The sequence below is a fragment of the Schistocerca piceifrons genome, chromosome 7, assembly GCF_021461385.2.
Source record: "Schistocerca piceifrons isolate TAMUIC-IGC-003096 chromosome 7, iqSchPice1.1, whole genome shotgun sequence".
In the NCBI taxonomy this organism is placed as follows: domain Eukaryota; kingdom Metazoa; phylum Arthropoda; class Insecta; order Orthoptera; family Acrididae; genus Schistocerca; species Schistocerca piceifrons.
The window spans coordinates 413169862-413458219 of record NC_060144.1 but is presented as its reverse complement, the minus strand read 5'-3'; the positions used below and the strand labels follow the sequence as shown (position 1 = coordinate 413458219).

Here is a 288358-nt window from a genome sequence, read left to right as displayed (position 1 = left end):
CATAATAGTTGTGATCCTGTTTTACGCTTTTTTATGCTGGTATAAATGGCGAAACAGAAGCTGCTGAAGGCACTGCTTTCTAATGGCAAGACAATTAGGAGTTGTCTGCTAGGCAATAGCAACAATAAGCTATTGAAATACTACTGTCAATCCTTAAGAAGAAGAGAAAAAAAAAAAAAAACTAGACTCTATGAAAGAGGCCGTGTGAAAAACTTTATTTTTCATAATATATGAACATATGGACAAGCTGATCCACAACCTTCTTTAAAGGAGTGAAGTAAAAATAAAAAATCTGAACCAGTTGAAGCTGTAGATAAGTTTACCAATAAGAACTGTTTACCTGAGGCTGTTACGTTGGCTATAAAGCTAGTTTATAGAGATGTGACAAATCCAGATCTAAAGAAGAGCTGTCTAACAGCGAAAATACAATGTCAGTGTGTAGTGTGGACACGAGTACTCAAAATACATTTGCGGGGTCCAGTACAGTGAAACTTTGTATCAAGCTGCTATCACATTTACTGATGGTTATACTGGTAGACAGTCTTGGAGAAGCTGAGGGTTAAGACTAGTTGGAATACGGGAGCCACACTGGAGGAAATAGGACAAGGAGTGAGTTGACAAGGCTGAGCTACAAACCTAAAAATTGTCCATGAAGGCAAGAGTTCTGAAGAGGAGGGATAGGATGCATTCGGGGAATTTAGAAGATAAAGACTACTGTGCTAGTACGTTAAGGTATTGTTTCCATTGAAATGTGAGTTTTAATTTCAATTAATGTGTAATTGCAACTCCTGAAAAAGAAGTCAGACAAATTACCAGTTTTCTCTTGAACTATAGAAGGTAGACTCTTGATATTTTTGGCTAATTTACAATTCATTTAAAATACACCTCTAGAACGATATAGATTCCTTGTATATTTCCAGTAAAATACATATAAGTTAAAGGATAAATGTGATAATAAAACGCAACAGAAAAACTGTACACCAACTCCGAGAATGTATACTTCAACTAAACTAGGGTAGTAATCACACGAAGCTCTTACTGCGAAAATTTCATCATGTTGCAAGAAATAGTTCTTGGGAAAATGGGTCATGAAACTGGCAACTTTAACATTAGCGGAATAGCCATTCACACTCCCCTTAAAGGCAATAGTTGGATGCTAAATGAAAACACCAAGGCGTCTTCCAATAGTGAGTAACTTACCTGAAATGTTCAACTACAGTAAACTACTGAACTTCCTGGCAGATTAAAATTGTATGCCGGACCGAGACTCGAACTCGGGACCTTTGCCTTTGCGGACAAGTCCTATATCGACTGAGTTACCCAAGCATGTGTTTAGGTAGTCTTACCCGCGAAAGGCAAAGGTCCCGAGTTCGAGTCTCGGTCCGGCACACAGTTTTAATCTGCGAGGAAATTTCATATCATCGCTGCAGAATGAAAATTCATTCTTGGAACATCTCCCAGGCTGTGCCTAAGCCATGTCTTCGCAATATCATTTCTTCCGTGAGTGCTAGCCTTGCAAGTTTTGCAGGAGAGCTTCTGTGAAGTTTGGAAGGTAGGAGACGAGACACTGGCGGAAGTGAAGTTGTGAGGAAGGCTCGTGAGTAGTGCTTGGGTAAATCAGTCGGTAGACCACTTGCCCGCGAAAGGCAGAGGTCCGTGTTCGAGCCTCGATCCGGCATACAGTTTTAATCTATACCAGCGCACACTCCACTGCAGAGCGAAAATTCATTCTACTGTAAACTAAGTTGTAAAATCATCTTTGGACAACTGATATAATTCAGTGGACCTATTTTACTGCTCAAACATAACAAATTGGTGTAACTTTGCTGATCGCAAAGACAACAGCTATGCTATCACGCAGTTGCAGAGGACTGGACAGCATTCTTAGCCACAGACATGAAGTATCCAATGCAGTCGGCCCAGCAGTAAATCGGGGAAAACACGAGAATAACATGACCTATGTTCTCTTAATTTTCGCGTGAACATCACTGTTTTAGATTCGCAGATAATAATATAAAAGTTGTTAAAGGTCCAAGTAATTTCAACACCAACGGGCGCTGTACGGGTAAATCACACGTTTACAATTAATGTGACTGCCGCGTGGTCTAGAGCTCATTGTCACGGTTCGCGCGGCTCCCACCGTCGGAGGTTCGGGTCCTCCCTGGGGCATGGGTGTGTCTGTGTTTGCCCTAACGTAAGTTAGATTAAGTAGTGTGTAAGCCCAGAGACCGATAAACTCAGCAGTTTGGTCCCATAGGAACTTACCACAAATTTTGTATGTGACTTGTAAGGGATAGGAAGGCAGACAGGTATCGTATTGAAACATCAGCATTCAGCTCATCACAATGTTTGAAATGAACTTACATTCAGTTAATATTTTAGAACTAAAAACTGCTCTGCGAAATTAAGGCCGAAACTAGTTCGAGGACTGAAAGCAGATACGCTAATTCAAGGCAGGCGTAGGCGCTTCAGTCCGGAACCGCGCGACTGCTACGGTCGCAGGTTCGAATCCTGCCTCGGGCATGGATGTGTGTGATGTCCTTAGGTTTAAGTAGTTCTAAGTTCTACGGGGCTGATGACCTCAGGTGTTAAGTCCCATAGTGCTCAGAGCCATTTGAACCACTATTGCCGAGGCAGGCCTACGAATCTCAACAGTGGCACATAGGGCCGCTGATGTTTATCATAGTGTGTGTAAATGATGGAGTGCATAAGTCGGCAGCCCCACGACGCTGTTCGGGATGATGCTGTTGCACACTCGGAAGTTTCAACGCCAGAAAATTGGCGCGACATACAAGGGGACCTGTAGAGGATTGATGCTTGGTGCAGTGACTGACGGTAACACAAATTAAATAAACGTAACGTATTGCGCATGAATAGACGGAAAAGGTCCGTGACGGTTCGATCATACCTTTGGCAATAGATCGTTGGAAATATTATGAACAGTAAAATATCTACAAGTATTCGTTCGGAATGACCACAAGGTAATTGTTGTACGAAAAGCGAATGACAAGCTGAGACTCATTGGGAGAATCCAAAGGTAGGATTAATGAATGGCAAGAAGAGTTCTAAAGAGGAACGGGGCGTTTCTTGGTGGGTTCGATAGCTTTTTGTACATGCTCAAGAAGTTCATTTTTTAGCAAGAACTCCGCAAACAGCTGTATTTTGAACCAATTTTATTAAGGCACTACCTGTTTCATTGATTGTAGCCACATTATAAGGTGCATATAAAAATCAAAATATGGCGAAGAATATAGAAGTCCCAACCAACTTATGTCCGTATGATAGCTACTCAATGAATAACATCTGCATATAAACATTAAAATGTGGTGAGCAACATGGAGCATATAGATGGCAGACCTCCATAGTTAAACCATAATGTCCGTACGGCGAATAGCCAATGTATAAAAAGTTGGGCGACAGCAAACATCCAGAGCCATGCAACACACTTGTCGATATCAAAGGAAAACGAGAAGCGCCGTCCCAAACGAGTTGCGCACGCACGAGCCATCTCGTTTGATGAACCGACACAGCGCGGAACTTGTTCGTTGTTGCCTAGAGCGGCGCGGTTTGACGTCCACACCGGCTGCGCTGTGCGAAACCTCTTTGGTTTTCCGCGAGTGCGTCCTGCAGTATGTCCTGTGGCTGTTGCGGCTCAGTAGGGTGGTGTGTTGGGCTGACTTGCTGGCGCGTCCTTGATACATGGCATTGGATGTTTCCCGCCGCCCAACTTGACTCCGGCATACGGCCATTATGGTTTTAACTATGAAGTTGAGCGTTCTATATTTTCCACCGTGTTCTTTACCATGTTGCAATATTTATGTGAACCTTATGATGTGACAAAACTACGAAATGGTAGTGCTTTGATTAAATCAGACTAAAATACAACTGCTTGCTGAGTTCTTGCTGCAAAATGTTCTTCCCGAGCTGCGGATGCCCCGACCACAGGGTCGTTCGTAGACATGCTCAGTTGAAGATGCAAGGGGATAGGCATTGTAAAGGGTGTAACTATTTCCTTTTACAAACTCTGAGCAAAGGATTTTTACACCAAAACAAGGAAAAAAGTAAATTCGTTACTGTGAAGCACGTCTCTCTTACTGCAAGCTCTTTGTTTTCCACATTTTGGGAAGAGGTAGTATTGTTCAAAACAAGAAAAAAAGCATCCAGTAAACATGGACTTCAAAATAAATATCTTAATAGTTATGAGGACTTCGTCAGTAGAAGTGACGTGTTTCACAGTAGCGAACATGAACAAGTGCTCGTAAGTCGTATGATATGCATTTTAGAGCACATATTTACTAGACTTTTTTGTGAAAAAGAACCTGTCTTCAAAGTCTGTGAAAGGATTTTAGTTGCACAGTGTACACCATGGAGTATTTTACTTTCAAAATTCCTATATAGTAGGTTTCAAAAAGAGTCAAACAAGTAAATTACTTCCTCCCCACATATACAACGAAATGACCAGGACAAGGGCGTCATATGTAGGTTTACCAACAATCTTTCTGCCCAATCATCATTGTGTGTTGGGGGGAGGGGAAGATTTGGTGGAGATGATAATGGCACTCTGCGTACCCTCCGCAATACGCACTGAAGTAGCTTTGGTATAGGCGTAGCGCACCGAAATCCGGATATTAAAGAGAACTCAACTTCACTGCGGGCTCAAGGATGTCACTGTGAAGACAAATTTCTGCTCTTTAGCATCCCTGTGGCTATAGTTGGGCCTTAAGGGTTTTAAACACGGTGCACTCTGGGAGGGCTTCTGTGGACCGGATGATCCAGTAACAAGTTCCGGCAATGAGCTAAAAAAAAAAAAGTCATCAACCCTAAGGTTAGCTTGAACACCACTGCGCTTGACTAAGCGTTGTTATTATGGAGGTGGTATACCCTTACCTTCCTCAAACTTTTGAAATGACTGTCCCAGGAAGTTACAGCGAAAAAAGTCTTCAACTTCTATCACAAGTCAGTCTGGTTACCGTGGAATAAGCAACAAAATCCTGTTTGTATATGAAAAACAGTTCCTGCACATTGACACAAGCTAGTCGCATTCATAGTATCGGCGACACGAATACGGTGATCATTCGTCTAGCTGCGACGTTTTGGAATGTCACTCCACCCACTTGCATAGCATCTTTCCTCGACAAGGAAAAAAGTTCATTTTTCGTAGTAGTTCTTCTGCCCACCAAGGCAAAAAATATGACAAAATTTGCAACGGGCGGCTAGTAGTCATCAGATGACATTATCACTCCTTTCAGACGTTCGTAAAAATACAGAAGTTATATCACAAGCAGATTATGTAGCAGGAACGTTAGTGTATGCTGTTCTACCTAGCACTCCGTCAATCACGGTTTGCCATACATCCACTAACTGCAGACACTTTCATTGCATTGCCGCGAAACTACGGCGTCTTTTAGCTTTGTGATTAAAAAAACGTTCCCTGTCCATTAGTTCATGTAAACACAAACCCTCCTGCCCTCTTTTCGTACAAATACGCCATTTTCACTAACTAGTTAACAGGATAAGAAATAACTATTTCCTTCGGTTTCGTTTCCATGTCTCACAATTACAGTGAGAGATACAAAAAACATTTCCACGGATACTGAGTCTTAGCCACGATAAAAGTATTGCAGCTTCAAGAGTGACTCTTTTTCACATTGGCAGCTAAAAAATTTAAAATAACTTGAAATCATCAACGTCAAACACTGGAAGAGAAGCTTTTTGCTGACGGAATACTGACTTTATGAGACTTCAAAGTACCTGCAATTCTGAACACCGCATGGACTTCTTTGGTGCACAATCATTTTGCTTTCTGTGATGGTGTATTCTATTGGCGACCCGCCCATCGATATGCACGAGGAATACGTGAACGTCCTGAAGCGCGATGGCGTGACTTGTTTACAAACAAACGTGCCATACGAAAACTCTAGTACATACTACATAAAGTACCGTAGAACTTCTGTTGTGCCGTCAACAGCAAGGCTTACAACAGCGCATGTGCACCAAAACATTGTGTGTAGAACGCTGTCCGACCCGTACCGGCGATACGTGTAGTGACACAAATAATACCAAAACTTTCCCTTATCTGAATGATATTACTAAGAGCGATAAATAATGAACTTGCCAACTGCAATTGCTGACTGTTCAATTTGACATCACATGTCTCTTCCCGCAAAACGTTAACAGTATTTGGCAACGCAGAAGCATGCATAATAATGAGTTGCATGTATAACAATGAGTTACCAGACCATCTAAGAAAAATTTCCTAGCCAGCACAACAATAATTCTGATGTCTCCTACCTTACTCCCATACGAGATTCCAGGACAGACAGACGACGACGCTGGATTCGCGGCGAATGACGCGACTGCAGCACTGAATACTCTCACAACTTTCCTGCTCGGTGGCCCGGCATGGACTGCGGCCAAATTTCCCGCGCGCGACAACTGCAGCCTCTGACGGCCGTTTTTCCAACTACGTATGACGTCACGACAGCTGAGCGGTCTCGCAGCTGAGCGTACTACCACTTTCTGTTTTATGAGGTGTATAACAGATGTGTTGCTGCTCGGAGGTTTCAATAAGCCTTTACTCTGGCATATAGCACGCAATGGTAAATAATTTAGTTATGTTCCGATATCAATCGCAGAGGATCTTGTGTCTTTATCTGCGAAAATGCCATACGATCACTTCTTTCCACAAGTTCTCCGTCAATTTTTCGAGTTAGGTGCATCATTCTGCAGGTGCAGTGAAGAATAACAATGCTGCCATCGACAACATAGCCTTTCGAACTTGTCTCTCTCAGTTTTGGCTGTAATCGTCGTAACCAATCAATATTTGCGAAGATTGAAGTTTCAAATGGAGGTGAGACGTGTGTGTGCTCTATTCTGGATCTATTTCCACAATTTTGTCTTAAAGCCAGAATGAAAGGGAAATTACACATCAATTATGATATAGTAGCAAATACGGTACGTATAGAATTTCCTTAACGAAAGCATCAGTCCAAAACGTTAATACATACCATAGCTGGTTATGCCTACTTCAGATGTAAATACAGGCTGGTCCATTGATCGTGACCGGGCCAAATATCTCACGAAATGAGCGTCAAACGAAAAAACTACAAAGAACGAAACTACCATAGCTTGAAGGAGGAAGCAAGACGGCGTTATGGTTGGCCCGCTAGATGGCGCTGCCATAGGTCAAACGGATATCAGCTGCGTTTTTTAAAATAGGAACTCCCATTTTTGTTACATATTCGTGTAGTACGTAAAGAAATATGAATGTTTCAGTTGGACCACTTTTTTCGCTTTGTGATAGATAGCGCTATAATAGTCACAAACATATGGCTCACAATTTTAGACGAACAGTTGGTAACAGGTAGGTTTTTTAAAGTAAAATACAGAACGTAGGTACATTTGAACATTTTATTTCGGTTGTTCCAATGTGATACATGTACCTTTGTGAACCTATCATTTCTGAGAACGTATGCTGTTACAGCGTGATTACCTGTAAACACCACATTAATGCAATAAATGCTCAAAATGATGTCCGTCAACCTCAGTGCATTTGGCAATGCGTGTAACGACATTCTCTCAACAGCGAGTAGTTCACCTTCCGTAATGTTCGCACATGCATTGACAGTGTGCTGATGCATGTTGTCGGTGGATCACGATAGCAAAAACAGAGATTTAGGAACCAGGTTTTAAATTGTAAGACATTTACAGGGGCAGATTTGGACTCTGATCACAATCTATTGGTTATGAATTGTAGATTAAAACTGAAGAAACTGCAAAAAGGTGGGAATTTAATAAGATTGAAGAACCAGAGGCTGTACAGAGTTTCAGGGAGAGCATAAGGGAACAATTTACAGGAATGGGGGAAAGAAATACAGTAGAAGAAGAATGGGTAGCTCTAAGGGATGAAGTAGTGAAGGCAGCAGAGGATCAAGTACGTAAAAAGACGAGGGCTAGTAGAAATCCTTGGGTAACAGAAGAAATATTGAATTTAATTGATGAAAGGAGAAAATATAAAAATGCAGTAAATGAAGCAGGCAAAAAGGAATACAAACGTCTCAAAAATGAGATCGACAGGAAGTGCAAAATGGCTAAGCGGGGATGGCTAGAGGACAAATGCAAGGATGTAGAGGCTTATATCACTGGGGGTAAGATGGATATTGCGTCTGCAGGAAAATTAAAGAGACCTTTGGAGAGAAGAGAATCGCTTGTATGAATATCAACAGTTCAGATGGAAAACCAGTTCTAAGCAAATAAGGGAAAGCATAAAGGTGGAAGGAGTATATAGAGGGTCTATACAAGGGCGATGTTCTGGAGGATAATATTATGGAAATGGAAGAGGATGTAGATGAAGATGAAATGGGAGATATGATACTGCGTGAAGAGTTTGACAGAGCACTGAAAGACCTGAGTCGAAACAAGGCCCCGGGAGTAGACAATATTCCATTAGAACTGCTGACAGCCTTGGGAGAGGCCGGCCGGTGTGGCCGTGCGGTTAAAGGCGCTTCAGTCTGGAACCGGGTGACCGCTACGGTCGCAGGTTCGAATCCTGCCTCGGGCATGGATGTGTGTGATGTCCTTAGGTTAGTTAGGTTTCATTAGTTCTAAGTTCTAGGCGACTGATGACCTCAGAAGTTAAGTCGCATAGTGCTCAGAGCCATTTGAACCATTTGAACCTTGGGAGAGCCAGTCATGATAAAACTCTATCATCTAGTGAGCAATATGTATTAGACAGGCGAAATTCCATCAGACTTCAAAAAGAATATAATAATTCCAATCCCAAAGAAAGCAGGTGTTGACAGATGTGAAAATTACCGAACTATCAATTTAATAAGTCACAGCTGCAAAATACTAACGCAATTCTTTACAGACGAATGGAAAAACTGGTAGAAGCCGACCTCGGGGAAGATTCCGTAGAAATGTTGGCTCACGCGAGACTATACTGACACTACAACTTATCTCAGAAAATAGATTAAGGAAAGGCAAACCTACGTTTCTAGCATTTGCAGACTTAGAGAAAGCTTTTGACAATGTTGACTGGAATACTCTCTTTCAAATTCTAAAGGTAGCAGGGGTAAAATACAGGGAGCGAAAGGCTATTTACAATTTGTACAGAAAGCAGATGGCAGTTATAAGAGTCGAGTGTCATGAAAGTGAAGCAGTGGTTGGGATGGGAGTGAGACAGGGTTGTAGCCTCTCCACAATACTATTCAATCTGTATATTGAGCAAGCAGTAAAGGAAACAAAAGAAAAGTTCGGAGTAGGAATTAAAATCCATGGAGAAGAAATAAAAACTTTGAGGTTCGCCGATGACATTGTAATTCTGTCAGAGACAGCAAAGGACTTGGAACAGCAGTTGAACAGAATGGATAGTGATTTAAAAGGAGGATATAAGATGAACATCAACAAAAGCAAAACGAGGATAATGGAGTGTTGTCGAATGAAATCGGGTGATGCTGAGGGAATTAGATTAGAAAATGAGACACTTAAAGTAGTAAAAGAGTTTTGCTATTTGGGGAGCAAAATAACTGATGATGGTCGAAGTAGAGAGGATATAAAATGTAGACTGGTAATGGCAAGGAAAGCATTTCTGAAGAAGAGAAATTTGTTAACATCGTGTATAGATTTAAGTGTCAGGAAGTCGTTTCTGAAAGTATTTATATGGAGTGTAGCCATGTACGGAAGTGAAACGTGGACGATAAATAGTTTAGACAAGAAGAGAATAGAAGCTTTCGAAATGTGGTGCTACAGAAGTATGCTGAAGATTCGATGGGTAGATCACATAACTAATGAGGAGGTATTGAATAGAATTGGGGAGATGAGGAGTTTGTGGCACAACTTGACTGGAAGAAGGGATCGGTTGGTAGGACATGTTCTGAGGCATCAAGGGATCACCAGTTTAGTACTGGATGGCAGCGTGGAGGGGAAAAAATCGTAGAGGGAGTCCAAGAGATGAATACGCTAAGCAGATTCAGAAGGATGTAGGCTGCAGTGGGCACTGGGAGATGAAGAAGCTTGCACAGTATAGAGTAGCATGGAGAGCTGCATCAAACCAGTCTCAGGACTGAAGACCACAACAACAACAACATCCTCTCATCGATCAATCCCTAGAGTTTGTACACGGTGGAAAAATATCATCCTGTATTGGGAACAATCCCGGTATTTTCCTGAAGTAATTTAAGTAAACTATTGCAAACCTAAATCAATATGGTCAGATGAAGACTGGAGCGTCCACACTCCTGAATACAAGTCCAGTCTGTTTAAAAGAGTGCTACCTGATTCGGTTTTTCCCTAGTACGCAATACCGCTATCTAAAGAAATTTAATAGAGTGAAGGGCCAGTGTTAACACCGTTCCCAGTCGCTGCACACACTATACACACATAATGTAACATTACGTATAATATCAACTGACATCAGGAGCAAAGCGATGAAGATTGATTTCCATTTCTTTGTACCACAACGTTCCATATGCTAGCCTGAAAAACTCTCAGCATCCTTCTATACTGAGTGAGATGTTGAACTGAGGACCAGAATAAGGTATTAGAATTATAAATTTCATAACTTTGGAGTAAATCTTTCCAGAAAAGAAAAAAAAGGAAAGTGTGAAAGTGATTTGTGAAAAGATCTTTTGTTTTATCGTTGTTATTTATTTGTATTAATTTTTTTTCCCAAACTTCTACTCTGTTTTATCCAAGTACTCCTTCACTGTATAAAACGTTTTGCTTAACAGGTATTTTTCAACTGCTTTGTTAAATAAGTTTGTTTTAGGGGTCTCTTTAATCTCCTTGGACAATTTATTGCACTGTTTTATTCCTTGTTTGTCAACGGTATTCCCAGAGTGGTAACACCAGTTCCCGTCAGATCACCGAATTTAAGCACTGTCGGGCTTGGCTAGCACTCGGATGGATGACCATCCATGTCTGCCAAATATTGTTGACAAGTGGGGTACACTTAGTTCTTGTAGGGCCAGATAATCAGATACGCGATTGAGAAGTATCGTCTCCATTCACGAAGACTGACAATGGCCGGGAGAGCGGTGTGCTAAACACATACCCCTCAATATCCGCCTCCAGTGACTCCTCTCGGCTGTGGATGATACAGCTGTCGGTCGGTACGGTTGGACCTTCCAAGGCCTTTTCGGATAGAGGTTAGTTTTTTTATTGCTTGGTAGAATGTGCTGTTTTGAGTTTTATGTTTATTCTTTCGTGGTAAATGTAAATTCAGTTTAGATATCGTTTCATGGTCATGGACAGAGCTGTCTATGCATCAAATTTAAGTGTTATTTTTGATGTGTGCGACTGACTGATAAAAGTACTCACGTGGTATAGCTAAAATCCCCATTGTTTTGAACAGATCTTTATAATGAGTTCGACTACTATTTCTGGCTATTATTCTAATGGCCCCTTTTCTGTATTTTCAAAATGTGTTGATATTCTGTGCACTTGTTTCCCAGACATAAGGGACAGTCAAATGAATACGAGACGGGAGGGGAAAAAAAAGTAAATAGTTTATCATTTCAAAAGTAACCGTCACAATGAAACTTCTTGATAGAGTAAAACTGTGTGCTGGACCGAGACTCGACCTCAGGGCCTTCGCCTTTTGCAAGTGCTCTATCGACTAGGGTTACCCATTTAGTGAACTACCAAAGGAAATTAAAAGAATATGAAAATTCCAAATTTTCAAAAAATAACCTTATAAATGCTAATCAGTAAGAATTTTTATAGTGTGATGGAATACCCAAATCATCACCATTCATAATAAAGCAGCTTATACCCTTCATCATGTTTATGGTTTCACATTGTACATAACAATATTTTAGTAACCCATACACGTAGTTAAATCTTTCATGTACTATTATAAATGTACGATAATGTGTGACATATCATATACAATTTTGTAATCATGAGATATAAGGACGCTAAGAAAAATTAAATAAGTTTAAAAAGTTAGGAATCAGATGAAACAAATGTACAAAATGATTGAGCACTTCGAAAATAGGTTAACTTCTTATGTCGGCAGGTAATGAACCATTAGAAGTTTCTTCCTAAGAAATCTTGATGTGATGTGGCAGTAAATTGATTGCCTGCATGAATGCCACCATTTGAAATGCATTTTGGACTGTTTTTACACGACGTGACTGACATGAAAATGGCAATACTGAATGGCTTTTACTATATGCAGCATGCTGTAACTGTTCCCCATGCTTACATCAGGCACTTAGCAGAAAGTCTGTGATCATTGTTTCTGGTTTTAACATGTCATACGACTTCTACACCATTTTTGTCATGACTTAAACACAGTACAGTGAGGATTTAATATAAGACTGTTGTTGAAGTTACTTACTTATTTTATTCGTTAAGATGGTGTAGCTTCAGCCTGATTTCTGTTTTGTTTAAATGCATGCAACCTGAAGATATTCTAAGAACGAAACTGGATGTAGCTCAATAAATGTGTAATAATACAACTGTGGTAGTTTTCATTAATAATTAAAGTTAGTGTCAGCTGTGGTGTTCAACATAATCAAGATTATTTGTTCTCATCATTGTTGTAGTAGTTGTCGTCGTTTTGTTATCATCATCAAAATTCAGTGATGGACTTTATTCTTTATCAGATTCTGCGCTGCCCTTACTCAAATCCAGTTCAACTTTATTAGGCTCAATATTGACACATATTCTGCTCTTCTTTTCTCTTATTTTAGTGCGTATCTTCTTTGTCCTCATAATACAGCCTCATCAGAATGTCAGTCATATTGCCCTCCAGATTTTCTTTAGTAGAACTCCTTTCTTCAATGAAGTCACTACCACCTGTAGAAGGAAGTTGACCCAGTATCCTCTGGGAATTCATAGGAATGATACCACATGTCACAAAACCTCGCCTTATGTCTCTTGAAAATTCTTTAGTGCTTGAAAGCATTTCCGGGAACCTAATCTCACGCTGGTGTCACTTAAATGGTTTAAAGTAGAATGCATTGAGAGGCTGACAAAGATGAATATAAGTCTTTGGCAAGCAAAGAAATTTTATGTCACCCTCTCTGCACTTTTCTATTATGGTCTGCAGTGACATGATATACTGTCACCTATGTCTGACCTTGGTGGATCTCACTTCTTCAACTACAGGCAGATAGGCTATTGTTAAAAAGCGTTTTCCAAAGGTCCTCTGCTCGATCCACCCCAATCTCATATTCCCATATTGAGCCAAAGATGAAAATATCGCTAAATTACGAAAAGAGGAAGAAGTGTGCCAGCTTTAGCACATGCCATCGTAATGGAGCTATAGGCTTTCGAAGAGTTGGGAATTAAATCAGGATGCTTGCATCCTCTCTGGACCACAACATGTTTTCTGCCTGGGTCATCTGAAAAATTTGTTCCATCAAAATTGATGACTGATACAGGCTTAATGTACTGCAGTTGATCTTCCAAGTTACCAAAAGAAATGTTGATAATGTCTGAACAAGCGTGTGCATGAAAGTGCTCTATGTTGTCTACTATCCTCACAGACAACACATGGCCATTACATTTCAACAATCATCACAATCACGTCATTACTGGACATGCTGTACTTGAATCTTGTGACGATATTCCACTGCATATCAACATTACACTAGAACTGTGATATTTTAGGTAATGAGTGGAAACACTGATTCACTTCTACAGCATCTGTATTCAAGACAACCATGGCAGCAGAGAGAAGAGGTAAAGTTTCCCTCTGAGAAGAAAATACAATTAAGAATATTTACTATTAAACTTTCTAGTAAGTTTAGGGCAGATATGTTTGATGGTGTCTCTTCGGCAGCTGGTTGAAAAAGCATTTTATTCACTTTCTGGTAAGTTTATGGCAGATATGTTTGATGGTGTCTCTTCGGCAGCCGGTTGAAAAAGCATTTCATTCGCTTCCATTTATGACTTCACGCTTAAAAGACATTACACATTTCTAATTTAAAAACTCTGATTGTTCATGCAGCCAATAGTAAAAATAGAATAATACACCGGCGACTGTGATAAGACTCGAACCTGCAATCTTTCAATCGTAAGTAAAAAAGGAACATAATTGTCCTAGTGATTGTTGAAATACTAATTGTGTTCTGTTTTTGTTTTACATACTTGAGAATGAGTAACATTGAGAAAAGGAGAATGTTACCAGTAAAAACGGAATAAAATGGTGAAAACTGAAGAAAATTTTCTCCGGATACAAGTAATTGAACTTTACGGAACATGAACAGAAGTATTCCAACGAAATGTAGGATCAAGAGTATTCTATTGATCATAGAATGCAAAGCAATTTCACCACACTATCCTGATTCTTAACCTGCGTAAAACACCTTTGCAAGCAGCAATATTTATGACAGAGTTTATTTTTCAGTGCGATAGGGTAAACAATTTTCATAAACGTAGCAGCAACAATAATAAGTCATCTTGTCACGAACATATATCATGAGAGAAATTTTCAACTATTGAGTTTGTGTTATATTCCAATCATTCAGCTACAGTGTGTATCTTTTATTATCAGTAAAAATGGAATCAAGTGCCAATGAGAATATTAATACTAACAGTAGTGATCAGGATCTAACGTATTAGATATTTTCAACTGGATAGCAGTGTCACAGTCGAAAACAACATACAACTGAATTCAGCTGCGATGGATGAATGGACAGAATGTTAGACCACATGATGCCACATGGCTAACAATCAGTCACGTTAATTCACAATCCTCAATAGCAAATGTCTATTTTCAAAATAATTTGGATAAAACAATGCAACACACATAGCAAATTTTCCGAGCTCAATGAGTGAACGAAACGGACACACGTTACTCTTGCTACATTAAACAATAATCATACACAAGTATCAGCTGTAGTACAATACTTACAGAAATTAATATTGAGTTTTGTACAGACTTGAGTACTAAAATCACAGTGATTCCACTGGCTTTGGCAGTTCAGATCAAAGAGTCAGTACCTTAGACCTAAAAGTCACGACACTTTCGAACGACTGCGAAAAATTGCGTACTATCTTGAACACAGTTGACAGATGCATTCAATAAATACGTACAATCATCTAGACCAAAAACTTTCTAGTGTGAGTGAATACCAAAGTCAAAGTGCACGTCATGTTGAGGTACTTGCAAAAGTGCACGATAGTATCTAAAGTGCACATGACAGATTAGCTCAAGTGCTAACAACAATTCAAACACACGTATCTGAAATGGTGTCTGCGTGCGAAAATCTACCGCGTGATGTACAAAAAATCGTGCAAGACATTGGCTTTCTGACTATCGGACAAACATTTTTGAAAACTGAGTACTAAGGTATGAATAAGGATGTAAAAAGATTAAATGAGAGAGCTGAGACTGGCGCATTTGACAGCGATTATACCCTAGCTGAAAAGTGCATCTGACAACAAGGAGCTTATGTTGATGTGGTTGAAGGGATCATAAAAGAAAGAGAATATAAAATTCTCTCTAAAATGGATAGTGTTGTGAAATAAATACAAGGTAAGACTCGTTCCAAACTGATCTGTGAAAGAGATAGTTTGAGCAAAACACCTACTGCAATTAATCAAAACAGTAAAACGGTACTGGTCAGGAGTCATGTGAACATTGTTTCGCCAAAGTTAGATTAGACAAAACCGAAGGAGAACAGCTTGTAAACAATCAAACGTATGTGTCAGTGTCACAATAAGGAGCATTGTTGCCTCCAAAAAGGAGTAGGACAGCGTTATAATCTGATGACATAACGCCTGGCCTATCGTCAGTCATAATAGGTGGGGGTCCAACAAAACATAGACAGTTCCCAGTCTTCTCACAAGAATCCAAGAAAACACACTCCATTGTCTTTGTGAGAGTTGTTAGAAATGTTTTACCTCTGCACCGGTCTGAAATGCAAAAGATTCAGTTCAGTGTTGGTTTCATACAAGTTGGTGCGCGTTTGTGGCCAGCCGAAGAGCCAGATCATTGTCTACCATATGAACAATTTGCACAAGCTTTTGTAGAGAAATACTGGTCGCAAGGAATTCAGAAAAGACTACAAATGGATGTTTTCGACCCACAGCCGTTTAACGTAAAACAAGGCAGATTACGCCGATTTTTCGAAAGGTTCTTAAAGAAGACGAGACACTGGAACGGTCTGTTATGACTTGTCGATGTTTTGAGAATACTGAAGTCATTTGCTGAATAACATTCGTGAAAACTGGTAACTGTCCAACTTATGAACTAGAATACTTTCTCACAGTCCTGGATTCGACTGACGTGATTTATGAAAGTAGTCAAGATTCAAATGAGTGTAACAGAAACCAATCGGGTCCACCGAAAAATGACGGGTTTAATAATTGTGGTAATGGTAATAACAAAAACAACAATGGCAATAATAGCAATGCAGCTGGCATACTATTTTCACCACCGCAGGGATATGACGGTAATGGAGGATCCGAATATCGTCGAACTAACAGTTTGCAAGAGAGGAATAATAGAGATTACAGTTCAGGTTACTGTGGCTCACCATCAGGAAATAACATAATGCATGGAATAATTGATGTGTTCTGTCGATAACAGACAACAAGCGTATAGGAATGTGAATGAACAGACAAGCATAATTAACAATTATGAAAACGACGGCTATGGGAGTGGCAAAAATGAAACTCAGTGAAACGCCACCTGCAGTACTGTACAGAATAGAACATGGCAAAATACTGATCACATTGTAAACATTGTAAAAGTGACTGACGGTAGCAGCAGCACCCCGGGCGATAAATGGCGATTGGTGGGCCTAAATGTCACACTGCTGACCTAAATTGCCAGTGGGGGCTTGACGCTGATAAACACTTATTTCTTATGACAAAGTAATGTACATTCAAGATGACCTATATACAGATAAGTCAAATGATATAAAAGGAATAAACGATGAAGAACAGGCGATGCCAAAATAGGAACTATAGATGTACATATGATAGGCAACACAGGAGTGGCTATGAATCTTGTTTGTACAGCTTATTCAGTGAACTAAAAGAGAAACTAAATATACCTACTGTACGTGTGCAGAATTGTCATATTTTAAGAGCTACAGAAAATAAGTCAGAAGGCATCATGTTACAAACCTATTTTCTGATAACTTTCACTGGAACCGCAATTACTTGTACATTCCCAATGGTAGAAAAAATGTTAAATGTCTCCTAGGAATCGATTTTTTCAAGCAATATAAAGTGAAAATTTACCTAGGCAATGGCAAATTTTACCTTTACTCAGATGATAATGTAATTTGAGTTTATTTAAAGAAAACAGACTTGTGTGAATAACCAAGTAGCAGATAAGGTGAGTATTCATCTGACGTATCCAGGAGTCTTTTACATGAGCGAGCAATGTAATGAGGAGACCACAGAGGAAATTACAGTTGAAACACTATTCAGAATAATGTAGAAGAAATGGATAGTTTACAGTCATACAAAAACAAAACTAGGAACACTGTTGTCACAATATTTGCATATTTTAGAAAAGAAACCAGGAGTAATTAAAGGATATGTCTAACATAGGGATATATACCCCTATGAAATTTTCTGTTGTACATCGCATGCAATTCATTGGACACAGACAGAACTAGTAAGAAAGGAAACTGAATCTGTGATTAACTGGCATGTTTTTGAATCATCTCACTCGGCATATTACAGCCTCATCCTAGCGGTAGCCAAACTCTATGGAAGTGTATGACTTGTTTTGGATGCAAGGGAAATTAACAAAATCATAATACCCGTAAGAACTAAGCCAGAATACCTAGAGGAGCGATTATTAAAATTCCATGGAGTAAAATTTCTTACAACAATAGATTTAAAACGTCATACTGGAAAATCTTGTTGCACCCAGATTGCTGACAATACACACCATTTGTCTGTAATGATAGAAGTTATCAAGGTTGCATTTTACTGGCCGCGCGGGATTAGCCGAGCAGTCTTAGGCGCTGCAGTCATGACTATGCAGCTGGTCCCGGCGGAGGTTCGAGTCCTCCCTCGGGCATGGGTGTGTGTGTTTGTCCTTCGAACTGTGTAAGCTTAGGGACTGATGACCTTAGCAGTTAAGTCCCATAAGATTTCACAAACATTTGAACATTTTTTTTTGCATTTTACTGTTTGAATTTACTGCAAGTGCAGGACTGTTTCTTGCAACTTTAGATAAGGTGCTAGACCCCAAATTATTCAGTCAAGTTAGTCTGTGTGGATTGATTTACTTATTGCTGCAGCTGAATGGAATGAGCATTTGGACAGATTGAGAAGCGAGTTTTACAAATATTCCACCTATTTTATTATTACTTTTTATTTTGTCCTATTTTGTATGTATGAACTGTTTGTGAAATAACTCTATAAACAATGCACTTGTGCTCTTACTTTAACATTTATGTGTGTATATCGACTTCTAAAACCTTACATCTAATTGCAGGTCTAATTTCGTTTCTCTGATATTTTTGTACTTTGGATGTTTTGTTATCTCTTGTGAGTTTTGTCTTCCATTGTCTCGCTCTCATACGGTATGGACGCCATTCGTCTGTGCTCATTGTAAAGATTATTGTGTAAATTACAACCACACTACTTACCATTAAAATTGCTACACCACGAAGATGACGTGCTACAGACGCGAAATTTAACCAACAGGAAGAAGATGCTGTGATATGCAAATGATTAGCTTTTCAGAGCATTCACACAAGGTTGGCGCCGGTGGCGACACCTACAACGTGCTGACATGAGGAAAGTTTCCAACCGATTTCTCATACACAAACAGCAGTTGACCGGCGTTGCCTGGTGAAACATTGTTGTGATGCCTCGAGGAGGAGAAATGCGTACCATCACGTTTCCGACTTTCATAAAGGTCGGATTGTAGCTTATCGCGATTGCGGTTTATCGTATAGCGACATTGCTGCTCGCGTTGGTCGAGATCCAATGACTGTTAGCAAAATATGGAATCGGTGGGTTCAGGAGGGTAATACGGAACGCCGTGCTTGACCCCAATGGCCTCGTATCACTAGCAGTCGAGATGGCAGGCATCTTATCCGCATGGCTGTAACGGATCGTGCAACCACGTCTCGAGCCCTGAGTCAACAGATGGGGACGTTTGCAAGATAACAACCATCGGCACGAACAGTTTGACGACGTTTGCAGCAGCATGGTTACCCTTGACGCTGCATCACAGACAGGAGCTCCTGCGATGGTGTACTCAACAACGAACCTGGGTGCACCAATGGCAAAACGTCATTTTTTCGGATGAATCCAGGTTCTGTTTACAGCATCATGATGGTGGCATCCGTGTTTGGCGACATCGTGGTGAACACACATTGGAAGCGTGTTTTCGTCATCGCCATACAGACGTGTCACCCGGCGTGATGGTATGGGGTGCCATTGCTTACACGTCTCGGTCACCTCTTGCTCGCACTGACGGCACTTTGAACCGTGGACGTTACATTTCAGATGTTTTACGACCCGTGGCTCTACCCTTCATTCGATCCCTGCGAAACCCTAGATTTCAGCAGGATAATGCATGACCGCATGTTGCAGGTCCTGTACGGGCCTTTCTGGATACAGAAAATGTTCGACTGCTGCCCTGGCCAGCACATTCTCCAGATCTTTCACCAATTGAAAACGTCCAGTCAACGGTAGCCGAGCAACTGGCTCATCACAATACGCGTCACTACTCTTGCTGAACTGTGGTATCGTGTTGAAGCCGCATGGGCAGCTGTACCTGTACCTCGCCATCCAAGCTCTGTTTGACTCAATGCCCAGGCGTATCATGGCCGTGATTACGGCCAGAGGTTGTTGTTCTGGGTACTGATTTCTCAGGATCTATGCACCCAAGTTGCGTGAAAATGTAATCATATGTCAGTTCTAGTATAATATATTTGTCCAATGAATACCCGTTTATCATCTGCATTTCTTCTTGGTGTAGCAATTTTAATGGCCAGTAGTGCAATTTCTTAATACAGTATGAAGTTAAAGTTATTCTGCCTTTTATTTCTAACAAAAACCTTGTTACTTTTATATGATTTTTAATTTTTATGACGTGTTGTCAGAGGACTGAGGCTGGAAAGGAAGTATCGAAGGAACATTGTTAGTGGACGTTAATGACTGAACACTTTTTGTTCAGTCATTACTTCTAATTACTTCTTACGCTATAAGTCTCTGAGATACTTCAATCGGTCATTTTATTTGTCTCTTGCAGGATTTTCACACAAACTATGCAAATAATGATTCAGTCATTCGTCTACTAACAATGGCGTTGTTGTGCGACCTACACCAGTCGGACAGAGGCCCCACGAACATTTGAAAGTTTTTGATGGTGATTATTTCCCTGCTGCGTTCTCAGCTTCACGCCGAACTTGGTACGAAACATTGGCTGTGTTACCTAGCTGAGCCATACGTATTGCTGACAAACATACAACCACCTAGTGACATGTACCCTTTTTTAAATTTGTATTAAATCGTGAAATTACAATCTTTGAATCTATTTAAGTGTAGTAACGTGTCATTCTGGAGCCCAGTGTAGGGGTAGACAAAATTTCTATTGCACTAATCTGTACTGTGTTCTATGTTTCACCTACCATATATCGAGAGCCGAAATGGTGATAAACTGTTGTAATTGGAGAGAACCATACTACTGATGAGGAGCTGCTTGGCCGGCAAGGAAGGGAAAACAAGTATTTAAAATTCTGAGCTCTCATAATTATGAAGCTGTGTGAGAAAGGTAAGGGACGTCAACGCACTGAGGCTGTTTTAAATGTTTGACGCCTTTAAGCAGTTGCTCGATAGCTCACATTCGGCATATTTTTTCAAGCACTTGAGTTATAAGTGTTAATTTTCGTTATAAAGTGAATTTTCATTCTTACCAAAAGTTGTCATATACACTCCTGGAAATGGAAAAAAGAACACATTGACACCGGTGTGTCAGACCCACCATACTTGCTCCGGACACTGCGAGAGGGCTGTACAAGCAATGATCACACGTACGGCACAGCGGACACACCAGGAACCGCGGTGTTGGCCGTCGAATGGCGCTAGCTGCGCAGCATTTGTGCACCGCCGCCGTCAGTGTCAGCCAGTTTGCCGTCGCATACGGAGATCCATCGCAGTCTTTAACACTGGTAGCATGCCGCGACAGCGTGGACGTGAACCGTATGTGGAGTTGACGGACTTTGAGCGAGGGCGTATAGTGGGCATGCGGGAGGCCGGGTGGACGTACCGCCGAATTGCTCAACACGTCGGGCGTGAGGTCTCCACAGTACATCGATGTTGTCGCCAGTGGTCGGCGGAAGGTGCACGTGCCCGTCGACCTGGGACCGGACCGCAGCGACGCACGGATGCACGCCAAGACCGTAGGATCCTACGCAGTGCTGTAGGGGACCGCACCGCCACTTCCCAGCAAATTAGGGACACTGTTGCTCCTGGGATATCGGCGAGGACCATTCGCAACCGTCTCCATGAAGCTGGGCTACGGTCCCGCACACCGTTAGGCCGTTTTCCGCTCACGCCCCAACATCGTGCAGCCCGCCTCCAGTGGTGTCGCGACAGGCGTGAATGGAGGGACGAATGGAGACGTGTCGTCTTCAGCGATGAGAGTCGCTTCTGCCTTGGTGCCAATGATGGTCGTATGCGTGTTTGGCGCCGTGCAGGTGAGCGCCACAATCAGGACTGCATACGACCGAGGCACACAGGGCCAACACCCGGCATCATGGTGTGGGGAGCGATCTCCTACACTGGCCGTACACCACTGGTGATCGTCGAGGGGACACTGAATAGTTCACGGTACATCCAAACTGTCATCGAACCCATCGCTCTACTATTCCTAGACCGGCAAGGGAACTTGCTGTTCCAACAGGACAATGCACGTCTGCATGTATCCCGTGCCACCCAACGTGCTCTAGAAGGTGTAAGTCAACTACCCTGGCCAGCAAGATCTCCGGATCTGTCCCCCATTGAGCATGTTTGGGACTGGATGAAGCGTCGTCTCACGCGGTTCGCACGTCCAGCACGAACGCTGGTCCAACTGAGGCGCCAGGTGGAAATGGCATGGCAAGCCGTTCCACAGGACTACATCCAGCATCTCTACGATCGTCTCCACGGGAGAATAGCAGCCTGCATTGCTGCGAAAGGTGGATATACACTGTACTAGTGCCGACATTGTGCATGCTCTGTTGCCTGTGTCTATGGGCCTGTGGTTCTGTCAGTGTGATCATGTGATGTATCTGACCCCAGGAATGTGTCAATAAAGTTTCCCCTTCCTGGGACAATGAATTCACGGTGTTCTTATTTCAATTTCCAGGAGTGTGTCTGCCTTTGCAGTGTGCCACAAGGTGGCATACTTCTTTTTCTAATGTTTTGCTCTACTCTTCAAGGTATCCGTCCTGTCTTTGCAGTTTAACATAATTCCAGCTGGACATAATATAAAGACATCGGTATTTTGTGCTTACGTATTCGAGTTCATTACCATTTTTAATGCCAATTTTAAAGTCATTTCTATTGTAAATGCCGAAATACAGAAAATTTTCCAGCACGAATACTGGTGATGAAACAGAAAGACAAATGCATGTCGATGGCGGCAATACTGGCGATCCAAATGATGGCACGCACGGATTCCGAGTTGACGCTTCTGAAACCGGAGTCGCAAATGTTTCCAATATATTTGAGACAGAGAACAAGCAACTTGGAACAAGTGAAACTACTGCTCAAACTGAGCAACCGATTGCGTCATTTTCAGTGACATACCAAAAATTAGCGAATATGTTGACTGAGGCTACTACAAAACAAAGTCCCGACTGAGAAGATATCAGTAAACGTAAGTATTAAATTACATTCAAAATTTTAACACATAATGAGAAATTTTGAAGAGTAATTTGAAGACATGTCAAAAACTTAAGTGAGTGACTTTAGTGAGCAAAGGATTGAATTAGATTCGAAATGTCAAGACTTGTCTAAAAGTATTGGCGACAAATTTGATACCATGGTGTCAGACCTGAACGGTCAATTAAATGCGAGTCTCACAAAGATCAGAACCGAGATCGCGAGTCTCAAGGAGGCATACCGTGATGTTCCCGATCAATTTAAATTTGTCTAAAGATGTAAAAGAGTTGAAAGATACTCGAACAGCTGGGCAAACAAAAGTGTCTAATTTAACAAAGCAGTGTAACGGGAGCAAGATCGCAAGATGCAGCAGAATCTCGCCGCTCAAGGTGAAAAATTATTTAATAAAGTTTTTGATGAATGGATTTCTGAACGCAATATGGACATACTTCAGAAAGCGAAGGAGGAATTGCGTGCTACAGTGCAGGCTGTCGGCGCGTAAATATTGTCCAAACCGGGATTGTCAGGCGAATTTCTTCACAATGAACTCGGTCAGATACATAATATTTTAACAAACGAGTTGCCTGGCTGGCGGCAACGGCAGATACAAGAGTCGCCGCGCGTGACATCTCCACCGTTGGTTTTGCACGATATTTCGGCGAGGCGAGAGAAAAGAACGTGACATCACCGCAAGTCACTGGACCTTACAGTCTGTATGGAAATTTCCCACCGCCAGCTTTAGACTTTTATTCCTAAGTTTTAGAGGAGTGTTGCGCACATCATGGACAGATCGCCAGGAAATACAATTCGCGGCAGCTTATATGCAAAGCAAATCTGCACTGTGGGCCGCAGCTACTGCCGAACAATGTTCTACATACGATCATTTCGAGCAAGTGTTCTTGGTCAAGTATTGGTCACCGCACATACAAGCCCGCCTGCGATGGGAAGTTTCAATCCTGAAATGTACCACCCTAAACGGTGGAGCCTTCGAAAATATTTCGAGTGGTACAATAATAAGACGCGAGATTGGGATAATCCCATCGTACCCAAGGACGTGATCGGAATACTAAAAGGCACATTACCGGTGGATATGCCTGAAGAGTTGCCAGAAGATAACATTGAGGGTTTTCTGTTTGTCGTCGACGTGTTAGATTTAATCCATGACGATAAGCGAACGGAAACCGTGGCTTTCCAACAGTGCATTCCTGTAGCCATAACAACAATGCCTGGAACTGCGTAGCTCGCAACGGTCAACCCCTTCCATGGTAGACGCGCTGCAAAACGTAAGCAGAAATCAGCAGGTACATAGCGGCGCCAGATTACAGTATAGAAATCGGGATAATAGGTTCCCTGTCAGAATGGTAGGAATGGATCAGTTGCAGGGCAGGACCATGGTAACCAGCGGAGACAAAAGTGTCCACAGAATAATCCACCAAACGGAAGTCACAGCTTGAATCAACCTATTTTCGAGCAGAGACCACCAACAGGATGATTATAAATCCCGCGAAATTAGACAATACAGATTGTGGAGTGCATGGATGAGTAGCCTCCACAAACGAACAAAACATGTGTCAAACTAAGTGCAGTATCATCGCGCTCCCTGATTGTAGCCGCGGTAATTAATGGGGGCAACAATTCCTGTAATCCGAGGAAACACTGTGTTGTAATGATTATCAAGATATCCGTAATGAGCTTTGTAGTGATCCGATGTCACGTAGGGAAGTTTGGGTAGATCAGGTGCAAGTTGTAGTGAATGGTGTACGGAGGTATTCCGGTCACCATCGTGACTGACACCACAACTAGTACGTGAAAAAGAATTTTGGGAAGAGCTAAGGTTCCGACGTTGCTTGTACAGAATTGTGTTGTGTCGGGAGCTATTGGGGCAAGCACACAAAGAGCAGAGAAGCACGTACTGGTTTTAAGAGAATTTTAGAGCGGAGCCGTTGAGTGCACGTTCTTAGTGGTCAAGGGTCTAACTGTACCTTGTTGGATGTCAATGGAGTTTCTAAGACGGAGGAATACGTGTGTCAAGATCCAATATGGAACAAGCACTCTATTTCTTAATGAGAAGGAGCGGAAATTGAAATTAATTCGTACCAAGGAACGTCAGGACACATTATGCCAGGACCTTTCCATAAAATTGGTTGATGTAAATGTGCTGGAGGCAGACAATCATTTTACCAACATTGAAGCAAAACCTGTGTCGGTCAACGCAAATGATCTATCCAATGTAAACAAAATTAGCACCAAGGCTCAGGAATCTGAATGCCTTGACGTACAGCAAAAGAATGACCTTATGCACTTATTGATGATGCAGGTACATATTTTCTGTAAGAAGCCTGTTACTGTGAATTAGATACGTCTATCACATGAATATTGCTCCCCATGACACTTATTTTAATCAAAACAACGCCATCCCGTGGAGCAGGAGCGAGGCGGTGAAACAAGAATCAAGCAAGACGCTCGCTGCTGCAGTCCATTGTTACTCATAGTGAAGCCAGGGGGTAGCGTGCACTTAGTTCTCGAAGCACACAGCAGAAACAAAAACATTGTGCCCGTACGAACTCGTCCCGAAGCTCTCAAAGAGTTATTGCAGACGTTTTCGGTAATGAATTCCTAGCGACACTCAATTTCCGACTATCGTACTGGCAGATTCTGTTGTCAGAGGAGTCTAAGAAATATACTGCTGGCACAGACATTCCAGGGTCTGGCGACAATATTGTTTTAGATTAACCATGATAATGAAAATGAAAATGTAAATACAGTCAGTTTTGCTAGTCACACACTGACAAACTGTGAAAGAGCTTATTTCTTACGACCTCAATGAGCACACCATCTACTGTTTGTGATCCTTCGCAATCAATCACCATCTATAACCCAGCGGATATATCGCAGAACCCCTGACATTGCATTGAGACAGAATGCTATACAAATACTGGAGAAATATCTAGCGGCGACTTGAGGAAATTGCAAATACCGGCTTCATATCGCAATCCTTAGCCGAATCACATTCTAATTCGGTGATTTTATTACGAGCTTAAATCGGTCGGCGACGTGTAACCGCACTATTGGTCTGATAATATACGCGCCAGCGATCACTGTCTATATCGAGTGTCACGGTATTTGTCTCGAAACACCACTTCATTCGGAGGTAATTCCATACCTCGATTTATAAGGCTTGTATAGTTTTTAACACAGATATCAATAGCGACACTTGTAAGCACCTGTAGAAACAAGACAGATTCTGATAGTAAACATGGTTGTTGCGACCGTGTTGCCATCTGACGGTTTGTAAGACGACTACGCCTCACTTTCTAAGACAGAGTGTGTGATGTTACAAAATAAAAGTGATGTTGTTATTCAATGGAAAGTTGGAAATTGAGATTTAGCTTACTGTTTTATCAATCACAATTGGCGTAACAATCATGGATTGATCATTGTCATAAAATATTGCATTATGAGATGTGATTAGTTTTTACTTGCAGTTTCGCGTGGCTTGAGGCAGTCACAACTAGCGTGCCATGGATTAAGAAATCGCATTATCGTCTTTCTAATTACTTCATGATCGTAGATACGATCATACCCGGTTGTGAAGTTATTGTTATCACAAAACAATTTCCTAAGGGACCAGAAAGTTCTTAAGGGCGCAAAAACAACTGTAACATCACACAAAAGGGAAATTCAATATTAAAGCTGATGCAAGAAGACGATAAAACAGTTTTCTTTTTATCAATGTAACACGCACATTGGACTGCTGATCTTGGTGTCTGTAATATTAGCAAAATGCATAATTAAAATGAAAATAATACTGAGGAGATGATAGGAATGAGCACTGCTAAATGATTCAGTATTCCCAGAACAAATATTTATTATAAACTAAAACATATATCGTACCTTAAGCTTAGTACTACAATGACGGTAGATTTTTATGTCCGTATCATGTCCATTGAGCGCACTTTTATATGGCCATTGTCTTCTTTGAGTCGCTCGTGCGTCGTCACGGTAAGTTATAACAGTTCTTTACACTTCACTCAAACTTAGACATAACACGTTTTTATACATTTAGTAAAAAAAAATTAGATCAGACTGCCACAAATCTGCGTCCGTCTTACTTGAGAAAAACAGTACAAGTCTTTTTAGCGCTCAAGGCTTCATTTGTTCTCCAGCGAACAAAATAGTGGAGGATCGCATATCTATCCGTATTTTTCTGTTTGCCGCCCAAAGACGACGAATTACATTATTTAGAAAATTCCCCAGTCGCCATGCGACTCCTCATTATACATTAATCATTATTTACAAACAAGTATTTGCCTTCTGGCTGAAAGTATTAACTACTCGTATTTGCTGTTTTAATGAAGTCAAAAATAGCGAATATCACAAGTGGTACCATTGAGAGTTGGCAATACTCTCTTAGGATTTAAAGGTTGGTTACAGCGCGCATACACAAGCTCTGGAATCTAAGATATTGTTGTCGCGCCTCGCAGGGCACGGATTAACTAGTGGCAGTTTTGAAGTCAGTGTAGGAGCCCGCCTGCTCTGGTACGCACGTGTGTTGGGCAAGGGTCGTCGCCGAGCTGCCGTACTGCCGTGTCCGCTAGCAGCGACACAGGATTTGGTATTTAGTTGATATTTTTTTTATAATTTGCAGCGCGCTTATTAATTTAAAGAAGAGGATTTGTGTATGTGCGTAGCAGCAGACGGTAATTTTGATAATGATAGGAGTTGAATTCTTAAGGGAAACCATTGTTAGATTAAGTATTGATTTTTGTCATTGATTTCTTTTGTAATTGTCAGGGAATTGTTTCACTATGTATTCAATTAAGAAGTATTTCAGTCTGTCTCAAGAGTTTGATTAATTTTTAATATTGCTTTAATGCCACTGGAGGCAGATTTACGAACGAAGCGATTGTTCAAAGAGCTTCTAGCGTTTTGTTAATTGAATGCGAAAGAATCGCTTTCAGAATATAGTTTTTTGTTTGGGTTATCATTTATCGAGTTTAGATTTGACCAAACCCTTTCTCTTGGATTATATGTAGTTGTAGTAAGCAGCTGCAGCAACAGCAGGAGCCGCCATACAGAACATGCATTGCACTTAGCATGAATAATAGGTTTTTTTATGTGTTTGTTAAATAACGGACTGCAGCAGATCAAGCAGCGGCAGCAGAAAGACCAAGTAAGTTATTTGTCGCGCACAGGACCAATAATAAAAAAATAATGTTTAGGCGGTCTCTGTAATAGTAAAGTTAACAAGAGTACAAGCACGAGATTTTCGGTAGAAAACACGAGATAAGAACATATAGAGCTCGCAACTTTCACCTGTCGACATGCCTGCCAGGATACGTTTTTTTTTTTTTTTTTTTTTTTTTTGGATGAATCGTAGTTAGATATGCTTCGTCTTTCTACTGCCGACTGCAAGCTTACGCAACAGTAATCAGTGGAGGCACAGCATTTTGATCGCTAGCGCACTGCTTTGCATTAACACAAAATTATATTTCAGCAGTTTAGTCTTTGAATTTGTTGGTGCATTGTGTAATAGTTAATTGAACAGTGGAATTTTTAAGATAGCGGTGTATTTTAGTGACACGTTTTCGTTCGTATTGCGACAATGAAGACGCGAGCACAAAAGAAAATGGAAAATAATGCAGATGCTACTGCAAACGCGAACGTAGATACGGTTGCAAACATGAATGTAGGAGCGGTTTCAAACGCAGTTTTCGAAAATTCGGAACAGAGAGTAGAAAATTCTTTTGAGAATATTGAGATTCGGGAATTTTCGAACAATACTGCGGAGAATCGGAATGTAGGCGATCATTTGCCAACAATGCGTGATGAACAACTGTGTGCTACACACAACTTAGGACATGACAATACAATGACGCAAACAGAACGCATTATGAGAAATTCCAGCGTTGCTTCCACCTCAAAAGTGCAGAGTAATTTTGTTTTCCCCACTTTCGGTGGAAATTCAGGTCTGGTTGCCACTCCGATAGAGCGGTGTAATTTTGCCTTTTCTTCTGTTAGTGGAAATGCGGGTACTGCTTCTGCTTTAACAGAGAAGAGTAACGTTGTACTCCCTACCCCCAGTAATGATGTTTTACAGTTATTACTGAGTAAACTCACTGAATTTAATAACAGACAGGTGAGTAAACTCACTGAATTTAAGAGTAAACTCACTGAATTTAATGACAGACAGGAGAGTAAACTCACTGAATTTAACAACAATAATGCAAAGAATTTCAAATCGCTTCAGAACGAAATTAACGAGACGAGAATCTCACATTCTTTCAGGGTGAGGTGAATGACAATTTAAATAGTAAATTTGAAGAAATGACCAGTCAGTTGAAAAGTCAGCTACGTGAAGAATTCAAATCAGATATTAACAATCTTGTATCCCGACTTGATCACGTACAAAATGTTGACATTGTTGAAGTGAAACGACAGACGTCACAACAAGAACTGCAAGTAGAGGAATTAGCGAAAAATGTTGAGTCATTGCAATTACAGACCACCAATGAAGTTTCAAAGATAGAAACTCAATTAACGACAGTAGCTAAACAGGTAGATGAATTATCCATGAAAGTGACGGAACTGAGTAGCGGGTTAGGTCAGGTGACACTCAGCCAGTACCGATCGCGGATACCGAAGAATTTCAGTCTCTGCAACATTTTAAACAAGGCCAGACGACAATTAATCAGCAAAACAAACGTGACGTAAAAAATATATAGGAACAGCTTACCAGCATCGAAGAAAAGATCGATCGCAGGAATGACACTGGTAGATCCAATAATTACCAAATTGGTAACGACAATGAGCGCGTTAATTATGGAAATGCCGACCACTTTTCTCGTGAATATGACACGTTTGCGGGACGTAATGAAGGAAACGGGTGAGTCATGCTGTAAAAGAAAACTCATCCGCTAAGAAAAATGAGTTTGACTATAAGCATTTTCTCACAGTTAGGAAATTTAAAATTTTTCGGAATGCTAGTCACGAAATCCACCCTCGAGAGTGGTTACAACAATTTGACTATTCTTTACCACCAACATGGCCAATTGGCCACAAACTGGAATTCATTTGCAGTTATCTTGAAGGAGAGCTTGCAACAAGAACGCGCTCAATAGTACGTGAATGTCACACATATGGTGATTTTTATCACGCATTCTTATCTGCTTACTGGTCAGAGACTACACAAGATCGTGTATAACATTACATCATTATGATGCAAAGTTAATGAGCAGTCGAAATTTTCAACTCCAGTGCAATCTTTTGAAAACATGATGAGCGTGAACAGATATTTAACGAATCCTTACAGTCAGTCGGAGTTAATTCGTGTCTGTTTGATAAAACTGCCGATCAGATTACGCCACATAATTTTGGCAGCTAGGTGCAAAGATGACTTGGAGGCATTCCAAGCTCTTTTGCATGAATTAGAATTTGACAACTATGAAAACACACAAAGAGAGAATAGTAATCAGTATTGGGAAAATAATAATCCGCGGCGTGGCCGTAAACGCGTATGGAACTCGGACGAACCTCACGCGTACAGGGCGGAAGAAGATAGGCGTGATATGCGGCATCAACCGTATAACACAATCATAGACGCCAGAGAAATGATTTTTATGACCATAGGAACTCTCAGTACAGTAATAGAGATCGCGGACCGCGAGAGCAAAGGCGTTATGGAAATGAAAGTTATTTTAGAAGAAATGGTCGCGGTAGGGCGAACCGAAACTGGCGCGGACACGCAAATTACAATTAGGAACGCGGTGCTCATGCAGAATACAGAGCATCGAGCCCACGTGATAATTATGGTCGTAACAATTATGAGAACCAAAACAGTTATGATGAGGGGACAAATCGAAAGTGGCAGGATCGCAGAAATTCCAATTTAGAGCGTGGTGACAATGTAGAAATCAGACCACCCAACCCAAGCAATAATTCGCGGCACTACGAGCCGGCACAACAATGACCAGCAACAAGGACTACAAACGAACCGTTTGTAGCGGCGGAAAACCGACACACAAATTATGTTAACTTTGTTGGACTGGAAGACATTAGAGACCCATTATTACAAGAAAATGATAACAGCGAAATTATGTATGCTCATCCAATTATAAAATTCTCGGTAGGAAATACTCTACTTTCAGCTGTACTTGATTCTGGCAGCCCTGTAAATGTAATTAGAGAGACAATGTTTAAGAAGTGTGAACAGGCATCTGTTTGTCCAACCTTGCCATTATTAAAGACCAAATTAAAGGGAGTCATTCAAGGAAAGAGTGTAGACGTACGCAATCAGACTTCATTAGTTTTCAGGTGTCAAGGACACGAGTTTTCTGCAAATTCCTTAGTAGTCCCTCTTTTATCAACAGAAATGATTTTGGGTGTGGAATTCCTACGTGAATATAAAGCAATGTTAAACTTTTGTAATGCTGAAGTCATGTTACGAGTAAATCAAATGTTAGTCACGCTTAAATTTCAAGGATGGCTAACAAAGGAGGATGAGGAAGTGAATTATCTGCGTTTTCTCTTTCCGCTTGAGGCACAACAATCATTGAATTTGTCTAATAGTTGCACAGATAACATCACTATGTTTCACTGTGAAACAGAACAACCCATTAGTACAGAACAATTAATTAAAAGGAAAGTTTACCGAGACGAAGTAGATCCTAATGCAGGCACTGATGAGTTATTTGAAATATTACAAACAAATTGTGAAGTATTTTCTCACAAGACAGGAACAATACGTAACTTTCTTTATGAATTCAGGGTCAAGGAACATAATAAATTTTTTGTACCACCATACGTCATCCCATTGACATACAGAGACAAAGTCAAACGGGAAATACAATCCATGTTAGAGCAGGGAATCATCGAACCTGCTGTGAGTTCACATAACAGCCCATTACACGTGGTTAAGATAAGGGATAATTCCATTAGACTGGTTCTTGATTCCAGTCAAATTAACACAGTAATCCAACCTGAAACCGATAGACCACAGACACTAGATGAACTATTGCAAAAATTCCATGGAGTGAAGGTGATGTCATCTTTGGATTTACGTAGTAGTTTTTGGCAAATAGAATTAAATCCGAGGTGTAGGAAATACACAGCTTTCCTCTGTTTTGGAAACTGTTACCAATTTCGAAAATTGCCATTTGGTCTCAACGTTTCGTCAGCTGCATTTATGCGTGGTTTGAATACAATATTACCGACACACTTAAAAGACAGGATCGCCACTTATGTTGACGTTATTTTGATCGCAGAAAATTCATGGACAAAACACAACCAAGTATTAAGTGAATTATTATGAACATTTCGGGAACATGACATTACAGTCAATTTAGAAAAATCGGACTTTGGTAGAACACAAATCAAATTTCTTGGCCAAATTGTTACAACAAAAGGGATTCTACCTTATCTAGAAAAATTAAATGCAATCAAAGAAATGCCACTACCAACAAACAAGCGACAATTAAGAGGATTTTTGGGACTAATAAATTTTTATCTTCGTTTTATTAGCCTACAAAGCTTGTCAACACCTAGATTATGTGAACTAACAGGTAAGAACACAGTTTGGGACTGGGATCGTGTTGCTCAAACAGAGTACCACGATTTGAAAACTGCACTACTGAATGCACCTATATTGTCACATCCTGATTTATCCCCTGATTTTTGCCTTTCGACAGATAGCTCAAGATCTGGGCTTGGTGTCCATTTGTTCCAAGAAGTTGTTGAAAATGGAATTCTTACTCAGAAAAGCTTAGATTTTGCCAGTCGAGTATTAACAAAACCAGAGCGCAACTATTCAGTCACAGAGCTGGAAGCATTAGCCATAGTATGGGCGTTTGATAAATTTCGTTACTATCTGCAAGGCAAGCACACAAAAGTATACACCGACCATCGGTCGTTACAATTTCTCATGTCAGCCAAATTAAATCACGACCGTTTAAAACGTTGGGCTTTGTTTCTTCAGGAATTTAACCTCACTGTTATATATATTCCAGGTTCACAAAACATCATTGCTGATGTACTTTCACGAGCACCTGTTGGGTTAGTTCAAAGTAACGAGGAAGATTGCCTAGAAAATAATTACAGATTACTCTACATGCAGAAGGTTGCGTTTGAAAACTTCATTTCATCCTCATTAAGTGACATTGCTCGTGAACAAGAAAAGGATTAGATTTGGAAGGATATAAAAAGGAAGTGGGAGAGTAAGTCACATCCTGCTGTAAGACAGTTTTATATCATACGTGATAACATCTTATTCAGACGCAGACGTCCTGACAGTCTTTCTTGGGTTTTATTCATACCAGACGAACTTGTAAATAAACTCATTTGGTACACACATCTCAGTTATGCCCACTTTGGTGCGAAGAAATGTTTTCAAGAATTACGAGACACATGTTATTTTTACAATATGGAAAAGAGAATCCGTAAAGTCCTGGCAATATGCAAGTTATGTCACAAAGCAAAACCACCAACAGTGACACACAGAGCAGCACTATTTCCAATCATCCCAGTCAAATTAAAAGAGATGGCTGCTGTGGACATATTCGGACCAGTAATAGGATCTAGACAAGGCCATTCATATGTTTTCGTAGCTGTTGAGCTTACTTCGAAATTTGCCTCATTCACACCCTTACGAAAAGCTACAGCAAAATCAGTTTCCACAGCATTCGTCAAGAATTTCTTGAAAGAAATAGGGCACGTTGACAAGGTGATTTCTGACAATGGCCCACAATTCCGTTCCAACAGTTGGCTGAAAACCTTGCGACGCAGGAAAATTAAACCAGTACTTATATCACGTTTTATGCCATCATGTAACCCATCAGAACGTATCATGAAGGAGTTAGGTAAACTTTGCAGATTGTATTGTCATCTCCAACATAGAAACTGGGACGTACATTTATCTGATTTCCAAAACATTATTAATGAACTACCTAATGATTCCACTACCCTGCCCCCACTGCTTGTGTAGAAAAATAAACAACCACCAGATAAGATAAAACAATTAGTAGCCTTCCCTGCACAGCGATGTTTAAGACACCATGAAGTGGTAAGTATAGCATTACAGAAAATCAAGAAAGCTGTAGACAGAAGAAAGAAGCTGCATAATCCATGAGTCAACGTCAAGAATTTACAGGTAGGTCAAAAAGTATTGCCTAGATCACATCGACTATCTCATAAGGGAAAATATTTGAGTAGGAAGTTTTTCTTGGTGTATGAAGGACCCTTCCGTATACGACGCATTGCACACACAAACGCTGTGGAACTTGAACCAATACAAACACATAAATCGCGAGGTCTTCATCACTTATCACACATTAAAATTTTCAAGGAATAAGGCCCTAGGGGGTTTACTGACCTTAAGTAAATATATGTTTGGCGAGCATAGGTGCCCCAGCCGTTACAGTATATTCTTCCGATTTTAATTTTCAGTACTGTTTCATAATCTTTGACTAACCTGTTTATCTATTAATCTTTTACTATTAATCTATCCTGTATGAAAGACCAATAATGAATGATTTGTATTGTTTGAGAAAATGAGAACTTTGCAAAGGGACATTTCTGACGAGAGGATTATACCAGGTGTTGACATCTCGTGATTGTTCACTGAAACAATGAAATTTTCGTGACATATTTGAAGGAAAATTCAAGAAATAACTATGTGCGTTTTTAAGGGAGAAATAACATGAAATAACAGAAACTGTTGACATTATCTTCAGGTAAAATACAGTGTATAAGTGGCTCTGAATTCAGAAGGTATATTTGATGGGTAATAGTATAATTAGGAAACCTTCGAACTGACACTTGTTCTGATTTATGAAGTAGTTCTAAGAGTGATGATTTAAGTGGATTTTTCGTGTTTATTAGTTTGCCAGGTAAGGCGTATTAGGATTTATGGACCACTCATGACTAGTGTGACACAATGAGGGAGCACTTTGCAGACATTTATAGAACAAGAGAAGGTAAGAAAGCTACACTTCTAAACGAAGAAACCCACAACGGTATTCTACGAAGGAAGATATACACTCCTGGAAATTGAAATAAGAACACCGTGAATTCATTGTCCCAGGAAGGGGAAACTTTATTGACACATTCCTGGGGTCAGATACATCACATGATCACACTGACAGAACCACAGGCACATAGACACAGGCAACAGAGCATGCACAATGTCGGCACTAGTACAGTGTATATCTACCTTTCGCAGCAATGCAGGCTGCTATTCTCCCATGGAGACGATCGTAGAGATGCTGGATGTAGTCCTGTGGAACGGCTTGCCATGCCATTTCCACCTGGCGCCTCAGTTGGACCAGCGTTCGTGCTGGACGTGCAGACCGCGTGAGACGACGCTTCATCCAGTCCCAAACATGTTCAATGGGGGACAGATCCGGAGATCTTGCTGGCCAGGGTAGTTGACTTACACCTTCTAGAGCACGTTGGGTGGCACGGGATACATGCGGACGTGCATTGTCCTGTTGGAACAGCAAGTTCCCTTGCCGGTCTAGGAATGGTAGAACGATGGGTTCGATGACGGTTTGGATGTACCGTGCACTATTCAGTGTCCCCTCGACGATCACCAGTGGTGTACGGCCAGTGTAGGAGATCGCTCCCCACACCATGATGCCAGGTGTTGGCCCTGTGTGCCTCGGTCGTATGCAGTCCTGATTGTGGCGCTCACCTGCACGGCGCCAAACACGCATACGACCATCATTGGCACCAAGGCAGAAGCGACTCTCATTGCTGAAGACGACACGTCTCCATTCGTCCCTCCATTCACGCCTGTCGCGACACCACTGGAGGCGGGCTGCACGATGTTGGGGCGTGAGCGGAAGACGGCCTAACGGTGTGCGGGACCGTAGCCCAGCTTCATGGAGACGGTTGCGAATGGTCCTCGCCGATACCCCAGGAGCAACAGTGTCCCTAATTTGCTGGGAAGTGGCGGTGCGGTCCCCTACGGCACTGCGTAGGATCCTACGGTCTTGGCGTGCATCCGTGCGTCGCTGCGGTCCGGTCCCAGGTCGACGGGCACGTGCACCTTCCGCCGACCACTGGCGACAACATCGATGTACTGTGGAGACCTCACGCCCCACGTCCACCCGGCCTCCCGCATGCCCACTATACGCCCTCGCTCAAAGTCCGTCAGCTGCACATACGGTTCACGTCCACGCTGTCGCGGCATGCTACCAGTGTTAAAGACTGCGATGGAGCTCCGTATGCGACGGCAAACTGGCTGACACTAACGACGGCGGTGCACAAATGCTGCGCAGCTAGCGCCATTCGACGGCCAACACCGCGGTTCCTGGTGTGTCCGCTGTGCCGTGCGTGTGATCATTGCTTGTACAGCCCTCTCGCAGTGTCTGGAGCAAGTATGGTGGGTCTGACACACCGGTGTCAATGTGTTCTTTTTTCCATTTCCAGTAGTGTAGCTTATACACATTTGCGTAAAATTTAAGTCACAGTAATGTTAAGGTAGAGTACGCACTTACTTAAAATCTAAGTCACAGTAAAGTTACGACATAGCTATGAGTCACGAAACGGGTTCTGATACAAATACACAGCAATGTGTTGAATTATGTGATGAATGAGTGACAAGAATATTTTTTTTTTTTTTGCTATGTGAAAGTGTGGAATGGTAAGAATGATAGTGTTGTTTCTCTTCTTATTGTTGTTAAGGTTTATTGCATTTCTTACAGGAAACATGATCGCAACGGAAGCTTTCTCCATTGCAGAAACGAAAGCATTTAACTTGACGTAATTTTGTGTAGTAGACGATATTTTCAGATCGGAGCGTAGCACGCCTACCGTTAAGGGTCGCGAGAAGAAAGACGCTCCAGAAACAGTTGGCCGTGACAAAAACACCGAGCTATGACCTAGATAATTATGTCGTGCATTAAACGATTTCTTTTCTCCTTCCAGAGCGAAATGACTCTTAACGCCAAGAGGCGAGAGTATCTGCCATATTTTATGAATATGTAAATAGTAGTGTAACATAAGTCAATTTAATATTTATCTTGTGTTTTTCTATTTCATTATTGTAATTTAGTGATGCAGTGCCGATTCCAGCACGAGGTTAATTAGAAGGTGATGATTTTTCTCTTGTCATGTCATAAATTTATTTCTTGCGACCTTGATGAACAAACCATTTCTTTCAGTTTCTACTGGACAGATGGAGGGGTTTTGTGTGTTGTATTTTGTAAATAGTTTTTTGTTATGTACTTTGTAGGTTGTTTCTTATCCTCGTTCTTTGTGACCGTCCAAGGTATGGCCACACAGATTCATACAAAGACTAGGGAGGCCTCCAAACAGAGATAATGAGGACTCCATATAAAGAACGATTGAGACGCTATACCACAGACATTGATGTTTGACATCAGAAATATTGACAGTCATTACAGACTAATAATTATAAATTTGGTATAACTTAGTAATTAGAGTGTAAAAATTCTGACGCAAAGTCACGTAATTATTCACTAAATTTTGTATATATTCATGAACTGATTTGGTGAGCCGTTGACTAGACTTTTTCTAAATGATTCTGTAACTTTTATTATATATAATAGCATCACTATGGAATTACTTCTCTATTTGTAGGATTATTTAAATATTTTATAACCAAAATGTACTTAACAATTATTGTAACATTCTTTTTCAGCATCACTAGTAATGTAAAAATAGCAGGTAATTAGAGTTCGACGGCACAGGATTTATGCCTTGAAATGAAAATGATAATATTTTTGTGTGGTGCCACATTTGTAATGATTCGTGGTCACAATCAAAACTTTGCCACTGTTATTGGTCAAGCTAATCGTAAGAAAATTAACTTGCCACCGTGTGGTGAGCCTCATGTTATGACTGAATTGAAAAATACATGCCACAAATCGGTGATTGCTGTGACGAGAAATTTAAAGAAAATTGACTTTGCCACCGTGTGGTGAGCCTCACATTATTCATGACCTGATATATATGCCACAAATCTGTAATTGCTGCGGCAATAGAGTTAAAGAAAACATTTAATTGAGCTCAGAGCTCACATGCCTGTTTATATGAAATATTATTCCTTGCTTCATTTCTGTAATTAGGTTAGAGATATCGTATTCTAAAGGGAGAATTTATTTTCTATAAAATATGACGTTTCCAGTATACAGAAATACTCGACCGAGACTTGTACTTCATACATTTGAGGAGGTACTTATGCAATAACGCAGTGATGTGTGGTTGTAAGTGGACACGAGGTCCGTGAGTCTGCCAACACTGTCGAACTGTGTCATCCTGAGAGAATTGACGTTAAGTATGGTTGTCAGTGAACACAAGGTCCCTGAGTTTGTCTACGCTGTCAAACTATCTCACCAGACGAAAATTTGACTTCAGGTGTTGTTGTCAGTGGATATGAAGTCCCTGAGTCTGCCTACACCTTAAATTAACTGATGGTGGAATATTAGTGTGGTTGTCAGTGGATATGAAGTCCCAGAGTCTACTGCACTTAAAACATGTAGACCTGTTTTTTCTTTTGACCAGAGGGAAATGCGAGCATAAAAACATACAGTATCATGTAGTCAGACCACTACTGATTAATGTCATGGAAACGTAAGTGCCAAATTCAGAAAATAAAATATTATTTTTTACTGGTTATTAGGTTATATGAGCTAATTGAAGACTATTCCATGCTTACATAGTTACTCTTACACATCTGTTAAAACTTATATGATCTTTTTTATCTACATATGTAAGAAACTTGTTATATTTCCTTTTATGTTTTCTTATTACATACATACTAGACTAGCAACATTTTCATACTATTTTTGTAAAAGGAGCCATGTTTTCTCCTTTCCAATCAATTAGGCAAACAACATTTCTGCCATTTTGTATAAAATTTTAACATTTTTCTTTTGCCTATATACCATGCAAGAAAATTTTCGTCCTTTTCTAAAAAAATTTTACTTCCATGCTAAGCAAGAAATACTTTTAGTCATTGGATATAAATTGTAACGTTTTTTCTCTTTGCCTAATTTTTTCGTCGTTTTGTAAAAATTTTACTGTTTGTTCCTTGCCAATATGTTAGGCAAGAATCACCCCGCAATATTTTCAAAAATGAGGTTGGGGGTTATGAGAGTTGGCAATACTCTCTTAGGATTTAAAGGTTGGCTACAGCGCGCATAGACAAGCTCTGGAATCTAAGATATTGTTGTCCCACCTCGCAGGGCACGGATTAACTAGTGGCAGTTTTGAAGTCAGTGTAGGAGCCCGCCTGCTCTGGTGCGCACCTATGTTGGGCGAGGGTCGTCGCCGAGCCGCCGTACTGCCGTGTCCGCTAGCAGTAACACAGGATTTGGTATTTAGTTGATATTTTATATAATTTGCAGCGCGCTTATTAATTTAAAGAAAAGAGTTTGCGTATGTGCGTAGCAGCAGACGGTAATTCTGATAATGATAGGAGTTGAATTCTTAAGGAAAACCATTGTTAGATTAAGTATTGATTTTTGTCATTGATTTCTTTTGTCATTGATTTCTTTTGTAATTGTCAGGGAATTGTTTCACTATGTATTCATTTAAGAAGTATTTCAGTCTGTCTCAAGAGTTTGATTAATTTGTATTATTGCTTTAATGCCACTGGAAGCAATTTACAAACGAAGCGATTGTTCAAAGAGCTTCTAGCGTTTTGTTAATTGAATGCGAAAGAATCGCTTTCGGAATATAGTTCTTTGTTTGGGTTATCATTTATCGAGTTTAGATTCGACCAAACCCTTTCTCTTCAATTATATGTAGTTGTAGTAAGCAGCAGCAGCCGCAGCAACAGCAGGAGCTGCCATACAGAACATGCATTGCACTCAGCATGAATAATAGGTTTTTTTATGTTTTTGTTAAATATTGGAATGCAGCAGATCAAGCAGTGGCAGCAGAAAGACCAAGTAAGTTATTTGTTGCGCACAGGACCAATAATAAAAAAAAATAAGTTTAGGCGATCTCTGTAATAGTAAAGTTAACAAGAGTACAAGCACGAGATTTTCGGTAGAAAACACGAGATAAGAACATATAGAACTCGTGACTTTCACCATTCATAGGAAAAACTTGTGAGACATGTCCACCCATTTCTGATTTTCGCTCGGTATTGATTCGTGTGGCCAGTAATCAGTTATTGGCGAAGTATTATACTTAGTAGTAGGAGGTGCATAATAGGTTCGCTTTGAGTATCAGGCTTAAAAAAATATGTGTGTGTGTGTGTTCTGAGATGTGGAGAGAACATGACTGTGTCCAGTTGTAAGCGATGTATGGATTTGACGTGGAATACTGTTATAGCAAAGTGAATGAAAGATTTTTTTTACTTGGAAAAGTATGTCGAGCCATAAGAATGATACAGATATTTCCATTTCCAGAGCTACTGCCATCAGCAGGGGGTATTTTCGACACGTCGCTCGTTGTGGAATGTCCAATTGAGACCACGATCGTAATATTAAATTGTAAGTAGAGTGATAAAATGTGTGTGGCCGGTTTCCAAGGACGATTCTGCCTGGGGGCGCGTGGCACGCAGCCCCGGTGGGCTGTGGCGGCAATGATTCACGTTTCCGGCTAACGGCAGGAGCTGAACGAATGGAAAGCCCTGTTGGGGTACAGGAATATACCTGACCTAACCGTGTCGTCCAGTAGACGGCTGAATAGCGAACTAATACTCAGTATGTGTTAGATAGTCTTCATGATCGCAAGTGTTGCCCGTGGCAATTTGAAAAGTTCCAATACGGACGTCCCATGTAAATTGTCCGGTTGACTGCTGATGCATGTTTCCCAATTTATTTGGTTCAGAGAACATCGATTTTGGTGTGCGTATCTAGCAGGTGGAAGACGTGTGGAGGACACATTCACTGGTTCTGTAGACATGAGAAGCAGAGAAGCACCTCAGCTGACTTTGTGAATTATAGCTGTGATTTGGAATCAGCTTCCCCTATTTCATTTTTTTTGTATTTTCACGTAAATGTCTTTGTTGACGGGATAAGTTTCTAGTTTACTCAGTGGTTTATAGTGTGCTCCACCTCGCTAAAGTTTCGAGTTTCTAGAGAAATAATTTCCAGTCTATATCTTCAGACCTATACTGTGCAAGCAACACTGCTATGCAAGCGAAATTGTTTTGTGATTGTTGTCGAGAGGTTTCGCGAAAATGGTATGATATTCCGGTAAACCATGTGAAAATACACATGTTCTTGTAATCCCAGGTTTTGGAGATGGGTGTAGAAAGCAAGCAGGTTGGGGCCAGAAACAGTAACGCCTTTGTGTTGAGGGGAACCGACCCATCCTTTGTACAACAGTTCGGAGAGTGACCTCGGTCCACTGAGGGTGCTCTGGTCGTATGTGTGGCCAATGTGTGTGCAATAGCAGATGACTTGTGATCGTCGGCTGCAGCTGATGACCTACTGACCTCATGGGAAATATCTGCTGCTGTGAGGACTCTTTAAGATCCATGTGCTTATCCTATCTGTCTATGCAGTATAAGCACTAGTGTCTGGTGGTCGCTAGTTATACGCAGGATGCAGAAGTAACGATTTTGTTTGGTGTAGGATACGAATTGCGTGTTTACTACATTGATATGGTATGTGGTGATTTATAGCCGGGTTGGAGATCGGTTTCACGCTGAAATATTCAAGCTTCTGTCGTCAGTGACAGAGCAGTGTAATTGAGAAAGTGTTTTCCTGTATTTCGAGATCTGCAGACTACTTTTGCAAGGTTTGACTGTCAGTGCAATATGGCGATCTGCACAAAGTCTCATCTGCAGAAAAAAAGGCGGACAGTGCTCCCACACCGACAGCATCAGTAATTTGGTGGGTAAATTCAGTAAGACCCAATCAGAATGCTCCATTCACTCAGCACTTTGTACTGGGACCACCTCTTGTTGTGGCACCCGAACTGACAACTGCACATGGTTCGGCAGCTGACAGCCGCGTCGTCGCTCTGTGGGGGCTGCCAGTGCATCCCGACTCCTGGAGGCGTGTCCACTGGCGTTCTGTGCAGACCAGTGGTGGGGGGATGGCGGGCGGTGTGTGCTTCGCGGTCGAAAGATTTTTAACTGTGTAATTACGTGTGATGTGCGTTTCATTACGGTATTCCTTGTGTGACTGGAATAAAAGGAAAGGCGTGTGTGACTGGAATAAAAGGAAAGGAGATCGATTTATTTACTTCTTACAAGACCTGCATCTTTCCAGACAGTTGAGAATGATGTGCAAGAGAAATCCGACCCCCACAAACCGATTTTTTTATAAATAAACAATATACCCTTGAATGTCCCTTCGTGAGATCCTTCCTCTACACCACAGAGCCGCCTATTTCCAGGTAGAGGAAGAGAGGAGGCATGGGGTGGTGGGGAGGGTTGGAATCGATCTCCTGAAAAATTCTTCGAATAAATAAATAAACTATATTTCATACACTGCCTTGAATCCCATGAATTGTTTAAATGAAAAATGTTTCACGCATTTTCTAAATTGTGTAAACAATATTCCAAACACTGCAATCGATTTCCAGACAAATTCTGTAACTAAATAAATGAACTATTTTCCTTACACTGCCATAAATAATTAAACAATATTCTATCCATTGCCTAAATTGTATTGTGTTGTGTTGTATGGAACTGGGGACCTAGAAACGATGGAGAGGCTTCATCCCCACCATAGCCTGCAGTGGTACACAACCCCAAAACAGGCTACAGCAGTCCACCAACCCCACCACCGCCCCACACCGAACCTAGGATTATTGTGAAGTTCGGCCCCCAGTGAACCCTCACATCAGACAAGTGTAACGCCAGTGTTTGCATGGTAGAGTAGTTATCAACTACGCGTATGTGGAGAAAGTGTTTCCGCAGCAAGTGCCGACATAGTATAACCAGACCAAAATAAGAGGATGCTGAGGCAGACCGGAACTACACTAATCTGCCGAGCAGATTCGTGCCAGGGACTGGCAAACCTTCCCGTCCGAAAAGCAGACTATTAGACTGCACAGCTAATTGGGCAGGCTTGCATAAATTGCTTAAACAATATTCCACACATTGCAATTGAATTCCCTTCAAATGACTGATCAACTGAGTGTTCTTCCCTCCAGTTTCTGGGATGTTGAGTGGGAGGGGAGGGGGTTTACCAGATGGGGAGTGGTTAATTAATTGATAAATTGGATTAAGTAGTCAATCAAACTGAGTGGGAGGGGCTAATGCAATAACTCAGACCTGAAAGTGTACGTGTAGTGGGGAGGGGGTGGGTTGGAGGTTTCCTCAGGGGTGGGGGGATGGGGGCTGGGTGGGGGAACAATTGGTTAAGGACCTGTCAATCAAGAGGTAGGATCCTCTTAGCAGAATAATAGGTTAAGGACCTGTCAATCAAAGGAGAACAATTGGAAAATGACCTGTCAATCAAAGGAGAACATTAGGTTTGACCCTGATTGCATAACAAAAAGCGGTGGTGGCAGCTTTGTCTTACTACTCTCTGTCAATCAAACACAAAAAGCTTTAAAAATGGCAGTTTTTGTACACAAGACCATACATTAGACACTGAATACCACACCTGGGATTCTATTTCTTGAGCAACCCACATACAGGAAAATATATCGATTATATCCACATAAAAATATCCAAGGGTTTATACGGTAAACAAAAGTGGTCAGTGCACCTCAGCCACTTTTGCACCTGCTACCCAATGTACAACACTCTGTTATATGTAAACTCAAAATGAAAGAGGTTATGCACATCAACCACTTCAGAGCCTACATGCCTTATGGAAAATACAACAATAATCCTCATAGAAATTTGGAGAGGTTATCTGATAGTAAAAATAGAAAACACTTCTAGGATGTGAAAAAAAACATACATTTTTCGTTCAACTATACACAAAATATCCACATCACTTTTGAAAGAAATTGGAGAATCTCTAATGAATGTTAGACTACATAAAATTCAAGGTAAGTGCAAAAATTCTTTGAAGTCTATTATGAAAATTTTGTTATTCTATGCAGAGTGAAATGACAATATACAAACTGGAAATAGTTAATAAGAATGACAACAATACAGTCTGGCAGCCTGTGCTTGGTACAGCGTGAGAGAAGGTGTTAGCTGAGTTATGGGTGGTAAACATTTCCCCCTCTCCTCTTCCCACTTTTGATGCAGTCTGCCCATAGTTGCGCATGACTGTATACCCAACACTTTAGTGTGCTGCTTAACAAACAATGATTGAATGTAACAGACTCAACTCGTCATTCAAACATTAACTAGTGAAATTGACAAAATAAGACTCAACTGTACAAAGGAAATACTGTGAATAAACCACATTAATTAAACACTGACACACACATAACATCAAATTACTGGAAATTCGGCCAACTGCAGTAGGAATTTCTCCATGTTACATATACATCTAGTTATAGAAGCAAAGAGTACAGCTGATAACTCACATCGCTAGCTAGTGTATTAACCATGACATGTATAACAAGTATTATCACTGCACATTTTGTATTTTCTACACAAATTTTGCTAGTATGAAATATTTTATCTAATGACACATCCATTTTTCCATGTCATTATCTGACAAATTTCAAAACCAACTTCATATGTGTGACCATATGTAGATGTAGGTCTATATACGACAAGAAATGTATGTCAGCATAAGAAGTTGTATGTATAAGAAATTATTTACATGGAAAGAGCTATGGTTATGCAAAGAAACGAACTATTTACAGAATGGTTGCCATTGAACTAAAGTAATAAATATAAAATGTTAATACGTAAGCTACAAAGAGCAACAGGCTAATGAATATAGCTACAGCACTAAAATTAAGTGTGATTCATGTTACACTGTCTACTGCTACTTGCAATAAGGAAGAACTTCACAATTTATATAAAAGCACAACCAATTAAGGTATGATGTTTATACAATACTTTACACCATTCTATAGAAAACTACCTCTGCCTTTAAGTTGAATACGAAAAACTAATTTATTTATGGGAAGGAATACTAAAAAAATTAAGAAGATAATGAAATTAGGTACATGTGATTAAAATGACAAAAACTTTGAATAAATAGTAGCTACAAGTCTGAAGGTAATTTAAGGTTCATTACTGCAAATAAGCGCTATTTATGCAAATACAATGCAGTAGGCAAATTACTGTCAGGCAAAAATATTAAAGGTACCAAGTTGCATTTTATGTTTGTATATGCATGAATGAACATACTTACTGACCTACATTATACATAATTATATACATATTTCAGAAGCTATTTAGTAATAAGAATTTCGTAGATGCAAAGTAGCACATCCCACTTGAATTGTAGGTGGATGCTCTGGATTTGTGGAAAGGAGGATATGTAGATACATTTAATTTAGTACTTTGAAATAGCTAAACAGCTCTGCCAGCTGAAGAGTAATAACGAGTACAGTGAATCTCACATTAACTTAGTGTGCATGTTAAGCAATAATATAACCCTTTGAGTACTGTGTCCAGTGAAATACGTACATGGTTATGTAAGCCCCATCTGAGGTTAAATTAACACTTATGTTCATGTTGTACAAAGGGCAAGACAAAACTAGCGTTGTAGAAACACTTGAACATTCAAACTCAGAGTTACCAGTGAGCCTGAATATCAAATGCAATGAAAACAAATATACATACACACCAGTTTGCGGAATATGTAAATAGCATGTTTGTATGTTGGCAGTGGTATAGACCGTGTTAATATTGCTGACAGCACTCTGCACCCTCGGCAAGAGATTCTATGGTTGGACAGACGGGCAGTTAGCGAGTGGATAGGAAACATAAGGACACGATATTCTTAGTGGAAACTGTGTTCGTAGGATATGCATTGTAAAGTGAGGTGGAATGATGTGTTTATAAGAAAATACACAAGGAAATATATAATGATGGATGTATGGTTGATAATGTTGGGCAGTGGAATTATTGACAAGTATACAATTTTTGGAACTGGATGTCACATTAATAAGGTAAAATTTTCTAAATACATTGTGTACTCTTCAAAAAATCTCTGTTTTGCTAACCATATGCGTCCTAGTAGTTAGAATCTAAAGTAGATAGAATCCTTTTTTTAGTTGGCTGTAGTTGCTACGTCCTGTAGTTTCTGTAGTTCGTGTTGTGAAGATTTTCTGTGAAGTAATTAACTTATGAAAAGGATTTGGGGTATTGTACTGTTGGGATTCGTGACTGAAATGAGTTTAGGCAACTGACAGAGTTGGAGGTAGTTTCATATTTCTTTAATTTCACATTTTTGGATTTGTATTATTGTTAGGATTTCTTGCAACTGGGAGCCATTTATTTGTGTTAATTATTGGAAGTCATGTTGTCAATTTATAGCAGTTAGATTGCGTTGGACTTGTATATTGTGGGTAATAAATGAATAGGTTAAGTTTCAGTTGTCTTCATCAGGGAAAATTCTGTAGGTCAATGTTTTATAAAATTAATTGAAGAGGTAGTTTCACATAAAAAGACGATTTCAACAGCGATTATCTGATTCAAAACTATAAATATTAAGCAAAAGATTTTGAGACATAAATAAAATAGTACAAACACTATACTGTGTACGAAATTTCTATGCTTTCCCTTCCTCATGTAGTGGTGAAATTACTCTTGGTTGTGTTGATGATAATATTAGTTTTCAATTTGTTACGGGATATGTAAAAATTTTGAGAAATAAATTCTTAACTCACTGAAAGAAATAAAAAGGAGAAATTTACTTAGACCTAAATTCTTGTAACTACGCTTGCATGATTATTTGTTTCATGTCATTGTAAACAAGACAGATGAGCATGTGGCAAGATGGCGTCTAGTGTGGTTGTTCATAGTGATCAAGCGAAAAAAGTTACAGTTTTGCTGTAAAAAAAGGAAATTGTGGGAAGTGTGACAGTGAAATAGCGAAACTAAACAAATGCATTTCAAGTATACAAAAATTCGTGGTAGTCCTAAGACGTGAAATTTCGTAACTAAGATGGTTGGTTGTTGGGATGTTTAAGGGGGACTAAACAGCTAAGGTCATCAGTCCCCATATAACTAAGAAATGAAAATACCTAGCTGCGGAAGGTGTGCCATGTTCCTAACGATAAAACTGTAACTAAATTGCAAACTGGAGCTGTAGAGAATCTCGAGAAGCGGAGAGGATGTGCAAAACATGTACCTAACTTTGTAAATGATATTGTGTTCGCCGAATAAAACAGACTCACAGTACTGTCGACAGATAGCGACGAACACACTAAGGACAATGAACTCCATAAACAGCGAGTGAGTACCAAAACAAACCAGGTCACAAAAGAAAATTGCTACATAAATCGAAGCCCTGTAACTAAAGGTAGTGAAACGGTCCAGACAAGTGGAAAGAAGACAATTAACAAGATAAATAAGCCCAATAAACTGCGCGATGACAACTGTAAATTCACTCCGAAATCCAAATCGAAGTGCAATATTCTCTAGCTCGCTGATAGCCACGGAAGAAAGTTAGCAGAAACCCTGCAATGTGTAAACAATAAAATCCAAGTAAGCAGCGTGATGAAGCCAGGAGCAAGAACCAAAAACATCGTAGTAAAATGTTTCTGGACAATGATTTTATCGTATATATAGCAAGTGCAAATGACGTGGCGTTTAATGAAGCTGAGACCTGTGTCGAAGGCTTGTCCATGTTTCTAGAACAAAACAAATCTAAAAATACTATTGTTGCTACCATTCCACATCGGCATGAGATCAGAAAAACAAATGCAAGGATTAAACTGCTTTGTTCAAGATATGAAAAATGTTCGATTTTGGATATAGGGACGTTAGATAAGTGCATGCATACTGTACATGGATTACATTTGAACTATGAGGGGAAGTGATTTTTGTGTGAAAGATTAAACGAACTGATTACAGAAAAGATCGAACTAAGTACTCTCATTTACGAAAACAGTTCGTTCTCAACTGTTTTGCCAACTCACTTAAATGCTGTATCCTGTGCCAGCAACATACAGAGTGTTCAACTCACCAGCCAGACAGAACCACTGGAATCTCCAGAAGCGACCATAAAAGTGGTGAAGCAGTCAAGAAGAAAGATAACTTCCAGGCTCCAGGAGGATATTTGGTATCTTTCAATGCAGAGGAAGAGGATATAGCAGAAGTTCCGAAGCTCAAACCAACAGTAGGCCTACATGTCCACAGTGAAAGTACCCTGGTACCAAGTAACCTAATCGTAAAAATGGTGCAGATTTAAGAAAGACTAAACCACTCACAATCTTCTATCAGAACATTGGCCTAAGAGGACTTAAAAATTCACTAGACCAGCTAGTAATAAACATAAATGATATTGAAAGAGAAAACCCAGCAGATATACTATGCTTCACTGAACATCATGTCACTTCTGGTATTCAGATGTTGTGTTTAGACAGATTCATTTTAGCATCTCAATATTGCAGATCCAATATGGAGAGGGGCGGAACAGTGATTTATATTAGAAATAATGTAGTATTTAGAACTCTTGATGTAAGCAAATTTTGTATTGAGCAGCACTTTGAAGTGTGTGGTATAGAACTGGCAACAAATAGTACATCAGTAGCCATATTATCAATTCACAGAGCACCTGCAGGGAATCTTGGAATCTTTCTCAAACAGATTGAAGCAATGTAATCAAAATTGTACAGAAAAAACATTTCAGTCATAATACTAGGCGACTTTAATGTAAATTTCCTGAATGAAAGTTATGACAGAATGGAGCTGGAGCAACTAATGAGCTGTTACAATCTAATGCAAGTAATTGAATTTCCCACTAGGGTAACTGACCACTCCAGTACTCCAATTGATAATGTGTTTGTTGATAAGTCTAGGCACAGCAGCTTGACAGTCAGTCAAGTCCTAAATGGGCTGTCAGACCATGATGCTATACTTCTGACAATCCCCCATTTAAATATTAACAGTAAACCAAAAGCTATCTGGAAAAATGTGAGACCAATAAATAAAGAAACAATGGAGACATACAGGCAGAAGCTACAATTAGCTGACTGGTCTGAAGTGTTCAACTCAGCAGATGTCAACACAAAATTTAATGTATTTATTAATTTAACATCAAATCTTTTTGAGGAGGTGTTTTCAAATAAAAGAGTCAGAGAAAATCAATGTTACCCTGCATTTAAGCCATGGATTACCCATGGCATCAAAATTTCATGTAAAACATAAAGAGAATTGTATGCCTCAGCCTGGCAGTCTAACAATGCTGCAGTGATGGGGCAATATAAAGTGTACTCTAAGATATTAAGGAAGGTGATCCAGAAATCTAAAAGTATGTATCTAAAAAAGGAAATTTACAAATCAAATAAGAAATGAAAACCATATGGAAATATGTTAAAAGCGAGATAGGGAAAAGCCTATCTGCCAAAGAAGTGATTAGCTTAAGAACTGGGAGCCTTTCGGTGGATGCTCCTGAAATGGTGGCTAATATCTTTAACAATAATTTCCTAACAGTCACCAACCAAACATGATGCCAAGGTTCTGTAATGGAAGATACAGAATACTTGCATAACACCTTAACTAAAAAAATAGATGATGTGCACCTTCGAAAAACTACAGTGATACAATTAGAAAATAGAATTATGTCTTCAAAATGTAAAAATTCTGCTGGAGTTGACAACATTTCCAGCAAGTTACTGAAATACTGTTATAAAGAAATAAGTACAGTCCTCTGCCATATTAGTAATACGTCATTGGAAGAAGGTGTTTTCCCCGACAGGCTGAAAATGGGCTTATACGACCAATTTATAAAAAGGGAGGAAAGACTGAAGTTACAAACTATCAACCAATTTCATTACTTTCAGTTTTCTCCAAGGTACTAGAGAAATTGATGCATAGCAGAATGGTTGAGCATCTTAGATTAGATTAGATTAGATTAGATTAATACTTGTTCCATAGATCATGAATATGACACCTCGTAATGATGTGAAATGTGTCAGGTTAATAAAAGATGTCTGTACAAGATATTACATTACACAAAATATTGCATGACACTAATGTTTAAGTTGGTTTTTTTTCCTTAATTTATATCTAAAAATTCAGCCAATGAGTAGAAGGAGTTGTCATCTAGAAATTCTTTTAATTTATTTTTAAATGTTGGTTGGCTATCTGTCAGGCTTTTGATGCTGTTTGGTAGGTGACCAAAGACTTTTGTGGCAGCATAATTTACCCCTTTCTGTGCCAAAGTCAGATTTAACCCTGCATAGTGAAGATCATCCTTTCTCCTGGTATTATAGCTATGCACACTGCTATTACTTTTGAACTGGGTTGGATTATTAACAACAAATTTCATAAGTGAATATATATACTGTGAGGTTACTGTGAGGATCCCTAGATCCTTAAATAGATGTCTGCAGGATGACCGTGGGTGGGCTCCAGCAATTATTCTGATTACACGTTTTTGAGCAATGAATACTTTTCTACTCAACGATGAATTACCCCAGAATATGATGTCATACGAAAGCAGTGAATGAAAGTAGGCATAGTAAACTAATTTACTGAGATTCTTATCACCAAAATTTGCAATAACCCTAATAGCATACATACAGTGCGTTAACTGTAAGACGGCAGAGCTGTGAGGGGAGTGCGGGGAGAGGAGGAAGTAAGCATTGGCTGGCGAGGGGAGAGGAGCCGTTGGGGGGGAGAAGGCACGCCTACCAGTTGCAGTGCTGGCACTACAAATTGCGCGTCGTGCTTACACGAAAGCAGACGAAAGGCTTGGAAGTAAAACTCGCTTTAAATGTTGTTCGTAAACGAAACTGAAATCGTCATGTACATTAAAATCTATATATATATATAAATGAATGTATGTGTGCTCACAAACCATTCATCCGATTGCAATGAAACTTTGGTGAGTTGTTCTCCGAACTGGAAGCAGTGTTCGCAGGCTAGGCACAATCTTCTGCAATGAATAAAATTCCGCTATCATGTTGCGAATGACATGCTGGTTGAAATCATCGATCATTACTTCGATGTCTCCACTTCTTTTCCTAAGTTAAAAGAGAGAAAGATTTATAAGAAAATGCCTTCTGCACTGCATGTATTTTTTTGAATTTGGAAATGTACTGTAATATGAATGTGTTTCGAAATAATACAGTAACTAGTGGTGTTTCCATACAAAGCAAGACGGTAGCAAGGGAAAATGAAATATAAGGTGATTCAGACGAAATAGGGGGCTCCTTCAGAGTGATCACGAACAAAATATCTGAAATGGAAACTCACCTTTTCTTGCCAGGCATTTGTGGTGATACGCCAGGATGATTCTTGGAAAACTGTTTGAATCTTCCAATGCCACGCATGCTTTGTCCTGTGTATGTAGCAGCTCTCACTGAAGATTTGTAAATGGGGTGAAGCAATTTTTTCTGCTCCCTTTCCCTTTCGCAGCATTCAATCACACGCAATATAATTTTGCGAGCATCGCTACGTAGTACTGGTTTCCTTCTAACCGTAGGCCTACTGGTAGGGGTTGTTGGCGACTCCCGAGATGGGCCAGCAACTGCCTCTTCACTCATTTTGATAATGTTTAGCACAACTGCACAATAAAAACACGCAGAACAGTACAGCGCAAAACAATAACGAAGCAGACGACAATGGCTAGCTTGTACAACACAGGCAGCTACGTAACGTTGGCAGCAGTCGAAAGTGCGTGCCTACCGAAGCCTCCCGACGTTTACCGACTTCTACCGATCCAGGACTAGGGAGAGGTCTGCCATCTAAAAGTTTACACACTGTAGCTGAACTCAGACGTTTCAGCAGACCATCAATGTGTTGCTTCCAGTTTAACCTCTCATCAATGGACACACCTAAAAATTTTGAAAATTCTACCTTAGCTACAGACTTCTGTGCAAAGTCTATATTTATTACTGGAGTTGTGCCATTTACTGTACCGAACTGTATATACTGTGTTTTATCAAAATTTAAAGAGAGTCCGTTTGCTGAGAACCACTTAATAATTTTGTGAAAAACATCATTTACAATTACATCACTTAGTTCTTGGTTTTTGGATGTTATTACTATATTTGTATCATCAGCAAAAAGAACTAACTTTGCATCTTCATCAATGTGGAATGGTAAGTCATTAATGTATATCAAGAACAGTAAAGGACCTAAGACTGAACCCTGTGGGACCCCGTACTTGATTAGCCCCCCCCCCCCCAGTTTGAGGAATCAGCTGTTGTTTTAACATTACATGAACCACTTATTTCAACTTTCTGTATTCTTCCAGTTAAGTACGAATTAAACCATTTGTGCACTGCCCCACTCAAACCATAATGATTTAGCATATCTAAAAGAATTCGATGATTTACACAATCAAAGACCTTTGAGAGATCACAAAAAATACCAATGGGTGATGTCTGGTTATTCAGAGCATTTAATATTTGATCAGTGAAAGCGTATATAGCATTTTCTGTTGAAAAGCCTTTCTGGAAACCAAACTGACATTTTGTTAGTACTTTATTTTTACAAATATGGGAGGTTACTCTTGAATACATTAGTTTTTAAAAATTTTTGATAGAGCTGTCAGAAGAGAGATCGGGCGGTAGTTGTTGACATCCGATGTATCCCCCTTTTTATGCAATGGTTTTACAGTGGCATATTTCAGTCTATCGGGGAAAACACCCTGCTCCAAAGAGCTATTACATATGTGGCTGAGAATCCTACTTATCTGTGGGGAACAAGCTTTAAGTACCTTGCTGGAAATGCCATCAATTCCGTAAGAGCTTTTACTTTTCAGTGAGTTTATTATTTTACTGATTTCAGAGGGAGAGGTTGGTGGAATTACAGTTGTTTCAAACTGCATAGATATGGCCTCTTCTATTAGCAGCCTTGCCTCTTCTAGTGAAGATCTAGATCCTATTTTCTCCACAACATTTAAAAAATGATTATTGAAAATATTTTCCATTTCTGATTGTTTGTTAGTACACTTGTCATTCAGTTTTATGGCACTAAAGTCTTCCTGTGCTCTTGGTTGCCCTGTTTCCCTTTCAATAATATTAAAAATTGCTTTAATTTTATTATCAGAGTTACTGATCTCAGACATGATACTCATGCTTCTGGACTTTTTAATAACTTTTCTTAGTACCGCACGATAGTTTTTATAATATCGAACAATTTCGGGGTCAGTATTCCCTCATGCTGTTAGGTACAGTTCCCTTTACGGTCTTATTCCTTTAGTTAGCCAAGGTTTTTTATATGTTTTCTTGGAATTATGTTTAACTATTTTCTTGGGAAAACAATTTTCTAATACCCTTAAAAATGTATTGTGAAATAAGTTATATTTCAAGTTTGCATCGGGTTCCTTATACACTTCATCCCAGTCTAGCTGCTGTAGGCTTTCCCTAAAGTTTGCAATATTTATATTGTTAATTGAATGCACTGCTTTGAAATTCTGATTTGATATACTGCATGGAGCTATGTCATGTACTGTAACTAGCTGTGCACCATGATCTGAAAGACCATTCTCAACAGGATAAGCATTTACGTCCTTAAACTTATCTTGGTCTATAAAAAAGTTATCTATCAATGTCCTGCTGTTCTTTGTTATCCGAGTGGGAAAATTAATGACGGACCTCAAACTGAAAGAACTGAGTAATACTACAAGGTCATTCTTCCTATTACATTCTTTCAGGGAATCAACATTGAAATCCCCACAAATTATAATTTGCTTCCCCCTGTCTGACAGATAGCACAACAAAGCATCCAAGTTTTCTAGAAATAGCTAAAAATTCTCTGAGGGGGACCTATACACTGTTACCATTATGAAAGTGCCATCATTAGTTTTAGTTCTGTGGCACATGCTTCCATATGTTGTTCTACACAAAAATTTTTAATTTCTAAATTTTTACACTGTGGAAGCTTTTGACATATATGGCAACTCCTCCTCTCATCATATTATCTCTACTTACATGTGCAGCTAATTTGTACCCATTGGTGCTAACCTTTTGCATATCAGTGACAATGTGATGCTCAGACAGGCATAGTACATCTATTACATTCTCAGTTTCTAATTCTTCTAAACAAAGCAGAAGCTCATCAATTTTATTCTTCAATCCCCCAGTATTTTGATGAAATATACTAACATTATTTTTCACTTTACTTTTGTGAGTATCTTGAACTTTTTTAACATCTTTAGTACTTGCCTGGCTGAGTTTCCCACTGGGCACTGATCTTACACTAAAAAAGAGTTTCCACCATGAGATGTAGTTCCTCCCCCTTTAAATTTCCTGCTATCAGCCCAGCCAGTTTACCCTTCCCTTTCTTGTTATTGTGTAGGCCATGTCTAGTATAGTCCCACCTACAGAGTGAATCAACAGGAACCACACCAATGTGACCCTGCACCAGATCCAAGTAGCCGTTCCAACTCCAAATAAACTCTCCTGACAGAAGAGCTCAAATGAGGTCGGTCCTGGCGCTCCAGAACCGACACAAACCCAACACTGGTATGACTTGATGTTGATGCAATCTTTGCCAGGTCACACTCTATGCTGTACCCCGGATCTCTGTCAATACTGTTGCCCGGCCACCCACAATAACCACGGTATCTTCCTTAGTGAAGCCTCTACACAGTTAACCTAAATCCTCTGTAACCTGCCCCAGTCCAGCACTAGGTTTGAAAAAACTTGTGACCTGGTATTCTGTCCCTAATTCATCCTGCAGAAGTTGGCCCACACCCCTAGCATGCGAACTACCTAGCAACAACGCTTTCTTTTTCTTTGCAGACTTCCCTACATTCTTATTCAATTTGCTGCGGAAAGCTTGTTGATCCCTGTCTACATCTACTTCTGTGAGAGGCTCATCAGTTTGTGACTGAGGCAACAGGTGAAACCTATTTTATACATTAATAACAAAGCTGTCAGAAGAATTTCTTGGCCTGTTCCTTATGCCTGTTGCCACTTCCCACCCCTGTTTACCCTTCTCCCCCCTTAACCTGCCCAGTTCTCACCTAGCCTCATCTAACTCAGCCTGAAGGGCAGCAATTTTCCCCTCCTGTTCCACAATCTTTCTACCTCTACTGCGTAGCCTACAGAACCACTGATGAGTCTCGCTCATTTTCCCAATTCCCACGCCACTACAATCGCTCCAATGAAAAAAGTTACTACATCCATCACACCAGACCCCGGAGCTAACGATTCTACAGCACGTCAGGCACTTTACACTCATGGTACAAATCGATTTTAGTGACCGAAAGACAATTAAGTTACCGGAAAATAAACAAAATACGTGTACGAAAAATTAGGCCTACTCGCGACTAGCACACTAAACTATCAGTAAATGCACTTAAAATTGCGGTATGAAGTTTAATCTGAAAGCTCAAAAGTTTGGCCTGGCCGCGATATGTAAACAAAACGAACTTTACGTGATTGCTGTGAAAATACGCGAGTAAGACCAAAACCTTTAATGGTACGCATGAAGAGCACTATAATTAACGTAATAAATTAGTTTAAAGTGATAAAAACAGTTTATTACTACGTAAATTACTTATCTTGTACGAGAGCTGTGACTCAGACGTTCGTATAGCAGGCGCAGGGGTTTCGGAAAGGGGTATCAACCGTGGATGCAATACATGCCTTTGTTGACAATGTTATGGAAGCCATAAATAATAATATTATGATGGCTGGAATATTTCGTGACATGTCAAAAGCTTTTGACAGAGTAAGTCACCATATTCTCTTGAGTAAAGCCAAGACCCTAGAAATGGGTGGAACCGTAGGCATGTGGCTTGAATCCTATCTGTGTGGTAGAAAGCAGAAAGTAATCGTGAAAGGACTGCATGGTGGCCACGTATCTTCAGAATGGGGTTCCATTACTGCAGGAATACCTCAAGGCTCAGTATTGGGCCCACTGCTCTTTTTAATATTTATAAATGACTTAGCACTATGTACAGAATATGGGAAAATACTCATGTTTGCTGACGACACCACATTATCAGTTAGTAATCTCTCAGGGAATGTGTCAAATGAGGCTTCAAATAAAGCTTTTGCAGATTTGACAAACTGGTTTGAAACCAATGGCCATACAGTCAACCTAAAAAACACAAATTACATTCATTTCTCTTCTAACACAAATGTTACTAATGAAATGAACCTAACAATGGGTGAGCACGACATTTTGAAGGTTGAGTCCTCCAAATTCTTGGATCTGCAAATAGATAGCAAAACGAAGTGGCACCACCATATTCAAGGTCTATGCAAAAGGCTAAGCTCAGCAACGTTTCCCTTAAGAATAATTTCAGACACTAGGGCAATGAGCACAATAAAAACTGCATATTTTGGCTATTTTCACCAACTTATGGCCTATGGTATAATATTTTGGGGCAATCAACCAACAGCAAAAAAAGTGTTCCATGCACAGAAGCGAGCAACAAGAATTATGTGTGGAGTACATCCTAGGCACTCGTGCAGGGATCTGTTTAGAGCTCTACAAATCCTTACAACACCTGCCCAATGTATTTTTTCCCTGACATGCTTTGTTTCAAAAAATAGCAACTTATTCAAAATCAATAGCTCATACCACAGTTATAACACCTGAAGGAAACTTGATATCCATTATGAGCTAAAAACGAAAGGCATGGTCCAGAAGGGGGTTTTATACAGTGGTACCAAGATTTTTAATGCCCTCCCACTGTGCATTAAAGAACTGGTTGGATCATGCTGAAGTTTAAAGAAAATCTGAAGCAGTTCCTTTTAGATGAATCTTGTTACAGTATTCGTGAATTTCTTAGCAAAAATGCATAGAATCTCTTGTTTGTGCTTAAACCTTACTGTATGACCTCTACAATTGATTAGTCACACTCTGTAAGTACAGTGTAACTTAATATAATACCCAATTATATGTATGTCTGTATATGACGCCTGAATAACTTAAGAACAATACCCAAGTTTATGTATGACTGTATATTCTTTCAGATGTCCTGTATCTTAACTAATATGTAAGGGTATATGCTAAACTTCACAGTTTCTTTAATCTAATGATAAGATCAATGTATCTGTGCACAAAACAATAATCTGCAAAAAACTTGTTCCCATATGGATCTATGGAACACAAAATAAATAAATAAAAATAAATAAATAAATAAAATGTTCATGCATATTTTGTAAACCTGTGAAAACCAATCTTATGTGACATCAATGTATAAGAAAGTGAAAATACATGTGAAACAGTGCTACCTAAGTTGTGCAACATACCTCTAATATGTGAATATGCCACCTAACGGCTAAAAAATAGTGCTATGCGGCGACTCAAGTTCACAACTGTGAAGTAATTCGTCATCTGCAATGCAGAAAGTTTAACCAATCTACAGTGTCGAGCTGAATAAGTGGAACATGTAATGTCTCCTGGCAAAACACATATTATATGTGGTAAAAAAAGAGAAAAGAGTAATCGAACTGGATGATTGTAATTGCGTGGACAATGATTGCGTGAACTTTATGTAATAAAGAGACATCATTATGTGTCATGTTTTATACTTGTATAGACTTATATACCGATTTTTTTAAAGATAATATCTGTGTCAGCGAGTACTGAAACCGCCACAGACGATACTTATTAAATATCAAACAATGATGAGAATATGTCACAACGAGTATAAATAGCAGTGACCGAGCATTAGTATCTCTGTCGTCTTCTTGGAGTTACGTGAGTAGGAAGGGCCTGTGACGTTATATTGTACGCTTGTGTAGCATTCTTTTGTCAAGATTGAGAGAAAGACGCCATTAGGTACTGATTTGTAAAGGTGTGTAATAATTTAATCTGTCTAAATGTTTTGAATAGAGTTACTTAGTGAAAACTTGCATTATGATTTGTAATAAGCTTGCCTGGTATTTTATCCCATCCTTTTAAGAAATTTTCAGCTATTTAAATATCATTCGTGGTGCAGAGCTGCGCTATGAACGAACGAGCTGCTGCCGCGGGGCATTCAAAGTGCATTAAATGAAACCAATCATACCGCAAAGAAGCGGACAGGTAATAGTGAACTAAAATTATTTCTTTCAGCTTTCGGAATTGCAGGGCAGAGCAGCAGATTTTATGATGTGTTTTACAGGTGGACGCAGGTTGCAGATGATATATTATTAACAGTGCAAAAAGATAATTTACCCTCATAACATAAAAGAAATCTTGCTATGCGTAGTTCTGGTCTGGCAAACATTATAGTAAAAACATCTTTTTCTCTGACAGTAGTCTCATGTTCTCGTGCTAGTCGTGGTACTTATTGGTGTTTTATTATTAACAAAAATCCACTGCAAAATTTTGGTGTTGAACAAACATTGCATACTGTAACATCAGTATTCATAACGTAGTAATTTGCAATAACTGTAAACTAAGGAAGATATGTTGAACTGGATAGCGAGTTACAGTAACGAAGTAAAGTTCCTTTATTAGAAAGCCAGATCCAGAATAATAAGAACATAATATATTTTGTTTTGTTGAAAATGAATGATCCAAAGAAAGTCACAGCACAGCATCCTGAAAAAGTATTTCAGGGCTCTTTTCATAGCAACATATTTTATCTCGTATATTAGTTGTTATGCAAGCAATAACAAAGCTGAGAGACAGCTATAAACAGTGGCACATGTGTGCTAATGGAAAGGTGAACATTCACAAAAATTCCAACGAAGATTTCATCCATATGTGGCTGCTCCAGCAGAGTCCTTCAGCATCACAATGCAGTGGAGACCATTGTAGCTTATGGAATTCATAGGCACTACTAACTGCATCATGACCACCAATAATGCTCTGTGTTGTTGCGGAAAACAGTAGCCATGAAGAACTTCGAACAATGGGGCCAGCTAATACAAACAACTCGAAGACAATAAAAAACAAAGGAGAGACACACAGGTGTCATAAATGTAAATATAGAAAGATAAATATTTAACTGAATGTGAAAAGGGACTACATGATATGAAAAAAAATTGTAATATTTTCCTTGCATATGTAGAGTCATTTATTTATTAGTAATTTTAATATTGTGGAAGAAAATTTTCGGTAAAGTATATGATATAAAGAATTTGTATAAACGAGGTTCCCACATATCTGACACACATTAGTCCAATAAAGTATAATAGACAAATATGCCAATAGTTGAACAGCCAAAATAAAGGTTTCTAACCCCTGGGCCATGAAGGCAGATGACTGCACCTTGCTTCTCTGGGTAAAAAACGTAAAATGTATAAAATAAGTTAACAAGAAAAGAAAATTTTCGTTCAGCACAAGGCCTTCAAAACTGCTGAAAATAGTCTAACTGGTGTCGACAACAAACTACAAAACTTTTTCAACATGTGAGAACTCACACCCAGTATTTCTAGGAATAAAGTCATCAGTTTCTACTTAAATGACATAGTACCAGACTATGAACTCGAGATCTTTATGAACGACCCTACCAGTCACTCAAAGTGTCATGAAATGACACTTGATAGGACACTATCTTTCAAATAGCATCTCAAAATCTTCTTGGAAAGTAATTATATGGAACAAAGTTACCAAGAAGCTCCACACTGCTAACTGAGGTGCATTAGCAGATACACTTCAACCTTCTGTCCTCAGGTTAGTGTTTTCTACAGCTGAATTCTTGCCCCGTTGCAGCTGAACAGCCCTCATGTGAATACAATAGACAGGCAGCTCAATACAGCTATGGGAATCACCTCTGGATGCATAAGAACTACTCCACTATATTGGCTTCCAAAAGTAAACCACGTAGCTCCACCTCTGTGAAGAAGACAAGAAGTCCTGTTGAAAGAATATTCCAAGATAATGAATATCTTCAACTCGCATCCTTGAAATCTCCCCCCTCCCCCCCCCCCCCGCGCAATTTACCCAACAGATTACTGACAGCAACTTCAACATTGACAACAAATGGCATGAAACCTTGTCCATGAAACACTCTTCTGAAGTGTGACATCTTATTGACTCTCTACAGAGACCCAAGGGCTTTGAACTCCCATGGCATGTGTGGAAGGACATAAACCATATCCGAACAAGACACAGAGTGTATGCATAAAACCTGCATTAATGAGGTAAGCAGTGCAGCTCAAGCTGTGATTGTGACACACTGAACCAGAGCATCTGGCACATTGTTGTAGATTGTAAATTGAGAGCCCACCTGTGAGATTTAAATGACTTTTTCACAGTTACACCATCAAACCTAGGCTAGATAAGGAGACTGGACATTAGCGTATAATACCTGTTTTTAATGTATTGTCTGTATTTATGTCTATTTATATATTTCTGACTATATTTCATGTATAGTGCTGTATGCTAAGTAAATAAATTAATATGAGAAACTTTTTATGGCAGTAGCTGCTTCATTTTAACGAGACTAACAGTTCATATATGCATTCCACCATCTTGAGAAAGAGTACTGATGAACATGTCGTTAAGTAGCCAATAATTTTTAACCCATTCATCACTGGCAGTCGACCAGGCCCTTGTGAGAAACTCTGACATATGAGTTTGTTGTTTCAGGTGCTTCTGAAGTGTATGCTCCTTATGTTAATAAATGTGTGCTACATTGTATCTGTGCTGTGTGATTATTCATCCTCATCACTGCCTGTACTCCTTAGCACTACATCGGTGACGCCAATGACTATGTTTGCACGTAATTTGAACATATCTGACTATTGCACAACTACAATGTTGCTGTCATGCCCTCATTGCACCATGCAGCTTCCACCATTGAACAATGGCTGTTGTGCCATGACATCATGTACTACAATTAACACCCTACATACATTTCTTGTGATAAAACGTCAGAGTGACACACTTCTGGACAGTGTGTAACACCATCAAACAATGGAGTGTAATAGACAATGTACTGTGGGGTCTTGCACAGGATCCTGTTTTACTTACAAAATGGGTTACTCCCGGACCACAGCAATCAAACTAGTTGCATTTGTGTATACTCAGTTCCAAAGAGCAATCAATGACACTGTGCATGAACCTGAATCTTTGGACCTCATGCAGCTGTCTGCATTGTCTCCTGCATTGCCTACCATGCATAATGTCATGCTGTGCACAGACAATACTTACTTGGCTGTTCTTCCACTATCAACACCGCCTTGGCAACCTGTCAGTGTCAGCATACAGGTTAACCTCCTTTTCGGCCACAACAACCAACTTAGCGGTTCGCCATTGTGGACAGAATTTTTGCTTCTAGTGATTTCTTCTGTGATGGTACAAAATTCGTCACCCTGGTTGACAATAAATACGAGACCTTGGAAGCTGCTCTACTCTGCCATCTCACACACACCCCGGAGGAACAAATCCATTACGTCGTTTACAATGAAATTTTAAATTCGCAGATCGGATATATTCTATTATACAGCTTGGAGAATACATAAATAATGTCGACAACAATGACGGCAAGCGCGACTGGCAACCACAATGGCAATACAACCAACCTCCTGCATATCACAAGATGAGTTGACCTTGCTCATAGCCTGCTGACTCTGACCTCACCTTGTCCGGCCAGACCGATGATCTTCACATAGCCATAAAGAATCCCAACTTACCTGCCATCTGAGTCATGCACGCACCTGCAGAGCACACCACCAACCCAGTCGCACCTGCATCTACGCAGTATGCCACTGACTGCGCCACAACCCTGTGGAATCGCTTTTGTTGGTCCACGCACAATATTCTGATTCTGCTCATACCTGTCGTCCACCATGCATTTTCCCAAACTTAACACATGGTTCACTGGAGGTGCACCAACTCATGCAGGATATCTAAGTCACCTGGATCCCCGTAACGCTGACGGCAGACTGCATCTGCCCTTCCATTTTCCCAACAACAGACCCTTTGTAAGTGACTGCATCAGTGGCTGACTCTACCTCATCAACACTGGCTCAGAGGTCGGCATATCTCGCCCTTTCTGCTATGTGAAACGCCATACTATGCACTTGTCCAACTCTATGCAGCAATTGGTACAAAAATTCTAGCTTATGGATCATAGGTTTGCACACTAGATCTTGACCTCAATGATGTTTTCAACTGGACATTTTTCATCATGCATGTAGCCAAACCTGTTATCAGTGCAGACTTTCTCCATCACTTCCACCTCATTCTGGACCTATCTGGTGGTGTGGTAACTTGCATGATTTGCTAGCATTCCATCACAGGTCTCATCAGCCACACCCCCTCTGTTGTCCATCACAATGGCGCAGCCCACTTCATGCCCCAAACTGTGCCTCCTGCAAATATACCTGACAGTCATTGACTCCTTCAGGAATGGCTCCACATCATTTACTGTATTCAATGTGTTCGAAAACTCTACTTTGACACACATGAAACGAACTTCACTTACAACATCACAACAATATCAGTCAACACAGAATTCAAGACATCGAGCAGGAACACTATGCAACATACCAACAGCACAACCAGTTACATCGACTCCCTACACCCGTCGCCACTACCTCACCGACGTCTCTACAGCATGCTGACTCTATCGCCACCTATGGAAATGCTCACAGCATCGCCTCCATCTACTACTATAAAGGTCAGTACTGCGCCCCTTGCTCTCCCAGTCTCTTCTGTGTCCATTCCCCCACAAGTATGAGTCTATCATTAAGAATGGAACAGCTCATAAGAGTATCAACACTCCTAATCCCACAGTGTGTCACAGGCCACATCGACTAGTGTCAAATTAGTGAAGACCACAAAAGTGGCAGTGGACAAACTATTACAACCTGTGTAGGTCGCACTTCCAACAATTCCTGGACTTCACCCACAAAATTGCTCCCACCCCCCCCCCTCTCCAAAAAAACAAATCTCACAGGTTGTGTGATGATTACAGGATCCTTAATACTGGTACCATTAAAAACAGCTACCCAGTACCAAACATCCAAGGCTACAGCCATTATTCAGCAAATGCCTTTGTTCTTAAAGTAATTGCTTGTAAGATGGCGTACTTAGAAATACCTATTTGTCAAGAAGACATTCACAAAACGGCCATTATCACGTCTTTCACTTTGTTTAAGTTTATGTTTATGCCGTACAGGCTTAAGAGCTCAACACAAACATGGAAATGCTCTACTGATGATTTACTATTTAAGTTCCCATTCTGTTATCGTTACCTGTATGACATCGTAATCTTCTTTCTGGACGATACCTTCCAGAATATGCACCTCAAACAAGTTGTCTACACGTTCTTTCACAATGGCGTCTTGACCAACAAAGACTTTTACTGAAAGAAGTCATTTTCTATGTACATATCATAAATGCTTTAGGTATCTGTCCCACATCACAACTTGTAGAGGTTATTCAGCATCTGCCTCAACCATAAGACTATTAAGAACTATGTAGATTGTTAGGTGTGATGTACATCTACAGAAGACACCTTCCGCAAGGAGCCTCCTTGCAAGCACCGCTAATGAAATTCCACACCAGCAAGAGCACCACTGGCAAACGCAAACTCACTTGAATGATCGATATGCAATCCACTTTTGAATGCAGTAAAGATTGCCTCACCTAGGCAACTACTCTGGCATACCCCTCCTCGACGCACACCTGATCATAACAGCAGAAGTGAGTGACTCAGCCATCATCACCGTGCTGCAACAAGAAGTAGGGGCGTTCAGTAGCCACTCCGTTTTCTTTTTATTATTATTTTTAGTCATGTAAGCTCACGTCATCACAAAGCAAGTTGTCTGCGCTTAACATGAAACCACTTGTACACTATGAAGTAGCATGCTACTTCTGGCAAAGTGTACAAGGCTGTCCCTTGATTATTTATACTCATCACTCTCGACTCATCGACTCTATTCAAAAACAAACCATAGACACTTGCTCCCAACAGTTTCAGGATTAGACTACATTGCTCAATCTACCACAGATGTCCTCCACCTGAAAGGTTCAGAGAATGTTGTGGCAGACCGTTTTTACATTCTGTCAGCAGTCGATTATGTCACATAATGAGTTGAAGCAATGCCAATAAAAAAGATAATGGCTGAATTTACTTCCAAAGCATTTACTGAAATGTGGATCTCACGCTTTGTCTAACCCATGTCCATCGCAACTTACCAGGGCCGGCAGTTCAGATCCACCCTCATCCCAGAACTGTGCCATATGACAGTCGCTAGCCGATTCCCCACCACAGCATAGCGTCCACAAAACAGTAGTCTTGTCAAGTGGTGGCACCACATGTTACAGAAGGCCTCATGTGCCACGGCAGACTGTGGATTGAAGCACTGCAATGTGTACTTCTGAGAGTCTGTACAGCACGAAAACACAACCTTTTAGTCTCACTGGCTGAAATCTTATATGGTTCAATGCTATCACTGTCGGCGGACTTTGTGTGCCAATAACTATTGATTCTGTCCCCAGATCTTCCTGACCTGGTCTCTCATTTCAAAAGACACATTGCTCACCTCTGTGTACCTCCACCCCTTCTGCATTCGGTGCCCAAGGTCTTCCCACATAAAGCACTTAAAGACTGTGACTTTGTAATGTTACAAGGTGACTTCGTATGACCTACTATATGCCCCTCCACACTCAGGCCACTACAAGTTGCTTCGAAGAGACACTCAAACTTTCCACCAATTATTAAATAGGAAATCTACAACAGTGTCCGTTAACTGACTCAAACTTGCGTGTACACACAAGATGCCTCACCGGACAACTCTTGCCAAGCGGCCTCTCTGCTACACCTGTCATATTGCCACAGGAAATCGATATTGCTACTTTCATCGCCCACTTTTCTGCCAGTGGTATCTGGTAATGTAGGACAATCATGTCCTCACACTGGCGCCACCTGCCCATGGCGAAGGACCCACCACTCCTCAAATCTCGGAGGCCACGCAAACTCACTCTACAGCCGCCTCCATTACATGCTGGCCCACCTCCATGACTACCACCTGTATGCTAGTGATGTACATCGCCTCCCGAACTCTAGTCTGCTGCAGATGACAATGTGTGGAAGACCTCTCCCTCCCTACCCAACCTGTCTGTCCCCCAATTTCACACAGTCTCACTCACTGTGATCCACAGTGGAAGGGGGAGGGGGGACTCTGTGGGAACACCGTGTCGACAAACTTCATCACTGGCAGTCGATCGGGACCTCACACGAAACTGTGACTTTTAGTCTACCTTATGACTTCGTTGGGTTTGAATATTTCTGAAGTGTATGTTCCTTTCTGTAATAAAAGTGCGCTATATTGTATGTGCGTTGCATGAGTATTCATTGTCATCACTTCCTGTACACCCTAGCACTAAACATTTATCTGAGCAAGACATTCAGGAAGATGAGATTTTTCGGAGGTTCAAGAATTATTGTTACTTTCCATTCCCTTGTCTGAACTTCGTAAAATGATGGTAAGAATCACATTTAGTACAGATATCATGAAAACGTCTGGGCGCCTGTACAGCACAAAAACACAACCTTGGAGCCTAACTGGCTGAAATCTGATATGGTGAAACACTATCGCTGCCATCAGACTTTGTGTTCCAAGAACGATAAACTCCGTCCCCACACCTTCCTGACTTGGTCATTCATTTCAAGTGATACAGTGGTCACATTTACATACCTCCACCCTTTCTCAACTTAGTGTCTAAAGTCTTTCCACATAAATCCACACACACACACACACACACACACACACACACACACACACACATATATATATATATATATATATATATATATATATATATATATATATATATATGCCATGAAACACAAATGCTTTTTAGTTTCTGACATGCATGATGAGATAGCGCTAGTTGATGATGTGACTTTGCATTGTTGTTTTTGTCTTGAATACTTCGATGTGACGATTCTTTTGCTTGTTTTCAATAATTTTACATCCACTGAAAGTAATATTGTTGGTAGTTAGTGTTTTTCTAGTCTTTCATAGTCTGTGACAGTTGTTACTTGTAGTAAATCTAATTTAATGTTTGATGATTTTGGTTGTTAGAGTTCAGATGTGCTCTACATGAGCTATAATTTATGATGTTGTGTTCTGAATCAGCATTCCAGAGAACCAAGGTTATGAGGGTAATAATTCTTTGCTAAGTGAGGAGGCACAGATGGGCCGAATGAAAACAGTTTTGATGTAGGAAGTTCTAGGAATGTAAAGAAAGATTGGAAGGTCACTGCAGCATAAACCTTCAAAATATCAATAAAATTTTTGTGTATATTTTTCTACAGCAAATTATGCAATCTTACTACAAATGCAGAGGTACAGACAGACTGATAATACTGCAATGTTGGCAGAAAAATATCACGTGAAGAAAGACATCGCAGTGATGTCAGATTGCATGGGGAGCTTAACGTTTCTGTTTTCAGTCACTGGTATAACTTGTTCTTTCTATAGTCTGTACAATCATTGCTGCCTGACCTCTCAAAGTTTTTTGTAACCCAACTGCTTTACTTTTTAGTCTACAAACTATTTCAACTTATATCCAAACCAAACTATCTGCATTTATGCAACCAGAATTGTGCAGATTATCAATCAATCAATCTGTTCTTTTCCAATTTGGTAGAATGTTAAGCTTCATTTGAAACTCACTTTGCGTTTTTATTTCACAGTGGCAACCAGTTTAGGGTGTAGTATTTTCTGCACATTAACAGACAGTTTCCATTCTAGTTTCCTTGGTTTCTCCTGCATTTTTGAATGAGGCAAAAGTGCTTTGCACGGTTCCTATCCCTCACATCCTCATTCCATCAGATTGGTTTTCGAGACATTTCTATCCAGTTCTACCACACACTCACTGTAAATATTTTCAGTGTCTCATTTTTCACCCACAGATTTCAGCACATCTCTCAGCAGCAGCTGGTGAACCTCTTCACTAAATTTTCTAATCACATGCTGTAAAGTTGTGACAGTTTGCCTATTGGGAGGTATATGCAAAAAGGTGTTCTCAGATTGCCAAAACTAGCACCTTCCCTATCCGTGCCACACAAAAATTATAAAGTTTGGACCAGGTTTAAGTGCAAGGTTCAATTAAGCTGTTGTAACTGACTAAAAACCTCATCTGACTGCGAATTACTGAATTTACAATGCAGTATGTGATCTAAAGTGGCCTCTAGATAGCCAACAATATTGCAGAATAATACTGTGTAATATTATTGGTGTTCTCCCTAAACTGTTCAATAATATTGTCAATAATATTGTGCAATAATACTACAATTACGAATGTTGAATGGCAAAGATGCTGCTGCTGTGACAGTTGTTCTACTTTGTTGCAAGTAGAATAAAGCTGGATACAAAATAAGATTTGAGAAGCACTGAAGATCACTCACAGAACTTCAGAGAACTGAAGCTGAACAAAACAAAACAAAAAATGATTATAATAACTTTCTGTGAGCTGAGGTCCATCATTTGATACATTACATGAAAAAGTTGTCTCCATATGTTGACGTCCACATACATAGGCTAGGCATTTGCAGCCTCCTCTCCCCCTATCCATCCAGGATATATTTCTGTTGACACACATATTCCCATTGTCCAAAACCAAAATAATACGATGAGAGATGCATCCACCAAACCAGCGTTTATCTATTACACTACAATACGTTACTACTGGCAATCCATTTGAAGCTGTTTCACCTTACAGTATTTGAGATATAATTCTGAAAATGTGTAACGTAATAAGATATGCACAAAAGGATCACATCTGGGTAGTACTGTATATACAGAGATAAGTATTAATATATATTTTTGTTCATAACTTTGTTTTAATTAAATTTTTTTAAAGGCATCTTCCTTCAAGTACATTCCCTATATTTTCCGAACAATGAATCAATAATCAACTGCCCTAACTTCCCATAATGCACCCAATGATTTATACATTTACACCATTATTAAATCATATTTGCTAAGGCATTGCAATGCAGGTAAACAAGGCTAACACATGTCTTTAAGATGATAGTTACATAGTTACATAACAAACATGACTTAATGGTCTACCAACCTTTAGCATTGTACTCGATAATTTCATAAAGCCGAAATCTGGATAGTACAAAATATAAATATTATAATACTCAGTCAAATGGGAATTTACTCCTTTAAAAAACTGTCAATATTATTGCTCATCTGGGAAGTATTGCCAACATTATTGACCATCTAGGATCCGCTGAACATTTTGTCCTAATCAGTGAGATTATACAGGTTCCTGAGTATAATTAAATTGTGCTTCTTCTTATTTAATTGTCCACTCTGAATTAAGCAATTTCCAAAGCTAGACTTCAATAAACAGTCACTGTAGAATGATATCACTTCAATAAACTCAGAATAAAGATCATGAAGACAGAGAGTGCTTTAACTCAAGTAATATCTATTGTTTGTAAATCAATACAAGTATTGCACTTCTTGAGTAGTTCAGTATTAAATGCAGTTCAATGAAGATCCAGTCACAGGTAGTCTGGTGCGTTAGTCTCTTCAGAATACAATACAGTGGTGAATGAAACTGAAAGTACAATAGTGGCCTTTTCATATTCTTCATTGCTCAGCCATAGCTTGTTGAAGCTCTCTGTTAATCGGAAATGTAGTCCAGCTGTCGCTGCTCACACATCCTGTTACTGGCTACTATCAACTCTACCTGTAACATCAGGCTGCTGTGAGGCTTATTCTGATACACAACATCAGTAACATTTTAGGCAAGTATTAGCACAAGCAGTCCCCTCATTTGCTGTCGGTCTGGATTTCTGCAGCTTAGTATTTTCTTCGATTTCACAAATGGATTTGATTGTGAGGATCATACAATACTTTTTACATAAGTTGGAATATTATTAGACTAGAGGAGATGTTAAACAGTGACTCATTTTGTATGTGGAAAGTAGGAAGCAGAAAGGTGACCTTCAGTGTTAAGGATCAGGGTAGATATCTGAATCTGACCTGGGTCAATTTAAAGATGAGATTCCACAGGGTTCTCTTCTGGGTATATTGCTTTTCTTGATGTATGTCAATTATCTTCCACTAAGAATGACAGATGACATAACATTGTTCACTTTGCAGCTAACCCAAGTTTTATTGTCAATCATATAGAATGTAATACAAATGATGCAGCTAATAGTGTATTTAGTAATATCAGAATGTAGCTTTCAGAGAATGCTTAGCTGTAACAAAATGCAATGTGTAAAGTTTATGCTGCAGATCTCTTGTGAAAGTGAAATTTTATTGCCAAAAGGTGGTCAAATAGTCAGTGAAGTCAACCATTTTAAATTCCTAGCACTTGGTGTAGGTGGAAAGCTTTCTTGGAAGTATCGTGTTCAAGATCTTGTGAATAAACTGAATACTCCTGTTTTCACTTTAAGAATGATCTTCACTCTTCCTGACACTGAAACACAAAGGCTTGTTTACTTTCACTCTATTATCTCATATGATATTACATTTTGGGCAACTCTGTGTTTTTACCAAGAATATACTTAGCCCAGAAATGGGCAGTCAGACTGTCAGCTCACAAACATCACACAGCTTGTTGTGCAGGTGGCTCAGAAGTCTAACTCAGGTGTCCCTGTAGGTATATTCCATCACAGAATTTGTTGTTAGTGATACTGACTCATACAGAAAACCTACAACATGCATTCAGCGAACACTAGACAGAAAAACGATATACAGTTGGATAAAACATCCTTAAGCATTCTGGAGAAAGTTGTGCACCATTCAGCAGCTTTCATAGCCTTCCAGAAGAACTGAAAAATAGAGCTGTAAACCCCAAATATTTAAATATAACTTGAAATGCTTCCTTGTGACACACACCTTCTATTCTCTTCAGAAGAACCTCACAGTGGTTGAGAACTTTTCTCTATAATTATTATTTATTCGTACACTATCAGTTTTTCGTCCTTCACTGGTTCTTTAAGCCTATGTTTATATTTTCTGTCAGCAGCTTGTGGTTCATTGATTATTATTGCTGCCTCTTGGCTGTAGAGCCCCAGGTTCCACTTCTGGTCAGGTCAGAGATTTTCTTTGCTAGGGACCGTGTGTTTTATCTCATCTTCATCAGATATGCAATCTGCCAAAATGACATCAAACAGAAAGACTTGCACTCAAAAGGGGTCACCGAGCCAATAATGCCATACAATCATTACCATTTTATATACTTTATACTTACCATTCTGTAATCTGTAAATCATGTACAGATTCATTACCTACACAAGTAGCTTTGGTTTGTATGGTCCCACAGAACTTGATAAATAAATAAAATAGAAATAAATAAAACCCACCAAAATTGTGTCATCAAAGTCGACTTGGAAGTGTCTGGTTGAAATCCAGCTGCTGACAATAATTTTGATCATCATTATTTCGGTGGTAAGGAGATAAGAGGAGCTAGGGTAAATTCCAGATCACCAGATCTAGTGACAATGGTCATACGTTAAATTCCAGACCTCTTTCCACTGTATCATGGACCGACACTATTGATGGTGAACAGTCAATAACGTGGATGTGTTAAGATTGGCAAGTCCCATTGTATGTTTCAAAAAGAGCATGCCATGTACAGGCACATAGCGTCACAGTCTGTCCAGTCTTTCATCATGATCAATAGTACAAAGATGACACTACACCTGCACTCATCACTGCCACTACATGATACAGTCACATTTGAAGACAGCCGATAAGCAAGGTTGTCCAAGTGGCCAAACTCGTACTCAGCCATAAGCCTCACACATAAAAAGAAAAAGAAAAATACAGTTACATTTCGCAATCTGTATTGTCATCCAAGGTTTTGGAAAATTTGACTGTTTTCCCTGTTGAGCATCTTAATGCATAGATTAAATTTCCATTACATTGTATTTCATTGACACTGGTAAACAATTTAATTATCTTTTCACTATCCTACTCACCTTGAGTGCAAGCATTTTATGTCTTGAAGGAGTAAAAATTTCAGTCCGTTCTTTGATGCCAGTTCATTACCAGAAGAGTATAGTCTGTAATCCAATTTGAGACTTATTTTCTAGGATTTCCTTCATTTTTCTTAACCCTAAGAGTGTGTGTGAAATCTTATGGGACTTAACTGCTAAGGTCATCAGTCCCTAAGCTTACATACTACTTAACCTAAATTATCCTAAGGACAAACACACACACCCATGCCCGAGGGTGACTCGAACCTCCGCCGGCACCAGCCGCACGGCCCATGACTGCAGCGCCCTAGACCACTCGGTTAACCCTAAGATCAGAAGCTTTCTTTCTTCTACATCTACATCTACATCTACATTTATACTCCGCAAGCCACCCAACGGTGTGTGGCGGAGGGCACTTTACGTGCCACTGTCATTACCTCCCTTTCCTGTTCCAGTCGCGTATGGTTCGCGGGAAGAACGACTGTCTGAAAGCCTCCATGCGCGCTCTAATCTCTCTAATTTTACATTCGTGATCTCCTCGGGAGGTAAAAGTAGGGGGAAGCAATATATTCGATACCTCATCCAGAAACGCACCCTCTCGAAACCTGGCGAGCAAGCTACACCGCGATGCAGAGCGCCTCTCTTGCAGAGTCTGCCACTTGGGTTTATTAAACATCTCCGTAACGCTATCACGGTTACCAAATAACCCTGTGACGAAATGCGCCGCTCTTCTTTGGATCTTCTCTATCTCCTCCGTCAGACCGATCTGGTACGGATCCCACACTGATGAGCAATACTCAAGTATAGGTCGAACAAGTGTTTTGTAAGCCACCTCCTTTGTTGATGGACTACATTTTCTAAGCACTCTCCCAATGAATCTCAACCTGGTACCCGCCTTACCAACAATTAATTTTATATGATCATTCCACTTCAGATCGTTCTGCATGCATACTCCCAGATATTTTACAGAAGTAGCTGCTACCAGTGTTTGTTCCGCTATCATATAATCATACAATAAAGGATCCTTCTTTCTATGTATTCGCAATACATTACATTTGTGTATGTTAAGGGTCAGTTGCCACTCCCTGCAAGTGCCTATCCCCTGCAGATCTTCCTGCATTTCGCTACAATTTTCTAATGCTGCAACTTCTCTGTATACTACAGCATCATCCGCGAAAAGCCGCATGGAACTTCCGACACTATCTACTAGGTCATTTATATATATTGTGAAAAGCAATGGTCCCATAACACTCCCCTGTGGCACGCCAGAGGTTCCTTTAACGTCTGTAGACGTCTCTCCATTGATAACAACATGCTGTGTTCTGTTTGCTAAAAACTCTTCAATCCAGCCACACAGCTGGTCTGATATTCCGTAGGCTATTACTTTGTTTATCAGGCGACAGTGCGGAACTGTATCGAACGCCTTCCGGAAGTCAAGAAAAATAGCATCTACCTGGGAGCCTGTATCTAATATTTTCTGGATCTCATGAACAAATAAAGCGAGTTGGGTCTCACACGATCGCTGTTTCCGGAATCCATGTTGATTCCTACATAGTAGATTCTGGGTTTCCAAAAACGACATGATACTCGAGCAAAAAACATGTTCTAAAATTCTACAACAGATCGACGTCAGAGATATAGGTCTATAGTTTTGCGCATCTGCTCGACCACCATTCTTGAAGATTGGGACTATCTGTGCTCTTTTCCAATCATTTGGAACCCTCCGTTCCTCTAGAGACTTGCGGTACACGGCTGTTAGAAGGGGGGCAAGTTCTTTCGCGTACTCTGTGTAGAATCGAATTGGTATCCCGTCAGGTCCAGTGGACTTTCCTCTATTGAGTGATTCCAGTTGCTTTTCTATTCCTTGGACACTTATTTCGATGTCAGCCATTTTTTCGTTTGTGCGAGGATTTAGAGAAGGAACTGCAGTGCGGTCTTCCTCTGTGAAACAGCTTTGGAAAAAGGTGTTTAGTATTTCAGCTTTACGCGTGTCATCCTCTGTTTCAATGCCATCATCATCCCGTAGTGTCTGGATATGCTGTTTCGAGCAACTTACTGATTTAACATAAGACCAGAACTTCCTAGGATTTTCTGTCAAGTCGGTACATAGAATTTTACTTTCGAATTCACTGAAAGCTTCACGCATAGCACTCCTTACGCTAACTTTGACATCGTTTAGCTTCTGTTTGTCGGAGAGGTTTTGGCTGCGTTTAAACTTGGAGTGGAGCTCTCTTTGCTTTCGCAGTAGATTCCTAACTTTGTTGTTGTACCACGGTGGGTTTTTCCCGTCCCTCACAGTTTTACTCGGCACGTACCTGTCTAAAACGCATTTTACGATTGCCTTGAACTTTTTCCATAAACACTCAACATTGTCAGTGTCGGAACAGAAATTTTCGTTTTGATCTGTTAAGTAGTCTGAAATCTGCCTTCTATTACTCTTGCTAAACAGATAAACCGTCCTCCCTTTTTTTATATTCCTATTAACTTCCATATTCAGGGATGCTGCAACGGCCTTATGATCACTGATTCCCTGTTCTGCACATACAGAGTCGAAAAGTTTGGGTCTGTTTGTTATCAGTAGGTCCAAGATGTTATCTCCACGAGTCGGTTCTCTGTTTAATTGCTCGAGGTGATTTTCGGATAGTGCACTCAGTATAATGTCACTCGATGCTCTGTCCCTACCACCCGTCCTAAACATCTGAGTGTCCCAGTCTATATCTGGTAAATTGAAATCTCCACCTAAGACTATAACATGCTGAGAAAATTTATGTGAAATGTGTTCCAAATTTTCTCTCAGTTGTTCTGCCACTAATGCTGCTGAGTCGGGAGGTCGGTAAAAGGAGCCAATTATTAACCTAGTTCTGTTGTTGAGTGTAACCTCCACCCATAATAATTCACAGGAACTATCCACTTCTACTTCACTACAGGATAAACTACTACTAACAGCGGCGAACGCTCCACCACCGGTTGCATGCAATCTATCCCTTCTAAACACCGTCTGTACCTTTGTAAAAATTTTGGCAGAATTTATCTCTGGCTTAAGCCAGCTTTCTGTACCTATAACGATTTCAGCTTCGGTGCTTTCTATCAGTGCTTGAAGTTCTGGTACTTTACCAACGCAGCTTCGACAGTTGACAATTACAATACCGATTGCTGCTTGGTCCCCGCATGTCCTGACTTTGCCCCGCACCCATTGAGGCTGTTGCCCTTTTTGTACTTGCCCAAGGCCATCTAACCTAAAAAACCGCCCAGCCCACGCCACACAACCCCTGCTACCCGTGTAGCCGCTTGTTGCGTGTAGTGGACTCCTGACCTATCCAGCGGAACCCGAAACCCCACCACCCTATGCCGCAAGTCGAGGAATCTGCAGCCCACACGGTCGCAGAACCGTCTCAGCCTCTGATTCAGACCCTCCACTCGGCTGTGTACCAAAGGTCCGCAGTCAGTCCTGTCGACGATGCTGCAGATGGTGAGCTCTGTTTTCATCCCGCTAGCGAGACTGGCAGTCTTCACCAAATCAGATAGCCGCCAGAAGCCAGAGAGGATTTCCTCCGATCCATAGCGACACACATCATTGGTGCCGACATGAGCGACCACCTGCAGTTGGGTGCACCCTGTACCCTTCATGGCATCCGGAAGGACCCTTTCCACATCTGGAATGACTCCCCCCGGTATGCACACGGAGTGCACATTGGTTTTCTTCCCCTCTCTTGCTGCCATTTCCCTAAGGGGCCCCATTACGCGCCTGACGTTGGAGCTCCCAACTACCAGTAAGCCCACCCTCTGCGACTGCCCGGATCTTGCAGACTGAGGGGCAACCTCTGGAACAGGACAAGCAGCCATGTCAGGCCGAAGATCAGTATCAGCCTGAGACAGAGCCTGAAACCGGTTCGTCAGACAAACTGGAGAGGCTTTCCGTTCAGCCCTCCGGAATGTCTTTCGCCCCCTGCCACACCTTGAGACAACCTCCCACTTTACCACAGGTGAGGGATCAGCCTCAATGCGGGCAGTATCCCGGGCAACCACAGTCGTCGTCCGATCAGGGGATGCGTGGGACGCGCTGGCTGTCCCCGACAAACCCCCATCCAGACCCCCACAGTGATGCCCATTGGCAACAGCCTCAAGCTGTGTGACTGAAGCCAGCACTGCCTGAAGCTGGGAGCGAAGGGATGCCAACTAAGCCTGCATCCGAACACAGCAGTTGCAGTCCCTATCCATGCTAAAAACTGTTTTGCAAAGAACGTCTGAACTAATCTACAGAGAGCGCAAACAAATCAACAAAATTTAAACGGTTATTAAAATACGAGATTGCCTAGTAAATGCAGTAATGCTGCTACTTGCGCACTGCTGACACACTGCTCGGCGGCGGAAGGAGAATACGCGAATTAACACTATTCAGGTACTAAAACGCGATGCTACAACTCTCAAATACTATAATACGCCCGAAATTTATGAATTAAAGAATGCAAGTACCAAAAACACGCAAAGAAATTAAGAATTAAACTATGTAACAAATGAGTGAGCTAGGAGTATACGACTTGCTGCTCAGCTGCTTATCCAACGGTGGCAGGGAGCACACTGACTGTGACCAACCGACACTGGCCGTTCAAAACAAAAACAGAAGACAAACGACTACGTGAATTTACACTATTCAGGTACTAAAACGCGATGCTACAACTCTCAAATACTATAATACGTCCGAAATTTATGAATTAAAGAATCCAAGTACCAAAAACACGCAAAGAAATTAAGAATTAAACTATGTAACAAATGAGTGAGCTAGGAGTATACGACTTGCTGCTCAGCTGCTTATCCAACGGTGGCAGGGAGCACACTGACTGTGACCAACCGACACTGGCCGTTCAAAACAAAAACAGAAGACAAACGACTACGTGAATTTACACTATTCAGGTACTAAAACGCGATGCTACAACTCTCAAATACTATAATACGCCCGAAATTTATGAATTAAAGAATGCAAGTACCAAAAACACGCAAAGAAATTAAGAATTAAACTATGTAACAAATGAGTGAGCTAGGAGTATACGACTTACTGCTCAGCTGCTTATCCAACGGTGGCAGGGAGCACACTGACTGTGACCAACCGACACTGGCCATTCAAAACAAAAACAGAAGACAAACGACTACGCGAATTTACACTATTCAGGTACTAAAACGCGATGCTACAACTCTCAAATACTATAATACGCCCGAAATTTATGAATTAAAGAATGCAAGTACCAAAAACACGCAAAGAAATTAAGAATTAAACTATGTAACAAATGAGTGAGCTAGGAGTATACGACTTACTGCTCAGCTGCTTATCCAACGGTGGCAGGGAGCACACTGACTGTGACCAACCGACACTGGCCGTTCAAAACAAAAACAGAAGACAAACGACTACGCGAATTTACACTATTCAGGTACTAAAACGCGATGCTACAACTCTCAAATACTATAGTACGCCCGAAATTTATGAATTAAAGAATGCAAGTACCAAAAACACGCAAAGAAATTAAGAATTAAACTATGTAACAAATGAGTGAGCTAGGAGTATACGACTTGCTGCTCAGCTGCTTATCCAACGGCGGCAGGGAGCACACTCTTCTACACACACTTCTACAGGACCAATCAAATACTGAGTTTGAATTATCAATGTCAGACCATTTATCAATATTGAAACTTTGTCTGTCTTTCATTTTGGTGGCCAGTATAGCATCACCTATAGTGTGTGTCTACTTTATGTCTCTGTCTTGATTTCTTAATGTCTTAACTGAGGCTCTTTTTGCCTTGAAGGAAAGTGGGAGGATTAGAGTTCGACATATTGTTGATGATAAGGTCATTAGTGTAGGTGCACAGTCTCAGACTGGACAAGGATTGTGTAAGAAATTGGCTGTGTCCTGTTCAAAGAAGCCAGTGAGGAATTCACCTTAAGCAATTTATGGTAACAGTTTACTAAATCAAAGTCTCAATGATCAGATAGAGATTTGCACAATACTTCTATCAAATTTGAGTTCAGTATGCTATACTTTGTTCATCATAAGAATAAACTTGATCCAAACAAACATCAGCTTTTTCTTAATCAACTTTGTCAGTTAACTACGTAGTTTTTACTTCAAAAATGGTGTACAATCCCAGTCTCTGTAAACGCTACTTGTACCCTTACTGTCGCACTCTAAATACACACTTAAATAATGGCTGACACTTCTTTCTGCCTCATAGTGAAACATGCATACAGAACACCATTAGAAAATCGCGAGGAACAAGTTGTTAATGTTTTTCACAAGATTTCAGCTTTGAAGGTTTTCGAGAAACGGTATTTACTAAAAACAATGCATTACTTTAATGAAATGTGTGGTGTAATCGGTAGTGCTGCAGTCTGATAATAATCGAGCTTAGTGTTTGGTGCTGGTTTGAATATCGCTGTGGTCTTTTTTTCATTCTGTTTGAAAATCTACATCGCTTAAAGATGAAATTCATCAAATACATACTAATTATCACATACATCATTTTTTTTATGAAAAGCGCATGTCTTCTATCACATACCTCATCATCTTTTTGTGAAAGGAGCACATCCTCTTTTTTCCAATTACATATCACAGGCAAAATTCCATTTCATAGTGGTCAATATTTTATAAAATATTGTTAATGTTTGTTTAAGTTAAGAAAATGTTGCACAATTGAATTGTTTTTTTGGATGAAACTCAAAATCAAATGGTACATGTGGTCGCACATAAGCAAGAGTGACAAGTGTCATAGAAACATGGGGCACAATAATTTTCATGGCATCGAGCACATTGTACAAATGTTGCAGTTTTACAGTTACCAACATATCACTGCAATCTGAATTGACAAGGAGCCAAGTTGAGGTATCAGTCATGAAAAATCACAAGACATTTAATCCTTCAAGCGTATTGCAAGAAATTGATGAAGCTTTATAATATGTCAGTGCCAAATGGGGGCGAAATGCACTACAGTATATCATAAAAGAAGAGGAGAAAATGTGGTTTCTTGGGATGGTTTCATGGATTTTGTTGTATACTGCCTTGTTCTCAATGTAATGGACAACAGTTGAAGTACTGAAGTATGTTCGCCAGGGTTGGATATGGAAGGAGTTCAGAGGTTACCAGGCGACTTACTTTGTTACTGTCAGTAGCTTCAATATTTAACTATATGGTGAAATTCCTGCAATAGGCTTTTACATCGCACATATCTCACACAGAAGACTTATCCTACGTTTAAATTAGGAATTTTCACTATTCTTGCTTTTGATTATGATACTATGTTAGCTAAGATCGAAAAGCATGTTAACTTTTCCGTCTGGTCATCGAAAAGGCATATTGCCGCAGTGTTATCATATATTATTTCAATCTGTTTAAAAATTGAATAACATTCGACGGTCTATTGTTATTCTGCTTATCTGTTTTTATGTCTTGACTGCAACTATCCACAACTTTTCAGGTTAGTTGGACCACTTGGTTGGCTAGTGCACTCAAAATTAAATATGCTGGTAAATGTGTTGCTTCTTATCATCACTGCGTCGATGTGTGCATAATGCTCTACATAAAATGCATGATTGTTATGGTACTTCACTGTAATCAAGGCAGCTTGGCTTCCACACCGAGTGAAACGAGCCCAATGAGGTTCCAGCAAATGTGGAAGAATGGATAGTGCGATGTTTACATCAGGTTTATTCTTATGATGAACATGTTATAGTCACTGCGCCATCTCTTCCTGTCTTGCCTCTTGAAAGCACGTTTCTGTCCACCACTAATTAGCTACATTCAACACAACTTCACCAGAGTGTGTCATTTATGACTTGACAGATGGTCCTTTAGTTGTACGTGTTCCTCGACTCACAAAGCTTGGATGAAGGGTTGGGATTGCAATACTTGTTGATAATGGCACAACAAATTTCTAATTCTGGCATCACTCAATAATTTACATTACTGTTGTGGTAAAATACAACACAAATGGGTTTTCTACAATTTTCCTGTAGTGTTATGATGTTCCCAAATAAATTAATGCAGCAGAGCAAACATAAACCCAAGACATATAGATACATACAGAAGTATATGTGTGTGAGCTTAAACTAAATAATGGTACTTTTATAATTGTAGCTATTAGAGATCGCCATTGGGAAATTTTCAGCTATTTTTAAAAATTTGGATTCTTTGTTGTGCTCTCTGTCAGACAGAGGGAAGCAAATTATTGTTTGTGGGGATTCCAATGTACATTTTCTGAAAGAGTCTGAGAGAAAGCTTGACTATGAAATATTACATGGTTTTTTTCAATTTGATGTCAGTTATCGATTTTCCTACTTGAGGGGTGCAGGAAACCAGCACACTGATAGTTAACGTTTTTGTAGGACAAGATAACTTTTCCTGTTAACAATGGTCTGTCTGATCATGATGCACAACTAGTTACAGTACATGAAATAGCTCCATACAATAATGCAAAACAGTCCTCCAATTAGTGTTTACAATTAACGATTTATCAATTGCAAATTTCAGGGAAAGTTTGCAACAGTTAGACTGGGATGAGGTGTACAGGGAACCTAATGCTAATTTAAAATTTAATGCACTTCTTGACACCTTTGCAAGTATATTTAAAAACAATTTCCCTAAGAAAACAATGAAACATACTTGTGAGAAACCATCGAAAAAGCCATGGCTTACTAAAGAGATACAAATATCTCATAAATAGAAAAGAGAAATGTATCTTTTAGCCAGAAGAAGTAATGATCCAGAAACAGTCAAACATTATAAAAACTACCGCACTTTATTAAGAAAAGTTATTAAAAATTCCAGGAGTATGTGCATTATATGTGAGATTAGCACTTCTGGTAATAAAATTAATGCAATTTGGAATATTGTTAAAAGGGAACAGGGCAAATGAAAGCACAGGAGGATTGTATTTCCATCAAACTCAATGAAAAGCTTGTTAACAAATAGCCAGAAGTAGAAAATATTTTAATAATCATTTTTAAGTGTTGTAGAGAAAATGGGCTCCAGCTATTCATTAGAAAATGCAAAATTGTATATGGAAGAGGCAATACCTGTGCAATTTGATAAAACTGAAGTTCAACCCACCACTCCGACTGAAATTAGGAAAATAATAAATTGACTCAAAAGTAACAGCTCACATGGAAGCTGATGGCATTTCCAACAGAGTACTAAAAGCTTTTTCCCAACAAATAAGTAGGATTCTCAGCAACATACGTATAGCTCACTGAAATAGGGTATTTTTCCAGAGAGACTGAAATACGCTATTGTTAAACCATTACATACAAAAGAGGATAGGTCTGATGCTAAGAACTACTGCCCAATCTCACTTCTGACAGATTTATACAAAATTCTTGTAAAACTAAAGTATTCAAGAGAAGCTTCACATATTTGTAAAAATGAAGTACTAACAACATGTCAGTTCGGTTTTCAGAAAGGCTTTTCAACAGAAAATGCTGTGTATGCTTTCACTGGTCAAATATTAAATGCTTTGAATGACCAAACATCACCAATTGGGATATTTTGTGATTACTCAAAGGCTTTTGAAAGTGTTAATCGTGAAATTCTTCTGGATAAGCTAAAGTACTGTGGTGCGAGCAGGACAGTGCACAAATGGTTTAATTCATATTTAACTGGAAGAACGCGAAGGTTGAAACTGAAAGTACAGATTGTCTGCAAAAATCAGCAGAGTCCTCTAACTGTAGAGGTAAGAAGAATGGTGTCCCATGAGGTTTGGTTTTGGATCCTATATTGTTGGTAATATATATTAATGACTTGCCACTCTATGTTCATGAAGATGCAAAGCTAGTTCTTTTTACTGACGATACAAGTAAAGTAATCATATCCAATAAACAAGAATTAGCTGAGGAACTTGTATGTAATGTCTTTGAGAAAATTATGAAATCGTTTTCTGCAAATAGATTCCACTGAATTTTTAGAAAACACAATAAAGACAATTCTGTACAGTAAATGGCGTATCACCATTGATAAATATAGACTTTTAACAGAAGCATGTCGCTAAGGCAGAATATTCAAAATTTATGACTGTGTGCATTGATGAGAAATTGAATTGGAAGAATTGAAGAAACACCTTGAAGTTCCACTGAAACAGTTAGGTTCATCTACGTGTGCCATTAGGGTTATTGCAAATGTTGGTAATAAACACATCAGTAAATTAGTCTACTATGCCTATTTTCGTTCACTGCTTTCATATGGCATCACATTTTGGGGCTATTCGTTTTTAAGAAAAAAGTATTCATTGCAGGAAAGCTTGTGATCAGAGTAGCAGCTGGAGACCGCCCAAGATATTCTTGCAGACATTTATTTAAGGAACTCGGAATATTCACAGTGAATTTGTTATTAATAACCTACCCCAATTCAAAGACAATAATGAAGTGCATAGCTACAACACTAGAAGAAAGGATGATCTTCACTATTCTAGGTTAAATCTGAGTTTGGTCATTTGCCAAATAGCGCTGAAAATCTGACAGATAGCCAACTAACATTTAAAAACAATTTAAAAGTATTCCTGAATGATAGCTCTTTCTACTCAATAGATGAATCTTCAGATATGAATTAGTAACTGTAATGTGATGAAAACCAGTCTTAAACTGACACATTCGACATCGTTACAAAATGTCGTATTCATGATCTATGGAACAAGTATTAATGTAATATAACGAGAAATTTTCTAGCTAGTTTATGGAATGGGGGTGATTAGAAATTAGTCTTTTTGGTAAATAAACTGCACTTTTCCAGCGGTATTTGTACCTCTCAAGCAATGCTCTTTCCAAAAGTTCGTTAATTTTTGCGTGATGAATGCTTTTTCGATAAAACTCGATTTTAAAAGGAAATACTTTTATGGACCCGTGGAATCAGTGAATCAGTGAAGGAAAATGGCCAAAAAACAATCAGACTCAAACGCTAAAAGCGATATCCAAACCGAAAAATGTGATGATAATGACAAAAATCCCATAGAAAGAAATACAAAACATGTCGAACCTAGAAATAAATATAAGTGGGTTGCAGTAAGGTACAAAAACAAAGGAAGGAAGCATCAAGAATGTGACAAACAAAGCACCAGAATGACTTCTTAATAATTTGTAATTCACTAATTAAAAACGTTGCAGTATCAGATATTAAATTGATCTCCATCCAGGGATAGGTATGCATCAATTAAATAATCACCTCAAGAACGAAACAAAATGCATTCTCGCTGGTACATCGCAATGAAAACTACAAAGGTGTATTCATCAATGTGGGGACGAATTCGCTGTGAAACAGCAGTGAGGAAGAGATGGTAAATGAAGCAAGAAATCTAATCCGGATGGCGAAAAACGGGTACCCAACATGAAAGTTAATTATTACTAGTATCCTGCACAGAAGATAGGTAAATGATAAATACATAGATAGGATAAACAGTCGCATCACAGAGCAGTGCAACAGACTTGGTGCAGTTTTCGTGGATTTGAATAAATTTATTAGTGATAAATGTATAGGACAAGACATACTGCATCTAAACAGGCTTTGATAGGCAACATTCAGCAATATGTATAGTGATATATGTAAGATCATACTTAATAAGGGAAACTAGTATACAGAGATTTGGGTGTAAAAATTGATAACAAAGTTGAAACGAAAATACACAAACAGCGTTTCAAACCAGATGCATAAGGAATATTCAAAAAGTAACAATATTTTCGTAATGAACTTGAATATAAATGGGTTAAGTTCAAACTACACAAAAGGCAGAGAAACAAAATTTCACGATTTGCAAATCATTTTGTCAGAAATACCAAATATCAAGATTGTATGCTTGAATGAACACTGTCTTACAAAGGATAGTATCAAAATCTTAAATAACCATGATAATTTTTATGTTGCCAGCAACTTTTGTTGAAATAATTTAACTCTAGGAGGATTGTGCATACTTGTGGAAAGATAATTGGAATAAAGAGCAAAACTCGATTTCGATTCCCTAAACGAAGAATGTATATTTGAAAGCTGCTGCGTATAGTTAATGCAAAACATTATAATTTTTATCTGTGTACAGAATTCCAGGCGCAGAAATAACGAGACATTTTTTGTCGAAATTCCAGTGTCTACAGCAATAAATTCAAAAAGAAACCAAGAAAAGAGTCATAATAACTGGTGCTTTCAACATAGATCTAGCCAGTGAAGCCAATAACTCCACTAAACTCACTGATATGATTCAAATATCGGGTTTCGGTGCAAATTTCAGTGTTTTTACTCGAGTAAATGAAGTGACTGCCACATATATAGATAATATTGTAACCAATTACACTTCTAACGAGGCAAATAAGTTTTGTTTAGATTTACGACTTTCTGATCATTGCGCTCTGTATATGGAGCTACCAAAAACCATAAAACCTACTTGAAAGAACTCTACACCAAACGCCAGTTCAGCAAAGAAAATATGAAGTTATTCTATCATAGATTAAATAAGGTGAATTGGGGTATAGATCATAATATTTGATGCTATGAAAATTTTACTATGTTCTCGGAAAATTCATGCACGTTTTTAATGAAACTTTCCTCCTTACTGCAAATCATAAAAAGTAGGAAATAAAGTAAAGTGGATTAGTGAGGGAATAAAAATCTGGAGTGCCAGAAAAAGACGGCTTCATAGGGAACTAAAACATAAGAAAAGTCCTGATTTTGTTACTTACGTAAAATATTACAATAATATTTTAAAAAATTGTAAAGGCAGTCAAAGAACTGACAAATCAGAGGCGTTATGGTCAGTGATCAAAGCTGAAACAGGTGCCACAGGTAGAGACTATGATATTTCTGAAATCAAGATAGAGGATAAGACTATTGTAAATCCTGCTCAAATTTCTGAATTGTTTATTGAATTCCTTATAAATGTAAACAGATCTAATGTCAATGTAGCAGATTACCCAGACAAGGTAAATTTCTTCAACAGTGAGCAACCTGATGGTGAATTTTTCAGTACATTTACCAGACCTACTGTAAAAGATATAGAAAATGTTATACTGTCACTAAAAAGCAAAACATCAGCAAGACGGGAATGGATAACCACAAAAGTGTTAAAAACAGTCTCTAAAATATTTGTGCATCCATTAACTACAATTGTTAACCAGGTCCTTCAAGAAGGTTATTTTTCAGACACACTGAAGTATGCAGTAGTTAAGCCACTATTAAAAAAAGGCACAAAAGAACATATGGGAAACTATCGTCCAGTCTCTCTTGTTCCATCACTGTCAGAAATATTTGAGGAGGTAGTCACCATACAAATTCAAAATTTAATAGAAAAATTTAAAATACTCACAAAAAATCAGTATGGATTTCAAAAAGGCAAAACCACAATATTTGCTGTAAATAATTTCATTCATAAAATTAGCTCGTCTCTAGATACCTCACTGCATGCCACAGGAATTTTTTGTGACCTATCAAAGGCCTCTGATGGTGTGAATCACTCCTTGCTACTGTGTAAACTGGAAAAGTATGGAATTATGGGCACGGTATTAGAGTTGTTTAAATCCTATCTAACCAACCAAAGACAAAGAGTGGTTATAACATCAGAGAGAGGCACTTGCACTTCAGAATAGAAAACCATTTCACATGGGGTACCCCAAGGTTCTGTCTTAGGTCCCATTGTGTTTTTGTTTTACATAAATGGTCTACCACTTAATATTGAGTGTTACTCACTTTAATTTGCAGCTGACACATCTTCAATCATTGAAAGTAACAGTACAGATCAAATTCCACAAACTGTATTAAATAATTTAGAAAATTTAGATTCCTGGTTTGATTTGAATGGGTTAAAATTAAACATGGAAAAGACTTAGTTAGTGCAGTTTAAAACAAAACAAGCAAAAGTAAATGATATTCAGGTCAGTCACAGAAACCAGGATTTGCAGGAAGCTAGCTCTGTGAAATTCCTAGGAATGGAACTAGATAAAAATCTATCATGGGGATCATATATACAGTGCCTTGCAAATAAATTAAACAGACAAGCATTTGGAATGAGAATATTGTACAATGCTACCAGTATGGGCATAAGGAAAGTAGTATATCACAGCTAGTTTGAGTCAGTAATAAGGTATGGAATTATATTTTGGGGAACTCAAAGCATATGTGTCGAACACTGAAACTCCAGAAAACCATCATTACAAATATGCACAATGTAGGACGAAGAAAATCATGTCGCCCACTCCTAAAAATTCTAAGTATACTAAGTGTTCCCTCACTGTACAGATATGAGCTGATTATCTTTGTACACAGTAACTGTGATTTATTTGTAGTATATCATTTTCAATATGATTACAACACCAGAAATCAAAATAATATTATGCTGCCCACCCACCGTTTAAAACTTTATGCCAAACTCCACGTTATATGGCTATGAAAATTTATAACAAAGTCAACGGAAGCGAATTGCTCAGCATAAATTTAGAATCACAGAAAAAGTCCTTGTATAAGAAACTAGTGCAGAAATGTTACTAAATGACAACCTGAAAATTTGAGCAAGAGGGAGCGAGTACTTAGGTCAGTTAATCTTAAAAGTTTGTTACTTTTGAAGAAAAATCATTAATTGCTTAATTAAGTAATTATTCCGTACTGTGTATTATGTTACTGGTGTTATAAGGAAAATTGTAAACCAGATTTTGTGTTTTGACGAGTCTCCTGTACTTTAAGTCAATGGCTTGAAATTGGAGTTATGAGACAATAACTACTACTTCTACTCCTTCAGGGTTTATGTGTATGTTGAAAATTGGAATAAGGTAGAATATCTGAAACGGAATAATAGCTCAGGTGGTTACTTCTATTGCTCGTCATTAATTTGGTGAACATGTCTTATTGTTGCCTTTCTCGTTAAAGTGATCTTATGTATAGCTCACACGCGAACGACATTGTCTGTTTGACTTTGATCATTGGCGAAGAATGTTTGTACTTGTAGTTTGTACTTTGGGTGAAGGAAGCTAGTGATGTCTGTTGGAACGTTGTTCTTTGGTTGACGGAAGGAAGTGGTGTTCTATTTTGCGAGTTGAGTGACTGCAGGTAAGTTGGTTTGAATAATTGGTTTGTAGATTGACTTATTTTCAATAATTATGTCGGAGTTTATAATTTAGAAAAGCTAAGTTTTGTCTGTTAGTATTTCAAAATCTAGTAATGGAATGTTGATTTGACTGTAGGTGTTCTTTGGACCAGACACTTCCTTACCACGCGGTAACCACGAGAATGCAGAAGGTTTGTTTAGGTATAATTTTATTAATGAAAATTTATTTTTTACTGCTTTACTGAAGACTGATATCCATTTCATGTTGCAGCCAGCAAAGGAGCCGATTCCTTCCGTGCAGGTGTTCGGTAGAAAGGTATGAGATTCGTACTGTAATCTTATTGTACTGTGACGTTGTGATATTTGTTATCCATCACTAACTACTTCGATTCATTCAAGCATATTACCTACCCTCGTCTTCGTAAAGTGTGGTTTTTGTTGGCGTGCGATTTAATGATTTCTGTAACACAATTCCTTTGGATAAGATAAATGAACTTTGTTACGTGAATGCTCCATCGACAACATTGTGTTCTTTCAGTTTGTCAATTGGTGGTTGGAGATTAGATGTATTTAGTGTGGGTAAAAATTTAAGATTGTAGTAGACTTTTTATTGGTGTTAACACTTGCTTCACAAGCTATTGTGATAAGTGATTATATGACAACTCAAGTTGAACGATTTGGATTATGTTATCCCCATACTACTATTTCGCCTCCCCGTTTTTTTCCCACTTACATATCGCCAGTCAATATGCCTGTGATGTTAATATATCCCGAATATGATGTATATGTGAATTTTCAGTTCTTACTGAGGCTAAGAAACAAGGCTAAAATATGACTATTGAGCCAATGCAAAAGTTTTCATACGACTTTCTTTTTCAGAAAAGTGCAACTGCTGTTGCATATTGTAAAAGAGGAAATGGAAACTTGAGAGTAAATGGCAGGCCACTGGAGATGGTAGAGCCTCGTGTGCTGCAGTATAAACTTCAGGAACCAGTACTGCTGTTAGGAAAGGTACTAGTCATTAATTTGTTTTGGTCAAGTGTTGCTCGTGTAAATCTTTGTATGGGCTTCGTATAGTTAATTTTCCAATTCATTTAATGAAAGTCGATGGTCAAATTTTTTAACCCATATGCTGACTTGCTGTTTTAATTCATTCTAGCTCATTGACTCAACACTGTTATGGGTACACACAGTATTTTGTGTAATTATTGTAGGCCACATATGCTATACAACTTGAGTTGGAAATTAAAGTACAGATGGCCAATATATTACTGTTTGTGGATAAATCTTGTTTAGCATTGAATTCTGTTCGGAATTGTTGCGAGAAATGCTAGATTCCTTGATAGAATTGGTATATTTGCATTTCATATGTCCTGATTCGTGATATCAGTATATAGCAAATAAGACATGATCCCAGATGTTCAGTATGATTACCATAACAAATTTCTGTACCATATGATACTGTGCTCAATTCATTGAGTTGTATGTAATGTCTGTACTGTTTGGACTGTTATGTAGCAGAACTTCCTTTGGGTATTATATTCACTGTTATTGTAAATTCAGTGTATCAGCACCTGATCTAACCCAGTACTATAGTCAGGGTGGATATGTGGACAAGAAAAAGAATTCTCCAGTTTTTCCTGGATTTCCCAGTTAAAAAATACTTTCTCCCAGGTGGAAACACTTTCTCCATGTTAAGTAACAGTATATTTTCCCTCGGAACTGTAAAACTTATCAATGCTGTGAATGGTTTTTGTCTTACCCACGGGCATAGAATTTCTGGGCACTTAGAAAATGTAATTTAGGGAAAAATAGGTTTTGGAAAGACCTTTGATCTGCAGGTGCACTGCACATTTTCGTATTATGAAAGTACAATTTCGAATTCTACCAAACACTGCATGTTACTTTCCAAAGCATTGAAATTGAGGTTGCAATGTGCTTCTGTAAGCCAGTCATAGCTCATGTCATGTGATCTTGCCAACCGATGACTGGATATTCAGAGCGTCAGGCATGTGATGTAGTCAGCCAATAGCAACATTACTTAATAGTGGGAGCACATAAACAAGAACGTAATGGTTCAAATTTATACATAGTGCTCTACAAGGAACACAAGGCTTTCACATACAATATTAATTTTCTTTGCACGTGTTGCATTTTGAGGTATATCACACAAATGTGCTATTAAAATTTTTAGTCTTATATTGTAATAAAAGAAACAAGACATTTGAGGATACTCAAAGAGCATTGGAATTTTGTGAACTGTACTGAAACCTACACATTTAGAGTGCATACTTGAGTGCTCATGTGTATGCCACCAAACTATATTCAGGACAGTGGAAATTAAAATGTCCTGTGGTGCCTCTCCTGCTCCCAGTCGGCAAGTTTGACATCCTGCCCCTCCTAATAAAAAAAGAAGAAGAAGAAAGCTCGCAATTAATACCAGATGGGATAATTTATAATTGGGAGAAAAAGTGCTAGTGGTAAAATTTGCTATCTTAATTGCCTATTAGCTAATAACTTATTATTTTGTGTCATAAAATGAAATATACGATACATAAAACCAGTAAAGACAAGGCAGCTCTCTAATCTTGCTACAGCTTTACATGGTTTGCTTTCCTTAGTGTGAAAGAATCTGTTACCTCATCAGAGTTCGTCAAATGTTTTGCCACATGAAAAATCAAAATGTTGTCTAATAATGAAAAAGCTGTTAAAACAAATAGTATGCATGACTGGTGTGATTGCTTGTGCTAATTACGTCTATTTTGTCACTGCAAGAAGAGATAAAATAGGCCTTCTAACATTGCAGAAATTGTTACACACCAAATAAATGACTGTTTGGCACAATTGGTTGTTTTTATAACAAGAGATAATATAATTTGTGAAGTATCAATGCATTCATTCAAGCATGGGGTCAACAGAAGCATGAATTCCACCTGTCTGCTTTGACCCATGACATAAGGGTGTTGTGTGTGTCGTCATTAAGACACTGAGTTTGTGAGTTGGTTGTGTTCGTAGATGTCTTGCTGTTTGATGGTGCCTGCCTCTCTCTCTCTCTCTCTCTCTCTCTCTCTGTGTGTGTGTGTGTGTGTGTGTGTGTGTGTGTGTGTGTGTGTGTGAGAGAGAGAGAGAGAGAGAGAGAGAGAGAGACCTACTTTACAGCCCCCAAAACTTGGTGGTAATTTTTTTTTTTTCTCGAGTGGGAATGTTTCATGTATTTATTGTGCGTCGAATGTGTTTTAATTTACATAGGGATGTTTGACTTTTGAATTTTTGTGGTGCTGTGGTTTTGCTTCTGTTTTCGTAGTTGTAGGTGTTGGTTTTTTCCTATCAATAGTTGTGGTTGGCCTATATAGGTCAAGGGATGTCAGATTCCTGTAAACTTAGTAATTTTTTTTTTGTTAAATTTGTGTGTTTTGGGATAGTGGTGTGTTTTTTTACTGTTATATTTAGCTGTCTACTCCCTAAGACCCCCCCAGTTTCTCGCAGTTGAGCTGCTAGTTTGTATTTTTGGAGGGAGATGTTATTGTCTTATAAGTATTTACATATTTTTTGCCATGTGTATGTAGTGAAGACGCTTAGAATAGCCATTTCTGCCATATTGATGTCATGGGTCAAAGCATATGGGTGGAATCGGACACTTCTGTACTCCTCAAGCATGAGACCGAAAAGCAGTTGTATGGTATTTTTATATAAATTTGGAATCATCATATTCTTCCTTAATTTGTGTGATGTCAGTTTCTTCTCATTCCTAGTTCTAACAATCTTGTCATCACCAATTCTGTAAATATTCCTGCCATTGTCTAAACTTATTTGCCAGTTAACCTCATCAACCCTGCCAGAATCACCTGTTTAGTTATCCTGTGATTATTCTCCGGTTAGGTGTTACATGTTCGTACAATGTTTTCCACACTACTTCCAGAATAGAACTTTAGCGGCTGCTAGCTCTATACGACTAGCACTTACTATTATAGGGATCTGGCCAAAATTTGTCAATTTCATTTTCTTGTGTGCCCGCTCGTAACTGCTAAAAAGAATCTAATGTAAACAGTTGTGATTTCTCACTCATCGGAGGCAATTTGTTGTTATGAAGCATTGCATAATCTTCCTAAAGCCTTTGAGGCATTTTGCGGTTGACACACTTGTATGAGCACAGTGTTTTGTGGTATATGGTGCATTTCTTTTGCAATTTGTATTTTATTTTAGTTTTTTTTCTCTCTCATTCTTGTTTTACTGCGGCAGTAGCGGAATACAGCAATATCCTTTGTTACAGTATCGGTTCTTAAGTCAAAATTACAAAAAAAAAAAAATATCCTGGAATTCTAAGAAATTTCCAGGTTTCTCCCGGTTGTCCCAGGTCATATACACCCTGATAGTACAATCCACAAATGATAGTGGTGTGTGCATGTCGAGGCATGGATGGGGGTTTGCGCATGTCGAGGCATGTGTGGGAATGTAATTGTTTACAATTTCATGCAACAGTTGTTTACATCCTGCAAATTCTCTTGCTTGCTTATGCAGAATTTATTGTGTTAGGATTAGAACTTGAAATTACGGCAAAGACACGTGTTTAATGAACAACTTTATTCATTTGAATCTCAACATATTGCTCACCACCACCACCATCAGCAATGACAACTCGCAACAAATGAAATATAAATTCACTAAACAATTTGATACAATCATATGTAATGCTTGCATTAGCTACAGCATTCAGAGCAGAGTGCTCAGAACACTACTGACGGCTCATTGTCTGTCCATGTATCCGTGATGTAAGGAGAACAAAACAAGACTAAAATCAACTGCCATCGTTCATGACTCCTGTTATAGGGCTTTGTTACTACAGTTCAGCTGCTGACGGCAGGTGGCTATGTTGCCAATATTACTACATGGCTGTTTGTTCTTGTGCTGTTTTGGTCACCTATCTGTGAATATTACACCCGAAAATTTCAGACCCATTGCAGTGCTGTACTACTGAAGTGGCAGAAAACACTAATAACCTTGGGGGATTGAAACACACTCTGTAATTAAAAAGAAAATTGGAAATATATATTGAGATAAGCCAATGATGTTTCATTGTCTTAATGTATAGATGCATTTCTTACGTGCATTTTAGGGAGAAGAGTTGATTACAGTTGGAGTGTTGTCATTATCTGTATGTTGTCACTATCTTCACCATTGCTACTGCTGCTACATCCCCTTATCTTATTAACTTACCCATCCTTTCTTCCAGTACACCTTGTTGCCATGTGCCTATTGAGATGTGCCATGTATATTTGGCAATTGGATTGAACTACTGAAGGAAATTGCTTCTGGTCAAGATATCCCTCATTGTGGCATACTGTGACCTTCTTGTTAATTTTGTCATACCAATAACTAACAGAGGAACCAAAATTAAGTCTCCAACAGTAAGCAACACACCACACTAATAATTCCAAACTCATAAACATATCTTTCCCGTAACCGGCAACACAGAAGGAAAAAACTCGCTAACAAACAGCCACAAACATTTCCAATATTTTCACAAACAGCAGTAATTGAGTCCAGTGAATCACTAATATCACTTCACCACACAATTTGGAAACACAAATATCCCATATTAGAGCACCTTAACATGCCCTCCACAAACATTGTCCATTTCAAATATACTGTATGATGTCCCATGACAGGTCAAACAAAGCAGATGGGTGCCACTGTAAACTTAGGTTGGCCCTTTTCATTTGCTCCTATAGTCAGTAGTAGTTGCCAGATATAATACTTAGTAAGTACTGACTGCTTTGTTAACTCTTGTTATTCTAACATTTGTAGCAGTATGCTTAAGTGTTCTTCCCTCCAGTTAACTTTTGCAAATCATGAACTGTAATAAATTGTATTGATGTTAGTGCTGATGGCAATTTAAATTGCCACAGAAATTTAACTTGATATCAAATTGTAATACCTGTTATTATTTTCTCTTATACCTGTTAGTACTTGTTTAATGAAATGATTTACTCTAGTGGAATATTATCTTGATTCAGTAAATTTCATGCAATGATATAGCGTACAGAGATTGTTCTAACAATTCCATTTTTTGTAAGTTGCTGTTTTCATTGTCACAGGAGCGTTTTTCCGGAGTTGATATAAGAGTTCGTGTAAACGGAGGTGGCCATGTTGCACAGATTTATGCTATTCGTCAAGCCATTTCAAAAGCTCTTGTTTCGTACTACCAGAAATGTAAGTATGATGTCTTTAATTTTGCAGTATGTGGGATAAGGAAGTTCCTGTTTGTGTGTGAGACCGGGGTATTACCATTCAGGTTTAGAAATTCTAGGCATATGGTCACAGAAATACCTACAAAGTTATGGGGAATAAAGGGCAAAAGCAGTTCTGTAGTAGGAATCAAATGTTAGTGTGTTGCATTAAAACAAAGTATCAGGTGTGGAGGGGGACGGGCACAAGTGGTGAGTTGCTGGGCAGTTAGTGTCAGTTGTGTAGCTTCAAAGTCTTCGCTTCAGTTGTAATAGTCATCCAGAGATCTAGAAGTACGAACAGATCATTATCTGGTGTCTGTTGTAGCTATTTGACACGTCACGTACAAACTCGATCCGGTAGTAGTGAGGTACTTTTTGAAAGGATGAATGATGTTCAGGTTGTTTGTTGTATGTTCCAAGTGTTGAATTAATCGTGCCAAAGAATCAAAAGTCCCACAGAGTTATTAAAAACCATGTTTTGTGGGTTCATGCTTGTGTATGTTCTTGTTTCGTGATTACATGCCTGCAAGGGAAAGCACTGCCCTGTGTACTGAAAAAATTAAACAATTCCTTTGCACAAGGAAGTACAATGCAGTTTTACTACCAGTAAATTTTTTTTTTTGTGAGAAATTAGCATTGACAGTTTGACTCAACCAGATGGTTACATTGCCAAATGTGGCTTGTGGCACATCATGTCTGTTTGCTACTAGTTGCATTCTGTAGAGGCAAATTTGTATGCATAAAATTATTTATGGGTATTAGTTTTACATATGAACTCCAAAAATTGAAAAGTAGTATTCAGTATATTATATAATTTAATATGTTGAAGTTATTTGTAGTACTTCATAGTAGAAATGCAAACCTTTTGCTATATTGTCTAAAACTTGCAGTTTCTCTTTTTGAATTTCATGTATTGTGAATATTGATTTTTGTAAAATCTTGATTTGCCAGTATCACTTGTACGAAAGTCAATAACTAGTTTTGACTGTAACTGGTCATCTTCCGATTAAAATATACATAGCAGTGTCTAAGATAAGAGTATACTACGTCAATAGGGTGTTCATGATGCAAGGGAATGTCAACTTCGAGCTCATATAACTAAAGTGAGTAATTCGTAAGTACAACAAGCACTGTCATTGTGCATTCGGTGACAAATATAATGGCCACACTGACTGGTGACAGTCAGTTTCTATGAGGTGCTCGCAGTTTATGTATGTCCACCTCACAGAAACTGACTCTGTCATCAGACAGCATGGCTATTTTGAGTGTACAATGACAGTGCTTGTCTGTTATAAGTAAGAGTTTAAATGACAAGTGCCCTCTTACCTTAGGCTCTGCTGTGTATACTTTGATCTGAAGATGACAGGTAATGGTTAAGCTTATTATCTGTTTGTGTCTGTACTGTACTGTACAGGTAACTAAAAATTTTATCAACAATTTATTCTACAGTGACACAATAATTAGTATATTGTGTTACAAGGTGGTGATCAGTCCATGGCATGCTCTTCTCTTAAATTCCAGAGTGTTGCAGTTACAGTAATGGGGAAACATCACTTAAATTACTGTTGTAATCTGATTTCTGATTTTCTCTTCTGCACTGCCAGAGCAGTTATCTGTCCCAGGTGTGGAATTATATATTTTTCTTGCAGTGGTCCATAGTGCCTTTATTTTTGGGTGCCACTTATGGCACATTTACGTCTACACTGTAAACCATCGTGAGGTGCATAGCAGAGTGTACATTCCATTATGCCAGTTATTAGGGTTTCTTCCTGTCCCATTCACATGTACAGTGTGGGAAGATAATTGTTTGATTGCCTGTGTGTGTGTGTGGTAATTATTCTAGTCTTATGATTCATATGTTAGTGATACATAGGGGGTTGTTTTATATTCCTAGGGTCATCATTTAAAGCCAGTTCTTGGAACTTTTAACAGACTCTCAGGATAGATGTAAACTATCTTAGCGCCTTCCAGATAGTTCGTTCGTTATCTCTGTGACACTCTCCCACAGATTAAACAAACCTGTGACCATTTGTGCTGCCCTCCTCTGTATACATTCAGTATGTGCTGTTAGGCTCTTGTATGGCCCCCACACACAAGAGTAATATTCTAGGACCGGTCACATGCAATCTCTTCTGCACTTCCCCAGTATTCAACCAGTAAACCGAAGTGTACCACCTGCTCTAACCACGACTGATCCTAAGTGATCATTCAGTTTCATAGCCATACAAAGTGCTACACTCCGGTATTTGTATTAGATAGATGACTAATTCCAACAGTGACTCACTGATTTTATAGTCATAGGATACTACGTTTTTTTGTTGCCAATCTCTGCACTGCTTGCAATCTTATCAAGGTTTGGCTATATATTTATGCAGCTTCTTTAAGATAATACATCATTATGGATAACTACATCATCTGCAAAAAGCTTGATTTTACTATTATGTGTAAAGTCATTAATATACAACATGAACAGCAAGGGTTTCAGCACACTGTCCTGGGTTACATCTGAACTTACCTCTACATCTGACGATGATTCTTCATCTGAGATAACATGTTTGGCCCTACCTACCAAAAAGTTCAGTCCAGTAACAAATTTCACTTCATAACCCATATGATCATTCTTTTGATAGCAAGTGTAGGTGCAGTACTGAGTCACATGCTTTTTGGAAATCAAGAAAAACTGCATCTATCTGGTTGCCTTCATCCAAAGCTTTCAGTATGTCATGGGCGAAAAGTAAGTGTTGGGTTTCACATGATGATGGGTGTTTTCGAAATGCTGGTTGACATTGAGAAGGGCATTCTGTTCAAGATACCTCATTATGTGGAGCTCAAAATATGTTCAAAGATTCTACAATAAATCAATGTCAAGGATATTGGACGGTGGTTTTGTGGATCACTTCTACTACCCTTCTTGTAGGTCACACCAAATGCAAATTCATAGGGGCTCCTACTTTGCACTGCAAACTTAAAGAATTTCTTGCAGTAGTTTGGCTAATACCGAAATATCACAATAACTATGACCATTAACGAAATGATAGGTAATACATTGTGAAGCTGAGGAATGAATCTCTGAGATGTGCGAGTCTGAGTTTATTATGGAATAGTTTCTTTAAAATTGTTTGAGAATTACTGCAGACCAGCCAGCTTGCGCAGCTGACAGATTACGCGCTGAGTAGGCCTGGCGTTATCATTGCCTGCTGATGCATTCTGCGCACGCTGGCAACTGCACTTCCCTCCACCTGCTCCGTACTGAACTGTCAAAAGTTGCAACTAATTTTAAATGCGCTGTAGTTAGACTGATGTACATGGAATTGCAAAATAATGTCCTTGTAGTGTTGTAGTATTTATTATAGTGAAACATCAGAGGCAAAGCAAATCAATATTCTAGTTTTTAAGTATATAAATGGTTCTGTTTGTATAAAATTAGTGTTCATTGTTAAATGATTTATTATGATTTTAATAAATATGGCATTTAATTTTCAGATGTAGACGAAGCGTCTAAGAAAGAGATAAAGGATATTTTGATCCAGTATGACAGAACTCTCTTGGTAGCTGACCCAAGGCGTTGCGAGCCCAAGAAGTTCGGTGGACCAGGTGCCCGTGCAAGATACCAGAAATCATACCGTTAAAGTGTATAGTCTCTTATTAATAAACATTCTTTGAAAACAGGGTCTCATTTATTTCACCTTGGAAATTATTCCAATTTTTATGCAGTTATTTTATGTATTAATGGAACACAAACCAAATTATATCGTTGTATCCATCAAATATTTTGTAACACAAATATTGTTTGCTGATTTAGTGTTGCCCTGTGTGCATTTAAAACAAATTGTTCAAAAGATAGGCAAGCAATTAACATCTTTCACCATATGAGGCCTAGAAATTTTTTAACTTCCTTTAAGAAAGTAAATTTTTAACTATTCACTATGGTCATAAGAAAATACAATTTTGGTGCATGCTGGTAGTTAAAGATTCAGAAGATATTGGTGTTGAATAGGTTCTTTCACTGATCAGGGTGATAAGGACACTAACTTCCATTGATAATGCCTGGATCAAATACCAACTCATTGTTGAAAATTGGCAAAAATGGATAGTTATATTTATTAGGGTTTTAGTGTAACAATTGCTGAGGGGATGTGGAGAATTAATAAATGTGGCAAGAAAAGACTGCATAGTTCCTGCTTAAAATAAACAGCAGGTGGCGAAATGCAGACATTATGCTGCCTTGGTTTGTTGTCTTTTAGCAAAGAACTTGTTTACTTTGTAAAACACTGGACTACAATATTGTGCTTCATATTCAGCTGACATTAAAATATGGACATAGTTAAAATTTAGATGGTTCGTTGTCTCAAATTATGGAAGTTATTCTTAATATTAAATACAGACAGAAAAAAATCGTAATACCAAGAAATTGCAAATCTGAAATGCTGTTAACATTGACTTGCAATTGCCATAATGTTGAATGCAAATGTGCATGCTTTGTGTTGTACAGTTGCCGGATGTGTCTGTGAGATGGAGTTTCGTGCCTGTTGCACTTTGTAGGTTGCTACAGGATAGGTTAACCCTTTAACATAAAACATGGAGTTCTCATATTTATTATTTTGACAGAAACTTAAATCCAGAGTATATTTGCAAGACTTAGACATTTAAAAAAAGTCACTCTTATCTGTTCAAGCCCTGATAATTAAGTCACTGCAAGACAGCATCAGGAACTACATTTGTAGGCTGCCTTTTGTTTTTTGGACGAGGCAGTTGCCATAAGATATTGTCTTAACTATTTGAAGCTTTGGATACTTGACGACAAAATGCTTGCTTTCACTCCCTCCTATATTGTTGTTTAGGGATTGCTTTCAAAAAAGGATTCCTATAATCCTGTGTTTGACATTGAATTTAGCAGCTCAGAAAATGAAGAATGTGATGTTACTTCATTAGTGGGCTGAAGGTACATTATTTCGTCAGTTGAGTGACAGGTGCTCACCAGTGGTATGAGAAATAAATCCTCTGTGCTCCAGCCAGCTCTTCCAAGGTTTAAGTCCACAGGAAACTTATGAAATCTGTGGTTAGACTTCACAGCTACAGAGAAAGGAAAAAATGACCCCAAGTTTCAGGATACATTAATCACTCCAGTGCACAAGTATACTTGGGGTTTTATGATGGGTGACCTTCAAAATTTTGTAACCCATTATTTTGAGCTTGAAAAGCTGTCTTTATCTGTCTGTGTGTGATGTTCATTATATTTTTCATTAACAAAACAATTTGGAACATAATTTAAAAAAAGTCAGTTTGGGGGTGATGCTGTTTGTGGATGAAGCTGGAGTTTTCTCATGATGCCCCTTACGTGCTAGATTTGAGACACATCTGGTGATCAAGCAGGCTAATGCAACGTTGGAAAACACCCCCTAGAGTGCTGTTCACGAATGCCAGCACAATGGGTTGAATCATCATATTGACATACAAACTTGTAGTCGGGGTTTGTGGTATAACCACGAGAATGCTCCTGCTGTCTTACAAAATCACGTCCCAGATCATAACTCCAGCTATATGTCCTGTGTCTAGCATGCACACAGGTTGGTTGCAGACACTTAACAGGCCAGTAACCAGCACACAGCTTTCACTAGTGCTGAGGCAGAACCAGGTTTCATCAGAAAACATATAGGCCTCCACCTTGCCCTCCAATGAGTTCTCACTCGACACCAATGAAACTGCAAATGACGGCAGTTTGGGGTCAGCGGAAGGCACGGTACTAGGTGTCTGGCTGTGTGATTTCCTTGAAGTAATTCATTTGTAAGAGTTTGTCACTGTGGTGCCAACTATTGCTCAGGTGCGGTGCAATGCACCAGAGCCATATGCTGAACATGGCCTTGCCTCTCGGCAGTTCCATGTGGCTGCTCGGAGCCCAGTCTTCTTGCAACCATACATTCTTGTGACCACCATTGCCAGCAGTCATGTACAGTGGCTACATTCTTGCCAAGTCTTTCTGCATTATCACAGAAGGAACATCAATCTTCTTGTAGGCCTATTTCACAACCTTGTTCAAACTTGGTGAGGCATTGATAATGCTGTCTTTATAGCCTAAAGGCATTCTTGACTAACATAATCTCACCATATCCAATCTCAAAGGTAACTTATGCTTATGACTGTTACGATGCAGTGTGTATTTAAAGAAAATCTGATTTGCATCGTCATAGTGGTGCCACTAGTGCCACTCTAATGTAACGAGTGCGAAATTTGAATAGGCATCTTTCAGATGCACGGACAGGCCTGCTGACTTTCATCTCACAACACCTTCAAGTTACTAATTGTAAATTTGTTAACTTTGTTTTAAAGAAAATAGTGTTGCATATTTTCCCATGTTTCTGCCAGTAAGGGCTGGAGTTGTTCACACAACACTTCAACAGTGCTGGCATCTTCAGACAAAATTGAAGACATGTTCGAGTGATGGGCAGTATTGCTGGGGTCTAATTTTATGGGACTGGACAAGGTGACACAATGGAACATTGCATTGGGAGTGGGGTTCAAATACCCTATTAATTTAGGTTTTCTTCAGCTCAAATAAGGCAAATCCTTGGTTCCTTCAAAAAGATGATCAGACTTTTTTCCCTGTACTTTTTGTATCAATTGGGCTCCGTCTGATGACCTTGCAAATAAAAAGTTAAACCCCAATTTTCCTTAATTTTGTAGACTACAATTTTTCTATTTTATCTATAGCCTGTAGTGTGGCGTAGAAAATTTTGTTTGCAGTGTGTGTAGCACAGAAACCAGGTCTTGAAAGCAAGTGGTGTTCTTTGTGCATAGAAATTGTGCTTTCTCTGCTTCAATCTGTTGGCCAGCTATCAGTTTTAGTTAGAAGCATACACATAAATTGAATTAGCTGGGGGGGGAATGCTTGCCACTCAGACATGTTTATCATTAGAGATGATTCACATAGTGTAAAACTGAGCTGCCAGGGTGCCAGGGCACCTGCTGTACCAGTTTGGAAATGTTGAGTGTGTCATGCAGAGGACATGCTTTGTTGTGCTCAACAATTTTTGCTGTTGTAGTTGACACTATTTTTCATTACAGACGTAGTGTAGTTGATGCAAAATACATTCATTTTTGCAGTATGTATCAATAACTTCTAGTTTTTCCATTGTCTTAGAGAAATTCTAACATGTACAAACTGTGTTATTTCCCCATTATCTTTCACTGGCTGTATTGGGACTTGTGCCTGTCATATATTGTATGTTGCTGACCACACTGTCAAAAAATTTACTTCATGCTATATCGGTTAAAGTGTGAAAATAGTCTTTTTGGTCATAAATTTGTTATTCATTTCAGTAACTGGTTTTGATTGTTTTGATCATCAGATAGCTACAAAAAAGTGCATATTTGTGAGAAAGAGTATTACAATAGATTACATCACCTGATGTTTCTTCTCATTGCCTGAAGCTTTTAACAAATGATGTACCTGTGTCCTTGAACTTTGTAAAAGAAGCAAATGAAATTTATAACCATAATTGGTGTCATCACATAATACAAAAACCTGATAAAACTATGATGGACACTCATGGCCTGCAATGTTGGCCCATCATTTGTAAACTTTTTGGCTGCAGATCTAACAGCTAGGGGGCCTTGCCACAAGGTATTACTGACGTAAGCACAGTTTACAGTAGTATGTTGCAAAGCCAGAAACAGCATGTTTAAAATTCCACCTAAGTTAAAAGAGACAAGAGGGTGAGTCATGCAACTAAAAGAGCTAGAGCATAAAAGTGGGTTTACAGTAAAATATTTGTTAAAATTATAAATGCTGACTCGCAGGGTCTTTACAGTGCACATAGAACATAATGAAACTAATTGAAGGTAGTGTACACAGACATGAAAAAGGCTACAGAACCAGTGAAAGAGCCAAGATGTCAGTGGGGACCACCTGCTAAATATTGTGTCCCAGTTTTATTTTGTTCATTTGTTTAGCCAGAGTATCAGGACATGCAAGACCTACACCAGCCTTTCAGACAATGAGAAAATATTCATTCAATGTAAATTTGTTTTACTCATTCAGAAATTTAGTGGGATGGTGTTTCTTAAACCTGTATATTTCTATTTCCTTCAGTAGGTTTAATAGGTGATTGTATTGTATGTTGGCTTCAGTATGATAGTGTTCAGCAAGGTGTCCAAATGCAGTTTTGTTGTGCAGATGTCATGTTGTTGTTGTTGTTGTGGTGGTGGTGGTGGTAGTCTTCAGTCCAGAGACTGGTTTGCTGCAGCTCTCCATGCTACTCTATCCTGTGCAAGCTTCATCATCTCCCAGTACCTACTGCAACCTACATCCTTCTGAATCTGTTTAGTGTATTCATCTCTTGGTCTCCCTCTACGATTTTTACCCTCCGCACTGCCTTCCAATACTAGATTGGTGATCCCTTGATGCGTCAGAATATGGCCTACCAAGCGATCCCTTCTTCTAGTCAAGTTGTGCCGCAAATTTCTCTTCTCCCCAATTCTATTCAATACCTCCTCATTATTTATGTGATCTACCCATCTAACCTTCAGCATTCTCCAGTAGCACCGTATTTCGAAAGCTTCTAGTCTCCTTTTTGTCCAAACTATTTATCGTCCATGTTTCACTTCTGTACATGGCTACACTCCATACAAATACATTCAGAAACGACTTCCTGACACTTAAATCTATACATGATGTTAACAAATTTCTCTTCTTCAGAAATGCTTTCCTTGCCATTGCCAGCCTACATTTTATATCCTCTCTACTTCGACCATCATCAGTTATTTTGCTCCCCAAATAGCAAAACTCCTTTACTACTTTAAGTGTCTCATTTCCTAATCTAATTCCCTCAGCATCACCCGACTTAATTCGACTACATTCCATTATCCTAGTTTTGCTTTTGTTGATGTTCGTCTTATACCCTCCTTTCAAGACACTGTCCATGTTCAATTGCTCTTCCAAGTCCTTTGCAGCTGCCGAAGTGACCGTGCGGTTAAAGGCGCTGCAGTCCGGAACCGCAAGACCGCTACGGTCGCAGGTTCGAATCCTGCCTCGGGCATGGATGTTTGTGATGTCCTTAGGTTAGTTAGGTTTAACTAGTTCTAAGTTCTAGGGGACTAATGACCTCAGCAGTTGAGTCCCATAGTGCTCAGAGCCATTTTGAGCCAAGTCCTTTGCATCTCTGACAGAATTAAAATGTCATTGGCGAACCTCAAAGTTTTTATTTCTTCTCCATGGATTTTAATACCTACTCTGGACTTTTCTTTTGTTTCCTGTACTGCTTGGTCAATATACAGATTGAATAGAATCGGGGAGAGGCTACAATCCTGTCTCACTCCCTTCCCGACCACTGCTTCCCTTTCATGTCCCTCGACTCTTATAACTGCCATCTGGTTTCTGTTCAAATTGTAAATAGCCTTTTGCTCCCTGTATTTTACCCCTGCCCCCTTTATAATTTGAGAGAGAGTATTCCAGTCAACATTGTCTCTAAGTGTACAAATGCTAGAAACATAGGTTTGTCTTTCTTTAATCTATTTTCTAAGATAAGTCGTAGGGTCAGTATTGCCTCCCGTGTTCCAACATTTCTATGGAATCCGAACTGATCTCCCCGTGGTCGGCTTCTACCAGTTTTTCTATTCGCCTGTAAAGAATTCGTGTTCGCATTTTGCAGCCGTCGCTTATTAAACTGATAGTTCGGTAATTTTCACATCTGTCACCCCCTGCTTTCTTTGGGATTGGAATTATATTCTTTTTGAAGTCTGAGGGTATTTCACCTGTCTCATACATCTTGCTCACCAGATGGTAGAGTTTTGTCAGACCTGGCTCTCCCAAGGCCGTCAGTAGTTCTAATGCATGTTATCTACTCCGGGTGCCTTTCTTCGATTCAGGTCTTTCAGTGCTCTGTCAAACTCTTCACGCAGTATCGTATCTCCCATTTCTTCTAAATCTACATCCTCTTCCATTTCCATAATATTGCTCTCCACTACATCACCCTTGTATAGGCCCTCTATATACGCCTTCCAGCTTTCTGCTTTTCATTCTTTGCTTAGAACTGGGTTTCCATCTCAGCTCTTGATATTCATGCAAGTGCTTCTCTTTTCTCCAAAGATCTCTTTAATTTAACTCTAGGCAGTATCTATCTTACCCCTGGTGATACACACCTCTACATCCTTACCTTTGTCTTGTAGCCATGCCTGCTTAGCCATTTTGCACTTCCTGTCGATCTCATTTTTGAGATGTATGTATTCCTTTTTGCCTGCTTCATTTACTGCATTTTTGTATTTTCTCCTTTCATTAATTAAATTCAGTATCTCTTCTGTTACCCAAGGATTTCTATTAACCCTCATCTTTTTACCTACTTGATCCTCTGCTGCCTTCATTATTTCATCTCTCAAAGTTACCCATTCTTCTTCTACTGTATTTCTTTCCCCTATTCCTGTCAATTGTTCCCTTATGCTCTTCCTGTAACTCTGTACAACCTGTGGTTTAGTCAGTTTATCCAGGTTCTAACTCCTTAAATTCCCACTTTTTTGCAGTTTCTTCAGTTTTAATCTACAGTTCATAACGAATAGATTGTGGTCGGAGTCCACATCTGCTCCTGGAAATGTCTTACAATTTAAAACCTGGTTCCTAAATCTCTGACCATTCTATAACCTATCTGAAACCTGTCAGGATCTCCAGGCTTCTTCCATGTATACTATGATTAAGTCAAGCTCTGTGCAAAATTCTACCAGGCGGCTTCCTCTTTCATTCCTCACCCCCACTCCATATTCACCTACTACGTTTCCTTCTCTTTCTTTTCCTACTATCGAATTCCAGTCACCCATGACTATTAAATTTTCGTCTCCCTTCACTATCTGAATAATTTATTTTATCTCATCATACATTTCATCAATCTCTTCATCCTCTGCGGAGCTAGTCGGCCTATAAAGTTGTACTACTGTGGTAGGAGTGGGTTTCGTATCTATCTTGGCCACAATAATGCGTTCGCTATGCTGTTTATAGTAGCTTACCCGCATTCCTATTTTTTTAATTCATTATTAAACCTACTCCTGCATTACCCCTATTTGATTTTGTATTTTTAACCCTGTATTCACCTGACCAGAAGTCTTGTTCCTCCTGCCACTTCACTAATTCCCACTATATCCAACTGTAACCTATCCATTTCCCTTTTTAAATTTTCTAACCCATGTTCCCGATTACGGGATCTGACATTCCGCACTCCGACCCATAGAATGCCAGTTTTCTTTCTCCTGATAGCAACGTCGTCCTAAGTAGTCCCCGCCTGGAGATCCAAATGGGGGACTATTTTACATCTGGAATATTTTACCCAAGAGACGCCATCATCATTTAACCATACAGTAAAACTGCATGCCCTCGGGAAAAATTATGGCTGTGGTTTCCCCTTGCTTTCAGCCGTTCGCAGTACCAGCACAGCAAGGCCGTTTTGGTTAGTGTTATAAGGCCAGATCAGTCAATCGTCCAGACTCCTGCCCCTGCAACTGCTGAAAAGGCTGCAGCCCCTCTTCAGGAACCACACGCTTGTCTGGCCTCTCAACAGATACCCTTCCACTGTGGTTGGTTGCACCTGTGGTACGGCTATCTGTATCGTTAAGGCGCGCAAGCCTCCCCACCAACGGCAAGGTCCATGGTTCATGGGGGGGGGGGGGGGGGCAGATGTCTTACGTTCCCCAAATATAACAACAATGAAACTGTCAGACGTGGCTTTCAAATAAATAATACTCTGAAACTGTAGCTGAAAAATAAGATAGCTTGGAAAGGCAGGACCAGGGCACTACACTCATCCTCCTAAAAAACAACTTCAAAGTGCTGTCTTGCAGTGAAAGTGAAACTTAGTTGATGTACACATTTCACCTGTTGGGAAGGATGCTGTTTTTTGTAACAAGCACTGTAGGAAGGAGATCTGTTAACAATTGTGATATAAGTCTTGTACACTCACCATATGTGCATCAGGATGCCATTCAGCATGTTAAAAAAAGCTGGTTCAGCAGCCATTGATTGAACAGGTTGCAAACAAGCTGCAGGTTGTGGCACACGAGACTATATGGTCATACTTATATCATCCCAGTAATTGGCAAAGGAGGTTGCTCATGTAATTTTGGTGTGGGTCAAAATCTTCAGCATTGTTCCCAGAACTGATCATGGTCAGTGTACATCAGCACGGACACACTCAAGAAATAGTAGCAAAAGCAATAAAAGGACAAGAAAACTATAACTTTGCAGACATTGATGATATCTGTCCAACAACCTTAAGGAAGAGTGCTCTAAAGATAGTTGAACCATTTACAAACTGTCCGCTTCAAGCAGATGTATTGAAAATTCATAGGAGCTGGGAGAGAGAATGTAAATAACTACAGGCTATCACAATTTCCTCTTGCATTTCAAAAAATATTAGAGAAATGTTTGTATGAAAAACTTACAAAAGCTGTAAATAAAAGCATAATCCTGTATAATGAAGAACACAGACCTAGAAATAAAAGGTCAACAATAACTGCAGTTCATGATTGCATTAATTGTTACTGAGCTTGAAATGCACAAAACAGGAGTATTTATTGACTTGCCAGAAGCTTCCTATATGGACGACCCCCTGCAGGTCCACAGGTTAGAATGGGCCCGAGATATTCCTGCCTGTTGTAAGAGACGACGAAAAGGGGTCTCTCACATTTCAGCCTTTATCTAATGGTCCCCTGTAGGGTTTGACCTCCATTTTTCAAAATTTCCCCGAAGAGCTAGCCAATTGGGGAAGGTCGCCTTATATGGTGCATCGAGTCCATCGTGCATTGAGATCTTTAGCCCTCTTTCTCATCGTCGCATTGCAGTCCCTCCCATTCTCATCTCTTGGGCGAGGACACCTACCTGGGCGCGTTTTTCACCATGTCCTATGCAGTGTCACTTCCTGTGCTGACGATGACCATGGACTTCTTTGCACCTCATATCCAGCACGGTAGCCAGTCCATTGTGGTGGAGCTGCCATGTACTCTGTTCGTTGTAGCCCTCTGACAACACGGATCGCTCGGCTGATGCCTATGCCGTTAACTCTCCACGTATGCCAAGGAGTGCCTGTCACCCTGGGGCATTGGGACTCCCAGCAGTGGCCATCCTGCCAGGTGGCCTTTGCTGCAGCTGGGTGGTTCCCATGGGGAGGGTCCCTCGGCATCAGGGCAGATGACACGCCATGAAGTGTAGTACACCATCTCTTGCTGGTGGTCCACTGCCAGCAGTCTCTAAACTGGCAAAGTCTAACTTTAATGCTAAGAAATATGACCCCAAGCCCTTTCTCTCCCTGGCCACACCATGGGAGGAATGCCACGCTAAGGATGGCGGTGAAGCTTATTCGCCCCGGTACCCTCACATGTAGGAGAGTTGATGGGGAATCTTTCACGTCCAAGAAGCCTCAGTTTTTTGTGGAGCATTTGGAGACAAGTTTGGAGAGGTGGAGGGCTTGTCCGAAATGCACTCTGGGTCAGTTTTGATAAAAACAGCATCCTCTGCCCAGTCATGGGCATTACTCGCATGTGGCAAGTTGGGTGATGTTTCCGTTACCATCACGCCGCGTAAGAGCTTAAATATGGTCCAGGGTATTATATTCCACAGGGACCTTCTTTTGCAGTCTGACGACGAGCTGCATGCCAATTTAGAGTGGCGAGGTGTTCATTTCATCCGGCGTGTCCATCGGGGTCCGAGGGATGACCAGGTTGCCGCTGGTGCTTTCATCTTGGCCTTCGAGGGTGACACATTGCTCGAGAGGGTCAAGGTGATGGTCTACTGCTGTGACGTCAAACCATATATCCCTCCCCCGATGCGGTGTGTTAAATGCTGGAAGTTCGGCCATATGTCTTCCTGCTGTACTTTCAGCCCCACCTGTCGAGATTGTGGATGTCCATTGCATCCCAATACTCCATGTGCCCCACTTCCCGTCTGTGTTCACTGCAGAGAGCATCATTCATCTTCCTCGCCAGACTGCAGGATTTTACGGGAGGAGAGGAAAATCATGGAATACAAGACCCTGGACCGACTGACCTACACTGAGGCTAAGAGGAAATTTGAGTGCGTACATTCTGTGGCTATGACCACCTCATACGCCACCGCTATGAGAACAATTGTTGCCCCATCAGTTCCTCAAATTCCTGTTGCCTCTCAGAACCGGGAGACTAAATCTGCCCCCTTAATGGTGGGGGGCACTGCCCTCCCTGATGATCCCACACCACCTAATTTCCTAATTTGGGTGCAACCCCCCCCCCCCCCCCCCCCCTTCCTCCCCAACCATCGGAGATTTCAGTCCCCACTTCTGAGCCAGAGAAGCGTAAGGCTTCTTCGTCTCCTCTTCCTTCCCAGGTTTCTGTTAGTGGGAAAGATGACTCCCACCAGTGGCTGAAGAGCCCAAAAGCAGCTGGTCGTTGGGCTTCATGCTTATCCTCAGTCTGGGAGACTGATTCGGTGAAGTCCTCCCAGCCAGGGAAACCCAAGGAACTGCAAGAGAAATCAAAAAAGAATACCCCTAAGAACAAGTAACTTGCGGTGGCACCCACACCACCATTACCTACGAGCTCTGCTTCTGGGGATGAGGTGGAGATTCTGCTGTCTGCTGATTACTTATATCTGGACCCTCAGACACAATGGATATAGACTGCTCAGGCAATAAGTCGGTGACAGCAGGTGACCCTGAAGCTTAAACTGCCTTATTGAATGTTCCATGCCTTCCCAGTCTCACGATGTCATCCTCCAGTGGAATTGCGAATTGCAGCGGTTTTTCCACCGCCTGGCTGAGCTACAGCAACTGTTAAGCTTTACACCTGATATCTGCATTGCCCTCCAGGAAACCTGGTTCCCGGCAATGCGGACCCCTGCCCTCCGCAGCTATAAGGCATATTACAGGAACTGTAGCGACTATAATCCAGTGTCAGGTGGAGTTTGCGTTCATGTCCTAAACCCAGTCTGTAGTGCAACTGTGCCCCTTCAAACCCCTCTTGAAGCTGTGGCTGTCAGAATAAGGACGACGCAGGAAATAACTGTCTGCTATGTATATCTTCCTCCAGATTGTGCAGCCCCCTGAATGTATTACCTGCACTGATTGATCAACTCCCTAACCTTTCCTACTTCTGGGAGATTTTAACACCCATAACCCGTTGTGGGGTGGCACTGTGCTTACTGGCCGAGGCAGAGATGTCAAAACTCTCAGTTCGACCTCTGCCTCTTAAATAGTGGGGGTGCCACACATTTTAGTGTAGCTCGTGGCACTTACTCAGCCATTGATTTGTCCATTTGAGCCCAGGACTTCTCCCATCTATCCACTGGAGAGCACGTGACGACCTGAGTGGTAGTGACCCCTTCCCCATCTCCCTGTCACTGCCCCGGCGTCAGGCCCATGGACACCTGCCCGCATTCGCCAGCTTATCAAAAGACGGAAGCAGGAGTGTTGGGAGAGATACATCTCGACCATTGGTGCCGTACATCACCTTCCCAAGTCTGGACGAAGATCAGACGTCTTTTTGGGTACCAGACCCCAACAGGTGCCCCTGGCATTAACTTTAATGTTCAATGGCGTGTTGTCTACCGACGCAAACACGATTTCTGAGCACTATGCTTGAGCCTGTGCGTCAGAGAACTACCCCCCAGCCTTCCGCACCCTCAAACAGCGAATGGAAAGGAAAGTCCTCTCATTCACTACACACCACAGTGAATCCTATAATGCCCCATTTACAGAGTGGGAGTTCCTGAGTGCCCTTACACATTGCCCCAACACAGATCCTGGGCCAGATCAGGTCCGCAGTCGGATGATTAAACATCTCTCATGTGAGTACAAGTGACATCTCGTCATCTTCAACCGGATGTGGTGTGATGGCATCTTTCCATCGCAGTGGTGGGAGAGCACCATCATTCCAGTGCTCAAACCTGGTAAAAACCCGCTTGATGTGGATAGCTATCGGCCCATCGGCCTCACCAACATTCTTTCTAAGTTGCTGGGTTGCGTCCTTGAGTCACGTGGCCTACTGGCTCCATGTCAGGGCGCCTTCCGCCAGGGTCACTCTACCATTGATAATCTTGTCCCTCGAGTCTGCTATCCGAACAGCCTTTTCCATCCGAACAGCCTTTTCCAGACACCAACACCTCGTTGCCGTCTTTTTTGATTTACGGAAAGTGTATTACACGACCTGACAACATCATATCCTTGTCACATTATACGAGTGGGATCTCTGAGGTCTGCTCCTGATTTTTATCCAAAATTTCGTGTCGCTTTGTACTTTCCATGTCCAAGTTGGTGCCTCCCATAGTTCGTCCCATATCCAGGAGAATGGTGTCCCACAGGGTTCTGTAGTGAGTGTATCTCTAATTTTAGTGGCCTTTAATGGTCTAGCAGCAGCTGCAGGGCCGTCTGTCTCTCTGTATGCAGACTTCTGCATTTCACACTGCTCCACCGGTACTGGTGTTCCTGATGGCACCTACAGGGAACCATCCACAAGGTGCAGTCATGGGCTCTAGCCCACAGTTTCCAGTTTTCGGCCGCAAAGTTGTGTGTTATGCACTTTCGTCAGCGTTGTACTGTTCATCCGAACCAGAACTTTACCTTAATAACGATCCACTCACTGTAGTGGAGACATATCAATTCTTAGGACTGGTTTTCGATGCCCGATTGACTTGGCTTCTTCACCTCCGTCAGCTTAAGTGGAAGTGCTGGCACCACCTCAATGATCCAGAGGCAGCAATGCTAGCCACTAGACCACGAGCTGCAGGTGCAGAGAAAGAAGAGTAGTTTTCGACAACTATTGCACTGCAAGACGTCAACCACCACAGCAGTTCTATTCACACCAGTCAACTGCAGATGGTGAGCCAATCTGGGATGAAGCCCATCGCCATACCCTGGATGATGTCAATCCTCAACATGCCATAGCCATTCCCTGTCACTGTAAAAGCTACCAGGTGCTCAACTTGCTGCCAGATTCGGAAAAACTAAGTGAGGCAACAATCTATTGAGGTGAAACTACCACAGTTGAGAATCCTTCAAGGGTGACAGTTATCAAGATGTCAGGAAATCTCATTGGAATCATCGACAGCTAACGAGTCCTGGCGCTGGTCAACTTGGGGGACTATTTTTCTGTAAAGTCAATTTTTACCTTTCCCAGCTTAAGAAGACTGTGTTGCATGATACAAAAGTAATTGTGCTGAAGGTTGAAAATTGGAAATGTGTCCAGGTGACAGGAACATTTATTGCAAGAAAAACTACCAGTGACAGAACATAGCCTTTAAAATTTGTTGTTTTAGCAGAATGTAGCCATAATACTATTTCCGGATGGGACTTCTTACAAGTGTCACAAGCAGTCATAAACTGTGGAAGATCAGAGCTCCATACTGATGAAGCTATTCCAAGCACACAGAACGAAGATTACTCGAGATGGTTGTTTATCATTGAAGGTGTTATTTTGCCATCATCAGCGAGATGAGTTCCAGTTGTGATTCTAAATGCTCAGCGGAAGTGTGAAGTTTATGTTGACTGCAGGCTGTGAAGCAGTTACTGAAATGAAGGATGTCATGTTTGGCAGCGTGCTCAGCAACAGAAACAAGTGGACCATCGTATTGCTGAACACGCTGCCATACATGACATCCTTCATTTCAGTAACTGCTTCACAGCCTGTGCCATGTGGACCCACCTGCACAATTCAGAAAAGCTGGTGTTGGTGGGAAGGGTACATGTGGCACAGGCTGTGAAGCAGTTACTGAAATGAAGGATGTCATGTATGGCAGCGTGTTCAGCAATACGGTGGTTCTCTTGTTTTTGCTGCCAAACATGACATCATTCATTTCAGTGACTGCTTCACAGACTGTGTCATATGGATCCTTCCCACCAACACCAGCTTTTCTGAATTGCCCAAGTGGGAAATTTTCCTGCAATACATCCTATGTTCCCATAACCCTCCCGGCCTCATTCTTCGTAAAGATCTTCTGTAAAGATCTTTTACAAATCAGAAAACACAAAGAATGTATGTTTCACTGTGCTCATGTTATGCGTTCGTCCATGTTTCATCAAAAAATTCAATCTGCTTTGCACATTTAATTAGTTAAGTCTGCCGATTGAATGTATTGGCTCAACGCACAGCAGCAGGACAGTGAGGATTATTTCTCTCAGCGTTCAATCAGTTGTGCAGACAAATGAAGAGCGTTGATCAACAGCGGCAGCCCAGGTTGCTGTTGACGCCATCTCCTACGAATGATGTCACTCAATCATGCGCCGCATGTCACGCGCCCTGCTGCTGGCCAGTGGGACAATGAAGGCCGGCACGCACTGTGCGCGTGATTCGAGCTGGGTTGCTGTGTGGATGCATGTGGTGCCAATTCACGCAATGCTTCTTGTGTTCATGAAAGACTTAAAAACACAGCACAATTAGTCTTTTTATATATCAGTACACGCAGCAGCGTCCTAGGAAAAAGGTTCTGATTGGCACGTGTTGTGTTGTGTGGTAAGTGTCCCTCTAGCATGAATGTAAATTGTCACTGTTTCTTCACTAGAGCATTCACAATTCACAAAACTGAAGTTTGTCACACTGTTTTAAAATGGTTCCCAGTTTGAATAACCACAACAAACGTGTCTCAACACTGTTACATTTATTTAGCGCGGTTATATAGGGTGTTACAAAAAGGTACGGCCAAACTTTCAGGAAACATTCCTCACACACAAATAAAGAAAAGATGTTATGTGGACATGTGTCCGGAAACTCTTAATTTCCATGTTAGAGCTCATTTTAGTTTCGTCAGTATGTACTGTACTTCCTCGATTCACCGCCAGTTGGCCCAATTGAAGGAAGGTAATGTTGACTTCGGTGCTTGTGTTGACATGTGACTCATTGCTCTACAGTACTAGCATCAAGCACATCAGTACGTAGCATCAACAGGTTAGTGTTCATCACGAACGTGGTTTTGCAGTCAGTGCAATGTTTACAAATGCGGGGTTGGCAGATGCCCATTTGATGTATGGATTAGCACGGGACAATAGCCGTGGCATGGTACGTTTGTATCGAGACAGATTTCCAGGACGAAGGTGTCCCGACAGGAAGATGTTCGAAGCAATTGATCGGCGTCTTATGGAGCATGAAACATTCCAGCCTATGACTCGCGACTGGGGAAGACCTAGAATGACGAGGACACCTGCAATGGACGAGGCAATTCTTCGTGCAGTTGACGATAACCATAATGTTGGCGTCAGAGAGGTTGCTGCTGTACAAGGTAACGTTGACCACATCACTGTATGGAGAGTGCTACGGGAGAACCAGTTGTTTCCGTACAATGTACAGTGTGTGCAGGCACTATCAGCAGCTGATTGGCCTCCACGGGTACACTTCTGCGAATGGTTCATCCAACAATGTGACAATCCTCATTTCAGTGCAAATGTTCTCTTTACGGATGAGGCTTCATTCCAACGTATTCAAATTGTAAATTTTCACAATCAACATGTGTGGGCTGACGAGAATCCGCACGCAATTGTGCAATCACGTCATCAACACAGATTTTCTGTGAACGTTTAGGCAGGCATTGTTGGTGATGTCTTGATTGGGCCTCATGTTCTTCCACCTACGTTCAATGGAGCACGTTATCATGATTTCATACGGGATACTCTACCTGTGCTGCCAGAACATGTGCCTTTACTAGTATGACACAACATGAGGTTCATGCCACAATGGAGCTCCTGCACATTTCAGTCGAAGTGTTCGTATGCTTCTCAAAAACAGATTCGGTGACCGATGGATTGGTAGAGGCAGACCAATTCCATGGCCTCCACGCTCTCCTGACCTCAACCCTCGTGACTTTCATTTATGGGGGCATTTGAAAGCACTTGTCTACGCAACCCCGGTACCAAATGTAGAGACTCTTCGTGCTCCTATTGTGGACGGCTGTGATACAATACGCCATTCTCCAGGGCTGCATCAGCGCATCAGGGATTCCATGCGACGGAAGGTGGATGCATGTATCCTCGCTAACGGAGGACATTTTGAACATTTCCTGTAACAAAGTGTTTGAAGTCACGCTGGTACGTTCTGTTGCTGTGTGTTTCCATTCCATGATTAATGTGATTTGAAGAGAAGTAATAAAATGAGCTCTAACATGGAAAGTAAGCATTTACGGACACATGTCCACATAACATATTTTCTTTCTTTGTGTGTGAGGAATGTTTCCTGAAAGTTTGGCCATACCTATTTGTAACACCCTGTATACGTGTTTTTAAGCAGGCATTTATTAAACGTCTCTGCTAACACAGTGTATTCGTCACACTGTAGAGTCATGTCGTATGTAAGTGCACTGTTTATGTGTTGTCGTTAATAGATGGTTATAAGTTTCGTAAACACTTGAAAATCCGCAATTTGTACACGTGTGAGTGTCCCATGTTTGCTTAATAGTGCACTTTATTGTCCACCTGTCTTTGTGGCATTATTTGCATTACATGTAAACACTCACTTTTGCAAGTTTCCATCTTATTTACAAGTGAGTCCCTGCTACCAGAATACCAGAAAGCAATATACAAAATACCTAACTATTTACAAAATATATGCATATTAAATTTGTTTACATTGAAACCATGCCTGCATAGTAATATCGTGCTGCTATAGAATTTATCCCAGCAGTCTGAATGGCTCATACGTGCAAGATCATTATCAACATATATATGAGGCCACGACTGCTCCATGTTGCCCAGTACAGGTGAAATTCCTATTAAAAAAAAAACCGCAGAGAACAATGAATGAGAGATATCCAAAAAAAGGGAAACTAAACGCAGTATTCGCATTTGCGAAATTAAATATTCATCAAAAACCGTATGTGTCAAGCCTGTGTCTTGCCTAGCATAATCAGTTCATCTCATGGTCTTACAAAATTATGCTTACAGCAAGGCATATAAAAGGCTCTTAATGCTACTTTGTTACAGTGTTATCTGTGGCTGGTTCAAATGGCTCTGAGCACTATGGGACTTAACGTGTTATCTGTTCCATGAATTGTGTTAACAGAAAAATGAATATAGATATGTACAGTAAACAAATGTAAGTAAAAACAAAAATGCATAGATGTTAACTAAATGCTTACTAACACTGAGTTCAAAAACTTGAAGCTATTTTTTACATAGATCTGCGCATGTTCTGTAGCACATCTCTGGCGCCAAATATATGATTATGCTCTTCACGGAGCAAATATGTCAATAAGAAATCTCCTAATAAAACATTCTTTAAATGACTCAATCAAAGGTTCTTTAAATCCCAGTAAAATGAAACATTAATAGGAATCAGCAACATTACTGCATAGCCATAGAACTGTTTGCATAAAAGATAGAAATAGCAATACATCTTAATGTAACTATTTACAGATTTATGTACGGTATTCATGCCTTCTCGCTTCCCGAGCACGGGTCCCGGGTTCGATTCCTGACGGGGTCAGGGATTTTCACCAGCCTCGAGATGACTGGATGTTGTTGTGTCGTCTTCATCATTATCATCATTCACCCCCATTATGGTCGGAGGAGGGCAATGGCAACACCTCCCCTGGGACCTTCCCTAGGACGGTGGTGCGGGTCTCCTGCATCGTCCCCTATGCTCTGTCAAGGAGTATGGGACTTCATCATCATTACTGACAGCTTACTTTACTGGCAACATTTCTCAGTCTATTTCAGTTCATGTTTATTTTCTGTAAGCACTTAAGGTGCTGTCTTTGTTCAATTCATTAGTGACAGTGTTTGAATGACACTTATTAACCTAGGAATAAATGTAAAATATACAAACAAAGAGAAAACATAAGAAACACTTTACAGCAAAACATAGGAAATGAATACAGAAAGTAGTAATAATCTCTGCATTAGACTAGTATGTACATTGTATGCTCTACTGTGCTTCCTCATTAATGAGTCAAATCCGGTTCATTTGTTTATGCATGATTTTACAGTCTCTGTTTGTTCCTTATATAGTCCATATCCTGTCTATCTTAACATACATGAATACAAAAGCCATAAGATAACATAGATAATAATAATAATAATAATAATAATAATAATAATAATAAGGAAAATAATACAAAATGCTGCATGCCCTTGTATACATAGATAAATATGAATTCTGTTCATCATTGTACATATTTCTTGAGCTCATTTCGATGGTATAAGCCTTTGATCTTCCACGATTCTGGGTAGGCAAGCCAATAACTGCCTTCATGAGGAATGTGTACAATTTTGTATGAGCCGGTGTACAAAGTTTGCCACTTCTTGTTCTGCCTTAGAAGTAAAGAAGATTTTGGATGTGATCTCAGGAGGATACGATCTCCCACTTTATACCATTGCACTTGGTCAAGCTTCTTATCATGAGCACACTTCCTAGTCTGTCCGGCAGCATTAATGGAAATAAGCACTTGTCTGATTTGTTTCTCTCTGGATAATTCATCATCAGAATATTTTGGCAGAGGATTGACCCCTTCATTCCTCTCTTTAGTATCGAACATAATAGACCCTGGCGTAAGTTGCATCATTGTGTGGGGAAGGCAGTTTACCACCTGCTCGAATGGTGAAACAGATTCCACCAATTTGGTTTGTTTATTCGGTATATATGTTCAAATGAACCTATGGAATGCCCAGAAAATCCTTGCCATAGGATTTGATTCTGGATAGAAATTACTTATTAATATCTGGCAGATACCATCTTTCTTTAAGAAGTTTCTCCATCTCTTGCCAGTGAAATTTGGTGCATTATCAGATATAATAGCATCCGGCTTCCCGAACATGGGAAAGAAATCTTCCTGGATTCACACGACGACCTACTGAAAACCTGTCTCCTATCCTTTCCCCATCCATAGCCCATCCTTTTTCTTTTCCTTCCCATTTCCCCCACATAACCAATGCTGGCAGTTAAATTATGTATAGGGGTGCGAAGGAAATGCCGAGCCCATATGCCGAACATATGGCAAATCGTCAGTGCCTGGGCGATAAGGTGGCAGCCCCACCAAGGCAATTGGAAGCTGTGGGCCAATCACCGGGCCTTCTTAAATAACCTGATTACTGAAACCGAGATGAGAATGCACAGAAGTGCTGCCTGGAAACTATTTTTATAGATCGGCTTAATAGATCTCTGGGATGCACGAGTGACTGCTGCAAATTTGAAAATCAATTATGTTTGGCAGTGGTCAGCAAACGATATGTTGGCAGTCTTGTAGTTCTCCTAGCTGAAACATTGAAAAGTTGGCAGGCAAGGTTAATGTTGTTGAAATGAAACATTGATAAACAGTAACAATTATTCATATGTTGAAGATACTTTTATATAGATAAATACTTTACCCACCTTGAAAATACCTTTCAAGTCAACTGCCTGTTACAAAATCATTTGAGAGAGCGATCATTAAGAGTGAGCGATCGACAAGAGTGGCGACATCAATAGAGTGTGGGCCTTGGGAGAGAGAGAGATATCGAGAGAGATATCGAGAGAGAGCAAGCCAGATGTCGCTCGTGTTTATATACAAGTAGACAACTTATGACAACTTTACTGTCATTTTTCCTCAGTCTCTTCCTGTTCTGGAAGCCTCTTCCATGGAAAAATGTTCGAGAGACTTTGCTGCGCCCCTTTCTGGCGTGGCTGATCGCATAGAATTTGATTGTTGTTGCCGCTTGCACTGAGTCTGATGCATTATTTCGCTAATTTTAACATCTGTATGCTCCCTCACATTTAAGAATTAGTTACAATTTTACATCATAAGATGATTAACAGACAAATGGAATTAATACAAAAATACAATGTTTCTTATGTAGGTTTACATAAATTAATCTAGTTTTGGGCCTTAAATTTATTTACACATAAATGAAACATTTCACTCTTGGGGATGTTCCAAAAGTTTACGCAGTAACTCGTAAATGATGGATATTAGCTTGCACTAATTATCTCATACATTACACAATCTACACAGTCACGAAAGCTGTGTCATCTGCCAAGCTCTGAAAATTGCAAGGTTCCTTGAAGCAGAAAGGATCGTGAGTGATGATTTTTTAGTTGTCAAAAGTTTTCCAGTTAAGACACATATCAGAGGTAATTTCACATTGCGACATCACACACACAATGAAAATGGTTTGCCACCCAGAGACGAGTGGTCACACATAACGCTTTAATAAAATATGGACAAATAAGCTCCTGATGTATGGTGCTGTCAAACAGACAGACTCGGAGACAATAATGCCCGTTGTGAAATTTGTATACAACACAGTGAAGCAAGACACTATTGGGTACACACCATTCTTTCTATTCCCAGGTCATGAGACCAAAACAACAATGGATATACTGTTCTCTTTTCAACTGGATGATACTCAGGATGATTATGTGAAACAACTCATCAGGACCAAAGAAGCAAGACAGCTGGTTTGCTTAAGGACCCTGGGTGCCCAGGAGGACTGTTGGTGCTATTATGCCAAGTAGTGGCCAGTGACCTACAACCTGGGAGACTTTTCATAGATTTTTACATCAGTGTGGAAAGTGGGACTATCAGAAGAGTTACCGAAGCACTTCTTTGGGCCATATTATATTCCTCATTGCTTTAAGGACATTACAAAGAAAATTGTGGATTATGATCCATCACTGTGAAGACAAACATGCAGAGATGACATTCATGTCCTTTGTATGAAACCATAATACAGTCTTGAGGCACAGATCAATGATGGAGACTTCTTATTCAAGGAAATTGAAGACCCACTCGATGACCGCAAAGTTTCAATGTGAGGAGCTAGCTTCAATGCTCATCGAAGTGAAAAGACTGTGACAACATGACCCAAATGTGGGGATCTGCCACGCAGATGACAATTGAGCCATTGACAATGTCTAGATCCAGGATGCTGTACTTGGTCCCAATGAGAACTTCTGAAAGGAGGGGGAACAATGGTCCGAGCTTTGCTGCATGCAGTATGGCGTAGCGGGTAGCAGTGCTGGTTGGCACGCTGTGGTTCGTCAGTTCAAACATGAACACCACCATTTGTTTGCTATTCAGTAGTTATCATTTCTGGAAAGTTCTCAAAATTTCTTATTTTTGTATAAATAGCAGCATGGCCCTTCCAGGAGTTGTGCTGTGGCTGTACGTTTGTCCCTGTAATAAACTTCCTTACAGTACTAAGTGTTGTACTTCACTGATGACCTGGCTTCTGGATTTGGACTTGACTGTTGTTACAACATAACAATATAAATTGATCTGTCCAATGTCTTAGGTGTAAGCTGCTTTTGTAGACAAAAGAACAATAAAGAAAAATACAACACACAGACCACCTCCATCCCAACCGGTATGAACTCTAAGAACATCAGTACTGAAAACCCAAACCCTTCCTTTTCTTGTGTGACATCCTCAAAGCCTAGCTCAACACAATTAGGTACATGCAGTAATTCTTCACTTCCAGAAAGCATTTGATTGTATACCAAACCAAATCTTATTAATGAATGTACGATCTTATTAATGACCTGACAGACAACAGTAACCTCAGACTTTTTGTAGATGTTGCAGTTATCTGAAATGAAGTGGAATCCAAAGAAAAAGCTGCACAGTTTTTCTGTCAGATAGGTGCCAATATTAGCAGCTGCCTTTAAGTATTCAGAATTGTCAAATTGAGCACTTGTTCACATAGCTTCAACAATAGGTCTGACAGATGGTAGACTTTGGTTCATCAACATGATAGTAGGAAAATGCCATCAGTCCCACAGCAAACACAACTAACAGGTACACTGAATGTGTATGCATTAGAGAGGCTGGGGATGGCAGGCCTCTAAAGTGGCTTGTGGAAGAGGGCTGGCAGAGATCAGGTTTCCAGTAGAACACCACTTCGCACTGGGTAGCAGCAGAGCAGTAAGTGGGTGCCTGGTAGTTTTCCAATGTATTGTCATGAAAATGTCATAGTTAAAACATTCATTTACTTCTCAACAAGCTACATCTGTCATTATGATGATTGAAGAAGTCATTACTCTCAGGACATAATTAGTATATGGCTGGCAAAGAGGTGTGTCCTGCATCACATGGCCTGTGAAATGATAATGGCACCGACTCGGTAAGAATCCTGACTCCAGCAGTGGGCAGCAGCGCACAATGGAGATAAGAGACAATCTGGCTGTGCAGGACAGGGCATGCCAAGGTGTGTGGAATCACACTGTGGACCCAACGTGGGTAAGATGAATCATAGCAGCAGTGTCTGCCCACGTGAGCAGAGGGAGGCTGCGAAGAACTTGCCCACACAACATTGGTGGCTGAGAGGCTGCACGGACATGGGCTCTGACTGTACACTATCAGTGGAGGAGGCTAGCAGCACCTGAAGTAGGCCTGCTGGTTGGAGTGTGCCAAGTTGGCAGCACTGCCCTCATCACGAACTCCAGGGCCACAACTAGCAGCGACAGAGTTCATAGGTGGTGACGTGTTGATTTGTGTACACTCGTAAACTGTTGTAGGTCCACCATCAGAGCTGGTGGCTAGGAACACTGCCATGCCTCTGTTTAGGATTGATTAGTATTTTTAAGGATTTGGCTCAGCCCTCTTTTGCTAAGGCATCTGTTACTATAATGTACATCACAACAGAGTCACAGCTCAGGCTTAAAGAAGTCAGGTCATCTGCACCACAGTAGCTCTGTCTTTAAACTGTGTTAATGCTGTTATGCCTCTAGTTCTGCATCTACATCTACATTTATACTCCGCAAGCCACCCAATGGTGTGTGGCGGAGGGCACTTTACGTGCCACTTTCATTACCTCCCTTTTCTGTTCCAGTCGCGTATGGTTCGCGGGAAGAACGACTGTCTGAAAGCCTCCGTGCGCGCTCTAATCTCTCTAATTTTACATTCATGATCTCCTCGGGAGGTATAAGTACGGGGAAACAATATATTCAATACCTCATCCAGAAACGCACCCTCTCAAAACCTGGCGAGCAAGCCACACTGCGATGCAGAGTCAGCCACTTGAGTTTGCTAAACATCTCCGTAACGCTATCACGGTTACCAAATAACCCTGTGACAAAATGCACCGCTCTTCTTTGGATCTTCTCTATCTCCTCCGTCAACCTGATCTGGTACGGATCCCACACTGATGAGCAATACTCAAGTATAGGTCGAACAAGTGTTTTGTAAGCCACCTCCTTTGTTGATGGACTACATTTTCTAAGGACTCTCCCAATGAATCTCAACCTGGTACCCACCTTACCAACAATGAATTTTATATGATCATTCCACTTCAAATCGTTCCGCACGCATACTCGCAGATATTTTACAGAAGTGACTGCTACCAGTGTTTGTTCCGCTATCATATAATCATACAATAAAGGATCCTTCTTTCTATGTATTCGCAATACATTACATTTGTGTATGTTAAGGGTCAGTTGCCACTCCCTGCAAGTGCCTGTCCGCTGAAGATCTTCCTGCATTTTGCTACAATTTTCTAATGCTGCAACTTCTCTGTATACTACAGCATCATCCACGAAAAGCCACATGGTAGCGTACGGTAACTGCCTCGACACTGTGGCGACAGTACTTGTCAAATTAGCAGGTAGCCCCTGATGTAGCTTCACCTGGGTAGCACAAACTGACCTCCTTCTGTGGCCTCTTGTCTTCAATGTTAGTGGCGTTTCAATTTTAATCAGCCTTGCCATGTGAATTAACTGCAGCACATCATGCCTCCCTCCTTCAGGAGATATGGCTTACTAGATTTTAGCTTGTGGCAATTCTGCAAAGTCTCAATACATATTTTACAACACATTCCAGTTTCTCTGTGCTAGTTCAGCTTAAACTACAAGGTTAATTGGCTATTCCTTAATGTAAATGTCACTTTCCACACTGTTCAGTCACTTTAATGTGACCACCTTTCATACAGTAGATCACTACAAGATGCACAGGAAGACTGTCAGTGAGGTTCTCAAAGGTACCAACAGGGACATGGAGCGATGCTGACTCCAGTGTCATGGCCAGCTAAACTTGGTTTCTTGGTTGAGGATTCAGAGTTTGGTGGCCAGATGAGCATGGTAAACTCATCCTTGTGCTTTTTGAACCACGCACGAACATTGAGAGTTGTGTGACATGTTGCACTATCTTTTTGGTAGGTGCCATTGTGCCAAGGAAACACAAACTGGTCCCTGAGGATTGTTGCAAACCTGCGTTGATCCACTGTGTGCCTCCTACAATTATGAAACCATCCAGGGAATGCCACAAATACATTGACCAGCCCATAACACTCCCATAACTCTTGCAGTTTGGGCCCTTTCGATGATTGTTGCAGGGTGTTTGCTTTCACTTGTTTCACACTGCACATGCTCACGGCCATCTGCCTGATGGAGTGTAAAATGTAATTCATGCGAAAAGGTCACCTGTCACCACTCAGAAGACGTCCATTTATGGTACTGACATGCAAATTCAAGCCTTCGTTGCCAGTGAACAGCAGTCAGCATGGTTGTGTGAACCAGGTGCCTGCTGTGGATGCCAATGTTCAGCTTTGTTTGCTGGATGTTCATTGAGGACGCACTTTTGAGATTAGATTAGATTAGTACTTGTTCCATAGATCATGAATACGACACTTCGTGATGATGTGGAATGTGTCAGGTTAATAAAAGGTGTCTATACAAGATATTACATTACACAAAATATTACACGGCACTTAATATTTAAATTTTTTTTTTTTTTTTTTTTTTTTTTTTTGGGGGGGGGGTTGAGGAAATTACCCACTTACTATATCCAAAAATTCACCTAATGGGTAGAAGGAGTTGCCATTAAGAAATTCTTTTAATTTCCTTTTAAATGCTATATGGCTATCTGTCAGACTTTTGGTGCTATGAGGTAAGTGGCCAAAGACTTTTGTGGCAGCATAATTTACCTCCTTCTGAGCCAAAGTTAGATTTAACCTTGAGTAGTGAAGATCATCCTTTCTCCTAGTGTTGTAGCCATGTACACTGCTATTACTTTTGAATTCATTCGGATTGTTAATAACAAATTTCATAAGTGAATATATATATTGTGAGGCTACAGTGAAGATCTCTAGCTCTTTAAATAAGTGTCTGCAGGATGATCTTGGATGAGCTCCAGCAATTATTCTGGTTACACACTTTTGTGCAAAGAACACTCTTTTACTCAATGATGAGTTGCCCCGGAATATGATGCCATACAAAAGCAGAGAATGAAAATAGGCATGGTAAGCTAATTTACTGAGATGTATATTGCCAAAATTTGCAATGACCCTAATAGCGTAAGTAGCTGAACTCAAACATTTCAGCAGATCCTGAGTGTGTTTTTCCAGTTCAACACCTCATCAATACATACATCTAGAAATTTTGAATATTCTACCTTAGCTACCGATTTCTGATTGAAGTCTATATTTATTAATGGTGTCATTCCATTTACTGTGTTGAACTGCATATACTGTGTTTTGTCAAAGTTTACAATTTCACCCATTAATTCTTGTCTGTTGGGTGTGATTGCTATACTTGTATCATTGGCAAAAAGTACCAGCTTTGCATATTCATGAATATAGAATGGCAAGTCATTAATATATATTAAGAACAGCAGAGGACCCAACACCAAATCTTGCGGCACCCCATTCTTAATTGTTCCCCAGTTTGAGAAATCACCAGTTTTTTGCATATTATGTGAACTGCTTATTTCAACTTTCTGCACTCTTCCAGTTAGGTATGATTTAAACCATTTGAGCACTGCCCCATTCATACCACAGTACGTGAGCTTATCTAGAAGTATTCCATGATTTACACAATCAAAAGCCATTGATAGGTCACAAAAAATCCCAATGGGTGACTTCCGGTTACTCAGAGCATTTAATATTTCATTAGTGAAAGTATTTATAGCATATTCTGTTGAAAAACCCTTCTGGAAACCAAACTGGCATTTTGTTAAAACTTTATTTTTACAAAGGTGTGAAGCTACTGTACAATACATTACTGTTTCAAGAATTTTGGATAAGGCAGTCAGAAGAGAGATTGGGCGGTAGTTGTTGACATCAAACGTATCCCCTTTTTTATGCAGTGGTTTAACAATGGCATACTTCAGTCTATCTGGGAAAATACCCTGCTTCAGAGAGCTATTACTTATGTGGCTAGAATCCCACTTATTTCTTGGGAACAAGCTTTTATTATCCTGCTGGAAATGCCATCAATTCCATGTGAGCTTTTATTCTTGAGAGAGTTTATTGTCTTCCTATTTCAGAAGGAGAGGTGGGTGGAATTTGATTTGTATCAAACGGTGTGGGTAAGGCCTCTTCCATTAACTGCCTTGCTTCTTCTAATAAATATTTAGATCCTATTTTCTCTACAACATTAAAAAATTATTATTCAAAATGTTTTCGACTTCTGGCTTGTTGTTTACAAGTTTCCATTCGCTTTGATTGTGATGCCGTCATCCTGTACTCTTGGTTGCCCTGTCTCCCTTGTAATAATATTCCAAATTGTTTTGATTTTGTTATCAGAGGTATTAATCTCAGACATGATGCACATGCTTCTGGACTTTTTAATAACCTTTCTTAATGTAGCACAGTAGTTTTTATAATATTTGGCTGTTTCTGGGTCATTACTCTTTCTTGCTGTTAGATACAGTTCCCTTTTGTGGTTACAAGATATTTTTATTCCTTTAGTAAGCCAAGGTTTTTTGCATGGTTTCTTATAATTAGATTTAACTACTTTCTTGGGGAAACAGTTTTCAAATTCTCTTACAAGTCTATCATGAAATAAGTTATGTTTTACATTAGCATCGGGTTCATTGTACACCTCATCCAGTCTAACTGCTGAAGATTTTCTCTGAAATTTCTAATTGTTGAGTCAATGAACACACAACTTTGGAGGGTAGTTTTGAATTACTGAATGGAGCTATGTCATATACTGTAACTAGCTGAGCATCAAGATCAGAAAGGCCATTCTCAACAGGACAAGAATTTATGTTTTTAAACCTATCTTGGTCTATAAAAGTGTTATCTATCAATGTGCTGCTGTCCTTTACTATCCGAGTAGGAAAATTAATGACAGATGTCAAATTGAAAGAACCGAGCAACAATTCCAGGTCTTTCTTCCTATTACACTCTTTCAGTGAATTGACATTTAAGTCCCCACAAATAATAATTTGCTTTCCCCTATCTGACAGACAGCACAACAAGGCATCCAAGTTTTCAGGAATAAATGAAAGTTTCCTGAAGGGGACCTATATACTGTTACAGTTATAAAAGAGCCCTCCTTCAGTTTAAGTTGACAGGCACATGCTTCTATATGTTGCTCTAGACAAAACTTTTTTGTATCTAAGCTTTCTACCCAGTGATAACTTTTGACATATATGGCAACTCTTCCTTTCACCTTATTCTCTCTACTCATATGTGCAGCTAGTTTATATCCACTGATATTTACCTTTTCCATATCAGACACAATGTGATGTGCAGACAGGCACAATATATCTATTACATTATAATATTTAATGTCATCTAAACAAATCAGGAGCTCATCTACTTTATTCTTCAATCCTGGGATATTTTGGTGAAAAATGGTAACATTATTTTTTACTTTACTTTTGTGAGAATCTACTTTTTTCTTTAATCCACCAATATTTTGGTTAAATATGGTAACATTATTATTCACTTTCCTGTTGTGAGTGTAATAGGATAACCGGAGCGGGTGATGTGGTCGGGGTTGTAGGGCGTAGCTGGGTAGAAGAAGGTGGCTGTGAATTTTGTGAGTTTTGGACCTCTTTAGCACCTGCCTGCCTGAACTTCTCAGTGGACACTGATATCAGTTTAAAAAAGAGGTACATCCATGAGTACTAGTGTCCCCCCTTATGGATTTCGCTAACAACCCTGCCAATTTACTCTCCCTTTCCTATTGAGGAGTAGGCCATGCCTTGTGAAATCCATCCCCCCCTATCAATAGCCTCGGCAGGAACCAATCCAATGTCTGACAGAGTGGCCGCCCTATGCAACTGATCCAACTCCACATTTACCCTCCTGACAGAGTGGTTCAACTGGGGCTGGTCATGCCACACTAAAGCAGGCACCAGCCCAACACTGGTAATGGTCGTTGCTGAGGCTATTTTCACCAGGTCACACCCAATACTGTAGCCCTGATCCCTATCAATACTGTTTCCCACTCCACCCACTATCATCGCATGATCCTGCTTTGTGAAACCCTTGCTCAAGGAACCTATATCCTCTACCACCTGGCTAAGACATGCACTTGGCTTGAAAAAGCTTGTGACCTGGTACCTGTCACCTAATTTTTCCTGCAAAATCTGGCCCGCACCTCTTCCATGGCTGCTACCTAGCAACAGAGTTTTCCTCTTACTTTCTACTTTTTTTTTGAAACAGTTGGTTTCCTAGTGAGATTCTGTTGCATCTTAACTACATCTACTTCTACTGGAGCCTCTTCCTTACTTAACTGTGGTAGCAAGGCAAATCTATTGGTTTTGCCATTTGCGAAACTGTCAGACACTGTCCTCTTTTTGCGGCCCCTGTTCCCAGCTACCACTTCCAACCGCTGTTTACCCTCCTCCCCCCTTAACCTCTTCAGTTCCTCCCTCACTCTGTCCAAATCAGCCTGAAGGGCTCTTAATTTTCTCCTCCTGTTCAGCTATAATCCTATCTCTTGAGCAAACCCTGCAATAGAATGGAAGAGCCTCGTTTGCTTCCCCAATTTCCACACTGCTACAATTTCCCCAATGAAACCACCTGTCACAACAGCTGCACAAAACCCCTGAACTAACTTTCCTACTGCAGCTCACACACTTAGTATCCATGGTAGTTTGGAAATTAGTTAAGAGATTTACTAAGTGATAATGATAATATATTAAATACAGATGCAAAAGGACACTAAATATGTTTTGGAAACTAATATGTAAGTAAACTATTACTAACTGCACTTAAATTTGTGGTATAACGCTAAACATGCACGATCAAAAATTAGGCCTAAACAGCCGAATGTAACCAAAATGACCTTTTTGCGATAAGTGGAGGAATAAGTAACTAAAAGAAAAACCTTTAGTGGCAAGCTTGAAGAGCACACTAATGAACATATTTTATTAGTTAATCTATACCAAATGCACTTAAGATTGCGGTATAACACTAAGTATGCACACTCGGAAAGTAAGGCAAAGCCGCGAAATATAAACAAAACGAACCTTTCGTGATTACTGGAACGATACGCAAATAAAAGAAAAACCTTTAATGGTGAGCTTGAAAAGCACGCTAATGAACGTATTTAATCAGTTAAACTACAGCAAATGCACTTACAGTTGCAGTATAATGCTAAATATGCACACTCGAAAAATTAGGCCTAAGCAGCAGTAAGTAAACAAACTTTTCGCGATTACTAGAACACTACACAAATAAAAGAAAAACTTTTAATGGTGAGCTTGGAGAGTACACTAATGAATGTATTTAATTAGTTAAAAGTGTTCAACTACAATTAATTACAACCTAAATTACTTATCTTTCATGAGAGCTCTGTCTCTGTATGAGTGGCCTTGTGCAAGACTTCTTCTTCACAAAACAAGTCCTCCTTCATTCACTGGATGAGCTTATAGCCTCACAGAAGGGTCGTATTATACAGATGAACAAATGTTCCAGCAGTACCATTATGAGCAGCACAATAACATTATGACCATGAGTATCATGGATGTGAGTATCGTACCATGATACTCATGATCATAATGTTATTGTGCTGCTTATAATGGTACTGCTGGAACATCTGTTGATCTGTATAATAGGACCCTTCTGTGAGGCTATAAGCTCATCCAATGAATGGAGGAGGACTTTTTTTAGGATATCGTTTAAATATGTCCGTTTCTGAATTGACAATATGTCTAGCTCCTTGGTTCAACTGGGCAGTCAGCTGCTCAATAATTCCACATCTATTTGCCAGTACACATCTCCACAGCTCTTGTTCACTCCTGTCATCTATGGCCCATGGTATTCCACAGTTGGCTTGGCACCAATTTCGGATAGCACCATTTTCCATGCGTGGAAAACTTCAACCACATTGGCATGTGAACAGGTTACAAACTTATCAACTTTGTAAATGCTTCCACCCTTGGCCCAAAAGCCAATGATCATGCCCTTTTGGACATCAGATAAATCACTCCATTTCTGCATTATGATAATGACTGCACTGTTTTCCACATCCCCCAACACGCTTTATATACCCTCTACTGCTAGTGCTTCCATTTGCCGTCTATGAATGGTTATTGGACTTTGATGTCAAACATAGGCAGTGGTCACATTAATGTCGCTGGATTCTGTACAATTATCTACTGAACTTTTCTCACCTCTTCACAGGAACATGATTCCATTGAATCAACATTTGCAGACTAGTACAATAACACTACCAAATCCTTCCACCTTGACAAATTCCTCAGCTATAACTTAACTGTAAATAGTCCTGCTCAGTTCTCTCTCATGCTTAACATTTCACCTTGTTTATCAAACAGGTGCTTATCTAATTCTTACTCAACTAACCATTATCTGCCTAGGTAATGTACAGGAAGCCCACAGGGGAGGTGATTTTCCAGTTGCAGTAGATGCAGGTTACACCAAGCAAAATTAGAACCACAACATTACTAGAAACCATGATACTCATGGTCATAATGTTATTGTGCTGCTCGTAATGGTACTGCTGGAGCATCTGTTCATCTGTGTAATAGAACCCTTTTGTGAGGCTATAAGCTCATCCAATGAATGAAGGGGGACTTGTTTTAGGATATCATTTAAATATGACAGTTTCTGAATTGACAATATGTGTAATGATCTTTCTATTGCCAATACAACTAGGGTTATGACAGCTTCATTATGAATGTTCCAGCGATGGCGGCTGGGAGACAGAATGTTGTACCTGCTACGTCACAGGCCACACTGTTGACTAATGCTCCAGTTTTCTTCAGTTTCACCTGGTATATTTGTTGATTGAAAAGTCCACAGGTGTGCTGTCGGTTCATAGTGTCAATGGCCACAAAGCTTCAGCAATCAGACACGTCACCAGTATCAAGGTGCATGGCTGATTTACATCCCCTTCCCCCACAAGCCATTCTCTACCTGACCCACACCCAAGGGCACAATTCTGCACAGTCGTACAAGCAATTGCATGGGCACCTGTGGATGGCAATGCCCAGCAGCGTGCCCTGGTTGCTGTAGTTATTCTACCCTAGCCACCAGAACATTCTATCTGCTGAGTGTCTTCTCAATTAGACCCAGTGGTGGTTCCCAACCCTTGTTGAGATTATAGCCGCAGTCCTGGTTTATGAGATTGGCCCCTGGTGTGTGTTTCAATGGTCTCTTATGATGCTGTCTCAGCATCTGGAAGTTTGTCCAAAAATGAGACTCAGACATCAGTGTTGTGTGACTGCCGATTTGTTGGGATATTTTATTTGATTGTGTCGTTCTCCGCATCGATCTTCAATGGTGTGCACTGTTTGTCCAGTATGTGCCTTGCCACATTGACAGGGCATCTGATATACCTCGGCCTTTCGTAAACTGAGGTCATCTTTGATGCCCCCAAAATGCCTGTGTTTTATTTGGGAGGCAACAGACAAATCTTACTTATTGCTTTTCCAGTATGCACCCGATTTTTCTTGATAGTGCAAGAGTGTATGGTATAAGGCCAGTGGCTGCCTCTTTCTCCATGATTTCTTCTGTCTCCACAAGTTTTATTGTATTGGAGAAGCAGAGAGCGTGCCTAATTACCCATTCCAAGAAACCATTTTTCCAGAACACAGTTCTGAGGTGTTCCACTTTCTGAGGAAGACTCTCTGCATCTGATACGGTGCGTGCTCTGTGTACTAGTGTTTTTAATACACTGTTCCTCTGCACAGAGTGGTGGCAGCAGTCTTCCTGAAAGTACAGGTCAGTGTGCGTTTTCTTCCAATACACACTGTGGCCCAAGGTGCCATCAGCTCTTTTCTTGACTGTGACATCAAAGAATAGTAATCTTCCTTCTACCCCAGTGTCCATAGTGTTGGGGTGGATTTCAGATGTATGAGAAAGTCATGGAGTTTATCCCTGCCATGAGACCAGATGAGAGCCAAAAAAATATTCATTGCCCAAAAGAGAGTTATTAGGATAATGAGCGGAGTCCAGCCTAGTCATTCTTGTAGGAACCTTTACAGAAAATTAGGGATACTGACAACTGCATGCCAATATATTTACTCCCTGTTATGTTTCATTGGTAAAAATGCACAATCGCACAAAACCAATGATTCATACCATACCCACAATACCAGGAGGAAGATGGACCTCCATTATGAATCAGAGAACCTTACTATTGCCAAAAAGGAGTCCATTATATGAGCTGCAAGGTGTTCAATGCTCTCCCACCATCACTGAAATTACTTATCCACAAACTTCCCAAATTTAAACAGCAGCTCAAACAGTATTTATTAGATAATTCCTTCTATCTGGTAGACTAATATATTAGTAGAGTTAACTGTAATTGATTTTTTCATTTACTAATTTGATGTGCTATTGTGCATTACGATACTCACAATCACTGTTAACATTATTGTGTCTTTCATTTAGCTATTAAGATCTACCATATTTTTTAATGTAATTTTTTCTATACCTATTAATGTGTATTTTGTTTTATACCAGATATCCTCTTGCAAGAGGTACTTTTATGTATTCCTTTTGTATTATTTGTAATAATTCTGACACGTCCTACATCCATGCGAATGCCTCACAGTATTGGATTTATGGGATATAAATAAATAAAAATAAACAACCACAGATGAAAGTGAGCTGCCCATTGTGACTCCCCCCATTTGGTTGTAGTATTTGACACTAAATGGAAAATACACAGAGGTAAGACGTGCCTGAAAAGGTCGGTGGTCTTCTGTTTCTGACCAATGAGTTAAAGCAACTCTCTTAAAGTCACTCTGGTGAAAAGCAAAATGACGTCAAAGATCACTAGAATATCTGAGTCCCTCAGCTTGAAGGTATTGATGTTGAGGTGTTTCACAAAATTTTCAGAATTGTGGAAGTGACGTGGGCATTTACCACAGGACATAATGTCCTTTATGTTTTTGCCAGTGAATGTGTAGGCACCCTGATGTTGCTGACAAAGGGGCATAACAGGACACTATTTTTGTTGACATTAGGGAATACAAAACTGCGCTGGACAAGCAATGCACACCATTGAAGATGATGCTGATAACACCAGCGACACATTCATCTAAGGTACCCCAACAATTTGGTGGTCACAGAGCACTGTTTGTCTGAGACTCACATGATAAAATACGATGTACCACGAGTTTAGCACAAACTTCCAAGCACTGGGGCAGTGTCATCAGAGAGGTCACTGAAATACGCACCAGGGAAAATCTCATCAACCAGGACTGCAGCTGCAACCTTGGCAAGGGCTGGGAACCAGCGCTGGGTCTAATTAAGAATATACTCAGCAAACAGAATGCCCTGGTTGCTAGGGCACAACATGTGCTAATGCATTTGCTCCACAGCCATGATCATGTGTGCCCTTGGGCATGGACTGCGAAGAGAATGGCTCTTGGGATGTGGGGATATAAGTCAGTCTTGTGGCCCCACGAGCTCAGTATGTCAGCGCATCTGACGATGGCAATATGTCTTATCGTCGAAATATTGTACCCATTGGATACTGCTAACTAGCAGTACACATAGAGTGTTCAAACAATATTCCACTATTTTGTAATTTCAACCTTATCATTTCCTTGGCTGACCCTTTTCGTAACTGTTCACTCTCACTATTTATGGAACAAACACAGAGTAAATATAAAGCATATCAACCCTTTGAAAGTATGGGTGTGGCATCAGAACATTCTTATGGCACCCTACTGCTTTTGCTTTATCTACGAATAACTGCATCTCAAACACTTGTGTGCTGGTCTGAACCATCCTCTCCCTTTGGGAGAAACAGAGCTTATCCAGTGACATCAACACAGAATTACCCCTCTCCTTGGAGATCAGCAACACCTCCTCTTTTTCACCTGTACCAATTTGCTTATGATTTCCCATTTTATTGGATAGGGGTGCATTGTGAAGTAGTGGTAATGTGCATTTGCACTTGGCATGGTCCAAACCAGTACATGAAGCATAGCTCTATTAATCTCAACTGCTGCCATATGATAAGACACTGACAAACTCTGTTCCATTGGGTTTACAATACGCTGCAGCTCTGTCATTAATTCTTGCTGCATCTGTTCCAATTTTTTATTTAATTCCTGGATGTTGTCGCTATCTACTGTACCACACACCATCTTCCATAACTTTCCACTTGCACGTAACCATTCCACCCCACCCCTTTTATCACAACAATGCATCTGGTGTTAAATCCGTCACTTGGCACAGCTGATCCCTTAATGCTCATAAGAGTTGCAACCCCTGACACTCTCCCTTATTTCCCCTACTATTTCTTTCCTCTCAGCTTTGGGATGCAGCTTGGTGAATGTCTCTTCTAATCTTTTTACCTAATTTCTTACTTCCCATGTCTAATAGAGCAGCCTTAACGTCCACCAGTGGTTAGTTGACATGATGTCCTCCTGCCTGGAAAACAACACTCTCACTTTGAGTTGTTGGTTCTGAAGTCTGTCCATATATCTCCCCCTGAGTGGTGCAGAATCTTCAGAATTACAGTACCCATCCTGCACATTCTTGATGGGGGAAAGGGATTCACATCATTCTTCCTCCACCTCTACAAGGCTGGTTGTCCAAGGTACTTTACTACATCAAGCATTGTACTACAATTGTATATTTCCACTTACTTATTTGCTATCTATCTACCATCCCATTAATAACAAAACATAACACCACCACACAGACAGACTTGCTGTATTACAACAGCCCCATTACAATAAGGCAATGACACAACTTCCACACATTTTACCACAAAACCGTTTATATATCCCTCACAGTTCAATATCTACTGGCGTGATCTGAATGCGTAAGGCACTCCATGCACATTCTCCTTGTCAGTTTCCATTTTCTTCCTTCTGCTCTTAGTTTTATCTTTCCCAACGGGCAGTGGCACTGGCACTTGTGGTAAAATGTCTCAAGAACTCTTAAAAGATGTAATGCATCCTACATGAACATGGAAGTCATTGTTGGTAGCTGCATCTTCACAGTCATGGGTGATGTCATTTCTACGACTTGGTATGGCCCTTGACACTACATAAGTATTTTTTTTCATTTTGCCCTTTGGTGTGTATGCGTTTGCCAGCATACCCCATTGACCGAGTTTATACTCACGTAGCTTAATAACACATTGTCCCATTTGTTCTTGCCACTCGAGCACTTTTGTATTCACTTTCTTTACCCATTTCCACACATCCTGCAACAACTTCATGAACTTCACCACTGACTCCCCATTTTTCCAAACTTGAGGCGTAATAAATTTGAAAGGCATTGATATGTTTCTACTGTATACCATCTTTTATAATGAGAGCACCATGCTATCATACACATTAGAATTATAGTCTGCTATGACTTATGGTGGGTAAAAATCCTAGTCATTATGTTGACTGTTAATAAGTATCTAACGTTTTTACCAACAGTACATTGAGTGCATTCTGTTGTTCTTTTCAGCTGAGAGTGGGAGGAACTAGTTCTTAGCCTCTGTATTCACAACAGATAACACAGCTGCTTAATCAGCTCAGGCATGAAGTTAATGCCCTGATCTGTAATTATTGTTTTGGAAACTCCAAACTTTAAAAAGCAGTTGTTTACCGTTGCCTGTCCAATGTATTCACTTGTTGATTCAGTACTGCAACCATCATAACATAACGTGAAAAGTGGTCTATAATAGTTCAACATGTAACAGTTACTCACACACCGCTACAGTATTAAGTTGAAGGGACCCAAAATGTCCATTCCCATCATTTTAAATGGCTTGGGTGCCTCAGGTAATCTTTCCAGTAGTATTCACTGATGACAGATTGGCATAGTATGCAGTCCCTTACACACTGAAGAATGTCCTGTCTTCTTGTCCTCCACCAGTATCATTTAACTATTGAACAACTTTGTTTTCCCTGACCTGTTAACACATGGCTGTGTGCTTCCTTCAACACTTCGTCCCTCAGAGCTGCAGGTAACGCAAAGCATGATCCAACCTTTGTCATCCTATACAACAGCCCAGCAGGCGAAGCAAACTGCAACTGTATCCTAAATAACAGGCAGTTTGTGTCAGTGGTCTGCACTTCTTGCCACTCTGCATGGTGTCTGACAAGCACACATGTACCCCTAATCTTTCTACTTAAACCTTTGGCATTGCCTTATTTCATGCTGGGTTTCTATACTGCCTTGCAATAAAATTAACTCAATTCTAATGTCAAACGATTTAATCTGCTCAAAGGATCTTTCAGCCCTAATAACCATTTAATGCCACATCGTTTGTTATAACTTTGAATTACTCACCATACGTGTAAGAACAAAAATTGATAAATATGACAACCAACACTTCATTCTCCATGGTTAAGTAATTCCATCTGGCTTTAACTGCTTCTGTGAACATGCTACTGTGTGTTCCCTGTCATCCAAATTCTGACTCAGAATGCATCCTGTCACCTGGTTGCTTACGGAACATGGCAGGAAAAATTCTATGTTGTAATTTGGAAACATTAATACCAAGCTAATTGTAAATACCCCTTTCAATTTCTTGAATATAGTTTGACAGACAGTTGTTCACTGAAATTTCACACCCTTTTTTTAACATATGAGTTGATGGTATAGTGATTTCAGCAAACTGATTGGAGTTATCTCACCATTAGCGCCGGTAAGAAATCATGGACAGTAAATATCAACGTTGGGTCCGTCTTCATGCCATCTTGACTAATGATGTGTTCTAGTTAGTTTACCTCTGTTGATGCAAAGTGACACTTTTCAATACTTAATGTTATGCAAGAGAAATGGTATATCTTCAAAACATCCTCCAGCTGTTGTGCATGCTCCTTCAGATATTTGAAAACAATATCATCATCTGGATGATAGATTGAACTGTCCTTGTAACATTAACCAAAACAGCATTGCTATGCTGGTACTGTGAACGGCTGAAAGCAAAGGGAAACTACAGTCATAATTTTTCCCGAGGGCATGAAGCTTTACTGTATGGTTAAATGATGACAGTGTCCTCTCGGTAAAATATTCTGGAGGTAATATAGTCCCCCATTCAGATCTCTGGGCAGGAACTACTCAAGAGCAAATTGTTATCAGGAGAAACAAAACTGGTGTTCTACAGACTGGAGTGTCAACTGTCAGATCTGTTAACTGGACAGACAGGTTAGGAAATTTACAACAGGAAATGGGTAGGTTAAAGTTAGATATACTGGGAATTAATGAAGTTTGGTGTCAGGAGGAACTGGACTTCTGATCAGGTGAATACAGGGTTATAAATACAAAATCAAATAGTAGGTCTAATAATGAATACAAAAATAGGAACACAGATAAGCTACTACAAACAGCAAAGTGAACACGTTATTGTAGCTCTGATAGACACAATGCCCATGCCTATACAGTAGTACAAGTTTATATGCCAACTAGCTCCACAGATGACAAAGGGATTGAAGAAATGTGTGATGAGATAAAAGAAATTATTCTGATAGTTAAGGGACAAGAACATTTAATTGTCATGGGGGACTGGAATTCAACAAAAGGAAAAGGAAGAGAAGGAAAAGTAGTAGGTGAATAGAGACTGGGGGTAAGGAATGAAGGAGGAAGCACAGAGCACAACTTAATCATGGTAAACACTTGGTTTAAAAATCATGAAAGAAGGTTGTATACATACAAGAGACCTGGAGACACTGGAAGGTTTCAGATTGATTGTAGAGGAACCAGGTTTCAAATTGTAAGACATTTCCAGGAGCAGATTTGGCCTCTGAACACAATTTATTGGTTATGAACTGTAGATTAAAACTGAAAGAATCAGAGGTTGTAGAGAGTTACAGAGGAAGCATTAGCGAATGATTGACAAGAACAGGGAAAATAAATATACATAGAAGAAGAATGGGTAACTTTGAGAGATGAAATAGTGAAGGGAGCAGAGGATTAATTTGGTAAAAAGACGAGGACTAGTAGAACTCATTGGGTAACAGAAGAGATATTGAATTTAATTGATGAAAGGAGAAAATATAAAAATGTAGTACATGAAGCAGACAAAAAGGAATACAAACATCTCAAAAATGAGATAAATAGGAAGTGTAAAACGGCTAAGTGACATCGGCTAGAGGACAAGTGTAAGAATGTAGAAGCATATATCACTAGGGGTAAGATAGATGCCACCTAAAGAACCACCTGTATGAATATCAAGAGCACAGATGGAAAACCAGTTCTAAGCAAAGGGAAAGCAGAAAGATTGAACAAGTATATAGAGGGTCTATACAAGGGAGATGTGCTTAAGGGCAATATTATGGAAATGGAAGAAGATGTAGATGAAGATGAAATGGGACATTTAAGAATTTGTCAGAGCACTGAAAGACCTAAATCAATCCAAGGACCTGGGAGAAGACAACATTCCATTATAACTACTTATAGCCATGGGAGAATCAGCCATCTTTTGAGCAAGATGTATGAGACAGGCTAAATACCCTCAGACTTCAAGAAGAATATAATAATTCCAGTTCCAAAGAAAGCAGGCACTAACAGGTGCAAAAATTACTGAACTATCACTTTAATAAGTCTTAGATGCAAAATACTAACACAAATTCTTTACAGACAAATGGAAAAACTGATAGAAACTGATCTCTGGGAAGATCAGTTTGGATTCTGTAGAAATGTAGGAATGCATAAGACAACACTGATCCTACGATGTATCTTAGAAGATAGGTTAAGGAAGGGCAAACTTACACATATGCAGATTTATAGAAAGCTTTTGATGATGTTGACTGGGATACTCTCAAATTCTGAAGGTGGCAGGGGTAAAATACAGGACACAAAAGGCTATTTACAATTTGTACAGAAACCAGATGGCAGTTTTAAGCTTAGGAAACGAAAGGGAAGCAGTGGTTGGGAAGGGATTGAGAGAGCCTTGTAGCCTATCCTGATGTTATTCAATTTGTATATTGAGCAAGCAGTAAAGGAAACAAAAGAAAAATTTGGAGTACGAATTAAAATCCATGGAGAAGAAATAAAAATCTTGAGGTTTGCCACTGACATTGTAATTCTGTCAGAGACAGCAAAGAACTTGAACAGTTGAATCGAAAGGGCAGTGTCTTGAGAAGAGGATATAAGATGAACATCAACAGATGCAAAATAAGGATAATAGAATGTAGTTGAATTACATCAGGTGATGCTGAGGGAATTAGATTAGGAAATGAGACGCTTCAAGTAATAGATGAGTTTTGCAATTTGGGTAGCAAAATAACTGATGATGGTTGAAGTAGGCAGAATATAAAATGTAGACTGGATATGGCAAGGAACGCGTTTCTGAGGAACAGAAATTTGTTAACACTGAGTATAGATTTAATGGTTAGGAAGTTTTTTCTGAAAGTATTTGTGTGGGGGTGTATCCATGTATGGAAGGGAAACATAGATGATAAACAGTTTAGACAAGAAGAGAACAGAAACTTTTGAAATGTGGTGCTACAGAAGAATGCCGAAGATTAGATGGGTAGATCACATAACTAATGAGAACATACTGAATAGAATTGGGGAGAAGAGGAATTTGTGGCACAACGTGACTAGAAGAAGGGATTGGTTGGTAGGACACATTCTGAGGCATCAAGGGATCACAAATTTAGGACTGGATGCAACCATGGAGGGTATAAATCGTACAGGGAGACCAAGAGATGGGTACAATAAGCAGATTCATAAGGATGTAGGCTGCATTAATTACTCAGAGATGAAGAGGGTTACACAGAATAGAGTAGCATGGAGAGCCACATCAAACCAGTCTTTAAACTGAAGACCACAACTACAACACAATATCATCTATATCATGTGCTTTTAATCGCCTTACTTCTCCATCTGATAACCTGTGGAATGTGGTTGGCATATTTGTAAGCCCAAACAGCATCCATTGATACTGGTAGTGTACCCCTGGGATGGTACATGTGGTCTTTGGTTGGTCTTCTGCAACCACTTCCAACAGGTGATACTCATTTTTTAAGTGCACTATTTACATTGACCTAGACTGTCCACCATTTCATTATATTCATTATATGATATGCATCCATCACAGTTCTTACATTGAGATATTGGTATTCACAACAGAACCTGTATTTCTTTGTTCTGTCTGATGATTTTTTTGGGCACGATGACAACAGGTGCTCCCTGTGGACCATCACTCTTCTCAATAATGTGATCAGCCAGCTGTTGAATGAAGAAATTCTCCATTATCGATTGCAAGTGCCGAAGTATCCTGTATGTATGTGTAGTGTATCAATTTCACTAAGCCTTGCATGTCAATTAACGGCAGCTCAACAGATGTTTGACCATTACCTGTTAATATCCTCCTGGCCTTCTCACTTTGTGAATTGTGTTTTATTCATCTCACGACATACATTTGCAATCCATTTGGTTTGCGTACACAAGATATGTCAAAAATTTATAATGCAGTCACAATGATTTTTACATTAATAAATAATAGCACTACAATAAATAATAACACTACATGGATATTTCTTGGAATATGTAACACATTGTATCCAGCCCAAATTTCCAGTTTGTCCTACATGATTTCATCCACTGAGTAATAACACTTCAGTGTCAGTACCTCATATAGCTTTCTTTTAAGTGAACCTAAATTCATCTGCATCAACTTGTTCCCTTTTAATTTATTACAAATTTTCATTCCCATGTATTGAGGTCCGTGGGCATACAGTCTGAGGCAGTGGGTGGGGAGCATAAAATTTTCCTTGTTTCTAGTATCATGTGAATGGACAAACTGATTTCCCCCAAATAATTCATGTCTGGTGTACAAAAATATAATAATCTCATTTATGTGTAAGGATGGCAGGGTTAATATTTTAAGTTTTCTAAATAATGGTCGACATGGTTCTTTGTTATTAGCAGTGCACATATTTTGAATGATTCTTTTCTGTATTTTTAGTATCCCCACTATGTTTGTCAAGTTACCCCAAAAAACAATACAATACCTAATAACGGATTCAAAGCAGCTTGTATATGCTATTTTTCATGGGTCCATGTCAACTGTAGTTGATAATATTTGCATTGCAAAATGCAGACCTGCTCAGCTTGTTTGCTAGGTATTCAATGTGTGCCTGCTAGCTCAAATTTTTATCTACATTTAAGCCCAAGAATTTGACCGGGTCATTCAATTCAGTGAAAATCTCGGAGTTATCTTGGCCCCAGTGGTGCTAGGAGTGCACAGTATACCTGCGCCAGGTGAACATTAGAATCAACAGTACAAGCAGAGTAAAAATTATACTTTACTGTCTCTGCTCTGTCTAGAATTACGAGAGTACATCAAGTTATGATAATGGATTTGGCAGACTTGTTTAAGAAGGTATATATATCCATGGCAATTTAATGTAAGAAACTATTATACGGCTTGCTTAAATCCAAAGTACATTTTGAATTTCAGATGCCCTATCTAATTTCTGACCCAATCAGCACATCTGCTCTAATTAGTTATTCCTTATGATCTAGCCACCAAATTATGTTAACATAGTAATATCTTGCTACAGGTTTAAATTTACTGATAGTAATGGTGTATTGCTGTGTGCCTTTTAGCATGATCCAAAAGTGGTAAAGTGAAAGGAGTTTCGTTTAATGAATTTCCGAGTCAAACTGATCTCGGAGAACAATGGCTTAAAGCAATATCAAGAGCGTATTTCAAATCCAGTTTAAACTATAGATCTTATGTCATATATAGCCTTTATTTTTGAGAGTCTATCAACTTGGATTAAAAATTAAGAAGGATGCTGTTGGTCTGTATGTTTTCCCTTTATATCCATCTTACACCGTTGTTCAAGTCAAACAAGAACATAGATTTGTTCTCAAACATTCAGTGAATGCAATGTAAAGGAAACAAAAATTATGAAAGATCTGTGCAAACACATGATAAAAGCATTACTGAAGATGAAGATATCTCCCTGCTCGAATATCATGGCAATAATAATTCCAGTGTGACATTTTAGACAAAAAGTTGTTCAACTTAGAGCAAAATAAATTGCAACTGAAATTGTGGAGCGCAGGTTAAACTTCTACACCTCGAAAAGAAACTACTTACGAGTTGGAGACTTACAACAGCAGTTATCACAAAGCCTTGTCGCATATAATTAAAACAGCAGAGCAGGATCAAACAATGCAAAATCTTCAATTATGCTTTCACAAATAGCAAATTTCATGAAACCCTCTCTCATATGGACAGAATTTACTATAAAACACAGTATAGTGTGGGAATGCATATACAGTTGTGCTACAAAAAATAACCTGCAATTTCCTTCTGTGAATACACTGTCCTGATATCTGGGTTACACTTCAAGCGAAACAGTAGTTACAAATATTGTAAAAGAGATATTTGTCTATACAGAAGCTTGTATTGTTATAGCTACCTCAATTCTCACTGTTTTGAACACTGAAAATCTGAAAGTGCAACTCAAGTGACATTTCAGACCATACTGAGAAATTATGCCATTTAATCTGCAAAATTCTTATATCGATTGTCTTAAAATACATTAGACAAAAATGAGGCTGGCCATTTAGAAATGCTGAAATATTTAAATGACCCATCAATCAACAGAAAAGTAATCTGAATATATCCCTATACAGCAGTCCTGCAGCACTTTGGTGGAGCACGTGAGCACTTTTTGTTTTCTTGTGTTTGAACTTTTTTGAGGAATGGGGAGCCTGGGCATATACTAGCAGGTGATGGTTTGGCTCCTGGGAGAGTGTTGTGAAAATACCAAAAAACCTGGCGTGGCAGAAACTCAAAGTTAGATCTCAACTGTCATGTGACAGACTACTTACCATGTTTCAAGAACCAGAATGAACTGAAGAATCTAGAAGTATACACAATTTGTATCCAGCACTCTCATAATGCACATGCAGACAAGACTGGACTTATTACAGTGCATAAAGGCATTTATGCATTCATTCTTGCTGCACTCCATCAAATGGAATGAGAATTACCCTCTGACATGCACTTCACAATGGTTTGCACAGTATGGATGTGGATGTGGTATGGCAAGCTATGCAATGACTGTAAACATTAGTTAGTGTTATCTGGTGTCACTTGGCAGTTCTCTATTATGATTATTTCAACAACAGCTGTGTTTTACAGAGTCACAAGAGGAAGCACCTGATGCAAATGAGGAGAACTGGCTATATATATACCACATATTTTATTAATTTGCAACTCGCTGCTAAGACAAGCATGGCTCCCCATACCAGACCTCGATTTTTTTGTGCGTAAACTTCAGGAGGTTTTATACCTTCACTACACTATTGTTCCTAGTGCATGTTGTTAGTGTACTCTATTCCTGAGCCAAGGCGCATTCATCTGTATGACTTATCCACATAGGTAAAGTCTGGCACATGTGACTGATCAAAGTTATTTTTAAAGGATTTTGTGTTATCATGATATAATTTCATCATTTCAATCAATTGTAATAGCAGCCAAGAAGTAAGACAAGTCAAGGAAAAGGAGGTGATTTTTATTATTTCATTGCAACTTAAGTCTATGTTGATGCATATGTTCTACAAAAATCTGTGCTGTGTCCAGCCATGCAAGTATTCCTACAGAGACAGCAAAGATCATCCATGCACCATTGGCAGATAACAGAACTTGGGTGCGCCAGAGATCATCCTGGGCAAATTGGCCACTAAAAGAGCAACCAACAGCCATGAGATTCTCTGTTTTAATTGTAAGGAAGTAATGGTAGTAACTTACATTTCTCTGAATTAATAGTTTAACTATGGAACTAAAGAGGGTTTCAGTAAGTTAGCCAGTTACTACTGAGGTGCTGAGGAAATAGCGAACTTGGATCGGGAACACAATATATGTATTACAGCATATTTGTTAGGAGATGTTTACAAGTGTTGTGATCAATAATTACCTGCTGCGAAACTGTAGTGATTATTTCCACCTGGTGCAAAATGTTATTGATTGCTTCATCAGTGTGGAATTTTCCACAATTTTATTGAAAGAGAATAGGAAGCTGTTCGTGGACTGATATGTGTTTAAAATACAAGGTTGGACAAGTGCAGTAACTGATCTAGGGCACGATAAATCAAATTGTTTTCTGAATTTTGTCAGGGTCATTCTCCTTGTATTTTGCATGACATTTGACATAAGGTCCAGCGATTTTAAGTTAGTACTGGTTTAGTCAAAAGTGACTTGCACAATAAGTCAGAATTTGATAGTAGTCATAGTCATTAAAATACGACAGTGCTAAAGTTTTGACTTCAGTAATTTTGCCTGAAGTGGTCCATGTTGTGAGTTAGTGTGCATGCCTGTAGATCTGGGTGTTGCAATTGGTTAGGGGATATTTATGAAGGCACACTCTAAGATAGTTGAGTGTCAGTCATGATTGTATACTTTTATAATACAGAACTGTACTGCAGGGCAGTAGCATTGTTATGTATGTGGAGTAACTCTTACCAAGCGTTACTCTTGAATTTTTTCTGGATCTGTGAATCCAGCACACTAAAATGTGGATCGTAGGTGAATTATTATAAACAGCACATTTTGCCTCTACATGTTGTTAGTGATGTACCCAATGAGACCACAAAGCCGTAGTTAGAGCATTTTAAAGCATAAATTTCATCTGTAGTAAAAGTGATGAGTAACTTTACATTTAGGATCTTCTGGTGGGTACGCCAGAGGCCAACACTTGAAGAGGTTTATGATTTTAAAAATCTGATATCTTAAGTTGAGCATCTAGGATTCACATTTAAAATTAGTTAAAAATAAATTTTAGTCCATGAGTTATCATTTACCCATGATAATCTTTTAATAACCAATTTTGAAAAGGGAAGAATTTAAAAGGAAAGCAAAAGTTATAGTTCTGACATTTAGCTAGTAGTTTAACTACACCCATATCAGTGAATAGATCTAGACAACTGAACAGGAAATACTTACACCAAAAGTTTATTTTTCAAAGACTAGCACATTGTGGCTTAAAGCATTACAGCAATTTCATAGGAGGTAGGCTTTGAAATAGTAAGGTTAATTACGTACCTGAGTTGGCAAGGATATTTCTAAAAGGTTTACCAAAGGAATGAACTGATATGTACCCAATGATTACATTAATAATATCATGAAAAGGAAAGTTGCTACTCGCCAGACAGCGGAAATGCTGAGTCACAGATAGGCACCACAAAAAGACTGTCAGAAATAAATAAAGCCTAAATAAGTCTGGGGCAGGGAGGGGGAAGGATAGTATGGTGGGGATGACAGACAGTGAAGTGCTGCAGGTTAGATGGAGGGCAGGGGAGAGACAAGGAAGGTGGGGGGGGGGGGGGGGGCGGAGTAGCAGTGGAAATGACAGCTGCTGGAATGGGAACCGGGAAGGGGCTGGATGGGTGAGGACACTAACTAATGTAGGTTGAGGCCAGGAGGGTTATGGGAATGTAGGATGTATTGCAGGGAGAGTTCCCACCTGCACAGTTCAGAAAAGCTGGTGTGGGTGGGAAGGATCCATATGTCACAGGCTTTGAAGCAGTCATTGAAATGTAGGATGTCATTTCAACAACAGGGTGGTCCACTTGTTTCTTGGAGACAGTTTGTCAGTGGCCATTCATGCAAACAGACAGCTTGTTCGTTGTCATGCCCACATAGAATGCAGCACAGTGGCTGCAGCTTAGCTGGTAGAGCACATGACTGGTTTCACAGGTGGCCTTGCCTTTGATGGGATAGGTGATGTTTGTGACTGGAGTGGGGTGGTGGTGGGAGGATGTATGGGACAGGTCTTGCATCTAGGTCTATTACTCGGGTATGGCTATGGATACCCACATGGCACCATCCTATGCCAGCCCATTCACGGCCCTCTCAGAGGAATCCTTCCTAAAAACCCCTAACCTAGTTCAGATTCATTGATGACATCTTTGCGATCTGGATCAATGGAGAGGACACCCTACTCACATTCCTCCAGAACATCAATAAATTCTCCATTTGTTTCACCTGGTCCTGCACAACCCAACAAGCCACCTTCTTTAATGTTGACCTCCACCACAAAGATGGCTACATCAGTACCTCCGTCCATATCAAACACACTAACCACCAGCAATACCTCCACTTCGACAGCTGCCACCTGTTCCATATGAAGAAGTCCCTTCCATACAGCCTAGCCACTTGTGGTTGTCGCATATGCAGTGATGAGCGGTCCCTCTTGAAATATATCGAAGGCTCACTGAAGCCTTCTCAGACTGTAATTATCCTCCCAACCTTGTACAAAAACAAATCTCCTGTGCCTTATCTTTCCAGTCTCCCACCTCCTCCTAAAGTCCCATCGTCCAGCCACAAAGGAGCACTCCCCTCTTAACTCAGTACCACCCAGGACTGGAGCAACTGAATTACATTCTACACCGGGATTTCGACTCCCTTTCTGCGTTCCCTGAAATGAGAAATGTCCTGCACACTATTCTTCCCATTCCTCCCACAGAGGTATTCTGCCGTCCACCGAAAGTACACAATATACTCATCCATCCTTTGACAACCCCTGCTTCCAAGCCCTGTAATACACTTAGATGCAAGACCTGCCCCATACATCCTCCCACCAACACCTACTCCAATCCGGTCACAAACATCACCTATATCATCAAAGGTAGGGCCACTTGTGAAACCAGTCATGTGATCTACAAACTAAGCTGCAGCCACTGTGCTGCATTCTATGTGGGCATGACAACCAACAAGCTGTCTGTCTTCATGAATGGCCGCAGAAAAAATGTGGCCAAGAAACAAGTGAACCACCCTGTTGCTGACATGACATCCTACACTTCAATGACTGCTTCAAAGCCTGTGACATATGGATCCTTTCCACCCACACCAGCTTCCCGCTCCCCACCACAGCCTCCTCCTTACCCCCACCCAGTCGCAACCCCCATCATGCACTGGTACTGCTGCTCACAGTGTGGTTTCAGTTGCCTGTAACTGTGGTCGAATGTGAGAGTTTAGTGTGTGTGTGTGTGTGTGTGTGTGTGTGTGTGTGTGTGTGTGTGTGTGCGCGCGCCGCGGCGCGCGCGCGCGCGCGCGCGCCTTCGTTTATTGTTGACGAAGGCCTTAATGGCCTAAAGCTTTATTTATTTGTGACAGTCTTTTTGTTGTGCCTACCTGCGGCTCAGCCTCTCTGCTATACGATGAGTAGCAACTTTCCTTTTCATAATATTGTTACATTCCATCCTGGATTATCCACTGTTTGATTTTTGCCTGAAGGCTTTTCTTTGTTTTCCTTTGTTACTATATTCTTTTGCATCACTATACTCAATGTCCGTCCTTCTTTCTGTTCTTTCCTGTGTTCCTCTTATCATTTACAAACCGCACTGCATGCTCTACAAACCACACTGTATCAATTGTCTCGGCCGGCCCATCAGATGGTCACAAGACCACACTGATTGTTGACGTGGCATCTTTTGTCCCATATTACCTCCGCCGATATAATTAATCCTACACTTTCCAATTAATCACTGTCCCTGCACCAATCTCCCATATTTTTGCGTGCTATTTCCCACATCTTACTGGTGCCATACGATCTTGTATCTCATACTATGAACCCCTCCCCAACCTCCACTCTTTCTCCGTTCTATCCCAGTTTGCACCGACTAATTCCACCTTAGCCAGTCACATCTGTCATCCCCCTTTCTCACATTTATCCACCCTCACATCTGCTACCCACGACAATATTTATTTATTCTCCATTTGTAACTTCTCACCAATTCTAGTGAGTTTTCACCTTTCGCTACTGCTGACTCCCTCAGATTTCATCTTGTTTCCCCCTTTTGCATTCGTTTCATCCTTCTTGTGATTTTTCTCATGTATTTGGATGTTTTTGCAAAATTTATCACACATAATTCTATGTTATTTACATGATTTTTCGCATTTTTTCACCACCATGGATCCTTGCTCCTTCCATCTAGGTCAATACAAAAAAGTTTCATTACCCCTAGCCAGATCACAGTCCCTCATACTGTTCCTGCGTTGTTGCTTGGCTCATGGAATCCCCCTATATGGCCTTACCATCAAATTACCCATCTCTGGCTGCCAGCCCTCATTCCACAACTACCCCTACCTGTTCAGATTCCGCTAATCCTTAGCGCTCACCAACATAGTTCTGCAAAACCATATCAACCAAGCCCAGACCTCCTTACAGTATCTTCTTTCCATCAGCAAAATTCTCCTGCTATGCAATCCAAATTTCCTGGAATTCATAACACACATTGAAACTCTTGCCCTGTAGGAACCTGAGCAACATGCACAACACCACCTAAAAGGTGTGTACCACTGTCCACCACCTTTACAACAACCTCCAAACCTCCCCATGTCCCCTCATAGCTGACAAACCCTGTCTTGCAGACCTACTACACTTACCCCACCCTCCAAAGCTCCCTCCTACCACCACACAGAATCCAGAACCTAAACAGACCTGTAACACAGTCATGAACCTCTCCTCCAGAAGCCTTAGCCCCACAGAAATACCAGTCCTTTCCAAAGGCCTCACCTTTTGCCCCACTTCCAAATTCATTCGTTGTTATAGATCTTCTCTCCTTCTCCCAGTCTCTACCATGGAAAAACTTTTCCGCCACTAGATCTACCAATGAGACTCAACCAAAGACCAATATTGAACCCTGCCTACCTCAGTTCACTCCTCCATCCAACTGTGATCCATCCCCACTGCCCCCAAATCACCCCATTAACTTTCCAGAATTTCTTAACCTCACACCTTGCCTCACCATCATTCACCAAATCCCTCAACATGCAAAACTAACCTTATATCCGCAGAAAGAACTGCAGTCCATCATCTAAAAACTGATCTCGACCTTATAATCCTACCTGCGGACAAAGGCTCCACCACTGTTGTTTTGAACTGCAAGGATTACCTGGCAGAAAGACTCAGCCAGCTGTCAGATTTCCACCTACAAATCTTGCCACAGTGACTCCATTCCAGAAATCCAGCAGGATCTCAAATCCTTAGGTCCATCCCAGAACCTCTCCCCAGAGTCCATCTCTCTACTCACCCCTACCATTCCCCGCCAACCTACCTTCTACATGCTTCCTAAAATCCATAAACCTAAGCACCCAGGACGCCCCATGGTGTCTGGTTATTGTGGCGCCACTGAGAGAATCTCTGCTCTCATTGACCAACACCTTCAACCTACCCTCCTTTATGAAAGATACTCTCCACATATCCTGTCTCTTTACCATACGGTGCCCTGCTCGTCACTACTGATGCCACCTCCATTTACACTAACATTCTTAATGCACATGACCTTACCACTATCGAACATTACCTTTCCCAATGCCAGCAGATTCCAAAGAAACAACCTCCTTCCTAGTCACCCTGATCAAGTATATCCTGACCCACACTTACTTCTCCTTCGAAGGCATTACCCACAAACAAATCCAGGCTATGGCTATGGGTACCCGCATGGCGGCATCCAATGCCAACCTTTATGGGGTCATCTAGAGGAATCTTCCTAAAAACCCAGAATCCTAAACCCCTCACCTGGTTCAGACTCACTGATGACATCTTTGTTATCTGGATTGATGGTGAGGACACCCTATCCACATTCCTCCAGAACAACAACAACTTCTCCCCCATTTGTTCACCTCGTCCTACTCGACCAAACAAGCCACCTTCGAAGTCCAATCATCCGGCCACAAAGGAACATTCTCCTAGTAACTCAGTACCACCCAGGACTGGAGCAACTGAATTATATTCTCCGCCAGGGTTTCAACTACCTTTCGTCGTGGCCTGAAATGAGAAATGTCCTGCCTACTAACCTTCCCACCCCTCCCACAGTGGTAAACCCGCTGTCCACCGAACCCACACAATATACTTGTCCATCCTTACAAAACCCCTGCTCCCAACCCCTTACCTCATGGCTCATATCTCTGTAATAGACCTAGATGCAAGAGCTGTCCCATACATCCTCCCACCACCACCTACTCCAGTCCGGTCATGAACATCACCTATCCCATCAAAGGCCTGTGAAACCAGTCATGCGATCTACAAGCTAAACTGCAACCACTGTGCTGCATTCTATGTGAGCATGACAACCAACAAGCTGTCTGTCCACATGAATGGCGACCGACAAACTGTGGCCAAGAAACAAATGGACCATCCTGTTGCGGAACATGTTGCCAAACATGACATCCTTCATTTCAATGTATCAATGACTACTTCACAGCCTGTGATATATGGATCCTTCCCACCCACACCAGCTTTTTTGAATTGCGCAGGTGGGAACTTTCCCAGCAATACATCCTACGTCCCCGTAAACCTCATGGCCTCAACCTTCGTTAATCACTGTCCTCACCCATCCAGCCCCTTCCCTGTTCCCATTCCAGCACTACGCAGCTGTCATTCCACAATCACACCCGATCTTTTACTTCTCTCCTTTTCCGCTACCCCCCTCCCCTGCCCTCCGTCTAACTTGCAGCACTTCACTGTCTGCCACCCCCACCATACTATCCTTCCCCCTCCTCACACCAGCTCCCTCCTTACCCCCATCTGGTCGTCACTCCCATCATGCACTTGAGCTGCTGCTCGCAGTGTGGTTTCAGTTGCCTGTAACTGTGGTCGAATGTGAGAGTTTAGTGCGTGTGTGTGTGAACATCTATTGTTGACAAAGGCCTTAATGGCTGAGAGCTTCATTTATTTGTGGCAGTCTTTTTGTTGTGCCTATCTGCGACTCAGCATCTCCGCTATAAGGTGAGTAGCAACTTTCCTTTCATAATACTGTTACATTCCACCCTGCATTTTCCACAGATTATAATACACATTCATGAACAGGAACAGATAACCAGAGGTGGTGTCTAAAGAAGTTTATTTACATTGTCTTAGTAGCAATTTGTATTTCTGGAACTGGACGTCAGAACATACTACAAAAATACTTTAATTCTGAAACTTTTCAACACTTTAGGTATTTGTGTAATTTATGGTGCATAAATGTTAATATATCACGATATTGGAGGTTGTATTTTAATGAGAGAAAAGATAATTTAGTCATTTAGTGGACTACTGCTACCGGCTAACTTACGTACCTATACGATATGCACATTGAGTGAATTCTTCAGAAAAGAAAAATGTATATACTCAAGAGTCTGAATAATTTAAATAATACAACTTAATGTCAATTACTACATTATTTACAGCTGAATAGTAATTCAAAGTAAACTGACGAGTGTTACTGTCAAGCAGACATTTCATTAATAGAGGGAAACATTCCACGCGGGAAAAATATAAATTTAAAACCCACTTCCTTTCATCTTTCCCTCTCCTTCCCTCTTTCCTGATGAGGCAACAGTTTGTTGCGAAAGCTTGAATTTTGTGTGTATGTATGTGTCTGTGTTTCTATCGACCTGCCAGCGCTTTCGTATGGTAAGTCACATTATATATATATATATATATATATATAAAAAAAAAACAAAGATGATGTGACTTACCAAATGAAAGTGCTGGCAGGTCGACAGACACACAAACAAACACAAACATACACACAAAATTCAAGCTTTCGCAACAAACTGTTGCCTCATCAGGAAAGAGGGAAGGAGAGGGAAAGACGAAAGGATGTGGGTTTTAAGGGAGAGGGTAAGGAGTCATTCCAATCCCGGGAGCGGAAAGACTTACCTTAGGGGGAAAAAAGGATGGGTATACACTCGCACACACACACATATCCATCCACACATATACAGACACAAGCAGACATATTTAAAGACTTTAAAGCAGACATGCTTGTGTCTGTGCATGTGCGGATGGATATGCGCGTGTATATATATATAAAACAAAGATGCTGTGACTTACCAAACGGGAAAGCGCTGGTAGATAGACACAATAAAAAACACACAAACACACACACACATATTTCAAGCTTTTGCAACCCAAGGTTGCTTCATCACGAAAGAGGGAAGGAGAGGGAAAGAGAAAAGGATGTGAGTTTCAAGGGAGAGGATAAGGAGTCATCCCAATCCCGAGAGCGGAAAGACTTACCTTAGGGGGAAAAAAGGACAGGTACACACACACACACACACACACACACACACACACACACACACACACACACAGGCAGACATATATAAATGCGAAGAGGTTGGGCAGAGATGTCAGTCGAGGCGAACGTACAGAGGCAAAGATGTCGTTGAATGACAGATGATGTACAAGGGTCGGCAAATTGAAATTACATCTACATCTACTACATCTACATTTATACTCCGCAAGCCACCCAACGGTGTGTGGCGGAGGGCACTTTACGTGCCACTGTCATTACCTCCCTTTCCTGTTCCAGTCGCGTATGGTTCGCGGGAAGAATGACTGTCTGAAAGCCTCCGTGCGCGCTCTAATCTCTCTAATTTTACATTTGTGATCTCCTCGGGAGGTATAAGTAGGGGGAAGCAATATATTCAATACCTCATCCAGAAACGCACCCTCTCGAAACCTGGCGAGCAAGCTACACTGCGATGCAGAGCGCCTCTCTTGCAGAGTCTGCCACTTGAGTTTATTAAACATCTCCGTAACGCTGGCCTGGTGGGTAACAGGAAGAGAGAATATATTGAAGGGCAAGTTCCCATCTCCGGAGTTCTGATAGGTAGGTGTCAGTGGGAAGTATCCAGATAACCCGGGCAATGTAACACTGTGCCAAGATGTGCTGGCCGTGCACCAAGGCATGTTTAGCCACAGGGTGATCCTCATTACCAACAAACACTGTCTGCCTGTGTCCGTTCATGCGAATGGACATTTTGTTGCTGGTCATTCCCACATAGAAGGCTTCACAGTGCAGGCATGTCAGTTGGTAAATCACGTGGGTGCTTTCACACGTGGCTCTGCCTGTGATCATGTACACTTTCCGGGTTACAGGACTGGAGTAGGTGGTGGTGGGAGAGTGCATGGGGCAGGTTTTACACCGGGGATGGTTATAAGGGTAGGAGCCAGAGGGTAGGGAAGGTGGTTTGGGGATTTCATAGGGATGAACCAAGAGGTTACGAAGGTTATGTGGACGGCGGAAAGACACTCTTGGTGGAATGGGGAGGATTTCATGAAGGATGGATCTCATCTCAGGGTAGGATTTGAGGAAGTCGTATCCCTGCTGGAGAGCCACATTCAGAGTCTGGTCCAGTCCTGGAAAGTATCCTGTCACAAGTGGGGCACTTTTGTGGTTCTTCTGTGGGGGATTCTGGGTTCTACATCTACATCTACATTGATACTCCACAAGCCACCCAACGGTGTGTGGCGGAGGGCACTTTACGTGCCACTGTCATTACCTCCCTTTCCTGTTCCAGTCGCGTATGGTTCGCGGGAAGAACGACTGTCTGAAAGCCTCCGTGCGCGCTCTAATCTCTCTAATTTTACATTCGTGATCTCCTCGGGAGGTATAAGTAGGGGGAAGCAATATATTCGATACCTCATCCAGAAACGCACCCTCTCGAAACCTGGCGAGCAAGCTACACCGCGATGCAGAGCGCCTCTCTTGCAGAGTCTGCCACTTGAGTTTATTAAACATCTCCGTAACGCTATCACGGTTACCAAATAACCCAGTGACGAAACGCGCCGCTCTTCTTTGGATCTTCTCTATCTCCTCCGTCAACCCGACCTGGTACGGATCCCACACTGATGAGCAATACTCAAGTATAGGTCGAACGAGTGTTTTGTAAGCCACCTCCTTTGTTGATGGACTACATTTTCTAAGCACTCTCCCAATGAATCTCAACCTGGTACCCGCCTTACCAACAACTAGTTTTATATGATCATTCCACTTCAAATCGTTCCGTACGCATACTCCCAGATATTTTACAGAAGTAACTGCTACCAGTGTTTGTTCCGCTATCATATAATCATACAATAAAGGATCCTTCTTTCTATGTATTCGCAATACATTACATTTGTCTATGTTAAGGGTCAGTTGCCACTCCCTGCACCAAGTGCCTATCCGCTGCAGATCTTCCTGTATTTCGCTACAATTTTCTAATGCAGCAACTTCTCTGTATACTACAGCATCATCCGCGAAAAGCCGCATGGAACTTCCGACACTATCTACTAAGTCATTTATATATATTGTGAAAAGCAATGGTCCCATAACACTCCCCTGTGGCACGCCAGAGGTTACTTTAACGTCTGTAGACGTCTCTCCATTCATAACAACATGCTGTGTTCTGTTTGCTATAAACTCTTCAATCCAGCCACACAGCTGGTCTGATATTCCGTTGGCTCTTACTTTGTTTATCAGGCGACAGTGCGGAACTGTATCGAACGCCTTCCGGAAGTCAAGAAAAATAGCATCTACCTGGGAGCCTGTATCTAATATTTTCTGGGTCTCATGAACAAATAAGGCGAGTTGGGTCTCACACGATCGCTGTTTCCGGAATCCATGTTGATTCCTACATAGTAGATTCTGGGTTTCCAGAAATGACATGATACGCGAGCAAAAAACATGTTCTAAAATTCTACAAGAGATCGACGTAAGAGATATAGGTCTATAGTTTTGCGCATCTGCTCGACGACCCTTCTTGAAGACTGGGACTATCTGTGCTCTTTTCCAATCATTTGGAACCCTCCGTTCCTCTAGAGACTTGCGGTACACGGCTGTTAGAAGGGGGGCAAGTTCTTTCGCGTACTCTGTGTAGAATCGAATTGGTATCCCGTCAGGTCCAGTGGACTTTCCTCTATTGAATGATTCCAGTTGCTTTTCTATTCCTTGGACACTTATTTCGATGTCAGCCATTTTTTCGATTGTGCGAGGATTTAAAGAAGGAACTGCAGTGCGGTCTTCCTCTGTGAAACAGCTTTGGAAAAAGGTGTTTAGTATTTCAGCTTTACGCGCGTCATCCTCTGTTTCAATGCCATCATCATCCCGTAGTGTCTGGATATGCTGTTTCGAGCCACTTACTGATTTAACGTAAGACCAGAACTTCCTAGGATTTTCTGTCAAGTCGGTACATAGAATTTTACTTTCGAATTCAATGAACGCTTCACGCATAGCCCTCCTTACGCTAACTTTGACATCGTTTAGCTTCTGTTTGTCTGAGAGGTTTTGGCTGCGTTTAAACTTGGAGTGGAGCTCTCTTTGCTTTCGCAGTAGTTTCCTAACTTTGTTGTTGTACCACGGTGGGTTTTTCCCGTCCCTCACAGTTTTACTCGGCACGTACCTGTCTAAAACGCATTTTACGATTGCCTTGAACTTTTTCCATAAACACTCAACATTGTCAGTGTCGGAACAGAAATTTTCGTTTTGATCTGTTAGGTAGTCTGAAATCTGCCTTCTATTACTCTTGCTAAACAGATAAACCTTCCTCCCTTTTTTTATATTCCTATTAACTTCCATATTCAGGGATGCTGCAACGGCCTTATGATCACTGATTCCCTGTTCTGTACATACAGATTCGAAAAGTTCGGGTCTGTTTGTTATCAGTAGGTCCAATATGTTATCTCCACGAGTCGGTTCTCTGTTTAATTGCTCGAGGTAATTTTCGGATAGTGCACTCAGTATAATGTCACTCGATGCTCTGTCCCTACCACCCGTCCTAAACATCTGAGTGTCCCAGTCTATATCTGGTAAATTGAAATCTCCACCTAAGACTATAACATGCTGAGAAAATTTATGTGAAATGTATTCCAAATTTTCTCTCAGTTGTTCTGCCACTAATGCTGCTGAGTCGGGAGGTCGGTAAAAGGAGCCAATTATTAACCTAGTTCGGTTGTTTAGTGTAACCTCCACCCATAATAATTCACAGGAACTATCCACTTCTACTTCACTACAGGATAAACTACTACTAACAGCGATGAACACTCCACCACCGGTTGCATGCAATCTATCCTTTCTAAACACCGTCTGTACCTTTGTAAAAATTTCGGCAGAATTTATCTCTGGCTTAAGCCAGCTTTCTGTACCTCTGGTTGTGGCTCTGGTTATTTGCTTCTGTACCAGGTCGGGAGGGTAGTTGCGGGATGCAAAAGCTGTTTTCAGGTTGTTGGTGTAATGGTTATGGGATTCAGGACCAGATCAGATTCGTTTGCCACAAAGACCTAAGCTGTAAGGATGGGACTGTTTGATATGGAATGGGTGGCAGCTGTCATAATGGAGGTACTGTTGCTTGTTGGTAGGTTTGATGTAGACGGATGTGTGAAGCTGGCCATTGCACAGATGGAGGTCAACGTCGAGAAAAGTGGCATGGGGTATGGAGTAGGACCAGGTGAATCTGATGGAACCAAAGGAGTTGAGGTTCGAGAGGACTGACACCAACCTATTAGAACTCCGGAGATGGGAACTTGCCCTACAATATATTCTCTCTTCCCATTACCCACCAGGCCTCAACCTCCGCTAATTTCAAGTTTCCGACCCTCGTACATAACCTGTCATTCAACAACATCTTTGCCTCTGTACGTTCGCCTTGACTGAAATCTCTGCCCAACCTCTTTGAATTTATATATGTCTGCCTGTGTAAAGTCCACATCCTTTCGTCTTTCCCTCTTTCCTGATGAAGCAACCTTGGGTTGCGAAAGCTTGAAATTTGTGTGCGTGTTTGTGAGTTTTTTATTGTGTCTATCTACCAGCACTTTCCCACTTGGTAGGTCACAGCATCTTTGTTTTGCTTAAACTAAAAAACATCCATTTAATTGAAGGTGTGTTATAATACTGGGAAGTAGAATTACCAGTTCAACTGAGCATATGATTACTTATTGGTCACATCGTTGTTTGTACAGTGTTTCTAGGAATCTGTGTTCTTCTAAAAGATTGGGTAGAATCTGATTGCACCTCTCCATGAGTAAGTATTAATGTTATTTATTTATTCTCATTTTTCTCACGTACTGGGACAGGGTGCGCCTGAAAATTTTAACGGGGCTAGTTATGTGGACACTCGTAGGCTGCAACTCTGGTACAATGCACACACTTTTAGGAACACGTTTGTATACTTACAGTGTGCTAGCATCCTTTTTTCTCTATGTTTAAGGTTTTGAATTGATTCACCTTTGCAACAGCTCAGCTCAAAAGGGAAGGAAAGAAAGTGGTGTCTTGTACTAGACACAGTTGACAGTGTATAAATTACAGTTTGATGAGTTGAAATATTTCCATAGAGAAGCAACACAGAAGCAAATAATGGTTTTATTTTTTTAAGAATCTTAACAGAACTTAAGTCAATTTCCTAAGTGTATTTAACTTAAAGAATTGGAACATCAGTTTAGAGCAATGTCACATTTGCTCTTAGAAGCAAGCACACAGGAAATCTGCAGGAAATGATGTGGAGAACAGACACAGAGATTCTTGACAATTGTTAACAACTTATGTTTACTTAGAGATCAGTTCATCACTCGTTCAGTCAGCATATTTGACCTCTGTCGAAGCGTTTATACAGATAAAAGGGGAAAACTCAAAACATCTATACTACAACACTGGCTACTAAAAAGTCATTTTGTACCTCATGTTTATCATCATTTGACTCTATTCTAATATTTGTTAAATATAATATGTTTATCATCCCTGCAACATAAAAACAAGGTCAGTATTGACAGATCGGAATTGTAGGACAGCATGTGATACATTTCTTTGGCATTAAAAAACTTAAGCTAATCAATTTGCACACAAACAGGCTATTTTAACTGTCTTCGTAGAAACAAATACGCATAAGTATAATCTTGAGTTGAACTACATTTTAAGTCATGCATCAGTTTTGACCTGTTCTTTCACATCTGGATTAGATTATCAAACATTTCTTGCTTTAACAGTGCATCTACTGCTTTATTTGAGACACCATGCTTGTGTTATTATACCAGTTATTCTTTTCTCTAATTGATTTTCTTTAAAATACTGTCAATTTATCCACATGATATGTTGTGCTCCCTCTGTTTATTTTCAACCTTCATGTTTATGCATGGTCTTCTCTCCTAGAGCACTGTCTTTGAGACCAAATGTGAATAAGTTGTTCTCGAGAGCAGCAAATACACAAATTAAAACTAGGTGAACATGGTCAAAACATTTCTTGACAAAACACACATAGTATCATTCTACAGCATACACAATTTAAAATGGTGCTGACATACATTTGCACTCAATAAGAAATAGCAACAACAATTACTACGAATTCTTTGTGAACACTATCAAAACAGGTGAAAAAGGTAACTACATGAAGAAATCCAGAGAATGTATTACGTCACTGGCAACTCAGCTTTTAGCTTTTATGATTCTGTATTGCTGTCATCGAATGTGTTCTTTTGCTGCCGAAATTCTGGAGGCAACTCTTCCAGAAGTTGAAGAACATGTACGACAGGTTCAGGACGCCCATCTTCTCCAATTCGACATGGCTGAAGAAGTCCATCTCTACAAGGGATGATACAAGATATAATTATTCAAAAGTGCTCAGCTGAGTTTCAGTGTGTTGTCATATATCTGCTTTTATCTAAGAAATTTGTTTTCTGGTACATTTGTTAATTCCAGTATGTACTGCATTATTTTATTATTAAACTTCCTGGCAGATTAAAACTGTGTGCCCGGCTGAGACTCAAACTCGGGACCTTTGCCTTTTGCAGGCAAGTGTTCTACCATCTGAGCTACCGAAGCACGACTCACGCCTGGTCCTCACAGCTTTACTTCTGCCAGTATCTTGTCTCCTACCTTCCAAACTTTACAGAAGCTCTCCTGCGAACCTAGCAGAACTAGCACTCCTGAAAGAAAGGATACTGCGGAGACATGGCTTAGCCACAGCCTGGGGGATGTTTCCAGAATGAGATTTTCACTCTGCAGTGGACTGTGCACTGATATGAAACTTCCTGGCAGATTAAAACTGTGTGCCCGACCGAGACTCGAACTCGGGACCTTTGCCTTTCGCGGGCAAGTGCTCTACCACTTACCCGCGAAAGGCAAAGGTTCCGAGTTCGAGTCTCGGTCGGGCACACAGTTTTAATCTGCCAGGAAGTTTCATATCAGTGCGCACTCCACTGAAGAGTGAAAATCTCATTCTATTTTATTATTATTCTACATTTAGGAAGTATAGCATCTGGTTTTTAGCTTCAGTCTCAAAATCATTTCAGTTAACATCTTACTGAAATGCAAAGGAGACATAATGAAAGTGGTTTCTTCTATTTTGATTAGTCTCAAAGGAAGGAAAAAATTATCGCTGAAGACAGTGTGAAACACATGTAACTATGGATTTCATAGCTGATGAAGTATCATCCCAACTTCGACCATGGAACTCCACAGTTTTGTGTTGTCAACTGATTGTCCTTCAAAATGCCTGCATACTGTGATCATTCTGGTTTGACGTCTGCATGTGGGCTCATGAGTTAGCTGTCTCGGGGTACCACCGACTGAGTCACCTAATCTCCTCATTCCATCATTAGCTAATACTGAGCCGCATTTATAAGACGAGTATAGGTGGTTGCAACTTCAATGCTGAAACATACTTACCAAGTGCGCAGCATGTACATTGTATCTTTCATGTGTACATGGAACAGGTAGCCATGGCAACTGCCACCTAACACAGAATATTTTAAACTTGTCTCTTTTTTTTGGCTGATGATTTACCGTATCTGAATCAACTTACAGCATATTAGAATCTGATCTATTACCCATGTACGTGATAGCCAACTTGAAATAACACTATAACAAAATGACTGCTGGACAGCGATAATGTTGCACGCTGATTACTGCCTTTTTTGTTATATAGCTGTGGTTTGAATAATTTCATACTTAGTACTGCTCAAGTAAAAGGTTAATTTGCTAGCTTTTGCTCATAATGACATGAATTTCTTGTTGCTGGAATCCAATGGCATTAGAACAAACAGTACCATATCACATGGAAGACAAAGGTGGTTCACTTATGTTTAGTTAATACATATTCTGTTCTCTGATTACTCGGGTTAAGAAAAATATAAAACTGCCATCAATCTGAAAGTTGATTTGAACACCATTGTGCTTATTAGACATTGTCCTCCTGATTATGGTTTTTCTTTCCTGTAATTTCTGAGCTGACTTTATAGGTCATTTATAGCGAACCTTAATTTAACATGCACTCCAGACCACAGTGAGACTTGGCAATTTTCTTGTTAAAAAATCATTGACAGAGGTGAAAGACGTGAAAAGTAGGACACAAAATACCAGGACATAACAAAGGATCAAACCCCCAATCTTTCAATTTCTAGTCTGGCACTGTGATACCAAGCCACACCTCCCCACATTGAGGATCCCAAAATGTCCTTTAGGGCTGCTGTGAACAGTATTTGATGATATGGAATCTTTCTGCCAGACCCCTCTTTAAATTCTGACTGTACCACCACAATGATTGGAGTTTAATGCAATCTGTAGCACTGACATCTATATTATTCACCACACTGTAAATAAGTTAGGAGTAAATATAACAGCTCAGAGAATAGTAGAGAGCTGAGTAGTTGGCAAACAGAAAAACAAGACTGGATACTTGCTAGCTATCAGATGAAACTTTTTTTAGAGGTACAGTAGCCACTGAAGCATCCCCCCCCCCCCCCCCCCACATGAACACCTACTGGCTGTGTTTGCTGAATATGTAATGACAGGGCTACAATTCTGCAGCTTACTGGGATGTCAGGTGGAGTAGGAGAGGGCAGATAGGAGGTGGGGAGCAGGAGGGAGAGTTGTGGACCTGTGGCTGATGGCTCAGAGGGAGGCATCAGTACATGGGAGCTAGGAACGTGGGAGGGAGATGCAGCACATGCACAGGACAGGAATGCAGCAAGAGCATGAGCACTGGTGAGTTCATGGAGCATGCAACGACAATGACGTGGAGAAATGTCTTGGGAAGGCTTACAGAACAGAGGAAGAGGAGGCTGTAAGGAAAAGGGTGTGGGTGGAAGACAAGTGAAGTTAGGTTCCTTGGGCAGGGGGCTAGTGAAGATTGAGGCCATGAGGTTTACGGGAACGAAGGATGTGTTGCAAGGGCAAATCCTATCCATATAGTACAGAAAACCTGGTGTTAGAGGATAGGATCGAAATGGCACAGGTTGTGAAGCAGTTGGTGAAATCAAGCAGGCTGTGTTCAGCAGCATTTCCCGCTATGGGCCACAGTTTGGCGGTAGCAGTGGTCACTCATTCGGATGGACAACTGGTTGGTGGTCATGCCGAGATAAAATGCTGTGCAGAAATTGCAGCAAAGCTGGCATGTGAAAAGTCTGCTTTCATAGGTGGCCCTGCCTCTGACAGGAAGGGTAAACTAGTGATGAGACTGGGGTAGAATATGCTGGGTGCTTGAATCTGATGGATCTTGAACCTGGGTCTCCCATGGGGATGTCACCCATGTGGCAAGTTGTTACGAGTCAGTGTGTCATATTTGGAATGGACCAGTATGTTATCCATGAGGTGTATCTATTAAATAAAGGGACTGGTGCTGTCACGTGGTAAGCATCATGCGCCAAAGATGAATTACCAATAACTGTGAAGTGTGAAGCCTTCTTGGTCGAATGCCGCACTTCTGGTGCCTGTAGACAAATCAGAGTGGCCGCCTTTGTTTGTGTAAGACCAGTTATTTAGTTTTGTCAGAAAAATGATGAATGTAATAATAGAGCAATGAGCTGTCATGAAATGTCCCATGAAACCTGAAAAAACTGCTACTGAAACCTATCTTTCAGTAAAAGAAACATATGATGGAGACTGTTCTTATGTACAAAAGTTTTTGAGTGGTTCAAGTGCTTCCAAGATAGCTGAGAAGATGTTGAGGATGATTGATGACCAGGACACAACATCAAAAACGGATCAAAAGGTAGGTTAGCTGATTTCATCTGACCATCAGTTGAATATCTGATCAATTGCTGAAACTGTAGGAATTGAAAAAGAATGCGTAAAGGAAATTTTACATGATCAATGTAACATGAGAAAAGTGTGTGCAAAACTGATGCCGAAAATTCCCATAATCTAACAAAAACTAGCTAATGAAAATTTTTATAATGACACTCCAAATATCACTGAAACTGACCCTAATTTCTAGGAATGAGTGCTAACATGTGACAAATCTTGATTTTTCACTTATTATTCAGAAACTAAGCACCAATCCCTACACTGGAACGGTCCAACTTCTCTGAGAGTGGAAAAAAACTCTCAAATGAGCAAATCAAGATTCACAGAGATGGTGAGTGTTTTATATATTCATGGAGCTGTGTATCTTCACTGGTTTCCTGAAGGCCAAACTGTTAATCAATATCACTACCTTCAGGTTCTTGCTTAACTCTGTGAAAAAATACCCAAATTGTGGAAGAGAAAGTTCTGTTTCAAGACAATGCACCTGCTCATTGTCTGTTGTGTGGGTTTTAGGGAAGAACAGCATCCCAGTGTTAGACCACCCAACTTATTCACCTGACCTAGCGCCATGTGACTACTATCTATTCCCCAAGGTCACATCTGCATTAAAAGGAATAGGATTTCAGTCTGTTGAAACTGTGAAGGGAAAAGTGGCATGCGTCATCAAAGAGCTTACAGAGGAAGACTTCCAGCACTGTTTCCTTCAATGGAAAATTCACATGGAGCGTTGTAGGGATGGAGGAGAGGAGTATACTGAGGGTGACAATAACTAAAATGTATGTTTTTGAAATTAAATTTTTTTACTGCTATATTCCCTTACTTTACAGCCACATGCAGATTTCATGGGTGGCAGAATACCACTTGAGGAGGACTGGGAAGGATTATGGATAGGATGTTCCTTATCTCCGGGCACGTTGATGAACAATCAAAGCCCTGGCAAAGGATTTGGTTCAGCTGATCCACCTGGGATGATACTGGGCGATGAGGGGTTGCTCTTTTACAGCTGGTTCTAGGGGTAGGGTGGGAGAGATGGGGATTATGGGTGTGTGAGGATATGGCATGGGAAATCTGTCTACAGACTAGGTTTGGGTGATTGCCTTTTTGTAAAGACCTTAATGAGACCTTCAGCATACTGGGCAAGGGTTTTTTCATTACTACAGATGGACTGTCCACAGATGGCCAGACTATATCAGAATGATTTTCTGATGTGGAAATGATGACAGCTGCCAATATGCAGGAACTGCTGATTTTTAGTGGGCTTGGACGGAGATATAGATGGAGCTATCAGAGAGGTAGAGGTCAATATCCAGCAAGGTGACACACACGGCTGAGGAGAACCAGGTAAGGTGAGTGGGAGATAAGATGTTGAGTCTGTGGAGGACTGAGAATAGAATGTTTTGCCCTTAACCTAGATCATGATGGTATCAGAAATGAACCTGGACCAAACAAGGGGTTTGCAATTTTGGGTGGCTTGGGAGGTTTCCTCTAGTTTATTTGAAGTGGCTGTGGAGCATTTGACAGCAGAGAGCTTTTTATTAGAAAACAAACAACAGTGTTTCACAAAGAGCAGCACAGATTTAAAGAAAATGTCTTGTGATAGAAATCACAGCATGTCTTGTATCTGAGTTTGTGGAATTCTCTGATGAAACACATTTCTAGGGTATTAGATATCATAAGGGATGACTGGAAGAATTGCTGTCACTTTTGAGACAGTCTGATGCTACTTCCCACCACCTTCACCCAGATGAGGAATGTAACATGGATTTAGTTTGCTGTGAGAAATATCTAGTCAAGGCAAAATGTGCAGCTTTTAAGATGCAAGATGGTACTAAGGAAAAAACTGTCTGCCTCTGACACAGACTCATGTTTGAATAAACCAGTCTCACCTGTAATTCCAATTCCCACCACTGTTAAGTTGGTGCCTATTGAGCCAAATCCTTTTCTGGAGACATTGAGAGCTGGCCCAGATTTTGGGAACAGTTTGAATGTTCTATTGACAGTAATGTACACACAACTACTGTTAATAAACATATATTCTTTGAGGATACCTTAAAGGCAAGCCTAAACAATTTTTTGATGAGATTTTGATGAGGACATTCTTGACTTATCTGGACATTGTGTGGAGATCATAACCCCATAACACAGATTCACTTGGGTTACTTTGAACAGGAGGACCTATTTGACTTAAATGTTCTGAAACTCTTAATTTGACAATCATTAAATGCAGTTAATGGCTCCATGTTATGAAGCTCTTGGACAAGGATATAAATGTGGAAACTACATTAAGGAGACATACTAAAATTAATGAAATTTTCATGGAGCACTCATGGCGCAAAATATATGCAGAAGCATACTACCTGTCGCCACTGCTGCTCTTAACATTTATTCCGTGCAATGTTATTCAAAGTGCAAAGATCAGGTGTACTGTGAAGCCCTACTGTGTATTTTGGCACAATTTGGTCACTGGACAAAACACAGTAAAAATATTTTGGACTGTCTCAAGATACACTCTGTCCTAATCAGGTCATAGAGTCCGAGGCTGCTGCCTGCTCTTACTGCAAAAGGAGCCACCATTGATCAGTTTTTGATGATCCGGAGGTGTCTAAGCTTTCCAGTGTCACCATCAACAGGTCAGTGACCAACGTCACCACAGGACTCACCTTCAAACAGCAAGTGTATACGGAATAAGATCTGCAGGCAAGAATAAACTCACATGCTGTATTTTGGATGCCTTTATTAGCCAAAACCTGATGTACAGTCTAAACTTCAGAGTTTATTGACAGCTGGACATTGTTAAGTAGATGCACCACGTCATCTTTGATATTCATGTCTCACAGACTCAAATATCTCAAGCCAAGAAGCACATAGAAGAATGTTTATGTCACAGTCATCGGCTTTGACAGTTTATATTGTTACATGAAAATATCTAACAGTGCCTAAGAATGCCAAGTTGACTCAAAATGTCAAAAACCTACAGCTGGAAGATCCCAATGAGGGAACATATGATATTCCTATAGACTTACTTACAAGAACAGATCACTATTGGGAGATAGTGGATGACACATCATCAACACATATTTCTGAGCACTGCTATCCTTCAAACTCAGATACATTTTCAGTGGAAATTATTCAAAAGTATTAATGAAGCACACCACTATTACCCTCATTACCCTAGCTTTTAAAGAATCAAATGATGGCACCATTCATAGATTTTCAGACTTAGAAGCAATTGGAACCAGAACTAATCAAAAAAGATTAATGAGTGATACAGAGTTAGTGATCCTGGAACAGTTTCTTGTGTCCACATGCTTGAAGACTAATTTTTAAGGGCTTCTTAGGTAGATTATAACTGAAGTTTGATAAAACCACCAAGATGAGTAAAGAAAACAAACTTACTGACTTATCAAGATTGATTATGAGTAACCACACAATATACAAATTGTTTCATATTAATTAATGCCAGGTCTGTGGATCTAGCAGTAGATTGCATGCCCTTAAACCAAGAGATTGTGGAACTGCATCCTGGGTGGACAACAGTAACTTTCAGACTGTCTTTCATTCGATGTTCACTTCCCAATGATGTGAGCACTCATCAGGAATGATACATGGTTCAGATTCCACTTTAAACTGTAGGACCCCTTTTCCTGATTGGATGACTGGGGTAGGTTTGGGACAGGAAAGTCACTGTAATGACGTCCAATTGAATGACTTGCACTTGGCCATTGAGCTGCATGCAATTATTATTATTATTATTATTATTATAAGGGGTGTTCAATAAATAAAGGAAACCGAATAAACAAGTTCGGCATGTTCATCACCACAAAAATTCATGCTAACTACTCCTTCATGACAATGTAAATCCTCACACAAGTCTGTGCACCCGAGACAAGCTCACAAAAACTTCATTGGACTGTTCTTCCTCACCCACCTTTCAGCCTGTATTTCACACCTGCCCCAATGAAGGATGCACTCGTGGGAAGCAGTATGTGGATGATGGGGAGGTTATCGACGCAGATGTTGGCTCCAACATAGACCAGTGGAGTGATACCATGCAGGCGTACAGGTTCCCCCAGTAAGGTGGTGTAAGGCTGTCACATTGAATGAAGGTTATGTTGGAAAATAGGGTTTTTTAGCCAAATGAGTAGGGAATAATATGGTGTATCGAAATCTTGAACAAAATTATACTGCTTTCAGAAAAATGTGTTGCATTACTTATTGAATGCCTATCATATTATTATCATTATTTTTATTATTATTTTAATAAATGTTTTCAAATTTTGCATACCTATCATAAATGAAAGAGAGGACTACCATTATGAAGCATTGAAAGTTATTATTTACAGCCCCAAAAAGTTGATGTTTATGCACAGTTCCAAGGGGCAGGGTACTGCAACATTGTTAGCAAGAAACTATGAATGATGGAAAACTACAAACATAAAAACAAATAGAAGAGACAGTTGTTATTGTTTGTTGGCAGCAATTACGAGAATAGTGTTGTGTCTGAATGTGTTGGATAATTAGTCATATGTAGATAACAGCTACACTGTAAAGTTTTTACAGTATCTAGAAATTAATACTGAAGTGAGTTTAACAGATTTTAATCAATTAGCTTAAACAAATTTTCCAGCTCTGCATAACTGCACAAGGTGATGAAGCAAAATAAATTGTGTTGCATCTTTTAAAGGAATGTCATAAAGTTCTATTCATCAGCTTAAACTAATAAAGTTATGCAATTAATTTTTGTCTGATTGCAGACAAACGTTAACAGTACTGGCACACATTGTAATCACCATGCCACAGTACTGTAGTACACTGCTATGGGAGTCGAAACAAACTGGTACTGCTCATCAATGAAATGGAGAATAATGTGGTACCTTGTTTTCTGCATTAGAAGGTGAACAAAGCTGCAACAATCCATGCGAAGTTCGTGGACATGTACAACAACACACAATCATATAACACGGTGAATCATATAACATGGCGGTTAGGTTGCACAGGTGCTTCCAATGTGATCAAACAAGTCCAAATGATGAAGAACAAAGTGGCAGACCATCTCCTTGTGAAGAACCAGGAATTGCAACAGACATACGAGCTCTGGTGCTTGATGGCTGCTATGTCACAATTCAAGTGGAAAAAATGAAAATCAATCACAGATCACTTTCCAACATCTTGCATAACATCCTGTCTGTGACAAAGGTTGCCACCTACTGGGTTCCAAAATTGTTCACACTCATTCCAAGAGGCTAATGAACAAGGTAGAAGCAGAAATGTTTAAGCTATGTCAAGCCAATCTACATGATTTCTTTTACCAACTAATCATAATGAATGAGTGCTGGGTGTTTCATTATGACTGTGAGATAAAAGAGCACAGCACACAATGGAAACTTGAATTCACCACCACCAAAAGAGGCAAAGAGTACACCATCATTGGACAAAGAGATGCTGAGAGCATTCTGGGACTGCAATGGAGTGTTACTAAAAGATTATACTTTTGAAGAGCAAATGGACACAGGAACATGCTACCAAAACCTCCTGACAATGTTATTGGGACTGCAATGGAGTGTTACTAAAAGATTATACTTTTGAAGAGCAAATGGACACAGGAACATGCTACCAAAACCTCCTGACAATGTTATTGGAGGCTATCAAGATGAAGTGTTCCAAGAAGTTGTCCTAGGATGGTGTTTTAGCTCCTTGACAATGGTCCAACTCATTCAGTAAAGGAGACAGTTGCACATGCTTTTTCTTTGAGCTATCAATTTTGCCTCACCTCCTGTATTCTTCTGACACAGCACCCAATGACTTCTTGTTTTTTCCTCAGATGAGGAAATCACAGCATGGAAGACACTCCAAAATTTCAAGGTGGAACATCTCCTGATTAGCCAAAATGTAGACTTATACAACCAAGATCTTCACCAAGTCTAGCCACCATTGGGAAAACTGTAGTACATTGAACAGTAAATATGCAGAGGAGGACTAACACCACTGCAAAGTTTCATAGAGACAACTCGATTTTTTGAGAGGTCTACCTAACCTAGCTGACAGAAACAACCAACTGGACTACTGCTCTGAGAAGTTTATTGAGAATGCAGTGAATCAGTCCACTTACCTCGTTAGTTGATCCATCATGTTAACAAGCTGCATGGCCTCATATTCTTTTTGTTCATCAGACATTCCAGCAGTTGGATCTGGTTTTGGTGGTTCATAGCAGCCAGTAACAGGATTCACACTAAGGAAATAATTCAAAAATTTTGTCATTACATTTTAAAATATTGACAGAACATATGGGGAAGGACGTTATCAGGCCCGGTAGGGTTGTAAACTAGGTCAGATAAACTGAACCACGAAATGGCTGTCATGAAAGAAAGAACACCAGACAATAATAGGAAAAACATGATGTAAATAAGGTGCATGACACATAAATAATGTTAAAGATTTAATTGGAATTATAATAAGAAGTCAAGTCAAATGAAAATCTTAAATATTAAAAAAAAAAAAAAAAAAAAAAAAAAATTCTGACCAAAAGTGAAAAACAAGTGCATAATTTTTCAATATAGTCTCCCTGTCATTCAAGACACTTCCTCCAGCATTTAGGAAGTCCATGGGATGGTGAAAAAAAAATCGTTCCTCCCATCACCTCTTTGAGTGATCCAGACATGTGGTAGAAACTTGGTGCAAAGTCTGATGTGTATGGAAGATGTAGCAGAATATCAAAGTGCAGGTCATTGATGGCTGCAAGTGCTGCACGAGCAGTATGAGGCTGAGCATTGTCGTGTTGCAAAATGACACTTGTAGTCAGAAATCCATGTCACTTTGATCTTATTGCAAGCTGAAGCTGACTTTTTAACATATTGGACTACGATGCACTGGTGATGGCATTTCCTCTAGTTGTGTAGTGTTCCAAGACAAAACCTTTTTTTTCCCAAAAGAGTGTCAGTAGGTGCATCCGGGACTTCTTGAGTTTTGGTGATGAGGAATGGCACCATTCCTTGCTTGGGCTCTTTGTTTCAGGTTGGTGGTAGTGCACTCAAGTTTAGTCTCCTGTAACAATTTTTATGAAGAAGCAATCATCTTCAGCTTCAAAGCACCATGGAAGTTCTACAGTTCTGGCATGAGCTGCTGTGGCACCAATCTTGAACGCACTTTGTGAAACTTAAGTGCTTCATGAATGACGCCATGTGCTGAGCTATACTAATGTTCAGATTTGTAGCTCTTTCATCCACAACAACATGGCAATTTTCCATCACAATGGCTTCAACAGCTGCAGTTGACTCTAGTCTCACAATGCAGTGTGCCTGACCTGGGTGCTGAGAATCTGTCACATAAGTTATGCCATTTCTACTCCACTTCACTTGCTGCAGCAATAGATATGCATCAGCATACTAGACCTTCACTCGCCGATGGAGTTCACTAGGTTTCGAACCTTCACTGCTCAGAAAACATATGAAAGAACACTTTTCTTCCTTGGTGCACATCTTAAGTGGTGCAGCCATTTTGAACTTGTATTGTGCCTGTTTGGTTGTCTGTAGTATGCTACCACCTGTAGGTCATTCTTTACAACACTCGTAACACTACTGAAATCTTGCAGAAAATGATGTGAAATTTCGAGTTTCAATTACACTTTTAAGGCTTTCATTTGACTTCCCCTTGTAAAAGTACTACTGCTACTGACAAAAAACTTTTAAAGATGTCAACAAATCTTAATGAAAATAAAATCTATGACATACAGAACAATAAAACAGAACATTACGTTTAACACAAAAGAGATACTGGAAAAGCAAGTGCACATTGATAGGTGTTTGACCGTGAAATGAAAGGAGGTTGTAATGTTTCGAGAATTTCTGCATAAATTCTAGAACCACTCGACCTACTACCATCTTGAACACGCAATATTTTAGATGTGAGAGTGGGATGCTAGAATCCTACCTACTGTGACTGACATGTTTGTGTGTGCAGGTGTGAAATCAGTCGCGAGCAGAAGGTAGACGTGGCGGACAAATGGCACTGACAAGTACTTGTCGGGCGATCCATGGAAGTTCTAGTGAAAGTATAGGGAAGAACTGTGGAACTTCTAGGTTATTCCGTGCTAATCGTATCAGTGACCATTGTTATAAATAACAAGAACAACTGAGATCCTGAAGTCTGAAAAAAAAACTCTTATGTTGGATTTGCTGGAGGCAAGACGTATTTTACGATTTGTTTGTAATAAGAGTTGTGGTTGTTAAGCCAACTCTTTGCTAAATGTACATAAAGCTGTTTCTAATGTGAGACGATACGAGTGGCTTACAAGAATTCCAATGTTTATGAGTGAAGAGAGAATTTTGGTCTTTATGAAGCTCAAATATACCGACAGTTATTTAAAAGTATTCTTCGAGTACATAATTATTATGCAAGTAGAGAGAAAGTCTTTAAGGTTCCCGTAACTAGCATCATTCTTCGGAGAAAAAGTTTATAGAGATTCCAGAAGCCGGCTATCCAGAGAAGAAGATCGGCTGTGTACACCAAGTAAGTCGACTTGTATAAAAGAAGTGGGAAGTTTGCACATACACTTCACACACTCTTAGTCATCAAAACGTTAGAATGTGGTGACCGGTGTGAAAGGACCGAAGGAAAAAAGGAATTCTGTGACAAAAACGAGATAAGAAGTTATCATGTGTTGCCACAGCAACTGAGCATAATGAGACAAAAGAATCATTCCAAGAAATTGAATTAAGCCTAAAGTGTCAGATGGAGAAAATTTGTGAATGTAAAAAAGGAGAAGATGTAAGAAAGTCACAATGTTAAAAACCAGAGAGAAGATCTCGACATATTAGACTAAGAAGAGATACGCCTAGAGCGAAACGACTAAGAAGATCTGGTGCAGGGAGTATACAGCTCTCACACGCATCACGGGGACACAGTTGTGGAAACCAGCCTACATCCGACGTCGCTGGCACCAACTGCTGTTCACCGGTACTGACCTGCCGTCACATCCGCTCCCCTACCCTGCGAGAAGTGTACGCCGGGTGAGTGCAAAACAAAACTTTAGTACCTTAGCAAGAAGTGATACAAACTATTGAGTGAACTTTATTAGTGTAGTTATTATACTTGAAGTTAAATGCTCACAAGGTCTAAAGCCTGTAAAAATACGGATAACGAACAGCAAGTTGGGGAAACTTCAGAACCAGTCATGGCTATGCAAATTAGTAAAAGAAGGGCCAGACTGGTCTAAGTTGGTAAATGTAATCAAAACTCAATTAAATGAAGCCTTAAATGCTGAGTCTGCTGTTAAATGCTAAATTACATGACCAGAGTACAACTTTAAATGCTAAATTAGATGCTCAGAGTGGAACTTTAAATGCTAAGTTGGATGTTCAGTATGAAACTTTAAGATTGTTAAGTGCCAAGGTAGAGTCACAAGGTAAAGAATTTAGTAATCTATGTGAAGGCATGGGAGATTTTAAGACTGAATTCAATGCTTTAAATACTAAAGTAGAAAATGTAGAGAATGTTAAGATAGATTTACAGAATGAATTGACTAGTTCCCTGCACATTCATGTAAATCAAATGTTCACTGACCTTAGTAATAAACAGAATGATAATTTCCAAGAGTTATCAAAAAAGTTAGAATTTGAGATTGAGGACAGGTGGAATAATGTAGAATCAGAAATCAATGAAAAATTAGGATCTTTCGACTGAGTACTTTAAAAAAAAGTGTACATAAGCAGTGAGAGTTAATGCCTGTAATTCAATCGCAAATTACAGGTATAAGTACACAAGTGGATAACATAGAAAGAAGCTTTAAAGAGAAAATAGCAAACTCTGATATTGTAAATGTAAGTAGTTTGGAAGAACAAGTCGAAGAAATTATAGAAAAAAAATTTACCGAGAGAATAACATCCGGGAACTTGTCCTCTATGGCTTCTTCTGAACTTACTGATACCAGGAAGGGCATAGACGAACTCTGGAGAAAATTCAAACTTATCCAGGAACAAGTAGAAAAACAAGTAACTTCACCTAACGTGGTGTTAACCAGTGAAGTAGTTACTAATTTGCAATGGGAAGCTTATTCAGAGTTATTGAGACAATTCCCTTAATTTAACCCAATGGAGAGGTACATCTGATACATTTTTTGAAAAGATTTAACCAAGCTTTACCGAAAAATTGGGAAGATTCTAAAAAGATTGAATTTGCTGTGGATTACCTTGTAGGAGACGCATCCAAATGGGGAACTGTAAATATTGAGAATTTTTCTTCATGGGGAGACTTTCAAAAGAAGTTTAAAGAGAAATACTGGTCTGCCAGTGCACAAGAAAAGTTAATATCAGATCCATGGAACCCGAGCAGCGTCAAATAACCCCCAGGGACGTTAACGTTCTGAGTTATGGGGCGGAGTGACGACCATCGGATCCCGAGTTATTTTCGGTGTTTCTTCCGTAATAGTTTTTCTGCACCGAATTCCTATCAAATTATGCTGTTTTCTATCCCCCACTGACGTTAAAAATTCTGAGTTAACCGGCGGAGTGACGACCGTCAGATCCCGAGTTGTTTTCAGTGTTTCTTCCGAAACAACTTTACTGCACCAAATGCCTTTAAAATCTTAAACTATTCTGTCATCTATTCCTAAAATCTTAAACTATCTTGTAATCTTATATCTTAGAAAACCGGATATGACAGTCAAATAAAAAACAATCCTAGATTAATCACAGGTAAAAAGTGATACTTAGATAAAGTGAACTGAATGGACAATTATGTTTGTAGAAAATATAATATTGTGTGACTAATTGAACAACTAATATACCATAGTATATAGATTTCCCATTTTGTATAGAATATTTTATACCTTTTGTGAGATGTGACATAAACGGGAGGGTTTGTATTAAGTTTGAAAGGGGTGGAGGTTGTAGATAAAAACATGGTTTACAAGAACAAATAAACCATGGCTAACACAAAACACACATCACACCTTTCAGACAACCCTCACAACCAAGTGTGCCCGATTCTTCACCATTTGCCGTTTCCATAGGGTTGCTAAGATTTCCTTCGGGGACTTCAAGGGTGAAGGTGGGAATATCCATACTGTAGGAGACGATTTAACACCAAACCACCTCCGGCATCTCACTCAAGTACCTGAGGGGTAGGGATCCTGGGGAAGGAGGGTGGTAAGGATTTCCTGTCTTTGGAGCTATCTTCTCTCTCTTCTTAGATCTTAGCAACCATATCTATTTTTTTTTCCTTTCTTACTTCTCATTTGAGGACCCATCTATTTTTTCCATTTTTCCATATCCACAAACTTCTATTGCTGAAGTCCTTCCTTGTTTCTGTGGTTTCTAATAACCTACATCTTATCTTTAGATAAGAAGGCTGAAGAATCAGACTACACGAACACACATCCACATACGCACAAGAATACCCTTATACACAAAGATTGAAATTACAGATTAGAAACCTGTTGCAATGTGAGAATCGCCAGGAGTTGTAAGGGTAAGAATGTGTGTACATGGGGGAGGGGGGGGGGTGGGGCAAAAACATACATGCATACATAATTATATAAAAACTAGGATGATTTTACATCAAGTATACATAAGAAGGAAGAGTGAGTGCAGAAAACGAATGTGAATTGATTGTGATAGTCATTTAAGAAAAGTCAGTATAATAAATACTCTGAACATTGATGAACAGTAGGACTTGAACTATAGTTAGACATAGTATCTACTAAGAGTATAGAAGTTGAGAAGTAGAGGAGGACTCTAGGGATTAAATGATATATCAAGAAGTGAATGCGAAGTGTAGTGTAGACTTGTAGTTTTACCAGAAAATACTTATAGTACATATAGAAACATATACTAGGGTAATGAAATGTGAGGCCTACTCAGAAAGGATAAGGGGGACGTACCTGGCATTTACTAAATTTAAAGGACAGGCATACCTACATGGAGATAGGACGACCTGTGGCCTAAAAAATAGGAATGTTTTATAAAGTGGCGTACCTACCAGAATGGAAAGAGGAAGTGCTCTCACAGGGTGTACACGCGGACAAGGAAAAAAAAAAGTCCTGGGTTTTTCCAAGATATCCCATTTAAAAAATATCTGGCTGAAAATACACATTTTTTGTGCTAAGTGACAGTAGGTTTTCCATAGATTTTTCCTCGGAACTGTAAAACTTACCAATCCTTTGAATGGTTAACGTTTTATACACTGGCATCTTTAAGGTTCCTGTAACTAGCATCATTCTTCGGAGAAGAAGTTTATAGAGATTCCAGAAGCCAGCTATCCAGAGAAGAAGATCGGCTGTGTACACCAAGTAAGTCGACTCATATAAGAGAAGTGGGAAGTTTGCACATACAGTTCACACACTCTTAGTTGTCAAAACGTTAGAAGGTAGATAAATAAGAAGACAAAATAAATTGTTAGACTGTGAAAATAACAAGGAGGAAAGATGATGTGAACTGTATGCATGACTCAAACACTGTTATTCTGCAGTCCTTTACTGTTTTGTTTGGTTTGTATGTTACAGATTAGTTTCAGCCACTTTTCCATCCTTGTGTCAATCAGCACTCACATTAAACCTTCAACAGAGGCCTGCTGCTTTTTCAGATAGCCCAGTAATATTTTAAGTAGAACAACCATAAAGTACATGCGAGAGTGATATGCACTTCATTAAGTGCCTAAATTTTCCATAGTTTGATGGTTGGTGAGATCTGCTTGTAATGGGGTAATTAGCAATTTAACTCTTTGGTAAAGTTGTCACCAGTGCCTGGTAAAGGTAAAATGAGGTTTAAACAGGAAGCAGTTGGGTTCAGCAACTGTTCTGATTTCATGAGAAATAGGAGAATGTCAGTTTTGTGCATCCCTTTTCCTACCAGTTTGTTTGACTAGGCAGTTACTACCTCCCTAATCAAAATATAGTCTGTATTGTAACCTCTTCCACATTTGGCACTGTTGAATGCAGCATTCTCTGAATGACCATGAGAATGCACTATTGTTGTTAGGAAACCGGTAATTGAGAGACAAGTACTCCCAATACCACATGTGATGCTGTAAAATGGAGCTGCCCTTGACCTGGTAATGTCAACATCAGGTAATGAGCAACATTGCCACATGTGGTATAGTCATTCACAAGTAAGGAGCAACATGCTGTGGTGCATTTGTTGTGGGTGAAAGTATTAAAATAAAGTGGCATTCACACTGAAATGTTGAGGGAGTGTGAAGGACACACTGTCTAGGACTATTAGGTGGTGCACATCTTTTGCTGTATGTTAAATCTGCACTGCTGATGAGCCACATTGGTGCAAGTAACTGTGACAGGAAATTGAGCAGGTGATTGTATGTGGCAGTAAGATTTGTCTATGAAACTGAGCTGAGCAGTTCAACATTTCATATGAGACAGTGTACAAGCCTCTGCATAAGGAACTCCACTTTGTAAAAGTCATCTTCTACTGGGTGTCTCAGTACCAGTGAATGACTACAGGGACCAGAGGATGAAGGCAGTTCTTGGGCACTCAAATGTGCTATGTGAGTATGACTTCTGGAAAGGTTTGTGACTGGAGAAAAATCATAACACTACACATCCAAATTACAGAAGGGCTGGTTGGTGTGGATGCATTTCTCTGCCTTTTATATTGGCTTCTGTGTAGGATTCTCCACAGAAAAATCAATAAAAGACTTCACAAATGAACTGCTATCAGAGATAAACAAGAACATTTATGCTATTAGTATATTCTGTTACCTCTCCAAGGCCTTTGATTATTTGAATCACAAAACTGTACTTGGCAAACTAATATGTAATGGCATTAATAGTGTCACCCGTGCATGGATGAAGTCTTGTCTTCATAACAGAAAGCAGACGATGTTCTTGACACACAGTATCACAGGCATGAAACCTTAGAATGGGGGAACATAAAGTGTTGGGTGCCACAAGGATCAGTACTGGGCCCACTTTTATTCTTCACCTAAGTAAATGATCTTCCAATGACTTTAAAGAGCAGTTCAAAAACTGCAGTGTTGGTTGATAACAAACACAAGCATACTAATCAAGGGCTGAAACTCAACCTTAGTGGACACAGCTCTGATGATAATTGAACAGATCTACAAGTGGCTCACATCAAAAAGTTTAAGCTTCAATCTCATAAAGAGTCATATTATGCAGTTTCGAGGAAGCAATGATGACCTGTTAGCACCAGAAGAGACATTAATGGTTCTACACTAGCTGAAACATCCCATGCAAAAATCCTTGGAGCCCAGTTGGATAACAAGTTAAAATGGAGTCAACATGTAGATGAACTAATCAAGAAGCTCAGTTCTGTATGTTTGCCCTCAGAAGCTTCTCTCAATTCTGTTGATTTAAAGACAAAAGTTTTAAAGTATTTGGGGTTTATTTTCACTTCCTGTTGTCTTATGGAATAACTGTCTGGGGTTGTTCACCTATACTAAATACAGTGTTTGTTCAGCACATGTGAGCAGTAAGAATTAGATAACCATACATCTTGCTGAAGCCTTTTAAGGAGTATGGAATTCGTCACTCACTTCCCAATATATTTACTCCTTAACCCTTACGAGTATCAAAGGGGGATGGGGAAGGCGGAGGGTACTTTTGTAAATATTGTACTTTAGATCGATATTTCATATTTTAAAATTATGATAAAAATCTTTATTGTTTTTTATTATTTCATCTGTAGCGGATGATGACGCCACTGGCAAGGTCAGTGAGAAGTATTTTACAGCCACTGGAAAAGTTCTTACGTCCAAACATTTTCATAACACAAGGCAGGCAGCACAAAACATAGTAAAAGAGCAAGACGGCATAAGAAGTGAAGGTAAAGTATGAACTATAAGAGAATCACTTGAAATGATTACTTCTCCAGAAATTGTTATCATCATAATAAAGCATACCAATGCAGACGCTTTGTGACAGAATTTACCCAAAACAGACAGACTTGAATTCATAGCGTATATAGGGCTACATATTGTTATTGTGAAGGAGGGGAATAGTGAGTCACCTATTCGTGATTTATGGCCCAACACTTGAGGAAGATTTGTTTATACTGCAGCTATGAGTAGAACTAGATTCCATCAACTTACTAAAATAGTAAGATTTGATGACAGAGAGATGCAAAATGGGTGCATGGAACATGACAAGTTTGCTGCAATACAAGAAGTATTTGATAAAATGAATGAATTACTGCCAAGATATTATTCTGCTGGAATGCACACTGTTACTAACGAAATATTGTCATTGTTCCGTGACAGGTGCCCCTACACAGTCTTCATGAAAGAAAAACCTGAAAAGTATGGTTGTTGATGTGGTCTTCAGTGCAGAGACTGGTTTGATGCAGCTCTCCATGCTACCCTATCCTGTGCAAGCTTCTTCATCTCCAAGTACCTACTGCAACCTACATCCTTCTGAATCTGCTTGGTGTATTCATCTCTTGGTCCCCCTCTTCATTTTTTACCTTCCATGCTGTGCTCCAATACTAAACTGGTGATCCCTTGATGCCTCAGAACATGTCCTACCAACCGATCCCTTATTCTAGTCAAGTTGTGCCACAAATTCCTCTTCTTCCCAATTCAATTCAGTACCTCCTCATTAGTTACATGATCTATCCATCTACTCATCAGCATTCTTCTGTAGCACCACATTTTGAAAGCCTCTATTCTCTTCTTGTATAAACTATTTACTGTCCATGTCTCAATTCCATACATGGCTACACTCCATACAAATACTTTCACAAAAGACTTCCCGTCACTTAAATCTATACTCGATGTTAAAAAATTTCTCTTCTCCAGAAAGGCTTTCCTTGCCATAGCCAGCCTACATCTTATATCCTCTCTACTTCGACCATCATCAGCTATTTTGCTCCCCAAATAGCAAAACTCATCTACTACTTTAAGTGTCTTATTTCCTAATCTAATTCCCTCATCATCACCCGACTTAATTCGACTACATTCCATTATCCCGTTTTGATTTTGTTGATGTTCATCTTATATCCTCCTTTCAAGACTCTATCCATTCCGTTCAACTGCTCTTCCAGGTCCTTTGCTGTCTCAGACAGAATTACAATGTCATTGGCAAACCTTCCAGGTCCTTTGCTGTCTCAGACAGAATAACAATGTCATCGGCAAACCTCAAATTTTTTTATTTCTTCTCAATGGATTTTAATTCCTCCTCCAAATGTTTCTTCTGTTTCATTTACTGCTTGCTCAAATAACATTGGGGATAGGATACAGCCCTGTTCACTCCCTTCCCAACCACTGCTTCCCTTTCATGCCCCTTGACTCTTTATGACTGCCATCTGGTTTCTGTACAAATTGTAAATAGCCTTTTGTTCCGTGTATTTGACCCCTGCCACCTTCAGAATTTGAAAGAGAGTATTCCAGTCAACATTGTCAAAAGCTTTCTCTAAGTCTACAAATGCTAAGAATGTAGGTTTGCCTTTCCTTACTCCATCTTCTAAGTGAGTCGTAGCGTCAGTTTTGCCTCATATATTCCAACATTTCTACGGAATCCAAGCTGATCTTCCCCGAGGTTGGTTTCTACCAGGTTTTCCATTCGTCTGTAAAGAATTCGTGTTAGTCTTTTGCAGCTGTGACTTATTAAACTGATAGTTCGATATTTTTTAAACCTCTCAACACCTGCCTTCTTTGGGATTGTAATTATTATATTTATCTTGAAGTCTGAGAGTATTTTGCCTGTCTCATACATCTCGCTCACCAGATGGTAGAGTTTTGTGATGGCTGGTTCTCCCAAGGCTATCAGTAGTTCAAGTGGAATGTTGTCTACTCCCGGGGCCTTGTTTCGACTCAGGCCTTTCAGTGCTCTGTCTAATTCTTCACACAGTATCATATCTTCCATTTCATCTTCATCTACATCCTCTTCCATTTCCATAATATTGTCCTCCACTACATCTCCCTTGTATAGGCCCTCTATATACTCCTTCCACATTTCTGCTTTCCCTTCTTTGCTTAGAACTGGGTTTCCATCTGAGCTCTTGATATTCATACAAGTGATTCTCTTTTCTCCAAAGGTCTCTCTAATTTTCCTGTAGGCAGTATCTATCTTACGTCCTAGTGATATATGCATCTACATCCTTACATTTGTCCTCTAGCCATCCCCGCAAGCCGTTTTGCACTTCCTGTCGATCTCATTTTTAGACGTTTTTGTATTCCTTTTTGCCTGCTTCATTTACTGCATTTTTATATTTTCTCCTGTCATCAATTAAATTCAGTATCTCTTCTGTTACCCAAGGATTTCCACAAGCCCCCGTCTTTTTACCTATTCATCCTCTGCTGCCTTCACTACTTCATCCCTCAGAGCTACCCATTCTTCTTCTACTGCATTTCTTTCCCCCATTCCTGTCAATTGTTCCCTTATGCTCTCCTTGAACCTCTGTACAACCTCTGGTTTAGTCAGTTTATCCAGGTCCCATCTCCTTAAATTTCTATCTTTTTGCAGTTTCTTCAGTTTTCGTCTACAGTTCGTAACCAATAAACTGTGGTCACAGTCCACATCTGCCCCGGGAAATGTCTTACAATTTAAAATCTCGTTCCTATGTCTCTGTATATATATATATATATATATATATATATATATATATATATATATATATATATATATATATATATATGAATATAATAGAGGGAAATATTCCACGTGGGAAAAATATATCTAAAAAGAAAGATGATGAAACTTACCAAACAAAAGCGCTGGCAGGTCGATAGACACACAAACAAACACAAACATACACACAAAATTCAAGCTTTCGCAACAAACTGTTGCCTCATCAGGAAAGAGGGAAGGAGAGGGGAAGACGAAAGGAAGTGGGTTTTAAAGGAGAGGGTAAGGAGTCATTCCAATCCCGGGAGCGGAAAGACTTACCTTAGGGGGAAAGAAGGACAGGTATACACTCGCACACACACACATATCCATCCACACATACAGACACAAGCAGACATATCTAAAGACTAAAATTTTTCCCATGTGGAATGTTTCCTTCCATTATATATATATATATATATATATATATATATATATATATATATATATATATATATCTCTCCAGTGTCTCCAGACCTCTTCCGTGTACACAGCCTTCTTTCACGATTCTTAAACCAAGTGTTAGCTATGATTAAGTTATGCTCTGTGCAAAATTCTACCAGGTGGCTTCCTCTTTCATTCCTTATCCCCATTCCATATTCACCAACTACTTTCCTTCTCTTCCTTTTCCTACTATTGGATTCCAGTCCACCATGACTTTTAAACTGTCATCTCTCCTCACTATCTGAATGATTTCTTTTATCTCATCATACATTTCTTCAGTCTCTTCGTCATCTGCAAAGCTGGTTGGCATATAAACTTGTACAGGGTGTATACGCAGACAAGGAAAAAGAAATTCCCGGATTTTTCCCAGATCTCCCGGTTAAAAATAAATTTTCTCCTGGGTGAAAATACACTTTTTCTGGATTAAGTGACAGTATACTTTCCGTCGGAACTGTAAAACTTATCAATCCTTTGAATGGTTATGGTTTTATACAGCAGCGTAAAATTTCTCGGCACTTTAGAAAATGAAACTCAGGGGGGAAAAGCACGTTTTGGAAAGATCTTTGATATGCAGCAACACGTATGCTACATATTTTTGTGTTATGAAAGTATAGATTTGAATTCCACCAACAGGAAAAGTTAATGGTTTAAGTTACTATACAAGAGTGTTGCCACAAAAAAAAAGCAAAGCTCCCGCATATAATATTTGTCTCAAAGATTAATAAGCTACAAGAGAAGCTAAGCTTTCTTCTATAATGTTGATCTGTTTAGGACATGTTACCCTTTAAGATACATTGCACAAATACGCCAGTAAAATTTTTAATACCGATATAAATCTGCTCAAAATTTTTCTAAATGGCTCGTTATCAAAGAGTTGATTTTTAAATGAGGCAAACACTCTGTGATTTAAGAAATTCATTGTACATTCTCACACATAGTTCATCTTGCATAAAAGGAAATTTACTTTGAAAATAACGCTTTTCGAAACACAATTCGCAATATTTTTCCGCGACCTGTTAGAAATAGATGCACTTCAGCAGTTGCCAGAGAGTGCCAGATAAAGAGGCGTCACCACGCTTGTGCAGCTACGGTGACGTAGGAAGCCCGTATGTTCGTACGTGTGAAACATTCAAAAATCTTACTTACAAAATGTCATAAAAGAAACAAGACATCAGAGGATGCTCCAAGAGCGTTGGAATTTCGTGAACCATACTAAAATGCATAGTTCGCCTTAAAGCGCACATTCGTATGTCCAGATTCCCAATGACGTAGGCCTCAACCTGATATTAAGCTTTTTGGTATGTTGTTCGAGACGTAAATTTTCTTGGAGTACCAGTACTGTATTATCTCATGTTTGGTTCTTTATTATGTCATAATGCCATACGTGCTAGAAGATGAAAACTTGCACTTGAAATGTAGCGAACAGTAGAAGCTAGCCAATAGTGTGGAATTAAACACTTTGTTTCAAATGAATTTACTGCCTCAGCAGGAAAGCTTAATAAAAGCCAAATTTCTTTAGCAAACAGACAAAAATTGTTCTCCAAGGCGATTAATGCTTGACTGTCAGAAAGGTGGAAATAAAATAAAATCTGAAACTAGTAACATATTTTAGCCTTCCGTAATTATGTGAATGTATTTTAATTCACTTGATAGCTCCCAGCCACAGAAATCCGTCTTGTTTTCATTTGACGTGAGAGCAGTAATGAAGAGGAAACAGAAAAATCACTAGATGTAAACACAGGTCACGTAAACCACTCCCCCCCCCCCCCCCCCCCCCCACACACACACACACAACTCAGAATGCTCTGAGGACCATGACGTCAAAAAATTAAAACTTTTCAAAAGTAAGTTCATTTTGTAGTGCACATCTTTCTGAGGAGCCTGATACATAAAACATATATCTTCGAGGAAATGTAAGACATGTTATTTGGTCTTTAGTGTGCTGAAGTGCAGTGCCACACCTCTTCAAACAACATTCCTATACTGCGCGTCACTGTATTTCACTCTGTGGAACTCAAACATGTATATTTTGCAATGGATGCCATCAAACTATTTCAGGACAGTGGAAATTAAAATGCCCTGTAGTGCCTCTCCTGCTACCAGGCGGCCGGTTTGACATCCTGCCCCTCTAAAAAAATAAGAAAAAGTCGCAATTAATACTTGATGGGATTATTTGTAACCAGGATAACAGGAAGTCTTCAGAAAATCTGGACTCTCTATTGCCTATTAGCTAATAACTTGCTCTTCTGTGTGACATAAAATTAAATATAGGATACCTAAAACCAGTAAATACAAGAGACACACAGGACAGTACACATTTCTTCAATCCTTAGGTCCTAGCGACTTTTCTCTCTAATCTTGCTGCAGCTTTACATGGCATGCTGGCCGCGGTGGACGAGCGGTTCTAGGCGCTTCAGTCTGGAACCACGCCACTGCTGCGGTCGCAGGTTCGAATCCTGCCTCGGGCATGGATGTGTGCGATGTCCTTAGGTTAGTTAGGTTTAAGTAGGGGACTGATGACCTCAGATGTTAAGTCTCATAGTACTTAGTGCTATTTGAACCTTTTTTTTTTTTTCCAGGGCGAGCTTTCCTTTGTGCGAAAGAATTATTACCTCATCAAAGTTCGTCAAACGTTTTGCTACTTGAAAAATAGAATTGTCGTCGTCTAATACTGAAAAAGCTGTTAATACAAATAGTATCCAAGACGGATGTGGTTTCTCGATCTGATTACGTCTATTTTGTCACGTGTGCTGGATTACACAAAATAGGCCTTTCCAATATTGCAGCAATTGTAACACACACCAAATCAGACAGACTGTTTTGGCAATAATGATCATTTTTATAGTACAACAATATAATTCACGAAGTACCAATACGAAATACCTATTTGGTCAATTACAATCAAAAAGCTTTATGTCAGGAAATAGTTTCACATTTCATTCATACGCCCCAGTTTATCATGCATGAGACCGAAAAGTAGTAGAACGAAATTTTTGTATAAATTTGGAATCATCATACTCTTCCATAAATTGTGTGATGTCCCCATTTCTTCTCCTTCCTTGTTCTAACAAACAATCTTGTCATCACTAATTCTGTAAATATTACTACTACGTCAAAACTCATTCTCCAGTTAACTTTACTAACCCTTACACAATCACCGGTTTAGTTATCCAGCGATTATTCTCTAGTTAGGCATTATGACGTGTTCGTACAATGCGTTTTCCGCGCTACTCCCAGAATGTAACTTAAGCTGCTGCTAGCCAGGGACTACAACTGGCCCTGTCTAGTGTAGCAATCTGGCCAAACATTTTCTGTCAGAATTTCACTTTCTTTGATACACCGAGAAGACAATACATAATCTTTCTTACCTGTTATTCCTGATAGTCGTGTAGTCTGAATATATGGATTTTGCTAGTAATTATAACAATGCTGAACATTTGCAAACTGAATCAACCACATAAACAAGCAGCAGTTGGTATTCACCGGTTCGGCTTTATTCCGCTCAACTCGTATAGCCCCGTCCAGTTCTGTCTGCAGAAAAGTTCATTTCTAGATGCGACGGGGGTTACCCTGTCAGAGACGTCACGTACACTATACACGCATTCAGAAATCAACTTAGAATGTGTTCAAAAATGTCCAAAAACCAGCAGGGGTGCATTTCAAAAGCATATGAATAATCGATAAACCGACGTGCGCTGGATGCTAGGTGCTTTGTGAAACAAGCTTTTTTTCCTCAATAACATAGATTTGCCCCTACCCCTGAAACTGCCACCCAGTTGAGATACCATGGTTTGCAGTCCCCCTCCCCCCCCCCCCCCCCCTTACTAGATCCGAGCCTGCTGCGCACACGTGGATCTGGCAGCTTGGGAGCGCCAGTAAAATTTTTCTGGGTGTCTCATGTGGATGGTTACTGCCACTGCTGCTTACACAGCCAATAGCCACATTTAGGTATTACTCATATACGACTCAACTGCCCGTGTGCATGAGCCCACTCGTAACTGCTTAAATGAATCTAATGTAAACAGTTGTGACGTCACGTTCATCGGATGCAGTTTGTTGTTACGAAGCATTGAGTAGCCTTCCTAAAGCCTTTGACACATTATGCTGTTGGCAGACGCTTGTACGTGCACTGTGTTATTTTATATGGCGCATTTCCTTTGGAATTTAAGTTTTATTTTCGTTTTTTTTCTCTCGTTCATGTTATAATGCTGCAGTATTAGTCTGCAGTAGCCGGATACAGTAATATCCTTTGTTAGAGTATCGGTTCACACCAGTCAAAATTACAAAAATTTAACTGAAAACTAAAACAATGAAAAATTCCCGGAATTCTAAAAAATTCCCGGGTTTTTCCCGGTTTTCTCCTGGATGAAAAAATTCCCGGGTTTTTCCCAGATCTCCTGGTTGTCCCGGGTCATATACACCCTGTTGTGCTACTGTAGTGGGCATGGGTTTCGTGTCTATCTTGGCCACATGAAGGCGTTCACTATGCTGTTTGTAGTAGCTTACCTGCACTCCTATTTTTTATTCATTATTAAACCTACTCCTGCATTACCCCTATTTGATTTTGTATTTATAACCCTGTATTTGCCTGGCCAGAAGTCTTGTTCCTCCTGCCACCGAACTTCATTAATTCCCACAATATCTAACTTTAACCTATCCATTTCCCTTTTTAAATTTTCTAACCTACCTGCCCAATTAAGGGATCTGACATTCCACACTCCGATCCGTAGAATGCCAGTTTTCTTTCTCCTGATAACAACGTCCTCCTGAGTAGTGCCGCCCGGAGATCCGAATGGGGGGACTATTTTACCTCCGGAATATTTTACCCAAGAGGGTGCCATCATCATTTAACCATACAGTAAAGCTGCACGCCCTCAGGAAAAATTACGGCTGTAGTTTCCCCTTGCTTCAGTTGTTTGCAGTACCAGCACAGCAAGGCTGTTTTGGTTAATGTTACAAGGCCAGATCAGTCAATCATCGAGACTGTTGCCCCAACAACTACTGAAATGGCTGCTGCTCCTCTACAGGAACCATATGTTTGTCTGGCCTCTCAAAAGATACCCTTCCGTTGTGGTTGCACCTATGGTACAGCTATCTGTATCTCTGAGGTCTGCAAGCCTCCCCACCAACAAACAGCAAGGTCCATGGTTCATGGTGAGGAGGGGGGGAGTATGGTTCACTTATACAAATTATACAATTTTTGTAAGCAAAGTTTTCTGCTGGGAGGTACCCTAGTCCCTGCCATACAGTAACACCATAGTACTGGCACATTTCTATCTGTCTGGCCTACCGAAGTGTCACTTCAGTCATAGCCATATCTCCTGGTCATATGCCCAGCTGATAAAAGACTATGTAAAACAAATTTTCAAATCTGAGCTTCAATAGGACTAAGGCTTAGAGTCACTTAGCCCACAGGTCAAAGAATAGGCAATGAAGTATAGTATCTGGGTGTGTGTCTATATATATTCAACAAATTAAATAATTTCTATGTCTTACTTCTGGATCTATCTTCATATTAAGGTTTGCAGCAGAGCTTTCAATGTTGAGTATTGTTACTTTCCAGCAATGGTACAGGAAGAGGAATCATCATGGGTTGTACGAATAAAAAAGAGAACATTCTCCGTAAAGACTCTTGGAGCAAAAGAACATTTTCTGAGAAAGTTCTCAATTTTGCATGAATAAAAAATTCAAAGTATATTCTCTGATGAGGGAGTTCCTTCTTACTACCTCCCCTCTTTTTGAGAAGGTTCTCTGCGTGTGTCATCTGACACAGAACACACACATAATCTCAAACTTCATTCAATCCACTCAAACAGGCAAACTATTCAATGTGCAAATGCAGTACTTGCATCACTGTGTTCTGGAAGAGTTGCACTACATTTTGATTTTACTTTTATCTGTGGCAACAAATTATTATAATGACTGTGGATACTTTATGAAAATGCTTTTTTTGACAATGTTACCAAATTTTCAACATGGGGAAAACATTTTTGTTACTGAAGTTAGGTGAACACATTATTGGAACCAAATCTTATGAATGCCTCACATTTTCATCTGCTCCAAACTGTAATGCTGTCAGAGTTTTCTAACATGAGATAAGTTTACAATATTGCAGTGCCTGTGTTGTTCAGAAAGATGATCCAATATTCCTTTGGACATGCATGCATGTCCGAAGGAACGGGCCCTGTGGCAACTACAGCCATTACGAAATACATGAAATGTATTTGCAGTTGCGAATGTTGACAACCATCAGCTGTATAATGGAATGATGACAAATTGGTGCCCTGTTCGTAGCTGTGAATACATTTCAGGACATAATTTTGGTCAAATATGATGAATAATGATCCAATCATGTGTTGGGTACTTAAGCAGTTGCCCATGTGCATTTGTTACGAGAAACAGATCACTAGATTTGTAATAAATCAGTTATTAATTTTTCGGCTCTGCATACTTATCTCTAACATAACAAAAATAGACGCTGTGAGAAAACATGATGATGAACATCTGAACATGTCAATGACACAATTCACTGGTGTACACCTAAGTCAAAACTTGGGACTGGTAAATAGAACAAAAATGTTTTCATTTTTGCTTTGTTTGAAAGGTCTCCCTCTCTTCTTTATCAATTTTTGGGAAGTAAGTTTTCCAGCTAAATAATGTTGACAAAGCCATACAAACTTCTACAGTTTCCCTCTTAAGTATTTTGTTGGAGCTATGTATATCTTTTTTTGCTTTCTGAGCATAATAAATTATTCCACTTTTGCTAAAAAGACTCAGCAAACCTTAATCTTAACAGAACTTACTGAGCCCGAAGTATGCTGTAGAGCTAACTTCAAACACTGGAGAATTTTCTCCGCTTGTGAGAAACTTTTGTATTTTTCTTCATATGAAATTGGAGAAGGTTCTTCACATTGAGCACCTTTGTCATCCTTTTATTCAACCTGAGAATATCCTCAAACAAAGAATATTCTCCAATTCAGTTTATTCATGCAAAGCTGAGAATGTTCTCTGAAATTCTGAGAATAAAGTACATAATCCGTTTTATTCATACGACTCCATGTCTCAATGACATCAAAGACTGCAATACAACCAAGTTAGAAAATTTGAACAAAGGTTGGATTATCAATGCAATATCACATAGGTGAATGCCATGTAGGACAAATTTCTACTGTGATAGGGTAAAGTGATCTCCACTGATCTCATCTGTGACTACTCTTAATAATGATAATACTTGTCCAGCAAGGAACACTCAAACTGTCTTTTCTATGTAAGAAATACCACTTCTTCCACAGCCTAGCTCTCCCTTTTACACAGACCCATTAAGCATGTTTGATTTCATTGCTTTGCAGATTCTTCATATTGACCATGCAACATGTGTGAACTTCAGACTCAAATGGAAGATAACAACACACTAAATGTTGAAGTAAACATTTAAAGTTTCCCTTATATGACATTATGAGGTAAGAAGTCTCTTATTTGACTGTGAAGCTTCAAGTAAAAGTGTAACCTACTTTTATTGTTGCGTATGTTTTTTGTTTTTGTATTACAAAAGCTATATCGGATGCCACTCGACACAGGACTGCTCAAAGTTTTGACACAGATGTGCTGTAGTTTGTTTGTAGTAACATGGCAACTACATCACAAGAGAAATAATTTTAAGTGTTGGAACTTGCGCAAAGTCAATTTATCGTCAGAGTTGCTACAAGTTTCCCCAAGTGAAATTCCCCGATATTTCCCTGGTTTCCAGACAAGTTTTAGCATTTTTACCTCTCAAATTTTGAGATCTCAAAACTATGTTAGGACTTCTGTATTTCTCCACCATGTGAACAAAAATCTTAAGTATTAACATCAACATTTTTTGTAATGCACTGTTTTTAGATGGAGAAAGCTAGCCTAATTGTATATGTGTTTCATTAAGACCACTGTCATTTTATTTCAATAAAACAAAACTCATTTGGTGACAAAAGTGCGCATTTCCTTGGAATCACATGACAGATTTAAAATACCTTCACAGTTTTCAGAAAACCTCAGAAAAAAGTAGGCCTCTTGAAAGAAGTGTATAAGGCAGAGAAGAGTTGTATAAACCAACACTATAAGTGACCGTCAATAAAATGTTGGCTCTACTATGTCCATTATTGTTGGTTATTATCCACTGTGTTATGTGTATTATTTTACAGGTATTGTGTGATTTTTCTTTTGAGAAATATACGAGTACATAGCGTACAAACCACCAGCGACTGCCATAATTTTCTTCTTCTTATCGTCCATACCGTCTAATATATAAACTACTTTCGAAGTGCCAAAATGTACTACAATAAATACAATGTCTATAAAACATCACACTGTACAATGTACTTATGGTGAGATGGTCATAATTCCTGAAATCCATCCCTGTGGCCTCTGGCCTGCTGAGGAGTGCCACAGTCCTGGTTCCACGAATAAAACACAAAACTCCGCCACATTACGCCACACGCAGATAGACCCGGCCTGCGGACAAATCGGTGAGACTAGATTTGATTGGCAGGGACTGCAAACTAGTGGAAAATGATGAGCTTCAGATCGGCAGGCCCGATCTGTTAGAGCTACCCAAAGAAATGGCCTGCAGTTTTGGCCAGTCACGGAAATCCACTCATGTGGCCAGCTATTCATGTGTCACAGACATCATGTTGATGAGATGAGAACACAGTGATCACACCATGCAACAGACACCATGCACAAATACTCTGAGAACCAATACCAATGAGGACATCTCACTGTAAAGATGATAGACGAGCTGCAGACAGCCATGTAGAAGACACACTCACACAACTAAATTTTTGGCCATAGCCTTTGTCAGAAAATGAGCGCACACACATTCACACAATCATCAGATACAGCTCATGGACACATGACCGCTGTCTCCAGCCGCTGTGTCAGCAATCTCTGAGAATCAGATCCACACATACCACACCTCCCTGCCTTTCGGTGACAGTTGGTAGGCTAGCAGCAAGAAGTGGTGGCAGCACTGACTGCAAGCTGAGGGGAGTGGTAGGAAGGGGAGAAGCATTAAGAATGAGGGAGTAGGGAAGCGATGCATATACTCAGCTGCGCCCAGCCAGTGATGATACTTGACATCTCAGTAAACAAAGAATTTCATCCACTGACACAAAAACAAGATTTTTCCAGTGTTTTTTTTTCTTCCAAATTTTGCTGATGTTTGCTTGATGTCCCTGACATGTTTGAAATTCCCTGATATTTCTTTATATCCAGAACTTGTGGCAACCCTGATTGTTCACTGCTTTTGATCTCCCAGGTCACCAGAACTCATACTTCACAATGTTTTTCTGTGGGACTACATAAAAGACAGAATCTTTGTCCCATCAACGGCAGCTACTCTTCAAGAACTGAGAAATCGAATTGCTGAAGCTGTTGTAGATTCAATGAACAGGGACCTGTTGATATGAGTGTGGAATGAAATGGACTACCGTTTCAATGTTTCTTGAGCAATGTGTGGAGCTCATGTTAAGTGAATGGTACAGTGTCTGTGCAAACATAAAACTTTCGAGTGATGTGCAATGTGTTTCTATCTTTCATAGCTTGTCTGTAATAAACAACTGAAAAGTGTTCTTTCTTTTTAAATCACCCTGTGTATGGAAAAAGTTTTGTTCACTTCAAATGATTTCCTTAATGCCATTGCCAGTTTTCATGAAAAGTGGTGTAGCATATTGCACACATAATGAGAGTTACAGCAACTTCAGTTTCAGTACTTTCATCACTGAATCTTTATGAACTACAGCCTATGTTTTACACAGATCATGCACGTGAACGGGTTACAGCATCACCCAAGAAAGGTTCAGTTAGTATCTGTTTTTCAAAAGGAAATTTTTATTGCTTGTCACATGGGTCAGAAGATGGCTGCTCTGAAATACATGCAATGGCAGGGCAAATATCCTTTGGAACAGAATGAAATTTTCACTCTGCAGTGGAATTTGCACTGATCTGAAACTTCCTGGCAGATTAAAACTGTGTGCCGGACTGAGACTCAAACTCGGGACCTGTGTCCTTAGTGGACAAATGCTCTACCAACTGAGCTACCCAAGCATGACTCACAACCCGTCCCCACAGCTTTCCTTCCACCACTACGTAGTTTCCTACCTTCCAAACTTCACAGAAGTTCTTATGCAAGTTTCATAGGAGAGCTTCTGTAAGTCTGGAAGGTACGAGATCAGGTAGTGGCGGAAGGAAAGCTGTGAGGATGGGTTGTGAGTCATGCTTGGGTAGCTCAGTTGGTAGAGCACTTGCTCGCAACAGGCAAAGGTCCCGAGTTCGAGTCTTGGTCTGGCACACAGTTTTGATCCGCCAGGAAGTTTCACATCCTTTGGAACACTTAGAATACCATCCAATTCAAGTTTCAAATACAATTAATTTATTTATTGGTTTCAAAAATTTTGTGTAGCTCTAAAAATATTATGATCCAGTTTTCATCAAAACCCCACACACTCAAACCTCAACACAACATTTTAAAAAGTGTTAAGGTTAAAAGGGTAAGAAATGGTAGCTGTGGCTCACCACGAAACTTCATGTAAAGTAAATAGCTTTATTACTTGAGATCTTTTTAAATTCTTGAGAGAGTTAGCCTCCATTGGTTATACAAGACTGAGACTGGTTTGATGCAGCTCTCCATGCTACTCTATCCTGTGCAAGCTTCTTCATCTCCCAGTACTTGCTGCAACCTACAGCCTTCTGAATCTGCTTAGTGTATTCATCTCTTGGTCACCCTCTGCGATTTTTACCCTCCACGCTGCCCTCCGATGATAAATATGTGATCCCTTGATGCCTCAGAACATGTCATACCAACCGGTCCCTTCTTCTTGTCAAGTTGTGCCACAAACTCCTCTTCTCCCCAATTCTATTCAATACCTCCCCATTAGTTATGTGATCTACCCATCTAATCTTTAGCATTCTACTGTAGCACCACATTTTGAAAGCTTCTATTCTCTTCTTGTCCAGACTATTTATCTTCCATGTTTCACTTCCATACATGGCTACATTCCATACAAATACTTTCAGAAACGACTTCCTGACACTTAAAATCTATACCGTATTTACTCGAATCTAAGCCGCACTTTTTTTCCGGTTTTTGTAATCCAAATTGGCTTAGAATCAAGTGCAAAGCCAGCGAAAATTCTGAAAAAAGTTGGTGGGTGCCGCCACAACTTACTTCTGCCGTCGAATATATGTAGCGCTACACAGGCATGCTTTGTAGGCACAAAGATAAATACTGGCGCCGAAACCTCTGCGTCAGTAAATAAATTAAAAAAAAAAAAAAAAAAAAAAAAAAGGTGGAAGACGAGCTATTTTCTCCGCCCCGAGTTTCGACCACTGCATTTTCATTCATTATCCAACGAAGTAAATACAAATTCCGCATGGTTCATCTTCGAACGTAGCAGCATTTCAATGTACTACGAAAATCCGACTGGAAAGACTGTTTGGGATGTTTGTCAATATGGCCAACTCGTTCTGAATTTTTTCCTATCTGTGAGAAGAGATGGTTGCTATAATAGGAACTTTTATAAATTGTGAATCACATGCAGTATTCTCATCACCATAAGAATAATACGCAAATAAACATTTTGCCATGTATTGTTTCATGTTTGCTGCTATCTCATTTAAATCCGGTCTGCCTAATAAACTACGAAACTAGAGTGAGACAACAGCAAACGCGGAAGAATACACATATCATGTCATGTTTATATTCGTATTATTCTTATGCTTAATAGTGATACAGTCAGAAATGAAGCACGGCAATTGACTAGATTTTTAAATCTAAGATGACTCTAATTTCTGTGTAGAATGTAATGTACTAAAGAGGCGCCTGCAAAGATTTTCAAACGGAGAAAATTTTTCGCTAAACTCTCGTTCGGAACATCTTCTATCATACGCAGTCTATTATTTGGTTCTTGTTGATCATTATCAAAGAAAGCAGCAGTGTAAGTAACAACAAATAGCAGTTTCTTGCCATTGTTTCGGTAATGAGACGATTCCTCTTTTTTTTAAAAAAAAAAAAAGCGGCGGTAGCGTGCACAAAAGCAAGCCATGCCGCGAGCGGCGACAGGCCGTAAACACGCACTATCAGAATGCGACAAACAATGCATGACACAGTACAGTAAAGCATTTTCAGCCTAGAGTGACGTAAACACCTTTAACAAAGAAAACTGCGCTTATCAGATCAAAGAAAAATAAGCTATCAATTCAAACCAGACGAAGCACGTGGAAAAGGAAAGGTACCCGTATAAATACGGACGGAGCGCCTGATGCATAGCAATGGCTACCCGGTAAAGCTTAACGGCTAACTTACGACTCGAACCAAACTACTGTAGCTGTATTGTCATTCATTCTACCTAAATTGTATCTCATATTACAATGGACCAACTTTGCTTCGATTTGGAGATGCGGCCTATAATTTTTCTCTCCCCTTGAATTTCGAGTCTCAAATTTCAGGTGCGGCTTAGATTCGGGGAAATATTTTTTCCTTGATTTCGAGTCTCATTTTTCAGGTGCGGCTTAGATTCGAGTGCGGCTTAGATTCGAGTAAATATGGTACTCGATGTTAACAAATTTCTCTTTTTCAGAAACGCTTTCCTTGCCATTGCCAGTCTACATTGTATATCCTCTCTGCTTCGATCATTATCAGTTATTTTGCTCCCCAAATAGCAAAACTCGTTTACTACTTCAAGTGTCTCATTTCCTAATCTAATTCCCTCAGCATCACCCGGCTTAATTCGACTACATTCCATTACCCTTGTTTTGCTTTTGTTGATGTTCATCTTATATCCTCCTTTCAAGACACTGTCCAATCCGTTCAACTGCTCTTCCAAGTCCTTTGCTGTCTCTGACAGAATTACAATGTCATCGGCAAACCTCAAAGTTTTTATTTCTTCTCCATGGATTTTAATTCCTACTCCAAATTTTTCTTTTGTTTCCTTTACTGTTTGCTCAATATACAGATTGAATAACATCGGGGAGAGCCTACAACCCTGTCTCACTCCCTTCCCAACCACTGCTTCCCTTTCGTGCCCCTCGACTCTTATAACTGCCATCTGGTTTCTGTACAAATTGTAAATAGTCTTTTGCTCCCTGTATTTTACCTCTGCCCCCTTTAGAATTTGAAAGAGAGTATTCCAGTCAACATTGTCAAAAGCTTTCTCTAAGTCTACAAATGCTATAAACGTAGGTTTGCCTTTCCTTAATCTTTCCTCTAAGATAAGTCGTAAGGTCAGTATTGTCTCACCTGTTCCAACATTCCTACGGAATCCAAACTGATCTTACCCGAGGTCGGCTTCTACCAGTTTTTCCATTCGTCTGTAAAGAATTTGCGTTAGTATTTTGCAGCTGTGACTTATTAAACTGATAGTTTGGTAATTTTCACATCTGTCAACACCTGCTTTCTTTGGGATTGGAATTATTATATTTTTCTTGAAGTCTGAGGATATTTCTCCTGTCTCATACATCTTGCCCAGCAGATGGTAGAGTTTTGTCAGGACTGGTTCGCCCAAGGCTGTCAATAGCTCTAATGGAATGTTGTCTACTCCCGGGGCCTTGGTTCGACTCAGGTGTTTCAGTGCTCTGTCAAACTCTTCACACAGTATCGTATCTCCCATTTCATCTTCATCAACATCCTCTTCCATTTCCATAATATTGTCCTCAAGTACATCGCCCTTGTATAGACCCTCTATATACTCCTTCCACCTTTCTGCTTTCCCTTCTTTGCTTAGAACTGGGTTTCCATCTGAGCTCTTGATATTCATGCAAGTGGTTCTCTTTTCTCCAGAGGTCTCTTTAATTTTCCTGTAGGCAGTATCTATCTTACCCCTTGTGAGATAAGCCTCTACATCCTTACGTTTGTCCTCTAGCCATCCCTGCTTAGCCATTTTGCACTTCCTGTCGATCTCATTTTTGAGACGTTTGTATTCCTTTTTGCCTGCTTCATTTACTGCATTTTTATATTTTCTCCTTTCATCAATTAAATTCAATATTTCTTCTGTTATCCAAGGATTTCTACTAGCCCTCGTCTTTTTACCTACTTCACTTGTATTTATAACCCTGTATTCCCGTGACCAAAAGTCTTATTACTCCTGCCACCGAACTTCACTAATTCCCATTATATCTAACTTTAACCTATCCATTTCCCTTTTTAAGTTTTCTAACCTACCTGCCCAATTAAGGGATCTGACATTCCACGCACCGATCCGTAGAACGCCAGTTTTCCTTCTCCTGATAATGACGTCCTCTTGAGTAGTCTCCGCCCAGAGATCCGAATGGGGGACTATTTTACCTCCGGAATATTTTACCCAAGAGGATGCCATCATCATTTAACCATACAGTAAAGCTGCACGCCCTCGGGAAAAATTACGGCCGTAGTTTCCCCTTGCTTTCAGCCGTTAGCAGTACCAGCACAGCAAGGCCGTTATGGTTAGTGTTACAAGGCCAGATCAGTCAATCATCCAGACTGTTGCCCCTGCAACTACTGAAAATGCTGCTGCCCCTCTTCAGGAACCACACGTTTGTCTGGCCTCTCAACAGATACCCCTCCACTGTGGTTGCACCTACAGTACGGCCATCTGTATCACTGAGGCATGCAAGCCTCCCCACCAACGGCAAGGTCCATGGTTCATTTGCCACTGCTTTATCTTCATTACTTTCACTTACTGTTTGCCCTTGTTCATGCAGGACCATGCTTTCCACAATTAACACATATTATACACGGGTAATGCCAAAAGTAAGATCTTCTATTTTTATGTAAGTACATAGACCTGTTTATTTGTACAATGGTTTACATCAGTTTACAGCTTTAACATTTACCTATTTTTTGACATAATCACCATTTCTGTCGATGCAATTTTGTAGATGCTGCAACAGTTTTTGTATGCCCATGTCATACCAGTTCGCCGCCAAGCTGTTCCGAAAGTTATGAATCTCTTGTTTCACCTCATTGTTTGAGCTGAACCGCTTTCAGGCCAAATGTTCTTTTAACCTAGGGAACAGGTGATAGTCACTGGGTGCCAAGTCAAGGCTATAGAATGGGTGGGTGATTATGTTCCACTGAAACTGTTGCAGGAGAGCAACGGTTTGCCGAGTGATGTGTGGGTGAGCGTTGTCATGGAGAATGTGTATGCCGTTGCTCAACATTCCTCTTCTCCGGTTCTGAATTGCCCGTTTGAGTTTTTTCAGAGTCTCACAGTACCTGTCAGCGTTAATTGTGGTCCCAGTGATATGGCTCTGACGACAAGGTGAAAGAAGAGGTTCATAACTTTCGGAACCGCATGGCGGCGAGCTGGTATGACATGGGCATACAAAAACTGCCACAGCGTCTACAAAAATGCATCGACAGAAATGGTGATTATGTCGAAAAATAGCTAAATGTTCAAGCTGTAAACTGATGTAAGCCACTGTAGAAATAAACAGGTCTATGTACTTATAAAAAAAATAGACCTTACTTTTGGGATTACCCTCGTAATTTAACAAACTTATTGACATGCGACTATTTTACACCAACATTTTCATTTCCTCAATAAGTGTCTGGGAGAATGATATAAAAAGGTCTGATGTATGCATGTACATGGATGAAATCTCAAGGCAGAGAACCAAGAAAGCAGCTAATGTGGGGAAATGCAAGGAGGTTTATTATACTACCTGTAAATACTAAAGAAATTGACAGTACCTGTCTCGGTATTTCTGGTACTCTTCTGTATCACTGTCTTCACTGTCTGATGAATATCCATCAGGTTTCTTTCCATCTCCACCAAGCATCAGACCTCTATTTGCTAGAAGTCCAGCAGCATTACCATAGCCAGTATATTTTACCATTCGGCCAACTAAAATGCAAGAATAATTTTAATCCATATGAGCATCTGATTATAATAAATTATGGACCTGAAAATCAGATTAAAAACAAAAACTTCAAAAAATTATTTTTATTCTTACAGTATAATAAAAAATTCCATTTGTTGTGAATATTTTTCATACACAATATCCAATCTTTAGGATGAATGAATGCATGCAAGCAACTTGTGTCGAGACTAATACATGTTGTTGTTGTGGTCTTCAGTCCTGAGACTGGTTTGATGCAGCTCTCCATGCTACTCTATCCTGTGCAAGCTTCTTCATCTCCCAGTAACTACTGCAACCTACATCCTTCTGAATCTGCTAAGTGTATTCATCTTTTGGTCTCCCTCTACGATTTTTACCCTCCACCCTGCCCTCCAATACTAAATTGGTGATCCCTTGATGCCTCAGAACATGTCCTACCGAGCGATCCCTTCTTCTAGTCAAGTTGTGCCACAAGCTCCTCTTCTCCCCAATCCTATTCAATACCTCCTCACTAGTTATGTGATCTACCCATCTAACCTTAAGCATTCTTCTGTAGCACCACATTTTGAAAACTTCTATTCTCTTCTTGTCCACACTATTTATCGTGCATGTTTCACTTCCATACATGGCTACATTCCATACAAATACTTTCAGAAACTACTTCCTGACACTTAAATCTATACTCGATGTTAACAAATTTCTCTTCTTCAGAAACGCTTTCCTTGCCATTGCCAGTCTACATTTTATATCCTCTCTACTTCGATAATCATCAGTTATTTTGCTCCCCTAATAGCAAAACTCGTTTACTACTTTAAGTGTCTCATTTCCTAATCTAATTCCCTCAGCATCACCCGACTTAATTCGACTACATTCCATTATCCTCGTATTCCTTTTGTTGATGTTCATCTTATATCCTCCTTTCAAGACACTATCCATTCCGTTCAACTGCTCTTTCAAGTCCTTTGCTGTCTCTGACAGAATTACAATGTCATCGGCAAACCTCAAAGTAGTTTCCCCTTGCTTTCAGCCGTGATTAATACATATCACCCCTCTCAATCGTAGCTCTCTGGTTCCTCCAGTTATAATGATTATGTTCCCATGTTTTGGTATTTTAATGAACTGCCATGAGAGGAACAACTAAGAGAGAATAAGTTTTTGCATACTTGTGCCTACATTTTCAGTGTGAAGGGGAAGTAACTCAGTTATTAAAAATTTAACTGGCCTTCCGGGAAAACTGATGTAGTCATCAGGCTCTTAGTATATTATTCCCTGTAGCAGATTTTCATAAGTATATTTCTCTTTCAATTTCAAACAGTTCCTTGAGCAGCACCTCAAATTCTTTTTCATATTCATACAAAGTGCTAAAGCCAATGCAAGAAATGCTTTGCCTGCAGTGGTAGCCATTCCCACTAGTGTCAAAATACTTCATGACACAAAAGGTATCTGCTTCAAAAGTGAGGTTAAATTGACGAACTTTGTTAGTATGTGTAAGGACTTATTAGAAAGAGTGAATTTGACAGACAAGTTTGATTGTGTAGAGAGGCCTATAGAGGCAGGGCCAGTATGATTGCTGTGTTTGTTAGGCAGCAGGAAGAAATTTGACTTGCAAATGAACTAAGAGAAAATAAAAGTGGGAAAAACTGAAGTGAAGACCAAAATAAATTTAGGAAGATGGAGAAAAATGATCAATAGTAGAGAGGAGGAGTAAGATAGAGAAACCCCTTTTTGCTCTGCATCTTCTGTTAGCTGTTCAGATTATTTACTATGGTTTACTGGACCTATTATTTTTTCAGGTTACTGTGACAGTATTTCTAGTTATCCCTTTACTTCCAACAATTTCTTCAACTATCACCACTTAATTGTGTCCTGAAGCTTCCATAAACTGTTGAAGATTTGTTCCATATATTACAATATCAGCTTCTTAGAGGGGTGATTTGTATTAAATGGACAAAAAGTTTATTTTGTCCATTTCTCCCCGTTTTTTGTGCTTTGTATTCCTTGTGCTCTTTCAAATATGTAGCCTATCATTATGAGCTCTTTCACAGATGTAACCTATCATTACAAATTGCATTTTGTAAATCAAACACAGGCAAATGAAAAGCATTTTTTGTAGCAACTGTTGCAATAAAAGCAGTTGGGTCAGGGAAATTACACAAATGAAAATGCTGAATGTTGAGCTTGAGGATTTTTTTTGTCTATGGGAAAAAGCTAGTTATCAGAAAGAAGCCTGGCTAGTGCAGCAAAAAAGGCAAGACAGTAGGAAAAAAGCATGACAGTGGGAGAACAAACAAATTGGAAAAAGAGTAATTAGCAGGAAAGAGGGCAAGTTAGTGGGAAAAAGGACAAATTACTGGAAAAAGGGGCAAGGTAGTAGAAAAAAGGGAAGTTAGCAGAAAAAGGGGCAAGTTAGCAGGGAAATAGGGCAAGTTAGGAGGGTAAAAGAGGTAAGTTAGCAAGAAAGACGTAAGGTAGTAGAAAAAAGGAGGTTATCAAGTTTGTTGACATTGCCAACCAGGTGACACACGATCTGTTGTAAATTTTTTATTTATGTTGGGGGTCGAAAGCCCATGTAGTCAAGGTTGGACACGAAATCTTAATTAATCGGACTGATCACTAGTTTTGGCTAACAATCTAGTAGTGTTGATGCCAATACTGTGGCAAGATCACCAGTCCCCATTTTGTCACAGCACCAGCCACACATGTGTACACTATGTAAATGCCAAATATTGTGTTTCTTGTACGTTGTACTGCCATAGAATTCACATGTACCACATCATAGCAATACATATATGATGACCTCTGTTACAGAAGAATGTAAATGCTGACTGCATCAGTTACTACGTTATGACAGCTTAATGTCTTTGTTTCTTGACCATCATTCAATTAAGCTGGCCACAATCAATAAAATGCTGCTTTTAATTACGTGTGAAGCCTTAATGGCATGATCACTAATCATAGATGTGTGGGTAAGTTAGCTGTAAAGAGGTTAGCAGAAAAAATGGTAAAGGTAGCATACAGGAAAATGTGATGAAGAGGGGGGGATGGGGCGGGAAGGAGCAAGAACAGGAACAAGAGCAGGAGGAGGACTGTAATAGCTTTTATTTCATCTCTCTGTTTAAAATTAGAAGTTTTATTATTAGTTCTGTTGCTTATCAGACTTTAACTGAGATTTTATCATACATAAGCAAGGAAGACATGAAATCAAAAGTTTCCAGTAAAGCAAATGCATCTGCAGTACACAGAATTCTATAAAGAAATAATAAAATAAAGTATTATTAATCTTCAAATATCTTATAAGCTCTTGATCCAGTAACATACAAGACAAACTGTATTTACAGACTTACGATATTCTCTAGAGGTCAAATCTCATAGAACATATGTATATCACTTCTCTTTGAGTGAGCAGAGGACAGAAGTTGGAAAACTGACAGAGATGCTCCACAGTTCTTACAATTATTTAGACAACATAAAAAAAAAGCATACCATTCTCCTTGCATAGCACGAACAGAAGGTCAGCAGCCAGCTGTGAAATATTGGTGTCTGGATTTGCTGCTGTCAGCAAACGACATAGTTTATTCCGCATTGTGTCACCCTCTTCTGGTCTTGTTAATACTTGCTCACCAAGTGGAGGTAAGATTCTTGCTCTTAGGAACTTTCGAATTGGGCGCTGATATCTTGCTCCCTTGGCTAAAACTGTGAGTAGCGGACACAGAGACTCAGGATGTTTCTTGATTACCTACAAAACCACCAATCAGAAATAAGCATGTATTATCTTTTCTCTTAAAGAGTTTTACTTCAAAATTAATCCTGCCAGCAATTCTAAATATTCCTTCCTTCTTCTCAAGTAGCAAAAGACATGTCTATTTTAGCAAATAACTCGATTACTAAACTTTTTACTCATTTACAGGTACCATTTCACCTGTCTTCCCATTCCCATGCCTAGCATTGAGACTATTCTGAAATTTACTTCATTTGTCCTTTGCACACTTAGCTCTAAATCCTATCATGTCATAGCTCTATTCTTTCCCTGGCATCACAACTTCACACATTACTTACAACGGCTGAACCAAGACCATTAAGAATTTATTACAAGGTGCACTCAGAAAGTAAGTTTCAACGATTGATAAAGAAAACAAAAATATGACTAAGTACAAAATATATATTGGAATATTTACACAGGTTCACTGGCTGCTTCTCAATGTAGTTACCACCATTGATGAGGCATTTATTGTAATGGTGCACTATCAATTGTATACCCATATCATATGAGTCTGCCGCCAATGCCCAGAGCCAGAAAGTCACTTCAGTCTGCATCTCAGCATCATTGTAGAAACTTTTTCCTACCAGAAAATGATTCAAGAGATGGAAGAGATGAAAATCACTTCGGGCAAGGTCCGAGCTGTAGGATGGATCGCCGAAGATCCACACTGATTCAACACATTCGTGTGGATTGGCTGTATGGAGTCTTGCATTGTCATGCACAAATGCAATGCCTCTTTTCAGTATCTCACATCACTTGTTCTGGATCACCCTCCTCAGATTTTACAATTTCTGACAATACTAATCATCATTCACTGTCTCCCCTTGCAGTAAAAACTCACACAGGAAGACACTACAATGATCCCATAAGAAAGTGAACATGATTTTTTTTAACAGAGATTATCTGCTTGAATTTGGCTTTCACAAGCGAACAACTACACCACCAATGCAAGGACTGTTGTTTTGCTTCTGGTGTGCCACGTAGCGCCCATGTTTCATATCCAGCAACAACATGGTCGAGAAACTCATCACCTTTCTCTGCGTGCCACTGTAGGAATGTCAATGCTGTGGCCAGATGTCTGGTTTTGTGTCCATTTGTCAGTTGCCTTGGCATTCATCGTGAACACATTTTATGAAAACCAAGCCACTAGGAGACAATTTTGTGCAAGAGCAAGCGCGACATCTGGGGGAATTGATGAGAGCATTCTGAAATTGGGAAACACCAGCTCTGCAAAATTGCTTGCCACACACTTTCCATCTGTTCTGGTGTCACCAGGGATGGTCGACCACTACGACCTTCACTGTGAATATTGGTTTGTCCTTCAGCGAATTGCCTACACCATTGTCTGAATGTACTGTCACTCACAGTGTTGTGTCCCTACACATGGCACAACTGGCAATGAATCCCTGCTGGAGGCTGCTTCTGAGCATGCAAAAATTGGATAACTGCAGGAATCTTGCAGCTGATGGGAGACAATATCAGAGCAGTCATTTTATCCCAGGACTGTGAGGTACCCACTGCTACAAAAAGACTCAAACTGCACTGCAGTATTCTACATACATCCTTTCCACTCCTGTGCATGCACATTCCTATCCGACTACTCATGCCACCTCTGGACATGATTGGAACTTACTTTTTGGATGCATCTGGTTTTTTTACTAAAAGCAGACCAAATCACAATAAATTATTTACTTTTGATTCTGGTTATCGGTTTCAATCTGTAAGACCATCTTCAGAGCAGAGGCTCCATATGAAGGGAGGAGCCGGTTCACAGAACTGCCGTGTAGTGCAGCTGGAACTTGTCACTTTTCCAACTGTTCAGTTCATGGCAAGTACCAGTCGCTACTACGCAGCTCACTGAACCATCTCCTCATATCATCTAGAGCAGGCTGTTCCAACCGAGCTCCAGGGAGCCGGAGCACTCACTGCGGCAGCTTGGAGCCCGCGTGGAGGGGGAAAGCGAACTCACTGCCCCCTGGCCGCATGCAGCCGCAACTGACGCAATAATCCGTGTTCAATGACAGCTATGACTAGCCGCGGGAGTCCTGTACCTCTATTGGAGGATACCTTTCTATTCATTGAGAGGGATGGTCGTCCGCAATGTCTTGTATGTCATAAAGTATTTAATTCAGCGAAGAGGTACAATATACGACGACATAATACCCGTCTTCAAGCAGCGCACTACGATCAGGTAGAAGGCGTTGCACGCAGAGAACTGGTAGCCAGGCTTAAGAACGACATCCCAGGAGACGTAAGTTTAAAAACGGTTTCGTAATACGGAGGGTATCAAAACATGCAACATAGTTCGTGTTCTGTAATGCGTTTACAATTTTCGGGTGAATGAGAGCCGAGAACACACTACTGAATCTGCAAATCAAGCAAGCTACAGGGTCGGTCACATCATTGCGACAAGTGGCAAGCTGTTTTCGGTGGGACCACTCGTAAAATCGTGCATGGTAGCAGTTGCAGAATGTTTGTTTCCAAGGGAGGTGCAGGCAATTGAAGGGGTTTGCCTCTCGAAGCAAACAATGTCTCGTCGAATACTGGACATGGCAGCGGATTTAGACACACAGCTCTGGAAAAAGGCGGAGAACTTTGTTGCATATTCGCTAGCGCTTGACGAAAGCACCGACATATCGAACTGTGCTCAGCTTGCAGTCTTTGTTTGTGGCGTCGACATGGAGCTGCAAGTAACTGAAGAACTCTTGGATGTGGTACCACTCGATTACACCGCAACAGGACATGACGTTTTTGAAGCTGTTTGTGAATCAGTGGACAATATGAATTTGCCGTGGGATAAGCTCCATTCTGTAGCGACGGAGGGTGCACCACAAATGATCGGGCGTCACCAAGGTTTTGCTTCTCGTTTGAAAAATAAACTCAGGGACGGATTCGGGAAGGACATTTTGACTCTTCATTGTTTTATTCACCAAGAGGCACTGTGTGCTGAAACAGTAGAGCTAGGTGGCGTAATGAAATGTGTGAATTTTTTGCGGCGTCACGGTATGAATCATCGCCAATTCAAAGGATTCCTGAAAGATACGGAAGCGGAGTATGGGGATATACCTTACCACAGTACAGTTCGTTGGCTGAGTCGGGGAAAAGTTCTTGATGTTTTCTTTGCCATTCTTGAGGAAATATCACTTTTTCTCGAAATGAAAGGGGAAGAAATGCGCCGGCCGCGGTGGTCTCGCGGTTAAGGCGCTCAGTCCGGAACAACGCGACTGCTACGGTCGCAGGTTCGAATCCTGCCTCGGGCATGGATGTGTGTGATGTCCTTAGGTTAGTTAGGTTTAAGTAGTTCTAAGTTCTAGCGGACTGATGACCACAGAAGTTAAGTCCCATAGTGCTCAGAGCCATTTGAACCATTTTGAAGAAATGCGTTGCCTGAAAGTTATAAAATGGATATCAGGCCTGGCGTTCCTAGCTGACATAACTATGCATCTGAATAATTTAAATCTGTCACTGCAGGGCAAAGGGCAGCTAATCGTTGACATGCACGACCAGATCAAAGCGTTCATGGAAAAGTTACGTTTATTTGAAAGGCAGATGAGTTATGGACATTTAACGTTCTTCAATCGCCTTGCTTCTTTAAAACTACCTGAAGGTACTAATTTCGGCGATAACCAAGCAAAATTAAAGCAGCTCACCACGTCGTTTGAAACACGATTCCGAGACCTCACTAGTTTGGAAATGGAACTCAAGGTGTTCAGCACTCCTCTCCCAGTTTCCCCCGATGACTTGTCACTGTCACTTCAATTGGAGATTACTGATGTGCAAAATTCAACTTTGTTGAAAGAGAGGTACTACAACACGTTGGATGTGTCACGATGGTATCGTTCATTACAGCAAAAAACATTTCCCAAGCTTCACAACAATGGCGCTCAGATCATGTGCATGTTTGGATCTATGTATTGTTGTGAGCAGCTTTTCTCAGCAATGAAAAGAGTAAAAAGTAAGGAACGATCGTTTCTTCAGGATGCAACAATGAAGGCCATCCTCCGAATTAACGCTGCGAACACTTTGACGCCTGATATTTCCGATCTTGTAATGAAAAGAAAATGTCAAGCTACAGAGGCCCAATAAATGTAGTATGCAATTTCTTGTAAAACAGTTGTTTCTTATTTATTTCCTGAACATGGTATTTCCTGGTGTAGCACGTCACCACGTCTTAGCAGCTAAGAGTATGAGGTTGTCGATCTTTTAAGACGCAGCTGGCACATCAAAATGCTTGTCTTGCCGCCTGCCTCAGCCAGCCTTGCCACGTGCCGGCCCACTTGACTGGTCACAGCGAGCGACGCGGCTCCCTGGAGCAGGGAGCGCTCCGCGGCTCACAACGGAGCCGATGAGCTGGAACAGCCTAATCTAGAGCCTCTGGTCAGAAGATGGTCTTGTAGACTGAAACCAGTTACCAGAATCCAACATAAATAACTTATTGAAGTTTGGACTGCTCGTTGTTATAATAGCAAGAATGATTGCTGTGGTTCCATAATGATGTAACAAATTATGAAGAATTTACCTGAAGCACTGAATTTTGAAAATGAAGGAACCTCAGCTTTTTAACTGTGTGTGTACATTGCTATGAGCTCATTATTAAAGTAAAAAAATAAAACAGATACTTATTGATTACTTCCTGCAGATAAATGACAGTAGTCATGCAGAATTCTGTCTAAAACTGTTATTTGCAATACTATCAAACACATCAACAAGTGTATCAGATCAGCATCTACTGGACACAATGCCACCGTAGTCCTAATGATGAAGCTTATTACTGACCCACTACTGCCCACTATAACAAATATCTTCAACCACTCCTGAACCACAAATGTTTCCCCCGAGGCCTGGAAACAGGGACTAGTTAAGCCACTACTTCAAAAAGGACAATGTCATAGCGCACTCTGGTTACTGACCTATTTATGTACTTCAGGCAACATCTTTAGGCGACATCCAAGGCCTTAGAATACACAGTCCGGAACCAGTTAACCAACTAGTTAACTAAAAACAATCTACTGGATGAATACTAATCAGAAAATTAGCAGCCTACATTTTTCAGCAACATAGTGGAACGGTTTCATTTGTACCTGACATCTTGCCAGTAATACATTGTGTCAGGCATCATAAAATCTCAACGGAAGCTGGCAGAATGAGGCATTCCCCAGGGTTCATTGTTAGGTCCTATACTCTTTCCCTGTACAGCAATGCTATGTCATCAGTTTTGTCCTCGTGCATCTACCACATGTATGTTGACAGTTTCATGACTGACCTGTATGCACTGTCAAAATGGGCAAAGAATACAGAATCAAAATTCAATGCATTCAAACCACAAGTGGCTCTGTTGGTCATTCTAGACTCGTTAGCCCGAAATATTGGGGAACCCTATCATCTTCAATACTAAATGGGACAAATATCAATTTTTCTCTCTCAGGAAAGGATCTAGGAGCAAAAATGCACATAAATCTAAATTGGACTGAGCACAGCCACAATGAGCAAGATGGCATGCCCTACAAAAATTTAAAAAGATCTTCCCTTTTGTTCTGAAAAAAAGAAGGAAAAAAAAGAACTTGTACAACCACTTATTCTTCCAACTGTTGATTACAGCAATGTTACCCTGAAAGCTCTTTCTCTGAAGTGCTCATGTCACCTGGAACTGGTTATGATCACCTGTGTCTGATATGTCTGTGATGTTTCACTCTTTGATCATATTTCAACATCATTTGCATAGCTATCCTGGCTGCATGCAGACAAGTGCAGAGATTTTCGCACATCAGATGACAAGGAATCTCATCCTTTCTGCCCATGAGTTGTGGGTGCCTTTTTCAAACTCTGTCCATTTCCTGCATCTCGCCAGTTCTTTTCCTTCATCCCTCTTCCTTCCCCTTCAACCGTTCTGCCAGAAGAAGGCTCCAACAGCTTGCAAATATCGATATCTTTATCTGTGTGTTCTCATGCCATCACTTAATGAGTAGATTCTTTCATCTATCCAATAAATATTTTTTGTATCTGCCACTATTACTATTAATATTGTTGTTGTTATTATTTTATGGCTGTTATTTATTATTGTTATTATTATCATTATTATTATTACTGGTGGCAGCAGCAGTAGTATTAATAGAGGTGAAATCATTTTTAATTCTATTAATACTATTTTATTACTATTTGTCATCCTAAAATTATTGTTATTGCTCAAGTAACTATGATGTAAAAAGTATTGTATTTGTGAAACCCTGGTAGGAGATGGCCTGAAGGCCCTAAGCTGATCAGGTTAAATAAATAAATAACAAATGTTGAAGTGTCTTTAGTACTATTATTCACTTATTATTTTAGCTCTGAATTCATTATTAAACTGCAGCTTCAGGAGAATAAACATGTAAGAATCTTCCAACTCTTAATTTCTGCTATTTAAATGTGACTCTTGGGGCAGATCTAGGGACAAAGTGTAGATTCCTTTTTAGTTACATAAATCAGAAACATAGAATAGTAATAAGAAATAATGTTTGACACAGGTTTTGTGGGCAATAGCTTATGTAGTTAAATTCAAATCAGTGAACTGTATACGTGGTAATGCTTGTACACAATCAAGAATGATGTCAAAATTGATCTATGTTCCCAGATTAACTCCAAAACACACGTGACATTTGGTAATAGAGAATCGATAACTACCTGGTCTTCCAGCTTTTCATCCAACAGTTCCAATATTATTTCCACCACTGCCATGTTATATCCTTCACATTCCAGCTCAGGTGGGCACAGTCTGTCTGCAAGTGTCAATAGTTCTGAATAGCAGCTCCCAGGAAGACTGACTAGTAAGTTTACTGCATGCCTGGAAAAAAATTAACAGCGTAGAGTAAGAAAGAATGAAGATATCTATTTGCATTGCAAAGATCCCACTAATTGCTGTGTGCATGAAGTAATGGTTGTTGCTGCTGTAGTCTAGTCCGAAGACTGGTTTGATGCAGCTCTCCCAACTAGTCTATCCTGTGCAAATCTCTTCATCTATATGTACAGGGTGGTGCACGATATGTGTCACCATTTTGGTTTTGAATATAAACTTTATTGTCAATACAATCTGAAAGGAACATATACTACAATGAAGAGCCGTCTATCGAGATTTGTTCTAACTTAGCAAATGCTCAATATGTCCACCATTTCGTTTCCTAACTTCCTTCAAGCGTGAAGTTAGTGATTACCCTACGGCACATGTTTTCTGTAATTTCACTGGAAGCTTGAAGAATAAGTCTTCTGAGCTCCATTAAATCACGTGGACATTTCAGGAAAATTTTTTCCTTTAGGTACCCCCAAAGAAGAAAGTCACGTGGATTGAGGTCTGGGCTATTGGGGGGCCAATTTTGTCCGTCATTGAAGCGACCTGGAAACCTGAGTGAAATGATCCGCATGTCAAAATGCTCATGTAAAAACTCCAACACAGTGTTTGCAGTATGTGGCATTGCTCCATCTTGCATGAACCACTGCGTTTTGAAGGGCAAGGTAGTAGCAAGAAGCTGTGGAATGAAGCTATTGCGAAGCATGCTCAAATACCGCTTGCTGTTCACAGTTTCTTCAAAGAAAAAGGGTCCAGTAAGTCCGTGACTGGAAATTGCTGTCCACGCTGTAATCCTTGGAGCATAATGTTGTCGTTCATGAAGCACTTGTGGGTTTTCAGTGGCCCATAAGTGTACATTCTTTTTGTTAACCACACCATCTAAATGAAAATGCGCCTCGTCTGAAAACCAAACGTTGTTGTGAGTTTCTTCTCTATCCTCCGCCCACTGAGCAAACAGTAGTCTCTGCTGCTTGTGTTCTTCAGTGAGCTGCTGTGCACAGGTCATCTTGTATGGGTACATATGGAGGTCACTTTTAAGAATGCATTGAATGGAGCATCTGGATATTCCCAGTTGCACTGCTGCCTTTCTACATGATTTCCCGGGACTTCTGTGTACAGCAACTCGTACTGCTTCAATATTCTCGGGCAAACAAACAGGCTTAGGCCGAGGTCACTTCGCTTACAATACTGTTCCTTCCTGTACAAATTTATCGTACAACCTGTGGATGGTCTTCTTGCAAGGGACCCGTCGTGTGTTAAACTGTTGTCGAAAACGCCTCTGAGTCACAACAAGGCTTTTCGTTTCATGAAAAAGTAACACAATTGCCGATCGTTGCTGTGTCATCAGTCTTCCATTGTCAGCCATTGCTGCTAACTAGTCTCCTAGCAGCAGTATCGTGAATTACACGTCATTTTGTAACTCATTTGTTTTTCCAAGCTCTGTTGGTACTGCTGTAGAGATCCCAGCGGGATATCTAATGTGCATCGTAAATTGTGAAAGAAACAATTGGTAACACATTTCGTGTGCCACCCTGTATCTACTGCAACCTGTATCCATTTAACTCTGCTTGCTGCATTCATGCCTAGGTCTCTGTCTACAGTTTTTGCCTTCATACTTCCTTCCTGCCTCGGGATGAGTCCTGTCAATCGATCCTTTTTTTAGTCAATTTGTGCCAAAAACTTTCTTTTCTCCCAAATTCAATTCAGCATCTGATTAGTTATTTGATCTAATGTTAACTCCTATGAATTACTAACAGCTTACCTTAAAAGGATTTAAAAATAGGAAATAGGCAGGAGGCACAAGAAAATAATTCTAACCACACAGCAGTCAACTAAAGAAGAAAATGTAGTACATTGTCATAAATCTCTCCAACATGGGATCATTTGAAGTTAATACAGTTTCTCAACTGAAGGAAAAAATGAACATTACAAACAGGAAGCTGACAACAAAAGTGTCTCACTCACTGTACTACACTACAAAAACCAAGTAACTCCATGATTAGGCGCAGAGGATGATGCAATGCCGACAAGCCATTGTTTCATCCTCTGCTTAGGGCATTATTTGGATGCAGTATGGAGGCGCGTGGGATCAGCACACTACTAGACCTTGGAACTGTTACTTCTCATTCAAGCAGTTCTTCAGTTAATCTCACAAAGTGGAGTCCACCCTATTTCCGTCCTCCCATCTACCAAGGAATAACCCCTGGCAGTGCTGGGAATTAAGTCCAGGTTCTCTAGATGGCAGTCAGACATGCTGACCACTTATCCACGGAAGTTGACACACACACTTGCACTGCTAATGCTACTATTACTTTATTTGTCTAACGGAGTTGTAGGGCTGATTTTTTGTGTTTACTGAAAAGCTGTTTTTGTTGCAACTGCTTTGTGTGGTTTGGAAAGTTATTTCAATATTCGGACTCTTGTTTCCAAGACATTCTTTATTCAACCTCTTGACTGTAATCCATTTGCTGATGTATTTAAAGCTAACCATACATTATTGTATGTATCTGGTGTTTCACTGGCAAATATGTTCTTTGATATTTAGCATTACCTGAAAAATTTCAGAAGACATTTGCAAGCTCATCTGTTCAGCTACTTCTTTCATGGTTTAGTGTGTTTATTTTATGTTTCCAAATCTGCCATCATTATTTAAACATGAGATATTAAAGAAAGGTAGAATCTGGAAAAGTTGGAACAACAAGATTAAGAGTTTCAAAGGGAGCACTACATATAATGAGGGCAGCAGATGAACAATTAGGCAAAAAGCCAATGTCCAGTGTAAATCTTTTGAGATACTAAATATAATTGAAGAATGGAAGAAATATAAAAATGCAACAAAGGAAGCAAGTATAAAGAGATACAGACACCTAAAAATGAGTGAAAGAAAATGCAAAATGATAAAGCAGGAATGAATAGGAAAAAAATAAAAATCACAAGAAACTTACATAACTAGGGAAACAGATGCTGTGTAAAGCAAAATTAAAGAAATCTTTCGAGACAAGAGAAACACATGTATTTCAAGAGCTTATATGAGAAAAACAAGTGTTAAGCAAAGAAGAGAAGGTGAAAAGTGGATGGGTACATTATTAAAGATAATTAATTACGAGTCTCGTAATCACCCATGGGGAGCAATTTTTCCACTTCCACAGTCAAAAGCAACCTCGATGTGTTAAGATTATTAAGAACCCATGCAAAAAAATCAAATTGCTTGAATAATTACTGAACATGTGGGAGAAAAATTATGATGAAAATTTGTAATTTTACTGTACATTAATAGAATAACGAATCTTGTATAGATCTTCTACAGAAAGGCTTATACATAGGATATGTAATAACTTGGATGAGCCACAATTATAAGAGCTTACTTTATCTTGTCACTAACTTTATGTATGTGATTATTATTGTAAACACATGTTTCACTTTGAATTCACCTTCTCCTTTTTACCGTAGTTTCACTTTGAATTCACCTTCTCCTTTTTACCGTAATCTGCTATACTATTTTATCCCGCCTATATATAGGCTTGTGTCTGTATGTGTGGATGGATATGTGCGTGTGTGCGAGTGTATACCTGTCCTTTTTTCCCCCTAAGGTAAGTCTTTCCGCTCCCGGGATTGGAATGACTCCTTACCCTCTCCTTTAAAACCCACTTCCTTTCGTCTTCCCCTCTCCTTCCCTCTTTCCTGATGAGGCAACAATTTGTTGCGAAAGTTTGAATTTTGTGTGTATGTTTGTGTTTGTTTGTGTGTCTATCGACCTGCCAGCGTTTTTGTTCGGTAAGTCACCTCATCTTTGTATTTATATATGATTATTATTGTATCATTTTTATGTTAGGAATCATTTTTGTTTTAGGCTGTGCTATAATTTTTACAATACTGTAATACAATGTCACATTCTCTGTCTTTATATAGTGACCAGGTCAACTGAGACCTTGACGTATGCTTTTTCTGTGTATTAGAATGGCATGATTGTATAAAAAATAAATTATTATGATACATTACGATGGTGGAGATAAGATTTAGCTATCTATACATTATTTGTCACATTTTATAATTAAGTAATGTACATATCAATATATGGTATATCTTCAATATAATGAGATCTTTGTGCTGGGATGCCAAGTCACTTTGTATTTGTTGTTGTCATCTCATATGAACAGGATGATTGCTGCACTTATAAATTCTATGAATGAGATTTTTATTCTGTGTTTCATGTTCATTAAAATATTCAGCACTTTGTGTTTCAATATTCATGACAAATGAAATGTTTTAAGTGATTTTTGTAAGCATTTTATTATGTCACTTCTAGGCACCAATTTGTGTTGTCTTAATGTTGTTCTACAAACTGTAATGTTACGTTGTTAGGTAGCAGATGATGGCTTTATGGTCAAAACTGGTAATATTAATAAAATCCAGTTAATGCAGTTCATTGTCATGAGTTTTTTTATATATCAGCTGCTGAAAATTAGCTGAAAAAACCTACAAAAAATACATTTCATTCACCTTCACACACTCTCATATAGAAATAAGGTTTGCACAAACTTGTTGTAATAAAACTGTGCCTTGAAGAAATTGTTTTCATTCTCCTGTGCTGTCTGTTTAAAGGTCAACATCATTTCATCAATCACAGTGAACAAAATAATGGCGTTTCATATACTAGTATTTTGTGGACATCAATGAATTAGTGAGAACAATAATCTGAAGAAAAATTCCACCAAAGCTTCAGAAATGAATTTAAAATTTTTGTCTTGATCTTGTCAGAATCACCCCATAAGCCTCACATCTCTAAACTCCTCTCTATCAAAAAATTCTTTCCACTATTGAATTTATCTGTCTATTATAGCCTTGCCAATACATGGTCATAACAATTAGAGAATATTGCCCTATGTTGCATAACATTGTGTCTTGCTTCTTTTAAATATATAAAGCAGCTCTCACTTTTACAATAACCATAAATAGACCTTTGTGGTACTTTCCTGTAAAACGTAACTATTCTTGCTTTGCTTTGCATTTATAACAACACCAGTGCAGTTGAAAATACACAAATGTGTAAAAAAGATCATATACATTTAAGTTTCGGTCCAAGCAAAAAGTGTAAACAAGCAGTGTTTTATTGAAGTCAAGTATTTGATGTTGAGCCCATGCGCAGTATGCTATGCTCACTCCTGAAATGCTTCTACTCTATCCTTACCCCAATTAATCTTTCTTTGCAGGTCTGGCAAGAAAATGTCACCACTCCAAGAGAACAACAGATGTGTATGAGAAAATCTGTGAAGCTCTTTACATTAGATATTTATGAACAGGAGAAAACTGAGTAAAGACAGTTTGTGATGACTCAATCCCTATACTATTGCTTTAATAAAAGATGAATAAAATTAGTAGCTAGAGAATCATTCAATGGTCTTCAAGAAAAGAAGAAAGTTAATAGATCTGTATCCAAATATTATGAAGTTAAAGACAAGGCTCTAAGAAATGAGATGATGTTTACCCCGTGTTAGTTTCTCACACCAAATCGGTTTTGATAGATTCCAGGAAAACTGGAAACATAGCAGATGACACCAAGAAGTTGTAGAATAGCGCTCTCTCTCTCTCTCTCTCTCTCTCTCTCTCTCTCTCTCCCTCTCTCTCTTTTAATGTGTGATTATTTGAGTACTAAACATGTAATTATTTGAGGACACAGTCCATCTTCTCAACATGTCTGACTGCCATGCAGAGGACCTGGGTACAATTTCTCAGACTGTGATGGATTTTTCCTTGGGAGGACTGGAATTGGAACGCTTCACCCCATTAGGCTGATTGAGGAACTACTCAACCTTCACAAACTTCAAATATCTTAGCACCCCTAGCCTTCCTGACTTGGTTTTTAACAACATATCATACCTGTAATAACGAAGATGATGACATATTTGGTAGGAAACATAGCCCCCCCCCCCCCCATACACACACACAACAATCCAATCTTTAATCTAAAAGTTTTATTCAAAGGGAAACAATACTATGAAAGACGCAAAAATAGTACAGCAGTAATCAAACCTGGCTGATTACTGCACTTACGAAGAATGAGCCAGACACTCTGTAACATTCTGTAAGAATTAATCATCCACCCCAAATAAAGAGCCATATATAAGAGCACTAAGTACAATACAGAAACAAGTTAATGACATTTTATATTGCCTTCATGACTGGACAGAGGAACAAAATGGATGGGGCCATTGGTTTCACAGCTTGCAGTTGATAATCACTCACCTTTAGTCACTTTTCCTCCCACTGATGAATGACTTCATGAGTAAATAGCCTGTAAGAGCAACTCTGATGACAATAGTTCAGGCATACATGCCAATGGTTCAACCCGAAGATAGATAGATAGATAGATAGATAGATAGAGAGAGAGAGAGAGAGAGAGAGAGAGAGAGAGAGAGAGAGAAAGTAGATGGGAATATTGAATGGGTAATTCATTATGTAAAGGGAGATGAAAAACCAGTAGTCATGTGGGACTGGAATGTGATTGTAGGGGAAGGAGTACAAGAAAGAGTTGCAGGAGAACATGGGCTTGGTGCTAGGAATGAGAGAGGAGAATGACTAATTCAGTTCTGCAAAAAATTCCAGATGGCAATAGTGAATACTCTGTTCAAGAAACACAAGAGAAGGAGGTATACTTGGAAAAGGTCAGGGCATAAGGGAAGATTTCAGTTAGTTTACTTCATGGTCAGACAGAGATTCTGAAATCAGATACTGGATTGTAAGGCAGACCCAGGAGCAGACATAGACTCAGATCACAATTTAGTAGGGTTGAAGAGTACACTGAAGTTTAAGAGACTACTCAGGAAGAATCAATGCACGAAGAAGTGGGATACGGAAGTACTAAGGAAAGAGGAGATATGCTTGAAATTCTCTGAGCTGTAGATACTGTGATAACGAATAGCTCAGTAGGCAATTCAGTTGAAGAGGAATTGACATCTCTAAAAAGGGCAATCACAGAAGTTGGAAAGAAAATCACAGGTACAAAGAAGCCAACTGCAAAGGAACCACGGGTAATGGACAGCTGATGAACAAAAGAAGGAAGTACAAAAATGTTCAGGAAAATTCAGGAATACAGAAACAAATGCCCTTGTTGGTGCCTCACATTTGGTGTTTGTTCTGAACACTGGTGAAGATTCGAACCGTTCCGGCAGATGGCAGAGCCTTAGTACAGAGTCAAAATGGCGTCTACATATGACTCGCGTTACAAACAGCGTGCTGTTATTGAATTCTTGAAACCGTGATGGACATCCACAAATGTTTTTGTGCAGTGCATGACGATGCTGCAGTTGACAGTACAGTTGGACGATGGGTAAAGGAAGTTACAGCCTCAGGAAATGTAGAAACAGAGTTCCATGATCAGATATGCTTGGGACGTCCCATCACAGCCACTGCTCCAGATATGCTGAATCATTCACCCTCAGACTTCCATCTCTTTGGGCCACTTAAAAATTCTCTATGGGGAACACAATTTGAAGATGATGAGAGTGTCAGTCGTGCAGTGAAAATATGGCTATGCCTACAGGACAAGAGCTTTTAACAGCAGGGAATATATGCTCATCCACAATGTTGGCATACAGCCACAGAATGTGATGGAGACTACGTAGAAAAATAGGACATGGACAAGATATGTTGATGTACATTATCCCAAATTCTGACTCTTAACAATAAATATGTTCTGACAAAAAAGAGTGGTGCATTACTTATTGAACAGCTCCCGTAAAAGTTATTTAGGAATGAAATAAATAGGAAGTGCAGGGAAGCTAAGGTGAAACAGCTGCATGAAAAATGTGAAGAAATCAAAAAAGAAATGATTGTCAGAAGAACTGAGTCAGCATACAGAAAAGTCAAAACAACCTTCTGTGAAATTAAAAGCAATGATGGTAACATTAAGAGTGCAATGGGAATTCCACTGTTAAATACACAGGAGAGAGTGGATACATGGAAAGAGTACACAGATGTCCTCTATAAAGAGGAAGACTTGTCTGATGATGTGACAGAACTTAAAACAGCTTTGGAAGACTTAAGATCAAATAAGTAAGAAAGGATACACAAACTCCATCAGAATTCCTAAAATCACTGGGGGAAGTGGCAACAAAACAACTAATCACGTGGGTGTGTAGAATGTATCAGTCTGGCAATATATCATTTGATTTTCAGAAAAATATCATCCACACAATTCTGAAGATTGCAAGAGCCAACAAATCTGAGACTGCTTAACAGCTTCCGAATCAAAGTTGCTGACAAGAATAATATACAGAAGAATGGAAAGGAAAACTGATGATGTGTTAGATGATGATCAGTTTGGCTTTAGCAAAAGTGTGGGGATCAGAGAAGCAAATCTGATGTTGAGTTTGATAATGGAAGTGAGACTAAAGAAAAATCAAGACATGTCCATGTTCATAGGATTTGTTGACCTGGAAAAAGCGTTCAATAGTGTCAAACGGTGCAAGATGTTCAAAATTATGAGAAAAGTACGGATAAGCTAACGCAGAAGATGGGTAATACACAATATGTACAAGAGCCAAAAGGAAACAATAAGAATTCAATAAGAATGGAAACCAAGAATTAAATGCTCAAATTATAAAGGGTGCAAGACGGGGTTGTAATCTTTTGCTCCTACTGTTCAATCTATACATCGAAGAAATAATGGTGGAAGTTAATGGAAAGTTCAACAGTAGAATTAAAATTCAAGGTGAAAGGACATCAATAATAAGATTCACTGATGACATTGCTATTCTCAGTGAAAGTGAAGAAGAATTACAGGACCTTCTGAATGGGATGAAGAGTCTTCCGAGTACAGAAAATAGATTGAGATTAAATCGAAGAGATAAAAGTAATGAGAAAAAGCAGAAATGAAAACAGCGAGAACCTTAACATCAGGACTGGTGATCATGAAGTAGATGAAGTTAAGGAATTCTGCTACCTAGGCAGCAAAATAACCCATGACAAACTGAGCAAGGAGGACATAAAAAGCAGACTAGCATTAGCAAAAAGAGCATTTCTGGCCAAGAGACATCTGCTAGAATCAAACATAGGCCTTAATTGGAGCAAGACATAGCTGTGAATGTACGTCTGGAATACAGCATTGTATGGTAGTGAAACACTGTGAGAAAACTGGACCAGAAGAGAATCGAAGTGTTCTGGTGTAACCAAAAGCGCCAGAACGAAGATAAAGAATGGAAGATCAGAGAAGGCAGTGAGACGATGTTGGCCAATGGTGTGCTGATTAGGACCACACCACGACGAGAGCGACACCTGCAAGAAGTGAATATAAGCGTCACTCCTGACAGCCTCGGCTGCTCAGATCAGCTCAGTATACAGACATTAGTGGAATGTATTTGCAGAGCATAGCACGGCATAGCTGAGAGTGTTACAATCCATGTCCATTGCTTGTTTGGACTTTATCTATTGTGACGAGCATTACTTGTTTGCATGTTGCCCATTGCGTGTGACTACTCCTTTAAATCTCCAAGTTAAGTATTGTCAATCTGATTTATTGAAATAAAACTACTAATGTTACTTGCTTGAATTGCTGTATAGCATTCCAAGAATGCAGCATCCTTTAAGGCACCCTATACGAGACAAGTGGGCAAGGGCCAAAAGCTGACAACGAGAATCCTCCGAACTCCCTGCTGACAGCCATGGACATATTTTTGCAGGCACCTTAATTCTCTCGTCTTTACTTTGCAGGAGCGTTCGCCATGTTTGTTAATCAGTGTTTTCAGATGGGCGATGCAGAACTTTTCTCAGATTTTGTCATTATTTAGATTGCTTGCCTAGCATATTTTTTGCATTTGTGTCTTCCAACATGCCCAACAATCCTGTCCCACCTCCTGCTCTGGCAGCACAGCCACAAGTGTTAGAAGCCACACAGCTAATGCAGATGTTTCAGTTTCAGACGCAGCAAATATCAGCACTATTCAACATGGTGCAGCATCTACTTGCCAACACTGCACGCCCGACGATACAAGCACTGCCTACTACAGCTGCTATACCATCTTTTTGACAGTTTTGTGACCAAGAAGAGGAATGGCTCGAGTGGTTATCACAGTCTGACGCACATTTACTGGCCCACAATGTACTAGGTACTGTGAAACTTCCGTATCTATTATCTACAGTAGGAAGTACAGTGCTCCGCCTCATGCAAAAACTTTTCCTAACACCACTCCGAATGAACTTGATTAAGGCCAGGTTGTACAATCACTAACAAACTATTACGACCAACAAGTGAATGTGGTAGCAGCTAGGTATCAATTCTTTAACAGCAAAAAATGGTCAGAACAAACTTATCTTGAGTGGGTAACAGATTTGCAATGTATGACAAGGAAATGGAAATTTAAATGTGTTTGTGTGCTTTATATTCGGATGTTATGTTACGTGATGTGATTGTGTACAATGTACCTAATGTCAAAGCCAGAGAACACATTTTGAAACAGTCTGATCCATCATTTCAGCAGGTAATGCAAATACTAGATCAGTACAATTCCGGTGCCTATTCGACTCATAAATTTGAGTAGCTAGCTATTTGTCGGGTTGAGTCCCTTAGCTGCGATTACCCCATTCTGCACTGGTGGTGTGCGCTAAGCACACCGAGTAAACAATCTTCCTTGTCGCATACACAGTTCACTAAACAGGCAGCTACACAGGCAAACAGAGTTAAGTCTTGCCCTAGGTGTTATTCATGCCACAAACACCAAGACTGCCCCTCCCGACAAGTTCAGTGTTATGCTTGTGCTAGGACGGACATGTGAAAATCCATATGTTTGCAATGGAACAAACATAAGAATTCAGTCCACTCATAAAACTCTAGTCACAAGGCCCATGTCATTAATGCAGTATATTCCAAGTCTGCAACTAGCAAGCGTGCAGTTTCTACAGTGATATGTCAGTCAAATAAACTTTTTGTTCATTTACTTATTTGTGGGAAACTTGTGAAATTTCAGTTGGACACAGGTGTCTCTGTCACATTGCTAAAGTGTCACACATATGAACTGTTAGGCTCTCCACACCAATCTAAAACTAGCACACAGCTGACAGATTATAATGGATACGACATTCCCGTTCTTGGAACATGTACTTTGCCTGCCATGTATCGCTCGCATATGCGAACGGAAATTTTTACAGTGCTACAATCACATGAGTGTGAGAATATATTTGGCCTTGATTCTTGTGATTTGTTTGGCTTTAACATTCAGGACAATGTGTTGTCAGTGTCTGCATTCAATGCAAAAGACAGTGTAGCTAGCATGCTAAAAGAATTCCTGGAATTCTTTCCTGGAGGTTTAGGAAAAGCTAACCATTTTGCTGCACATATTACGCTGAAAGACAATGCTCAGCTGAAATTTTGCCAGGCCAGAACTGTTCCCATTGCATTATGGGACAAAGTCACTGCTGAACTTAAGGAATTGCAAGATCCTGGAGTTTTAGTGCCCATATCAGCCAGTCAGTGGGCTAATCCACTGGTTTTTCTCCCCAAACCTTAAGGTCGCATTCTCCTCTGTGTTGACTTTAAGCCAACCCACAAATTCTCATTGATACCATCCATTGCCACGCCCAGAGGATCTCGTTGACAAATTAGGCACTGGATGCTACTTTTCAAAAATTGATTTGCGCCCGATGAAGAATCTTAAAACGTGTCTGTAGTTAATACTCATTTGGGCTTGTTTAAATATTTGCATTTGTCTTTTGGCAGTGCTTCCACACCCGCCATTTTCCAACAGTATTTGGAACAGCTGACTGCACAAGTGCCAAACTCTTCACACTATTTGGACGATATTGTTGTAGCAGGTCGTACACCTGAAGAACATATTGCAAATTTACATGCTTCGTTTCATGTGTTGTCTGATGCAGGACTGAAGTGTAGACTGGATAAGTGCGATTTCTTTTTTTTTAAACCTGAGTTGCAGTATCTTTGTCATGTCATAAATCAGTCAAGGTGTCCATCCTCTTCAGTTGCATTTGTTAACCATACGCGACTTGCCAGTTCCTCGCAATATCACAGAACTGCAGTCAGCCTTAGGGAAAATGAACTCTTACATTCGGTTCATACGGACTGCTGCACAAATCGCAGCTCGATTGCATCGCTTGCGTTGCAAGAATATCCCCTTTGTTTGGACAGATGAGTGCCAAGTAGCTTTTCAAAAACTTAAAGATGCATTGCTCAGTGATCGATGCTTAGTTCACTTTGATCCAGATGTATTGCAAGTTGATGCTTCCTCTTATGGAATCGGTGCAGTGCTTTTACACCGAATTGGTGATAAAGACAGACCTACTGCTTTTGCATCAAAAGTGTTGTCCAAAGCTCAGTATAACTATTCACAAGTTGAGAAAGAGGCATTGGCTATTGTATATGGTGTCACCAAATTCCACCACTATTTGTATGGCAGACAATTCCACTTAGTAATGGATCACAAACCTCTACAAAACAACTCCAGTTCCTGTACAAACTGCCCAAAAATTGCAAAGATGGGCTTTGTTGTTGTCTCAATACCAGTACGAGATTGTGTACCGTCTGACAGCTAAACATGATAATGCAGACACACATATTCACGTCTTCCGATTAGACCTGACATAGACTTTGATGCTTCTGCTGCATCTTGTTGTCACATCGATGCTCAGGATTCTGAATTGCTTCAGTTATTTCTGCTGCATTATAGAAAAATTGCACAGGCCATGGAAGCTGATTCATATTTGAACATTTTGCTCAAGTACATTCCCACATCTTGGCCTGATTCCTTGTATAGCACAAAGAATTTTGTAGTGCACCGATACTTTGCATGTTGGCATAGCCTTGCTTTACAGAAAGGTGTAATCCTTGTTCAAAATGACAATGGACAGTCACCTGTGTTGATACCTAAAGCTTCGCAAAAAGAAGTGTTGCAGTTACTTCACCAACGACACTGGGGCACTGTTTGTATGAAACAGTTAGTGCGTCGACACTGTAACAGGCATGGTATGGACACCCAAATAGAACAGATGACGTCACAGTGTCACGCATATGCCGAAAATCAGTCTGCTCCACCACAAAAATGCTCTTCTTGGCTTAAGTAGCAATCATCATGGCAACATGTGCATATACACTTTGCGGGACCTTTTTGGAACACTCGTTGGTTGATTGTGGTTGACTCATATAGCAAGTTTCCTTTTGCTGTACCAATGAACTTGACAACATCACATAGCACAATTCAGGTTTTGTCATCGATTTTTTGCCTCGAAGGTTGACCTGAAGTACTAGTGTCAGACAACAGACCTAAGTTCACCTCAAATGAATTTGAAACATTCTGTGAGTGCAATAGCATAAAGCAACGAACGTTTTGTCAGAACATTCAAGCAGCAGATGGCCAAACTTCGGTCCGCACACACCAAGGATCAAGCACTGCAACAGTTTCTCATCTCATATCATTCCCACCAATGGGATGGACAATTGCTGGTGGAATTGCTTCATGGCATCGCCATCGCACACTACTCCACCTTCCTCAGCATCCAGTGCCGAAGGAAGGCTGCAAGTATCGCTTCGCATCGCACAGCATTGTCTTTTACAGGGTCTTTAGCGGCAGCAGACAGTGTATGCGAGGCGGGATCATCCACTGACTTGGCGCATGCATGTATCATGTCCAGATGGTTTGCAGCACCGCCATCAAAATCAGCTTCACCTCTGTAACATACACGATGATCTTTCAGACTCTCTTCCCCCAGATTAACGGGTCCAGTGGACAGCGCAGCCACAGCAGCCACCAGTTGGTGTCATCATGACACCTTGGGTCAACCCCATGGAGACGCAACCTTCGCCTCCTCTCATCCTACCAATTGAGCTGGACCCGCCCACAACACAGCAGTCATCACCTTCTTCATCCAGCTAATGAGAGCAGGAAGTGGACGCATACCTTTCTCGTCGTTTTCCGGGGGCACGTTACCACCAGGGGAGACTTACCATATGGGATGAAAGAAGTCTTTCCTTCTCATCCCATATGGTAAGTCTCCCCTGACCCACAGTTCTGGGTGACTTTCCTGAAATCTACTTCTTTTCCTAGACCTCTCCAGTCCTTTCCCCTCACCCCTCTTCCTTCTGCCTGGAGAAGGAGCCACTGGCTCTGAAAGATTGCCAATTACAACTGTCTTGTGTGTGTGTGTGTGTGTGTGTGTGTGTGTGTGTGTGTGTGTGTGTGTGTGTGTGTGCGCGCTGCTGCTGCTTGGTGAGTAAATTTTTTATCTATCCAACTAAATAATTTTGTCTTTTAGTTATGCAACTTACATATTCAATTCAGCTGGGTTACTTGATTTGAGAAGCAACAGTTGATATAAAATTGCACCCAAACGTATGTGGTGCGGTTCTTCTTCAGTCTGATTTGCTCCCAGAGAGAGATTGAATAACACTTTCAAAATCTCACAGACAAACTGGACTTGTTCACCCTGAAACATAAAAGCATATAAACTGCTTTTGCAATGCTGTTCTGTAAATGAACACTAAAATATTAAATGTTTGGAGAACAGCAGTACTAACTCGGCTTCCCTTGCAGAAATAGCTTAGACTTGCAAGAAATGCAAAATAATAATTCACCAGATCTGTACAAAGATGAAAAATGATTGGCATAAATGTGTTAGAAGAGAACATTATATTGACTTCATTGTTTTAAAAATGTCAGTTCTTGTAATTTAATTCATTTAAGGTTAGTTATTTTAATGCTGAACTGTAAATAAACATGCTATAGCTAAACCAGAAACCAGAATGGCAATTCTTGTGTGAATGGCTGGAAATACACACAATACCAGGCTTCCAGAATAAGTTCAAAGCGTACAAACAGTTTTCTTTAGATAACTAATAACTGGGGAGAACTGGGATATGGGCTCCGTAGAGGATAGTTCTAAGAATGTTTTGTAAACACACAAAATGCTTTAAACAGTTTATAGTTGTTTAAGATTAAATGAGTGAGGCACAAAACTGAATATAAACTGCAGAAGAAATTAGACAGAGGTCAAAGACTACTGAGTTATGTATCATAAATTAGAAAGAACAGAGATAAAATTACAAAAAAATAAGAATACAATTTATGAAAGAGAAATATTTTGTAGAAATTCACACAGTATAGGAAAAATTCTTTAAAGGGACTTATGACACAGCATGTAAAAGGATAATAAATTTTTCTCTCTTTATTTGATAGTAACTTCTTTTTGTATATCCTTTTCTACACAGAACATTCAACTGAGAAAACTAATAAATTATGGGAGAGAATTTCTGGCCAGTTATCACCTTCAGGAGGCAAAATGTATAGTACTGTTGATAGAAACATGTGTAAATAAAACTGAACCATTATCCAAGCTTTCATTACTAATATATCCTTCTTTAGGGAGGGGAAAGGGATAGTTTGAGGAAGGTTTAAAAGGAAGGGTAGGTCAGTCACACACTGGTGAATCCTTCTCATCCTATTAGTTCAGAAAGTTTGGTCCTGTGAGCTTGGATAGTGCAGCACTTTGATTTTTATGTGTGTATATTGGTAATAAAACTCATTTTACCTCCTAAAAATAACTACTGACCACAGATTCTGTCCCATAATTTATTACTTATCAACAGTAGCTTCCAATCCCATCATGATAATTATACAAGGGAATACACATCACATGGCAATGTGGTGAAAGGAGAAGCTTGTTACTGTTATTGTTGTGGTTTTCAGTCAAGAGACTAGTTTGATGTAGCTCTCCACAGTAACCTATCATGGTCATCTATCCTGTGCATGCATCGTCATCTCCAAATAATTACCACAACCAACATCCATCTGAACCTGCACACTGTACTCATTCCTTGGTCTCCCACTACAATTTTTACCCCCAACATTCATCTCCAAATTCAATCAATCGATCCTTCCTTTCATTCAAGATGTGCCATACATTTCTTTTCTTCCCAACTCAGGTTCAGTACTTCCTCACTACTTTTGCAATCTGTAGTTCAGCTTTCTTCTATAGCATCATATTCCAGAAGCTTCTGTTCCTTTTTTTCTGAAATACTTTTTATCTACATTTCACTTCCACACAAGACAAATATCTTCACAAACCTACCTAACACTTAAACTTATACCAGGCTTTAACAAATTCCTCTTTCTCAGAAATGCAGAAATAATTTCATTCTACAGTCAGTCTGCATTTTGGTTGAAGTCATCAGTCTTCTGTATTTTATAATGTTTCTACTTCAGTCATCATCAGTTATTTTGCTGCCCGAATAGCAAAACTCATCTACTACTTTTAATGTCTCATTTCCTAATCTGGTTCCTTCAGTATTGGATGATACAATATGACTGCATTCCATTATCCTATTTTGCTTTTGTTGATGCTCATATTATAACCTCTTTTCAAAGCACTATCCATTTCGTTCAACTTCTGTTCCAAGTCCTTTGCTGTCTCTGACAGAATTGGAATGTCATCAGTAAACCGTTTAGTTTTTACTTTTTATCTTCCTGAACTTTCATCATTCCCTCTCCAAATTATTCTTTGGTTTCCTTTATTACTTCCTCAATGTACAGATTGTTAAACTTCATGGATTGGTTACAACCATATCTCACTCCCTTCTCAACTATTGCTTGCCTTTCATGTTCTTTGACTTTTATAACTGCTGTCTGGTTTCTTTATAGACTTTATATATCCTAATTTCAAAGAGCATGTTCCAGTCAGCATTGTTAAGAGTTTTATCTAAGTCTACAAATATTATAATGTAGGTTTGCCTTTCTAAAACCTATTTTCTAACATAAGTTGTGGGACCAGTTTTGCCTTGCATGTTTCTACATTTCTCCGGAACCCAAACTGATCTTCCCAGATGATAATTTCTACCAATTCTTCCATTCTTCCACAAATAATTCATGACAGTATTTTGCAACTGTGACTTACTGAACTAACAGTTTGGTAATATTTGCACCTGTTAGTAGTTGCTTTCTTTGGACTGGGAATTGTTACAATCTTCCTGTCTCATACATCTTGCACAGCAGATGGGATATTTTTGTCATGGTTGCCTCTTCCAAGGATCTTCACAATTCTGAGGGAATGTTGTCTACTGCATGGGGATTGTTTTGCCTCATGTCTTCCAGCACTCTGTCAAACTGTTCTCACAGTAACACATCTCGCCTTATCTTCATATACTCCCTCTTCCCTTTCTATAATATTGTTTTCAAGTTCATGTCTCTTGTAGAGCCCCTCTACACATTCCTTCCTTCTTTCAGCTTTCCCTAGTTTGTCTAGCACTTGCTTGCCATCTGAGATTCTGAGAACCATACAGCCGCTTCTCTTTTTCTCAGAAGGTCTCTTTAATCATCCTGTAGGCAGTACCTATCTTTCTTAGTTACACAAGCTTCTCCAGCCTTGCATTTGTCTCCTAGCCATTCCTGCTTAGCCATTTTGCACTTTCTTCTAATCTCATTTTTTATATGTCTGTATTCCTTTTCAACTGCTTCACTTACTGCATTTTTATAATGTCTCCTTGTATTGATTACATTCAATATCTCCTGAGTTATTTAAGGATTTCTAATAAGACTTGCCTTTTCACCTACTTGATCATATGCTGCCTTCACTATTTTATTTCTATTACCCATTCATCTTCTATTGTGTTCTCTTCCCTTGTTTTGGTCAAATGTTGCCTAATGGTCCCTCTGAAACTCTCAAAAACTTCTGGTTCTTTCATCTTATCCAGGTCTCATCTCCTTAATTTTCTACCTTTTCACTTTTTTAAGTTTTAACTTCCAGTTCATAACCAATAACTTATGGTCAGAGTCCACATCTGTTCCTAATAATGTTTTACAGTTTGTGTAAAATGTTATGGGAAATTTATTTCCCCCAATGTGCCAGATGTACCCATTATTTCCAACTCATATGTTATAATGATTTTACCTAAGACCATGGATCATTGCAAAATAAAACACCCAACAAAGGTTTCTAACTTTTAATGTAAACCTTGATTATTTCAGTGTTTGATAACATTTGTTGTTGCTTCTCACTCCACCACCCCTCTACAAGAGAACATTGGACATTTGAGATTTTCTTTACTAATTCAGATTTTTCAGTAGGTTTCTTATTATTGTTAACTAATTGCTTTTTTACACTGTAGGAGCAGTATCACTATATACAACTGTTACAATTAGATTAATAATATTTCATCCCACATAAAAAAAAAAAACGGGGTTGAATATTTTGTGTCTCATTGCGCCCACTCTTCCACTACAAATTGACTAATATAAAAGAAAGTGAAGCAACCACCAAAACTGTTCAAATCAAGACAGACACAACAAAAAGGCTGCTAGACATTTAAGCTTTCAGCCAAAAGACCTCCTCCTACAGTAGGAAACACACACACCGGCCTCAGTGGCTTGAGAAAGTGGTCACGTGTGTGTGTGTGTGTGTGTGTGTGTGTGTGTGTGTGTGTGTGTGTGTGTGTTTGTGTTTGTTTTCTTCTTTGGAAGACAGCCTTTTGGTTGAAAGCTCAAATGTATATCGATCTTTTTGTTGTGCCTGTCTGGGATGCAACATCTCTTCTTTATTCCATATTTTGAAATGTGGTAGTATGAAGCAAAACAAGAAAAAAAGGCCATGGGCTCTAAAATGCATACCTTAACAGCTATTCAGTTCTGTGAAATGCATCTTGTGTGTTAAGCTCTTTTCTATTATGACTATTCTACAGAATGCCGTAAACAAACAAGAATACAATATTTATTGAGAAGCAGCAGAGCTTCCAATGTACCAAACTGCATTAAATCAGACGCGACTGTAAACATCGCTGCAAATCAGTCTGTCACCACAATCTTTATTTCGCCCTAACATTCATTGTTTTTGCTAATCAGGATGTATAGAGAATGAAAAGAATGTGCACAAAAGAGGAAATATGGGCTTGGAAATGGGCATGTGTGGTAAAGATAGGTAAAACAACACTCTAAGGATTAATTTACAGATAGTTGGCCACACTTATGATGAAGAATGAAGATTAGTGTATACATTTAAGAAATTTCACATTATTTACCGTTAGAGGTTTCCCTTTGGATTCTTTCAGTATTAAGTCCAAGCTCTCCACTAAATATGTATACCCATGAAGAGGGCCCCGCAGAGTGGGTCTCACTGATGAACACAGAGCAGTAATTAAAAACAAAAGCTTCATGTCAAAATATTTGAGAGTAATAGGCCAGCCACCTTCAGGATATGTTCGCATCCGTATAATCACTGCTTCCACAGCATGATTTTGGCCACAAATCGCTTGAGCTTGTGGACTGTTATACACAATATTGCAGAGAGCCTTTAAAGCCTCAAGCATCACTGAAACAAAGAAATAATTAATGAATAAATAAATGAAGAGAAAGAAAATGACACACACACTTTGTAAATACATCTTCATAATTATGACAATGAATTTATTTTGGTAACTAGACCATCCTGTTAAGTCAAGCTTGGAGAGTAGTTAATAAAATAAGGATTTTTCTTCTTGCCACAACAAGCACAAAACAAAGAAAACTCTTGCTGAAAACTAAATTAAATATGTCACCCAATGCAAATTTTGGTACACAATGTCCCTTTCCAAATGCAAAAACAAGGCGCAGATGAGTAAAATGTTAATCCAGTGTGTCTCAAATGCAGGAAAACACATTCCCAGCAAGATTGTGCATGGAAAGTGCTACATACAGAAAAAAGAATGCTTCTTCCTTTTAGGAAATATATGTTATGACCCTCTCCCTCTTTTAAATATGCATTCCTGATTGTGCCAGTGTGGACAGCACAGTTTTGGTGAATGCTATGGCAGTTGCAAAAATTTTATAAGTGCACAGAGAAATAATTGTAACTATGGACATAGCTTTACTTTCCAGGGTTACTAGATGTACGAGTGCAAATTTAACTATTTACCATTTGAACTGACACTAATACTGTCAGGATGCCAATTCGTTGGTACTCTGCTTCGTATTGTTTATCTTACAGAATCTGGTGCTAGATGGTGTTGGCGTGCTGATTACAGATGCTCTTTGACTCGAGCTGTGTGTAGGTTGATAGCGATTGACAATTGAGCATCATTTCAGTGAAATATTAGCGTTCGATTATTCCCACTTTTGCATCGTATGTTTACTGACGTCGTGTTTTGCAGTACATGTTTACATTCTGTTATTACATTCTACGTTCTTGTTTTTGCACACTACTGTTATTTATCATTGTTTCTGTGTGTTTTTCTTCATGTTAAGCGTTTACAGATTGTTTATTTTCTCTGCTTTTTGTGAAAAATGCGACCTACACCAGGCCACAGCAGAGGACTTACCTACGAAGAAATTTGCGAACTTTTAGAATGTACTAGTGATACAGAATGTTTAAGCAAAAGTAGCAACAGTTCAGAAAGTGACAGTTATGTACTTGATGATATTGTGAACGAAAGTGAAGACGAAATGGAAGATGTACAATACACTGAAGTAATTGCGCCTGAAATACTACAGCCATTGCCACGTCCATTTCACGAGCTGCCGGGACCAAAACATATGCTGCCAGCAGGATCTCCTGTGACAGAATATTTCAATCTATTCTTTACTACAACATTGCTGCAGCTTATTGTAACTGAAACAAATTGCTCAGCTAAACAGTTTGTAACTAAACATGCTACATTGTCCAAACCATATAAGAAATGGAAGAATGTGACAAGTACCGAGGTAAGAGGTTTTATTGCTTGCATACTAAATATGGGACTCAATAAAAGGCTCACAATGCTCTCATACTGGAGCACAAAACCGTCACAGGCATTTCCATGGTTTGGTAAAATGTTTTCTGCCCACCGATTTAGGCATCTTATGAAATTCTTTCATCTTGTGGATAGTGAGAAATGTCCAGCACCAAACCATCCTGATTATGACCCATGTATCAGGTACCAGCCATTGGTAAATCATGCTAATAACATATTTAGACATCATTACCACCTCATGAACAACTTAGTATTGATGAGAGTCTAGTTGGTACTAAAGGTCACACTTCCCTATTACAGTATTAGCAACTGATGATCTTCGTGGTTCTCTGGATTTGAGAAAACTTCCAGAGAAGAAAGAGTCAAGATGCTGTGTGTGTAGTAGTGAGGGAAGGAGAAGGTCAAGAACTGTTTGCAATAGATGTAATAAGGGGTTACATGGTGAACATTTTCCTGAACACAAATGCTAAGTCATACTGTAGACACGGAAATTCTGTAATGTTCTCTTCAAATAAATAATTATTATCTTTCTAAATAATAACACAAATTTCATATCCCTCATGTCATTTTACTCACAAATGTGTGTGTATTCTATGGACTGTAGTTAGCCTTCTTAAATTGAAGCACAGTGTTGGATATATGGAATCAAAGTCAAATTTATAATATATAAAAAAAAAAATTATTTGGACTGTCACAATCAAAGTCATTTGAAACATCATGCCATAATATTCTACATACTTTTATAGATAAGTGATAATTTTTTCATATTTTTAAAGTGAATACTGTATGATATATGGCAATTTAAATAGAATGTGGCATAACAGTATGAATACGCAAGACATTTTTAGCACACACCACTCCAAATCGGCTGACTGCAAAAGGGTTAACAAATACTGCTCAAAAACTTTTCCTTTTGTTAATAATATAATTTATATGTATTATAAAAGTGTGTGTGTGTGTGAGTGTGTGTGTGTGTGTGTGTGTGTGTGTGTGTGTGTGTGTGTGTGTGTGGGCATGTGCGCCACATCTCCTCCTAAACCACTGGACCGATTTCAACCAAACTTGGTACACATATCCCTTACTGTCAGACAACAATCAACAATTGCTGTGGGGGGTAATAACCGACTACCTACCAGAGTTCAGGAGATATGACATCATAAACAATGCGATAAGAGAAAAACTGCATCTTTCACAATGTTTAAATGTATTACTTCTGTGCTACTAACCATAGTCACAATAAATCTCACAGGCAGAATCTGCATGTGTTGCTAAATGTGTGAACACAAGTATATCACAGAATCACTCACAGTTCAGAAGATATGGAGTCATTAACAGTGAGATACATGAAATACTGTCACATCATGCATGATATTTAAATTTATCACTTCTTTGTTAATAACTTTATTCACATCATATTTCACTAACAGTATTCAAATATGTTCCTGAATGACCCTACACAAATATATCATACTGTGAAACATAGTTCAAACAGATATGATGCCATAAACACTGAGATACATGAAAAAAAAAAAGGCGTATCAAGCATGAAGTTTTAATATATTTAGTCTTTACTACAAAAACACTTCTATAGTCAAGTCAACTTAAGGAAATCCTTGACACCTGGCAGCAGTTTTCAAAGCTTTAGCTGCAAAACACAAATGGTTGTATGCGAAAACAACAGCCATCTATAAAGCTATGAAAAGGTGTTGCCATAGAGATGTTTACAAAATTGTGTTGTAGATACACGAAGCAACTGCGCCCAGCATACAGAAACTGTTCAGATCATGTTTCTTAATTTGGATGCTATACATTTGTACATTATGCATATTTCTTTCTATGACTGTTTCATTATTTTTGAGAGGTGTTTTCGCAAATAAATGGAAATGAAATTTTTTCAATACTTCACTACAAACACAGTTTTTTTGTTTTCATTTCTTAAAGAAAATTGCAAAATGAATATCTGGGCAATGCTAGTTTTTTTAGCTACTAACAAAAGATTTAAAACAAACATGCAATGGATAAACCAATAATTGGTAGCAATATCCTTCCATGATTTGCACGACGGAAATCCTTTGACAACAAATTTGTAATCTATTAAAGGGCGTGTAGGCTTTTTCAACAGATTACTAATGATATTTGCCAAAATAAAAAAGATAAACACCAAATATCAACTCCATAGAGATGTGATCCGTAGTAGTGTAGATGAATGAGTGCTCATAGCTCTTAAGGTATGCACTTAAGAGCGGATGTTCACCCTTGTCAAATCCCTGAATACTGATCATCCCTCCTGACACACACACACACACACACACACACACACACACACACACACACACACACAGGGTGCCTCTCCCAGGAGTCATCAAACATTTATGTGGCATTTCAGCAGATATTTGCAATTTTGTTTCTGCAATGTACAGCTGGAGTCAGCCCAAACAAATACTGCTCATCACATCTTTCATGAGATGCCCAGCATTAACAGAAAGCATTCGTTTGTTTCTCATAAGAAATAAAACAATCTTTGAAGTTGAATTTTATGTGGTCATTTGATCAAGTGGTCCCAAATTAAACTAGCTCAATGTTTGTTTTGTCAATATATATTAACAGGGACAGTAAAACATGACGAATAACTAGTACTTCAGGAACTACCAAGCAGCACCCTGGCCCATGATGAGTGCTATAGCCTTGCAGCAGTGCTGCTCAGTCACTGCTGGAGTACTGGTTATTCTTTGTGTTTTACTGTCCCTGTTACCACACATCGATAAAAAGAATATTGCAATAGACTAGTTTTGGACCACTTATCAAATGAGTATGTAAAATTCTGCTTTAAAAATAATTCTCTTTCTAACGGAAAACAAATCAGCACTTTCAGTCAACACTGAGAGTTGCATGAAATACATGTTGAGCTGTATTTGCTTGGCTGACTCCAGCTACATATTACTAAAATGAAATTAAAATTATCTGCCTTACACATATAACAGATGAAATTGTTACTCTATATCACAATGATGCCCTTCCACTGTATAAATGCTTCTTAACAAAGAGGTGTGCTGGTCTTTTGCCATACCCTTTGACTCAACTTACAATAAAATAAAGACATAAAAAAAATCTTACGAAAAAATAAAGACATAAAAAATCTTACAAAGCAATTGCAGACATGGACACAAACCACACCTGACACAAAAGATGACTTATGGACTGTAAGATTCATCCACTGAGTGAAAAGAGGAGCAGAGTTGGCGTTAACAGAGTATTTCAGAATTAAGGAAGAAAAATCACAGAACACTTTGCAACGTGGGACTGAATGGAGCAGGGTGCAATACAATCTTGAATTAAATGCCAGTCACAAATAAGAAATGAAATTTTATACAATCAAAATTGGCAGAGAGGACAATCAACATGCCACAGAAAAAGGTTAGTACACAACAAAAACAGAAGAATGGATGAAAAAATGGACAACAAATAGTGAAAAAGGAGAAGAAAATAGTAAGCAAATGGCAGAAAAGAGCAGCCTGAGGTGTGGGCACAGGAGTCATTATCTAATTTTGGTTGCAACTGCAAAACATTCCCATGCACAAAATCCACTCAAAACTCAGTTGACTCTAAAACTGCATTTTTCATCTGATGCTTACCAGATAGATAAAAAAACAAATCTGCCCCTACACAACAGAATAACTGTCTGCCCATGTCTATCTCTTCACACGGGATAGCATATATGGCAATTAATATGTTGTAGTAACAAGATATTCATCATGTTAGAAAATTTTCAAACTTTATCCTTGGTTAAACAATGGTGGCCCTCTTCTTGTGTCACTGCAGTTCCTCTCTGCTGCCATTCAAATGTAGAAAATCAATCAGGCTAACTTCGTCATCCCCTCCCCCCTTCAATCATTTTTGTCTGCAAGACCTTCGATTACGCAGAACCATTAGTAGCACCTATGTTCACAGGCAATAATACTTAAATTCATTTTTAAGAGTCCTCTACCCTACTGAAATACCTAGACTATCTGAAGTATTCACTTTTGCCTATGAACTATATACACTCAAAAAACAGGATTCAGCCACACAACTAAAGAGTGATCATTATATTAAAACCCAAATTTAACCATGGTGACTTCCTACTTCATTTACACCAAATACACTAGCTGTCTACCCTCTTCCAGAGATCAAAAAGCATATCAATGATGGCATTTATAGATGATTTTATTATTTATTGTACAAAAGTTTAATTCATATATTACCAGCACTTATCATTTCACCAATTCTCTTGTACCTATGCCTATTTCACTCCCTCCCAATGAATTGCTTATTGCAATTGATGGTGTCTCCCAGTACACAAATAAGTCCATTGTCTGTTTACTACCTAACACTACATTAGACAGGGTTCCAACAACACCACTCATGGATGACATCTTAGATGCAGTTTGTGATTTTGCTTACATAGATCCAAATTTTGAAAGCAGGTATTTTGAGGTTTGGCCATTCACCATTATGCAAATGGAGAGAGAGAGAGAGAGAGAGAGAGAGAGAAGTATCTGTAACTAATCACAAATTAACGATATCAATATAATAGAGGGAAACATTCCACGCGGGAAAAATATATTTAAAAACAAAGATGATGTGACTTACCATACGAAAGCGCTGGCAGGTCGATAGAAACACAAACAGACACCTCTTTGTCTTTAAATATGTCCGCTTGTGTCTGTATATGTGTGGATGGATATGTGTGTGTGTATGTGTGTGTGTGCGCGAGTGTATACCCGTCCTTTTTTCCCCCTAAGGTAAGTCTTTCCGCTCCCAGGATTGGAATGACTCCTTACCCTCTCCCTTAAAACCCACTTCCTTTCGTCTTTCCCTCTCCTTCCCTCTTTCCTGATGAGGCAACAGTTTGTTGCGAAAGCTTGAATTTTGTGTATGTGTCTGTTTGTGTTTCTATCGACCTGCCAGCGCTTTCGTATGGTAAGTCACATCATCTTTGTTTTTAAATATAATCACAAATTAATTTGGAAAAGGTCTTATTCGCCTAAATGGGTTACATTTTGTATTTGCAACTCATTTTGGATTAGGATTTTTAAATTCTCTTGCAGCTGTATAATAAATGAAGGTAGTCTTGCACAGAATAAAAGAATCTGTTTAATTGCATGAAACTATATTTCTATATAAAATGCTCTGAGCAAATAGTTATTAAGAATAGCTGATTTTCATAGCCTTAAGGATCGAAGCCCTTCTGAAGCAGAGAATTAGTAGAATTAAAACACTGTGCTGGGGACTGAGATAAACACTACATGAACAACACATACATCTCATAATTCGAAATTCCTTTTCCTCCAGACACTGCAGTTCTGTGTGTGTGTCATTTTGTTAACTTCCACTTGTGTTGTATTCACTCATTTTATCATCAATTCCCAGAATTTCACCTTGTGTGCAGAAAAAGGAAAATTAAATTTGAAATTCTTGACCTTTGCATGTGGTATTAAACCAACTCACTTTGTGGGCATCCAAGAAAATCTTAATTAATCATATCGATTCTGAAATATGACTTTAGAATCTATTTTTGTAGTTCTTTGGCAGACATTATGGCTAAACAATCTAACTAAGAATATCAACATTAACTTTAGTGTAGTTTTGGGCTCCACAGTACAGCATCACCTCCACGTGCAAGCCACCAGGAAAAGATGACATCTTCCAGGCACCACCTAAAGTCAGAAACAATGACAATTCTGTGCTCGGAGATTTTAAATGCTGCAGTGTGGTATGGGCTTCCAGGAGACCGATGACCAAAAAATTGCACTCAAGGCTTAGAAGAGTCACACAACTTCCATTTAGTTTATAATAGTAAACTGCTGCCCTCCTCCAATAGTGACAGGTGAAGAAGAGGTTACAACCCCAAAAATAAGTGCTTCCCTTCTGCTATAGTAGCCCAATGTGAGAAGCACGTAGGCATGCCAATCCCTCACGCATAGCACAGAGTCAGCACGTTTATTGTAAGCACTTTTGTCAAGCCATAGCAGATACTGTTCACAAGAAGTTTCAGTTTAAGAAACAGCAACAGGAAAACTGCCACTGACTATCTAAATATAGAGATAGTGAAGTTAAGACTTAAGCTTCAGGAATATAACAACTTCCCTGACATCACCAAGTGAATTTCAAGAAGATTCAACATATCCTTATAACAATGTAACATAAGTTACTGCAGACTTACAAGTCAACTGCAGCTTAATGGTACAACCAATGACAAGATGACTCGAAATTGCATATTTCGAAGTCTGGGAAGCAAAAACCAAAATGCCCATAAACACATTCATCATGACTGAGCGAAGATTAAGTACAACATATCACCTGGTGCTGAAGACTTGAAGATAAAACAAACTCAGAACTTTGAACCAACAACAGTGGCTCATGGACACAAGACCAACTGTGTCACCAATTTGCAGATTTTGAAGACAGGGAGGAGGGCCTGAATTATTGCCTCATTGAAAACACGGAAGGAACAATACCCAAAAGTTTTTGACCCCTGTCACAGATCTGATACATGTTTAAGGTCCTAGAATGACTGAAATACAACTAATATAAAACATGTTTGAACCGAAATTAATCCAACACTAAGAGGATTCTGACCACAGACATCATGGGTAGAACCTAAATCTCACACTATACAAGGGAGATGTACATGCATGGATGAAATATTACTACAGTGGCGTTCACTCATCAGACAGCTGCATATGACATTATCAATCATATGAAGCTACTGATAAAGCTCTAAGATCTAAAGAGGTACCACCACCACCTTGATATCCTTGTTGTCATATTGTGAAGGAAATTCCACCTCAGCCTCTCATCGTCATCATATGGCAAAAGGCTATGTCCTGACACTGCAATCATTTTCCCCTATTTTGTGCTGTCCTCTTCATTTCTTGACTATTCTTACATTCTGGTACTTACAACAGATCTCTGATTATTTTCTTTCTCCTCTTAGATTTCTTTCCAAAAGCTTTCCTTCTTATATATCGGTTAAAAACTTATTGTGTCTCAATAAATATCCCCACAGTTCTGTTTCCCTTTTGTTTTCAGGTTTCTCTGCGACTCAAGAACATCTTCATTAGTTTTTCTTTCTGGCTAAATGATCCCTGACAGCTTTCTCTAATGCCACATTTCTATCACTTCTAATTATTTCCAGTGGGTCTTCATCAGTGTTCAGCTTTCCCAGCCACATAAGAGCACACTCAAGGTGAAGATCTTGATAATTCTTTTTCTTTTCTATAAAAATGACTTGTTCACCAGTAGTTGTCTCTCTTCACTGACCGTATGTTTACCTGTAGCAATAATTTTTCTGCTGTTGTTTCATCATTTGTTGTCTTCTGTAATTAAGTTTCATCCGTCAATTCAAACACGCTGACAATACAACAATGGCAGTTCGTGGCTTTAGCTCCATAGTCATAGGAAGGAACTGACAGAGACTCTGGATAAACCCAGTCTGTATTATGAGGATAACCTTCTAAAGCCAAATGCCAGCATGACACAGTTCTGCACTTTCTATATTAACACAAATAGATGGGGCAAAAAATTTATTTGTCATGGTGATAAAAATGACTGTGGCATTGTACACATCCCAAATACCAAGACTTGACTGGATTGCACTCTGACAATCAAGCAGCTCTGAAACAACATCAAAGCTAAGGCTTGTGCCTAGAAACAATATTATTACATTCCTAATGGGCAGGACACAGGGTGCTGATCCATGACTGTTCTGAATGTCTGCTGTGGTACTGTGTGTATCTGCTGCTGAGTATGCCACTCCAGCATGCAGCACCAGTCTTACCCACATGTCGGCATTGCATCCACTCATATATTTTGTTTAGTATTACTTTTAAGAAAGCATCTGAACGTGAGTAGTCACATTTTTTTCTTAATCATTTGTTTTTCCAAATTCTATCCATGCACTCAGTGTGTTCTCTTTCATGTTCTTCTGATCATTTATTTCCTATTCCCTTTCCCACTGCTTTTGTGTAAGTGTATGTTTTTTATGTTTCTGAACAGTTGTCGATTGCTTATGTAATCTCTTGCAATTCCCACTTCATAATATTTTATTCTATTTCTGAGATCCATTTTGTTTAATTCTGGCTAGTGTTTGCTACCTTGAAGATTTGTCCAGTGAACCTGTCCTTGTGCATCCTGTGGACATGCCCACACAGTTTCATCCTCCTTCTTCTAAAGCTGTCTGTTGTTATTTCTATCTATTTGTAGATCTCTCTCTCAACAGCCTCTTTATGCAAATTCCTTCACAAAAAACTGGTCAGAATATTTTCTTTAGAATTTTCCTTTCCTGATTTTCAATCTCTATTATTTCTGTTTGAGCACGACTCTCACAAATTTTTGCAGCACGGGCTACTTCTGGTGGAACTATTGTGTTGCAATGCCTTAAGTTCTGCATTGGCAAATATATTTTTTATTGCACTGACTGCACGTGAGCTTACATGCTTTTTGTAGTTTTGAAATTCTTTCTTGATTGGCAGTTGTGTTCAAATCTGGTGGTTGGATGATCTCTCCTAGATATTTATAGTGGCTAACTTGTGATTCTTGCCTGTACTGGGTTATAATGGGGAGATAATAGCAGGCTTCCTTTCCATACACTGAGTTTTCTTGTAGATTTGCAGATCAGTTTTCTGAGAGATTTCGTGAAGCTTCTCCATAACAAGTTTGGCTTCTCCTCTATTGTTTGTTAGAACAGTGAGATCATCTGACACGTGGTGATGGAAAGAGGGAGGGTTAATATGGAAGCCAAACCCCATCATCTAATGCTTGGAATACATTCACCTAGAAAGTGCTTAAGGTTCAGAAAAAGTTTCCGCAAAGAACTCATGTGTTAGTGGGTGCCCACCAGAAACAGTGGAGAGATGGTGGACAGAAGTAGAAATTGTTTCAAAAGAAGGGCCTGCTGTTGGTTGTGTGGTATCCTACCTGTGAGAGACACTGAACAGCATGCGGGTCAAAGTGCTGTGCTGCAAGACCAATAGGCACAACCGAGATCTTCTCCTGGTGGAATCGGACATTCTCTGCAATTATGATGAAGTGCAACACTTGGTCTGCCTGATGGACGCAACCTGCACTCAAGAGGCTCTTTTCACAGTTAATTGCAAGTTCAAGCCAGCCATAAATTATTGAAAATAATTTGTTTGAACAGAAATAAAGAATACAACAAAAGTCACTTATTTATTTGTTCAAAACTGTAATTGCAAGCTGAGCACATTTCCCCATGAAAATGGTTTGTACAATTACTAAGACATGCAGGTTGAGAGATTCAATAGTAGTTGTGAGTGATGTTTATTTGCATTCTTCATGTTGTCATAAACCACTGGGCAGAAATCACAACTAAAAATTTTGAAATTCATAGCCTTGATAAATGACATTTTGAACTGACTTTCAGAAACTATGTAAGTACATAAACTTTTCACCGTGGCACTAGCACGTCAATGTTACTTACCTTATTTTGTTACTTTTGTGCTTTTTATTGTTATCCCTGAAATTTGGTATGATCATCAGGAAAATATGTCCCGCATGAACATGAAGAATATTCTTAACAGTTTGCTCAACAAATCCTAGAATTTTATCTTGATCACAACACATATAGTGAAAGGCTAACATCATGCAGCTTATGCCCTCTTGGTATGTTTACTGTGGCCACAAAGTCAACAGATATGCACCACATATTATTTTGTCCCTGCAGTCCTGGCTATCTTATGAGTGATACACATACTGTAAATTTTGTGACACATATGTATTACCAGTCTTTTACAGTACACAAAAAACTCAAGTAAGAGTCTGTGCAAAATCTGTAACTTTTATGCATAATTTTAAAAATGCAAGGAGCACAAACAGAACTGATATGGAAACTGTTTCTCATCCTCAAATAGTTATGGAGATAAAATGAAAACAACAAACCATCACGGTCAGCTGACTTCTGGCTTGCTTTTGACAAAGCTTCTTCTTGTGGCACAAGTCCTGCTAATTTCAATAAAGTCTCCACTCGCTTCTCTGTCACATGATCACATAATCCCACTTTATCACGGCTGAAAAAGTGTACATAAAAAGTGGTTAGTAATTCTAGGATAAGGGAAGAACGAGTTCTCTTTCTTAATAGCTAAAAAGAAAGATTAATTCTTTTACATTGAACAGGGACAACTCTCAGCACTGCTGATACACACACATAAAAAGAAACATAGTACCCTTGACTTTCTGAACTGCTGGGTCTTGCTTTGGGACAGGAGAAGAGAGGGAAAATCAGGTTATGAAGGTTGGATAGGGAAAGGGTAATGGAGAATTCACTTTCTGTGAAGTGGAAAGTATGAGTCTCTCGGCTGAAAGTAAGTAATGGCCAGACCATGAGACTTATTGCAAAGTCAGTAAATTTCTGCTTGTTATTTACCCTTTTATGCAAATTAACTGAAAAACTAAATACGTTGCTAATACCAATTATAAAGAGAATTAGCCATAACCACAGATTTAAGTGTCAATACCATAAATCATCAGATTATGAGCGAGTATGCATTATTCCCACCATATGTATTTATTCATTTGCCATTGTGACCACCCAAAACTGCAATTCTCTTATACCATTAATAAAGTGAAAATGTGAAATAGTATGATTTGTGATAATGTTAAAACCATTTATGTCAAAAAATATTTCACTGGTCAAATTCCAGATAGTTGCAAGTAATACTGAATGAGAATTATTTGAACATGTGCACACACTACACAATGTACTGCACTTTGATGACAGGAAAGAGAAAAAATCATAAAAGAGAAAATAAGTATATTTACTTAAATGCATGGAACCACAGAAACTGTTATCAGGTAGTAGCTTATCAGTCCAGTCAAGGTCACATCCAACTGCAGCAGTTAAATAGTGTTTGTATAAGCACAAGCATACACAAAGAATTCATCCACAGATTGAGAGGAAATTTGACATTATTTCAGTGATTACAATGTCAAGAAAAATTTATCATTACTTTTCAGTATGGGCAGTATCAGTATCATGCTGCAGCCCCTCTGTCCTCTGGACTGATTAGGTTGGTATGTGTCACAAAGCCACTGTATCTGCTCCTGAGGCAAGGTGGCCCATAACTACTATTGTAACTGGTCCATGATATCAAGGATAATGGTAATGGGTGTGAGTTGATGTCTGAGCTGGACATGCACATGTTCTACAGGGTGGAATGTGGTAAACTGCTTTATTAGAATTCACATTGTGGCGGCACTGTTGCTCGAATAGAGGGGAGATTGGGTGTGATTTATAGTGACCAACAGGAGGTTAGTATTCAATTGTTATTCAGTTGCAATAATGCAGTGGACATGTGAGGAGTGCTCATTTTGTGTTGAAGTGAATTTCTCGAATCCTCATTCAATCATTGCAGTGCAGCGCGCTTTTCATGCGGACATGCTTCTGGACGACAATCAGTTTTAAATTGAGTAAATGCATCTGTACGAAGAGGACCTGAGAGAAGTGTTACAACACCGCAAAATGTTGAACGAGTTAGAGCAGCAGTACTGCAATCTCCAAAATGCTTAGTTCGGAAACACGCACTTGCTCTTGGCATTTCAAGATGTTCTATCCACCAGATTCTTCATAATAAACTCAATTTTGACCCATATAAAATGAGCATGGTCTAGCAATTATCAGTACAGGATTGTGTAACACAAATAACATCTTGCAAAGACATGCTTGCAACCATACCACGTGACACAAATGTGTTCTTTCCTGATGAGGCACATTTTCACCTCAATGGGTGTGTAAACAAACAGAATATGAGGTACTGGAGCGACACAAATCTGACTTTTTCCAGGAAAATCATCAAGCTATAACTGTGAATTTGGATCATTACTTAACTACGCAGCAAGAGTTTTTCCAGACAGCTTTTGAGGCAGTGCAATAACAGGATAACTGGTTTCAACAAGACGGTGCCACTGCAAACACAGCGGGCATTAACAAGAATTTTTTGAGGCAAACATTTCCTGGGGTATCTCAACTGGCTCGTATGATCACCAGGATCACCAGATGTAGCCCCATGCGATTTTTTTTCTTTGGGGTAACCTGAAGTCAAAGGTGTATTGCAACCATCCCAACATTCTGGAAGACCTACAGAACTATACTGAGGCTGAAATTGCAAGACATGCTTGAAAGAGTGCATGAGAATGTCAGTAAACAACTGTGGCAATGTGTAGATTGTGAAGGAAGACATTTGCCAGATATACTGTTTAAACCATGCAGTTAGAAACTTCCATTACTGTCCAATACGAGAAAAATAAAAATGTAAGTTTCTAAGTGTTCATTATTTTTTTTTAATTTCATTCCCAAATCAGCAATTAACTGTGCTCCACCCTGCATCAGGAAGAGATCAGAGGATCTTACTGGATATGGGACTATATCAACATCATAGACATGTGCCATGAGTGGTTGAGCATAGTCTGTTGAAAAATGTCACTATGATAATGTCGCGTAAGGAGTAACACATGACAACTCAGGATGTCAATGATGTACCATTGTGCCTTCAGAGTTCCCTCAATTGCTACCAGCCGTGGCCTGAAGTCATACATGATGGTTTCCCACATCATGATATCAGGAGTCACACCACTGCGCCCCTCCAAAACACTGGAAAAATGGGGCCTCTCCCCACGTCACTGCCGTACTCAGTAACAATGGTCATTCGTGGAAATGCAGAACTGCAATTCATTGCAGAAGACAATGCGACCGCATACATCAACGGTTCTCGCTTCCTGGCCACGACACCATTTCAAACGGAGATGTTTATGTTGTGGTGTTAATGGTAATGTTAATTCCCTAGACTGGCTGCTGTTAGTCTGAACAAATCACATGAGATGGCACAGAATGTTGCACAGAGTCCATCACATTTTCTTGGATGGCAGGCACAGGTATGATGAGGTTATATGATGTACTTGGTGCACAGTATGGCAATCCTCCCTTGCGGTCAGACGTAGTCACTGGGAACCCTGATGATGAGTACGCATGCCTCCATGCTCCCAAGAAGTTCAACAATAAACCAATGTCACATCCAAACACTCCACAAATTTGGATATTGCACAATTCAACCAGGGAGACAAATCCTTGTATACAGGGCTATTACAAATGATTGAAGCGATTTCATAAATTCACTGTAGCTCCATTCATTGACATATGGTCACGACACACTACAGATACGTAGAAAAACTCATAAAGTTTTGTTCGGCTGAAGTCGCACTTCAGGTTTCTGCCGCCAGAGCGCTCGAGAGTGCAGTGACACAAAATGGCGACAGGAGCCGAGAAAGCATATGTCGTGGTTGAAATGCACTCACATCAGTCAGTCATAACAGTGCAACGACACTTCAGGACGAAGTCCAACAAAGATCCACCAACTGCTAACTCCATTCGGCGATGGTATGTGCAGTTTAAAACTTCTGAATGCCTCTGTAAGGGGAAATCAAGGGGTCGGCCTGCAGCGAGCGAAGAAACGGTTGAACGCGTGCGGGCAAGTTTCACGCGTAGCCGCGGAAGTCGACGAATAAAGCAAGCAGGGAGCTAAACGTACCACAGCCAACGGTTTGGAAAATCTTACGGAAAAGGCTAAAGCAGAAGCATTTCTTAAACAGGAGATTGGAAAACCGATGGATCGGTCGTGGTGGAGATCATGATCAACAATTCATGTCATGGCCTCCACGCTCTCCCGACTTAACCCCATGCGATTTCTTTCTCTGGGGTTATGTGAAAGATTCAGTGTTTAAACCTCCTCTACCACGAAACGTGCCAGAACTGCGAGCTCGCATCAACGATGCTTTCGAACTCATTGATGGGAACATGCTGCGCCGAGTGTGGGAGGAACTTGATTATCGGCTTGATGTCTGCCGAATCACTAAAGGGGCACATATCGAACATTTGTGAATGCCTAAAAAAACTTTTTGAGTTTTTGTATGTGTGTGCAAAGCATTGTGAAAATATCTCAAATAATAAAGTTATTGTAGAGCTGTGAAATCGCTTCAATCATTTGTAATAACCCTGTAGGTGTATTACACCCACCCTGTCCTGGGTGTTGTTTTGGTGTTAAAAACACAGATGAAGGATTGGAAAATGTTTCATTTTACTGAAGAGCATTCACCTGGGAGCCTCCCTCCAGGCAGTAACTTTTTAGAAAGATAATTTCATGTTAGGAAACGATGAACACAGGAATAACCATTACCAACATTCCACTGAGCAGTATCCACAAAAGCAAGCAAGCAACAAGGAGAAATCAATGCCGACAACTTTGTTACAATGCCGAGCTATACCCAGTGTCCTCTCTGAGGCCTCCATGTCTTAGAGTCGTACAGTGACATACACATTTTGATGGCAATTGCTAGCAAATCAATGATTAATGAGATTGTGTCACTGCCAAACACAGCCATCCCAGCTTGAGCCCTGTCACCAACAAGGTCACTGGTTGTACATTCTGCAAACCCTTTAGCATAGCTGTGACAGTATATTTGACATAAATTCCTAGAAGATACAAACATATCATATCCCTGTGCAAGAAGCTTCAGTTGTTCAACATAGCCGTTAAACCACTCTTATTCTACTGAATAAAAGGGACTATTTTAGGGGTAAAGTTTATTTTTATCTTTCTATCTTGGTGGTGAGTCCAAGAGATTAGAGTAAAATAGCTCAGGACTTGCTGGTTCTATGGAACCTAAGTCAAGTTCCATTTTGTGTGTGCCAGTGTGTTTCTCATTTAAGGATGCTCAGTTATGGTGTTATCAGTGCTCTTGCTCTAAACAATTGGGGGAAACAAAGGATAAAACTTTATAAAAGGATATAATATAATCTCATTTACAACTACACTCTCTCATTCTCACATATGTGCACCATTACATCCACACTATCAGTCAAACTCTAAAAGACTAGCTTTAGTGAATGAATGTGAAATTTCCCTTCTAAGGCTTTATATTTATTAAGATCTTCTTAATTACTCAAGTAGTTTCAGATTAAAAAGCCATTTTCGGGTGTTTACCTAGTACAAGGTGCCACAGATGTGGTTTAGAAATTATAGTAGGAATGCTACTATTTGTGACGATCTGACAAGTGTATCCACAGTTTTTCAAACCATCGTGACTGTGGTGTCCACCATATGTTAAAACATATGTAAAATAAATGTTTCACAGAATCTTTAAATCTGTACATTTGTCCCAATGGCAACTGAACTAGAAGGAAAATCTGCAGATAAACTAGCCTTGCCCCTTTGTCAGAACATAAAACAGCCAATTAACATCTGGTACACTGTAATCTGTACATCACAAGCTCCACTTGCTGAAGCAGAAAGCCGGGTGTCACCAAAATGCATCCTTTGTGCGAGAAGAACCTCTTACCACAGCCGAACTGTTGCTTTTACTAACTGTAGCTTATCATCAGTCACTTCCAGTTATTCTTCTTCCCATTTACGCATGATTGTACCTTAATAGTGAAATGGTAATATGCAGGGTGGATGGCACATTGCACTACTGAATTATAACGGGGAAACCACAGAACAACCAAGTGAGATCCCTGCTTATGTATATCTTTTAACTATAACAATAAAGTTGTGGTGCTCATTTAAAATTTCATGACACACTGAATAAAAAATATGTGTAGGAGTGTACACACTTCTGTGTCTCAATGAAAACACCACACTGAAGTATACGAATTTGGTGAAATCTCTGGGCCACTTGACAGTTATTTCTAAATTGTCATGGATGCCACTCTTAAGGAACCTAAAGACAAGGTCTCTGTAGGAAAACCTTAAAGCACCTTAGCCACAGGATTAATGGGACAGAGTGTGTCAGCTGCAGGTGTGTAAAGCTCTCTTGAGATCCCAGATAGATTACAGGTGCACAAACACACACACACACACACACACACACACACACACACACAAACTCCTATCTCTGGCTGCTGAGGTCAGACTGTGAGCAACAGTGCATCATGGGAGAAACAATCTGGTTGGTGGGGATAAAGAGGAGACTGGGCTGTGGAGGATGAAGATAGCAGGGTAGGGGTGGGGGACGGTGAAGTGCTGAACTTAGTGGGGAGAGTTTGGAGTAACTATGTGCAGACAGGAGGTTAGACAGAGGTTGGGGAGGGGCAGAGGGGGAGTGGAAAAGGAGATGTGAGGTATGGCAGCTAACTCTAAATGTAGAAAAATTTAAGTTAATGAAGGATGAATAGGAAAAACAAGCCCATACTGTTCGCATACAGCATTAGTAGTGTCCTGCTTGGCACACTCAATTCATTTACATATCTGGGCATAACATTGCAAAGCAAAATGTGAGGACTGTGGTAGGAAAAGCGTATGGTCGACTTCGGTTTATTGGAAAAATTCTAAGAAAGTGTGGTTCATGTGTACAGGAGACTGCATGTAGGATGCTAGTGTGACCTATTCTTGCGAGTGTTTGGGACCCGTATCAGATTGGATTAAAGAGAGACATCAAAACAATTCAGAGGTGCGGTGCTAGAATTGTTACTGGTAGGTTTGATCAAAACCCTTGTGTTGCAGAGATGCTTCAGGAACTCAAATGGGAATCCCTGGAGGGAAGGTGAAATGCTTTTTGAGGAACACTATTAAGAAAATACAGAGGACCTGCATTTGCAGCTGACTGAAGAACAATTCTGTTGCCTCCATTATATTTTGTGCGTAAGGACCACGAAGATAAGATACGAGAAATTAGGGTTCATATGGAGGCATACAGACAGTAATTTTTTCTTAGTTTTATCTGACAGTGGAAAAGGAAAGGAAATTACTAGTAGTGGTATGTGGTACCCTCCTTCACACACCATAAGGTGGATTGTGGAGTATTTACATAGATGTAGATATAAAAAGACTGTGGATGCATTGGTGGAATAGAAGACTGTGTGGTGCTGGTGTGGGAACAGGGAAGGGGTCAGATGTGTGAAGGACAGCGACTAATGAATGTTGAGGTCAGGGGGCTACAGCAACACATCATATATTGCAGAGTGTTCCCACCTGTGCAGTTCAAAAAAGATGCATGTTGGTAGGAAGGATCCAGACGGTACACACCGTGAAGCAATCACAGAAGTGAAGAACATTGCGTTACACAGCTTGCTCAGAAACTGGTGTTCCAGCTGTTTCTTGGCCACAGTTTGTCAGTGTCCATTCATGCTGACAAACAGCTTGTTGGTTATCACGTCCAATTAAAACATAGCACAGTGGTTGCAGCTTAGCTTGTAGATCACATGACTGCTTTCACAGGTAACACTACCTTTGATGAGATAGGTGATGCTTGTGACCAGACTGGTGTATGTGATGTTAGGGGGATGTATAGGAGGATGTATCAAGTAGGTATTGCATCTAGGTCTATTACAAGGATATTAGCCATGAGGAAATGGGTTGGGAGCAGAGGTGGAGTAGGAATGGACGAGGATACTGGACAGGATTAGTGGCTGGCACTGTGGGGAATGTTTAGCAGACTTTTTGTTGTGCCTCTCTGTGATCATATTGTCCATGCCCCAACCAATACAGTGCTGCCATGTAACGTACCACAGTGTCTATCAAACATACCCCACACCAGTAATCCCTCAACAGGTGTAACTGCAAAAGGCACCGCTGTGCCTCAGAAGTACGCTCTGCTGAATCTGTCACAGTATTGTTTTGTATCTGCCTAGTTGAAGGCAACGCACCCAGACACTGGCAGCAAAGCCCACAATGGCATTGAAGATAGCTTCACGATACGACCACTCAACATGCAATAGTAATTTGTAGTCAGCAGTCCCACCAAGGGCAACCTTATGCATAATTTTAGCTGCTTTCTGAGGAACAGATTTTACATGTTTTAGGACGTTTTTTCTCATCTAGAAGAATGCCTAAATATCTACAAATAGTGCTGGTGCTGTGTTTTACAGGGATTCCATCAAGCCTTTGGCTAGAGAAGGTCTTCCCTTTAAAAGTATCTAAGGTGTTTTATAAACAGCTACAGTCAGTTTGTTGTCCTTGCACCAATGCTGCATCTGAGCTAGCATATCATTCATATTTTCCTCAAGTTTCGCCCTGGAGTCTGCAAAATCAACTACTAGGGTATTAACTGTGTATCCAACAACAGCTTCAATAGTAGCTACCCCATCTAACAGATGTAACAGGGTTTCAATGCTAAGATCCCAGAACAATGTATCACTGATGGAGCCTTGAAGGCAGCCCTTGGTAACCTTTTCAATTACCTTATACTTTGCTACAATAATCTACAAAGTTCCTATACAGGGATTTGGGGGCAACAAGATCTCAGAGGCGTGCAAATATCGTAGGCTAGAGATTATCGAATGCACCTGCGATGTCAATCACGAGCACAACTGCATATTTTGCTGTAAAATATTTTACAATATGTAGAGCTCTGTTAACTGCATCATCTACACATTTTCCTTTTCTGAATTCATAATGACACTGGCTTAGACCCAAGAGGTCCATGTGTGCCTGTAACCAGGCACAAAGCAGATACTCCTAAACTTTGGCCAAGACAATTACTAAGCAAATAGGTCTACAGCTTTTTGTTGATGCTGGTTCTTTATCATTTCCCTTTTTAATCAATATTGCTGTAGTAGTTTTCCATATCACTAGAATCCTACGTATTTGCAATGCCTCGTTTAGCGGTGCTGTCAAATATGGCACTATGAGTGGACCTACCATTCGCACAACTCACCTAATCAAATCTGTATGACAAAACTTCCCTAAATGAGTCCCTAAAAACTGTTGGAGTTGGAAAGACAGTACAAATATTGGCAGCCAGCAATGGGAGCCCTAAACAGCAATGGGAGCCTTATTAATGGAGCTGTGCAAGCCCATTGTATAGTAGTATAATTTGCCTTACCTGTATATGAAAAAACTGTCAATTAAATACTGTCTTGAATCTTCCTGGCAGATTAAAACTGTGTGCCCGACCAAGACTCGAACTCGGGACCTTTGCCTTTCGCGGGCAAGTTCTCTAAATACTGTCTTCATAGGATATAAATGTTATTCTGAGATGGAGAGGCTGTCACTGGAAGTGAAACTATTGCAAGCCGCAAGCAACAATCGGAAAATTGATTACCCAAAAGAAAAGAAAAGAAAAATGGAAGCCTGTTGTACAACTGACACCACAGTGGTTAGGTTGCCTATGCTAATCAATGCCTTGTGAACCCACATCAGGCGTGGTTAAGAAGCTTTCTATACAGGCCAGGTGAGAAAGCTGACCATTTGCTCCAAGCTCGTTCCTACACTGCTCATTGAGGCAACACTTTTGTAACTACGGAGGCACTGTCCTCTCCTATTTCAGGGATGGGAGAATGAAACTTCTTCCCTCAAAAAGTTGGGAAATTGTCCTGCTTGCCCAATTGTATTAAAAAGGTATAGAAGGATGTCCTTTGGTTTGTTGCCGAGGTTGTGAAGTATGTTGTACTTGTTTTGGCATTGACTGTGCACAGAATCACAAGTATCATATGAAGCTGAATCCATCACCTACAAGGAAAAGGGTCCAATACTGGATTCAGAACTGATGGAACCAAAGTTAAATTTGGCACTCTCATGACAGTGGTGTGATGATGGATCAGAGCATATAGTGGCAATAACCTTGGCTGCTTTCTGAGTAATGCATGGATAGGCCCCTTCATTCAGTATAGTTGAAGTATAGGTTGTTGAAAGTTTTCACCAGAAATCCTTTGATAGCTTCCTATATTTTTGTAGAGTTCAAGAACTGACTGATTTTGTCTAGTAATACTAACCACACACTTTTATTGTTAATCGTTCATTGGGCCTTTGTCCTTGCAGCTTGTAAAACTGCTATGTTCTCTGCAACTGGTCAACATTTGAAGCTTGGCATGGCATACTTGGCCCTTATTGATAAGCAGCATGCTTCATTACATCAGGTGACAAGATGCCACAGTTATACAACCAGTTGACCTTGCTGAGCAACCACTTTGTTAGCTTTCTTTCATATACTGTTCATTCTGTTATCCAGGTAGTGAAATAGGCCATAGAGTGTCGAGGGCGACCACTTCCTACTAACAAGGGAACCTCCCCATCGCACCCCCCTCAGATTTAGTTATAAGTTGGCACAGTGGATAGGCTTTGAAAAACTGAACACAGATCAATCGAGAAAACAGGAAGAAGTTGTGTGGAACTATCAAAAAAATTAGTAAAATATACAAACTGAGTAGTCCATGCGGAAGATAGGCAACATCAAGGAGTATATGAGCTCAGGATCGCCATGGTCCCGTGGTTAGCGTGAGTAGCTGCAGAACAAGAGGTCCTTGGTTCAAGTCTTCCCTCGACTGAAAATTTTACTTTCTTTATTTTCGCAAAGTTATGATCTGTCCGTTCGTTCATTGAAGTCTCTGTTCACTGTAATAAGTTTAGTGTCTGTGTTTTGTGACCACAGTGCAAAACCGTGCGATTAGTAGACGAAAGAACGTGCCTCTCCTATGGGAACCGAAAACATTTGATCGCAAGGTCATAGGTCAACCGATTCCTCCACAGGAAAACACATCTGATATATTCTATACGACACTGGTGACGGCATGTGCGTCACATGACAGGAATATGTTGTCAACCCACCTAACTTGTACATTTAGCGAATGGGTAAAAAGATTGTTCTACGGTGCCCGATTTAGGTTTTCTTGTGGATGTGATAATCACTCCCAAAAAAGTGATGAAAACATAAGAGTTTGTCACATAAACTGAAAATAAAAAATTAAACTTTTCAGTTGAGGGAAGACTTGAACCTAGGACCTCTCGTTCCGTAGCTACACTCGCTAACCACGGGACCACGGCGCTCCTTGACTCCCATTGTCCTTGATGTTGCCTATCTTCGCATGGACTACTCAGTTTGTATATTTTACTAATTTTTTTCATAGTTCCACACAACTTCTTCCTGTTTTCTCGATTGATCTGTGTTCAGTTTTTCAAGGCCTATCCACTGTGCCAACTTATAACTAAATCTGAGGGGGGTGCGATGGGGAGGTTCCCTTGTAAATAATGGGTGAGAGGGCTGGAAAGAGAACAGAGATTTACTGTGGATAGTGAACATCAGTAGCAATGCTGAAATGTGTATTGGGCTTTGTGTTCAGAAGTTATAGAGGTTCTAACGACACATGGCTTTTTAAAACTCTATCCCTGCAATAGATATTAGCACAGCTGCATAATATGCAAGTCCTCACAAATCACGAATGATTGGGGAAATGCACCACAGTTCTGTGGCAGTCTCAATGCCAACAGGGTCATTAGGGAGCAGCCGATTATCCTTTGGGCTACATCATTATTAAATGCAACTACTTGTAAGCTTGTGGTGATATGGAGAGGAGAGGTGTTAGATGTTTCATTAACAAAAACTGTTACACCACCACTAGTCCTCTTTTTGGGGGAGTTTGTATTCTTTTAGCAAAGGAAGATAAGAGTCTGAGACATATGCAAAAAGGCTTTCCTTGTGCCAAGAGTTTCTGGTCTTCTACTTGTGTTGTGATTTAAATGAGTAGCCCACCATTTTAAAGTGGTTTCAGTTTAGAGGTATAGTTACGCAGTCTAATGCTTTGTGGTACAGAAATTAGAAACTGTAACAGTTTGGCCACAGTGTCAACCAGTGGTTCACCCAAACCACTGGAAGCTTTGGATTTTGAGAGTCATGGATCACTCTGGCCCTACTCATCATGAAATGAGTAACTGAGAGTTGGAAGAAACAGTTTTTCTCATTCTAACCTTTGAGAGCCCAGCAAAGGTGGCACAAACATCTAAAGGAAAACCTCAGCCTCACAGTATGTTATATGCTGATGGAGTGAATGGCTGTTAAAGTGAAACAGTCATTAGCAGGCAATTTCTGGGGAGCTTAGGGCACCTAAGTTGTGTAAGGCTTAACTATCCTCTGTTTTGGTAAACAGAAGATAGTTAAGCCTTACACAACTTAGGTGCCCTAAGCTCCCCAGAAATTGCCTGCTAATGACTGTTTCACTTTAACAGCCATTCACTCCATCAGCATATAACATACCGCAAGACTGAGGTTTTCCTTTAGATGTTTGTGCCACCTTTGCTGGGCTCTCAAAGGTTAGTTACTCATTTCATGATGAGGTTGAACACAGTTGATAATCTTCAACTATCCCAATTCTCCTACAGTTTTGGTGCTGCAATGTGCTTCTGGACACTGCATGTTGTAACACCTTCGCTAAAATTAATGTTTTGTTGATATGTTTGTTTGTTTATTTATTTACTACTTTATCAGAAACATACATATTATATAAACAGTTATGACTATATTACTTCTGTCCAAAACTTGGCCACTTCCAATACATTTTCTGCTCCTTGATGAAGTTGTTCTTCTGTGCAAGAGGCTGGACACAGTCGGCACTGAAACACATGATGAACAGCCTGGTCTTCTCCACAGTTGCACTGAATAACATCTTGATCAGTGCAGCCCCATCTTGCCAAATTAACCTTTGATCTGCTAGCTCCAGATCCCAGTCTGTTCAGGGACTTCATACTCATCCATTCCTCATCATAGCAAGGCTGTAGAGTTTCTGAAACTCTTTTCCAGCCAGGGGGAGCACTTGTTTGTATTGGGATGGGGGGGGGGGGGGGGTGAGGGAAATCATCTATGTCCTTTTAACGACCCATTCTTATATTTGCTTACAGTGATTTAGGAAAACTGTGAACGAGGGGAGCATTGATGAAATAGAAAAACAATTTTCTCATCTTTTTGGATCACAAATGAATATTTCTGCTGCAATCCGTCAACAGAGAGGAATGATATTGGTACAGAATAGCATCTGACCACATTTAGCCATTAGCAAAATTGGAATGTTGGTGTGGGTTGGTCTTTCCAGACCATTCTTCAGTCTGGAACTGGCAACCAGTGATTTCTACTTCTTCAGATCATTAATGAAACATTTGGTTAGCACGCAATTCATAAACTCTTTGCAAGTTCATGTATTTACGAGCACAGTCTCACATTTTAGTAACTGTGTGACAGATTCATGCCATCTGATGCACTACTTTCATTTGTTTTGAACAGCCAGTGACTGTCGTATGTAGCTCAGTGAGGAACCAGCCTCCATTCTTGAATTGCCAGGAGAATATATCACTCATTTGCACATTATATTATGAGTTTCTAAGTGGAAACCAGTTACTTATTTAGCTGATTTAGCTGTGTCTGTGTTCTTCTGTCGTTTAATCTTAAATTTCTCAAGTGTTTGTGTAGTGTAGATTCACTATCTTTAATATGAATGACTGTGAACACTATGTTCAGATGTGACCTGATTTGGAGACCCTTTGCTCACAGCTTCAGGAGGTGTTGGCTTCAGTCACACAGCTTGAGGCCATTGCCATTGGCTATCTGTGTGACTTGCGGATCCAAGGGGCATCCAACAAGCCCCCTGTGACTCCCAACTGGTCCGCTACTGTGAATCAGTTACTGCTTGTAATAAAGTTGACCCCTCGCCTGTGGTGACTGGGAGGTCATTTCAAAGTGAGACAGAGAGTGAAAGTTTTTCTATGGGGCCAATCGAAAAGTCTTCCAAGTTTGTTTGACAAACAGGTTTCACATACTAACTGTGGCTGATAAAGAGATCCTGAGCTGGATGCAATTGCCTGCAGTGTTCCAGGGGAAACCTCTTAGCATGCAAAGTCCAAGCTTTCACAGATTTGGGATTACTGGTAGTTGGGAACTCCAATACTACGCACCTGGTGGAGCCCCTTGTGAATAGGGATACCAAAGAGGGGAAAAATCCAGTGTACAATATGTGTTTATTCTAGGAGAAGTCATTCCAGGTCCTTCTGAAAGCCATGAAGAGTATAGGGTGCGGCCAACTGCAGCTGGTAGCTCAAGTTGATAGAAATGTTGTATGTCACTTTGGATCAGAAGAGATTCTGATTTAAGCAGCTATCTGAAGAGGTAAAAACAGCCAGTCTTTCTTGCATGATAAAGGCAGAGCTCACCATGTGTAACATCTTTCGGAGGACTGACAGCAGTCCATTGGTACAGACCTTAGTGGTGGATCTGAATCAGAGGCTAAAACACTTCTGCAACAATGTCAGCTTCAGATTCCTTTGTTTGTACCATAAGGTGGAAAGGGGTTGTGATTTTCTCAACAGAGCAGAGGCCTATTACACAGAGGAGGCAGCTACACAGGTAGTGAGGTCTGTGTGGAGTGGACCAGCTGGTTTTTAGGGTTCCGTACCTCAATCAGTAAAAATGGAATCCTTACAGGAACACTTCGTTTTCCACCTGTCTGTCCAACTGTTAACACCGTTTTCTCTCAGGAACAGTTATAGGCATCAAGTTGAAATTTATGTCATGCACTAAGTTCTATGGTTCCTTGGTGGTCTAAAAATTTAATGTTCTAAGTCAATGCATTCAAAAGATACAGCCATTTATGTCACATATTTCAATAATCAGAAGTTCATTCACTGAAACCTACGAGGTACTTCCTATTGAATTTCGGCAAGAAGCAAGGCTTTACAGTACAAGTAATGGGAAAAATTCAAAAATTATTAAATCGTAATTGTATCACATAACAAGTATCATTTTGCTGTTAGAACTTACACTACATTTATTATCCATCAAATGCATGACAGAAAAATATTACTGAATGCAAAACACAAAACGCAAAAAATATTTTATTACATCTTCTCTCTCTACATATACAAACTGAAGTCTCCTGCTCACTTCTTTTTATATGTCCAGGCTAGTCTCAGGAACTACTGTAGAGATTTTGATGCGGTCTTGGGATTGCTGGGAATGACATCTTGTCAGTATCAATATGGATCACAGGCAAAAACTGTCAAGAGTCTCTGATTCTTTGATGTATAAACTACAAGGGCAGTCTGAAAAGTTCTCGGCCTGATAGTGAAAATGACATTTTATGCTTTCAAAGAAGTTTTATTTTTCAATATAATCTCCACTGATATCAGTACACTTCGCCCAGTTGTGTTCCAATGCCATTATCCCCTCTCTGTAGGGTTTCTCTGGAAGTGCTGCAAAATACCCATCTGCAGCCGTAATGGCTTCTTGACTGACAAAAAATGCTGGCCAAAGAGGCATTCCTTTGAGTTTGAGAATAGATGAAAGTCGCAGGCAGTCAGATCTGGGGAATATGGTGGACGTTTCAGCACTTCATAATACAAGACCCTCAATTTTCCCACTGCCAAGACATTTTTGTGGGCTGGTGCATTCTCCTGATAGAAGATGATATTTTTTCCTTCTCTAAGCCATATCTATTTTCACAAATGTTTGCATCCAGTTTCATTAGAAACTGAGAATAGTATTCTACAGTCATGGCTTTACCTTCTTCAAGACAGTCAATCAGCAAAATTCCTTTCGCATCCCAAAACACCGATGCCAATATCTTTCCCACTGATGGCACCATCCTTGCCTTCTTTCAAGCTGAAGAATCAACTTCTGGTCATTGCACAGACTGCTGTTTGGAATCAGGTGGGTTGAGGTGAATCCATGTTTCATCCACTGTCACATATTGACACAAAAAGTCACTTCTATTTTTCTAAAACACACACCATGCACTTTTTGGAAAGTGCTATGTTAATGTGTTTGTGATCCACAGTGAGCACATGTGGCACCCGTTTTGTGCAAAGCTTTCTCATGTTCAATTTGTGGTGCAAGATGTGACCAACACACTCCTTTGATATCCGTACAGCATTAGCAATTTCACATATCTTTATACGCTGACCTTCCAAAATAATACCATGCACTTTGTCAAGATTAAAGTGTTCTTGCACTTTATGAACGTGCTTCACATGAAACATCTTGGACACTTGGACACTTTGACAGCCACATTTAAACTTGGGCGCAATTTTATGTAGTGACTACTAAAATGTGTACCAACGTGAGTGTGGAAAAATCACGTGGGTACTGCTGCGATTTCTAGGTGAAGCCGAGAACTTTCCAGACAACCCTCATATCTATACACGAGGGCTATCCACAAAGTACATTACATTTTGGAATTAAAAATAAATAAATTATTGGAAATTTTTTTTATTATATACAGATGAAAGCCACACTTCAATACTACTTTTCTACATAGTTGCCATTTAAATTAAGGCACTTATCGTACCGATGGACGAGCTTGGAAATTCCTTCTTCGTAAAATTCGGCCGCCTGCGCCTTCAACCACGTGGTTACCTCTTCTTGAAGCTGCGCCTCGTCATCAAAACGCTGCATAGCCAACCACTTCTTCATTGCTGGGAATAAGTGGAAGTCGCTCGGTGCCAGGTCGGGACTGTACGGCGGATGAGGAAACAACTCCCGTTTAAAAGATTCGAGAACTTCACGAGTGGTATTTGCTGTGTGGGCCCGGGCGTTGTCGTGAATCAGCAAGATCTTTGAGCCCAACTTTCCCCTGCGCTTGTTTTGTATTGCTCTTCTGAGGTTGTGCAGAGTTTGGCAATACCTTTGACAGTTTATTGTAGTGCCTCTTTCCAGGAAATCCACAAAAATCGTATTTCTGCCAGGTTACTGATTAACCACGTGGTTGAAGGCGCAGGCGGCCGAAATTTATGACGAAGGAATTTCCAAGCTCGTCCATCGCTAAGATAAGTGCCTTAATTTAAATGGTAACTATGTAGAAAAGTAGTATTTAAGTGTGGCTTTCATCTGTATATAATAATAAAAATTTCCAATACTTTATTTATTTTTAATTCCAAAACGTAATGTACTTTGTGGATAGCCCTCGTACATAATGAAGTTTGTGAAGAACCCTCAGTGCATAAGTCCTAATCATACCTGCCGTGTTTTTCAGGTTTGAAGGTCTCGGAGAAATAAAAACAGTGGTTCAGTCCCATAGAGCGCAGGTGAAACACAGGATGAGGGAAGACCGAGGAAACATTGGTATTACATTTATAAATTGTCATAGCTGTGTCGGGAAAGAACCAGAGCTCCCAACCTCATAGCAATCACTGAATCAGAAATTGTTATAGGAACTGAAAGCTGGCTTCAGCTGGAGATAAGTTCAGCCAAAGTTTTTGCCAAGACTTAATGCTGTTCAGAAAGGGTAGAATATATTCAATTGGTGGTAGCATGTTTGTTACTGTTAGAACTAGTTTATCTTGCAGTGAAGTTGAAGTAGGTAGTTCCTGTGAGTTAGTATGGTTCCTTTAACGAACTCCACAACTCAGATGATATAATTACTGAAGAGTTCAAGGAAAATTTGAGTTTAATTTTGCCTATGTACCTTACATAATTATAGTTGGTGGTGACTTCAGTCTACTCTCAGTATGCTGGTGAAAATATATTTGCAATCTGTGTTAGGCATAAAACATCATCCAATATTGGTGCAAATGTTTTCTCTGAAAATTGTTTTGAGCAGTTATTTCAGGAGTCCAAGAAGATTGTACATGATTGTGATAACACACTAAACCTCTTAGCCACAAACAATCCTTAGCACATGGAGTATGTCATGATGGATACAGCAATTAGTGACCACAAAGTTGTGGTAATGAGACTTAATGAACATCCAAAATCACCAATAATATATACAAAATATAGCTATTTAAATCATCTGAGCATCTTCTTTACTTCAACCATTAGGCCTATTATGTTTTGCCTGTTATGGTACCCATCCGTTTCTGGGTCTTCCTTGACTTCTTCTAGCAACTGGCTTAAATCTTCTGGAGAGATAATCTTATCACACTCACTCTTTAGTGATGTTCATTCCAGTTTCTATTTTACTGTATTTTATTGAAGATATTAAATATATTCTGTTCTTTCCCAATTTTGGAATTTCAGAATCTGCCAGTTCTTGTGTGTCCCTTTACTGCTCTTAGAAATCTCACCTCTGTTACTTGTATGCAACTTTCTTCATGTTTACTTATAAACAATGATTCGCTTCCATAAAGAAGCACTGGAACTGCCACTGTCTTACAAAATTTCAATCTTTTTCTTAGGCATCTGTTTATTGTTCCGCATATATTTCCAAACTTCGTTAATTTCTTCTCTGTCATCATCATACTCATAGGCAACACCACAACTGAAATAGTTATAATGTTTGGCCCATTCTACTGTTCTACTGTTATTAACAATTTTTGTCCATACAGAATGTTTTCCTTTATAAGCCATTGATTTTGACCCCTTTTCTGAAATCATCAGATGGTGCTCGTCACAAATATTATCTAATAAATTTATTTCCCTTTGTAGGTCAGCTTCATTCTCTGCCAGCAATATGGTATTGTCTGCATTTAAAAGGCAATTCAAGTGGGAGCTTCTGTTAACCTTAATTTCCCCATCAAAAATATCCTGCCGTTTTTGGCATGAGCCTTCTCAATAAATGTTAAAACGTGTGGTTCATATGCTGCCCCCCTGGTCTAACTCCTTTCTTGTTGGCTAAAGGCTGCGTTAGATGACTTTTATATCTAAAATTACATTTGTGTGTTTGAGCAGACTTTTTAAGATGTTCATTAGTTGTTGTGGAGATTATCTTTTCCTCATCATCCTTAATCGTTTCTTCCTATCTATATTATCGAATGCCTTAGAAAAACCAATGAATACTAAATGGGTTTTCTCAATTATACTCCTCTCTTTTTCAATTATTTATTTAATTATAAATACTACACCTGTTGTTGACCTACCCATCCAAAATCTCGTTTTTTCTTTGCCTAATAAACTCTCAGCTATAACCTTTAACCTCCTATTCATTATTCTTGCGGTGTCCAGTAAGCTGATTCCATCATAGTTCTAAGGTGATTCCATCATAGTTCTCACAGTTATTGCTGTGACCTTTTTTAAACAGTAATATTACGTTTGCCTGTGATCATGTTTCTGGAATAACTCCATTTCTGCAGCATATATTAAATAAATGTAGCAGTCTCTTTGTAATAGGGTGCCTTGATATTAGCAGTTTAACATTTATGTCATCCACACCAGTAGCTTTTCAATTCTTTATGGACTTTAGGGGTTTCTTTTAGTTCATTCACACAAGAATTACCTACACATCCTATTCCAATTTCACTCTCTTTATTCTCTGAGGAATATGTTTCTTCGTACCACAAGTCCTTGTAATGTTCTATCCAGTTTGCTCGTTGGATGTTTTTATTTGAGCGCAACTTCTTTTTCTGTTTGATTGAGCATTTTTATTGTTTTATACGTTATCACTTCCCTTCCATGAATATCACTATCACCTATTACAGTTATACACATATCCCACAAATCCTCGATTTACTGCATTTCTCTCTCACTTGTAAATCTGATGATTCTCCTCTGTTGGTTCAATGAAATACTTAAGATAAGCATCTTGTTTTTTCATTATAACTTTATCTGATTTTAGTGTCCTAATTTTTAATCATTTCCTCCTCCTTATCTTTTCCTTTTTTCCTAAAGCTTCTTCAGCTGCTTTCTTAACTGTGATTGCTGTATTTTCCCAGTCCTCCCCTATTTTTTCCACTTCTTCTTTCTGGTCTAGTTCTTGATTAAACCACTCTGGTTTATACCTCAAACACTATGTTCATTTCATGGACACCGATAAACCTCCAATTACTTAAAGAAATGAACTCTCAGGTACAAATAAGCTTCAAACACCTAATTATTTTAAAGATGAATTAATGTGTTAAATATTTGACGTTAAGCATCCAAGTGAGAAAAATTTTAGAAAAGTTTTGAAATTATGCTTAAAGTTTGTTGGAAGGCACCAAGTGCTTTCATTATGAGACAATGGATGAATATAGTCTGGGTAATTTGCAATCCATTTTAAGCAAAAGCAAGTTTTCCAAGCACCTCAATGTCTAAGGTGTCATATCTCCTGAACTGTGTGACATACAATGATATAATTTTTCAGTGGTATATGTGGATACTGACTGCAACCTCTGTTGAAAATAGAGCTCGATAGTAAAGAAGTAATAAATTAAAATAACATGTCTAATGCTGAAGTCGTATAGTTTGGGATGAATGGGACGAGGACCATCCTGAACTACTGAAAACTCAAGACTATTGAAATTTATGTGGGAAAAAGAAATAAAACTATGCTGGAAAAAATAGAGTCATCAAAACATGAAATTTATTAGTATAAAATGTTTGCACAGGCACAGAATTATGTTTTAACTAAAGTCTAGTAGTAATACTTTACTTCATGAAGTAATTGTGAACAGACTTTTGTTTGATGAAGTTGCAAAGTTTCCGCAAGGCAATATCGCACCACTGTCTGAGGTAAAGGCTGTTGGTTGGCGTCCCCTCAGGTTGATGTTCGACGCAGAGCATGGCGACCTCGTGCAGCATAGCTACAGGTGTGACTCATCATCGGTGCAGTTTCTGCCTCATCACTCTGACACTGCATTGGGGTGTTAACCACGTAATTGTTGAAAAGCCTGTAACTCCCAACTGTAAATCTGAATTTAACAATTCAGTTATTTCCACATTTTCCACTTCTCCACAGCCTGGCAACCTTCCGATTATATTAGACAAGGAATAATATCCTCATTGCCAGAATATTCAGTTTCAGTGTTAGGTCTACTTCCTCTTGACTTTTTCACCATGACTTGACTTTATCTCACTCAAAGACTTGCTGATTCAGTACACAATGTCCTTCACAGTCACTTTTATCAAAGCTCCTACAATCTTTTCATTGTATTCCAAATGCAAGGCTGACTGTAGCAATTGCCGACAATACTTGTTCTTCAGGTCTTTCAAAATATCCTGACCCAAATTGTCGTCTCCCACTTACACCTGGTTTCTAAAAGAAACAATTCTTTCTCCTGCAAGACTGAGCCAGAAATCGGAGCCCCTTTCTGTCTTTGTTGCAGAAACTATGTGAAAAATGCCTCACTTGTTTTTTTCAAACTCTGACTTCTTTATAGTTTTCTGGTTACGAGATTTTTCAGAGCATTTCTTTGAAGAAAATTGCTCCAGTTTAAGTCAGTTTCTTCACCAGTCATCAACAGTAATTTCGCTGACACCACATTTGAGAGCGAGTACTTTTATTGTTTCTCCTTTGTCAAGTAATTTCTATGCTTATAACTTAATATTCAAAGGCACAGATTTCCTTTTCCTTGTTACAGCACTTCTTTTTAGAAGATGTAAAAAAAAAAAAAGTCAACAAAGAAAATGAAACGACATTGAACACTGTGCTATGCCAACAATGACAAACCTAAAATGCTGCTTTCAAAAACTGGCATGGGGGCCATGAGGCCATTGACATAGGCACAACAAAGTTTGTGGTTCAACAGGTGTTGTGCTATGAGCAAGCGAGGAAAACAGATCAAGAATTTACACTTCCTATTCCCCCCCCCCCCCCCAACCCTCCTCTGAAGCTCGAAATTATAGGAAACTCATAACTCTGAGACTTGAAATATCGAGACTCTACTGTACTTGTTTTCTTGTATTGAGCTTTTAACATAAGCTTATACCTTGTAAAGAGTAGACTATGACAGCATTTTAAATTTTCAAATTTGGCCATTAACTATGTGAAATGCTGAAAATATTTTGTTTTTTATCCTGGAAGCTGTTAGAGATGCAACCTGAAACTCTTCATCTTCTCTTTGTGTCAACATATTGTTCTTTCTCCATTTGGTGTACGTATTTAGTGAAAGTATCATCTAGAAATGTTCAGCACCTATGTCATATCCCTGTCCACTCTTTAGTCTCCTACTACTCTAATTTTTAGTTAATGATAGTGCAGTCAATATGGGCCTTACATCCTTGAGCTGACCATGTGTATTTTAAGATATCTGTTTTGCACAAGAAAGTACTGGGTATTTTTAGTCTGTTAAAAGAAACAAAATCTCTCAGAAATCTTCCATAGTTATGTATGTTATCTTCTTCCATTGTATCTACAATCTTTCAGATAAATTTATTCTCTACCCTTGTGTTTAAATCTCCTGTCAATACTACACTTATCCAAAGCTGATTGCAGTTTGTCATTGAAATCTATAGACCCCCCCCCCCCCTCGCCCCCTTCTTCAGGTGCATAAACTGTAATGATAGTCAAGTTTTGTCTCTCCTATTTGACAGTTAAAACTATAATACTTTGATTTATATAACTACACCCTATAATTCTCTTTTCCCATCTTTTCTGTATGTAAGTGGGAACCCTTTTGCTTGTTCTCTCCTTTTTTGCATTCTACTGTACATCACCAAATACTTTCCTACATACTTACTACTTTGTTGCTTGTTCTTTGTTTCTGTTAGGGAAGCTATATCTGCCTTGGCCTTCTTTAAAATTTCTGCCAATTCCCCTTCTTTGTATGCCAATACTCTTGACATTCTATGTTGCTACCTTAATTGTACAAGCAATCCATTCATTACTAACCTTTCTCATCACCAGATCATCATCAGTATATCTGACTTGATACGAGGCTATTCTGGGTACTAGTAGTAATTTGGAAAATTCAACTGGTCACTTTACGACGACTGTGGAAGTATAGCTGGATAGCGAGGCTGCCGCTTTGCAGCCTTCCAACTGGCCCGATTTTCTTTTAAGGGTTTACATCTACATCTACATAGATACTCCGCAAGCCACTGTATGGTGCATGGCAGAGGGTGCCCTGTAGCACTACTAGTCTTCTCCTTTCCTGTTCCAGGGAGGGAAAAACAACTACCTATATGCCTCTGTATGACCTCTAACTTCTTGAATCTTATCTTCATGGTCCTTATGCACCATGTATGTTGGGAACCATTTGGCAGTCAGCTTCAAATGCCCGTTCTCTAAATTTTTGCTATAGTGTTTCTCAAAAAAGTATCACTTTCTCTCCAGGGTCCCCATTTGAGTTCCCGAAGCATCTGCATAACACGAGGGTGGTGTTTGAAGCTACCAGTAACAAATCAAGCAGCCTGATTCTGAATTGCTTGATTTCCTCCTTCAATCTGACCCGGTACAGATCCCAAACATGAGCAATACTTAAGAATAGGTCGCACCAGCATCCTATTTTATGGGTGAACCACTCTTTCCAAAACTTCTTGCAATAAACCGAAGAAGACCATTCGCTATTCCTACCACAGTTCTCATATGCTCATTCCATTTCACTTCGCCTTGCAACATTATGTCCAGATATTTAAACGACTTGACTGTATCAATCACGATGCAAGTATTACTGTAACCAAACTTTACAGGTTTGATCTTCCTACTCATCCACAATAACTTACATTTATCCACATTTAGAGTTAGCTGCCATTTAACACACCAACTAGAAATTTTGTCTGAGTCATCTTGTATCTTCCTACAGTCACTCAACTTCGACACCTTACTGTACACTACAGCATCATTAGCAAACAGGAATAAGCCAGCAGCTACGTGAAACCCTAAACCACCAAGAAGTGGCTCCCAGTGTATGGGCCACAGAGCATTGGAGCAAAACGAAGAAAATGAAAAACTATAAATGTACAAAATATTGAAAGTCAGCGAGTGATAAATTACAATATTGCTAAGATCTGAACAATTCACAAAACCCGAAGACAAAGCATACTTATACAACTGTGGCACAAGTATTACAGCAACTTCACTTAAATATAGATGTCAAGTAAACAACATTGACACATTAATAAAAGAATGTTTTAACTATGATGGAGTAATTTCTTAGCAGGTTTGGAGGAGAAGAAATTTTCGGCGGGTGTGTTCGAGACGTCGGCTGTGCTGGGTGGTGCAAATGATTGCAGTACATTGCCACATACATGCAATTAAGTCTGCTAACGATGAGAGAGTGCAGTTCATCAAAAAGGTTGAGGTGTTCAGAAAATGCAAAAATACACTTTGAAAACTTTTTTAGCCTAGACAGTAACAGTGCTTCACTGTTATCACATTTAAAAAAAACTGTGCAGTAACCATTTATTAGCGTAACAGAGGGACATAATAAAGAATATTCACACTGTACACCCATCATTACTTGAAAAATGCCCACAGAGGCTCCAGGACTGTTTAAAGGTTTATTACAACAACTGTCTCATGAAATTAATTGTAATTTTATGAAATTATCTGAAAAAGTAAATTCAACAAATAACAAACTCTCTAACACTAAGATAATTCCTTAACACTAGAATCTACTTCGTCAGATAATTCCTGATGACAAAGCAGAGTCTAAAAGCAACGAACCTCTGTCAAGGCATAAAATACGAAAGAAGAACTAAAATTAGGGAGAACAGCATAATTCAAACAGGAAATGGAAGCTAAATTAACTATAGTTCAATTCTTTTATCTTGGCGGCTCGCGCATGCCCGCCCAGACGAGGGAGATTGCTGTGTTGCCAGTTGCACACGACGCACGCGCCAAGAGAAGCAGCACCATAGTATAGTACAGTTCGCAAACTTAACATTTAGAGGGGAGCGCGCAGTTCATGAAGTAAAGCCACCATGGCCGCATTAACCCTTTCGCTGCTACAGAGACGTGCTCCCCGCATTCCGCGCTGTGCGCGATTTTGTCACTGCACTGCTCACCTGTGCTGACACGTGGTGTTCCGACTGCTTTGACACACTTATCATTGGATTCCACAAAAACTATTTGGCCCAAAAATTAGATTTTTACACATTTTCTTGACTGATACATTCCCCCCATAAATGACTTAATTTTGTTTCGATGTTCAACGCAGTTATTATGCAGCATTAAATATAGTAAACCATAGCACGAAATTTTGAAGAGTTTGCAGAGGTAAAAGTCCATAGAGTATACTTTCCATAAGGTCGATTTTAGTTGCCACAATGTTGAGAATGGAATGTGGACAAGATACCTAAATTTCATACCGAGCGAGGTGGCGCAGTGGCTAGCACACTGGACTCGCATTCGGGAGGGCGACGGTTCAATCCCACGTCCGGCCATCCTGATTTAGGTTTTCTGTGATTTCCCTGAACCGCTCCAGGCAAATGCCAGAATGGTTCCTTTGAAAGGGCATGGCCGACTTCCTTCCCTAATCCGATGAGATCGATGACCTCGCTGTCTGGTCTCCTTCCCCAAACAACCCAACCCCAACCTAAATTTCATATAAAATTTGATTGATTGAAGTGCTTTAAAATAAAGCCAAATGCGCCCGGTGTAAATAAAACTTTTATTACAGTCGCGAAAGACGGAATATTTCTCAATATTACATACGACACCTATGTGGTACTTAAATAAAATGAGATATTGTTATACAGTAAATTTTATTTGAAATTTAGGTATCTTATCCACATTTCATTCTCAACATTGTGGCAACTAAAATCGACCATACAGAAAGTATACGCTATGGACTTTTACCTCTGCAAACTCTTCAAAATTTCGTGCAATGGTTTACTGCATTTAATGCTGCACAATAACTGGGTCGAACATCGAAACAAAATTAAGTCATTTATGGGGGGAAGGTATCAGTCAAGAAGATGTGTAAAAATCTAATTTTTGGACCAGATAGATTTTGTGAAATCGAATGATGCGTGTGACAAAGCAGTGGGAACACTATGTGTCTGCACAGGCGAGCAGTGCAGTGATGACAAAGTCGCGCACAGCGCGGAATGCGAGGAGCACGTGTCTGCAGCAGCGAAAGGGTTAATGAAGAGACAAAGCACTAGGAATTTCAAGAAAATTGCATTCAAACGAATAAAATTCGTGAGGTAAGAAAATAAAGAAAATATTAAGCACCGCCCAAGGTTTCCTCTTCACCTTTCGCTTACTAATTCAACGCCTTAACTGTTACGCTACCGCAGCTCGTCCTATAACGTAGGTCAATGAGGAGTCTAACACGTCACGCAAAATACTGACAAACACTGTTGGTATGACTGCGAATTACTCACACTTCGTCGAAGTACAATAGGAAATAAACAATTACCGCTGTTCTTTATTGCGAAGAAGTGGTTCGTGAGATTGATACAGTCACCTTTCCTTGCTATCGCCTGAATTAGGAGTCTTATTGCTTGTTTGGTTTAATTAATTAATAGAATATGACGCAATTGGTATAAAGAATGCTTTTTTCCAAACTTTCTATAAGAGAAAGTCTGCTATCAAGACATTGCTTTTGTTCTATTACTTTATTTATGACTGAATGTTTCTGAAACTGAAGACACTCGTCCGTGCTCTGCTCTGCAGTCGAGATCTGGCAACGTCGTTCTCTGTTCATTGGCTGACTGTGTTTTGTGACGTCAGATGCGCAGAACAAACCTAAACTCGGCCGCCAACATAAATGACGCGCACTTTAACATTGCAAATACAGGGTTATTACAAATGATTGAAGCGATTTCACAGCTCTACAATAACTTTATTATTTGAGATATTTTCACAATGCTTTGCACACACATACAAAAACTCAAAAAGTTTTTTTAGGCATTCACAAATGTTCGATATGTGCCCCTTTAGTGATTCGGCAGACATCAAGCTGATAATCAAGTTCCTCCCACACTCGGCGCAGCATGTCCCCATCAATGAGTTCGAAAGCATCGTTGATGCGAGCTCGCAGTTCTGGCACGTTTCTTGGTAGAGGAGGTTTAAACACTGAATCTTTCACATAACCCCACAGAAAGAAATCACATGGGGTTAAGTCGGGAGAGCGTGGAGGCCATGACATGAATTGCCGATCATGATCTCCACCACGACCGATCCATCGGTTTTCCAATTTCCTGTTTAAGAAATGCCAAACATCATGATGGAAGTGCGGTGGAGCACCATCCTGTTGAAAGATTAAGTCGGCGCTGTCGGTCTCCAGTTGTGGCATGAGCCAATTTTCCAGCATGTCCAGATACACGTGTCCTGTAACGTTTTTTTCGCAGAAGAAAAAGGGGCCGTAAACTTTAAACCGTGAGATTGCACAAAACACGTTAACTTTTGGTGAATTGCGAATTTGCTGCACGAATGCGTGAGGATTCTCTCTACTGCCCAGATTCGCACATTGTGTCTGTTCACTTCACCATTAAGAAAAAAATGTTGCTTCATCACTGAAACCAAGTTTCGCACTGAACGCATCCTCTTCCATGAGCTGTTGCAACTGCGCCAAAAATTCAAAGCGTTTGACTTTGTCATCGGGTGTCAGGGCTTGTAGCAATTGTAAACGGTAAGGCTTCTGCTTTAGCCTTTTCCGTAAGATTTTCCAAACCGTCGGCTGTGGTACGTTTAGCTCCCTGCTTGCTTTATTCGTCGACTTCCGCGGGCTACGCGTGAAACTTGCCCGCACGCGTTCAACCGTTTCTTCGCTCACTGCAGGCCGACCCCTTGATTTCCCCTTACAGAGGCATCCAGAAGCTTTAAACTGTGCATAACATGGCCGAATGGAGTTAGCAGTTGGTGGATCTTTGTTGAACTTCGTCCTGAAGTGTCGTTGCACTGTTATGGCTGACTGATGTGAGTGCATTTCAACCACGACATACGCTTTCTCGGCTCCTGTCGCCATTTTGTCTCATTGCGCTCTCGAGCGCTCTGGGGGCAGAAACCTGAAGTGCGGCTTCAGCCGAACAAAACTTTATGAGTTTTTCTACGTATCTGTAGTGTGTCGTGACCACATGTCAATGAATGGAGCTACAGTGAATTTATGAAATCGCTTCAATCATTTGTAATAGCCCTGTACTTTGACCCAATTGCCTCAGGAGTTGAAGAATGAGATCAGTAACCAATGTGATTTAGTTTGCAAGGAAGTAAAAGACGAATTAAAAGAATTAGAGGGCAAAATTAACAAAGTAGGTCTATTTGCTATTAGAGATTTCAACCAGGTTAAAGAGCAAATCTCAGAGCTGAAAGAGCATGTAACTGTTTTCGAACAATGCAAAAAATTTACAGAAATAGCTAACGCACCTGAAACACTACCTAATTTGGTGGAACAATTACATGAAGTTGTAAATTCTGCCATACAAGAGAAAGTAGAATTGTTTAATGCTAACACTATTTTTAAGCAAGGAGCTGAAGAAAACAAAAAAGAATTAACAAGATTATGGGAAGCTATCGAGAGTACTAAGCAGGAAATCCATAAGAAGGCAGGGATAAATAACAGTGGGGTATCGAGTAGTTTATTAGAGGGGTTACAATTGGGAAGTAATATGAATTTATCAAAGCAACTTCCAAAATTCAAATCTGATGGAGAAGTTCACCCAACCTATTTTTGAGAGTATTTTCTAGATACTTACCAAAAATCTGGGAGGATAGCAAAAAGATAGATTTTTGTCTCGAGTTATTTGATAGGTGATGAGGCAGAATTGCGTATTGCTAAACTGAGGATTTTTCAGCTTGAGAGGATTTTAAGGAAAAATTTCAAAGAAAATCTTGGTCTACCAGCATACAAAAGAAATTTACATTAGAGTTATTACACCCGAAATATTATAACAACTCTTGGGAAAGTTTTAAAAAGTATGTAGAACGGCACCCGACTCGTTCTTAATATTTAGATAAGCCAATATAGGAGTCCCATTTAGTCAAAATATTGGTACAAAGGTTACCATATCATGCACAAAACAAAGTTCGGTATAGAGTCTGGACAACAGTTAATGATGCACTAACTTTTGTTGAGGAATTAGATACACTGAACAAAGAAAGGAATGAACATACGCCAGAGAATAACATGGGAGGTAATAGCATGAATAATAAAGATTCCGAAACAAATTCATTAAGAAACAAATTCTAATCTTTGCCAAATATGGGAAGAAAACGAAACTTGGAATACACCTATAAGTGGGCAAAACATTTTCTACCCTAACACAATAAAGTGTCAGAACAGCAACATCCCTTCAAATATATTCGTTCCTAAAGTAGTAGCTAGTAGTGAGAACAATGGAACACAGGGAAATCAAAGAGAAACACTGATTGCAACATATTATCCTACAATAGTTACGGAAAATGAAGAATGTTCTGGAAAGGAGGGGAGGGGGGGAATTAGTCCAAGACCTTTACATGTGGCATCTAGTATTTATTCAACAAAAACTGCATCAGTACGTTTATGAAGGTAGCCATGTGCTTAGTTAATAAACTTAGCTATAAATTAATATTTCAAGGAAAATTCTGAAGACGTATGTTGTACATGTAGTACACGAAATGATAGAAACTGAAACAAGTTATAGCACTATGACATTTGCAGAGAAATGCTTTAACTCACAAGGTCTTTGCAAAATCTATGAATATAGTAAGCTAAATATTCTGGAATTTAGAATATGAAGTTATTGGTTAGTATTCAACAAGGACTAGGTCCATGAGGTATAAATTTTAATAACAGGAGACGAAGTGCTACCATTATCCTAGTACATTCACAAGAAATATCTGGAATGGAATCTTTTGTATTGTCTAAATCTAGTAATTACAAGAAAGTAAAGGATAAGCTGTATGTATCAGTAAGTAGAAACAAGACACATAAGCATGATGATGATGATGATGATGATTGGTTTGTGGGGCACTCAACTGTGTGGTCATCAGCCTCCGTGCAAAGCCCCAATTTTTACACAGCCCAATTTTTTGTACACAATCCAATCTAGCCACTGTCACGAATGGTGGTGGTGGTGGTGGTGGTGGTGATGATAATACAAACACCCAGACCCCAAGCAGAGAAAATCCCAAACCCGGCCAGGAATCGAACCTGGGACCCCACGATCCAGAGGCAGCAACGCTAGCCACTAGACCACGAGCTGTGGATATACATACGCGTGAGAAGTATGTGTATGTAGTGATGTTATATGTGTTATAAACGAGTGTGAAAAAAAGAAAAGAAAAGATGATATTAGAATAGAGGAGTTAAGCTATTAAGATAGAGAGCAATCAGGTAACGTCAACAGAAAGCAATTATGATAGAAACTTATTGTATAGAGTGAGAAAAGACAGTGGATGGGGGCTAGTATCTGCGATCACTGGCGAAGTTAAGAAGAGGCACACCCAAATAGTGGATGAGGTGAAAGAGAGGAAAAGGGCAGGTGGATCTGTAGGAGGAATGGCCTATGCTTTGGTCAGGCGAATCCTTGGGAGGGATGATCTGTACCATTTAATGTAGGGAGGAGAGAGGTAAGGTTAGACAGACCTACAGAACAGTCAATAACTTGGTCAAGTGAACCCATTAAGAGACTGACTTGTATCATACTTTTTTTCAGGGAAATGAGGGAACACTCACATCTATAATGGTATAGAGGTTGTCACAGTGACTGCCCTTAGAAGGAGTGTAACAGTGACTGCCCTTAGAAGGAGTGTACACTTACCTGACAGAAGAGACAAAAAATGGTTGGAGTAGGAATGTTCAATGCTTGTTGACTACAACCTATACTGAGATTTGCCTCTTGAGTCTGAATGGTAGGAATATTCCCAACAAGCAACTCCTCTGGTAATAATAATGTGAGAAAGGGTGAAAGGTAACTAACTATGTACATATACAAGAATTGAACAAGAAAGTCTTGAGTATATTGCCTTGTATGCGAAACATTGTTAAATAAATAAAAAATCAACAAATATAAAAACCATAAGTAATTTGATGAAGTTTATTTAAGTTGGATCACGATACACATATATCTTAAAGTGCTCTCTTGCTATACAGAAAGATTGCTCATTACAGGACAATTTCTAGCATCATACAGGTTGTGAAGTTGACAGAAAAATACTAGGCAGGTAGTACATTGCAGGACATATATCGTGCATGGGTGTTTGTTTCCGTACGTGCAGAAATTATGAGGTGTATGGAATATGGGAAAATGGCAAGGTATGATGACAAGTAAATGGCTTCAAATGCTGTGGTTGGGGTCTTTTATGTTCTGGCATCATGGCTTGGTGGTGGCTTGACCATCAAGGAGCAACCACATTCTCCAAGAATGAAAACAAATGACAAGAGGATTTTGTAACAAATAAAATACATTGTAATCTTGGATGTCATGTTGAGTCTTCGAGGCATATGTCGAATAAAAAGTTGTGTTCTATTCTAGTTCACATGTCACTCTAATGATCTGTACACCCACTTGTCACTCTAATGATCTATACATCCATTCAAGGAAATATATGTTTGTAAAAGGAAAGTAGTGGACGTGCTCTTTTGTGATGTGAATAGAAGTTATCCTCTTTTGATCCAATAACAATTGCAGAGCAAAGAAGCTTGACTACACATGGGATTTCAGAGGCACTCATTAGCAGGACTTCTACTTCAAGAGACTCAACTATGGCAGCTGAAAAATAAAATAAAAAGGAAAATACATAAGATATTATGTTGGGTGACAGAGCTCATGAAGTGTGTTCTGACTCAGCTTCAACTATAAGGAACAAGGCAGCAGCTATAAAAAACCTTAAACCAACAAGAAAAACAGTTCACAAGGAAAGTGCTACATTAAGCCAGTGTTCCCCAACGGTACAAAACAATGATAAATAGCATGCCACATTTAAAAGAATATAAAATCTCCGAGATTAGTGACGGTTTACAGATGCCAAAAACTTTAATGCAGAATTCAATGTAAGATGATTTTACTAGTTCCCACAATGATACTCTGCCTTGAAATTCACAGAAAATCCAAAGACACTCTGGTCACACGTAAAATATATCACAGGCAAGACACAATCTGTACCTGAAAAGTGCAATAGCAATTTTAATATTATGGGTGACAACGCCACTAAAGTGGACTTAGTAAACTCGATTTTCTGAAATTCCCTCACTAAAGATAATGCACTAAATATTACAGAATTTGAATCAAGAAGAGCTGCCAACACAAGAAATTTAGAAGTATGTACCCTCCATGCAGTGAAGCAATATAAATCATGCAATAAAGGCAAGTCTTTTGGTCCAGATCGTATACCAGTTAAGTTTCTTTCAGAGTATGCTGACATGGCATTACAACAGTAGGTTTTATACAAATGCTGATGAAAGAATGAGAGGTTTAACTGAGCAATATGTGGCTGGCAAGTAATCATATAGTGGCCAAGACAGATGTATAAGCAAGAGCTTTCATTCAATCCCAAGGGGCCAAATGCGGAGGTTAATTATGTGACAAGGCAGTAAAAGGATAGCACATGGATTTCCCCATGGTGAAAAGGAGCGAAACCGAGCCTCCACATGGCTGCAGAAGCTGAGCAGCATGGTCAGACTCTGGCCATGTGTGAAACTAAAACATATATTCACCAAAAATACTGCAACAATGCCGTACCAGTAACAGAATACCTAATAACAGCATTGAAATTGCAATAAAGGCATTCCTTCAATAAAATTATCACCATGTTTGTACAATAAATACTGACACAGTTATTAACAATTAAATGTGAAATTATTGATAACAGAAGTAACAAAAGCTACAAATATGCTACAATTATGTTCGACACACAGTCTGATAGCACTTCAAGTCAGCTATAAAAAGAGTACATTTGCTACAACATAGAACAAATTAAACAAATATTATAAATAAATTTTTGAATAAGGTTTGTCAGAGTGCCAAAGCAACCGAGTTCTTCACATTTATACTAATGATTAGCAGTAGCATGAGTAATTCACATTACTGCTTCAATTTGTTCACACGCATTTAATGCAAAAATTTAAAAATATAATGTTTTAAGATGGCCAATTGATTAGAACAATACAGTACTGCAGGAGCATGAAGAATAAAGGCGTGAACTTGACTAGGCTCTTGCAGTTCCAATTTGTAGTATAAAATGCTTATCCAGAAACTGTGATTTCAGTTATGTATAAAATTAGCTTGTGCAAATGTTGTCGTTGTGGTCTTCAGTCTGAAGATTGTCTGATGCAGCTCTCCATGCTACTCAATCCTGTACAAGCCTCTTCACCTCCGAATAATTACTGCAACCTGCCATCATCTGAATTTGATTACTGTAGTCATCTCTTGGTCTCCCTCTAAGATTTTTACCCCTCACACTTCCCTTCAGCACTAAACTGGGGATCTTTTGATGTCTCAGAATGTGTCCTATCAACTAATCCCTTCTTCTAGTCAGGTTGTGACACAAATTTCTTTTCTCCCCAATTATAATCAGTAACTCCTCGTTAGTTATGTGATCTACCCATCTAATGTACAGCAGTCTTCTGCATTCAAAAGCTTCTATTCCCTTCTTGTCTAAGCTGTATATTGTTCATGTTTCACTTCCATACATGGTTACACTCTGTATAAATATGGAATGTAGATTAATTGTAAAGACATGTCTTGTTTGTTGAAAAACAGAACATGTAAATTAACTGAAAATATATATGAATGGTGGTCAAGAATGTAAGAGCTGAAAGGACTCCATCAGTAATTACATGACAGAGTTGAAGACGGAGCAAACAGAGATAGACAAAAGATCTACTGATGTTTGTAGCTGGATGGGTACGGTTGTTGATATGAGACACACAGTCAGAGTGCCACACATGTTAAAGTGAGTTTGGAGATAGGAATATTTCAAAGTGCGCCTATTTTGGTCATTTCTCAGTATAATAATTTGTTATTTAAATAGTGAATGCTAATAAAGCTAATAGTGCCCGAATTGAATACTGCATACAGACTTGGTTAAATCTGTTGAGCATTAGGTATTTATGCAGTCTAGTTGATTTAGTCCACTGCTTGATAGCTCTGGCTAATGATAGCAATTGCCTATGAATGCTCTGCTTTCTCTGCCTACACAGATATTTCTCACTTTATTTACTCGACTGTGTATAATATCATCCCATGTACGGGCACCATTCAAAGTAAATTTGTGGTGTCTATGAATAAACTGTTAGTGGAATCTAATAGTGTGGTAAATCTACATTATTATCCTGAGGGATCATGAACTTTGTTTCCCTTATCTTATCTAACCATTTATATTTATTCATATAATAGAGGGAAACATTCGACGTGGGAAAAATATATCTAAAAACAAAGATGATGTGACTTACCAAACGAAAGCACTGGCAGGTTGATAGACACACAAACAAACACACAAAATTCAAGCTTTCGCAACCAACGGTTCAGGTTCAGGAAAGAGGGAAGAAGAGGGAAAGACGAAAGGATGTGGGTTTTAAGGGAGAGGGTACGGAGTCATTCCAATCCCGGGAGCGGAAAGACTTACCTTCGGGGGAAAAAGGACAGGTATACACTCGCGCGCACACACACATATCCATCCGCACATACATGTGTATGTCCTTTTTCCCCCGAAGGTAAGTCTTTCCGCTCCCGGGATTGGAATGACTCCTTACCCTCTCCCTTAAAACCCACATCCTTTCGTCTTTCCCTCTCCTTCCCTCTTTCCTGATGAAGCAACCGTTGGTTGCGAAAGCTTGAATTTTGTGTGTATGTTTGTTTTGTTAGTGTGTCTATCAACCTGCCAGCGCTTTCGTTTGGTAAGTCACATCATCTTTGTTTTCAGATATATTTATATTTATTCATGTATTTTATATATCATTCACTGACCATTTTCTTAGGGCTCTCCTAGATAACTATTAGATGTTTTTGTAGTACGCAATGGAACAGTGTACAACTGAACCCCTATGTATGTGAGAAGGCCATCATACCATTTTAAGAGTGTGTACTCACCCTCAGGTGGATTGGTAGCAGCAAATTAATTAAATTGATGAATAGTTTGTACACCAAATAAACAGACAGATGCTAATGCCAGTGTTGCAATGATGAAAAAGCTTCATTTTTAACAGTCATATACAAATGCTCGCACAACAAAACGTCTGTACCTAGTGACTGGAAGTAACCCTCATACAGATTGCAAAGCTGAAACAGTGTATTCTCTCTCATTCAGTACTGAAGAAGCAACGAGTGCCATAAAAGAAATAAAAGCAGCAAAAGCCTTGGGCTTTGATGGCATTCACACAATTCCTTTTGCACTTTGCCAAGTATGTGAAAAAGTAGCTAGCTGAGTTCTGCACAAAAATTCTGAAAACAGGCAACATAGGATCCATGAAATAAATGAAATGAACAAAAGTCACAGTCTTACCGAAACCAGGTAAACCAAAGGACAAATCAGAAGGTTATCAACTTGTAGCCTTAGTTAGTGTGCTACATAATCACCTGGAGAGAATGATGTACAATATAATGCATCAGTAGATCTTTGTAAATCTACCAGGTGAACAGGCAGGATGCAGATCAAACTGCATACTAATATGTAGACTTTCACGGCCGGAAATATCGTGTCCATTATAATTATCCGGGCTGTTATGCCGTGGTCGGTTGATGAATTCTGTGTCGATTCCCAACGTTTCGTCTCCGACTGCGGGAGACATCTTCAAGGGGGTCCGTAGTTCAATGGAAGGTCCAACACACCCACTGGCTCGCTACTGACTGTCAAAATTAGTAATAGCGCTAGATATGAGGTCCATTCATATGAAACTTGGTCAGTGTGCCTACCTTTGCTTTACACATAAGGTGGCACCACGTAACTGCAGGTATGGTGGTGCCATCTATTGGTAGAGAGACTGATGTGCACACACCGTTTGATATTGCATAGCGTCAGTGAGGTTTCACGCTGAAGAGAAGGTGGTCACACAAGTTATCGCCCACTACTGAACATGCAGGCGAGTTACCAGGAACAACGGGGAGTGATTCGATTTTTGGCGGTGGAGGGAGTTGGAGGCCATGAAATGTATCAAAGGATAAAGGCTGTGTACAGTGAGTACAGTCAGAGTCATTCAAGTATTGTGGAATGGCGCAAACGATTCCTTGAGGGGCGCGCGTCACTGGAAGACAATGCTTATCCTGGGCAGGCTCATTGTGTCATCACACCAGAAATGGTTGTGGAAGTGATTGCTTTAGTCTTGGACAACCGCAGAATCACCGTGGATGAGATCCATCGGTTACTGGATATTACTGTGGGCACAGCCCACACCATAATGCATTAACACTAGAACTTTCAAAAAATCTGTGTTCAGTGGGTTCCCCACCAACTGACCGCTGGACAGAGCAATACTTGAATGGTGCTGTCTTTGAGTCATCTGCAATGTTATCATGAGGAGGAATATGGCTTTCTGTCGCATATTGTCACAGCTGACGAAACATGGTGTCACCATTTTGAACCAGAAAGCAAGTGTCAGAGTAAGCAGTGGAAACATGTGGCTTCATCACCTCCAAAGAAATCAATAGCTGTGCACAGCAGTTCTAGAAAGGTCATGATATACTGTTTTGACCACAAGGGCTCATTGCTTGTCGACTTCCTGGAACGGGGAGCCGCCATCAATGCCCAGTGTTCTCAAGCCACTTTACAGAACCTTATATGAGCCATCAAGTCAAAATGCCGAAGCATGTTGTCCAATGGCATTATCCTCCTGCGTTATAATGCCTGCCCACACACGACCAATGCAGTGAAGATGACATTGTAGCAATTTTGGTGAGAAATGCCGGAACATCCACCGTGCAGTCCCGACATTTCACCGTGTGACTTTCATGTATTTGGACCTCTAAAACAAACTATTCGTGGACATTGATTCGCAATGGACGACAGAGTGTGTGAGTGGGTCCAGGCCTGTATCTGACAGCTACCTACTAGTTTCTTCAAGGATGGAATCTTGCTAGTGTCGCAATGGTATAAATGTGTCACCAGTTTTGGTGACTATTTTTGGGTTAATGAAATTGTTATCATTACTTTACACTAATGACTGGGTTTCATTTGAAGGCCCCTTATAGATGTCAGGTAAGTTTGTAGGATTCAGTGTTTATTCTTGAAGATACCATCGAGACACTTGGATATAATACTGATGGATAACCTGTAAGTAAGTCCTCAATTTGAAGAATTCATACGGAAAAATGGAAAGAGTATGCAGAAGCTATAAAACTAATTTTCAAAATGAGATACCTGATGTGATTGCTGGCCAGGATGGCATACTGTTGCCTGCTTGACATGATTGGAAATCAACACAAGAACATCATCTGACAGTTATTTCATATAAAAATAATGGGCAACATATCACTGTGCCAAGGTTGTAAGACTCTTCAGGATGCGGACAGGTGAAAGCCATTTGGGACACGATTGTAGACTGGTATCTCTAACATAAGTGTAATTTCTTTGCTGTGATATTACGGCTTCAAATATAGATCAATGGTGCCTGTGTGCTTCTTGGAGAAAAGCTTAATAGAAATCTGCTTATTTTTGCTTGCTGCCATCACTTACAAGGAATGGTCTTAAAACACACGTTCAAAGTAAAAATGAGTCAAGTGACAACAAATCCTGATCTTCCATTGTTCAAAAAGTTCCAAGATAACTGGAAAAGTACCAATGCAGATAAAATACAAGCTGACTCTTTCCGAAATTGGCTATCTGCTTGAGTTTTGCCGAACTGAACTGACCAAAAAGTAGTCAGAGGCAACTATCGAGATTTCTAGAGCTTTCTGTGATATTTTTAGATGGAGATAAACATCCAGGTGCCACGCACCAAGCACAATGGATGGCAAGAGCTATTTGTTTCCTACAAATGTCATTGCTTTGTGCTCACTTTACAATTATGAGCAAGAATAAGAAAGGACTGTCAGATGTTTTGCCTATTCACTGTGACATCCTATGACAAGCCAAAACGCCAATGTAATTTGGCAGTAAAAGCACCCTGCCATGATTTGTACTTTTTAAGTCGATGAAGGCTTATCAAAAAAATAATAAAGGCATCCCCACAGCAGCTTTACAGAGGATAAGGCAGCATTTATGTATTTGACTGCTCAAGTTTCTGTCTTGTCATTGTCTTACTATGATGTGGATCTAGAAACTACAGTAAAAGGAAGAACTTTTCAGCCCACTGTGTGGTAAGTTAAATAAGTACATACAGAAGTTGTTTCTACATCTACATTGATACTCCGCAAGCCACCCAACGGTGTGTGGCGGAGGGCACTTTACGTGCCACTGTCATTACCTCCCTTTCCTGTTCCAGTCGCGTATGGTTCGCGGGAAGAACGACTGTCTGAAAGCCTCCGTGCGCGCTCTAATCTCTCTAATTTTACATTCGTGATCTCCTCGGGAAGTATAAGTAGGGGGAAGCAATATATTCGATACCTCATCCAGAAACGCACCCTCTCGAAACCTGGCGAGCAAGCTACACCGCGATGCAGAGCGCCTCTCTTGCAGAGTCTGCCACTTGAGTTTATTAAACATCTCCGTAACGCTATCACGGTTACCAAATAACCCAGTGACGAAACGCGCCGCTCTTCTTTGGATCTTCTCTATCTCCTCCGTCAACCCGACCTGGTACGGATCCCACACTGATGAGCAATACTCAAGTATAGGTCGAACGAGTGTTTTGTAAGCCACCTCCTTTGTTGATGGACTACATTTTCTAAGCACTCTCCCAATGAATCTCAACCTGGTACCCGCCTTACCAACAATTAGTTTTATATGATCATTCCACTTCAAATCGTTCCGTACGCATACTCCCAGATATTTTACAGAAGTAACTGCTACCAGTGTTTGTTCCGCTATCATATAATCATACAATAAAGGATCCTTCTTTCTATGTATTCGCAATACATTACATTTGTCTATGTTAAGGGTCAGTTGCCACTCCCTGCACCAAGTGCCTATCCGCTGCAGATCTTCCTGTATTTCGCTACAATTTTCTAATGCAGCAACTTCTCTGTTTACATCACAATTTTGGTAACTCACTTTCTCTTTTTTAATTACAGAGAAAAACCTCTATGACTTTGTTTCACTCAGCAGCTAGATGATGTCCAATTGTCTTAAAATTGATGACCATTTTCTCCATGAATGTCCCCTATGGTCAAATAATGCTTCTTTACGAGAAGCAACAAAGAAAGTTTAAATGCTGAGGGCAGTGGACGATACAGCTGAAAGAGGGATCAAGCTGGTGCAAGACTTTCACAGTTTAATCAGACAAAAGCAATATTTATTACATTATATGCAAGAACACCAGAAGATTATCCTGACTGCAGAAAGCAAACTTCAATAAGAAAATTTAAGGAATAATGTTTCTACAAGTATATGCACACAAATTTTTACAGCATATAAACACAATTTGGGTATACTGGTGTTTTATTTACAAAATAAACATTAAGTTTTAAAATCATTCCATTCTCACCCATTACAAATTTTCATGTCTCAAGTTTGGCATCAAGTCAGCACGTATTATCATAATTGCAATAATATTTAGTATGTGAGTTATTAAAGTCAATCAGAAACCACACACATCTTTTCATCACAAAATTGACAATACCTTGATGTATCAGGACATGTCCTATCAACTGACCCCCTGTTTTAGTCAGGTTGTGCCACAAATTTCTTTTCTCCTCCAGCCGATTCAGTATCTCTTTATTAGTCATTTTGCCTATCAATATAAAATCTTCAGTATTATGAAAAGGAAAGTTGCCACTCACCATATAGTGGAGACACTGAGTCACAGATAGGCACAATAAAAAGACTGTCACAAATAAGCTTTTGGCCAGCTAGGCCTTCGTCAAAAACAGACAACAGACACTGAGAGTGGCTTCAGTTGCCATAGACTGCAGTCGTGTGTGTGTGTGTGTGTGTGTGGGAGGGGGGGGGGGGTGTCTATTTTTGACGAAGACCTAGCTGGCTGAAAGCTTATTTGTGACTGTCTTTTTGTTGTGTCTATCTGCGACTCATCCGCTGTATGGCGAGTGGCAAATTTCCTTTTCATAATATTGTAACATTCCAACCTGGATTTTCTATTGGTTAATATAAAATATTCAGCATTCTTCTGTAGCACCACATTTCAAAAGCTTCTATTCTCTTCTCACCTGAACCATTTATTGTCCTTGTTTCACTTCAATATAAGGCTATACTTGCGACAAATAACTTCAGAAAATACTTCTTAAACCTTAACTTCATTTTAGATGCAAACAAATTTCTCTGTTTCAGAAATGCTTTTCTTGCTAGTGCCAGTCTACATTACATCCTCTCTAGTTTAGCCATTATCAGTTGTTTTATGGTCCAAACAGCAAAAATCATCTCTATTTTTTAGTTTCTCACTTCCTAATATAATTCTCTCAGTACCATCCCATTTCATTAGACTAGTATAGAAGAGTCAAGGTCTTTCTCCAGGATAAGAGCACACAAAAGAGTGACCTACCTCAAGGCAGTGTGCTCACTTCTATGGCTTTTAATATTTGCACCAATTATCAGCCCACTGCAGCAGAACACTCCACACATTTCACTTATGTTGACGATACAGCAGTGGCTGCTCAAGGGGATGGTCTGAAGATGTAGAAGAAAAGTTGACTTCATCGTTGGATACACTTGGACTTTACTATGAGGTCAGTCAGCTGAAACCAAATTCCAACACAATTCTGGCTACTAATCTATGTTTGCCTTTCTTTAACCTATGTTCTAAGGTAAGTCGCAGGTTCAGTATGGCCTCACATGTTACTACATTGCTCCAGAATTCATCAGATTTTTCCCGAGGTTGGCTTCTACCAGTTTTTCCTCTCTTCTGTAAATAATTCATGACAGTATTTTGAAACCATGGCTTACTGAAATGATAGTTTGGTAACATTCATACCTGCCAACAATTTTTTAAGGAACTGGTTTTATTACAGTCTTCTAGTCTGAGGGTATTTTGAATATCTCACATATCTTGCAAACAAGGAGGAATGGTCTTGTCATGGCTAAGTCTTCGAATTATCTCAATAATTCTGAGGGAATTTCTTCTACTCCAAGAGCATTTTCAGTCCTCTGTCAAATTCTTCTCACAGTACCCTACTTACCATCTCATCTTCATTTATGTCTGTTTCTACTTGTATAGCACTGTCTTCAAGTTGATTTCCCCAATCTTCCCGGTGGGGATCACGATGGCCTAAGCACCACCTAATACTTCTGCCCCACTTGATGTTACTATGCTATGGTAACTGAGTAGCTATTGCAAAATTAATGTTGATTGCCATGGCAGCACTATCCAGATAGTGCTGGTCACCAGCACTAAGAATGTCTTCTGAGGAGGCCACACCTTCCAGAAACCTACATATAAGCCGACCTGGGCCAATTGTAATTCTATCGCATTACTGATGCAGTGAAAGTGTGCGCTGGTTGGTCTATTGGTTCGGTTCTTGCTATGGATTTGCTTAATAAGTGTACGCTCTTCGACTCTGTTAATAACCAGTTGGACTCTGACGCTGCACAAACTGGGCTTTGCTTGGACTGCTTTCCTAAAGAATATAACTTCCTTTCATGATTCTTAAATCAAGTGTTTGCTAAGATTAAATTATGCTATGTGCAAAATTCTACCCTTTCATTCCTTTTCTCCAGTCCATGTTCTTTTCTTACAGTTCCTTCTCTTCCTTTTTATGCTACTGATTTCCAGTCTCCCAACACAATTAAATATTCATCTCTCTAATTATCTGAATAATTTATTTCACCTCATCACATGTTTTTTTTTTAATTTCTTCATCATCTGTGGAGCTAGAGAGCATACAAACTGGCACTATTGGGGTGGGAGTTGGCTTTGGGATTACCTTCGTTATGATAGTACATTTTTTATAGTAGCTTATCTGCAGTCCTATTTTCTTATTAATTATTAGCAATCTTAACATTCAAACAACAAGGGGACAGAACACTTCTGATAAAAAATATGTATTTCAATCATTTAAGTGTTTTCAGAATGCCTATGTAGCATCAGGAATATTCTTGTTTTAGTGAGTGAAATCGCAATCCACACACAACTTACAATACTCAATGATTTCATTTCACGAGGAAGGGGCGAACGGGATTTCTGATACAGCATTAATTTTCTTTTAATTTACTAAGAAAAATTAATGATGAGTGACAACTTACCTCAGAAGTCTAATGCAAATAAGACAATATTTATGGCAAGCTTCACTGTTTTCATTTTCTAGTCTTCGAAATAAAGCTGCCCACAGTCTTTCAAGAGTCTCCTTATCATTTTCATGGAAAATATATGTTTGACTGTGCTGCAAAATATACACAAACATTATACTGTAGCTAGAAACATTTCATATTACTTATAACTGTGATGTTAAAGAACAGAACATAACTCTGGATTCTCAGTAATTCACTGAGTCTACACCTATTGTATCATGAAATTCTTACAACACAAGGCACAAAGTTTATTCTAAAAATCAACAGTATTATTTTCCTTACAACTTGTCAGGGCAAAATATTCTCTCTGTTTCTTCATTAACCCTCAAGCAGTTGCACCGTTTTATAACACAAGCAGGCAGGTGGTGTACTTTGTACATATGTCAAGAATAGCTGTCTATTACGTTACCAAGATAAAATGTATGAGCAATAAAACAGTTTCACCTTAGTTTAATTGAACAACAATAAAATAAACTTACATTATACAAGCTAAGTCTGTGTTTAATTAAGCAATAATAAAATAAACTTTCATTATATCAGTCTATTGCCTTGTAGAAGTGTTACCTCACAGCAGTGACTCACTCAAAGCACCAAACAGCACAGTTGCTTCAGATACCACCTATATACTTATTCGAGTGCTAATTACCTTGAAGACAACTGCTTCATATTGGGTTAGTGCTGCTAGCTCGGAATCTGGGTCACTTTCACGCATGGATTGTACATTTTTTCTCACCTAGCTCGCTGTTTATTTTATATTACTGCAGCTCTCTTAGATGTGTGACACCACAACTTATCACAGTGTTAGCTGAAGCAATAGTGAACGAATAACTAGGGGCTCACAATTTCAGAACAGCATTGAAACTGTATGAGTCAATGTTAATTGTGGCTGGCACACTTTACACACAGGCACACCCGCTCGAGGGTTAAATCCCGAATATCAGTTATTGTACTGTAGAGGCCAAAATTACTGGCACATACAATAAAGCACAATTTAATTTCAACACTCTTTATTACAATGCCTTTTGTTTACCTGTCCACCACTCTCGAGCAACTTCTGATAAAAATCCAAGTTGAAGAGACTCTAGTTTTGCTTGATGATGTGTTGCCAACTAAGATTGTTATGACTTGCACTTCTGGCCTGCTCTGAAGAGCACTTGACGTTACACTATTATTGGTTCTTACATTTAATAGAGAAGTTTTATTCCAGCACAACTGAGATCACACAAGATCTTTACACAGAAACTAACTGACAATATATTTATTTTGACATTATCTCCCACTAGTATGGAAGAGAGTACTATATCTACTTTGCTCAACAAAGCTTTTAGATCACCAAGAGAATTGCAATCTCATATGGCAAGAGATCCGTATTTTTCCTTTACCAATATTAAATTTCTTAAATTTTTAATAGTATTGCAGCTATTCCAAAATTCACAAACATTTACAGTTGGCATTGGAATACTTTCATTTCTCGGAATACTTTCATTTATTTATTTTGCATTGCATTTTCTAATATTCTACATTAGAACATATTTTCTGTCTACAATTACACTGACTTGACAAAAGTCATTGGATAGCAATATGCACATGTACAGATGGTTGTAGTATCGCACACACAAGGTATAAAAGGGTAGTCCATTGGTACAGCTGTCATTTGTATTCAGATGATTCACATGAAAAGATTTCCAATGCAATTATGGCCATTTGATGGAATTAACAGACTTTGAAAGCAGAATGGTAGTTGGAGATAAATGCATAGGGCATTCCATTTTGGGAATAATCAGGAAATTCAATATTCCAAGATCCATAGCGTCAAGAGTGTGCCGAGAATACCAAATTTCATGCATTACCTCTCACCACGGACATCACAGTGGCCGACAGCCTTCAATTAATGACTGAGAGCAGCAGCTTTTTCGTAGAGCTGTCAGTGCTAACAGACAAGCAACATTGGTGAAATAACAGCAGAAATCAGTGTGGGATGTACGATGAAAGTATCCATTATGACAGTACAGCGTTATTTGGCATTAATGGGCTACGGCAGTAGGCCGCCGATGTAAGTGTCCTTGCTAACAGCATGACATTGCCAGCATCACCTCTCCTGGGCTCATGACCATATCAGTTGGACCACAGGTGGCTGAAAAACCATGGCCTGGTCAGATGAGTCCTGTTTTCAGTTGGTAGGAGCTGTTGGTAGGGTTTGAGTGTGGTGTAGACCCCATGAAGCCATGGACCCAAGTTGTCAACAAGGCACTGTACGCACTGATGGTGGCTCCATAATGGTGTGAGCTGTTTACATGGAACATTGACTGGAAATGGTTATGTTCAGCTACTTTGAGACCATTTCCAACCATTCACAGACTTCATGTGCCCAAACAATGAAGGAATTTTTATGGATGTCAATGCACCATGTTACTGGGCCATAACTATTCGTGACTGGTTTGAAGAATACTGTGGACAATTACGGCGAATGGTCTAGCCACCAAGATTGCCCAACATGAGTCCCATCCAACACCAAACATGAGTCCCATCGAACACTTACAGGACATAATCGAGAGGTCAGTTTGTGCAAAAATTCTGCACCGGCAACACTTTCACAATTATTGACAGCTATAGAGGCAGCATGGCTCAATATCTACATCCATACTCTGCAAGCCACCATGAGATGCATGGCAGAGGGTACATCCCATTGTACCAATTATTAGGTTTTCTTCTTGTTCCATTGACGTATAGAGCATGGGAAGAATGACTGATTGAGTGCCTCTGTGCATGCAGTAATTATCCAAAACTGCTGCTGCAGGGAACTTCCAACGACCAGTTGAGTCTATGCCATGTCAAGTTGCTGCACTATGCCAGCCAGAAGCAGCTCTGGTGTTTTGTCACCCCAGTGTATGCTTCTACACTCACTTTAAGTTAAATAATAACAACACTACAATCACAAATACAACAAAAATTACTATTACCACAGAACTACTAATACTACCAGTGTCACTATCTATATTACTGCTTCTATATTTACATATGTCTAGTTCACAATTATTATTTCTGTTATTATTATGTATAACCACATTGATGAAAGGAGATAATGCAGCATGCAAAAGGGAATACAGGCTTCTACTAATGAGACTGACAGGAAGAGCAAACTGCAAAGCAAGAATGGACAGCTGAAAAATGCAAGGCGGTACAAGCATGCATGATTAGGTGAAAAATAGACATGTAGGAAAATCAGCAACCTTAGATGGAAAGAGAAGCAGCTGTATGAATATCAAGAGCTCAGGTGGTAAGCAAAGAAGGGGAAGGAATACACAGAAGGAGTGTGTAAGGGAAATGAACTTGAAGACTATGTTGTAGAAAGGAATGAGGAATTAGAGGAAGATGAGATGGAAGACTTGATACTGTGAGAATAATTTGACAGAGCACTAAAATACCTGTTTCAAAACAAGTCCCCTGGAGTAGCCAAAATTCCCTTAGCAGTATTGAGGTCGTTGGGAAAAACAGCAAGTTTGGAGGATGCAATACAGAAGGCAGATTTAAATTCTTGGTACTAACAGTATTTTTTTCTGTCATTGAAGGACTAGAATGGGGATCATTCAGCCACATATTGCCAACTGAGGAGCTACTGGAATGATAAGTAGTGGCTTCCAGGTCTACAAAACTGACAACAGCCAGGAGGGTGGTGTGCTGACACTATATCCTTCCAGAATACATCCACATGATGCCAGATGGCAAACGATGACACAGCGATCAGTTGCTCCCTATCGACCCGACCAACGCCAGAGTGGCAGGGCATTTTTGGTGAACCAGCCATAACAGAACTATTCCACATGGTGTGCAAAATATATAGACAAAATACCTACACATTTCAAGAGGTATGTAGCTCCATAAAATGTAGGTGCTGACAGGTAAGAATATTACTGAGTCATTTAGTTTAACAAGTCATGGTTGCAAAATACTGCTAGATTATTTACAAAAGAATGGTAACACTGGTAGAAGCTGACCTTGGGGAAGATCATTTTGGGTTCTGAAGAAATTTACAAACATATGGGGAAATATTGATCCTAAAACTTATCTTACAAGGGAACCTCCCCATCGCACCCCCTCAGATTTAGTTATAAGTTGGCACAGGGATAGGCCTTGAAAAACTGAACACAGATCAATCGAGAAAACAGGAAGAAGTTGTGTGGAACTATGAAAAAAATAAGTAAAATATACAAACTGAGTAGTCCATGTGCAAGGTAGGCAACACCAAGGAGAGTGTCAGCGTAAGAGCGCCGTGGTCCTTTGGCTAGCGTGAGCAGCTGCGGAACGAGAGGTCCTTGGTTCAAATCTTCTCTCGAGTGAAAAGTTTAATTTTTTATTTTCAGGTAATTATCAAAGTTCAGGCACTCACACATAATCAACTTCGCTCTCCAAAATCCCAGGACATGTTCAGATTTGCTTATACATATGCAGGATTTGACGGTCTACGCACGGAAACATTTGAAAACGTAAAAAAACATATGTTTTGACAGAGCACAGGGAAAACTGTGCGACTGTGAAGCTGTTGCATTCGTTTGTTGCAGTTTATGTGACAAACTCTTATGTTTTCATCACTTTTTTGGGAGTGATTATCACATCCACAAGAAAACCTAAACCGGGCAAGGTAGAAGAATCTTTTTATCGATTCGCCAAGTGTGCAAGTTAGGTGGGTCGACAACATATTCCCGTCATGTGACGCACATGCCGTCACCAGTGTCATAAATAATATATCAGACGTGTTTTCCTGTGGAGGAATCGGTTGACCTATGACCTGGCGATCAAATGTTTTCGGTTGCTATTGGAGAGGCGCGTCCCTTCGTCTACTAATCGCACGGTTTTGCGGTACGGTCGCAAAACACAGACACTAAACTTATTACAGTGAACAGAGACGTCAATGAATGAACGGACAGATCGTAACTTTGCGAAAATAAAGAAAGTAAAATTTTCGCTCGAGGGAGGACTCGAACCAAGTACCTCTCGTTCCGCAGTTTCTCACTCTAACCATGGGACCACGGCGCTCCTCAGCACAAGTTGTCCTTGATGTTACATATCTTGCACATGGACTACTCAGTTTGTATATTTTGCTTATTTTTTCATAGTTCCACACAACTTCTTCCTGTTTTCTCGATTGATCTGTGTTCAGTTTTTCAAGGCCTATCCACTGTGTCAATTTATAACTAAATCTGAGGGGGGTGCGATGGGGAGGTTCCCTTGTTAGAAGACAGTTTGAAGCAAGACAAATTTTTGTCTGCAGCATTTCTAGATTTAGAGACAGCCTTTGATAATTTTGACTGGAATACATTCTTACAAATTCCAAAGGTAGCAAGGCTAAAATATAGGAAGTGAAAAGCTATCTACAACTAGTACAGAAACCAGACTGCAGTTGTAAGAGTTGAAGGGCATGAATGACAAGCAGTAGTTGAGAAGGGAGTGAGACAGGGTTGTGGCATATCCCTGATATTACAATGAGCAGGAAGTGCAGGAAACTAAAGTGAATTTTTTTTTTTTTTGGAAAGGGGATTAATGTTCAAGGATAAGAAATAAAGACTTGCGATGTTTTTCGATGACATGGGAGATATAATGGGAAATATGATACTGTGGGAATGGCAAACGTCCATAGGTTCACAGTGTCAAGAGACAGCCAAGGACTTGGAAGTGCAGTTGAATGGAATGCATAATGACTTAAAAAGATGTTATAAAATAAACATCAATGAAAGTAAAGCATGGGTAATGGAAGGCAGTCAAATTGAATCAGACAATGCCAACACAAATAGATTAGGAAATGAGACACTAAAAGAAGTAGATGAGTTTTGCTTTTTTTGAATAACAAAATAACTTGAGATGATCGAAGAAGAGGGCATATAAAATGCAGACTAGCAATAAAAATAAAAGCACTCCCGAAAAAGAGAAATTTACAAAAATAAATTTCGTGTTAGGAACTCTTTCCTGGTGGTATTTATCTAGAGTGTAACTTTGCATGGCCATTAAGCATTGTAGACAAGAATTTTTGAAATGTAATGCTACAGAATAAAAGTTGAAAATTAGATGGGTAGATGGAATGACTAGTGAGGTGTTACTAAATCAAATTGGAAAAAAAAAAGAAATCTGTGGCATGACTAGATTAAAAGAAGGGTTTGGTTGACAGGGCACACCCTGAGGTATCAAGGATCCATTAATTTGATACTGCTATGAAGTGTGAGAGATAAAAATGGTAGAGGGAGACCATGGCTTGAATACAGTAAGCAGGTTCACTCTAAAATTAGATGGGTACGTGGAATAACTAATGAGGTGCTACTAAATCAAACTGGAGAAAAAAGAAATTTGTGGCACAACTTGATTAAAAGAAGGGTTTGGTTGACAGGACACACCCTGAGGTATCAAGGACTGATAATATTAGTCCATAGTATCACTGTACACCTTTTTAAGTATTGCACGACATCGTTTCCAAATCGGTTCTCAAGGTACCCTTCTCAAGAATCATTACACCATCAGACCTATGACTCAATGATTTTCTTGCAGCTATCCTAGGAATGTAATCAGCACGTATCCCAGAACACAGGTCCACAAATGAATCCTTATGGGCATCCTTTGGAAATCTTTTCATTCAAGTGTTGATCTGGAAGTGCAAGTCTTACCTCTGCATCCTGACAACAGTCTTTCATACAGCCGTGTAGAGCTGTAGGAGAATCTAAATCACTTACACAATCAAAAAGCTCTCATCACAGAGACCAAGCAGCATGATGCAGTGGTTAGCACACTGGACTCACATTTGGGAGAACGATGAGTCAAATCTGCATCTGGCCATCCGGTTTGGGTTATCCAAAATTTCCTAAATTGCTCCACGCAAATGCCAGAATGGGTCCATTGAAAGGGCACGGATGATTTCGTTCCCCATCCTTGAAACATTCGAAGCTTGTGCTTCATCTCTAATGACCTCAATGTTGATGGGATGTTAAACACTGATCTTCCTTTTCTCGTCACAAAGATGGTCAAACAAACCCAGCCACATTGGGCCACTGCGTATTTCTGTGAAGCACTTCTTGCTAAAATCATTGCCTCTTTTACAGTATCCTTTGTTGACTTCCCCTTCTGAAGCCACTCTGATGACTGTTTCCTTACAGCAGTCTGGTGGATGGAAATTTTTCCAGTAATTTTCCTAAAGCACCTAATAGGTAGATTGGCCTAAAGGACTTAGAAGGTAGAGGATCTTAGTCCCATACTGTTGGCATTCTGCACTGTAGGAAACTTGCATTGCTCAGCTGGCAAAAGTGTGGACCAATTTGCAGATGAAGAGTCTGCATAACTTGGCTGGGAATGTCATCAGGGCTCAAGGATTGGTTTCTTTTTAGTTTCAATATTTCTTCCTTGACCTCCTACTCTGTAAAAGGACAATCCACTCAATGGCTTATTCACATTTCTCTCCATTTTTATGAAGTTTACTATGTTTGGTGATATCAGCTGCTTCAGTATTACCTGAGATCAACATAGGCCTACTCATTGAAAACTGAGTTGATTGTTGCTAATTCTCAGTCATACACCCACCTTCACCATTTAATATTGATAGCATAGACGGTGATTTTACTTCCTGACACACAATTCTGATCATGTGCCTCAACAATCAAGACACTGATTCTGTGTCAGAAACTGCTTCCAGCTACTCATTCCCACTTGTCACAAGATTTCTTGAAGCTGCTGCCCCTGGTTCTCGTACCATTCAAGTCTCTGAGCAGTGTCATCCATCATGTAACTGTTTCTAGTTCAATCTCCTTACTCTGACTTATTTCCTTCATCTTTGGCGGCCTTTGTTTGATGGAATTTGTCTTCTTGATTGAGTAGGTCTGATTTCCAGTTTTGCTTGCTGTATTGTACTGCACTTACTAGCTCTTCTGTTTTTGTACCTTTAACGTCACTAATATCTACAGACTACAGGCAGAAAAAGTGATTTCTCATTTGGTTCTCGAGTTCTTTCTGCATGTTATACTGCATTTTGCCAGCTGTAATTTACTCGGTGGGAAGGTGCCAAACCACAAATCCAAAGGTTTCAGGTTCATGATATCCCCAGGGTGTTTATGTGTCATTTATCACTTCTTTCATTTCTGGCAATGTTTGCTGATGTGAAAAATGTTGAGTTGCACCGTGGTTCGAAATTCATATTCAGTTGTATGTCCCCCTATAAATGGCTGAATAAGTCTGTTCAAAGGTTGGAGTAAGCCAAAACCGTACCACTCCCAATAGGATCATACCTAGTAAAGCACTGTGGTGTTCAAAACAGTCTTTGGATTGATAACTGCTTTACCTTTCTTCTCTTCCACAGAATAATTTCTGTGAAAGTTCAGCTACTAACCTTTCGGCCACACATTTGATAGCTAATGTGGAGTCTATGTTAGATTTTGCACCAGCTCTGCTTCCTACAATGGGAGATTTCCATCTTTATTGACAACATCTATGTTAAGCTCCATTATGATTTCCTGCAGTAGCACCTCTTTTCGCCCTATACTACTCTGTGAAATAGTGGGGCTTTGTGTTCAAATTCATAGCAAAAATTAAAAGTATCCTTTCCCCAAGGCAAATAAGATATTTAAACTTCTCCATGTACCCACATATGACACAGCCAAGGTGAAAATATCTTGTTATAGTACTCCCGTCTCCTTGGGTGGTTAGAACCTTTTACATGGGTCATGTGTTCACTACATTATTGCAGTAAATTTATGCTGAATATAACATTTGAAGTCACTCATTTTTGGCCCTGTGTGATGACCGAATGAATGTGCGGCATTTCAGAAAAATTGTGTCAGCTTTCATATATGGCCCTTGCAGACACAAAATGTTGATTTTCAATTTCCCCCACAACTTTTTCAATGTTGTGCATGATGCTTTAACCTCTCATACCTTGCAATACCACCCTACATCTTGCAGCATACATACAGCAGAATTCTATGACCCTCACATACTGAACCAATGAAATCTATAACTTATGCATACACTGCTGAATTTTCAAAAAAAATTTACTTTCTGTGATGGCATGTTGTGCTGAAGTGAGTATGTTTGGCATATCAGTCACTGCTAATATTTGGTATTTGGAGACTCCGTAATATTGCACAACCTGAGCAAATTCTGTTGATTACAGCACGAGTCTCTTAACACTACACATATTCGGCAGTTAAACTAAATAACTTTAGGAATAAAAGTATGATCAACCTGTTGCCCCCATTGTAGCTAGCAGGGATCTGCTCATGAACTTTGTAGTCATATCTATAACAAATAAAAAATGAAACATAAAATTAAATCCCCACAAATAAACAACACACCGCATTGTAATTCCAAACCCAAAAGCTGCCCAAAACTGCCAACATCATAACAACTCATTAACAAACCATCACAAACTCTTTCAGTATCGTTCTCACAAAAAGCACTCAAGAAGTCCAACAAATCACCAACACCACTCACAAACAATTTAGAAACATAAGCATCCAACACTAGACAGTGCCATCACATACACCACCATGCCCTTTGCAAGAATGCCCCATTTCACGTGCCATGCCACCATGACGTCACACAACAATACCCGTTTCAACATGGGTCAAAACAGACAAGTGGTATCGTCAACTTCAGTGAAAGCTCTTTTTCTTCTAGGAACTAAGAAAAGTCTTGGTCTATGAGGTGCATCTCAGTCTTTATCCACAGTATCCTGGGAAATACGGAAGCGTCCGATCCCACCCGTCTGCTTTGACCCATGACGTCACAAATATGGCAGAAACAAAAACAAACACACACACTTTCCACAAGAAGCCTAATGACACTAACGGGACAAGCGCGGGAAATGGGGTGTTTTGGGTGGGGGGGCAAACTAAATATAAACAAATTTAGACGCCTTGTGTAGCTACAACGTGTAAGTGAAGACAGCCATGCATGAATACCCACCCACCTCCCCAGGGGTCGTAACCCCTGCAACCCATAGAAGATAAAGATGCTTCAGTAGCTGATTAGTGTTTTTTGTCTTTTTAAAAAAAAAAAAATCTCACGGGATAGAACGAACAGATCAGAAAGATAAATATAATAAACTAAAACAGAAATTCGAGGAAACAGATAATTAAAATAAGTAATAAGTGTTTTTAATTTTTAAAAAAATCTCACGAGATAGAACGAACAGATCAGAAAAGTAAATAAAATAAGATAAAACAGAACTGGAGACAGCCACACTCAAACCAAACTCCACGCCGTCATGACGTCACACACGACAACACCCTTACGTCATGGGTCAAAGCCGACGCGTTGGATCGGACGCTTCTGTCGACCCATATCCTGTGTTGCCTCGAGTAGTGCTCTCTCGTTTGTCTTGCAGTTGCAGCCAATTTTCCTGAAATTATGCGTTTGCACTCAAAGATCAAATACCTGCTGTTACTGCCAGTGATGTTGGTGCATTGTTTTCATAATATTCCTTCTCAGCCATCCATAATACTACAGTTATTTCTGTAATGATGATGCCTTGTACAATAACCCCTGATTGAAAGACTTGTTTCAAAGAATGTATCATGTTTGCAACAGCTCCAAATTTTTAAATTACCTACTTTCTGTAATTATTTTCTGGTTCATAAACAATATCTATAAGGTCATGTTTGTAAGGAATAGTTACCACAAAAATATTTACATAAAACATATTTTTCTTGTTTCTATGAGCATTCTCATTCACCGTGGATTTGGATTTTTGTATCTGTAGATATGTTTTTTGTCTGCCAAATGTACAACTGTTTTGTTAAACTGTTACAGTTTTTCAACAATATTCTGAGAGGTCATCATTTTGTAAAAAATAACTATCTTCTCTGTTCTATCTCCGTTCGCTTCTGAATAACAGTTACACTGAGACAAAAGTATATCATAAATTTAGTAGACTTTGGGTTTCTCATCAATGCTTCCAGTTTATTAACAAACCTTCTGTCGATTAACAGGTCCTTATGACGTGAATGGTCATCGTCATCATTATCATCTTCCTTTCAAGGATTAGGTTGTTGCCTGTTCCGAACTCACCCACAAACAAAATCATTCTCATATTTTTTGAGGTCTTCCAATATCTCTTTTCCCATTAAGATTGTAATTCAAGATCTTCAGCAGAATTCTGTGACCTGACATTCTCACGAGGTGTTGTCTCCAATCTTCGATATTTTTTAATTTTTTGATTCCTCCTCCCAAGGGACACTGCCTTATTGATGGCACTTTCAGTGCCAGGTGGAAGGGTTTGCAGTGTTCCACAAAGTTGAGTGCTGTGCCAGTGATGGCGTAGATACTGGCAGGGTCACCCCAGCCGGAGTGGTCTCAACTGAAGAGCCAGACGAAGAGTCCACGACGCAGGGTAAGGAGGACTCTAGACACATGTTGAAGGCGGCTTCCTTAAGGGAGGCAACCCCGACAGAAAAATCAGGGAGGTCGCCATACCTAAAAGCGGTACCACACTTACGCGACTTAAACTGCACAGTGCTCGTAACATAACCAGGGGATTGTAGATTAACTGGTGAACTCATAAACAGCCTTGGCTACACGACTGGATCAACTGGTGACATACTGATCAGAACGACCACGGAACAAAATACAAATTGTTTCCGCTAGGCCCTAATTTCAACAAGTCGTAGCCCGAAGCTATAACAACATAGACTCAAAGGATCCTGAAAGCTGGATTTCTGGAGGTACGTACGGACTTCAATGAACACCTAGGGTACAAACAGAACTCCATAAACTACAATTCCTTATCTAATGATACTAAAGTTGAGGAATTATTTTCCACAAGCTGAACCGCAAACGAAACTAAATATTATAATTCGTATCGGCAACTGATTTAGAAAAAGGCATATTCTCCTGGGGTACATCCGTCCGAGATATATATAAAATGTGACAGGTAACGATGCAACTAACACATTCCCTGAAAGAAGCAACAAATTAGCGGAAGTTACCTTCTCCGCGAAGTCTTTCACAACTGTAGACGCCTCATCGATGGATCCGCTCTCTAGTTTAAAAATGGAATTATCATCCATGATACACGAAAGCAATATTTACGTATTTGAAAATTTACACCATAACTTGTTGAGAAAACCAATAACAAGTACTACGAGCTGTCAAACATATACACACAGCCTCAGGGAAGAAGCTCCAAAAGATATCACACTTGACGAAACATCGATTACAAGGTGAAGACCATAAATATTTCTTCCCCTTTCTACAAAAGCGAAAGTTAAGGTATATTTCATTTACATCTACATGATTACTCTGCAATTCATATTTAAGTGCTTGGCAGAGGGTTCATCGAACCACAATCATACTATCTCCCTACCATTCCACTCCCGAACAGCGCGCGGGAAAAACGAACCCCTAAACCTTTCTGTTCGAGCTCTGATTTCTCTTATTTTATTTTGATGATCATTCCTACCTATGTAGGTTGGGCTCAACAAAATATTTTCGCATTTGGAAGAGAAAGTTAGTGACTGAAATTTCGTAAATAGATCTCTCCGCGACGAAAAGCGTCTTTGCTTTAATGACTCCCATCCCAACTCGCGTATCATATCTGCCACACTCTCTCCCCTCTCCCCTATTACGTGATAATACAAAACGAGCTGCCCTTTTTTGCACCCTTTCGATGTCCTCCGTCAATCCCACCTGGTAAGGATCCCACGCCGCACAGCAATATTCTAACAGAGGACGAACGAGTGTAGTGTAAACTGTCTCTTTAGTGGACTTGTTGCATCTTCTAAGTGTCCTGCCAATGCAACGCAACCTTTGGCTCGCCTTCCCCACAATGTTATCTATGTGATCTTTCCAGCTGAAGTTGTTCGTAATATTTACACCCAGGTACTTAGTTAAATTGACAGCCTTGAGAATTGTACTATTTATCGAGTAATCGAATTCCAACGGATTTCTTTTGGAACTCATGTGGATCACCTCACACTTTTCGTTATTTAGCGTCAACTGCCACCTGCCACAACATACAGCAATCTTTTCTAAATCGCTTTGCAACTGATACTGGTCTTCGGATGACCTTACTAGACGGTAAATCACAGCATCATCTGCGAACAACCTAAGAGAACTGCTCAGATTGTCACCCAGGTCATTTATATAGATCAGGAACAGCAGAGGTCCCAGGACGCTTCCCTGGGGAATACCTGATATCACTTCAGTTTTCCTCGATGATTTGCCGTCTATTACTACGAACTGCGATCTTCCTGACAGGAAATCACGAATCCAGTCGCACAACTGAGACGATACCCCATAGGCCCGCAGCTTGATTAGAAGTCGCTTGTGAGGAACGGTGTCAAAAGCTTTCCGGCAACCTAGAAATACGGAATCAACTTGAGATCTCTGTCGATAGCGGCCATTACTTCGTGCGAATAAAGAGCTAGCTGCGTTGCACAAGAACGATGTTTTCTGAAACCATGCTGATTACGTATCAATAGATCGTTCCCTTCGAGGTGATTCATAATGTTTGAATACAATATATGCTCCAAAGCCCTACTGCAAACCGACGTCAATGATATAGGTCTGTAGTTCGATGGATTACTCCTAATACCCTTCTTAAACACTGGTGCGACCTGCGCAATTTTCCAATCTGTAGGTACAGATCTATCGGTGAGCGAGCGGTTGTTAACCATAGTAATAAATTTTATATAACATTTTTTCTAAGGTTTTCTGTAGACTAGATTGTTAAATACCCAGCAGAACATTCAAATAAAACATGAAGATACGAAAACACACAAAATTGCAGCTTTATATATGAACGTACCTTTGCAAAAACCGTATAAAATTAAATGAAAAAAAGCAAAGCACGTGGAGTTCCGCAATAGTCAGATCTTACGCCCATTCTTTTCATTTTTCGACAATCTATCAGAAGAAGTAACTACTCGGACCATTGTGCTTTTTGCAGACGAAACAAATGTCCTAATTAAACTGTGCAATGAAGATATCTTCCATGAATCAGTTTAAATTCAATACAAATGTTG

General features: G+C 39.8%; 2 protein-coding genes across 2 annotated transcripts; one reads left to right on the top strand and one right to left on the bottom strand.

Annotated features, from left to right (window-relative positions):
- Positions 1-85565: 85565 nt before the first annotated feature.
- LOC124805185 (40S ribosomal protein S16) lies at positions 85566-95523 on the top strand. The gene is made up of 6 exons (XM_047265676.1): positions 85566-85630; positions 85765-85819; positions 85900-85944; positions 86508-86639; positions 91724-91838; positions 95339-95523. The coding sequence occupies exons 2-6, from the start codon at positions 85811-85813 to the stop codon at positions 95482-95484; spliced, it is 447 nt and encodes a 148-aa protein (XP_047121632.1). The 5' UTR covers positions 85566-85630; positions 85765-85810; the 3' UTR covers positions 95485-95523.
- A 57458-nt stretch (positions 95524-152981) lies between these two features.
- On the bottom strand, positions 152982-286500 carry LOC124804848 (synembryn-A). Its single transcript, XM_047265199.1, has 10 exons — positions 286322-286500; positions 274320-274456; positions 232730-232857; positions 221105-221394; positions 216368-216525; positions 201939-202098; positions 195002-195254; positions 191370-191523; positions 163763-163882; positions 152982-154209 (listed from the first exon to the last, which is right to left on the bottom strand). Exons 1-10 carry the CDS (start codon positions 286400-286402, stop codon positions 154068-154070), a joined length of 1623 nt encoding a protein of 540 aa, XP_047121155.1. The 5' UTR covers positions 286403-286500; the 3' UTR covers positions 152982-154067.
- Positions 286501-288358: the final 1858 nt, after the last annotated feature.

Bases quoted from the DNA above. Each gene is read 5' to 3' on its own strand.
- LOC124805185 (XM_047265676.1), top strand. The intron at 86,640-91,723 runs GTACTAGTCATT...TCATTGTCACAG, and splicing joins CAGTACTGCTGTTAGGAAAG to GAGCGTTTTTCCGGAGTTGA. The intron at 91,839-95,338 runs GTAAGTATGATG...TTTAATTTTCAG, and splicing joins TGTTTCGTACTACCAGAAAT to ATGTAGACGAAGCGTCTAAG.
- LOC124804848 (XM_047265199.1), bottom strand. From the start codon at position 286,402: ATGGATGATAATTCCATTTTTAAACTAGAGAGCGGATCCATCGATGAG. The intron at 221,395-232,729 runs GTTTGTTGTTTT...TCTTTGTTTCAG, and splicing joins GAAGTCAGCTGACCGTGATG to TGATGCTTGAGGCTTTAAAG. The intron at 163,883-191,369 runs GTACTGTCAATT...TTATTTCCTTAG, and splicing joins TACCAGAAATACCGAGACAG to TGTGAATCCTGTTACTGGCT.